A 288,358-nucleotide genomic window follows, 5' to 3' on the forward strand; every position below is an offset into this window, starting at 1 on the left:
TGATAATAATAATAATTAAAGAAGGACTTCTTCACAATTTCGCTCATGGCAAAACCATGGTCTTTTTAAAGGTGATGACCAAGTGTTATTCAGATTTCAACAGCCACTTTGGGTGCTTGTTTAAAGTCAGGTTACAGCAGCGTGTAAGCTACATCTAATGCTCTGCTTAGTGTGTGCAAAGCAGCAGGAAACCTTCAGTCTGAGTGGGAGGGGGAAAAAACAGGGCAGTGATTCACCAAAGCTGAAATCTTCTCTTTGTTGTATGCTATTCTTCTTAGGAGCGGGCATGTTTCATCATACTGAGCTACTGCTGAAGGCTGAAATGAAAACCTCTTCTAAATGGCACTGAAGTTAAAACGCTGCTTCTTCAGTACGTGCACACACGCACCAGAAAATATAGAAAGTCCATTTTTGGAACATCGCCCATATCATTTCAAGACAACTGGGACAACAACGGTTTTGTTGCTGAGTCACATGGGAAAGCCTGTTGAGGAGGGACACAGCAGCCCTGCCACAAGGACCAGACAGGAGGGGTGGCTTCTCGTAGGGCAGGTGTTGCTGTGGTCACAGATGTCGATACGAGCGAGTGTGCGGAGGAGGAATATGCCATCACGTGGGCTGGGACATGCTCTTCGCTGTGGGGAACAGTGGCCACCAGCACTGCGATTTCCAAATCCTGCTACGTACCTATGCAGGTGACTACATTTGGTCAAAGTCTTTGAATACTTGCAAAGGGGGTGGATTTCAGACTGCAGGTAGTTCCTTCAGTGGCAGAGGAACAAGCATTACTAGTCTCCACTGTTCACAAGCACGGTCTCACAATCTTCAGAAGGGATTTAGAAGGTAAATTAACATAAAATAGCACATACTTAACGTTCTGCGATTGAAACTGTAGCAAAGGCACTTACTGTATCTGAATGTCTTCAGCCAACTGCAGCAATTTATCTTACAGATACATCTCCCAAGATATGCTTCTTGTAGCCGTTTTGCATATTTGCCGCTACTTTACCCTGAAGCACATGGAAAAAACCTTTCAGGAGAAAAGTTACTCAATGCTGAAGTGGTAACAAGACTCGGCTAGGGTCAGAGAATAGCAAAAGTGACGTCATGACAATAACATGGAAAGCGTATTTTAGGCTCTTTTCCAATACACCTGCTGTAAAACCACAGAAGAATATAATTCAGATCACGTCATCCAGTCCCGTCTGAAATCTTGAACGGCAGCTCCTCCATCCACCACCACACTTGGAGCACAACCCACTGGCCCCCTCCATCTGGGGATCCCTAACAAACTGGAAGCCCATCTTCAAAAGTCCGAAGTAACAGAGCATCTATCCCTACCTCCCAGAGATTAGCCTTTTCACATATTCCCTCTCCCGCTACCAGAAAGCCTGACCCACAGTAAAGGTGCCTTTTGAAGCCTTTCATTGGTACCAGTCTTATCAATAGCTATATATAGATCCAGGACTTGCCAAAGAAGGAGAAAGGTTAAATTATTATAAATGCAGCGTAGGGTTGAAGACACAACCAGTCATTTATGCAGTATTTACCTGCAATAACATCAGGCTTATCGTAGGCATAAACCCAACTGTAATAACTGACCCCAAACTGTAAACCTTTGAATGGTTACATGGAGGACAAGCGCTGGCAGCTAAAACTTAATAATTTGGGATCAGTCCCAGCCGAGGGCTGGTTGCTCAGATTGCTGGTACCTACTTACATTTATGATGCATTTGAATAAAAACAGCTGAAAAAAAAAAAGCTAGACTTTGCTGCAGGTAAACGTTTAGTAGGAGCCTAATTTTATTCCTTTGTGAAAGAATTCCAATTAACCATCTTTATTAACTCTCTGCTCCAGAACATCATATCTAACACGAAGGCTGGCTTAACACCGCGCGGCACCGTACTCACACATACCCAAAGCTGCTGCCGCTGAAGCTTTCAAATCCTTCTTCCCTCGGGAGCACTCGCAATCTGCAGGTGGCCGTTTCTGCAACCAAGCTCATTGAAAGCGTTTCGGGCAGCCTTTGCCACATCTGGCGGGGCTCCGCCACTTTGGGTCCCCTCGGGGACACAGGCATCTGCTCACGGGGAGGGGGGCGAGGGGGGACTCGAAAACTTCCCGGGTGCTCCCCTCTCTGCCACCCCTACTCTGCTCGAAGCAACGGCAAACCCTCCCTAAACTTGAGAGGACGCCATCTCGTGAAGATAATTTGGACACCAAGGGTTCGCGAAGCAGATAGCTTTACAAAGCAGTTTCTCTGCACCTCTGTAACGATCAGGAATCAATTGCACAGCTTTCTGCTAACGTACGCGAGTATTTTGACACCACTCCTCTCCTTGCGCCTTCCCGCTGAGGAAAATGGAGCTTCCCGTAGTTGAGACAGTGATTCAGCCACGAAAGCTATTGCCAAAATCGCCGCTACCTGGGCTTTTGTCAGAACTCGCTTCTTAAATTCACCATTTGCCCTAAAACTTTCTTTAAAACTGTTAAGAAGGTGTAAGAGTTGCAGCTCACGGTACCTGCGCACTGCTGGCTCTCTTTTGCTTTGCTGCACTAGATATCCAAGAAGCAAAGGTTCTATTTGTCATAAATGTATAGCTTGCAGTAGGGTATAGCTGTGAGATATCTTTCTCAGCAATATTGATGGGCTGATGTCTTTTTACAAACGAGTACTTCAGAAAAAGACTTAGCTGAATAGTCCTAAATGATTATATTGAAAATACAGAAATTATTGAACTATATTTACTTCATATATTTTTATGGAAAACCTGCTTATTTAAATACCCTGCACACACTGAATTTCCTGGTTATGAAAAAAGTGAAGAAAAATACTATTTGCTTTTAGGTAATCGGATTCTGTGGGATCTAATCCTACATCCTATTTATGGCTGTGCTAGCTATTCAAAATTAAAATGAACCTTTCATCCGTGTGTATCATAAATGGGCATTTATCAGGATTATATGATTTTGCAATCCATCTGAATATGTAACCAGAATTTGTTTTCCTTCCGTTTCACTATGTAATTACCATGCAACAATAACAAAAGTGACATGTTTGAAGAACAGATAAAATGCTGTAAATTGGCCAGTAATGGTGATATTTCCTCATCTTCTGAAAAACCCATTTATTCTCTCTCTCAACAAATCAAGGCATTGTCAGCCCATACTCATCTTGTGGCCAGAGGGGCCCTACCAATTTCTAGATGTAAGTGAATACTGGAATGCAGATGAGGGCTACTAACTAAGGCTTTCAACCCAGGCAGCTGGTCTTAGCTTGCCTCAATTTCTAAATCATCCATAATGGGGCCAAGACCTCCGAAGCACTAAAAAGAGCGAGCTGACACGCTGGACAAACTGTTAATTTTTTCCTGAAGAAGCTGCTATATTGCACATCTGTCACTGCTGTGCAGACAATTACTCACCGAGTGGAAAAAAAAAAATCCGCTGCTTGTTTCTAGCGTAGTTGTTAACAGGCGTAATGGAGAAACGCAAGAGCACGAGAGCCGCGACAGGAAGGCTTCTCAGACTTCTCCCTCCTTTTGTGAAGTTGGGTTTAGAAATTACAACATTTGAGAGAATCCACGCTCCGCGGCGTGCAGAGTCTGAACCGCTACAATGAAACCCATACCGTAAGCCACCTGATATTCTATGGCGATGTTAGAGGTGCAAGCTGCAACATTTTTTTTATTTTCACTACTAACAGCCCTGAAAATCTGCCTCTCTAAATTGGTGCGTTGCTCTGTAACCCACACAGGTAAGATTTTCACCCTCGCTGCAAGATGATAAACGCAACATGCAAGACAGATCGGAATAAACCTGCCGTAAGCGTTATTTTTCATGTTACATTTCCAAATATCTATCAAAATTAACAAGAAAAAAACCCCCCACTTAATTGTAAAACACGCACAAATTTTAGCCCGAGAGGTGCTCAAACTATCACGAATAACTGCTCTGAGCCAAGCAGGGAAAATGCCTGCCAGGGGTCCGACGCAGGGGCGGGCAGCCAGGCTGCGCTCGGTCCTGGAGGGCGCGGGGAGCAGAGCGTGGGACCACCCAACGGACGGGAGAACTACCCGCGCAGGGCTGCATAATAACATTCGTCAGACTTGGCAAAGGAATCCGTAACAATCGCAACCTGCAACCACGGCAGCCGCACCGGTTATTAAACACGTAACGTAAATTTGTATGAAATACTGACCAGAGGCAGGCTCACCTACGGAATGGGTTTAATATATTTTAACTATTAAATCGGCAAAAAGAATGATGAAAACATCAGCAAGCGCTGTTCCGAACCTTCCTGATGGCAGCAAAACCTTGGCACGGTAACCTGCTGCTGGTCTACGAGCTTTTTCCCCCTGGTTTAAGAGGTTACGTGACTCATGTGCTGACGGAAGCATGCATCTGGTTGTGGGCCCAATTCTGCCAACCCCAAACTTTTGGAAGTTTTGACTCAGAACTCTTCCATCAATTAATAATTTCAATTTAAAATAATTACATTAATTAAGAAAATAAAATATTACCTTCACGGTTCTTTTTCCTTTCCTATGGCACAGGAACATCGGGCACAAACTGGTGAGGTTTTCCAGGTAAAACTTTGCAAGACAACACACAAACAGAAGCCGTTGCTTTCAGCAAAACATACGGTACTATGGGAGACTCCCAGAAGATTATACAGGACACGATCACGAGGCCTCATCTGAGGTCAAAACCAACGAAAACATTCAAATCCATTTCTAAGGAAGATGGGTTGATACCACTTTGCAGACCACCGCTTCAACAGTGAAAACGCAGCGGCGGAGAGTCCTGGAGGAAAGGTCCGTAGTGGGGGAGAAGAGGCAGCCGAGAGCGGGACGACGACGACGACTGCCCCACGTTCTGCAGGAAAAGTAAAGAACCGTCCAGGAACCCTCTTCCGCGGCAGAGCGGGCAGCGCCTGCCAATGGGAGGATGATTTACGCTGTCTGACAACAACTCTACGGGTAAAAGCAGAAGTGGCAGCAGTAGGTCCTACCCTCGGCAGCCAGCGGCACCGTCTCGCGGGAGAGAACCCGGGTTGCGCGTAAGACGTCAGGTGTATAACGTAATGCCCGTGTGCTTAGCAGGGCACCAACAGGAGCCTCTGTGATTCACTTGCTGGTTGATTATGTGTTATCATAAATCTGCTAAATAAAATAGTATTTATTACCAACTGATTAAACAAAAAAAAAAGATAATACCCAACACTTTCAGAAAAAAAACTTTTGGTAAAGATAAAATTTTTGTGACATTAAACTGACATCTTAAGATAGAATGGATTATGAAGTTGGATTAAAATCAAAACAGAGCAAGATCATATTTAATTTACCTAAGGTAACGGTGATGAGAAAGTGGCAGCTTGTGCCACCGCAGAACAGGTTTTAATATTTGCTTGAGTTGGTTGTGAAAAATGGGTGAAAAATGCCACAGAACGGAACAAAACTTCCACCTGTGCCTGCAGCGACTCCTGCCTGACCAGCAGGCGATGCCCGTGGCACCAGGCGGGCCACTTAGACGGACACCGCCAGTTTAACGCCTCCTCCGAAAACTCCTGCTTCAAGTAACATCCAAAGCGATGAAATTTGGAAAGAAAAACCGACGTCTTGATTTTTGGGGCACTGTGACCTCACATGCCTCACACTGCCACACAAGGTCAGGCTTTCAGTTTTCCTTTTGGTTTCTGGGTGGCTCAGTCGCATTGATTTACCACGTATGTGACCTAAAATACATTTTGCTGCTGAAGTGACAGCGTTCGCTTGCTGTTAGCATCTTTTCCAGCGAAGGATCCAAACGATCGCAGCCCACCGGGGCCGCATTTGTAATACCAGCACTAACCGAAGAGAAGAACGGCTGACTTGGAGCAGCCAGGAAATTTTGGCCGAGATCCCACATAATTTCCCCTCCACCTACCTTCGTGACCCTTACTTTTTCCTTCTCTTCATCAGTATTTGCCGCGAGGAATAGCTGCCGAACGCGGCCCCACACGAACAAAAGGAGAGCTCTCAGTCATTGTGCGCTTCAGAATCTGCCTTTTATCCAGGGAAATTTCTTCAGACTATGTCTCTCTGAAGGTATTTTTCAGAAACAATTAGGATCACAAAGGTAGTATATAAAGTGTCACAGAATTTTTCTATGGCTTGAAAAATAATTAGCAGCTTATTTGCATTGTTAAACGTTAATTAGCTATGAATGGTAATTTTTTTTTTAACACTGCAATACTTCAATTTCTCATTACAAAATAATTTCAGCTCTATTAATTAGTTCTAACAGTAACTCATAGTAATGGATGACACCTTAAGTGAGCTATTAAATGCACTTTACCACTGATTAGGAAGACGACAACTAAAAAAACCTGGCTAGGTTTACATAAAGACAGAATATGAAACAATACATTGCAGATTTATTGACTTTTGTGGAAGCAACTCACCCCTTAAGTAATGCAGGCGTAGCAGAACCAGAGGCTTTGTCACACTTCCCTGAGGTGGGGTGTGTGTGTGACAGTTTAGCAAATGGCCTAACGCATAACTATTGTTTTCATAATTTTATGTATTACGCTGTTCTCTATAGACGTTGGCATCTATATGCATGTACGTGTGTTTGCTTGCGTAGACACATACAGGCAAATAACTTTCTCAACTACATAGTAAAAAGTAATTTGTAATTTTTTTAAATTTTATTTTAGTTTTGCCCTTTTGATTCACCAGGTCCAAAGGCAGCGCAGGGACGTGGCTCTGGCCAAAATTCTTCAAAGAGCCACTCTCTTGGATGGTGACGAAAATCACCACAGGCTATTTCCCTCGCCATGACATCATAACCTTTTCGTCATGGCCCAGTACAATTAGTCTTGTAGTGGTTCATTTGGAACGATCCCCACCTCGAACCACTGCCTAAAAATCTGTATCTGTACCCGTGCCAAACGCATGAACCTCGCAGACGAACCAGATGCTCTTGTTCCACGGCAAAATGTCAGCCCGTGCCAGGAACAAAGCCCCACGCCAGCGGCTATCAAACTCCACCATCAGCACATTTGACCGTTCGGGGAAGCGCGAGCCCGCACTTAACACGCCTCAGCGCTGGCCCTTCCCCGCGCTCACCTTTAAACCTGAAGCGATTAGCCCATACAGGAGTCAACGTGCCACTCGTCTGCGGGGTGAGCGGTCGCAGACCTCGCTGTAAACAGCGGCTACCGGGGCTGCGGTGAGCAGAGGAACCACAACCCAAACTTCTCATGGTAAAGACAACTGAGATTTTTAACTTGCAGTAACAGGTAATGTGGTTGCTACTGGGGAGAGCGGAAGTTACCTTAGATGCTGTCCTTCACAGGACATATCAACAATTCCAAAAGAAGTTTTGGAGCAAGAATGCGTTTTTCAAAACATACGTTGTTGAGCTGGTGCTCCAAGAACTTGCTGCATACCGGGAGTCTCTAGACCTGCCCATGTTGCGGCTGCCTGGCAGGAAGGTTGGGCAGCCCTGCATCCCGACACGGGTCCTCCCGAACTAGCAGCACGGAAACTGCTGCCAGCGCAGCCTCCATGGTTCAGCTACACCAGAACTACAAAAGCCACCAGGTGATTTCAGGTTTTCCAGTTCTTTGCTCTGGGATGGGGAATGTGCAAGTTTGGGGAGATTCTGTGAGACCTCCTCGCTGCAGAGCCCAAAGCCAGGAAGGTTTCAGGGGCTGCAAATTGTCAAGGCTTCCAGGCTCTTCCGTCTTCCAGGAGGGAGCCCAGTAAAGACAGAGGTGAAGCCTGTGGTAACCCGGTCTCTGATTAACCCACAAAATACACTGTGCCTTGGCTGCAGTTTATTAGAAAAGACACAGTTCCACAAAGATTAGATTTTGCTGAATAAACATTCTCTAACACCAGAATTCTTACTTTTTGGATGAATACGGATTCTAGATCACATATGAGAGTAGTTTCATTCTAAGTAGCAGGTTTCAGGGTTTTTTTCCTCTAAAGACATGTATTTGGCACATCATAGTGCAAATTCAGATTTCAATCTTCTGAACGTAAGCCGGAGGGGGAGAGTCACACCCAGAGGCAGCCCACTCGGCGCCACGTGCCTCTGTTCCCTGCTCTCCGGAAGCCCCAGGCAGCGTTCATGGCCCTGGATGTTCAAAAGGGAATCCAGCGATGGGAGGAATGCTTCTCAACGTTAGCAAAAACAAGCGGAACAGGCAAATATCAAATGCTGAGGCTGCAGTTTGCAGGTCTGAACCCCTACACCATTTCTCCACAAACTTTCATCGTGGAAAACCCTGTGCCTACTGGGAAAGCTACGGGTAGGTACAATGTAGAGGTTGAAAGGTGAGAGGATTCTCTAGACGGTAAATTCTTCTCTGTTCCAGCACTTTGGCAAGTGGCAGCATTCCTGCCTGGACTCCTTGTTCTATCAAATTCCTGGCCAAGAGCTACTGTTTAGCAGCTGACCTATCTTTGTGGGTAAATGGCTAGAAATTGCCTAAATTCATTTAAGAACTGTAATTCACTAGCATTCATATGCTCACTGACAAAAAGAAGATGAAAAATAAATCAACTGACACACTACAATGAGTATAAAGGCAGCCAGGTAATTGTGTTACTCATTATTTACATCACATTAAGAAACCCCTTAAAATTATTATTGGTTTACTCTCAAATTATCTTATTTCAGTAATAAGGCATGCCATGGCATATAAAAAAAATCTGTAACAGATTATGAAAGTGTTCTCTCAGATAGTGGAACTACTTGAGTTTAACCCAAATTAACATACTGAGTATCGCTGGTATTCACGTTCAAGGAATTTTTACATCTTGTATTAGCTATACTTACGTATGTACAGTTTATGTTGTAGATCGTATATCGTATCTACAAGAAGTATCGGCCAGCATTACTTATACTGAGTTTGGCATTTAGAAAATTTTATCTAAGTACTCCACTTTCTTCACAAATGGCAGAACTTCTAGATGTTTGAGGTAACCTGGAACATTTTGAAAAAAAATAAGGCAACACATGTGCAATTCAAACTTAAATCTTAAGCTTTGAAACCAAAGGTACAGAATTGAAATTCTGCATACTTGGAAATGCAACCAGAAAAATTCTTGTGCCCTCCACCATAATATTCTGTGAGAAAACAGCCAAGTTTGTGCAAGAGAGAAACCAATGGGAGTATGGTGAACAGCAGTGAGGGTCTTCAAGCAAATCAAGGATCTAAATGCAGAAACATTTTATGGGAAGAAAAACCAAAACCCCTTAGTCCCGATTCTTCAAAGAATGTCCTTACACCACTTAAAACTACCTTATAGGACAGTATGTTGAAACCACGTTACAGGCAATTTCCAAGGAAGTTAAATGAAAAAAAAAAAACCCCACCAAAAACCCACAACAAAAATCACAGTTCATTAAAGCAGAAAACAAAACTCATGGAAATGGACAAGCAGGGAGCAATCTGAGGTCCAGCACCATCAGGAAGAGATGCTTTGAGAAGAAGATGGAAGAAGTTTGAGAGTGGACAACTGTAGAACATAAGCTGACTTACTGAAAAAGTCTGAAGGATTCAAAGTGGTAGATGCATGAGAAGTTTAACTCACCTTAGGTACTAAAACTGCCAGCACCCTTCATAGGTGGGTCCAAAACGTTGAGTCTGTTTTGCCAAACTCTTTGACTCAGTATCTTGTGGCACTGAGTTTCCTGTTTCATGTGTTTCTAAACCTCTCGTTATAGTAGTTTAAAAGAAAATTAAAATTACTTATTTCTTCTTGTTCTTGTCTGGCATAAAACCTTTTTTTTTTTGGTAAATAGGAGAAAATATTTACTTGGGATATTTACATTTCCCTTCAGTGTAATACTTCTGATGCTTGTTCTCCCTTGCTCATCTGCCCCCAAATTTAAGAGCGATTTCAGTTTTCTCATTGTATCATAGCCTCAGAAGTGATTTTGATCCCTTCTGTTCTCTGCAGTTTTTACTTTTCTGCTATATCTTTTTTGAACAGAAAACATTTGATATATATTTCTTCCCCTTTTTCTTGTTACGTTGCTGGAATGAAAGACTACACAACACATACAGAATCAACCACCCAGTTAACCAGGATTGACTGCCCGATGGCGTCCGCTGTGGCCCCGACCACCTGGCGTGAGTGGTTCACTGCGTGTTATTTCCAGCCGTGCAAAACTGAGAGACTCCAGCCTGAAAGGGCACCCTGACTCCCGGCACGGCTGGGATGTACCGCGTCCGGTACCGGAAGGACGGACGGACCGACGTGAGCCACGAGCCAACCTGTACGCCACAGCAGCCAAACAGGTGCTCTAAAGAAACTCGGTGCTGAAGACGGGCCGGCACGATCCTGCGAAGGGGCAGCTGACTCCAGAGGTCTGCGGGAACTCTGATGCCATGGAAAATTTAGGACCCGTATCTTTTACGGGGATGGAAGTTCAGGCCCCAATCTGCAAACACTTGCATGCGTGCTTATTTTTAGAACTCTGTAGTACTTCACATCTTGAAGTCAATGGAGATATTTATACGCAGAAAGCAGTACTCATCTGCCAGTCTGCATCAGCTTGGGGCCACGGGAAAAAGAGGGACCAACACAACAGCCTGCCCAGGCTAAAGAAATTTCAAGTTTTCAGTGTCAAAATCTCTTAAAACAACTGATGAAGGCAACAGTAGGCCATCCACAAAACTGGCCTAGGGAGGCACTGAAAAACAACTTCACTAGCCTAGTAGAAATGATAGGAAATCACGGCATCGCTTCGCACATACATGAGATTACTCTTAAAGAGAGAAAACATTGGGTATAATCACTTAAAACCTATATAGGGGTACAGTTTTTCAGAAAAAATGGACAAATACTAAGGATGAAAGACAACACTAAGGACAAGGCACAATTAAACTGAACATATATATGCTCAAATATTCTGAAAGATAATATCATTTTAATAAGCTTGCACATTTAATCAGTGTAAATATATTACAATAAAACATACATTCCTCAGAGAACAATGACTTACATTCATAGTCTCAGAAGTCAGACTCCCCAGTACTTAAATTCATCATAGCAATGCTATAAGCAGTCAGGCCAAAATTGTAACTTTCTACAGATGGAATACCTCGTATTAATTCAAACCACTTTTCATAGCTGTTAAGAACCACAGTTCTCATAGATGCAGGAGATCAAGTTTACAGAATCTCAGTGATTTTCAGTCTTTTACTTAAAGATTGAATATCCAAATACAAGCACTTTACCATCAGAGTGGAAATACCTCCATTATCTGTTTTGTTGTAGGATAGGAGAATCAACGGAAGCCCAAACATTTGCACTAGAGTTACCTACTACCAGTCAGTCATGAAACTTTTGTCCAGTTTTCCACAATAACTGAAAGCACACTTACATTGAGAAGTTTGTTGACAGTTTTGCTGGACAGGCTCTCTTATAGCTTAGTAGACAGCAGATACAGCTTCTATCAATCTATGCTGGTAAAATTTTTACTTTTTTTTTTTTTTTTTAGCAAAAACCCTCACTTGAGACAAGCACAACATCCATGCTGAAATTGCTGCACCTCCTTCAAGACTTTTTCAGCTACAGAGAGGTCATTAAAAAAAAAAATTTAAAAAATTCCCAATCTTAAATACTGTCCCTGTAAAAAGCCCCCACTTGATAACAATAAAACCTTTTCCAGGGAGAATTCAAAGCAAAAACACGTAACAACCTTTAAAAATGCCATTTTCTCTTTTAACATTTTACGTTAGCTTTACAGCTGGACTACAGGTCAATAAAGAAATAATTCTGACTGTGTTTTTTGAGACTGAACAGACACACACTGCCCTTAGGTGTGGGACTCCTTTTGTGGGTAACTCGGTGATGCAATTATTGTGTGCTAACTATGCCAACTGCGCCTGAAAACTCTGCTGGGAATGAAAGTCTAATTAAAGTCTCTTGACTTTAGAGTAAGAGGGAAGGGATCCCCATTTCTGGTACACCTGTACTGAAACTGCCCTGGGAGCGTGGCGAGAGGGAAGGTAAAACAGAGGTTGTGTGAGTTCTCCTTGGAGGGAAAGTTTTGGGGAACTGTTTGAAGAGAACGCACAAAGTCCTGTCACAGTTAAAGAAGTATACACATACTTAGAGAGTGAAGAGAACTTGTTTTTAAATGTCTTAGAAGAATATGATAACAAAAGTACTGCAAACATCTTAAGGCATTTCCTGATGTCATGGTGTCACCTTTTCAGCTAGATAATAGCCACCTAGAAAAGAAGTACTAGTAAAAAGGTACATATAATACTATATGTAGTATCATAGCTTTAGCATGATATGCATCTGCTTGCTACAAGATATTAGCAACCTTAATTACATTTTCAGAAACAGCAAGTTTTTGTACTCACCTGTGCAAAACCGACACCACTGAAAAGGGCAGTGTAAAGAAAAGAACATACAGAACTCATGAAGAACAGTCTATTTATTTTATTTCATCTTGCACTTGTGCTGTTAAAGCAAAGCGTTCTATACATATTATTTAGCTATTTACTGCCATTCTACACCCATTATTGACCTAATTGCAAAAAGACAAATGCAGGGACAAACTTGTTAAAATGAGCATATTGATAAGGCTCCTCTGACTTCGACAAATATTTATTTAAAAATAAGATACTGCTCATGGGTTTCTTTTATTAACAGTTAATGGCTCAATTCACAGCAACTTTGAGACACCATGGAACATGTAGCAAAATGCAATGCTGATCATACGCAACTGTCTCTTCTCTCCACTAAACATTCTGCATAAGCAGAATATTATGGTAACAGCTGAGCTACCGATTAATCAAACACCTAAGTGGAAAGAATCTGGTGAGTGATGGATGGTAACCTTTAGATACAAGATGATTCCATATTTATTTGCGTAGGCAAAAAATCTTCAGTGTCACAGCCAGTAGGAATTATCGTCTCAAAATACTTGTATGTGTATTTTAAAATAACGTGAGCCAGCTTTATAGCAGATATCATAGTATGACTGCAAGTGAGGTATGGGAAAAACTTGAAGAAAAAAAAAATAAATCCAAGTACTCTGACTTGTTTCAAAGCCGACTAACATCGCAATGACTTTAAAAAAAAGAGTACAATGTATTTTTGTTTTGTTTCTAAACAATACTTTTAGCTGTGCAAAATCACACTCCTGGAATATCTTTAAAACCACTCCTGTGAGATGTGGAAAAACAGAAATGAAGTGATAGTGTGAATCGGAATGGAAATTTTACTGCAACATAAAAATATCTCAAAACACTACATTAAAATATGTAATAAATCACTTTGTTCTACAGCTTCTAACAGAAAAAGTTGACTGTCAGCTGTGGCACCTATGAGAATACCTGCTGAAAAACAGACAAGGTGTATCTATCTCCATATCAAAATCAATTTGACTAGTCTGAATGTCTAATAGCTTCTCACTAACAGATTGACTTAAAACAAAAACTTGTAAGATTTCCAATCAGACTAAGTAGTTCTACCATTTTGGCAGTACACTAGGTCGGCTCCTTCACTGTATCTGGATGAATGGGTGAATAAAGAGCTGAATGGGCTAAAGAGGTTTTCTCTCAACATGTATCCATTATTTCCCTCTTATCTTTTTAAGAGAGGAAACATTTTCAAGTGCTTTTGGAGCTGCAGACTGATTTCTTGAGGAACTACTGCTACAGAAATACTTCAAACAAGTGTTATATGTGCCATACTTAGAGTCTCCAGACCGCGATACGCAGGTGTTGTAACCAAAGCACAACAATGGAATTTTAACAGAGAATGAATATTCCTTTACAGTTTTGCAAACAGAGCTAGAACAACCCGAATTTAAAGATTTACTTTCACAATTCACAGGTTGAAAATTATTTTAAGGAATGTTTGATTGTGCACAATACGAAGAGGTCTTCAGAATTCACTCGCTGTCAGTAGCGCATTGCATTGAAAGACCAGGAGCACGCCACAAATTCATTATTTAAATAACACTTATCCAAGTGGGCACCTCTAGCTAGCTGCAGAATTCCAGGCGCTCAGCCCTTTGCAGTTACGTGGCCCTGAAATTCTTTGGATATGGAATGCATTTAATTCAGTTTAGTTGTGCAAGAGATATTTGAAGTGGCAAAATCACATTATGCTATGCCCCAAAACCTTCCGATAAAAAGTACATGTGTTGATTATAAATCCCAAGTCTGTTTAAAATTTCTTCTTTAAAAAAGCAAACCCACACATTTATATTAAGTATTTAAACAGCAATAAATACTTCTCCTGAAACTCAGAGAACATGTGCATTCAGCTATCATTAAAAACAATATCAGGTACTAACCTTTTACTCTACACTATGTGTATGGTGAAACAATAGTCCCAAACCAACAGTACTCACAGTGGAAAGCAAGAACATTTCTTTTAAGCAAATTCAATGCTATAATGCTGCTGCTACTCCTTTTCCTAGTATTGTTTTTCTGGAAAAATGGGTGAAGTTGAGAGAAATAGAAAAGTAATAAAACACTTCTTAAAATTCATCACTATATTCACAGTCACATGAATGAAGCTGTGCTCTTTTTATTCTAAGGAATACTTTGCAAGCATCTGGAAGTAAGTATTTTTGTCTGCAGTTTGGGAGCAAAGGAAGGGAGAGATCCTCCTCTTGAAGAAAAAAAGACTGGAGAATCAAATCCCTTTCCCTGTGTAGTCAGGGTAAATATTGCCAGCTACCGGGGTGGGGGGGGGGGGGGCAGGATTTTCTCCTTAGTCCCTCTGAACAACAGTTTCCTTCAGCCCTATCATTTAATTTTGAAGTGGAATTTGTTTTATACTGCAGACCAATAAGTACCCTAGGAGCTTGATTGGTTGGTGCTTAATGAAATTGCTTCTGCTGACATTAGATACATTAGGATACTGATTAAAACACTTAATGATCCCTCTTGATTTTAAATTGCTAGCTTAGATTTGCGAGATGCCATCAAAGTATCTTCTTCCTTCCTTTCCTCCACCCTAATCCCGCTTCTCCTTGCCCTTTTTCTGTTCATGATCCTTAAAGGTTGTGGCTCATTGGCACCAGCACGATCAAAACCCAAACGATAACACGATGTTGAACACTGCATTGTTTAAAATATGCCAAACCCCAGAATATAAACACTGAAAGACAGTCATCTTTAAAATACAATTTCCTGGTTCAAAGCTCAAACTATTCTTAAGTGTGGAAACACTGAGGATTATTAAAACCAAGGGAAATCCAAAGTCAGAATAAACTTTAAATTTTTAAAATATTTGCTGAAAAAAGATAATCCTGTAAATGTAAAACAAGTATAAAAGCTTTACTTTTGAGCTTCAACGTGGAAGACAGTGACACGTTGCCAGATAATGGTGTTGGAATGGCATTCCTATGACAACAAAGCCACTTTTCATGCTCTTATACAAAATTGCGTGCCGTATCACCTTCCAGTAGGAAATGTGTATATCTTATGGGCAAAATGACAGCTTGTCCTCAAATATTGTTAAACACTAGAAATACCAGGTTAGGAAACTTTGCCTGAAAGGGGGAAAAACATAATGGCTGTAAAAAGTTCCACTTTCCTCGACAAAACTTATCAAGGCTCTCGACATGAAATTATACTTACCAAAAAAAATTTGCTTATTATATACTAAAACCTGCTGTCAGAAGCTTTTATGAAAAAAAAAAAAGTGAATATACTGAATTTTATGCTTAATACAAACTTTAAGACCACAGAAAATAAAAAAGTAGAAGTTTTTGTACATTTTAGCACCATTAAAGTTAGCCTCGAATGCCGGTTCTGTCGCTGTGGCTGTACCTTGCAGCTGGTGTAACTAATGTGAAGCACACTGACTTCAGCGATCTTTGAGAGAATAACGACTGGATTTGCCGATCACAACAAGTAATGTAAGTTTGCCTTTTTTTTTTTTCCTTTTTTCTTTTTTTTTTTTTTTCTTTTTAAATGAATTTTGAGCTTTATTTTTCTCGGGCAGCCAGAGTGCATTTCTGTCAGCTAAATCCAAGTCCGAGTCCTTTGGGTCTCTGGATGGCTCGTATGGGCTCTGCCATCCCTTTGCCGTCTGGTCCAAGGCCTGTGCCAGGGGTCCAGCCCATACTCTGAAGCATTCTGTTTCCAATGTTGTTTTCTGGGATTGGTTGAGTGTTTTCACCCACAAACCCTGAGATTAAAGAAACACACAGCATTAATCAGCACTGCCTGCCATGTGGAGAAGAGCAGGATAATCTCCCTTAAAGCTTTAAACCTTCTTATTCTCCTAATTCATCTAATAGGTTGCTAGAACAGGCTGTCTGGGCACATGTTGACCTCCTGACTGCATATGATTCTAAATAATACAGTCTTACGCTTTGCTTTATTTTTAATGTTTTTAAAGACTCGCTCAGTTTTTAAGTATGACAAATATTGTCACAGATCTTTCATATTCCAATACAGTGGATTTTACATCAGTCTCAAAGAACACGCATCACCCGCACAAGTCTACCAATACATTGGCAAGATTACCCGAATTTCTCATCCTAGACAGTTACTAAGCCGAGGCACATCATACTATCAAGACCATCTTTCCATTCTTAGCAATATTTATCAATGCTCAAGATCTCTTTCAACACAACAAATCATTTCTGATTAAACAATTACAGCTGCTCCAGAAACAGTACAGACAAGTGGTCTACTATTCTGAAATTCAGCTCAATCTTTACTCAGTTTCTCTTTTTACTGAACGTTGTAAGAAAGATTTGATACATCCAAGTTTACTTTTGGTATTTTCAATGCCGTTAAGTGTTGTTTACACTTTTTCTCTCCATACCATCAAGATCTCTGAGAAAACCTGCACACATACTGCAGAAAAGATTGTCAGGATTGCAAGTGTTAATGTAACAAATTCATTTTTTAATAATAGATTCTTCATTTTTTTTTCCCCACGAACACATCATAAAAAAAAGTGAATGTCAAGTAACAAAGCTGGCTTTTTCGCTCATCAACCAAACTCCTTAAGCTAGAGTTTGGAGATGATGCATGGATAAGCCTTTCCATAGATAACTCTCTTCCATGAGGGATACAAGTGATATTTATTTCAAGAATCTGCAGTAAAACTTACCAAGTTACTTCTGAAAAGCCTCATTTAACACACACACACACACACAAAGCAAAGCCCCACAGTGGAAACCGCATACACAGACAAAAGTTCAAAATGAGAGGTGCACATTAAAAACCTCGTGATGGTTTTGATGATGAATTTACAGTACTCCAGCATTATCCACTATAGATCTGTTCATATTCAGTAACACTGACTACATAAAAGGTAGAGAGCTTCCTTAGTATCTCAGTTCCTGAGTCAAAGAAAAAGGGAAACGCATTGAGAGAAGGCATCCTTTAATACTGGTTTGAAGCTATGCTTAACGCTAGGCTTAGAATAAAGGCTTTTAAGTCAGCGGCCTCCGGTCCCCAAGAGGGTTCCTCTTGAACTGACCAGCACAAAATTCAGTGTCCAAGACGTCCTTTCTTTTCAGACCCCCACAGGCAGAGGCAATTTTCATACAGACGAGTCCCTGACACTGCCTGGCATACACAACACAGGCTTTGCAACCTTCTTAGTTATACTTTCTAACTCGAAGAAAGGGAAAGAAAAAAGGCTATTGTTCAACAAAAGTTCCAGTAAATCTCGCAGGTAAAATCGTGGAAGTGTGTTTTGGTCCGCTTTTCACAACAAGCGATGGTAAGAAACAGAGCGTCGGAACAATTAAGGGGGGAATTTAAAAGGGAAGAAAGATGCAACAGGTCCACCAAGCAGGAAGAGGGACGGTAAGGGTACAGGCGTCTGAGGATCGGAAACGTTAAACCATTCATAACGCTGCTTGGGCAAAAGACAGCAATGCTGCTGGAGCGGTATGCACGGCATAGCCTGGGACAACGCCAACAGCTCGTTTGTTAGTCTGCTTGGGGCAAAACCCCACAGATCTCTTCCTGTAACGGATGTACCCTGCTATATCAATTTCAATGCTCAAGACAGCCAGAGCAACCTCACAAAAGATATACGAAAGAACAATCTGTACCCTGTTGGGTTACTGAATAAACTGATGTTTCTATTTTTGATACTTTTTGAAGTAGCTCAAAGTTTTTGGTTTTTTGGTATATATATATTTTTTTACTGACAGGCTAATTAGAATACTTTTTGCTTTTAAAGACATATAAGTACTTCTAGAATGTATACTGTAACTGTTTTTCTCTCCACTGTACATACTTTTATCTCCTTTTAGAAGGCTGAAACCTCCCCAAAGAGTTCTGTTTTAATCTTATACGTCACCAGACTGAAAAAAAAAAAAAAAAAAAAAAGAGCCGAAATCACCATAACCTTACCTTCACAACCCACTTCTGGGCAAACGGCATACACTGTCCAAAGGATAATATGTTTGGAAGCTTTGTATTGCAGCAAGAATAAGGAAAAAACAAAGCCCACCCAACTTGCCTATATTACTAATTGACTAATTACTCCTTCATGCAAACAAGGTGAATATGGACAGCTTTTACTTAAATTGTGAACAATATTTAATATATGCAGACCATTCTTTTGCAGTATAGTCAGTTTTTATATAAATGCTATACATATCTGTCTTTAATATACCTGCAATTTTCACCCATCATTTGAAAAATTTACGTGCAACACAACATATTTTTCTCAAGTTGGAAGAATATGGATAGTAGCGTTGCCCTCCTCCTCCATTCCATGACCAATCAGCGATCGAAAAAAATAAAATTTGCACTGCTGATTGACTGCATGACAGGAGAGAGCTCTTAAAAGTCATGCTACACTGTGCGCTATTCCCCTGACCCCCATTCCTGCGCTTTGGGCTTTTATTTTCTAATTAAAAGCAGTAATTGTCCTTGCAATATTCATCTTCAAGTTCAGTTTTTAATTCATGCCTACGGCACTTCTTGGACTAGCCAGCAGGGCCTGTTCGAGAGAACGGTCCAGGCACATTGGCCTTGAAAACGGCCGTGCCACCTCTGGGACACGTGTTCAGTCTCGACCCACCCGGGAGCAAGAACAAAATCAACCCATTGCGCCATCCCACAAAAAATAACTATGCAAAATCAGATTAAGGAAAAAAAAAAAGCTGGGATACATTTTTTCTAAGTTTATTGCTGCGCGGGGCTTTGTGTGGTTCCAGGAGTTACAGGGAAGTCTCTGTACAAGTAATTTGTAGGAGTTTCCTGTGCAGAGCCTTTTCTTTCTACAGACTGAAAAGGTTTTTAGCAACCGTGACAACTTGGTTCCTGATCTACCAGATGAGTAGTCTGCGTGCAGAAGTGGCTGCCATTACGCAAGTGAGGAGCAAACGCTGAGGAGCAGAAACCTGCTTGAAAAGACAGCACTGTAAAATACCCTCACTTACGTTCCTTCTCTTCGCAATATTGCCAACAGAAATAAACAAAAAAAGGCCAATCCTCAGATCTTTGTGTATATGAATAGAGACACGTCAAGGTCTACACGTATTATGCATATGACCTTACATACACGGTATGTGGAACCTATGAGTAGAAAGAGGCAAAACTGGGAAGGGGAAAACAAAAAACTCATCACATTTGTTTAATTTTGGTATGATATTTATGATGGCATTAAAGGCAGGTTTCAATGAAAAATAAAGGTATGCAATTTTTTCTTAACAGCTGTTGAGACAGGTATGTCCTGGTTAAACAGTACACTAGCATTCAGTGCCATACCCTTGATTTTACAGTGATTGCCATGAATTAATTTAATTCCATCTGTAAGCTAAAATCAGATCAGAGGTCTAATGCTGCTGCAGGCTCCACATCTGTTTAATCATTTTTGGATACAACAGCTTGCAAAAGTTCAGGTTTTAAATTTGCTTCATATTTAAGAAATACTGTTACACCGGTGTACATCATCTTCAGCAGGAAACAAATGAGCCTATGCACAGTTTTGATTCAACAGATCCATTTTATTTGCAAAATGCTTCTAAAAAATTAAAAGATCACCAATTAAGTTATCATTTATTATAGAATAATAAAGGAACTGTGACCCCATAAACCATTACTGTAACAACATTTATTTGTATGGTCCAATTGCTGGATAATACTAACATCAAGCATGTTTGGTTTATATTGGGGCGAATAAAATCAGAATATAGCTAGGTTCAATCTCTTAAATAAGAGATATTTATTTAAGATTTTTTTTTCTTTTCCTCCCCCCTGAGTTGTAAGAAACAAATGAAGGCATATTGAAGTAATTTCATCTCTGGCCACTGGACTATTTTTGATGTTAAGAAAACGGGTGTTTAAACAGTTCTGAGAAAATGACACTGTACATAAATACAGTCTTGGCCTTTCATCTTTCTTTTATATGATTAAGACTTGTGAGCAGAACAGCAATGCCTTTGCAGAGCATACCACAACTATTATTTCCTCTTCTATCGCTCCCAGCAGCCTTAAATCCTTTAAATCCTTTCCTAGAAGGATCTCTTTTTGCTTGGGTAATTTTTGCAATACACAGCCTGCTAACCCTTACCCCCTACCCAGGATCTCACTTATGTCTATCACAGCAGAGTCAGTCTTTCTACCTCAAATCTTCCAAGGAGCATTGTGGATGGTAATTCACTTGCGTAATTGGCTCAAGAGATGAAAATCTTGTATCTGCCTCTCTTAGCCACTAATCTATCCAGCTGACTGCAAGCCTAATTGGCAGCTTGTTTAGTAATTTGGCTCCTAAAGTGTTGTATTGATGTTGGATAAACAGCCAATGGAAGGAGAAACGATACATGCTGCTTCACTTTCAAAGCTAGTGCACTTTCCCCCTCATTTTCTGAAAGCATTTAATATTCCATCTATTCTTTTTCTTTTCTGATTCCTCACTAGACAGATGAGCTCAGAACAGTAGGGACTGATCCCGCCTGATACACAAGACAATTTTACAAGGAAGGTAATCAAAATAATACATTGCTGCAGTGCATCTTATGTCAGCTCTCTCTAACTAACAAAATGGGAATCAGACTGCCTAGATGTTCATATTCTTAAAACTGTTTTGGATAATTGTGCAGTCAACATCATGAGCACAGCTGACAGCTATACTGTGATTTTTAAAATCAGTACCTACAGTGGTTTTCACAATTCAATATACTATGGCTGTATAGCTAAAAAAAAAAAAGCAGCTATGAAAATGCCATATTATTTAGCTAAATATTTGAGATCGCGTTTTTAGAGCGGACTTTTATGTATTGCTCACACTGAGCTCTCTAAGACTGTGTCTAAAGAATAACCTTAGCATGATTATAGATCAGCTAAGTCTGCTTGCATTGTATTTTATTCCAGCTAGCAGAAAGATAAAAATAGCAGAGGACAGAGCCATAACTTCACTCAGTGTTGGAAACCTCCATTATTTACCCAGCATCCGCAGCAGACTCCTGTTAATGCCCGCACTGTCCTGGTTGCACTCCTGCTGCCCCATTGCAGGGGGTATTCAAGGAACTGTTGCATAGCTGCAACATGGGTAGATGGGCTCTTTCTTGCAGTAGAGACTCTAAATTTAAATCGATTGAAATGGATTGAAATGGAAATATATAAACAGAAATCCACACACTGATGAAAATTCAGACAGTGAACTGTGGGTTTAACTAGTCATCTACTATCACAGATCGCTTGGAACTGGATTTGTAGGTGCTCTTCCGCTTCCGTGCTCTGTCAGACTACACTGTGGGTGAAGCGTATCCTCTCGCCCATCCAGTCTTCACTACTACTAAAATTTGTTGAAAAGAGATGGAATTTTTAGATTCCTATTTATCCTGCTTTAGATCCCTTATTTATTCTTAAGGGAATTGTATACCGAAAACTGTCTTTTTTAACGTGGGTCAAGCCTATGCTCACAGAAAGACTGTCATCACTGGATGGCATTTCAGAAGCAGTATTCTCACTGAAGACCATTCCAAAATTCTGCTCGAACCCCCCAAAAATTGGCAAAATCGCTCCCTTCTGACAAGCATTCCCTGACTTCTACAAAAAGACTTGTAACCTTATACTACACCCGCAGGGAAGGGTTTTAAATCACGGTAATGCTCTCAAAATGGACAGCTCAGTTAGTGTTATTTCAGCAGAAAGATTGAGGATTAAACGGATATTAGGCGTACACACATTACAGTAGATTTAACTAACCCTAACCCAAGTTGGGATGGATTGCCAGGATACTGGAGGTGAAGTTCCACTTCTAGTGCCTGTTCTGTGCCTACGTGGTTGGATTATCTTCTGTCAGATTATCTTAATTTAAAGATGAAGATTAATTCATTAATTCATTAAAACTAGGCAAATACATCTGCATTTTTTTTTTTTACTACAGGCTTAATAACCATTTGCCTATTTATTTGCACAAACGCTCACTGTGATCTCTCTATCAGTAATGAAGACATCAGAACATAAATCTTAGTTATTACTTTAGCATTGGCAGTGTCAAGATATAGGTTGAAAGGTAAACCTCTCTAACAATCAAAAAAATCAAGTTTTCCCCTCATTGTATTTGAAATCAAAAGCAAAAAAATTCTTTATGAAATCCAGAGTATTACAGGTATCTACGACAGCTTTTATCAGAAACTTTTCTACCAATCGCAAAGCTTAGAAATCCAAACTTGCCTGCACTGGAATTTTATATTCTTACATTATGAAAATATTTTCTCATATCTTAAACAGTTATTATATTCCCTTGAAGTGGAAAAAACCCTTCTGCATAAACCTATCAGGTTTATGCATAGGCTTCTTTCTTTATTCAAAAAGTAAATTACTTGCTAACAAACCTTTAAGAAGAGTGACTTGAATGCTTTCCACAACCAGAAACAGCCAGCTACCTTAGGAAAGGCTCCCAGAGCAATTTGGGGAATTATTTTTGAAACTTCCACATTTCAGATGACGACAGCGTTTAGAAAAGACAGGTACAGTCATCTATCAACCTGAAGGTTTCTTCTTGACTTTATATTGGCTGTACGTACAGCCTGAAGAATACTGTCTTCTCTCTAGATCACGAGAAATCCACCAGCAAATTCCCAGTTTAAGGCTGGTTCTTGTTGCACTGTGGATCTTTCCTAAAGTTTGCTACTGAAGTCTCCTCGCTCCTCTGGTGTTTATATGTAAGGGGCCCAGCCTGAACCAAAGACCTCAGCTGAACATGAAAAGTCTTTTGCTCTGCAGGGACAGCAGCTTCCAATACTGAATGGCACTCTGCGATCTTTTAATTTTAAAACTGATTTAGTGAGACAGTATGGTAGGAAAAAAAAAAAACCAAACCCAAACAAAACAAATCAGAAAGGAAGCCCTAAAATTTAATCTGCTGCAGAAACCAACCAAACAAGAAAGAGTATCCAAAGGCTGGACAATCAAGCAGATATGCTGCGTACCCCAGGAAGGACTTTGGTAGACTAAGGGTAAGAAATGGCGCAACGCAATAAGGGAAAGTGTTACAACGCATGCCGGTGTTGTATTGCCCTGTGAAAAGGGATTTCTGTCTATGAGTTGTATATTTAGTACATGGAAAAGCAGTGAATCAAGGTAAAAAGAAAGTAGGCATATAGTAGTCTGTCTAGAGTTTTGGAAATTTACTGCCAGTTCATCCAAGTACAGAAAAGCCTACCCCTTCTCTGCAACTAAGTTGACCTTCACCACAAGCTTAGCCTCAGCCACCTTGGTTATCACAGTGTAATCGCAATCTTTTTCAAATCATCATTTTGGGACTGCAGATATTCAGGTCTGATTTTTAATCACTGACATATTAAGCATCAGCAAAATAGTTTGCTTAGCTGTTCCGCTGGCAATTTTTAAAAAGGAATGAAAACATGTACCCTTTTGATTACCTTGTTAAAGTGAGTCATGACGGCATTATAGCAGTGCTCAGTATTTCTGCTGTAATTAAGAATCTGTCATATTTTTCATTAAAACACATTCTTTAAAATGAGACTTTTAACTTGGTCATTTCAATCAGTACCAGCCTAAAGTGTAGCATGCACCATGCCAACTAGATAAAGCAAATGACATCTGAAATTTGCTTTTGCAAAATCTGAGTACTAAAGTGCCCAAAATGTGCACAATAATTTATATATTTTATATGCCCATTCTCTGTATTTTAAGCACAAAATAGCTTTCTCTTTTTAAAATTAGGCTTTGGAGGTTTTCAACATTGCTCCAAACTGTAAACCATGCTATGTAAAGGTCAGAGCAAAAAGACTGTTTCCAAATAGAAATAAATGGCTGTTTACAAGGCACCCAAGTAAAACTTGTTTGTTCTGAATCAAACTTCCTACATTCTGTAAACTAAGTTATTAACATCCCACATGTGTGAAGCCAAATTTGATGATTTTTTTTCATCATTTAAGATTTAGAGGTTTCTTATTAAGAAAAAATAATCTAAAAGGTCTTGGGGATTTAACAGGAGTCGATTGAGGAAAAAAGCTTGTACACAAGATGACAGAGCGTCAATAGGAAAAGAACTGGGGTAAATGCATGTTCAGTGTATGACCACGGCATCTGAAATTCTGTAGCATCTACTGGTGGGATAGGAGACAAACTAGGTAATCTAAGACTGAAGTTACCGTAAACATTCCCAATGCACGCGTTTCAACTAGTAACAATACTTGGCAGAGAACGTCCTTTTCTCTTGCACACAAATTCTTTTCTTGTTTCTGTTTTCCTACTATTTTCATTAATACTGGACCCAGTTTTGGTAGGGCTATTTCCATGATAATTTATTAGTTCATCTAAGAGGTTTTCATACAAACTTGCGGGCACTGTATTGCTGCAATGAAATATGTCAGAGTGTCATACGAAATAGCTCTACCACTCAGGTAGTCAAAGAGGGTGTAAAGTCATTGAGAATGACCCGGTCCCAAATCTGACTAGAATCACTGAAATAATATTGGTTTCATGAAATAAGCCGTGCAAAAATTAGAGATTTATAATATACAATACCTAATTCTTAAAATAAATCATAGGAAGTAAACAATTTTCTAGTATGTTTTTTTAGCCAATAAACTAATTAACTAAGTTCAGGATCACACAGATGGGGCTGTATCAGGCATCCACAAACCAGAAAATTTATCTTATTAAAAAAGGGAGAATAGGACACTCCCGTCCTAACAATTCATACCTATATTATCTCCCATTTTCTTCACTGCTTTTCAACACAGCTTTTCTTCACCTTTACAAATGACATTTTTGAAACTATAAAATGCTGTGTGCTGCTCAAACTTTCTTGCTTCAATAGTTTCTCATTGCTGTACAAGTAAATCTACATCCTTTGTTACTAATATACACAAACCTATTGGTATGTGACTTTGACTCCAAGCTCAGAACAGGTTATAAATTTAGAAATCAATATCTAGCTCTATCAATATTCATTTTACTTTTTCAATACAAAATACAAAGGTGAAAGAGCAGTAAATAAGCTGGAGTACTGAAATAAATTGGGTGTTCTTGTCACAATTAATAAATGTTTAGCCAATAACACTGCTTGCTACAGAAGTCTGTGGCTTTGTAAGGTGTCTGAAAGTAGCAGGCGCTACCCTTGTGAGACTCAAAAGCACAGAACATATTTCGATACTTTATTAGGATCACCAGTCATTCTCTTCAATACCACTGTAACTAAACATATAAATGACCCTTTTCAACACTGCACGGTGATACAAGAATTAGTTTACTGATATCATTTATTCAAAAAAAATGCAGACAAGAATTTTGAAAATACGTTATTCAATGTATTGGCTCTTATTAGGTAAAACTTTGCTAATTTGCAGCACATATAGCTCAAGAAAACATTTTCAGTTAATGACTCATTTACAGACAGCCTTTCAGGTTTTACTGTGATGTCAAATATGGACAATTACTAGCAGAACACTTCCTTTAATTTCCAACTTTCGCTCATGTAAATAAACAACTTTTGCCCTTTCTTTCTTTCAAGCAAAAAGTTCACAAATTCTTCTACACAGTATCTAGTCTGCTCCTGTATCTTAGCTAACTAAAACTACTGAAGGAAGTATAATCAAATAGTAATCTTTCCTTTTAATCCATATTTCCAAATGTATTTCCATTCTAAAAGGAAACCCTGTTTCTTTCATAAAATGGTATGAAATACTGACAGAGACAAACAAACAAGGCCTGTGATGGATAAACCATAATTGAGCTGTAGGAAGGTTAACCTTTGAGAAAACGGTATTAATTTATAAAATGTTATAATTACCTACACACACGTAAAAATTTACTCAAAGTTTACCAAAGTTTCTATTTACTTAAAAATTTTAAATGATGAAACGCAGAAAAAAACTTTTATAAGAACACAGAAAACATTCTCAGTCCTGCTGCTCAGAACAAAATTGAAAAGATTACCTTGAACTTAGGAAGACAAAACCCCACACATTAGTTAAAAGGTACCTGATAAAAAACCTTTATCCACCATTATTCTCTGTCACTCTCCACACAAAGGCAAATTTTGTGGGCAAAACAATCTCTAAAATTGTGAATATAGAGATATATAACATTGAATGACCACATAATATATTTGCCTTAGTATCAAAATATTGGCTTTGCAAAGTTACGCAGAGGAGCCAGCTTGTAAAATAAAATACTGAACGCTGAAAGCCCAAGGTAAAATGAATAATAAAATTAATTTCATGACACTTCATACCCGCTCAGTACAAAAAGACATCCTCTAGTACTTGAAAGTTGTGAAGTGAAAATCACCTTGTAGAAATAACTATATTATTCTCTCTTCAGCCATTAAGTATTTTTCTTTCTCACTTCACATATGGTCAGAGTCTTAGAGGATGACCCGTACATTCCCTTTTTCCATACTGCTGCCACTAAGGTGTTTTTATAACATCTTTAATATTATTCTTGGTCTGTTTCTGCCACTAAGGTTTGAAACAAAGAAGTTTCAGGAGGGGGAATTCAATTGGAATACAAGTATTAGGCTTCTCTAAAGACATCTATTTAGAATATATTTGAATAACTGTATGTGTTGCATATGTTGCTATAGTAATTAATGTGTGACTAGGACATGCAATCCAGACTTCCATATTAACAATAAATAAAAAGGCTCTCACAGGCACACACACAACCTAATCCTTCCAGTATGCACATATATAATTAATGCAACAAACTGATGAGAGTCCTATAAATCACTGCTAAGTATTGAAAAAGTAATTTCACAACTGTGACATCAGCAAAATGCATCCAATGGTTGTGACCTCCCATCTGTACGAATCTTTCAGAAGTGTGCTTGCGAATGCTTCCTATTTAATCTACAGCAGTAATTTTAAAGTTGTGTTTCACAGCCTCATCTCCACATTTTCAATTGTTTGCCTGAGAATTCACATCCTATCTTCATTGTGCATTTATAGTATTCGTATGCACTCCTCACAGAAAAAAGATACCTCATGTCTTCTACCTTGTAATGCTTGAACAGACATAGGCAGTAATCTTTACTGTCTATGATTCTCAGTATATGCAAAAAGATTTATTCTCTTTAAACAAGTGCCATACTACAAAGGACTAGGAATTGGAAACGTTTGAGGGAGAATTAAGAGAGCCTATTTATTTCTTAATCTCTATTAATAAATAAGGAGAGCACATATCTGAAGTTATATGGAAAGTTACTGAATTTATCAAGCATTTCCCCAGGTCACTGACCTGCTGCTTTGTACTTAGAGATTTAACATCTTGTGTTTTGTGTTCTGTCCCAGGGAAATTGGTTACCTGTGGGTCCTGGCAGGGGAGCAGCTTTCCTTCTCCGTTTGATGTCTCCCATGCACAATGATCCTAAATGTACACTGGTTTGCCTGCAAGTAATTACAGGAGAAAACTATTAACAAAGGAAGAAAACCACCACATAAATACACAGCTTGTATAATCTGAACCTATATCAAAACATTCTCAACCAAGACAAAGCTGTGCAGTCAAGCCACCAATCTCGTTTATATTGAAGCATAATTATGTATGTTGACAACCGCTCAGTATCTAAATGCAGCATCATAAATTGTTACTGGAATGAATAATACAATGAGAATGCTTTTTAATTTTCAAAACTGGCAATCTTTCTAGCTCAACATAAACCAAAACCACTGTTGCCCCTGACAGGGAAATAGCTAAGATTAATTATCTAAAGAGACCACAATACTGTTGGTAGGTTAGCAATTGGCTAGTAACGCCTCACTATCAGAACAACATTTATTACACAAAAAGTATTATCTTTTTTTTTTTTAAGGTAAGATGAAGAATGAATGAGAAAACATGAAACAGTAAATTCTTCAAAGGTACATGAAATAAACTTGTAGCACATCAGTTTGGCCTTTTCTAATTCACTGGCAAGTTGTGAGAACGATAACACAGAAGCACGCTATCTGGTATACTCATTAAACAATTATGAACTTACACTTGGACACTCAAAAATTGGTGGAGCTGCAGAGGATGGCAAACAAGCAAATCTTATTGCATTAAAGCCAGCTATTAGAAGTCAGATACCACAGAAAAGGGTAAACTTGGAATTTCCAAATACTGAATTTTGGAATATAATCTTGAAGGACAATTATAGTTATTATTTTTCTTAAAGTAATGTACAGTGTCTGTAGAATGGAATATATGTAGCTGGTATTTCTTTGGAAAGAAGCGGGGGGGAGGAGGAAGCAGTAATTTCTAAACTCCACAATTTTAATCTGTCTCCATAAATGTTACTGAGAACTGTGATTCTTACCACAGTAGTGTAGTGAATTTTGCTAAAATGACGAGCTGAGAATTGCATCCGACAGTCTACTGTAGCATAGTAACACTCTGTCACTCACGGGAGCTGGTTTCAGTGTGGGTATATAACTTGGCCTTTACTGCATTTATAAACTTTTTAAAGCCGTGCTGCTTCTAAATGAATAACAAATGGTCGTATAATGTTGAGAGACCTCAGATCTGCTCAATAATGTAAAAGAGTGACAACAACACTTTGACAAAAAAGATGACAATGTACAAACCTCTGCATACTTTTTAAAAACATACAGTAAATTAGCGAGTACTACAGTGCTTTTATTTAAATAGTAATATATTTAAAAAAATTTAAGTTTCACACAGAAGTGCACTCTGAACTACTGAACCCCTATTTCAACAGTTATTTAATTCTTTCTGTTTTAAAACAGACATTTTCCTTGCACTACTTCTAAGTTGAAATTATGTCCTATTTTAACATCCAGAAAGCGAACACAGTTGAACTAGTATATTAACACGGTGATAAATTCCAGTTCTAAATTTAGAAAGATTTAGACATCAAGAAGTGTAACCCTTTTAAAATTGATTGTACAACAAAGAAAATTAATATGGGGAAATAATAAAGAAATACAACAGGGGGAAGCAATTACTAGAGAAAAAAATTAAGAGATGTATATAACATTGATATGAAACACGCAGAGTAAGTTGTGTGGTAACTTATATGTTAAACAGTGTGCAACTCTCCATTTTCTCTTCTGAATGAAAAAGGGAGAAAGTCGCCAGGAATACAAGTAGGATGAAAGATAAAAATTAATAAAGTCAGGCAATTGAACCTGAAGACCCGAGCCACAGCAGTAACAGCTAGCAGCGTTTGAGTTATTTTACCCAGAATTGATTATCTGTTACACTACATTGAGATATCTAGATTATTGATCTGTAAGATTATGGTACTGGGGTCTCCCCACTTTTCCTCCAGGCACACCGAACGGAGTTGCAACAAATAACACTAAGTAAGGACTACTTTGTTATTGTTGTCACCCTTCATGTAGAACACAGCAGTTACTTTTTAATTTAAAATCAATGAACACCTGAAAGGCAGCCCTGTTCCTTAGGCATAAATGAATCATTTCGCCTTTGCCGAGCACAACCGCCCCATCACCAGCCAAGGTGAGAGGGGGTATTTCTTAGTTGTCGTCGAAAATCCGGTGTGCCGCAAATAAACGACAATATGCTAGAGCGCCAACTGAGCTTTGTCAGACCCAGCTGTATGGCCGCTAACATCAAACATTAAGCTACGGCGTGATTCTAAAGCAGCATTTACTTTCGCCAGGTCTTAACATTTGATATGCACTGTCAATGCAGATCACAGCAAAACAAAAAGTGGGTTTTTTTGTTTGTTTGTTTGGGTTTTTTTAAGTGGAACAGACAAGAACTATCACTGCTCCGGAACTGGCAGGTTAGACAAAATGAAGTATTATTCTGAAGCCGCACAGCACATTTTGAAATGCTTGTAATGGGGGTATTATAAAGTAGGGAGAACTCTGACCCTCAATCAGGCGAAGTTCAGCATTATGTTTCTTAGCATTAAATCAGAAGAGCGCGGATTACAGAAGGGAAGAAAGCTATTTGCCTGACTCCTCTCTACTTACCCCTAGCTTGCTTCCAGCTATCATTTATAAATAGTGCTCTGGAGGGAAGCTAGGCATTTTATTAGGGAAAAAATAAAACTTGTTAAGACCACCTTGCCTGAAAACTTGGCTTTTGACGTGCTGGTGACAGGGACTGGAGCAAGCAGTGTCAAATGGAATAATTTTTAAGGAAAGACAACAGGAACTTGTCGCCTCATTGTATGCATTTACAAATAGAGGCTTTTCAGAGTATTAGGCCTAGTTAAAGCTGCCCTCTGGATAAAAAGTGTTCCCAAGCAGCCTCAGACAAGCTTGGGAGACAAACAGATGTGACTATGGTCCCTGGCGTTTGGCAAGAACACTCACTGTCAATAAGAAAAATATGAGCATGGACAGGGCATCAGCTGCACCACGGCCGAGCAGGCCTGCAAGTGTCATAGCAGCGGCAAAGTTGCGGCAGAGGGAAATAAGAGGGCTGCAAAAGCCAGGCTGGTGTGAACTTACACTACCGTGCCAAGATTTTGTTGTTGTTGTGTCATGCCTCAACGTATTAAACAAAAAAAAAACCCCACTGGAAAAGCCGCTGTCAATTTTTAGTCATTTCCCATCTTGCTCACTGTGTTCAGATTTGCCATTCTACATGGTAAGAGCCTCAAAAATGAAGACAGACAGGGAAAGGCAGCAACAACAAAAAAGCTCTTGAAATAATAAATAATAAACACAATCAAAAGTAGTTTTGTTTCTATAAAAGCATTTGCTGTATCAATGACACGTAAAGCAATTTGCAAGCATCTACGCATTCCTGTCACAAACATTCAAATGACCCAGAAATTTTGTTATCTCCTCCTTAAATAGCTGCAGTCTCCCCACCATTGCTTCCTTCAAGATAATTGTCCTTACTATGGTAATATGCCTAGAATTGTCTCTTTCAGCTCCCCAAACATTACTATCCATGCCTACACAACAGAACCTCTTTTTCTGTAATTTTCATAGCTCAATAAGCAAATATTTTCGATGTGTGCCTTTTCTGCAGTTACGGATGTTCACCTCTCCAAGACATTTGTAAGAGGTTATGTCAGATTTTTATCTACCCTGACCTTTGCAGTCAATGGACCATTTGGTTACATTCCCCAAATAAGCGTCTGATGGGGGGGGAACCTACAGCTGCATTGCTTTAATTGCAATCCACCCTCTGAGCAACCAAGTGGTTCATAACTCTCTCACTAGTAGTTACCACCTTTCCTGCTGCTGAAGTTAGAAGTTCACCAGACCAAGTCACTGAGAAGGATAATACAACAAAAACTGGGTGTAGGACAGCAGATACTCCCAAACACAAGTTCTATCTCCCTGGTTTATCACCAGTGATTCTGTAATCACTATCATTCCACGTGTAAAGACCAAAACCAAACCCAAACGCTCCCCCCAACCAAAACGCAAAACAAGCCCTCTCCCCAAAATTAAAAAACCCTATTTAAGTTCAGTAATTGCTCCACAGTCTTTTCAGAAAGACACAATGAAGACAGCATTATACAGCAGGAAGCTTCATATATGCATCAGTACAACGGCCTAAACCAGCAAGACTGTCATCTCACTTGGGGGAACTCCGGGTACTAGTTTTTTAAATACAAAATGTTTGCGTGTTTATTTTATATGTCTTATTATAACAACGTGTCTGTTGATCACTTCACTCTCTGTCTGTCTGCTGTTAGCAGCTGCCACTTGCCTTGCAAGCTGCAATACTTTACTTGATACCAGCGCCGTTGCTTTTGTTGGTGCACTGTAATTGTGCTGATGGTTACAACAGCATTGAAGGCAAACTTAATTTGGTCCCTTAGTATACTTACTGTCAAGCCATTTACCAGACAATACTATGACACTGCTAAGATTACTTGCAAGTAACAGAGGTGATGGCTTTACGTTCTGCTTGTGTCAAAATGCATAAGAGTACTGATTACTAACAAAGGCAACGTGGAAGAGCGTGCATTTTTTGTTTAACAATATTTATTAAATATTTGTACTCTAATTTGGAAAAGTCCTATGCTGCGTACTGTTATGATGCAATAACATTTTCAAGAAGCCCGATTTCTAGATTGCAATTAGATGAATCGGTAACAATCCATACTTGCCTACCCATTATGTTCCAATTAACATCTCTCTCACCTGAGAAACAAATCCACAGTAAATAGTGACGCACTGCTCTGCCACAGTATCGACGCATTCCTGCAGATGGCTGTAGAACTCTGCAAGTTTATCACCACTGAACGCTTCAGCTAACGGACAGGCTCGATAAAAGTTTTTAAGTGAACTTTTTTCACAAGAGATTACAGTAAGTCGAGTTGACTAGTTTGCATTTTAGAAGGGACTTGAGAGAATTATTTTGAAGGGGAAATCTCATTGACACTGTCTGTCCTCAGTCTTAAAATATAGATATGAAATAGATATAAATACGGATATAATTGAAGAACGAAAGCAGTGAGGACCACAACTCACTTTAAGCTTGAAATGACTGGACAGTGTCTTATAAACTGAAATTGAATAGGGAGTGTGTGAAGCAATGTTCATAGCAATAGATAACAAATGAAAAAACAGAACTCACAATTGCATAACAGAAGCAAGCCAATAAACTGATTAAAAAATGGACCGTGTGCAACAGTTCAACTTCATGCAATCGAAGAATAATCCGAGCAAACCTCCCATTATTGAAGTACCTTTTACACAAAAGTATCACAGAAATGGTTCTCATATCCTTACACAGCATGGACCTGTAGTACAGATTATCTCATTTCTGAAGAAGGTACCCACATCTTTTTGCTCTACAAAATATGCACAGTGAATGTGCACTTCCAGTAGGTGCACAGGACACTACTTTGCGGTAAACGTTTCTGAGGAGTAGATGAAGACAGGTAAGAGTGAACAAAACAGTTGCTTTAATAATAGAGATCTGGACTTCACATCTTAATATTTATGGTATAGGGCAATCTTGAAAAATAATCCAGCAATGTTTTGTTAAGAACATTTGAGATAAACCTCACTCAGTACAAATTCACCCTACTTTAGGTCAAATCAATGTCTGAAATTTATTTTGTTATTTGTTACAGAAACACATCACGTGCATGTGTGCCTGGTGGCATTCTGGGCAGTCAGTATATTAACTGCCAGAACACTCACCACAGTCTACACCAAAGCTACCGCGACATCTGCATTCTGGGTGAGCAGTTCCTCACATCTGAACCTTTTTTCCAGCAAAAAAAAAAAAACCAACCCAAAACTGTTGATAATGGGACACTGAGGTTGTATGCTCAGACTGTCCATAAGGTTTAACTCTACTTCCATCAAACCCTCTCAGTGAATTAGAAGAATTTCATGGCTTTTATGGAACCCATGAAAGCAGCACTGGTGATACGCAGTATCAGGAGACAGATTCCTGGAAATCAGAAACTTAAAAATCTCTTTCTGTAGTTTGCTTGATTTTGTTCTTAATATGTGAAATAATTCACAAATTCATACAGATTCCCTCATGCTAACTTTCTGAAGGTTGTAGAAAGGACCACCCCCACCCCATCCAACACTAGACTGTTGACAGCATTAAAAGGATTTCTCTCTTGGCTAGGAGTGCTAGACCAGTAATACTGCAAATTAGTCTTGTCTACAAAATAAATTAAAAGTCTTTACAGAAACTTTTCATTCAGCGCTAAAGAACAGGCAATACAATAATGAATACAATGTATATGCTGCATATTATTATTTTTTAATGCTTCTAAAGATGAAGATATATTTCTTCTTGGTATCACTTTTCTCAGACACCATTCAGATGAAATCAGTTCCACACTTGATTGCTCCACATCCTTTACAAATAGTAAAGCTTTTCTTCAGACTTGTCTAAAGAATGACATCATCTATAGCACAGATTGCTTCACCTGCCTCCACAAGTGCAAAATCCATTACATTAACCAGAAGAGCTATGCACTTTATTTTCCTGTTATTAAATCTTAAACAGATGTGATGAAACCATGCAACTCTATCAAACTCCTTTCATACTATGCCAATCTGTTCACAACACAACTTTAACCGGAAGGGTGACATACCTGTATTATCAAAAGTCTTAGTGCAATCCTACTATGAGAAAAATACAATCTTCCTCTGGCCCTCATCAGATTACCTCATCACCTAATACTATATCCTGATAAGTTCCTTTCTGTTACCTTTTTCAGCACTTTTAAGTGTCATTCAGACAGTAATCATCCAAAATTTACCCGAACTCTACAAATCTACACATTCAACTCTAGAGTGGCATAATTTCAGCAAACACAATGGAAAATAAAAACTTACATCACTACATATGTTTTGACATCCAATCTTGTCACTTATGTACTTTATCTGTGAATTGAGTCTCTCAAAAAAAATTCTGTAGTAGAGGCCTACTGCCCTCAAAAAGGATAATGCATTGTTTTTTTCTTGTTTCTAATTAGTAATTTAAGCATATGTTCAGCATTTAACTCTAAATGTTTGCCTTTTCCCCAAGCTCTAAGACAGCTGTCCAAGATGTGAATGCCAGAAAACATTTAAATATCAACATCTGTTGAATTATGTTAATTTAGTGTAATATAATTGGGCATGAGTTGGAATTGATCAAAAGTATATGAATTACACAAAGGCAAATCCAAACCAATATCCTGGTGTACAAACAAGTCACCAAGGAACGCTGAGGGAACACTGAGGGAATAAAACCAAAAAACCCCACTTCTGTTAAAAATTAAATAGCAAAAACTTAGTTTTCTTCAAGAAATGACATGATTTCACATTTTCAAGACAGGAAATCAATTTTTACACTCATTCAGAATATAAATTTTATATTCATTGAAATATTTCTAAAGATTTTTAACAGCAAGTTCCATTATTGTTTTGTGTCAGGCAACACCTGATAAAAATTAATAATGCTCATATTTGTGTAATGGTGAAATGTAGTTAGAAAATAGGTTGCAGTAATAGAATACCATCCTGTTACAGGACAATATAATTTGACAAATTCTAAAGTAAACATTCTTTGGTTTCTTCTTCATCTTGCAACAACATTGTTGGTATCCAAGAGATATGGGCCCTGATTCACCTCTGAAGTGATTTCGAAAATATCTTTATGACTTGAGCAGTAACCATGGACTTGAACAGGTACTTCAACAGTAGGACTTGGTAGCTTCCTCAGCTACACTATTTCTTCCAGATATTTCTGGATACATATTTGTTTATTAAGTATGACATTCACTAAATAAACTCAGTGCAGTACAAATGTATTTTGTTGAAAAGACTTTAAAAAAAACCCCACATCCTAAAGTTCTGGCTTACACTTGTATAGAGTTAGGTTAAATTATTGCAAACATTTGCATCATATTCAAAATTCTTTACTTTTAAAACAGGTATAGAACAAGAAGCAACACTAAAAATCTAAATAATACAGTAGCTTACAAATTGAAGAAGGAAAGTGTCTTACTGGGTTGGAAGTGCTCAACACTCAACCTGTATGCCAATTTCTTGCTTTATCTCTGTGCTGGGAAGGTGAGCAAAAGCACGGCCAACTAGAAAGAATTTGGTCCACTATGAGAGACCATTAATTCAATTAATGCAGGTAAACAGCCAGCACAATGTACTCATTTTTAATTGTCATTCAGACCTAGATCTGGACCAGTGATGCAGAAGCTTTTTGTCATATTACAACCATTGTGGTCAGGCCTTAACCTACTGCCTCTCCAAGAAAATAGCAGCTCTCCAGCTGGACCCCAACATCATTCTCCTCCTTAGTCCCTCTCACTTCCCTGTTTTTCATACTGTGCTTGAGAAACAACTCTTCAAACAATCTTACTGTCTGGCCAAGACAGTACAGTTATAATTCAGTCAATCTGATAAACAAAAATATAATTGTATGCAAGTTGGAATGAGGGGACAAAAAAAAAATCACTAAAGCTGAGACTGAACATTAAGCAAATTACACTTCCTAGCACTCTGCACCCATTCCTCTCTGTGACTGCCATGCAGCTCCATCGAGTACAAGGGGTCTGCATGTGTAGGAGTGAATGCAAAATTTGACTTTCTCATAACAAAGGAGAGCAGGTAAGAGAAAGCTAAAGAAACACTGACCTTCTTTTTGGGTCCTTTTTAGTATCAAAATTCTTTAATAGCAAAACGTTCACTTAAGTCCTTCTGTTCTATATTATTAATTAGCAATATCAACACTTCTAAAAATGTGTATAAAGTAACAGGAGAATGGCAAAACTAATTCTGAAATCCAAAAATCAGCAGGCTGAACAGTGTTGTTTGCTTTCCTTCGGCTACGATAGTTACGGAAGGTTAGTTTCCAGATAGGCTGAAACGTATTGTTACAATAAATTATCACAATTTCAAAACATCAACAAAGAAAATAAACATGAAAATTTTATGTAACCTGAAACAAACTACTCAAATTTTCTTCTAAACTCTTTCTTTCCTTACACAAAACCACAGTCTGAAGAGAAGTCAGTGTGTGCCTATGCCTCAATTTTAGTGAACATGTACCAGTGGATGCTGCTTTATGTATATGAAATTCAGGGATCCCTTCAAGATTAGTAGGAACTTGATGTAAAAATTGCACAAATGATTTAATTTACAATAAGAAGAGGCAAACCCATCGTGCCTTTCATGTACGGCTATTCATCCTTATGTTTGTGGTATGCAGCTTTTGGGTGCCTGTACGGTGAACCAGATAGAGAAGATCCGAATTTCTTGTGGCGGGGGGAGATGCTGGGACAAGCGAGCGGTGGAAAACAGACAGCAAAACAACCTCTTTTGGTTGCGAAGCTGCTTAACGATAGGTTAAACAGTTTGTGGAACCACAGTGCGAGCTACTGCGCATAGCTCCTGCTCAGACCTCAAACAGCAGGAAGGGTCTTCACACCTCTGAAGCCCAAATTAACTTTATCCTTATGCCATTAGCATTTTAACAGGTAAGCGGAGACAAGCAAAGGTTGAGCTTTGCACAAACTCCAGCAACAAACCAGAGAGAGAGTCGAATGCAGTTGAAAGTGTAAGAAACAAGCATACCGTGTGCTAAAATTCAAGTGTTTGAAAGTGAGAAATTTGTTATCGATTCATTCAGGGGAAAATTCAATCCAGGTGGTACATCAGGAGGATCCAGAAGTACATAATTTCTAGAGGTTATCTGATTTTTAAATTATATATATATTTAAAAATCAGGACTAATTGACTTCCTGTTAGTTAACACACTCATGTGTACCTGGAATTCAATTTTAAATGACAAATTTTCAGTATCATTTACCAGCTTGTTTATGTACAATATTATAATGTATATTAGATTTTAGGGCAGTAACAAAGAAATTCAGCTTGTGGTTTTGTACTTCATTAGTTTTGCATTAAAGATGCAATGAAACTGCTCAGATCATACGGAAAAATGTATTTTCCAAACAGAGCGTGGTCTCTTCAAAGTCTCTGCTACTTTTGCAAATGTATTTATTATGGAAGTTGAGTTTAATATATCATGCTTTTAAGATACTTAGTGACTAATGTTCATTTAGTCAATGGATACTTCACATCTATCTATGAACCAATACCGAGGCTTGAAGATTTCCACAAAATTAAGTCTCTCTAGAGCATCACATACTGGCTGCGTTCTGAAATAACAACCAAACTGTCATTGTCCTGTCCCCCTCCTCAAAACAAAAGTCTTTTCAGGATCTTAAAAATAAGGTCATAACATAGAAAACTCAATTAGGAATTGCCCTCTTCCAAAATGGCACCATATTTTATTCTTCCGAAAGAGGAAAAATACCAAACTGATGGAATGATGTTGTCCCTGAGGGCGACAGCAAGGGAGGAAAAGCAATGCGTCCTCAAACATTCACATAATTTAATCTGGAACTGCAAATATTATTAAGCACCAATCATAACGGTACAGTTACTGCTTCGTGGCACTCCAAAGAGGAGATAAAACTGCTTAGTTGTTAATTTCTAATGATGTAAACACATTTGGATTTTAATGTTATATCTGAATCTCCTGCATTATTAGCTCTGGGGTTACAAGATATTAATTTACTACCTTTAACAATTTTACACTGGAATTAAAAGACATGTTTAAATATTACTCTCTTTTAAAGTATTTTTATTGGGAATACGTGTTCATGCGATGGCAGAAGTAAATCACCAAGTAAAACAGCTATGCATTCCTTAGCTTTAGTGCAGTCTAAGTATGTGCACATTTTCACGTATAATTTTCAAAAACTGGCTGAATTTACCTCCTCTGGTATTGTAATTTCATTCCGCAAAAGCCACATTAAACAATTACAGTTCTTGTAATTAACCAGTAGTCTAATGTACAGTTTTCTTATCCCAATCCATTAACAGCTGCTCAAAAAATGTAGTAATTAATGGTTTCATTTATTTTTGGCAAACCTGCAACTCGACAAATAGTTTTGTATCTGCTGCAAATTAGGACTCTTTCCCAAACAACAGATGACACGGTGGGAAAGAGGGAGCAGGCAGAATCCGTGCACATCTTTGTCTCTTTAGAAGATCAAATAAAGAGCAGCTGTAATGCTATGTGTCACATCTGTGTAAAAAAAGTACCACGATCCGTATCATCAATGAAAATGAACAAGTTCTGTGCAAACGTACTAATAGGGGTTTCCCTTCCGAACTGGGAAAGGCAGAAAGTCGTATTTCTAACCAAAGCAATAACACACTTTTGAAAAGCTCTCATCAGGTTTGGTGTAATTTTTCTCTTAGGAGCTTTCTTTAAATACTAATTCACAGGGAATACTGTTAGTCATAAAAAGTGAAAATACTTGAGACACATCCTCTTGTACGAACACACAAGGCACATATTTAAACGGGACTGAGAACAACTAGGGAAAGGAGGGAGAGCGAAAACCATGGGAAAGTTATGGCTAATGTTCTGGGTTTTTTTTATGGACACTTATCACTATTTGGTAGCATCTGACATATTCCTTTTACGTAACACTTCTTGTACTGCTCCCATGGTGTGCTTTCCTCATGGTCTTTCAGGTGTGCAAAGACCTGCACTTCAGTCTATGCTGTTCACCATGGCAGGAGAAGACTTCAAAGACTTCTCGCCAGCTCACAGCAGAGCAGCAACAGGTGATCATTGGACAACTGGTACACAGTCCTCCTTTCACGTTATAGCAATGGCTCAGTAGGCGTCTCGCTGATTTTAAAAGAAATATCAACGTACCACCCCTACCTCAAGCTATGTTCTACTTTGCAACCACAAGAAGTGGTGAAGTACTTCATACTAAGCCACAGCTGTATAGACCAGATTGTTAACACAGCATCAGTTAGCTAGCTGCAACCAAACCCGTGTAATTCCACTCCACCTTGAAATAACTTTTGTGAGTATAACTTGGTCTTCTTTCAAGCCAGGACTGAGCTGCGTGAGAACTACAGATAGCTTTTTTCTTTTTACAGATCTCTGGGGGAACATTTGAGTGTAGGAAGCCAACATGGAATTATCAAGATATGACAAAAAAATATTGTTAAGCGGTGAAAATTTGGGCACTATTTTCTTTTCAGTTTCTCAATTCATGCATGTGTCAAATTCTACTTCCAGTACGGTAAGAAAAAATAAATACGTAGATAAAATAATTAATGATACTTAACAGAAACACACTGTAAACGACTGTTATGTAAAGGAAATAATTTCACAAGTTTAATTTATTCAGTAGCCTGCTGTTTTCCCAATCTGCAATTCTGTTGATTCTAGATTACAGCATAAATTAACTAGTTATGGCATCAACTGTATGACCAACAGCAAAATATTAAGTTGCTTAAGTATTCTGGTTATTCTGTCAAACGAGGACAAAAGTACTTCCTAACTTAATAGGAGTATTGTGAGGATAAATACATTAAATGTTAAGAGACAGGCAGACAGTTGTGGAGGTCCCCCACATATTTAACAATATAATCACACGTTCAAAGTCATGTTACAGCAGCTGGGCAAAATACCGTTCAATGCTGTCTCCATAGCTGACCAAACGAATCTCTTAGCCCTGGGGGGATCTTCTTTAGGTAGAACTCATTTTTACAAAATTTTACAAAGGTGACTTAAGAAAATGTGTTTTACCTCACGGCGGGAGCAGGCAAACAATGAGCGCATGATCAGCTATGGCAGTTCAGCTGCCAAGCAGCAACTTGTTAACTTGCCATAACTCAGTCATGTTCAATTGTTTGCCCCACCGCCTCGGGCTACAGACAGACATTTGGTCTGCTAACAACTGCGCCAGATGAAGACATTACTATCCCAAGCTATTTGTTATCACACATCTGCTGGAGATTATCATCTCCACAGCTCTGCTGGAAGAAGAAATCATGTGAGCGCTCCCTAATATGGTTTGTACAAAACCAGCCAATTTAATTTAAATAGGTGAGTTGAGCTAACCAGGCTGGTTTTGCCTGAAGCATATTTAAAAATGCAGACAAAACTCCCCCTTCTTTACTGGCAAAAGAGTAGAGGATGAAAACAAGCAGCTGGAAGAATTAACACCTTTAAGCAGCATAGCTGGATTTGGGAGCGGACTGTTCCTGTCCTAACACAAAGAGAACTTTTCCAAGGCTACACAGGAGAAATAAATGCAGTTTCTAAACCTGTATTATTTAGTACTGGTCATATAATTTAAGTAATCAGTGGGAAAAGTACATATATGTAGATTAAAGCTTATCTGTAAAGGCAGCATAGAGAGAGATAAATATTTTTTTTTAAATGTGTAAAATACAGAAGATCACCTGTGTTGAACTGTATCAGCATGATAATCTATCCAGGTTCTAAGTTTTGCAGTGCAGGAATGTCCCCCTCCTTAGCATTTGGTTCATCAGTAGCCATACCATGAGTTCTCAACAATCTAATTATCTTGCCATTAGTAAAAATTGGTATTAGTTTATATCGGATTGGCTTCATATTATTAACTTAAGGCAGAAGAAACCTAATACAAGCAACCCAGTACAGTAAAGCTCACCCAGAAAGTATCAGTATTATTGCATCACGAAGACAGAGCTGTGGACCACTGCCGTGCTTAGAGCTCCGTACCCTCCTGATGTATTTACAGAGTGAAATATTCCACAAGTCACTGATCTAATGTAATATGGGTATTTACATATTGTCTACATGCTGAGACATGAACTGTGTTCAGTCATCCAAAAGGGGTAAGAGAAGTCAAGGCAAGCATAGAAAAATGTGTGTGTATATATACATATCTCATACGTATAAAACCCAGAGAAAACGTCTTCTAGAACAGCAAACAAAAAAGAGACAATCCCACAAGGAGAAATACAGTTGTGTGAAAACTATACAAAGAAAGACCCAGAGACATTCAGTCTTGCAATAAAAGCAGATTAAACTGTATTCTGGATAAGTAAATAATTTATAGAATTTCCACTGCTGCTGTTCTATCACTGCATTTAGCAAGAAACAGTAAGACAATATAAGGTCACAGCCATTACTTTTTGTATGCCTCTTTTTAAGGGGGTTATTCATCTGAATTACCTTGATGTGTCAACCATGATAGTTTAAGACATGCAAGAACTAATTTAGAGTCACTTTTAGAAAGCTTCAGACTTTCAGGTGTGAGTAAACACTTGCATTCAACAGAAGATTGAACTGCATATGCATGTAGTACACTGAAATAATGAGAGATTTACTACAAGGTTACTTAAATCTGTAACTTAACCTTCTGACATTTGATTGGTATCATTGTAGTTTAGTGGTTTTTATTTTCAGAGTATTTGGGTACATGCAAAAATCTAAATGACAGATTTCCATTTTAAGATTTCATACACAGTAATGAACATGCACATTTACAACTAAGGTGATGTTCACCATTTTATTAACTTGCTGAACAGTATTTGATACTAAACCAATAATTTCTATAGATACTTTGTTAATTAGAAACATTTTCTTTCTCTATTGTCTGGTAAAACTAAGATTAACCCTTTTAGTAGAAGTGATAATTTAAAATTAAGTCATAACAAAACTAGCCTTCAATACTAACCACAGATAAATCTGAGATATGTCACTAAGCACCATGAATTTCATGTGTAAGGAAGAAAATACCAGTGGAATTGTCTTGAATCGAATAAGGATAGGTACTATGAACACACAAGGAGATGGACTATGTATGTCATGTGTTGTTCCTATACATCTGAAATTCAATCTCTATTTTTGTTTGTAAAAGCTTTTGATAAAAAGCAAAATATTAGGTTATAGAACACAAACTATAGGAATAAAGTAGTCACCAGACAAGCTATTGGCCTGAGGGAAAAAACATTTGCACATGGTGCAAATTAAATTCTTATTTTCAGCAGCTAAACTGTAGCGAGGTTAAAATTTGTTCAATATATGTCTTGTAAATAGGATGCATATGACGATGTTCTAAGACAGCAGATGGCCTGTTAAAAATACCGTTTTCATAAAAGTTTAAGAACTTCTCTTCAAGGCACTTTAAAGAACTAACAGTAAAATTTCTGTGGTAGGCAGAGAAAACAGGGGTTTTCTGAAAAAGCAGGAAAAACTAGTTTGAAATAACCTGACTCCATCTGGAGGAAAAAGCCTTTGAAAACAGAGATGATGGTACCAGAAGATGTCAGCAGGTGACCTTACTGTTTTTAAGGATATCATAGTATGATAATATACTGTGGCTGTATGTACATCATAATAATGGTTTATGTAAGTCTTACTTTAATATTACAGATATTTTACGGAAAATGTCAGTCTTCAGTCTTGGATTTGCCACCTACTGCTTCTACACAACCCTGCCAGATGTTTACTGGGATAACAGTCTAACAACATACTGCTGATTGAACATGAAGAGAGGTTGAAGATCACTTCGGGTATTTAATGCCATTTTAAAAATCTCTATTCAACTGCTTGCGTAGGTAGCAATCACTTCACAAGAGCTTCACTGGTCAGAATAACAAACACGTAAGTTATGATTCTGAATTCCTCAGACGCTGTTTTACATTGCTACAGCATAAAAAAGATCCTAGAATTACTTTGAATATAATCTATTTCTTACTGCTCACTTTATACTCTCAGTTTCATGTAAGCAGCCTGACAGTGAGAGTTCATTGATGGTGAAAATTGGTATCTAGAGTGAACTAATTCTAAAATTCTGGGCAAAAAATATGATTTAACAAGTGCACTTGCCAGAAAGCATATACAGAAATTTAAAAAAAAACACTTGGCTTTATATAAAAGATATAATAAACAAAGATAACCACCATTTCTGAAGATGAATGACCAGCACTTGCATAACCGATGTTTTAGACCATATAACCAGAATTTGTATAGAATGAAACGGATTCATATTTAATATGCATATTTTTGAAAGAAGTATTGGTCTCCCTTTCCAGGTATTCATCAAAGCAAGTATTTAACAACATTAGAAACTTATTTCCGGATGACCACATATATACTAAAAGACAAGTCCCAAAAGACATCTGTCTCACTCAAAGCCATAGTATTACATGATGATATAAATCTAATATAACTTTTTGAAAAAAGTAATTTGACAGCATGTTGTCACCTTTACAGAACATAAAAATTGTGCAATGTGTTGTGCATAGCAAGGAAAACATTTCTGTAGTTTCTCATTTTAAAAAAATACCAGAATTAAATTATTTGGCAGAATAGATTCAGCAGGTAACGTACGTAAAAACGCCTCTAGGAACACACTCCTAGACCAGTGCTCATCAGTTCAGTGTTGAGATTTTTGTCTTTTGAGAGGGAGGAAAGAAGCTGGAGGATAGAACTAGATTTGATTTAATAAGTCTTTGCAATGAAAATTTTGTTGTCAAAATATGATGTAAGAACAATTGAAGTGTTACAGTATTTGAGTTATCATCTTGATTTCAAAAACATGTCTGCATAATGGTAATTTTATACATTTTCAGCACTTAACTTACACGCCAGAAGCACAAACCTTACTTTGGCATCCATTTAATTCTGATGTTTACTAAAGTGATTAAGCTTAGTAAGTGCAGTTAGATATAGTCACCAATAAATCTTAATACCCATATTTTAGGCAAAGATTATGCCATATAAAAGAAATTCTTGAAAGTAAATCACAAAAAAACCCAGAAGACCCCTGAAAATACCCCAAAAGAATGGTGTCATTTCTTATATAAAAAATTGAGAGTGAAGAAATCAACAAATTCATAAACAGTATTAAAGACAGCTGCAGCATTAACTTACCTGCTAGCTGTTTTTACAGAGCTGTTCTTCTTGTGTCCTCTCTCTGATCGGTTGTCTCGCAAGAGTTGAAGCTATTAAAAAAAATAAAAATATTCAGAATGGTTTCACAAGCAATGCCTTTATTTACTTTTTTGAAATGTTATCCTGACAATGCCATTCTTTCCTGTCTTTCAGTAGTTTTCACCCAAGACTCTAAAAGAGATGGACATCTAATAGAATTTTACAGTAATAGCTAAGATTTCAAGATATATCCACTAATTTAAAATTCCTAAATAATTGAAAATGTAAAAATTAAAGCATTCTCAAAGCATGTTATAAAGCCATGCAAATTATAATTAACTTATTTGCAAAATTTTACAATTTTAATAATTTAAATTTAAAAATTTCAAAATTGTATAATGGAAAGTCTGAGAGAACACTTAAATTATGAAAAAGCTATTCAAGTTGGCGCTTGTATCTAAGCAGTTACAAACTCTTCTAAACCCCAGGAGCTTTTGTAATTTATAGGTTGTATAATCAACAAAAACACAGTATTAAAGCTTCCCATAATAGAGGGGAAGTAGGAATAATGAAGGATTCATTTAACCGAAACAGTGACTCAGCTTCTGGAACAAGCTCTGATCTACTCTATTTTTTGAAAAATAAAGGAAGACTTTTCATTCAGACTATCTCCAATACTCAGAAATCTATTTCCAGCATTATGATATTTGTCAAGATGAGTAAAGTGGCAGTGACAGTAAAAAATGACTGCCAAAAAGTTACACTAAAGAAATTAAAACTAGACAGTATGAAAAATACAAATGTTTCTTGAAACTAATCATATATTGAAGAAAGTATAGAATGAAAAAGACTGTTCAGAAACAGACTACAGGTAAATGGATCTAATATTCACAGTAAACACATTTAGAAGTTTGAATTAATTCAAATCTACTATTATCTGAGAAAATATTAATTTGCCATTATATATCAACTAAGCAGACATTTTTCATGGATACTGCCAGTATGTACAATATAGATTAACATATTTCTCAGCATGGACATTTCTATACCATTTTAAGCTTAGAATCTTTTAAAGAAGTAAACAGTACATCTTCAGTTAACTACTCCTTCATGTGACATAATCAATATATTAAAAAATGCAATTAAAAAAAAATAAGTCACTCAAACTCATTCTGATCTAGCAAATTTGACTGCTTATAGCATCAAAATTTCAGGAATAGGATGAAGATTAGCTGAAGAGAGCCTTTTTATCCTGATTAAGACAAAGCACACTCATATTTAAAATGCTCTTTTTTATATGTTTCTTCTACTAGGAAATGTGTTTCAAATAATGAGGGAAATGTGAATCATACAAAGCTGTTCAGATGTTAAGTGTCAGTCAGCTTACTGTAACATCTTCACATTTTACAGTTAAAACTGTGCTGCTATGTTTTATCCACTCTGGCAGTTTTGGGCAAGTAATGTAACTGAGAGCTTGCTCTGGACTTCAACAGAAGGAGGAGAAGACTGGAAAGAGTATACACTGATTATGACTTATTGGAGCTACAAGTGTTCATGATGGATCAGCCTAAGATGAATCCTCCAAAGTTTCTATTTCCTTTTCAAGTTTCAAATCTATTTAAATTTGTAAATGTACAAGTGAACTGGCACAGATCTAATGAAATCAACTGTGTTATATTGATTTTTACCTACTTAAAAAAATATACTATGGAACTTTAGTCTTAAATTTCAAAGCATTGCTGATATGTTCAGCTACTTTTACTGAATAGTTAGCTATACATTTATAAAATGAAGTCAGACTTATTTTCACATGTTAAAGTTCTTAGACTATGTTCTGCTTAGACCTCACTACCATCCATAAAGAAAGATATTCCTCCATGTCTGAAGACAAGCTAAAGAACTAAGTGCTATGTTGCTAATCAAATATAAACAAGTATTCACGTTCCCTCAATCACATCTCTAGGCTTGGACCTCCTAGGGAGTACGCTGTAGGGCCTCAGCAGACAAACTAGTGAGATATTTTCCCCAATATCTGATCTGTACCATGATGGAGATTTAACAGTTCCTTTTTTACTGCTGTGATCATTTTAACCAATGAAACGCAAAAAAATGGAATTGAAGATCTTCCTGTAGAAGCCTGCCTACACTTGTCACTGTTCTGTAGCTCTTGATTTTGTGAGTCAAATGTTTTGCTTTCCAGCATTTTGAGAAATGCAACATTTGGAGATACTGCAATTAAAAAAATCATTTAAAAAAAAATAATCAGACTTTTCACTGAACCTGTTAGAACTCAAACATACTTAACTGAAATTAAGTGACTAATTAAAGATTTTTAATTAAGGGATTTTTTGAAATGTGCTACTGTTAATATGTTTCCTTACAAGAAGACATGAAATCATACCTGCTTTGTTTATAATTTCTTAAAATATTAGTCCACTACCTCTGGAGTAGAGGTAGTTAAATTCCTTTATACATCTCAAGTAAACTGTTCTTGATCAAAGCAGTTCTTACCTGGCTATGCTCCTTCCTAGCCCCGGGGCTAAACCAGTGGCTGTGGGAGAAAAAGAAAAGACAGGTTTAACAATATAACTAACAAAGCACGTGCTGTCATATGACCAGTCTGTGCGTGCTTTTGGGTATTTTATTGTCTGCCAGGAAAATACAGCCTTTGGCTATGCTTTATTTTAATGGGATATTTTTATTGAACTTTTAAAGTCTGTAACAGTTTTGAAAGAACGCACCGCAAATTTCACTTCTGAGTAGCTATTTGCTTTATAGGTAATTATATTTTGTCAAACAAGCTAAAATAATATATAAATGATAGTATTTTAATATACTATAATGCATGTGCTATAAATAAAAGTAATTCCATATTTAGTACTGAAGTGTTACTTATTAATGCTTGTAGCTGAAAAGATTTTTAAGTACTGTGGACTACCTGGTAGTTGGTAATGTATTATTTCACAAACTGAGGTCTGAGTTTGAATCTAAAGTGAAATTCCAAGTCCATAAATTCAGTGGCTTTGTATCTCCACACGATTGCACAATTTTGACTACGGGCAGCCTTATTTCATAGAGATGAAAATTTGAACTAAGACATTGACGTGCAGGGACAAGAACTCACAACGTGACTTTTCCCACAATAGCAGTAAAAGCATATTAATACCAGTTCACATACACACTGTGATCACACAGAACTGAATTAACATCTGAATGTAGCTGTAGTAACCATTACACAAACCTGGGGCAAATCTTGACACTTGCAAAATGAAAAGAAGGAAAAAACCAATTAAAACAAGGAGAATCTGAAATTACATATAGTACCTACATATTACTCACGTAAGCAAGCAATAGGTTTTGGGCAAAGGATAAAATAATTCCATCCATTATAGATTTGCACAAGAAACCCATCACATGACCTGCTATTATGCTTGTAAGTTCCTCTAGAAGAGTAACCAAAGATTATAAGCTTAACCTAGTCACGCTTTTTCTGAAGTAGTTACATTCAACACAGTTTACTCTCTCAGAGGTACATAATTACACTAAAATTTTTACTTTAATTAATACACTGAGAAGAAGAGATTCTATAGAACTGTCTGGTCTAAATTACTCTCTTATTTTTTTTAAAGTCACAAATCTGAAAGTTTAGAGGCTTTCTGTCACTCGCTTTTTTGAGTTTGTTGATGAGCAGTCAACTCTCTCATTCTTGCATACAAGACCAGCTGGCACCAAAACCTGATACTGCTAACTCCTTTTTCTACTTTTAGGGTGATTAAGGAAAAGAAGTTGGAAATGAAAAAAAGAATGACAGCAATAAAGTTAAAAGTATATTTTGAGATAAAAATTAGTAGACATTTTTATATTTTGGACATGAAATGTTCATCAACTGCACTGAAGAGTTCAAAACCTGAGGAGCACAGGGAGATTTCATGCACACACACAGCTTCGATGTTGCAGTGGATGAAAAGAAAAACCATCACATTTGCGAGTGACCCAACAAATAAGATCACAAACATCCAGAAGCTGATGAAGATAAGAAATATAATGGGTTAGATCTAAATCCCACATAGATGAATGTCTTGTCTCCCTACCAGTGTCCAAAGCAAATGCTCAAAGAGGAGCGGCAAACTGGGGTATCCTACTCCACACAAACTCTGTTGGTTTGTGGCAAATCAGCGGATTACAGAGTAAATTGCCAGTAAAACATATTTCTATTGAAAAAATTTATCAAAGTAATTTGAATGCATCTCATATTTAGACATTATAACCTTTCGTAAAGAATAATAACTCTTAAAGAAAAAGTCATATTCACATCACGCTGATTTTTATGATTTTGCCCATTCACTTAATTACAGTATTATTTGTTTGCTTGTTTGTTTTAATAAAACAAAAGTAAACCCCATAAAATATCAGTTGAATTACTTTAGGGTAGAAATAATTTATGAAATCACAACCTCTTTAGTTAACACACACATTAGCAAGTTCTGGGGTGCAGCAGAAGTGGATTAGTCGCATAAAACAGTTGGTACTGAGGATCTGATGTTTGCAGTATATGTGCTTTGGCAAGTTTTGTGGATGCTTTGTCTAGTAGCAGTTAGAACATATGAATGTATCCCCAAATACATTATTTCCTAAATCATGTGTGTCTGCGTTTTAGATTTCTGATTTGGAAAATAAAGGAAAATTTAATTTTCTTATTCTAACTATGCAAAAGAGAGAACCAAGAAATAATGCTGCCAAATGTTGGCAGCCGAATAGAATAAGAATTTACAGTTATGGTACACTGGAATAACTATATGAACTGAATGACATTCCCTATTTACATGTCTAAACAATTAATTCAATATCTTTCTGTGGAATTTATGATAACCTTCTTACTCACATGACACATCACGTTTAAGACACAAAGATGTGATGCTTGTTTACTTTTATATATTCAAGCCTGGCATTTCTGAACTTCCCTTTGGAGAAAAATAAAGCAGGACTTTTTAAACAACCCGTACTCGGTATCTAGACATAAAAAGTGTTGCATTTCAGGAAAGCATATACTTAGTAAGTTAATAAAACCACATTTACAAAGCACCGAACTTCACGTTTCATTAAGAAACAAAATGAATTACAAAGGATTATAAACAGTATTATTTAACAAAGATCATCATGTAACTGAGCTGAGGCTCACTTACCAGACATTTGTACATTTGTAAAATGTGGCTTTGGGACAGAGGTACTATTGTAAAGCAAACAATAATAAAAAGTTATAACTCCCATCACTGATACTCACTCATGGTGAAGAGAATCCTGGGACAAGTGAACTGTTTTCCTGCTACCGCCTGGTCCTGGAGTTATCTAAAGGAAAAAAGTATGGGGGAAAAAAAAAAGCCTTTGAAAAATGGGGCAGCATATGCACACAGTGATTGTTTATTAACAAACATCACAAATACTAAATGCAAAACAGAGACAGTACACTAGATACAGTAAATGCAATTAGCAATATCTGCAATTTTTAAGTAAAGTCGGAGTGCAAAAAGCACTATATAAGATTTATCAAAATCCTTTATGTGTAATTCTGGTTGGATGTCAGACATTTACAGACGTCAGGGGCCTAAGTTACTTATCTCTGAAACATAGAAGTTAGATGTTCTGAAAATCATATTCAACATACTATTCCTATTTATGTATAATACAGCAATAAATTTATTAAAAAATGCTCCCAACCTTTGCATCCTAACACAAAGCTTTTGAAATACAAGCTGATGTGGGATAGAAACCAAAGATAAAATAATTTTTACCACACTGTACTGTAAGTCCTTGTCTAGTGCTTTATATACACTGGAAGCAAGAATACATAATATGCTCAATTTAAGAATGATCTTAAGGATGCATGACAGCACATGCAGACTTTTGCAGATGAAGATATTCTGGTATTGCTTTAGAATGCATTCAAACAGCTTTATTTCTTTTTTTAGAATCTGCTTAATTTGCACATGTAGATAGGTAAAAGCAGAAGAATAAGGGACCACCTGATGAAACCCATGCTTGGAAGAACCAGAGCAGAAGGCAAACTATTCCTGCTGGAAAGAATGCAGAAACAAATTTTCCCTTCCTTGGAAATAGTTTTCTAGTCAGTAGATGACCAGAGGTGGGAATGAAGTCAGATGTTCTGCCAGTTTTGAAAGGAAGGAGACCACAAAAACTCAATGATAATACATTTATATGGCTCAGGCTTGCCAAAAGGACACAAGCAGAAGATTCACAGATAAAAGCAGCCTACTTTTTATTAAAAGAACAATGCACTCAACTTTTAAAGAAAAATATCCCTATTCATCTGGTGTCATGATGGAGAAAAGCCAGGGTAGTCAGAGCTCCAAGTCTCAAAACCCTTCAAAGAACAGTCACTGAATAACTTGAAAGTTCCATGTGGTTAAAGTATTTGTCCAAAATCTGTTCCTTTGACCTGAAGCATGATGTCAGTTGGGGCCGAATCGAGAAACCCTAAAGTGTTGTCACTCTCCTGGCTGGCGGTGATTGAAAAGAATTGGTAATACCTTACTGCACAAAAAATCTATGCAAACACAAATCTCTACTATAGGAAATCATGACAACTATATGGGATAACAGCACCTACTGCCTTACCCACATTTGAATTTACTGTTTTACTCGACTTATTGAGGCCTTACGCAGCCACATGATAATAATAAAACAGCGACCAACCGTTACTTTTGCAATGTCATAGTTCACCTAATAATAAGAGCGAGCAATATCAATTCACAAAGAGAGACCTAGAAATATAAACAAATATTTTAATATGTAATTTCCAAATTTTAAGATTAGTAACTAAACCGTTACTTTAATGCTATAGATAAACATGTAGCTCAGCTCTCGAGAGTTACATCCTGCATTAATCTCAGAATGAGGTTTTCATGCTATTCCAGTGGGTATCCCTGGAATATAGTAATCCATTTTCTACACTGTGGCTATAAGAAAAGCCGACTGTGCCTATGTCATGCTTTGTTAGAGGTTCATGATCACATTATCTCATGGTGGACCTGACACTTTTATTCAGTTTACAGTATGTTCTGTGTACAGGCAACTTATTTCCTTTGCCAGGGCTGCTGACAACCTTTTCCACACTATATTAATCTTGTTTACAGACTTTATCTTGGTACAAATATCAGAAAACTGAACTTTTTATCTTAGGGAGAAAATAAACAACATGTTGACAGAAGCAAAAAGCTATTTTCTGGACTAAAATTGGTTGTTTACCTGCAGCCATACTTATGGAAACAAGTTTAAGTTTCCAGCTTACTCAAAATACATAACCTGAAATTTAATAAGCATGGAAATTTCAAGAAATATCACTTGATAAATTGCCAGTTTTAAAATAATATATAAACCACAGAAGTGTGTTTTTCCACTAATATATATGAGAATATGAACTTGCTTGGAATACAGTTACAACTGATCACAAAGTACACTGCTCAGGTTTCTCTTGCATACCCCAGATAGCTTCAGTTACCAAGCAGCCACAGAATATTTATAAAACTAAAGTCATAATGCATACATATAGGTCTTTACATAAAGCTGAATGCTGATTATTGTACAATTCACAATATGTTAATTCTTATGAGACATTAAAATGCCTAGGAAATGTCCAACAACCTCTTTAAAGCTTTTTAGCAATATATTTAATAGCCCGTGTTTCTAGAAACACAGGCTCTCTCATAACTGAACATAATCATACTCACACTGAAACTTAGGTAGCTACAATATAAAAAGTAGAAATATTTCTAACTATTTCCTCTAACTAAGAATAGCAGCTTTTAAAAAGCTTACTAGATGTAGCGAATGTCCTAGAGGATGAGGAACAATACTGACCTTCGAGAAGTACACAAGAAATATCACAGGTCTTCACACCACTCAGCTGTGTTGCAATCTGTACCACGGCTTAGTTGCATAAAGCAGCAAAATAAGTAAGCTTGTAAAGGGAAACAAGGGAAACCTTTGAGCCTCCTTGCTTGTCATCTTCCTCCTATGCAAAGTCTCTCCAGCAACACGTTGCACAACAGATATTGTAATCTATAGTTGATATAACTGTTGTAATATGCATAAAATTTAGGGTGATCTTTGGAACCCTTCATTTTTTCTGGCTACAAGTCCTTTTACCATTGCTTGAATAACATGACAAGGTGTTGGCTGCATACCGTTTACAGAGTCCCTTAAACACAGGTACTCCAACTCAGAGCCAAAGTACTCCTTCGGTTTTGCAAAGCATGCTTTACCTGAGGAATTATGGCCCATACTGAGGGGCACAGCAAAATGGAAAAAGCATTCAAGACTCTAGGGAGTTTTGCCTCAAAATACAAGACATGGTATCCTGCTGCCCAAGATACTACGTATGACAAACTTCAGAAGAGATACATGGACAGGATGGTGGGAATAAATGGAAAAAGAAGGACAAGAAATACTTTTACTCCAAAGAAATAATGTTGAGCACAGCAACTGTTATTTTTAAATGTTAATAATATGGAAGTAAAGATACAGAATAGACAATGCAATGGCTTTCATCTATTTCAGGAATCATGAAAGAACAGGATTACAGCAAAGTATGGAGAGGTCAGTAAGTCTAATCGTCCTTTCTTAGTTCATTTTTCTTCTTTCTAAACAAGAAAGACTTATTTTGCCATGTACTGCTACATATTTTGAGAGCTACAAAAAAAATCATCCCATTCTAGCTAGAACTGGCAGCTCCAGTTAAATGCCAAAACTACTTTTAGTTTGGAGAAAAATACCTATTTTGAAAATGTAAACGCTAATGTTGTTTACAGTTTTTAAAGACAAAGTTCCATTAAATCAATAAATGAGGGCAGCGGCAAGTTTATTTTGCCAATAATAAAATACACATTTACATATAAGACTATTTACACACAAAGGAATAGGTTGCCTAGAGAGGTTGTATAGTCTCCACTCTGGGAAGTTTTCAGGACCAGGTTGCATAAAGGCTTGAGCAACCTGGTCTGATCTCATACTTGACACTGCTTTCAGCAGGAGGTTAGAGTAGATGACCTCCACAAGTTCCTTCCAACCTGAAGTATCCTATATCCTACTGAGTGGATTTTGTTTATAACTGTGCTGGAGTTGATCAAAAAAAGTACATCATGTTGGGGTATGTCTTCCTCTGAAACACAAAGGTAATTGGATAGCGTATCACCGCATGCCACATATCTCAACTGAGCTTCGGGTCGTGCCATAACGGTTGAAGTTTCGTGCCAAAGGAACCACTGCTACCCCCACATACTCTTTGGCATGTAGCCTTAGAGTCTACAGAAATGGCAGAAATGGTTTTTGGTGGTGGTGGGTGGGGTTTTCTTGGTGGGTTTCTGTTTGTTTTTTTAAGTGAAAAGGGAAGTTAGGGTAAATTGACTACAGTAGCAGCTATACTAACCGTTAACTACAAGAGTGCCAGGGAAGCAAGTGAACAATGAAGGTGTTCTGTCTCTGCTAAAACGAATGTGAAAAACAGGATAGGTAAATTGGCTCAAACTATCACACCACTGAGAGGGAGCAAACCAAACCAAAAACACGTGACATCATTACTTGACAATTCTGTCTACTTATTTAAAGTATATTTTAATGTTCAGTTACTGAATAGCCCATGGGAAATCATTATTTTTAGACACTTACAATGCAGAGCTCCCTAGTACAGATGTGTTCTACACCTTTTCTTAATATTTAAAATAAACTACCTTGAAATGCATACTCAACTATATCTCTTCTCCCTTATTTTTCCCTATCACACAATCAAGCGAACAGGTACACTTCCTCTTTATGTTTAGCTTAGGAAATAAATCTGTGAAAAAACACAGACTATGTCCTATTGATAACTATACCTCATACATGTTTTCCATTACTGAAAAAAATAAATTTACCTTAAAATTTAAGTAATTTTTAAATAATGAAAGATACATTTTTGAATTTTAAATTAGATTTTATGCCAAACACTCCCTAGTACGTGCAGTGAAAAGACATTACCAAGCTCACTTGTTTAAAGGATGTTATTTCCTTGCTATAAAAATGTGTTTAAAGAATCCATATAAATAATTATGGAAGCATTTGACCCCAATCTTAATTTAGCCATCACAGTGCGTGATATTCATAGTATGCAAAACTAGTAAAATTTCAGCAAAATTTTGAACACTAGTTACGTAGATGAGCTAAACACTTATCTAAATGAAAGAACAAGTCCCTTTTCCCCCTCTATAAATTAACTGCTATGATCGACTACAGATTAACACATGTAAAAGTTAATTATATTAACAAAATCTTTTAAATTCCAGAAGAAGAAATGGTATCTTTTTCTGGGTTCACATATTTCTAGTATCTTTCCCTAAAAATGCTATATTGATGAATACAATTTGAAAAGTTCAGTAACAAATTCAATTTTCTCAGACAGGTATTTCTGCAAAACAAGTTGTTGTCCAAAATAAAATACAATTAAAATGAAATCCTAGACAAGAGGATTTTGCAGTGGAAATTACAGCATCACAATGGCACTTCCATAATTCACAGATCTATAATTGTCAATTTCTAGGAAATTAAGTCAAATTATATAAAGGGAAGAAACAGAGAAAATCTATTCTCTATATTTTATTGTGCTTATTAAGAGCAATTTCTTATTATTTTCAATATCAATTTACTATCACTCATATTACACTCCTTCACTAGAAGCATTGGAAAGCACCTACAATAAACAAAGCTCTGGATTTAAAAGACATCTTTAGAAAATATAGATACAAATTTTTGACTTGGAGCAACATAGAAAATAAGAAAATAAAACCAGCTTTCACAGTATACATTACTGAATCATTGCCATAACCCTAGCTTGACATTACCATTACATTTTTATTCCCTCTACAAGCACACTCTTGCTCAAGGGCCCAAACTGACCATTCCAGAGAAGCATCTCTTTAACGTACAGATTACCTTTAAGTGATGCTCAGTCAAACTCTATGAAGTCTTCATGAAGACATGGTTCACTGGCAGAATAGTTCTATGCCAGTTCCTTACTACTCTAGTTATCATTCTTTAAAAATGACCTCTTACTAACATAGTGTTGCACAGATCAATGGATCATTGCCGTTCTGCTTGCAAAATATGTGCAAGTGATAAGGAAGGAGAAAAACCTCAAGAAAAATAGGTCAAAACACATGGACTTTAATCCTAAAGCAAACACATATCTCCCCGTATGTTTTATCGTTTTCTCTTAATAAAAAAAAAAATATTAAAGAGCTATTCACCCTAGGCAAAATGAGAATCAGTAAGTTTCTTGTAGTTAAAGAATACATCCCAGCTCCCCAATCTCTCTAGTGATTTCACACACTGTTAAGAGTTTTCTCTACATTTCTTTTCACACAACTGATCAAAATACCTCTATCTCTTCATATACGGTTTTCAACTGAATGATTAACAGATGGCAAAGAAAAACTACAGTATCTGAGATTAAAAGAAGAAAAGTCCACGACCGAACGTAGCTCCTTCAGAGAAAGATGGAAAATTTAAATCTCATGTATAAAAGCAAACCAGGGAATTCCTCTGTAAATCTTTGCTATTACACACTGTTTCTCTGCTGCTTTTAAGATAAAACCCGAATTATATACTTAACGCAAAAAAGACTTTTGAAAAAAGACTGGTCTGGGTGTAAGGGGTTTTTTTTGTTTTAAATGGTAACAATAGCAGAAAATATCACAGACCATATTTTGTCCTGAATCTTTGTCAAACTGACAACCTGTACACTATATACACTATAGAACAGGCAACAGAATAAGTCTGATGATGCACTGTAATGATATACATTAGTGCTGCCTTTAGGTATGTGATACACAAATGCTGAAGGAGCTATTAAAGCAGAGAAAATAAGTACTAGTGTATAATGTAAAAAATGATTTGGTCTATGGAGAAAGCATCGTGTAAAGTGAGAAGTGCAAGAGTCCCATCTGCAAGGAAATCAGTCGGAGAGTTTTGTTTGAGATTCCTAATATTTAATATGAAATAGTACTATGTGGCACCATTGCTCCAACAGCACTGCAAAAAATGGACTCGTAAGAGTCTTAAGAAGAAAATATAGAGCAGAATTTTATTTTTTTAATAAATTAATCAACTCCTTGTTAAAAGGCAAATGTAAGATCCTCAGTACTACGTAAACACACCACACAGCACCACTATTTCAATTTTTTATATTAGGAAAGGAAAAAATCTTTAGGGCAGCTGTCTGAATTATATTAGATATGGCAGTAAAACAATGGCCAAAATTTTGATACTTCATTACTATGTAAATAGCTAATATTTAACAAATTTTATTTAAATGAAACCAAACTCCCTTTAGCACAAAAAGTTACTATTTAAATGCTGCATATAAAAAAATGTTTATTGTGATATTTTAGCTGTCTGTTTATATATAAAATTTATTGTAGGGTGAAATCTGAGTTTCACTAAGTCAGCAGGATTCTAACTTCAGTAATGCTGGGACTGTACCCTTATTACTTAAGAATGATCTAAAATACTGAAATAATGTTTTTATTTGTAAAATTATCATCAGCAATTGAAGTTACCCACACAGTGATATAGACAGGAGGAAGGAGCTGAGCAGCGATTAGGATACTAGCCTTGACCCGGGAGATGCAGACTCAATTCCTTGCTCTGCTGCAGGCTTGCTGTTTTGACCTTTTGTAAGTTGTTTTCTGCAGCTCAGTTCCTCAGTTGGGAAAAACAAGAAAAATGTACAAGACCCTCCTTCCCACTCCCCCCCCTCCAAGTAATCTGTAATAGTTTTTCCTTACTTCATTAATCTAATATAATGACAGTAAAGATTGTATCAACAACAAAGGATGTCATCAAAGTATATTTTTTTTTTAGACTGCTTGAAGTATACTATTGAAAGTGATTTTTATTCCTACTGCCACGGGACTTACTACAGGAAACAGAAAAATGTCAATATTAAATGCATTTACATATATAAGCAGAATTACTCAGAACTCTTTGCAGGTATAAGCCATACTATGACAGTTCATGGCAGCATAAGCTTACTCAGAGTGGATTAAAAAAACCCTAGCACACAACAAAATCCCCATTTTCAGTAGCAAGCTATGAGTGGCCTCTACTGGCTGACCAAAGGCTACAGAAGTCACTAAGCTTTTGCTATGAGTTACAACTATGGTTATTAAATGTGTGAAGAAACACTAACAGAAAGAATAGGCTCATCAGTGCTAAATAATTCCCTTTCACTATGGCTAAAAAGAAAACACAAGATAAATGATACAATAGACAGTGGGAAAAATACCTTTAATGCCAGAGCTCCTAAGATTTGTCAAAATATACACGTGCGAAAGTCTGCTTTCCAAAAGCTGACAATGGAATTCAGCAGGATATACTGTGCTAGCTCTAACAGTGTAAACAAACCTGAAACTCAAATAGTTTTTATTTCATTTATATAATTTATATAATTTGTATGAAGACTGAATTACTTCAATTATGACATGAATGGTTTCATTTAGATGCACAATTAGAAACCCTGTTGCATCATCTGAGAAGGTATGAAGACAGAGACTACATAACTATTATTTTCATAAGTGTGCAACAAATTTGGCCTTTTCATTATTTATAAAATTAAAACCAGTAAAATACTGAATAATAAAAAATGAAAAAACTGAAATAAGTGCATCTATTGCCACAAAGATGATCTACAATTTCCTTAAAGTACATAAAAATCATATTTTTATTAAGAAAAAAGGAGAATAAACCATAATTTTTTAAAAAACACAATAACTGTGGACAGCACAACTTGGAGAGGAGAGTAGCTGTCCAAAACATTGCAAAAAATTTGTATTAGATTATCGAGCAACGTCTATATTCAAATAAGAAAATGATTAATCAGAAAGATAAAAAGATAACAGCAGTAGCAAGGAAGTAATTTTTTAACTTCACCTTTCTTTTGTATAGGAATATGTACCTGATTTGCCATTCTCCCGCATTTTAAAAGCACCCTATCAAGAAGGATTATTGTCAAACGTAAGCGACTACTGATGCCAAGAGGTGATTGCCTTCATAAGCAGCTGTACGGTGCTCACATACGACACTGGACTCTGATATTTCCAGCTCCCGTTCTGAGTTCTGCCCCACCTCAGAGTTCTACCTCATTTCAGAATTCAGTCCCACTATCTCCACTGCTCAAAACTGTTCACAGGGTTATCTAGCTGACATATAAGATAACCCTCCATCTCACTAGACACCACTGGGATATGACATGCTGACCCACAGTAAGCCCTGATTATTAGCCTGAAACATACACCATATAAATGGAGCTTCGAGCCAAATAATTTGTTTTAAAGTCTTTTCTTTTTACTTGTACATTAAAACTCATTTTAAACATGCTGACAGCTGTTCCATTAATCTAGCCATGAACATATTCAGACACGTTAGTGTTAGATTTTGACTATTATCAGAAAACAGATGAAAAATACTACGACTAGAATACAGACTGCAAGTAATGCCTTTTTATTTTGGGGATTTTAGTTTAATAAATTATAACTAAATGAAAAACAAACGGCCAGCCACCTCAGTTAAACAGAACGCCCCGTTGTCTCCGCTGCACTGAAGCCCACGGTCTCATCTCACTGAAAAAAGGCTCGTAGCAGACAGCAGTAGAGCGAGCCCCAGTCTTTCTGTCCCCTCTTCTCCATGCTACTGCACTTCCAGTGACTGGGAAAGCGGTCGGGAGTAGCAGTCCCACACAGAGGTGGTGGTCTGCTAGGGTAAGTCTCCTCTCCCTCTCAGCTGCAGAATGGTTTCCTATCCTAGCGTCTACTGTTCCGCACAGTCTTAAAGTCTTGAACCAGTCAAGCTCCATTTACGTGAAAACCTTGTTACCTTTTGTTTTTAAGAGGGGCACCCAGTGAGCTATATTACAGCCTGGACAACAAAAACCAGGCAGTACCGAAACTGTTTTCAGGAGAATGAGACGATGGGAAGACCGGGCGCAGGAGAACGCTGACAGCAGCGTAGCTAAGAACTTCCCACATGAAGAAGAGAATTCAGGTATCAGAAAAATTTTGGTTTAAAAGGTTACCCTTCGTTAAGATTTGGAATATAATACCTTTCAAAATTTTTACAGTTTGATCAATAACAGACCTTATCGAAATGTACACATTTGAACTGCTAAAATCAAAGCATGACCTTTTGCCCTTTAGGTTAGATAACATTTCAATAATTGGTGCCAACAAAACAGTTTTTCTTCATTTCACGTGCAATTCCCACCAGAAGGGTTCACGTCAGTGGTGAAACAGCAGAAAAAGGGTTTAGGGGAGTTTCAGGTACAAACTCGGCCAGTTTCACTGCTGACGTTACTGTACGTGAATGACACTTTTCGTTATTTTGAGCTTGCCTGTACATAAATGTTTTACCCTGCAAGCTTACATGACTGGTAGATTTTAGAAATCCTTCTGTATTTGCCACTTTCTCTGCTAACTTCTAATGTATAACTATAGACATCATCTCAGATTCTAAGTGCCAGTAGAGATGAACAGGAGAAGCAAGCAGGAAGCTCAGAAATCATCTTTTCATTGGGCACTTTTAAGATTAAGCTAAATTCAGGCTTAAGATACCTTTTTTATTGTTCTCTCTAAGCAAAATGACATAGAAATAAAATACGTTTTAAAATATATTGCAATAAATATAATTTTTCTTAGCAAAACATTCTCAAGCTTTTCCATCATCTTGTCTTCAAATAGCAAGCAAATGTAAATAATTCATGACTTCTATTACAGAAGAAATGGAAACAAGTACGTTCTAAAAGGAAAAAAAAAAAACCAAATCAAAAGTGGGAACTCCACTCATACATTTTAAAAGAAACTGTCAAGCTTGTTAGGCTTAATAGCAATCCCACATTGGGATACCAACACTTGGATAAGGTAGCATTGTATTGCAAAATTTCTAACATAATGCAGATACCAAAGATGTATCCTACCAAAAGCTCATGAATGGATTATGCAAAGTCACCATTAACTTTGACTGGAAAACTAAACTGTATTATCTTACTCTCAAATCCTTTCTTATCAGTAAGAGTGCTCCAAGGTTCTCTTTGTATGATATCGAGCCCTACATAATGGAAAACATCACAGTACACTCTTAAGAGAGAGCCTATAGTTCCTTACAGTAATTTAAACTTGTAATGCATTAAAATGATAGCTATCTCAAAACCCTAATTCATAAAGAAAGGTGAAGCCTGTATCCTAGGAGCAGAACGCTGCTCGTATCTGCTATCCACTCCTCCAGCAAGATAGAATATCATTGCTAGGTTTTGTCCTATGTTTTTCATGGTACAAAACATATATTTACTTGGTAGTTTTGTTAAACTTGTGATTTTGTTAAAACAGTGAATGTTTCTGGAACCATGCAGTCATGTTAAACTTACTTTTACAAACAGTGTTTCTGTCAGAAAGTTGGGTTTAGCATGTGAAAACCTTTGACTCTTTTTAAATTTAAAACTATGTACAGGAAAGGGAGTTGAACCATTGGCTAGACAAGCGTGTGTCTGTCTGTCTGTCGGCAGGGAAAGGCGTATGACTCCGCAGCCAACACTGCTGCAAGACTGAAATCAGGGCACTCTCAGCAGGCTCTTCTGTTCCTGGGCTCAGCGTGGGAGAAAGACGATTCACTTTCCCCTAATGTCTCTGGTGGCATCAATTTTACTTTTCCAGCCAGACCCTGAGAATAGGTTATGGTCCCCATGCAACACATGAGCTGCCTCGGGCTTCTGAAATACCTGATGAAGTCACATACAGGCAACTTTAGAAGCATATCCTCAAGTTACGAAGCATCACTGTAGAAATAAGGACAAGAGCAGTAACTGCTTTGTTGGGTCCTGACTACACAGAGGGTCAAGTAGAGAACATTTTTCTCTGTTGAAAGTGTTTAATGTGTGGCAGAGCAGACAGTAACATTATTTTTCAGACATGGAGCTGTAAAGCACATTTTGCCAGGTCCTAGAGAAGACTGACTTTCCACCCACCTTAGGGTGGAGACCATACATCGGAAGTATGGCCTGAGGCTATCAGCAACTCATCGCAAAATGCCAAGGGAATTCTAAGTTGCCCTTGGGTAGTGAGCAAGTTTTCCCTGCTAAGGGATGAAAAAAATAATCAGGAGAAACCAACAAAAGGGTCTTTGTCACAGAGATGATCTTGAATCAAATATTGACATTTTGCATTCATACGGGTATGTTACTCTGGAAAAAAACTGGAGCTAACTTAGTCCCTAATAAATTGCCCTAAAAGCTTACAACTCCTGTAAGAGCATGACATGACTCACCAAGACAACGTCCAAGACAAGGAGATGGAAGGAGGGGAGTACTGACGTGGAAATACATTGCGTCCAGCTATTTATGAGTGACTACCTCAGTGCTAAAATTCCTACAAGTCCAGAAGTTTTCAGAGACTATTTGTGGTACAATCTGATGGTTGCTAACATGCAAACTTCACTTTCAGTCAAGGGAAGTATTTTCACTACCAGTACAAAAAGTGAGCATTCTCCTATGGGATGCTGGAATACATATTTGATTTTAGTTTGGGAACGAAGAAAGAGAAAAATGAGCCAGAATGAAAGCAGAAGACACTGTGTGTAAAGATTACCATAAAAAAAAAAAAAGAGTATTTGGAAATGCACACCTTCAGTTATCTACAGTAAGATGAAAACTAAGAAGCTGTTGAAAGATAATAGTGACTATCCCTTTAAAAAATGGTGCTTGGGGAATTCTTTGAATCTCTCTGCTTTGTTCAAGGCTCAAAGACATCAGGTTAATATAACCCGATTCATCTTCTCTCCCATCCCCAAGATAGTTGAGTAAACACCACCAACACAAAGCCTTGCTGAACCCACTACTTGCCATTCAAGTTGGTTATGGTTTGGGCACAGTTTATAAAGTGAGTTATTAAGTTTGCATTTCATTTGCTGCCAATACACATCTGTGACGTTTGCTTACTAAATGCAAGTTTCAGGATCAGTACCTTTTCTTGAGCTGCTGAAGCAATACTATGCTGATGGGCTATTCTATTTCCTACCAAATACTTAAGAGACTTTACACAGCATGGGAACGGGCATCAGTATCGAGGGCACTCGGCACATTATTAGGAGTGGTTTGGCTTGCATGCAGGTTTAACACTAGAAAGCACGGTAGGCTCCCAACTGTTGGTAAGATGCTCAGATTTCTCCTGGAAAAATGAAAATTGCTGCTCAAGAGCAGGCTCACCGATTTAGTTAGTAACTGGATGCCAACAGGGTAAATACTGCATTCCACAAAGTTAACTGGAAACTGTGAGTTTGAGAAGAGTTAGAGCAAATAAACAGCTCAAATCATGGGAAAACAAAATATGAACAGGCACATCCATAACTTTGGCTGAAACTCATTAAGAAATTGCATTTGATGGCAGCATTCAAGAAATTGTATATATTGGTAGAAAGGGCTGTTGTACGTATCATAGCCCCGATAGCATTAAATTGTGCAGGTGACCAAGAATAATATATGGAAACAGCCACTTGAATTTGGCATTACAACCCATAGATATTTAAGTAGCACAAACCAAAATACATTTTGAGGGTTTTTTTAATTATTTCTAAAATCATAAATACATAGTGATCTATTAATTAGGAGGAATATTGCTGGTAAGAGACAGATGTTCACCGAAAAAGTGCCATAAAATGCCATGAAATATTTGGGAACATTTTCAAGTTCTTCCTGCATATGACCAGGTGCTAAGGAAAACAATCAACTGAACAAAGAAAACGTACAAAAAATTCTGGAGTGTTAATCGAAGCAGTTCATATTCAAAAGGAACAATTCAGCTTACTATTAAATCAGACGCCATCTTTCCAATACTGGATCAAAAGATGGTATCTACTGAGGGAATGCCTGCTCCTCAAAGTGTGGGGAAAAAAATGGTACTAGTTACATGATTCAAGATACCTTCTTGGAAAAGCAACAGTTACAACAATCTTTCGAAAAAAAAGCCTTTGCAACTCCGAAATTGAGTGACACAGGCATACCTGCCCTACTCCAGTTTTGTCTAGCTCATCCTTAACCTCAACTAAACCAGGTTCAAACAATACGAAATGTCCTGAACCTTCAAGTTTTCATGTTTTCCTAACTTGATACATTAAGAAAAGCTCTGTGTTTAAAAAAAAAAAAAACAACCCAAAAAACAACCAAACAAAAAACCCCACCATTAAAAATATTTACCTCAACTCCTTCCACAGCTAAATAGTTTAGCTGAACCTCTGGTGCCAGGGTAAAAGTAGTGGGTAAATTCCTATCCCCATGAAACCTTTTCAGAAATAACTTTGACTTCAGTCCGCTACAGGAATTGATTTTTATTTCCTGCTTTTACTTACAAACTTGTGAGATCAGCTTTGGAAGCTTCTGCTCTAACCAAAGTCCTACTTCTATCAGAAGATTTGGGGAAAGAAGTACGGTTTTCATTTATTTGAAGTGAAAGCCAATCAGCTCCAGAAGTTTTCATATCAAACTACTTAAGACAGATTTTGTGGCTATAATTAACAAGACTGTATTTTCCATTTGTACCTTAGCTGAAAGTTCCTGAAGTTATTTCCTATAATTGTGTATGATCCACCATTATAGCACCATTTCACCCTGATGAATGATTCTTCTTTCCTATTGTTGGACTTTTCCATGCCCCTTGAATTCTGTGAATGGACTTTGCTCCTCTTTAGATAAGATTTTACTTTGCCATGTGCAAAAACACTTCTAGTGAAAGGCAACATAAGCAAACACACACAATATAGTGCTTTTGATTGGTTCAAGAATAAAGTGACATTGTATTTTGTTAAACCTAAATATTTGTGCAATTTTTGCCATTTAAAAATATTTAAGGAGAACATGGTCTCCAAGGTTTAGTTTTAGAAGTTAATAAACACGGACAGAGAATAGCAGGGGAAAACAGAAATATGCTACCTGAAAACAGAAATAAGATATGCTTCCAGATCATCCTTGGGCAATTGGAGTATGTTTTATTCATCACACCACCAGACTTTACAATTTACAAAACCCAGGTAGGGGGAAAAAGGGGCAGGAGGAGCAAGGGATGCTGTTTTGACTCTGTAGGTATGTCTGTATGTATTGGACATTATTGCAGTTCAGATACAGGAGCTACTTTTTAAAATCCATCCATTTCAGTGCCTGTTCCTCTACCTGACACCGTCAACCAATGGATGCCTTCATGCCAAAAGAATAGACACTCCATCCTCTCTGTATGAATAATACTTTCTTCCCCATGTACTTTAGGATTCTGATCTACACAGATTTTTTTTTTTTTTTGCATCCTCACAAAAGGCTATTTATGCTTTTGGTTTCTATGAAAAGATATTTATTTTTTAAACCAGGTACAATACTGTGAGAGATCTATGGCAGAGTTTCAAAATTACTACTCATGAAATTCCATAAAATATTACAAATATGGGACCTCGGTAAAGAAAATGGAGATGGCGGTCAGTGTTAGCTCCCCACCGCCCCTCAGTTTAATATAATTCTGGAAAAGCAGTTCCTAAAAGTTCAGTTTTCACAGTTCCTCAGGAGTCCTCATTAAGTAAATGACTAACAACTACTGAGCTGAAAATCTTACCCCTAAAACACTGGAGCTCTTTCCTTCCAAGTTTGGAATACATTTCTAGACATAGCAAAACCATAAACCTGCAGACAACGCTGCACATCAGAAATGTGCGGTAGGCTAAAAAGACCTAGCAAAACCAAACACAACCCCCCCGATTCCCCCAAAGCTGCAGCCATTCGTTTCAATGGGGCACTTAGGTTCTCACTAGATGTCTGAAAAGGGAATAAACACTGGAGAGGAGACAATACCCTTCACAATTGTTTCGAAAGTTTCCTGACTTCAGGACCCATAAAATTTTAGGCTGATTAGGACAAGGTGTACCTCCTACTCTTTGCGTGCTTTAAAACAATCCTCATCTATTATTGAATCAGTCTATGAGCATTCAGCTCCTAGAAGTGAAGAGCGAGAGTTCCAAACAGGAAGTTTTAAAGATGTCACACAGTAGCAGAACAACAGGATGGGTCATCTTTAAGATGTTTGAAAATGGCAAGCTCTAGGAACCCTAAATGGCAATGTCATTTTCACTTAATTTATGACATACACATCTTTAAAAGCTGGATTTTTCTTAATACACAAAGTATGCATTCTGACTAAGATTACTTAATTTCTCAGCCATATGACTCAGACATAAAAAAAAGTCTCCATTGAACAGTAAGCTCCCACGTCAAGCTTTGTTAGGTGTCTTAAATATATCTCTATATACTACTTTAGGGGTGGAGCAAATATTAACTTTATTTTCTGAAACCTGCCCTTCCTGCTGTCTGTCTGGAGTGACTTTAGTCCAAAATGTTGCAATCCATGAGTCAAGACAAGCCACTTTTCGTACCAGAAATGGTATTTCAATTCCACTTTTCTTTTAATTGAATCATTTGGCGACACAGTTGTGACATCAACACATTCCCAATATACCAAAGTTTCAAACAAAGTATTTTCTGATGCAGTAATACAGTATAGTAGATATTTTCCTTAACAGGAAACTGAAAATCAAATAAAGCATTAACAAATGTATTGGGTGCATCATCACCGAAGCTTTTCTGCTTTTACCAAGCTAAGAGTAAGAATGCATGCATGTATACAACAAACGTCTTGTTTCACACACAGCTTTATGTATTGCGGTGCACTATTTGTAGACTTGCTGTCAGTACATGACGAACACATAAGGACTTGCGTTCCATCTGAATTTAATTACCTTAAGTTTACACTAAATCTAACATGTTTATTCCAAACCAGAGTGAAAATATCTAAGTAGTAAATTATGTCTCTCACACTGACACCTCAGCCTAAGCCCACGAAATTGCCAATTCTGACATTTTAAAGTGCAAGTTGCACTAATTTGACAAACCTCCCACCTTTAGCATTTCACAAGAAAGTGAACGCTACTACAAAGACTCTGCACAGATACATTACTTCCAGCTCTATTAGCTCCAATTTCTTTTACCCTTATTTACTTTCCTGAAGGGACTAGCCTTTCAGCTGGTATAAATACGCACATTAAATGAACTACAATTAATTAATTGATAAAGCCACCATCCTTGTACTAGCTGAGGAGCCAGTTCTGAAATGTACACTCATAAATATTTATGTTTCCAGGACAGTAAACTTCAAATAGGTTTGAAAAAGGAAATGTTAAGATCCAGAATACCACATGTCTTCCATATTGCTAGACTGTAACATTTGTATTTAACAGTTAATTATCTCACAGTGAGAAAAGGCTCATTGGCTTCCATTTTCAAAGTAGTTTATATATATATTTAAACTATAAATATCTCTTTGCTCTTCAGTGAGAACAGACTGCTAGATATTCGAAAAGGGCAGCTGCCACATTGTTCCCTGGGTGCAACACAATGGCAGGTCAAACTTTTGTTCCCCTTGTCCTACAAACAATTTTCAAGCCCACGCTCAATAAATAAATTTGGTCTCAGCACTCCCAATCAGGGCTGCACAATCCCCTCAGTAGCAGACCTATGATAAATGGACTTATTTTCCCAAATCAAACACTTGAATTTAAATTCAGATGAGTTAATGCAAAGGTCAACATTGTAATCAGTTCTTTTGATCTTTATAGAATTTCTAGAGTAATACGTAATAAATCTGAAACAAGGCAATTTGCAGCTCTGTATGTGTGGCTGGTAATAAAAATCTTAACGATTAGAGCCTTTATGTACTTAGGGAACGTTTTATAGTAATAGCTATAGTGAGAGCCTCAATGCATGGGGAATGATGGCAATAGATAACACTGAAAGACATGATTGCTTGATTCTTTATATAGTTTATACAGTATGTATAGATTATACATTATAAATTAAAGCACAATGTTTCTGAAGAGTCTCCCAATGTTTTTCTAATATTCTATTTTGGATTTGTATCCTCCACAAAATATTGCCTTGATAAAAACTTGTGAATTTAACAAAGATCACATATATTGAGAATTTTATTGTTTCATATATTAGCATGTTCCTTCAGCTAACTGTAAAGCAACGAAGAAATGACAATGTTTGTGCACAAAGTGTGTACATGTGTCTTGGTGTCTTTTTAAAAAAGGAAGATTCCTTTTTCTGAAAGCATGTATTTCAAAGTACAGTATGCCACATCTAATAATCATTTTTTGTTCTTAAGAGATAAAAGGTATTCCAATTGAAAACTAGAACATACAATTCTAGAAGTAGACTAGAATGTCAGCAGTCATATGAGGAAATTCTTAAGATCAGAAAGGTAAAAGCTGAATTTTTTTTAAAAATAATTCCTTAATTTTAAAGTTTTAATAATCAGATAAATATCCAACCACTAAAAGCTGTAAAAACATCTTCCTTTTCGAATATTCACAAAATAGAGACATCTAAGAACTGATGTCAGAGAACGCCTTCCATAAATATACAATTATGTAGTAGAGCGAATATAGGCTATAGTTTAGAAACTTTTAGGTTTTTTTGAGGAAAACTAAGACTAAGCAACTATCAGCAATGAGTGCACAGGAAGGACCAGGAGTCGATCCATGGAAATAGCGACTGAGCATCCTGCTATCAGGGCGGATCAGTTGTCTGCATCTAGTCAGTGAAGTTGAGAGAGAAATAAAATGGATTATTTGTTTACTTTCCCTACTCAAAAGTCTCTTATTCTCACAGAAGACATACACATTTCTTTGGCAAAAATAAAACTCTTCTTTATCTCACTCCAAATGCACTTAGTTGTTAATTATACAAACTAAGTCAACACACCATCACACAGAAGCATTACTGATATTGAATGGTGTTTGTGAAAAATAAGTAAGGCTTATTGTGTGGTTTTGGTGCAAGACATTGTCTCTTCTGTAATAAACTGAGTACGTGACAGCGGTCCTCTTGGCATGCTTGGAAGAACGTCTTAAGTCTCATCAACCGAGATAACACGACTGTTTTAAGGTGAATACACTTGCTGCATCATATAGGGGCTATGCAGTACATCTAAGCCTAAGGAATTCTCTAAAGAATCTGACTTGAGACTGCATGACAGGTTTATTAAAAGTTCTCATTAGTCAAAAATCAATACACCACCTAGTATATATATAACAGATTAAAATCACAGCTGATCATCTTCAGAAATAATTATATATAGGGAATCTTCTTCCAATAGACATATTCCTAGACTCCACAGGGTCTGATAAAGATACTGAACAGCAAAAAGCTAAGAATGCAAAACTGGAAAAACCCCAAAACAACAAACAGTAAGACACAGCAGCTTGCGTGTATGCAATGTAAAAGTTGCAATTATGGCAAATATAGACAAGTCAGTTTTCACAGCTCTCAAGCTGTCCTTTTGAAAGAGGCTACTGGGTTTTGTTGATTCTGAATTGTTTTGTTCAACTCATTTCCCCTCCTCAGAAAATACTGGTTTATCAAAACTCTGTTCAAGGGGATGGATTGACATTTGTAAAGCTGTCACAGTGAGGGCTTTCTCCAGTCTTTTACTGCCATTTGTAATAAAAAGCAGGGGAAGCTCCTTGCTACAAAACCACTGATAATCTCATGAAGAGGACACCTGGGAACACACCAACTGAACAGCAGTGATAGGACATGTGTTTCTCGTATCTTAACTCACACACCATACTGCTAGCTTAGTGTGAAGAAGATAGAGGGAAAGCATGACATACAGGGCTTCAAAGACAGTAAGTTACTATAAATAAAAGCACATAAATTTTCATCTCTGATTATTAGAGTAATAAACTCAAGATTGCAAGAAGGTAGATTTAGATTAAAGAAGAGAAAAACAACTTTCCTAGGATAAGATCATGGACTGCTGGAGCAAAATGCATAGGGAGATCCCAAGGATAGAGATTCTTCAGTTTTATAGAAAAACATCCAAGAACTGACTTTGCAGATTTGAAATAAAAGGTAAGTGACAATACAAGGTAGTAAGTATGACTGAAGACCACATCATCATACTAGAGGAACTCTTTCGGCATTCAGGTGACAGTTTGACTGCATTCGTATTATTTCTTGAAGAAAGAAAAGGCAGCAAGATGAAATTGTCATCTTAGTACCTTGTACTCAGAGCTACATGGCACAAGAAACAAATTCCCCAAGAAGCAAGGTGTGACTCTTAAACCATATTTTTAACTCAGATATCTTGCTGTAGTGGATTGTTGGCTACGAAAACAAATCTGGAAAGATCTGAAGAGAAAGAAAAGCACTTTAACTTTGAAAAAAGTCAGGAAAGGGAAGGCAGTGGAAGGATGATACTGCAAAGACATTCAGCTAAGAAAACAATCTTTGTAACCATGTTCTAAAAGGATATAAACAGGCAAGAATGATTTTGTCAAGGCTAGACAAGAAACTGTAACTGAAAATACCGAAAGATGGGAGCCTGAGCAAAAGATTAAAAGTCTGTAGAGAGACAGAAAAAGAAAGGCTGTTTCTGAGCAAGACAGGCAAATAACACGATTTAGGAAGAAAGCAAAGTCCGAGCTGACACACACTATTGACTGATACGACAAAGGCTGGGAGCATTCTCCACAGTGATTAAATAAGGGAGTGCCATGTATATTTAATAAAAATAAAATAATGATAGCACAGATGGGATACTGGAATATTATAGGTGAAATGTGAAGGACTGTGTGAGGTGGGGATAAAGACTAGTTATGGATAGTTTCTTGCTATAAAACCTGTTTTTATTTGTGCTTTGCTATAATAATTAAAAACCAATACTGCATACTAAATTCTTTCTACTATTCCATCTGCTGGTATATCCCTATCCTGTCTTCAGCTATATCATCATGAATATTTCTCTCAGACAACCATTTTTTTACTTCTATTCAAACTGAGACCACCACGATAGCATACAATCATTTTTATGTTAAATATATTTATTTTAAACAGAACTATGTTTGTAGAATGCTAGCAACAAACTTGCTTTTGGGCTGGCAGATTAAAGGGCTCCCCCCCCGCCCAATATGCAGCTATAATTTAGTAATTAAACATTTTGGTAGTATAATTAGTGCAAATACATATAACTTGCTAAGTAAGAAATATAATAATTAAGATGTGCAATTATACAATTATCATGTGTAATTACATAGGCTTTCTAGAAACTTTGACATGATGAAAGACCGTTTTAAGAGATTCCGGAGTCTTTCACAATTTATCTTGTGGATTACATCCAAATAACCAGTTCATATCACAGATTTAAATGATGGAATATTTTTCCTCCAGAATAAACTGTCTGCAAATGCAAATGACAGAGCAGCCATGTAATTAAAAATATCAGTAATGATATCTGAGCTACGACTCTGAGCTTTATAATGAAACTAGTCTAGATTTTCAAGACAGCTCCTGGTGTACAGATGCTCATATTATAAAAGGTGCTTTTGCTCTACCACAGTAAAGAAAAACTAAGTTGAGCTGCAACACATCTGTACAAAATGGGCCAATCAAGGTACTACCATAACTGTTTCCTTCTATTCTCTGGTTAGAATTATTTGCTTTTTACATATAAGCACTACTGGAACTAAAACAAACAAAGCAAGAGTACATCTGTTTGAAGATTCTTGGATTGGCATGACAGTTCTCACATTTCAAAACCCTGAGCAATTTTTTTATAGCATGAAGATCAAGCAGGAACAATTGAAAAAAATGGAAATAATTGCTACAAGTAAAAGTTTGAGAGTGTTTAAGGTACCGAATTAAAATGCACCTTGTACTGCTGGGAACGGACTAAAAAGACTCCTGCCAGAAACTGCTTCCATTGCAATTTGTGTTAAACAATAGGTTTCTATGAACAAAATTATGAATTCATGTGGTTCTCTTGTACTAATTCTTTACATACTAAAAGATCTGCTGTCAAAAAAATATAGAGAATTGTAGCTGTGGAAGAGAAAAAAACATCATTACAGTACAACAGGTGATAAACACATAGGCTAACAGCCAGTATTGGGCTGATTGTGAGAATACTGACACTTTACACCCAGGTTTTCAGAATCCATCACTGAAGTACCTCGAATCCACCATATTAAAAAGAAAACTGCATCACAAACTAAGTGCATTCACCCATTCAATGAATAAACAGTATTATAGTTCAGATTTCTGATGTCAAATTAATTATAGAGTATTACCAGAGCTTTTTCTGTTTGTGGGTTTTGTATGTTTGATTTAAAGAGAAAGCCTAGCCAGATAACCAAACTGAAGAAGATGCAGGGTTATCAGAGCACTGGCTATAGGAAAGCTTGAAACTGCTTTAAAGGAGAAAAGACTACTTTTCTTCGTCAAATTAGATACGAAGTGTGCTCAAAGTTTAGTTGGGAAAGAACTTGGGAACTTCTTCCTGTCACAAAGCATCACAGCTCCATGACTGGAAGCCAGCTCTTTTGCTGCTACACAGTCACCTCTTCAATCAGCATGCAAAACTGCAATATTTATGAATTTTCATTTTTTTTTTTTACTGAAGGATAAATTAAAGTATGTAGATTTACACATTATAACAGTCAGTCATTGGAGAAACCTCAGAAGTCATTCCAGAAGGGAAATCTAGGAGTTCAACAAACAGCCTATGTTCCTGCTTGCTTTGCTTCTTCCCACAGTGACACAACATCAGCAGCAAGAGAGAACGGTGCCTGTCCCCGGCACCATCGCCTGGTCGGTACAGAGACCGTCGGCTGAGATGCAAGATGTGGGTTAAAGAGCTTTGCCAGCAGAGACGGGCAACGAACCCCGAGCTTGCACTTCCCCTGCTCTTACTGTGAATGGTAAGGACTCAGGCAAAGACGAGATGATGCTTCTGCTGCCCACCACCACAACTGTTTCGCAGGATGCCTAAGCAGGTGGTCTTCTCATGAGAAGCCTCTGAAATCCAGGTTTTGTGTCAGGAAAGGAACTTGCCTACAACCCTGCCTCAAATGCCTAAGCTCTGCAAGGAAAACTGGGTTTCGGTCATATCTCTACATTTGATAATTCTGTGCATTTCTGGGTGTTACTTCTTTTGGCCTGATGCTGAAATGCCCGTGCACTGAATATGACACTAGGGAACGGAACAATTTTTTTTGAAAAATATTATTAAAGAATTTTTTCAATTATTTAAAAATATTTTCTATTTTTCTCTAGCAACCAGAAACTAACAAAATATTTATTGAAGTGTAGTTTGTAGGTGTTTACATCTTTTGAGTCTTGCTATCCTCTTACTAGTAAACAAGTCAGTCAACAGAAAAATAAAGCCACTTTTGGAAACACGCTGCTAATTAGAAAACCCTACTTCATCTTCTAAGTAGTGCAATTAAGTTTTAGTAGGTATAGAAAATGAAGACACCAAGAAGAAAAAAAAAAGGGAATGAAGAGAACTATCCTTCTTCAAATGCAAGTTATTTTTAGTATCTCATTGCTTTAAGTTGGTCAGACAGACTTTAAGAAGCACAGGTATATGGAGAAAGATTTTTATAACTTTTTTTTAAATTAGACATTAATAAACATTATTTAACTATTAGTATTTATATCACTTCACAGTTACCAGTAACTATCACAAAATTCTTAATACCACCTGCATACCATTTGCTACATCAGTTCTTACAGGGAAGAACAACAAAAGCACTTTAAAAAATGTCTCTTATTTCTTTCAATTTAGTTATATTCAGTGACTTGTTTCCACATTCTTCCCATTCTATTCTACTACCCTTCCTTTGTTTTTTCCACTCTAGTCCCTTGCTGTCTTCCCTCCTCCTCCAATTCATTCTCACATCCAAAAGAACAATTGATCCCACTAAAAAGTAACCGAAAACCCCCCATACCCGTTACAAACACAATACTGGTTCAATCACAAGGTATCACTACTTGTGAGATAATCTTTTTGCTTCCTGCATCTGCTGTTCTACGTATTTAAACCCGTAATGCTCCGTGGGTCGAGGATTACTTTTACTTTCTACTTCTGCATTGCCCAGCCCAATGAGAACCTGAAGCTTTGTGGTTTGTTAGATGGTCTTATGATGCATTCCAACATGATAATTAGTATTCAGTTTATTCACTAAAAAAATCCAAATTTAATGCATGATTTGCCAATAGAATACACACACACACACAAAATCTTGCTACTGTTAAAAAGAAAAAGCACAGAACAACCCTGACACCATGCTAGACACACTGATGAATTCGGCTTGCACAAAACTAAATAGTACTCTAAAATACCTGCCTTGGGAGCCTGCATATGGGGGTAGCATCCATGTCCAACAGAGGATTTCAGCTGGACAATGATGAAAAGTCCATATGCTACCATGCCACCATAAATTATGTTAGAACGTACGGTCAGGCCACAGAGGGGCTCCAAAAATAGGTTAGAAACAGTGCTCTGACTGAAAACAAATTGCCTAAAGTCCAATATGAGAAAAACAGTGTTCTTGACATATATTTTCATGTGGCTACTGCTGTTTCGAGCTAAGTCTATAGAGATAGACTACAATATGCCACTAGTTTAAATTTTGAAGTTGTTATTCCATCAAGACACTAAAATGCAGAGAAATCTGCATGGGTCTGATGACTCCAGGCTTCACAATTTATTATGAAATAAATAAAAAATGAATGATGGTATGTCAGTCAGCCTGGACATCAGCTATTGAACCTGCATTATGGAAGGAAGGAAATCTCAAAAGACTTTAACCATCATAGACATTAAAATGTTTGTAAAACAACTATTATCACACAGCTGAGGCATGTATAAAATGTAATACTTTTGAAATATAAACAAAAGAATGTACAAGCTAAAATAATATTCTCCCATTGCACTTAATACTCTTAAAATTAAAAGAACACCTGACTCTACATATCTATAATGCATCACTTCACAACTTTGAATCTTTTAAAGCCAGGATTAAGCTTTGTAAGAACCTACCCTGAATGCAAAATAAGACAGCTTTACAGAAGAAACTGCTGTTAAGCAGCTTGCCATCTAGATACTATAAAATTCTAACCTCTAATAAAATCACCTTCATTTTAAAATTATGACATCTGATTTTTTTCTTGCAACTAAGTATCTTGAAACACAAGTACAAAACAAATTTACAAAGCGCAATTATATTGACTTCATAAATTAATATTCAATAAACTCAATTGTCTTCTGTTGAAGAAGTGCTACACCTCTAAGGGGGGGGAAAAAAATCAATCTGGGATTCACTGATTAACATGTTATGTTGATTAATCCTATGATCTCATTGAAAAGTCTAAAGATCAAACGAATATTAGATAAGCTGCCATGTTAAACTAAGCAGTATTCAGTTTTCACGTTTTTATTTCTGGTGTACAACATTTTTTGGAATAATCCTTCATGCTTGTCTGATAAATACATTTGAAAGCTACACGTGTGATGTAAGCCCAGCAGAGTTATACTTAGCAGAGAAAAGTATCAAGTTAAGATGCATTAAGACAATTAGGATTTCTAGTAATTACATGAAACTTGCCAGGGGCTACGCAACCCTGCTACTTCTGTAGTAGCTTTTATGACGTTTTCGTATTTTCGCCAGTTTGTGTTCTATTTTGGTATCTTCACGTAGTCTAAAGTATGCTGCTGGGAAAACACAGACAAAACACTCGATTGTGCATATATTTTTAAATCTTTTTGCATTACTACCTTAAATTTTTCAGTAACTTGGCATTGACTGGTCTAACTCTACTTCCTGACTCAACGAAATAAAAAGCTCTGTTAATGTAAAGATCACTTCTTAGGATCACCTAAGGCTAAGGTAAAACAGAAGCTTGAAATAAATGAAAAATTTAGTTATTTTAATTGCCATTGCTGTACCAAACAGCACAAAGCCATATTGTCCCACAGCATGAAGTGATCAGATATCTGCCCAAAATGATGGACAGCTCTGGCCCAGTGAACAGGCAAAAAAATCCCATTTACTCTCTGCCAGATGGGACCTACTGGACGCTTCAGCGCAAACAACTCATCCTTCTTCAGACCTTCTTGTCCGACTCTTGAGCTAGCTCCAGCTGATAATGATGGATATCAAGGCTACAGTAAAGTGGGTGACAACAGCAGCCTTGTTATAACTGCCAGTCTTTCAGTCTTGTCATTATTACACATTGAAGATTTATTTGAGTTTATTGTTGTGCACCGGGTCTAGCCATTTACAATTCATCACCTACTACAGAAGGTTCAAGATAGTGGCCACAGCTATAATTGCCACCTCCACCTGCTTCTGGAAATTATGAGGTCACCAGCTAGGGCAGCCCAACATCCAGAGAGCTCTGCAAGTCCCCGTGCGCACCCGCAGCGAATACCTCCAACGTTACTCCTGGTGTGTTTGGAACCATTACCTTGGACATTTTGAAATGCCAGATTTTGTTTGTAGATACAGTACATACATGCTTCAGAACACCCCTGAAGTTCTAATTCTTAAACAACATAATAAAACTTTACACCTCCTTCAGAATCCAGTAAGTCAGTGTCGTAACTCGTCTGTATTTGTAAGTTAGTATTTATTTTATGTATCTATAAAGAATTAATGTTAAGTACAATGGGAGTGTACTTTTCAGACAGGCTTTCTTAAGACTACAAAACAATATGATGTGCAATGTGCTAATGTTAAACAAATCAAAAATAAGTAGCTTAAGAAAATAATTCCATGCAAAGAATCATGTACTTTTACCATGGGTTTCTTACTGCATAAATACTGTAAAAGTGTAAACTGGTTACTCACTGCTGAAGTTTTCCTCAGTATTGGTAAATATTAGAGCAGATAAATGATATCTTCAAAGAACAACACTGGTTGTTCCATTCCCACTACTTACTGAAATATTTTCTGGTTTTATTCTAATAATGAAAAAAGTGAGTATTGAGAGTATTGTAACACTTACCATTATCCAAAGTGAAATTCTTGCAAAGTGTGGATTTATCTTCTACTAGCAGTCGAGGATATATTTTTAAAAAACCCTGCTAATTTCTCTGACGTCCACAATATTCTAAACCCCCTAAAACTCAATATATGGAAACAGAGTAATGCTTCTGCTGGTCATTACAGGCAGTCATTTAAGGCAGGAGGGAACAAGTCAAGGTTTTAGTCAAGTTGCTTGATGAAGGAAAAAATTAAAATTCTGTTCAGGCTTAAGCTGGGCTGAAGGTCATCAGTGAAGAGGGTTAACTAGGACCTCACAGTAAATAGTAAGTAAACCCAGCAGAAATGCTTCAACCTAGAAGTCATTCAAAAGGTGCAGCTTTCCAAAACCAGAAATAAAATCTAAGTCTGATCTGGTTAATGGGTTACACATGCTGCTTAAAACCAAGAAAAAAAAAAGTTAAGTTTCCTGGTATTGTTAGATCAGCAGTATCTTTTCAGTTCCTATGTCAGCTATATTGCATGAGGGAGAATTGTGTTATATTTATGAAGACTTTAATAAGTATAAACTTACTATACACTCTCAGATTTATAAAACTATCACATGAACATCAAGGTTATTAAAAAAATAGTTCAGGATTCAAGTCAGTCATTAAAAAGGTATTTTCCAACAAAGTCTCATACAGAAGTGCAAACATACACCAAATGATTAAATTATTCAGAACTCAACATGACCCAGCATTATTAAAATATCACTGATGGATTTGCACATTTCACTTTCAAGTAACTCCTTTCATCCAGGAGAAGCTCTCTGATTTTTTTTTTCCCCCCTTCCCTGATGTCAGACAAGCAAGAGACAGAATTGTCTTTTTTTTTTTTAAGCAGCATCATTTAATTTCCAAATGCAAAAATATCTAATAAAGTAAAATAATTTAAGGTCTCAGTCATGAGGTTTCCAATAAAAAGGGGTATCTTTCCTGCACTACAAGATATAAATGGTCTGGAAAAGTGTGTCAGTATAAGGAAATACTGAAGCACCTGTCCATTTTTTCATGTCAAAGCAAAGCTCTATTCTGTTATTACCTAATATAAAGTAAAATAGGAGACTCTTTACTTAGACAGTCTTGCATCATTATTTCACTTATTTAAGAGTCCAAGTCAGGGCTGAACTCTATCATGTCTGATGGAGAAGTAAATCTACTTAAAAATATACATTTAAGTTTAATAAAAGATCTGAGAATGAAAGTGTTTATTTGCTTTGAATCCTGAATAAGTATAGAGGTTTAGCAAACAAGATGATCTCATGTTATTAAACTTCAATCAGTCACAAGTTACGATGTTTTATTTTCAAAATGTATTTAATGCAATACAAAATGGCTGAGTATTTTTTCATCTTATAATTAAAAATATTTTCCTATTTTAAATTTGTTATAAAATACCTTTTAGACTACAATCAAACCCCTGGTAAGAGTGAGTACTCTGAAGCACAAGGCAGTCATTACAAGGGTATCAAACATTGCAGGTTCCATTTCAGTACAAGCTGTATCTCCAGGGGGAAAGTGTAGTCTATACACTAAGATGGTTTCAGAATAGATTTTGTATCAAATATATTGCATATCCTTTATGAATAGTATTCCGAAATGACACAAAAAACTTATGAAGAGTTGTGAAAACTGGTTGGGTTTTGGTTTTTTGTTTGGTTTTTTTTTTTTTTTCCCCAGGATTAGTGCCAGATTTTGGAAGTTCTTTTTCCAAGCATGTTCTTAAGGCTCATCTCACACATTGCTTCTGTAGCTCAGCACTTTTGGGTAGAACATGGAAATCCAGGTTACTCCTTTACGTTAGTGGAATGCAAAATGAACTGGTTTTATTTTAGTTTTTGTGAATGTAGCTAGATTCAAAAAACTTGGAGATCTTGGAAAGAGATTGCACTGCCTAGACAGGCAAAGCAGAGATGAAGCAGACCAAGAAAAAGTCAGGCCAAACGGTGTTAGCCGTTAATTCTGCACTGAAAAAGTGCCCCCTTGGTATTCATGAAGCCAACAGGTAGAGAGGTGTTTGACACAGCACCCTCGGGCTTCTCTGAGCATAAGGAAAAGCTTAAAATCTAGGTATTTGTTAAATATTAACAAAAATCATTTAACAGCATTTCCAATAAACAAGAAACTCAAAGTTAAAAGAAAACATAATATATTTGGGATTAAAGTGCCCTTTCATTCATAATGATCAAGAGGCATGAAGCAAACCAACTAGTACGTGTGTGTGCTTTAAATAAAGGTAAGGCAAGTAAATGGATGTCAAGAATCTTAGAGGAAAAATTAATTCATGTTGAAAAATATAAATAAAATGGTGACAGAAATGCAATGCTACAAATTACTAAAATAGCTTTAAAAAGTTTTTTTAATGCTTTAATTTGACATGTGATAGAAATCATCACTTAAAAAAGATAACATTATTTGCAAATTGAGCAAGAGGACCTGATGATAGCCATATATAATCAGTTGTCACCTTGCAGCTCAATTAGCCCTCATGTAAAAATGAGGCATGTAAGGAGAAATGAGGTTTTGACATTATCTCTGCCAGCAAGATAATTACACAGCCTTCATTTAACAGTAGGGCAACACTACTGTAGCAACAAATTAACTCAGCTCCATTTGCAATTCATGGTGTGTTTTCTCATTTAATACCATTTGTCTTACCCCAAGTGAATGTTTCCATTAGTTTTCTCCAGCACAGCAAAATACTCTTTGACTTCATACATTACATCACCAACTACTTCAGTTCCAGTAACTTTCAGAAAGCTGTATAAATTTGCTTAAATGATTTCCCCCTCCCCCTCGTTTTAACTAAACCTTTTTTTTTTTGGTTTACAGCCAAATAATAATACAGCAGGTGCTTTTGGATTTAATGAGCAAGGAACGGATTCCATTCCACATTCATTTCATTCCTGTAGTTGACACCAAAAGCCAAAATTTCCTTCATTTTATGAAAAAATATACGAATATACATGTATCTGTTAAGTCCAAATGAAACTTCACCAGCACTGGTAACAAGAGATACACATTGCTTAATGGAAACGTTATTAAACTAGAATGAGTTCGTGCATAAAACTGCGACCCAAAGACTTAAACCCAGATTGTCACGTCTGCCTTTTTTTTAATGCTCAGAAAACATGCACACACAGAATTTTATTTTTTTTTTAATCCATGCAACTTCTTAAACAATACTAAGCAAGGGACTGTGGGCCTGAACTAATTTCCCACAAACTTGGTATGCTAACTTAAAACTTCTAATCTTACCTTAATGCTTGCCAGCTCATAGGAATAGTTAATGTTTGAACAGAGCCCTGAAGAGCTCCTTAGTGCACATACTAAACATTCATGTACAAAACCTAAGACCACCCTTCCTGGCAGCAATCAGCTAGTTCTACAAGGAGTTTTGTAAATTTGAAGGATAATCAATAGTCACCTGCTGGTGGCTTCACTGCCAACTAAGCAGAAGGTAGCATAAGTCTGAAAATTACCATACTTTGTGGCCTAGGAAAGTGTTTACATACTATACATACTGTTTTGTAAATATTTTAATTACTAGTCACCTTTATAATGTATACAATTGCTAAACCCTTTTCTGAAAGCAACATCAATAGTTTAAAGTCTTTTCTAAATCTTTAAAAATCCCCATCTTCTAAAGGAAGGTCCAATCTGCATTGGAATTTCAATTACACTGGAACTAGAAAATGCACGAAGACTGTATGTCCTACGTTATTCAACAGGAAATGAAGAAATTAATTACTGATTTCCAAAGCAGATTTCTCAGCATCTTCCTTTTCTTCCTCATAATCACTCCTTCATCGTAATAAAAGCCGCTTTTTCATTAGTTATGCAAAACTCCGAGATGATTTATAACTTCTTGATCTTCCCAAGTATTCTTACTACGAAAGTCTAAAAACTACTACAGCTACTATTGTACTGACAAATACATAGAGGAGGTAGTAAGGGATCGTCCATCACAGTGACAATCCATCACAAAAATAACCCACCCAGAACATGTAGGCCTAAGCATTTAAAATGGTTGCTGCAGCTAGTACAAATTGTGGCAGCTTAGAACGGCCAGGCTTCTCAAAAGTAAATTCCTTCTTTGCCTACTTAGGAAATACAGGGCTATTCCCCTCTGCATCAATAAACAAATTTTGAAAAGAAGATATGTGTTGGTTTTAATCACATACTGTAAAAGATTAGCTGGTTTTTGCACCACTCGTAGGTCTGTTATCATTCCCATCATATTGAAAGCTTATCCAGCAGATGCCCTCCTCTTACCCTCCAGTGGTTCTTTGTGCGCTCAAGATTAGCACGCTAACACAATGTTCTTCTGTATTAACCAGTGCAAGGTATTTGGAGGAGTCTTTGTTGCCATAAAATAAGGAAAGTTCCATTAAAGGCATTCAAATTGTGTTCACTTGCAAGGAACAAGAACAAAATACGATGCCAGCACTTTGTGCAAGGTATTCCATGCAAAAACTAATTAAAGGGTTTGAAAAACGGTATTACAGATACTCTTTTGGAACTTTACTTCATTTAAAATTGGCTACCAATGATTTGCTGAATGTCACCTTTTTCTAGTAAGAATGAACAACCTCTCTGATAATGATCTAAACCACTTCAAAAAGCATAACCAGTTTTTAAAAGTATTTAACAAACATGAACTCTGTGCCTGTCAAAGGAAAGCAACAACTATTTTCCAAGTTAATTAAACAGAATAACAGATAGAACTGATGCACAGATGATTTATCTAACTAAAGTTCACACGATATATTTAGCCTATAGTAAAAGAAAGGGTGTCACTTTTTGTTACATGATTCCAAGGTGACTGCTTATATTTTGAACTGCTAGGCTAATTCTAGCCTGAGCACAAATCTGTCTTTTATTTCATAATTAATTCTCAGTGTCAAAACCAGTAGATGTCTTTTTTTGTATCAACGTACTCTGTCTGTTAATTATACCCCCATAAAAATCAGGCTTGAAAACAGAATAATGTTGTGACAGTATGAAAGCATAGAAAGAAAATTCTGAAGGAAATACAGAATTCAAGCTCAAGCAAGCAAATAAAGTGAGCTCCTAAACTCACCTGATAAGGCTCAACTTCACAGAAACTTAGGTTTGTTTCAAAATAACTGAAAAAAGTACATTCAAAGGGAAACTGCTTTAGTCATGCTGCTATCTTAATAGGTAAAACAAATAGTATTGTTTACATATGCAAAGGCTGTATTTTATATCATCATTACTCAAAATACCGGAATACAGAATGTGGAACCTCTACCAATAGAGATAAGTGTGTTATAGGGGTAGAATGGTGACAGGAGAAGGGAAAGGAAATTGCTGAAACATGCAGCTAACATTAGTGGTCTGGATCACTCTTTAAAAATTCCCCGCTGTCTACACAAGTGCTTAAGTTAAGACTCCAAAATTAAATTCTTAACAGTTAGACCCTATGAAACCAGAACCAGCTCCTTCACTGCTGCTAGTCACCATCTCCAATGCAATTAATAAAGCATGGCTGTGCACATCAGACAAGAATGGGGACTTCACTATGATAGAGAGCTCTAAACACCCGTTCTCCTTGAACTTTCTCCTATGTAGAAATCCTTGGAGACACCTTAAGCCTTCCTGTGTGTTCAGATTGGTCCTGGGCTCTGCCCAATTGAAATAGGAAGTCATTTCAATGACACACTCAGAATTCTCTCTAAACAGTGTTTCAGCTAATTTCTGTTACAGCTGAATCAAATGGAGGGGGTCCTCCTTCAGCAATTACTCAAAGCATCTGCTAGGTTTACACCAAGCTAGGTCAGCTCTCTACAGAAGATGTTTAGCTCTGCAACCTGAAAAACTGAGAGGTAGCTGAGGTTCTGCAGCACAGAACACCTGTGCTGATGGTTCTCAAATATGCTTATCTTCCATTTGTTAGCTTTCATCTAACCCAGATCCCAATTCCTTTCCTGAAACCTCACCCAGACATTGCAGGGTCAGTTTAATACTAATATAGTTCTAAAAGAACGAAGCAAAACCCAAACCATCAGCTCCTTGTTCCTATTTCCAAACCCTTTTAAAAACCCTACAAAACTGTGCCCAGCAGTGATACTGATGTCCCAGTCTTCCTCCTTGCCTGCTAGTCTCATCTTACGCAAAAGTTAAAGTTTCAGACTCCAAGATTACAGGATTATTTGAATTCCACCACCAATATCACAAAATCTAATTCAAGCCTTCCATCATTTTTCACGCTCCACACACGTTTTTCCCTTGTTTTCTTTCATGCTATCTCCTCCTTTGTCACAGAGACCAGATTCTGCAATATTTTTTTATTATTTTTTTAATGCTCCAAGCATTAGCAGTTGACTTCCTGTCTTGTGTGCACAGAACATTTTTCATGAAGAAATTTATATAGCTTTCACTTTTCCTCCAGTTAATTCCCTTTGGAAGACCCTCATCTGCCATGCTGCCCATGGGAAATCCAGCTGATTTATACTGACAAGTTAATTAAAGAAAAATCAGCATATTCTTATTTACCAGCCAACAATCAAATACCCTGCTATACTATTTCCCTCAATCTCCCTTGCCTGCATGTTTTTATCTCCTTGTGGCAGGGACAGTGTTTTTTACGTTTGGAATGTACTTATTACTTTGTGAGAACAACAAAAACCAAGTACAAGCATGTGACAAGTCTGCAAGGAACAAAAGTCGCAAGTTGTAAACATGATAGAAGTGATTGATGAACTCCTCCAACTAAACCAGTAAAAGATAAATCTGCCACTGGTTTTGCTCTCTTTCAATAGTTATCTTTTCTAGACTAAGCTATGTCTAGCCTTGGTCTGGAATTTTAAATTTTTTTTAGTAGAAATGTTTAAATTAACAGCATACTGCAACTGGAGATGGGAAATGGTGTAATTAATCCATCCTTTCCTATGTTCCTCTTATATCACTTGGCACCTTCCACCAGCTATGACTTTTATTGGATTTAGGGAGCTGATTCAACCCACTGAAATGCTGAGGGGTGGGAGGGTGCAAGTGGACAAATTCAAGTTGAATAATTTCAGGGAAATACTGAACTATTCCACTAGGTGGAAAGGAGCAGCATCAACCAAGAATGTGCATCCTCTTACCCTCTCTCTCCTCTAGGGACTGCAAGCTGTTAAGCCAGTTCAGCTGTTCCATTTAACTTCTCCTTAAGACACTGAATAAATTGTTAACCTTCAGGGTGCTGGTATGGGAAAATTATGACAGAAGATTGTTTCAAGTTCTTTACTGAAACAAAGGCCATACTGCTGACTTAACCTATTCTACCTTGAACAAGAAAGATGGAAATAGAATCCAAAAGCCGAGAAGCTCAACCACAAGAAAATCTAATATCTAATAAGAAAAAAGCCAAGAAAACATTTCCCTAAAGAATGACATTAGCAAATAAGTTCAGATGAATCATCACAATGAAAGTTTTCAATTTTTTTTATACACTACTGACATTAAGTCAAAAAGCCTTTTAACTAGTTTTATAATTTGAACAATATTTCATAACACCTTTTTAAAGGACCTCATGCCTATTCAAAGTATTTCATAAAATACATTGACAGAAAGATGTTAATTTTATAACAACAAAGGCTAACCTTTTTATTAATTTCCTGACTAGCTTGTAAAGAGGAAACACACATATGTATTAAAAATGGTTTTGATCACTCTCTTGGACCCCCAGTTACATTCTATTGTCCATCTCACAACTGGCTGGATAAGAGCAATTTAACAAGGGATCTGAATATACATTAAAAAGAAAACATAATTAGAGGGCTATGATGTGGCACATCCCAATATAATAGGATCATAGGATGGGATCATTGGCTGGAATCAATCAGCATCTCAGGTGGGAAGAAACATCACGAGGTCTCCAGTCCAATGCCCTGCTCCTCAGAACTGAGGCTAAACCAGTTACTCAAGGCTTTATTCAGTTGGGTCTTGAAAACCCCTAAACATGGAGACTCTACATCCCTCTGGGCAACCTCTTCCATTGCTCAGCTGTCCTCGTGGTGAAGTGCAATAAGACATTACCTCAAATCTGAATTCTCAGCTAGATAACCACAATGTATTTCAGTCTTCCAGACAAAACAATTAATGAGAAGAAAAATTTGAGACTGAAATAAGCCTGGTATGCTGATGGTGAAAGAAGCTAGTAAAACATTTTTTTTAATTAAAAAAACAGTACCACAGTTGCATCCAGATTTTTGATCTTTGGAAAAGATTGTTTTGAGTTTCAGGTTAATAACAAAAGTAATTTCAAGGTACTTTTGCTTATCATTAGTTGCCATATTTATATCCCAGAACTGACGTCAGCCACTCCCTCCAAACCAGTAGATAATATACTCACTGTACACATAAAATGATGCATATAACAATACTTATTATACAGAATTTGTGCATGTCCACACTAGAAAGGCTGCATGTTTCCTCAGGGCAGCAATGGTATATTAAAGCTAAACTTACACTGGTTACAAGAATTAACTTGCTGGGCCAATGAATATGATTGTGTCTTTTATTGTGTAGACAAAACTAAACCATTGAAGTTCCACTTGTTAATACATTAAGTATTAATTGTTATTACACATACAACATTATCAAATGAAAATATTTCAATATAAAAATTTAGCATAACACGATATTACCATTCTTGTGAGTTTAGATATTTAGGTAGTCCATGTTTCTAAAACTACAGATGAACACCCTAAACTACTGTTTCTTGCTTCAGTTACAGAACAGGGGAAAACTTAAACCTCTATAGATAAGTGTAGATTACTATTTTTGTGCTTTCTGGGCTTCTTTTTCCAGAAGCAGCAATCCAATATAAGAAAGATTTCAATAAACAGTATGTACTTTTACTTACGGCAAAGCAGTTTCTGTTGATTTTTTAGACGAAAAGAATGTTTCTGTAAGCACATTTTAAATATTGGGCCAGATTCTCAGAAAGCGTAACAATTTGGGTACCTACCCGTCCTTTAAAGCGGAAGTCAAAGACCTGCATGGCTTGGTACCAAGAAACCTAATATTGAAGATAACTTCCCTGCTAAACAGCAAATGCTCTGTTTTGGGGGGTTTCTTCTCACCCCTGCCACTTTCTGCTTTCTACCTATCCCTCATGCAGAAACATTAAGAGGACAAGCTAATACATCAGACAGGGAAGTGTTAATGGTTGACTTAACTGTAATTGGTCAACAACTTCACGGAGTGAAGGTTTTGGACAGAGGATAAAAAGAAGCAGCTTTGATAAGGCAGTCAGCCAGGTTGCGGACTCTGGCTGGTTAGCATTCCTTGCTGATTTAACAGTAGTAATTCCCAAGATAGGCATTGCTTCTGATGTAGGACTACCAAAGCACTTGAATTTAAATGTTTCCCTGTAAAATTTAAGCACTTGGTCAAGTGCATAAATCTCTATCAAGAGACTGCATGCACCCTTTCAATATTGAGTACTATTCAGTTAGCCAAAAGACTAAGTGAGATTAAGTCTCTGCCAAAACTGGTTCTTAACCACTCAATTAAATCTGACATGCTTTAAGAGACAAAAGGTGTTTAATCAGTTGTTACATGTTTTTCTGACAGCTTGAGCATATGCAGTCTACTCTGTTCTTACTCAAGTCAATACCAAAACTTCTGCAATGTTGCTTCAAGTCCATGAAAGGCAACAAGGCATAATTCCCGTTTCCAGACTGGATACACACTGGTGCCAGAAAGAAATATGAAGCTTCAGGTAATAGAAAACACAAAGTAAGATGTATGGGGATGAGAAAGACTATCATTAGCTGATCAAACCTAGAGAGGTTTCCAAACAACTTCATACAGTCTTATTTCTCAATTTTAACTTATATAATCAAAAACTAAAGGTAAGATCCCACCAGGAAACAGTCTATCCTAAATGACTCACTACTGCTAAAAGGGGCTGTCCCACATCCCCCTTTCTATCCTGTTGTCAGATTCGCATTCCTGTCAGAGTTGATGTTTCTGACCTTCTCCAGATCACTTCCAGTTCACTAAAAAGATCAGAAAGCTAACCTCAAATAAAAGTCTGAGGGTTCCCCCTCCACCCCCCCATTTTGGTGAATTGAGGCAGCTCAGAAATGGGTCTTACAATTCAGAGCTGTGGGAAGATGTAGGGGAGGAACCATATGACCTGGAGCCGGTGGGAGATGGGGTTTAGAGCTAGGATAGAGTTAAAGAACACAAGAAACAAGGGGGCAAGCCTCTTCGTTCCAGTGGCAGGAAACCATTGGATCAACTCAGCCATCCCAGAGACTCCACATTTCAGATTTTCAGACCTATTTTCCTTGAATATTAGAAACCCAAAATATCCATTTCAATTCTCATTAACTGAAAGAGTGAAATAACTTTGAAGATCGCAGCAAACAAGCAATATTTTGTTTCCTTCAAGCTCCTGACATAATTCAGATAACGCATCACACCTGGAAAGAGGCTTATTGAATTTGTGTGTGACCAGCTACAATTCAGTAAACAATTCACATGCAGAACTGCCTCCCTTTGCATCAAACGAATTGTGTTATAATGGAATGAGCATGATACTTGAAAGAATTGCTTACAATTGCACATACAAGAGAAAAAGATAGCTAAGTCTAAATTAATATGTTGGCTATGAAGTTTCCAATAGGACCTTGACATGACTGTTGACCTACTCATGACATGATCACACCAGTAAGGATTTGGAATTCTATTAGTATTACCAGAGGAAAAAAGTCAAGGAGTCATCAGGAAAACAAATCTATATCTGCTACTCCATCAGCCAATTACTGTTGTTAAAGTGGAATTAGATGAGTATTGACAATGCGAAGGGGATAAGGATTAAGCAGATGACAGAGTATACAGCTAGCATTGCTGTTCTGGGGTTTTTTCCTACAGAAAGCCTGAAAAAAATTCAGATGGGAAAGGAATATACTATACAGAATACAGTATTGTAACTGATTGTGTCCTGAAGTAGCAGTTATATACATTAACCTTCCAGCCAATCACAAAACCAGGCCCAAAACTAAACACAGTATTGGAGTCCACTAAGGCAAGACTATGATGTGACATTAACTTGACAACTCACTTCAACCTCAATTATCTGAATGCCATGAAGTAATACAATTAAATTATGTTAGAATTATTTTTCTTAGTTCTTGAGAACTATTTTAATGTAATAAATGAAACCATAAAAAATTCTCAGTTAAATGTAGCAGTCTTCACAAAGTCAGTGAACTTTTGACATTCAAGAAGTTAATTTCATAGCCTATTTGTAAATCTTTTCAAATATTCCAGGTAATGTGAAAAAAGGCAGACCTGGAATTCTGACTGATGATTTGACTGATACAGCTATCAGGCTGCAACCTGGCTTTATCATCATTAATTTCTTTTTAAACAAAGACTCAACATGTAAAGAGTGTATTTCCATGTGGAACAATAATATAGAAAAACTTGGTAAACAATTTCCTACTGTGGTCTAGATTCATAGGCATACAACTTCCTTAGTATAAGATAAGGGATATAAGTCAATCAGTGTAAGTGAAGCTAATAATGAAGTTGTGATGAAGTAACAAATTCTAATTGTTTGTATTTATTACTGAGGATGCTAATAGTACTGACAAATATGGCAAATCCCCTGGACAGATTGTGTCAAATTTTCTTTTGAATCAAATGCTTCTCCTGAATATTACTGTTTTAAAACAATGAAACACATTTGTTTCCAGCAAAAGTATTAAATTCCTGCAGAATTACGTAGCTATAACATGGGGGTTTCCTCCAAGATCAGCAGTACTGAACCATGAACTCTGTCTCTATGCAAATCAAAGGAAGAAACTTATATTCAAGCAACTTAGTAGCATTGTATTATTCAGGTTGCTTATTTGGTCAAAATAAGCATCAAGGATGGTAGGTGACATAATACAATGTAAAAGGAAATTAGAAGGAATGAAATAGCTGAATTTCTAGAAATTAAAATTCCAAGTGAGGGATAAAAAAAAGATAGTATGAAGATGCAGGCGCAATAATTATTTCATTTTATTTAATACTTATTAATGCTGATAGATGTAAGCATGCTTCATATACAGTCCAAATTCAAAGAAGTAGTATATTATCTTTTCTGTTCTGTGCTTCACTTGACTAAACCTAGCAGAGACCCAATTCTTGTTCTAGGCTACCAGAACACACATGTCTGCTTCCTCCTTGACCCATCATTCTCAGAACTCAAGGGACTTGCCCTTCTTGAAAATTTGCCAAGAATTTTCTTGGCATTATCTTTTATCAGTACTTTAGGGAAATTTAACTTTAACACTACTAAAACAGGAAAACACAACATTTTCAGAATATTCAGACAAAAGTTAGTCTTGGAGGTCACTACAGCCATAGATCTAGCCACATAAAAAAAATCCGTATGGCTTCTATTGGTAAAAAAGCTTCAAGTGTAATGAAATGAAATATAAATAATATTGTCTAAAATAATTAAGGTTAACAGAGGATAGTAATTACTAAACATAACTGGCCAGTAAATCAATAAAATCAGTGCTTCTGAAGTTTCTATTCAAACTATCTCTACCTGTTCATCATGCATTCTGGATAAAGGAAACTGGAAACAAACCAAGCAACTCCACCTGGCTTCTTATGGCTTTACACCTGACATTTAACTGACTTTGAGGTCTAACAAAGGCACAAACACTGATCAAATGTTGAAGCATTTATAAGGTTACTCCCACATGGGTTTCTCTCATGCTAATAACTGAGCTTACGCTGCAAGCCTTTCCTCAAGGGAGTCAATAAATTTAGGTTTGTCACCTCAGCCTGGCTACTTCTTTTCAAGAAACTTAAGGTATTTAATAATCATTTACATCTGAACAACTGTCAAATTTAAGTGGATTGTCAAATTAACTAGGAATTTCTGAAGATATTGGAATGAGGCAGGAAGGAAGAAAGAAAGAAAACTGATGATAGCTCACCTCACTTCCACAGAAAACCCAGTTAAAAAAGGCAAGAAAAACCCTGACTTTCCACTAGAGAATGACAATGGCTAACACACCCCTCTCCCTCCGCCTGACAAAACAGATTTATTATACTGGAAAAAATAAGAGGTACCAACACCACAAAATATACCTTCACAAAAGAGGTTATAGAATTCTAGTTATGCGTTTCAATTCATTATCATAAAAAAGTCTAAGATAACTAGAAGCTCAAATCAATGTGATTTGAGACAAAGCTGTTGAATTTTTTTTCCGAAGTTATATTGTCTCTACAGATATGAAGCAGCTCCGGTATAAATAATTTTTCTTGCCTCCGTACAGAGCAAATACCAGACCTCCAGCATGCTTAGATGTTCCACTGCTACCAGGCTCTGGCAATCACTAACAACTTACCCCTGAACACAGTAACTACATACCCAATTTCCAGAAGTTTCTCTATAACTCTGCTGACAAGCATCACTCAAATGAAGAATCATTTTCATAGGCCATTGAAAATCTACATTTTTTCTTTTCTTCTTTCTTTAATACACTATTTCCATTAAAACAAAGTAGCTGCTATCATAATCTGTTCTTTGAGCTTGCTGCAAGTATTCAGATTATAAATTAGTACAGTATGAAAATAGATATTTGCTTTTAAAACTTAAGTAACATGCATGCTTAATACCAATTAGATACACACTAGTCAGACCACATTAAGAGAGAATTTTTACGTTTTAAAAGTGAAAAGAAAATCACTGCCAGTTTCTTTTTCAGCAGGAAAACATGTTATGCCCGGCTTTTCATTTCATTGCTCTTCAGAGCAGCAAAGTAGAGGATGCCCCTGTAGTCCACCAACTACTACACACTTGTTCATTTGCTTACTTAGGACAAATGAAGTATTTTAACATTCAGGTGCAAGAGAACATAAAAGAGAGAGAAGCAGCAAGATTATTTGCATTGGTAACTCTTGTACACATATTCTAAAAACAAACAACTATTGCACAAGCAGCTGGCTGGTGGCAAGAAGTAGACAAAAGGAACAATTATATTGCTATCTAAAAAAAAGGGATAAACTGTAACATTTTACTCAAGACCACTTACAGTAAAAGCAGTCATTTTAAGAATTCATTACTATTACACTACCATTAAGCTGAAGAGCTCTGAAGCTTATTTTAAGATTTAAGGTATTAAAAAACCCCCTAACCTTAGGCAGAATTTTCATATTTAAGCACTTGTTAGGAGTTGAAAACTCAGAAAACTTAAGGAGGGTCACATTTGAATGGCTGCGACTTTGTATGAATTCACAGTGCAACTGGCCAACTCTTTTCTCAGTTAGGGGCCGTTACAAATACCTGTAACAGTGATCGAGAATAAAGGGCAAAAGAGCAAGAACACACAAACAAATAACATGCAGAAATCTAAACCTAAACCAATCCACTAAATGTAACCTGCCTTGCCAGATCTTTTTTAACTTATTGGAAAAGTTGCTCTACTTAATATTGACAAAGAGATGTGTAAATCAATACATTTGGAACAAGCGATATATTTTAATTTAAAAATGTTCAAACTCCAGCAGTAAATCTATGCACTTAGCACATACAAATCAGAGGGGTTTGCTTGTTGGGTACTTTTGACAAGATAAGACAAGATGGCATGTAAAGCTCAGATGCAAGTAACATAAAAAATAAACTTTTGGAAAAATATACTAGCTAAAAATAGGAACATGTTGAAATGAACTCTATTGCCATTAGCTTGAATTTACCTAATGAAGTCAAGGAAAGGACAGTATGGGAAAACTATCAAAACTCTCAGAGTTCGTCTGCTTTGCAATCTGCTCCACCTACTTGCTACTGTCATAAAGTTCAGACCCGGGCAGTTTTCAGCAAAATGAATGTCAGAAGGCAAAAAGAAAGATGGAAAAAAGCAGCTCTCTGAGTCTCCAGCGTAAGAAAAGACTCCTCATTTCCTTCTGATGGTATAATACTGCCCCCACACATTCTCCCCATGCTACTTAAAAACTACCTTGCTACCTTTCCTAATTTCATAGTCTCTTAGACATACTAAGTTTAATAAACTTCCAGTAAAAATATACAAATCTAAAATCCATTATCTCAATTTCACATTTTAACATGAACTAAAGTATGCCTTACAGAAAAAAAACCCAACAGCTATTTTTTTAATTTAAAAAATACTATGGTAAAATTAGAGTGTCTTAAGTCAGTGGAATATATTCTTACAAATTTGAAAATAAAAGCTTGGTAGGAAATCATTAATAAAAGGGGATGAGGGAGGAATCTATTAACTATGTATTGAAAGAGTAATTATTTGAGCAGAAGGAGCAGGCAAGCTGGAACAGTCATAAAAGGATCTTAAGTTAAATAAGTGTTAATTAATATATTCCATAATAGTTATTTGTGATTCTTCTCATTGTGTGTTCTTTATCACTGAAGGGTAATTGTGATAAAGGGAGATAAGCCCATTCTTAAAAAAGAAAAAAAACCGTAGAAAGTATTTCAGCAATGAAATTATTAGTCTTCAATTTATAAATTCTTATTTTAGAAACAATGATGTCACCTTCATTACATACCACTTGTAGAGACTAAAATTTTTCTTGGCAGCGCTACTGCTCTTCTTTGTGTTTGCCCTATTTGCTATAGCCTAGCATATAATCAAAGTTTCTGCTGTTTCTGCAAATGAATTCAAATTTGTAGTAATTTGAAATTGGACTACAACTTTGATCATAACAAATTAGTGCTAATAAGGCCAAGTGTTCGTTCACCACGATGCCATGCTAAATTTGTGATGAAGGGTAAAAGACTGAGTATTATTTTACTTTTAAGTACAGTAAGAGAACATTAGGACCAAGAGCCAGTATTAAATCATTCAAACTGGATTTCAGCAATTGCTATCTTATAAAGAATGAGAAAACATTCCTCTTCCTTTCCTCTCCATTTCCTGTAAACACTGGCCAGTAACATGTTCATTCCTAATAGCTAACCCCTATCTGAAGCTAAAAATCTATAAACTCATAAACAGCTCCTGGGATATGGCTGTGGATATCAAAATACAAAGGTGTTTTAAGAATTGCCGCTAAACTCCACTGGAATGCACAAACCCAAAAATATACTATTATAGTTACCAAGTCATAGCATCTCAGATTGCTGTAACCGCCCAGGAAGCTGGCCTGGTATCCTTTAACATGACAGTGAGAAGTGTACTTAATATAACACTACTGTTCTTTTAAAAAGGTTTCTTATGTGACATTTTAAGTTGAATAGCAGATTAAATAAGAACATTATTCATATTCTTGCCACTAAAAGGGAAAAATGCAAAATATCGTAAGTACATTGAAAGCAACTGCACTGTCTTCCTCATTATTTGGGTTCTATCTTCAAAACCAGCTTGCTTTCTCAGCCTACACACCCATCCTGTAAGAAAGTTTTTGCTGTACCTTGTGTAGTGGAAAAAAAATAAATCTGACCTTTCCTGGTAAGCTGCCAAGGATTTTTATCAAAGGCTTAAGAATTTTCCACTTCGAATGAAAGAGGGTTGCTGGTTACGACACTCCATCCCTTGCAATCCGTGTAAATTCGCTCTGCTGGGATGACTGTTTTGAATCGGTCTCTGGAAGCCCAGAGCTCATAAGGCTCCTACGCAGCTACAGCATTGTGTTCGGTGGGTGCAGACTGATGCATTGTCAAGCAAGGGCTGTTGTTGCTTTTCAGTCTCTGCTGTTACCGCTCTCTAATGGCAATGTGTAAGTAAGCGTTAGGATTACTGTGATAAATAGATTTATTGAAATTGCCACCAAAACCAGTACAAACAATGCCAGTAAGGAAGGAAATAATGATTGTAAAGAATACTGACAGAAAGACCCCAAACCAAAATGTCATGAAAATGCTGAAGAAAAGACATGAAGAGAAAATGCCACGAAATGTTTGTGGGAAATGAGAGTCCAGGAAACAATATATATGACAATACAGCAGGTGGCCTGCCCTCTGTTTCCTCCTCCAGAGCCGCCTCTGCAGCGATACTAAGTGGTAGTCCAATGCAGGACTGATGCAAGAGAGAAGGCGGGGTTTCTGGCTTATTTTTTGTCTTAAAACAATTAAGACAGACATTTTTAGCTCATTTTTAGGCAATACAGAACTCTTAACATTCATACTAAAGATACGAAGCTTAATAGTCTGGGGTCACGTAACGTGTGCTGTCATGCAATGGGTTACGTGATAGGAAATGGAGCACGATGGAGGCTGCTGCCAGTGAGCTGGCACTTTATGGGGTGCTTCTCCTAACACGCGTAAGTCCATTGAGTCCTAAGGAACAATACACAGATTTTCTGTTGTTTCTGGAATTCGTACATCTAAACCAGGCAGGAAGACGCCTAACTGGTCAAGTTTGACAATTCAGACAGAATGCCAGGGATGGGAAGAAAGCACAGCTCCTTGCTAGAAACACAGGTGATACCGACACCACAGCACCAAGAATCAGATTCCTAGAAATGAAAGCCTCAAGGACTAAGATTTGACAAGGCTTGCTTTACAAGATCAACATTTTAGTATTTTAATTGTTTTTAGTAAATATAAATAATACTTATTAAATAAAATACTTAAGCACAGAGAAACATTCTGCATTTGCTTCTGGCAACATAGACTATCATCTGAATAACACATCAGCAAGAACAACCTTTTCTTTCACCATACCCCCATTTTAAAATTCCTTTATTTAATAAATATGCATCTTTCTGCTACATGCTCTACATCAAAGATCTTCTCTTGCTCTACTTAAAGCCCATGCACTATAAACCCTATTCTGCGTCACCGATTTTAAATTTCATCTATAAAAGTCATTTTACATATACTACAAATAACAATACATGCCCCAGTTTGAATATTAAAGCTGTAATTCAATTTCAAGGTTCTTCTGACAGTATTCCAGTATCATTCTTTTTTTCAAGATGCTACTTGAATCCTTTTCAGTAAATTCACAAACTACCACAAATCAACAGCTTAAAACCAGATATATCACATCAAGAACTTCCCTAGAGCTTATTGCTGTCCATTCACACAGTACTGAGAAGTTGGTTCTATACTATAATAGAAATTAACAAAAATGATTAAAATTAATAAAAAAATTATATGATTCCATGTTCATAATCCATACCCTACACACATTCTTTACAACTTGCTATGCAATTTCTTCTTGCATTCCCATCAAACGGAAACAGACAGGTATGTTTATCCTGGGACTGTAGTACTTAGTAGATATACACGTATACTTAATACTATTCTCTGTATGCTAACCCGGAGCCTTATTCCTGTGAAGACAGTTTACTATTATATTGTTTGTTCCATAAAAGTCATTGGTCTGCTTGTGCTTTCACAACAATGTTTTAGCTTGGTTTTCTGAGAAAAAGGAGACCTGCATAATTATCTGCAACTTTTGACCTCCTAGCACTCCCTCAGCAGCTTTTAAACCCATTAGCAAATTTCAGCTGGCTCTAAAAGGAGAGATGTCTTAAAAATAAGTTTGCATTTGTGACACTGAATGGGCAGACACCCCCAAATCAGTGCCCTCACGCCAGGGAGAAATCAGCACGAACTCAGCTCACACGGGAAGCCTGGAACAATTCACATCACACATTGCCTCTTTTCAAATTGGCAGTTAGGAGTTATGAGGATTGTATGCACGTATGCAGGTGTAAAGAGATATGAAGGGGGAACTGTGGGTATCGTTGAGAAAAGACTGAAGTCAAAAAAAAGGGAAGGAGAGCTAAGGTTACTGCAGCTAAAGGATTTTTGTAAAGTGGCAGTAGAAATAAGTCCTTAAACTAGAATTCTTTGTGATGGTCAAGAAGAATTTTATTTGCTAACTGCATTTTATATACTGTCAACATGCAAACAGGCATTTTGTTAAACCTTCAACCTCTTGAAAATGGCTGTTCAGAGTCTGCTATGTGAAATTTAACACAGTAAACATATACACTTCAGTTTTTGAAAGTCCTAGAAGCATCACCCGTTTTTCCAGCCCACAAAACCAAGTCAGTGCTTCCCAATATAAACAAAAATACATATGGAATTCAGAGACATCCACAGTCAAAAGAGCACACCAATTGATTAATATTTGGCCACAACATCACTTGGCAAGAGAAAGACACACAAGGATCATAAGTAAAGGACAGGTATAATTCATAGTTCTAAGGTCAACCTGCTTCACGTGGAAGAGCTTAAACAAATTATAACAAAGCACACGGCAAAACACTGGGACAACTTCAATAGGGTTCTCCATAACCTCAACCTTCCACAACCTACCTTCCTGCTGCATATGACACAATCTCACAGTAACGTCTGCCAAAAGAAAACTGCCTATCTAACCTCATTCGTTTGACAGCTTTCAAATCAGCCATTCCTGCACAGTATGTGAGACACTGCCAAACTCTGAGGAGATCCTTGACCACTTGTAATTGGTACTGAGAGAATTAATGAGGATTCCAGTTCGGGATTATCACTTTTGTGAGAGAAGGCTTAAAGTGCCTGGGATTTGCCAGCCTTCCCCAAATTGTTCTTCAGAGACAAGTTCTGAAGAATATAGATGCTGCTGCTGCTCAAACAACAATAAGCAATACTTTTTTGTCAAGCCACAGAACATCTGGATGATACTAAACAACACTGGACATGCAGATCAAAAAGACTGATATACACAAAGCAGATCGCCTCATAAACTTTAAGAAGAATGATGTACAAACCTAAACAAGAACCACCAGCTTCCTCAGAACGCTCAGACGACGTGCATTAAGGAAAGCACACAAAGCTTTAAAAAGTCTGTTCTGAGAGAATTTGTGCCAGGCATTTTGCCAAAGGATAGATCATTAATGGTTTCAATGATCTCCCTTTGGAGAGGGGGCTGCCAAGACAAATCCTCTTAGTTATACTAGAAAGGTTAAGTGAGGTCAAAGTCCCACCTCTCCCCAGCTGCAGGCACTTCACCAGTTTGATAATTTTGATAAAGAAATAAACAAATGCTTTAGGTGTTTACATTTAATTAGTCTGATGCCAGCAGAGTTTCTAATAACCAGTATTATACTTAGGTTTGTGTCTGCTTTTATTAGCTCTCTTAACAGCCGACCAGCTCTGTCACCCTAGTGGAATAATCTATTTTGCGCAAGTCAAGGCTGTTTGAGACCTCTGGGCTATGTGTACACTGACAGCACGGCTGGCCACTTTCAGCTCCTCCAGCAAGACAGTAAAATAAAGGGGACACCAGATGTACCTGAATCTCCAGGCAGTTTTCTGTATCCCTTTAGGTTAAGGTAGACAAGAGAGCCTGTTTATTTTCTTCAGAAGGTGTAAGAAATAGTTGCGCTTGGTAACACACTTTGAAAGCCACAGACAGCAGCGTGGACAATACCTCAAGGATATTATTTACCTTCCAAAGCAAAGTGTCAAACATTCACCTGTTACCTAAACTTTTCTACAGGCAGGAAGCAAGAATTAGTCATCTTTCAAGAATAATAGTTCTACAGTTGATCTTTATGCCAGCAGTCATAATGATTCGATTTAATTTTCAGTTATAACATTGAGTATCCTATCAAAATAGTTAGCTACAATGAGTACTGAAAGCCATTGATTCAAACACTTTCTCCACAGTGCAATATTCCCATTTTGAGATTAAGTTGCTTTGCCTTACTAATTTAATGGAAGGACTGTAGAAGAAACACATTCAAAAGAAATCCAGAACTTCTGAACGTAAAACCCCACAACGTTAACAGAAGGGTCACCAGTTTCTCTCAAAGAACCAGTAACAAACAGTACATCAATAGTCTGCAATAATCTTGGATAATTTTGCTAACATTTTAGTGAAAGCTCTCTTTGAAATTTAAGTATTTTCTACTCTCATCATCACTACGTGGTAAACTGGCAGACTACAGATATAATCAATGCAATCTAATAAAATATAGTAGTTTTGTATTTATTAACCTAGCATTAAAAAAACCCCACCACTGATTACAGACCGACTTCTCCAAGGTCCCACAGCCTCTCGATACATGACTACAACTAAAAGCAGGTAGTCATATTGAAGCTTTCCGTGTTCATCAAGGATTTCAGGTCTGCTGCACTCTAAGACTGCTCAACAGCTCTGACCATACCACCCGCAGTAACAACTCCCCTGAAACAAGCAAAGCATGTACAAATATCCCTCTGCAGAAAAAAAAGCTAAATAATCCCCCTGACCAAAACTTTGAAAAAACACCCAAGCAGGTTGCTTTTTATGAAAGCACCTTTCCCTACCCCAAAACATCTAAGAAAGAGAAGACTATAACAGAACATCTGGACGACCACTTTGCTCCATTAGTAGCAAACTCTGCTTATGTTTTGACATTTTGTGTTGCTTTACTGTACACACACCTCAACTTTTTTTTTTTTTGCAGAAGTTGTGCTCACTATAGGACAGTCTTCTGATTTTGAAGAAAACACATTTGCACTGAAAAGATACAAGAATTCTCTTCCATGCAACATACACACTTTCTGAAATAAAGAATCCCGGCAAACAGTAAAGTCTGAGCAAAGAGGGTATAATGAAGTACTAAGAAAATTATGTTTTTAAGTTAGAAAGATTTTACACAAGGTTAAAATAATCAAGTTTCTGATATGACAATTATTATTTCTCTGAGTTCATTTACAGTCTTGCATCAGTTTACTCCATTAAATATTCATTTATCAGCTATGCTTACTGATGCTTTGCTGGCTTCTTTCCTCTCATGCACTTCTTCCAAGCACAGAAGAATGTGGCAAAAATAGAGTTACCCTTTTATGGATCATGCATCCTCAGGCTGTTGGGAACTTCTTTCTGGACCTTGCCAATTATTAGTAGCAGTTAGGTGATCTCCACTGTGCCATGGCAGTGACAAATACATATTTAAAGCAATTAAAACAGATAACATTTATAACAATCTGGTAAAGGACAAAATGAACATACATTATACCTCTGTTAGGTTCTTCCTCTGATTCTATGGTAGCTTACTCTGCCTTTCTCATATGTAGGCTGTAGTTCTACAGAGTACCTACCTCAGAATAAGAGTCCTAAGGGGACTCCAGACAGATTTATATAACTGCTGGAAACTCAGCTTTGTTACAAGTGGGTTTGATTATTTTTTGTAACACATACTATTATAATTGGAAATAGAGTGGTACTGGGTAGCACTGATTTTGACATTTTAAAGAGGCAATCTTTGCTCAACTTACTCTTGAAGAATTTACCAAAATACATGCCTTATGACACATGTACCCCTTAGTAAGTACTCTGAGTATTAGATCTGTATTTGTATGTAATTAGAGTAAGGCTTAACAAATGTGTAACCGAATCGTACTTCCACATAAAAATAAGAAATTAACTTTGAGAGGGACATGAACATATTGACACTATTTTTAGATGAGCAGGTAAGACCTGTAATTAAAGCTTGATCTTTGCCTAAGAAAACATCTGTTTTCTTCACTGTGTAATTAGTAAAATTAATGAATTCCAATCCATCCACACAAATGATTTTTTTAACTCTGAAATCAATCACTCTAAAACCCAAGATGCTTTCCATCTACACAAATTTACCAATAAGTGATACTGTAGATCAGGTTCAAATTATGAATGTAATTTTCTTCATAGCTATGTTTGGAACATTTGCTAACCCTCTCCCTCTATTCTGCCAAAGTCAACATTGATAATATAAACAAAACAGGTTTGTGCATTAAGAAATTTGATATGGCTACATACTAGATTAAGCTTCTCATACATAATTCTTGCCAGAAAAGTGACTAAAAGATCACATTGTTTACCTGGATCAGGACAGGAAATATGTTTATTGGTAGATTTTTAAAAAATTAAGACTATCCTTCTCTGACACATTTTATTATATACAGAGCAGGGAATTGCTGAACAGTGAACGCAATTTCACAACACAGATTAGCAGATCAATCATTAGAGAAAGCGATGAAAAATTTCTTTTAAAATATTTTCTTCTTAACAAAGGTGTTACTTTTAGGAACATGAAGTAGCAGATGACCACACTTGAAGAGGTCAGCCTTGGATAACTGCAGACACAACAAATAATGGGAAACATACAGTATGCTTTAGTGATCTCCAGTACTATCATTGTCCTGCTGCTATAAAGGGACAACAAAAGGAGGCTTCTGTCATACACGGTATGGTCACAGCTGGATTCTAACTCAAAAGGGCAATTCTGATTGTCCATACTACAAACCTTTGGCCAAAACCTATGTATCCGTTCATTTGCGATAGCCTCTTCAATCTTCCTCTTTGCATCAGGGAGATGTGCAGGAGAAAACCAACTAACAATCTCGTAAGTACTTGTTTTATGAATCTGGCCCTCAGTCAAGAAGTTGCAGTGAAAAGTCTTTTAATCACCTTCTGATCAGAATTTACTGGATTGTATCTAAGTTCAAGGGTATTAAAATGTGCAAAGGAGACTATGAAAAAATGGCTAGGTTATAGATTTTAACTTCTTAACTAGAAAATTGACTCAATATAGATTTTCTAATTTACAATGAATCAAAAGAAAAAACATTAGACCATAGCAAAAGTGGCACAAATGTATCAAAAAGCAAATGAATAAACATTTGAAGAGATTTATTATTAGAAATTGTAATAAATTTTGGAAAGATGAATCGATTTTAGTTAAAAGGTATAACTGACAATTTATTGGGCGGGAAGATGTATTATTTTCCAATTGTTATCCACCTACAGTAAAACTGATTTGTGTCCTATTGTATTTTATGGAAAAGGAGAGAGCAACTTTCAGTGATTTAGATTAAATGTATTAATCATAACCAGGCACTGTGAACTATATATCTACTATTAAAGAAGATTTTTGACATTTAATTCTGTAGCAATATTTTGGCTCTGTACCACTCTTCCTAAATCCAATTCCTGCTACAGTTGGCAGATTTCTCCCTTTTAATTTTATGGGGCTTAAAGTAGCATTTAACCACCCATGCGGTAAATAATGCAGGATTAGAAATATTTAGTGTTTTGTTTCCCTTTGAAGAGTACTAATCCATCAACCCCCAAATATTTTTAAAACATTTTCCACATTCTAGTAATATTTAATGTAAGATGCAGTAAAACATCCTATGTAAATGAAGTTGTTTTCCTGAAATAAGAAAAATCACATCAAACCCTAAAGAAAATATACATATACATCACTGATACAGGGGAATTCATTTTATAAAGATATCAGTTTGTGTACAAAGAAAACTTTAATAAATCTTTCAAAGTTTTAAAATATTATATACAATGCGACTATTACATAGTTTCTTCTCAACAATGACAAAATATAGTTAAGTGTTCCATTCTCCTGAACAAAGGATAACAATATATTTTGAAATATTTCTGCCCAACTTAACATTGAAATGCTAGCTTTTATTTATGCAAATCACGCCTCATTTTTATGCAGTCATTTCCCATCTTTTGGTTAAATGCTACATTTTACTGCATGGGAAAGCTGCCTTATGGTAACTTCTAACAGGCAAAGTTATTCTACGTACTGCAACTTGTCTTAATTTACCTTAGACCTACACCAATGATTAGATTCCAGAGTTTAAAAAAAAAACAAACAAAAGAGAAAGTAGTATGGCAACAAAATCTCAATCACCATATGCATGCTTTCTTTTTCAAAGCATAACAGCATGACATAAAACAGGAAAAAGGTTTCTTTTTCTCCAGTTTGACTCTATTGTATAGAGAATAAAAATGCAATCTACGGTAGGCCTACTGTATCTACCTGTTTATGTCTTTGTAAAATAAGTCTTTTAGAACTAAGAAATCAAACAGGAAGGGGTCAGGGAGAAGGGAAAACGGGACACATTTTACCTAATGCTCTTTACAGTGAATTTCACAAGTGTTTAAAAAAATATACATCTATAGCAGGACAGTTCCAACAGAGTTTGCCCATCAGCTAGCAATAAGAAATGACTGCCTAAATAAACAATTTATCCTCTGAACTGAGGATAAGTTTATTGCTTGACCTTTAAAACCATAATCTGCAGGAGTGCTAAGTCAAGGCTGAGAAACAACAGAATAAGTTACTCATACTTGTGAATGCAGGTTTTAAAATCACCTGTCAAATGAGGAACTACCTGAAGTTAATAGTGAGAAAAGAAAAAACAAATCACAACAAAAATCAGATCATCAGAAGCAAGTAAGAGTTTGCGAAATCAAATTGCAAGCGGCTGAGTTTTTGAACAGTTATCAAAACTGTTGGACTGAAAGGGTTCACTTGATCAATTATAATAGGTTACGCTTCACTTGGAAAAGAAACTAAAAAAACAGCTGCTGTGTCCTAACTGAAGGGACAGTAATTAAAAAGCAAGGACCAACACTATCCTGAACCACTCCAGCTGGAAGTGCTGATGTTAACAAACCTTTTCTTGTTGTCCTCTTTATTGGACAAATGGTTTAAGTATACACAAAACAAAGATTACTACGCTTTTTAAAAGATCAGACCAACATTACATGTAGGGTTTTCCACAACATCAAGAGATCACTAAACAGAGGAGCTCTGAATTTTCCTGCGCCTCACCTTGCAACTCAGTGGTATTAATTTACTGATTACCTTCAGGAAATGACCTTTCCAATCTAGGATTGCTTATTACCACTTAAAGTTAGCATTAGAGTCTCTGATATTGGATAAATATGTTTAAGAAGGTATTCACTCCTGCAACTCATTCAAGATCCCTCAGAAACACACTAAAGTCTACAGATCTGTAAAGAAAAGGGTCTCTTCTGCATTCAGTTACATGTTTATTCGCTGTAAATACCAGGTGACAACTACCAGAAGGGACAGTCCCTGAGAAGTTTTGAGTACTTTCTTCACTCCTCAAAACTACATTCTCAATATGCACATTTGATTTTCTTATTTCAAGAAACAAAATGGTAGCGAACATGTCATTTTCCAGCTAAGTCACAGGTAAATTCAGCTACAACCACTGTGGTTCACTCTACTTCTTTAAGGTTATTTTTAACAGGATATAGAACATCGTCTTTACATCTAACTAAAGTCACAGCAATCAAACAGAATGGCAGGGAAGTACCTCTTCATTCCTGTATCATATCTCACATTACAAAAGCAGCAGAGTAATTTTCTTGGGCGATTCAATTTCCATACAATGGATCATGTGTGTTTGCTACTTTATTTTCTGTGCTGTATTTGGAAGTTATTTGATACATGCATCTCCATGACAAATTGCTGGAGAGGACACTAAACATCCACTTTAATTCACTATTTTTACAGCTGCCTCTTACTCTGTGTACCAGCCATATAACTCAGACTGTATATGGCAAAAAAACACCCAACATTTTAAGTTGCAGTTTGTATTTTTGCTTTTGTTATAAATCAAACAAGACTAAAACATTTTAATTCCGCATCTTTGCCTTATAGAAAATATTTGAATGATAAGCTGCTAAATGATATTGATCACTTTTCAGACGAGGTTTTTTTAGTATGTATTACATAAAGCTAGAACAGAGCTAGTGAATAAATGAGTGCATCTGAGCATAAATTGTGTATCTCAGAACAAGTCTGGAAGGTTACTATCAATAGGCTTAATCTAGGTGTCTAGAGAGAGGCAGAGTACTTCTACTAGATATCTAAAGTGCCATTGTTTTCCCTATAGATGTCCACTGTATGAAATGCAACTGAAAAAACATATGGACTGTTTTCAAGGTGTTCTATCAGTAGCCCTCATTCTCCCACACCACCTATTGTAGGCAAAAAGACAAAGTTTCCTATGGAGTGGAAAACCTACCTATGTGAATGAGTTACTATAGTTTGAATTAGGAAGAAAATTTGACCAGTTTAGGAGTTGTACCTCATCTTGTACTTGCTTTCAGTTAAAAAATGCTAAACAATGTGTTAACTGAAATCACTGTCATGATTTACTTGACATTTATGATCTTACTACAGCATAAATGAGATGTTGCTCATCAGCTAAGCCACGGTATCTGTGCATGTGTTCCTTGCCTACTACACATATACCGTTTTGTCTATTCTCGGCATTAAATGATCAACTCCCCAGTAAAACACAATACAAGGAAACACAACTCCTAAGTTGACTCTGGATACAAGATGCTGTTTTACCATTAATGCTTTAAAACACTGCTATTGAGGCATTAAGAAGTTTCTGGAAGAGACATAACTGAGTGAAATTTTTGCAGGAAAAGATGCTAAACCAAACCATATTTAAAGACAAATTCTTTCCATTAGAATTGCACTAAAACATAAAATATCAAAGAACCAATATGGACTTAGGAAGTCAAAGCAAGTAAATTCCAAATGTCTCCAGACGAAACATTTCTTGCAGCCAGACACCAGAAAGGGGGATTTCTTTGTGAGAAGCAGCAGAAAAAAAGAGGAATAATTATGCTGCCTCCTAATTTGGAGTCAGACATTTTTAAAATCATTATTATCTGTAAGGAGTGCTGTAAAACTGTATTAAATCTGTTTTCAAGACAGACACTAACTGAAGAATAAAAGGGATATCATTATGCTATTTGCCCTGGTTTAAAAGTAAACTTAAGTGAAATTGTAGATGACTATCATTTGAGCAGTTGGGTTAAGGTGAATTACAAGGAATACTGCTGAAAACTAACAGTTCGCAGCACTTGTCACCATGAATAAACCACAAGAGGCATTTAAAAAACAAACAGCACATTTGGCATTTCTGAGACTAATGCTGGAGGGTAATTATTTTGCTGAAGTGGAATGCTGTTTTTGACACTATACTTGAAATGAGACTCCAAGAAAAGAAACTAAGTCCCCACATTCACTTTAGAAGACAGAAGTTAATCTTTGATATTTTAATGGTATGCTTTGATTGTCCCAGCAGGTGAAACGTACCAAGAAAAACCATTGCCAGCTCTGTCGCACAGAGTATCTGTTTCGGTATTCATACCTACAAGATAGCTTCCTTTTGTTGATAAAGTACAATTGTTACCTCTAAGCTATTAATTGCTCGATGTATTTAAACTATTTTGTTTTCTTGACAGGCATACATTTCATAAGAACAAAACTAGGCCACAATTCAAGACTATACATTCTAATTTACAAGATAAGTGATATAGAAGAAAAGAATAAAACAAACATGCTCACCTTCACCAGTTAGTGCCTTTACAACTATTACAAACCAGCTGAGGATTTCTCTAGCTATTTTAATTATGACAGAGGAATTTTACACTTAGGTAACAGAACTAACAACAAAACTGAACAACCTTAAATTTGTTGAAATCTAAACGCTTGATGTTTGAGTTACCTGCAACTCCATTCTGGCAAATAAACTGCAGCTTTGAATGCGACAAAAATGCTGTGTATTATTTGTGCCTGTTTAGTGGTTTGATGACACCAAGATGATCACAGATTTTCATGAGATAATTACAAGTGACACAAAAATCACTGTCAGTTAAAAAACACAGGTAGTAAGGTAGACTTTATTAAACCATGCAGATCTCATAAATGATAAGTAGAATTCAAAATACTTTGGAAAAATGACAACTATACTGACAAAACTGATCTACTCATTCTAATGCTCTGCCTTGAACGATCACAAGATTTAACTGTGCCTTAATATAGGTATCACCATTGGTGACACCAGTGATGGGAACCACTTTGAGAAATACTGACCTACTATGAAACATGGTACAGTTATAATTATGATTCTTTTGATGAGTAAGTATGCTAGGCTATTACTAAAGTCACTAAGAAACTTTCACTCTTCCATCGGGTGCTTACCATGGCAGGGGAAAACAACTTACATTAAGCTTGCATCAGTGTAAGTGAAAGCTTCAGCAAAAAAGCACTTGAAAATTAATTTGTGGAAGAAAGAACCTCTTACTATGCAAAATACACAGCAGGTGTAAGAACCGTAAGCAGTTCCCAAAAAAAGATTAGATACATGGAGTTAAGAACATCACGGAGAACTCATCATCCCCAATATTTACATCCCATTTTTGAAACTTACATTGTTTATAATGGGGTTTTGAAATCTGACAGAGGCATTTCCCCCCCCTTTGTTTTCTCATAAAATAAAGCTATTTCAACATGACTAAGTTCTGAAGTCTAGAAGAGTGTCATTTGACTCATTGCTTGGGAAAATTGTAGCATTTTTGCCAATAGTGACAGAACACTGGAAGAATCAAAGGTGGAGCCTAAACTGCCATCACAGCAGCAGCTCCTCTGCTGACAACCTGCATTTTTCTGTCTGAAAAAAACATACCTGCAGGAAGCACACCAGTACAGGAGTCCACCCACTCCTCATGGAAATTGTAAAACTAAGGTTACTGAGTTAAGTTGAGCAAGGATTAAAACAGCATGACTTATTCACTACATTTTGCATAAGCAGATATAAATTTAAGACAATTACAAACAAGGAAAAGTTTTAAAATATAAAAGCACAGCAAGAAATGCTTTAAATAGCTGAAAATATTTTTGATGATGGGAAATCTTCATAAAACCCCCATTACAAAAAACCCCAAAGCCCCTACCCTCCCACCCACTTAAAGGAAAATTAATTCACAGCTTTAGCAGCGTAAGGTTTCAAAATGCCATCCTCAGACAGAGTCCTAATATTCCTGATCTTGAACAAGTGAAAGTCTGGAATGCAACAAGAGTTTAGTTTTGTTATCAGACATCATCTCATACCACTCACATTTCCACAGAGTTTGACCTAAAGACCATTGCTCCAAACAACAAGTCTCATTAACTGAATAATTACAACCCCACAAGTAAGTTATTTCATGCACCTCGCTGAAACAGAATTGTTTCATCTGACTGTAGGCCACACATCCAGCGTAAAAGAATTCTCCACAACACCAAATCAACTTTAACGTGAGAAGCAGTGTTTTTCCAAAAATTGCAGAGCATCCATAAAGAGGCTTCTGACCAATACTATAAAAACAACATCCAACTTACTCTTCAAGGATACATTCCTTAGACCTGTAACAAGGTTTCTTATCTGATACCATTTCACTCAATTTCCAGAATATTTTGACAATAAGAAAAAGATTCATTAAAACACCTGGCTGTTTCTTCAGTTAGAAAGAACTTAAACAGAAATGTTTGATTTGATTTTACATTTTGAAAGCAGTTAACAAAAAGCATGAGTTCTCAACACATCTTTTCTCTTCACATCAATAGAATAGCAGTTATCTGACAACAACTTTTTTGAGAAAAGCTCTTATCTTTCAACTTTTGAAAGAGAGTCACAGGATTTGACAGAGATACCCAGACACCTTCAGATAACAGGTCTTGGAAATGTCACTTTCATTCTTTACGTACTTTTTGAATAATTACAACTATGTAGAGTTAAGCTCAATAGTACAGTTCTGCAAAAAGAAAAAATCCATCATAGGAGTGCAAGACTTAAAATAGGCTGTCTTTAACATCACGAATCAAAACCCATGACCTAAAGGTGATGGATGGAAAAACTGGCAGAGTCAAAAGAAAGCATTCTTTTTATTGGTCATGTTTTTTGCATTTAAGTCCAGTGAAATCACTTCCCAGTGTCTAGCCCAGACAAGGAATCCAGGCAGGAAGAGATGACACGTAAGAGTCCTCAGACAAAACTCTACAATGTCTCTCCCTGTCTCAGAGAAGGAACAGTATCTAGAACTACACAAGGAACAGCTAAGACAGCAGCACTGATTTTTAAAACCTTCGCTTATTTGTATGGAGGAGTCGTAAACAAAAGTGAAATTTTTCAGTCATTGAGTACTAAGTTGGCAAAACATCTTGAAAGAAATGAAAAAGCAGCCACATTCTATTTTCACTAACTATAATTAACTTTTTTTTTTAATTAGGGCTTTTGTGATCTCCCCAGGAATTCACGTGAAAAAAGCATGGTGGCCTTAATCATGGAAGGTAAAGAGTTTATCTAGTATTCTACATCATAGAAATGAACCTTCACACTTCCAGTGAATCTAAAATGTTAGATTTCTGATTTTATTCTGCTAAATACCAAAGTTTCATATGTAACTTGTTGGAAAGGACACAGATATAGTAGTATACAAATGACATGGAAGTCTATAAACACATATAGAAAAAAGACTGGACAAAAAAGCATTCCTTCTAAGAAATCAGCATTTCATTCACAGAACACTACTACTAAATTGTAGAACTTTTGCCTAACATAAATGACTGCAGGGGTTGGGAACAGTTGATCAGGTCATATAAAACTGCAGAATTCAACCAAGCGCAGTAAGATTTCATGCAATATACCTTATTAAAAGAGTACATTAAATACTGGTATGGTATAAAAGTACATGTATCATGTTTCTGATTATAATTATAAAGTTGCTAATAGCATCTTGACACAGGCAGGACCAAAAACATAGTGCATTAGAAAAACCACATGTTTTTCCTATTTCTTTTCAAATAAAAGTTCTGTTACAAATGATGCTGCCACAAAACAAAGCAATGCAGACATGACAAACCAGCAATATAATTGTACGCCAACATATGATTGACAAACTATTTAATTACGCATTCCATAAAAAATGTGCCTATCTTAAGTAAATTGGACAATCCAAAGTATATAGGCCAGTTGTGATGAACATATTTTTTCATTTCCTTGGTCAGCTTTTCCAGTTGTCATTTGCTGTATGAAAACTCATTCAACCTGCACATTGGATTAGGCAAGGATTTTCACAGTATTTGCATGCTAGGTTTTTACTTCTCTCTTGCTTGTCCAGTGTTGTATGATCATTAAAAAAGTGTTTTAACTCAAACGCAGTATACTTGATAACAGAAAGACTCATGAGTTTGTGCAAATTAAGCAACTCATCACTGAAATGCAGGAAAAACACCTGGACAGAATCTAAGTGCCAGCTGTGGCTGCTTCAAATGAAAGTTCACTAACTGGTCCACAAAGAACAGCATTTTTTCCTCTAATTCTCAACTACCACTGCTTCTAGAAACCGTGGTATAAAAGTGACGTAAGCTGGCAGTTTCCTTGGTATATATTAAGTAATATGCACATTCTTAGCCTGATGTTTCTCTTACAAGAAAACACCCAAATAGTTGGGCATTAAACACTTTTTGACAGAGGATGACACATCCTTAGACTGAACACAGGATATAATGCATGCCTTTTACGTAGTCTATCTCAGTAGGCAACTCCATTTTTTAATTTGTCTCCCTTTAAAGCCTGTGTAAAAGCAGCGATACAGACAGACTCCTCACTATTAAAAAAGAATTAAGTCACACCGCAACTCTGTTCAATGAGTTGAGTCTGCAGTGTTCTTTCCTCAGGATATTAATCTTTCTAAAAGCATTCTTGCTCTTCCTCACTGTTACCATTTAATAGCAGTAATTACTTCTTGTTCTGTGTTATCAGATGTCACAGGTATTAAATGACTTTTTTCTTTTGCTCATTGGATTGAAGTATCTAAAAAAGATTTTCTTTAAGAAGCAATCACTGACAAAGGAAGCACATGAGCTCTGGCTTATATAGCCACATTTGCAAAGACAGATGCAGCAGATGCGACCACAAACATAAATAGTCATTAAGAAGGTCAGAAAACTGCATCTGAAGAGCCAGCTACACATCCACATTCTATATCTGCACTCCCACCTAAACACAGTGGCTTAGAAGGTACATGCACATGTCAACCCTGTTTCACAACACTATGTAAATGATATATTTAATAACTGCAGGTAACCGAATTATCAGCCTTTAGTAGATTGCCTTGCATTTTTGTTATACAGGGAACTATGATCCCATCTTTATATATGAGATATCCTGACTGGAAGACAAAATGGGCTCCTAAGGACAATCCAGAAAGCGTAGCAGAAAATAAACATTAGGATTTTTTATTATATACACGCATTCACAGTATATCTTCATCAATTGAAATTTAATCACCTTTTTACAATTTAGAGGAAAAGGCAGTTTTTAGGGTAGTTAAGCCATGTATCATCAATACCATGAAGCCAACCTATCAGTTATAATAGCTCCTATAAAATACCAGAGTGAAATTGCAATAAGCCTAGAAAATGGGCTACAAATCCCAGATATGCTCAGGCAAGCACTGAACCAAAAATAAAAATAGGTAGATAGGAAACCAAGAACTAGATAGCATTCATCTAATTCACGACCACTAGCAGCAGAGATCACAGGCCAAGGTTTTAAAGTATCTTATTCGGCTCCAAATGGCAATTATTGGACAGGGACTTCAATTACAGAAACCTTCCCTCTTCAAAATGAGTTAAATTTCTAACAGTTCCTTTCTGTTCTCTCCGCATATAATAGCTCTTGCGTTTCTCAGAAGCACCTTATTTTGTTTAGGCAAATTAAAATTTGAAAACATTTAACGTTCTCAATAAAGAACATCAATGTTGTAGTATTTATCATGCTGGAATATGTTTATTATACACTGATATGATTCTCTCACATTATCCTCTTCTGAACACTATTCTGATAGGAAAGGAATAGAATGCACTACAATCAATACATCTTAACATTTTAAAGCATCAAGTCTCTCTTCTCATGCCCTCCTCCAAAGAACAAATTCTTAAAAATTCATTAGAATCTTATTTTAGGAAAAAAAGCTATGGGAAAATGCAATTAGATTGTACAAAAATGCAAGGACAGTTGGATTTTTTTCCTTCACTGATAAGCATTGCTCCTAGAGCTGAAGGCACTAAAACCCCCCAAACATCTCTCATTTGTAGTCACAGCCTTAGAACAGACTCAGTTCAAAGGAATGCATCATAATATAATACTTTCAGCATCAGAAAAACTTAAAATAACTTTGATTTTCATTGTAAAAAGGAGAAAAACATGCATTCATACAGACATAAGATATATATCGAAAATGTTAAATAATGCCCTCCCCCAAAAACTCTCCCTTCACTCAGTTCAAAATAAGCACTGAGAAACAGTACCAGACTGTTTCTGCCATTCAGGTACACACAAATATTGCATTACAATAGTACTGCAGTGGGAATAGTTTAACTATTAAAAAAGCAAACACAATATCAGGCAGCAGTGGCACTGTAGCCTTACTGTTCCATTACTGATCTACAACATTAGGAAACAAGAATGAGAGGAATATTTTTTTTTTAAAAAAAACCAACCTCTAAGAACTGTGCACATTAGCTTACACAAATAAAAGCACCTACCAATGCATTCTGATTTCCCGAAGCCTTTTTTATGTTTCTTGCTGGCATTCCATGAAGATGACTAAATCTACTCTGGAAACCTACAAAAAGGAAGTACAAATTGATTTAAGAATATTTGCTATACCATATAACCAATAAAATTCACCATTACATACCAATCTATTCATCTGACTTCAATTAAACAAAAACATCTTAATATTGTCAAGCATTGCACTGGTGGAAACAAAGAGCACAGAATGGGAAAAGTGAGAGGAAAGGTAAGTCGTCATGAAAATGAACGTTTCCATAGATATTCTTACTGCCATCCTGGTTCTATGCACAGTTGGCTGCATAAGCAGAACACACTGAACTACAGTAAGAAAGTGATTTTTGCATCATTTACAACTTCATTAGTACTAGAAAATGTTACACCTGGTGAATATGGAGAGACCAAGTCCTCAGAAACAATTCCAAGCATCTGGAAAATAAGCCTCACAAAAGAATTCAATACATTTAGTGTGCAGAGTAGATTAAAAGTGATTTGACCACTGCTCACATAAAAGATTTGTATTTGAATGAGAAAGGAGATCCTTGAGGCAGCGGGAAGGTACAACAAAATTTTTTGGCAGCAGAGGTCTGACAACTTCAATCTTTAGACAAGAGTGGGTTCCTAGCTGTAAATGCAATCTAATACTGGTACAACTTGCCATAGGACACACTGGATCCACAGTTGTTTAAAATATTTTAAAGAAAAAAAAATTGGTATTTTTTAAGTTACTATCTCAATCCTTGTTCTAAAGGAACCCTTCCCTCTTCTCTACAAACAACATGGCCCGACTAAAGCAGAGTAGATGGTCACACTAGTCTTTCCAGACTTCGAATTAATAAACTTCTGTAGAATTCTAAATATTATCACAGAAGCCAGGAACAAAAGGGAATCTAAAGATTCACTTTAAATAACATTTAATAATTCTCAATGCAAACATCAAAATAACAAATATAAGAGTAGGCTATCAAAATGAGCCATGTTTTACACTTTCTGACTTTTCTAATAATTGACTTTTAGAATTATTTCTCTCTAATGATACCTTAAAACATAAATAGTTCAAGGAAACAAACTGGTAACTCCAAGATCTTGCCAACATTTTACATACTTTGTACAATCCACACATATCTTTCTACTGTACCCAAGTGATTCTAAAATTTGCATCTGCTTGATTGCTACTTACCTCTCCTCCCCGAACGGGACATAAGAGGGAAAGTACCAGTTAAGATACTTTCAAAGACTGGATCAGGCAATTCTCTCTCCAGTTCTGCAGAGTCTTCTTGTTCCCACCATGGAATGACCCCCGTAATTCCACATGCTCCACCAGACTCATTTTCATGAAACCAATCACTCTGCTCATCATCACCTGTGTGAGGGCAGTATCCCCCCAAGCCCCCCAAAAAAGAGGGAGGAGCAGAGAAGATAAAAATCATATGTTACCATAAAAAACACTGACAGGACAATTATTTCTTTTGCTTTATAGCTGTGTAACAATTACTTGTACATAGCAGTTCTATTTGGAAAATGTTTCTCAATAGCATGACAAGTGCTGCCGTCAATGAAACTACATAAAATGTAATGTTTTAAAACCAATTTACAATAGTGAAAAAACAATAAGAAACTAGTTAATCCTTTGGCAATAACTGCGGGGAAATCCATTTAAGTTACTGCACTTTACATATTAACAAAAAACAAGCCTTAATCTCCTGCAGGGAATTAAAAGGTATAAAACTGTGAATCTAGTTCTTTGCAGCTGATAATGGTATATAATTAGCTTATTTCATGATTTGTATGGCTAGTAAAAGGGGAAAACAATCATGAACAGATGTGACTAAATGAAGTTAATCTGATTAAGTTCATTTAGAAATAAGTTTTGAAAAAGTTGATTTTAAATGAAAACTGACAGTATCATGTGATTGAGAATTATACTGCATTATACCACAAAGCTGGTCATTTTTACTGACAATACTTATAGATGTAATATTTAAATACCTAGATTTAAAGTCAAAAGTAAGACAAGACTGAAAATCTGATCTTAAGCTTAGCTCCTAAACACACTGGCAACTAAAAATAAATTGTTATGTTTGCTTTAAAACATGTTCTTTTATACAAATCAGGTATAGAAGATTAGAAAATATTTTCATAAGACATGGCAAATTTCCTTTCTTACACCCAAAAACTACATTTCAAAGTATGTGCTGTATACTTTAATTCTACTTCACAGTAGCCAAACCATGCCTCACTATTTCTGCATATAAATTATTTGGCATTTCAGTTTTTAATTAGGCAAACCTAAGAAAGACACAAATGCAAGATTTTAGACAATTTCCAAGAACAAAAAAAAAAAAATGTAATATTTCATTGACACTCAGCTCCACAATGGGAATATACAAATAATGAAAACGCAAGCCAAAATTTGAGGGAAAATAAAATTCAACACACTTTTTCCAAATAAATTGTTGCAATGAAAAGAATACTTCAAGACTGAGCACAAGTGAAAATGGGTGTAAACATTCATCAGGACAAGCACTTCAAGAAAAAACAGAATAATTAAGGCCTCTCACTGGTCACTTGCATGTGAAATGTGATCTTTACATCTTTAATGATCACTACTAAACGATCCCTACATCTTTAAGAATCACTCCTAGACAACAGGAACTTTTAGATAGAGGAAGGGGAAAACAGAGGTGGACAGAGATATATAGGTCCAAATAAGATTTAAGTTTCTTTGCGTTCCTGGAGCATTTCAGATTAGTCTCCATATTTATTCTAATCCTCATTTACTGTTACGACATTTCAAAGGTGTTCACCATTAATTCTAGCCTCGTTTCATTACTTATGGTTTCTTTGGAGGATGTCTAAGAGTACTGAACAGAGACAATGGTGGTGTTGGTGGAGGGAGAATCACACCTTTTCATTAGATTCATTAGTCTCTGAACTCCTTTGTTTTGATCTTCCAAACTTTTATGTAGACACACTTTGAATAATTTGTCATGAGATTCATCATAAGATGAACTCAAAAGAAGTCTTGTTACACATAATTCAGCTATGAATAATTCTGAAATTGGGTTTCACAATCAGGTCAAGGACAGAAGCCTATAAGAGGTATGCAATGCAGTCTTGGAAGAAAGCACTAGAATTTAAGACTGGGTTGGTGGACTGCAGGATAAGGCAGAGTGGCTATGGAAAGAAACTAGTATCTTCGCTATATGCCCAACAATGGTTCTTTGGGGGAAAATACAAAATTACTTTTCCTTTTTGTGCAATAGGAATATTAGTATGTTAAGCAACTATCCGTTAAGACATCTTACTTGTTACACTACTATACGCTTCCCTAAGCACTTGTGTTGCTTACTGCCAAAGGCAGACTTAAGATCTGAACCTCGTAGGCCTTTCCCACGTGACAGCGGAATCCAGGTATACCTGGTCTTTAGCTTCCTTGTCTGTGCACTTCAAACAACTCTGAATTCTTTTACTATTTTCAATCACATTATCACCTTGAGGCAAGCATAAACCTATTACTACTATTCTCATCCAGGTGAGAGCAGCCACAGGCATTTTGTTTAACAGCTGCTCCACCTTGAAGGGATTCAAAAGGAGTCCAGGAAGACCACTGCATTTAATCACTTCCCGACCTCATACGTATAGGCAACATACCAAACTCTTGAGCGGGGAGGTCCCTCTGTTAACCAAGTACTTGGATTTTATCCTACTTAATTTGCAGCTCTCAACAGGCAACACAGTATCCATACTGAATGGATTTAAGAGAATTAAAAATTCAAAGCAACATTTTTGACTTCAAAATACTTCAAAAGATTCACTACGCTGTCCTTTCCTCTTAGGAATGCTGATTCAGCACAGGGCTACAGCAAATGATCGTATTCTTCCAAGCTACAAGAAAGGCAAAACAACCTCCAGATCTCCAGAAACTGATCTCTGACCCCATGCATTCTCCTAGCCACAAATTTAAAATACAACAAACTTGTTTGTGGGTAATGCTAATGCTTCAAGGAATTACGTCAAAGCAATTTACATTCAATTATAACTGTACTGATCAGTACAAAAAAATAAAATTGATTTAAGGTTCAGAAATGACAACTTCAATACTAAAATTTCAAGATGCTTCAGTTCCTGGCTTTATTTTTCAGCTTTCCCCTCCACAAATTACTGTTTCCTTAATTTTCACTTATATTACTGAGTCTCTATATTTATCTAATTACCACTCCTTCATGTTAAATTACTTGCCTTCCTCTAAGAAGTTTCAAAAGTGATTTATGTGGGCTTCTTGTTTCTTTATGAACACAGATCCCATTTGCATCACCATCAGTTTCAATTTCAGAATACCTTCACCTAAATCTTATTTTGGCTAAAGCAGTGTAGGATTATAACAAACAGACCTTCTACTGCACACAAATAGATTTTTCTCCCTCTTCCTAGTTTTCTTTTATTTCGAAATGGCCAGACTACCCTTCATAGCAGTCACATATGGCGTACGCGTACTTGCTTGTAACAACCACAACCTACTTTGAGAGGCTACCATGAAAAGAGTTCAGCATCGGTGTCCTATAAACACCACTTGATATTGTGCTGCTCCATTATCCATTAACACATACACAGAGAACAACAGCACATGGACTGTAAATACCCTAGGATGCTAGTCTCATTTCCATGATCAGTGTACCTCTTTCTAAGTAAAAAAAAAAACCCCCACTGCTAACAGCTGTAATAATCATTTGGAGACATCTGAAGACTCACTATAACACATACAGGGAGTTTCAGGAAAGCAGAAGCTGAAGTTAGTCATCCACAGAGGCACACTGCATCTTGCTCTGTGTTCTACAGAGCTACCTTGGCAAAAGGGACAGCAGCACATCATTCAGACACCACGCAATTGAAGCGGCTAGTTGTTCTGATTCAAGCTTGGAAACTTCCCATGAAGGCCTCCTCCCACCCAATGTAATATCATATCCTGCTCCAGATTAGGAGGACTGTACATGTGTGTTGTTAATAAATTTGACCAAGGATATCACATGATCTTTGCTTTATGTTCACCTCTACCACTGTGATACACAGGCAATATTGAGGATTTCAACTATTCAGGTCATACACAACAACCTCATGTCATTTTTTTCACCTGCAAAGACTATAAACTAATTAGCCACAACAGTTCAAAACTGGTGTGATTACACTTTCTGAACTTTGTATTTGCAATGTACATTCCATTTCTTTTATCTACGGAGAATGACACCCTGACACCTGCAGCTACTGAGGCACTATACAAGGTCCAAATTAGTTTCTTGCTAGAGAAGACAAAAGAGTGGAATTCTCATATACTGAATCAGTAGTGGGTCATCTTCATAAAGGACACAGTAATGAATATATGCTTAATCATAAAATAATGAACAGCTATCTTTAAAAGCTTAGCTACATGCACAGTGGAACTCTGACATTCCTTGACCTTCTCCAATTTTAACTGTTTAACACTTTATTAATATAACTTTCCTTCCTACTTGCTTAGATCTTAAAGGACATTTCCAGTGCTGCATGTCATGATTTAAGAGGTCTCAAGTCAACTTTGAATTTCCCCAAGTCTACTAGTAGGTGTAGGTGGACTAGGAATGCAGAAAATGTTTTATTTGCCATACCCACACTATAAAATTCCTTAAAGATTATACTTGCAATTTGACTTCCCCCCCCCTCAAAAACAGCAATAATATCAACTAGTGTTTGAATAATGTTACAGTTTTGTTAACATTGCATTGAAAGCCTAACTTATAAAGTGCCTTTTAACTTACAAAGTGCCTTGAAACTGCAGGTGATCCTACTAGCTAGGCCAATAATAGAGTTGTATTACATGTTGTAATGTAAGATTAAATCTTTTGTTTCAAAACTCTTCTTGTAGAAGTTTTCTACACCAGGCATAAAACTGCTTATCATTAAAGTTTTTAATAATTGCAAAACAGCCATTTTCTGAGAATGCTATTAGGGACAAAGGAGAGAGTAGAAAGAAAAAGGAGCCATAAGGATCTCCGATACATAAGCTTCAGCTACTGTTCAGTTCTTTCAATTACTTTGTTGGCAGGCTCTCCCACCTCCATACTCAAGGCTTGATAGTGACACAGGATTTTGGTTTTTTGCTAACTATGTTAAAACTTACTCCAAAGTTGACCAATTTACAAAGAAATACAACCCATAAAAATTCACTTGAGGTTTGTTAATAGTTCAGCAGCTATCTTCTTCACTGACTGTACCTGCACTGAGCATTTTCCATGATTTTTAACTGTGCTGGCTAACTGTACAAGGTATGCAATGTTTCACAGAAGAAAAACATTTGTCACATTGGGATTGCAAAACATCGAGTGCCAGTTACTTCTGCCAGAAGGTAATATGACAGTGGAATAGAGCACAGCAAGAGAGCTGCTCTTGTCCTCTCACAGGACCCAACATAAGCACCTGGATAACTTGGAAAAGAGAGGGCAGGCATGCCTAGGGTCAGATGAGGACGTCATAGGAACAAAACAAAATCAAACAAACAAAAGCCATGAGAGTAGAACAGAGGCAGGCTGGAAAGGAAAAGGGTATAGAAGTTTTTGAAAAAATGTTAGATGGCACACCACATATTAGAAGTTGAACACAGGATTTTCAAGTCCCAGCAATTTTCTTTTATCATAGCAGTTGATGGCAATTAAAATATATCTAGCAATTAACCCCCTACTACCTCCAATCACACCTACACTTGGTTTTCTTGAATCAAATTGCAAAAGATGAAACTCTTCCGAGAGTCTGTGCACAGAAGAGTACAGTTACTGTGGTGGAATTTATTTCCATTTGCTTTCTGAAACAATTTTGAAAAATATTAAAAGTTGCAAGGTCAGGCACTCTAAAGTTCAGAACTAAATACTCTAACCAACTGGCCAACTGCTTGAAGAAATTGCTGCTTACGACCACTTTCCTTTCTAGAAAGTCTGTCCCATAGGATGAATATGCTCTGGGAATAATTAGGGTTTTACAAAGAGTATTTGTCTGCAATAAATATGGTTCTGAATCTCAGACACACAAAATGAACAATATTGCCCTGGAGAACAGGATCCTCTTGTCCTCTGCTAACCAAACTTCTGAATGATGGCAGGCACATCATTTAAACCAAGTATTTCACCAGGGGGCATTAATCAATCTCTGGTTCTCCACTTAAGAGAAACCTGAAGTCAGAAGTGCAGAAAATTTGAACTACAGATGAGGTCAAGATGCTGAAGTTCTGAACATATATCCTGGAGGAGGGACACTGGGAAGACAGGAATCAGAGTCTAGCTTTTAAAAACGGACAACAAAATCAGCCAGTTCTTCCCCCTTAATACATTTTCATCCTGTCCTCTTCCAGCTTTGGTTCTCTCACCTAGGCTTTTCCTTTGCCTTTATCAGATTTATTTTCTCCTCCCTTCCTTCTCATTTTTTTTATATGCCTCAGTTCAACTATAATTTACAGAGATAAAATAACCTCATCTTACTTCAAAAGGGGAGTAAAAAGATAAAAAGTACTAGCATTTTCTTTGGGGGGGGCAATAAGTATTATTAGAAAATAAATAATTTTGGTTTTGCAGTAGGATCTCTGATGGTACTTTCATGGAAAAGTCTTCACAAAACCAAAGTTATAATGCAGATCTAAGAATGTCTGAGATGCAATGTGGAGCTAATTGCCTTCTGATCATACTCACAAAATAATTAGCTCAAAGTCGAGATTTAAAAAAAATGTTTTGTCCTGACAATATCCTTCTCAAGTTTAAATATTGTTGGTCTTTTTATTTATATTTCAGAATACTATTTCAGGCCTAATGCTTTCTGCTTGAAAATTACAATCAAACTGAATCATGGTTCAAAAATCAAACAGATAAAAATAAGAATTACAGGTCTATAGTAAAGAACTAACACTAAAAAAGGTAACACCACACCAGTGAAAGAACACTGTTGTTCACCAATCCCACCCCTTTTCTCCTCCCACAAAATGTATAAGAAAAACAAAAAGTAAATGAGACATTTTCAACCATATTATTCAAAGATTTAAATAATTTAGTTCAGGATTTAAGGACAAAAGTATTGATACAAATATACCAGAAGGGTACTTCAAAAATGTATGTAATTATGAAACATGGTAGGTCATGTTACATACAAATACAGAGGACAAATGTTTTAAAAATTGCAAGTCAAAAGATAAATTCATATAGGGAAGTAAAAGCAAATCTTTTTGACGTTATTTTGAAATAATGAAGTTAAGAGATCAATCTAAACTTTTAAAGAAAGACTTATTTCTTCAAAAAAGCTACGTGTTAGCACAACTAAAAAGAGATACTCAGACTGGGAGGTACGGTTTACACAGTATAAGTTACTGTTGAGAAAGGAAGGTAACACCTCTGTTCTAAGCCTGAAAAATCATCTCCTTACTGTAACATTAAAATCGAAGATAAAACAGAAAAGACTGAATTACACGTTAGAGAAACAAACAAACAAAAGAAGAACATTCCTTTAACCTCGATTTGCAGAATAGGCCAGAATTTGTTTCCTTGCACACACTCGAGTAGTCTGTGGCAAACCGCATAAGAAAATAATCTCCATTATCATTAACTCGGAATCGCTGACAGAAAAGCAGTTCTTAATCATATGACAGACTATTTTTTGTCTCATTTTTGTATACTGTCAAAGACAGCGAGTTCCTAGTCCATGAGCTGGACACTAAGATGCTAGCATAATACAGGTAAATGCATTGCACTTAAATACGGCAATAAACACTAAAGCTGAAGAAAAAAAATCTTATACTTACATCCTCAATAGTTTTACCACATAAAAACATGTGAGAACACTATGCATACTAAAGGAAAATTTTGTATCTCCACTGCATTTTAAATTAAAGAAAATTTTTTCAGAAGGGAGAGACTTTAAAGAGCATGCATCTTCTAATCTCAATCTTAGACTGCTGAAAAAGTAGTTTGTTTGAAACTACTTTTCAATCAAGCTACTGAATAAAAAAGAACTATGAAAACCTACCATATTTGGAAGAAAAGAAAGAAAAAAGCCACCTCAAAAATAGTCTGAGAAGCAGTACTACGACGACAGAGTGCTGTCTGAAAATTGGAGCAACTGAAGAATTAAAGCTTAGTATAGATGATCTTTTAGAGATGCTCAAATTATAAGTAAGCATATTATATTACAGAGACTGCTTCTCAAGACAGCTTTTGACTAAGTCATGGATTCAGGACACCCTCTGGTAACATTTCAAAAATGCCAGAAAGCAAGCTATACTTCAACTCATTAAAATAGTAATAGCAACTGAAATACAGTAATTAACCTATGAAATAACTTGTAACGCTTACAGAATTTCAACTGATGTGGTTTGAGGGGTGGAGAAGGGAAAGATTGTTTCAATACCTTGTCTTCCCTCATCATTGGTAAACAAACCAGCATCACTGCTGCTCAGACTGCTGGATTCACTGTAATAAGAGAAAGAAAGAAACAGATCAAAAGAACAATTGATCTTTCAGTCGTAAAATTTTAAGGAGACATGGCTGTGCTCAGATTGAACTTAAGCCCAACACAGATCGGAAAGAAAATAGGATGATTTTTTTTTAATCAAACTGCAAATATCCTAGTTCCATTAACTACAAAGCATATTATTTTTGGCACGTAAAACCACAGGAATCTAATGGTACCCTGACAGTAAGCCAGATGTGACTGCAACGAGGTGCTGACACAATTGATGCATTTTATTATCTGCTTCCATCAAATGCTCACTGCTCCCTTCTTATGCTGTGCAATTCAGCTTGATCCTGGAACACCACTGCTCAATAAAATAGGAAAAGTCTCAATCAAGAGCAGCCTAAGCCTTCCTTCAGCACATGAAATATAAGAGTCTGAAAATCGAATTACCTTTCTCAACATCATTTGCAAATATTCTGGAAGAGACACTGCTTAAGGTTTCATGACATACTACTTGGGGAGAAAGAAAAAAGTTTGTAACAAAGGTAGCCAATTAAATCAAAATAAAGGTCACCCTGAAGAAAATAAGTATGATCAATGACCATAACATCAACAAAAAAACCCCAAGGTACAGTTTACTTTTCTGTGACTTCCATTGTGGCCTTAAAATCAGAATGCGTGTATACAACATGCACACACTTCTCTCTAAATTCAAAGACATCAATAGGTAAAGTATTTTGGTTTTTGCTGTATACACATTGTTACAAACAACATTCCACCTGTCTCTAAACAGTAAAACAGACCTGTCTTTTAATAACACAGGTCACAATCTGGTGAGTTTCACACGAAAGGATTTTTTGTAAACCATTTATTTCATTTTTTGTCAACAGAGTAGCTCTGCTAAGGAAGTAATATTCTCACCAAAATTTAATCACATTTTACTTACATTGAGATGTATAACAATTTGGAAAAAAATCACTTCACCACACAAACTCAAGTACAAGTTATAAATACTATGGCTACTGGCAATGTTCCATACAAGCTACTTACAAGAACTTGAGGTCTGTTTACCTTTCTATACTTACTCATATTAAAACATCTATGCAGTCCTATACTTGAATTCAACTGGTCTCAATTAGTTTTAGTTACTTTCTAAGAAGTTAGTTTTATTTTTGTTTCTGAATAACTAATACACTTAGGAAAGTTATTTCCTTTTAAGTGTTAATCTCTCACAAAAATAAGCCTCAATTTTTAAAAAAACTTGTAAAATGAATTATATTAATCGGAATTAAACTTGTGTCTCACATCCTATTGGGATGCCTCCCAAAGGAAGATACAAAACTCAAATATATACTTATAATGAAACACAATGTGGTATCAGGAGACACAAAGCAATGATTCTTATTTTTTTTTAAATATACATACACAGCTCTCTGAAGATTAAGTTTTCTTAATCTTTGCTGTTTCTTCTGCTTATCTATAGTCTTACTGTATAAGCAATACTTACACCATCTTTTATACATAATATAATCGGAACAGACTTAAGCACTTGCACGACTGCCCTAAGCAGAAGAAAGATGACAGGCATGCAATGAGAATAGAACTGTCTTTCATGAGGGAGGCCAAAACTCGAACTTCCTAACATTGCAAATCCTAGTAATTTCCTTCTAGCAAGCATCCCATCCTCACTTTAATTACAACATAGATGGCTTTACTGTCCTTTCATTTCATTGTGCACATTTTTACATCACCCATCTCAAAGAAAAAACATCCCCCTTTCATAGATTCTTTCTGTCCATTTATTATTTAATTTACTTTTTAAAATGAAAGTTAGGAAATCCCTTCAGCCCTGGTATTTCAGCCACTTTCTTCACCAAAATTTCCAATTTTGAGAACAGTCTCTTTTTTTTTTTTTTTTTAAGATGTTTTAATTGTGCTACAATTCTTACTAAAGGACTAGCCAGTTCATGAAAACATAACCACTTGAAATTTTAAAAATTACACATAATGATGTTTTGGGTTTTAAAAAAAAAAATCAGACCATAACACTGGCATATCCATGGCAGCCACAGTGTTCATTCTCCCCAGGCCACAGTCAAATAGGGCAGGGATTACAGCCGAGATAATTGCTACATGGCAGTCATTTCACTGAATAAATTCAAAACCTCTGGCACTAATACATTAATATCTAAGTACATGAAAGCTGTTATGATGGAATTTATTTCCAGTTTTAATATAATTTTGCACTGTATATTGCTAATTCCTTTCCTTTGTAATGAGAATTCCGCTCCCAGCAAGACTTCCAGGAAAAAAAAAAAGCCACAGATTCCTTTTAGTCCTACAAAATAGTGCATATAAGCCGGAACTTGGAAGGAACAGCTCTGCTATCCAGAAAGGTTTCACAGCTTTATTTATACATTTGTGGAAACAAAGAAGAAATAATTTTTGTTAGTAGTTATTATTAGCAAACTGTCCCATACCATGGTTTCGTATCATCCAGAACTCCATGTATTGCCCTATTTGGCTGAAACTGGCCAAGGAGCTAAGCATTGAGGGTAAGGGAGAGTGAGCAAAGGACAGGCTCTGATCATGAAAATCTCATTTCCAGTGCTTGAAATCAAGCTCACAGGAATTCACCTTTGGGATCAGTTAGATGCCGACATTTTAAGAGCTTGAAGACTCCTCCTATTACTCCTGAACCCTGCACTTCAGAACTGATTGTTGTGTTTGGTGCTTGAACACACACAGATGAAAGACTGCAAAAGAAGTATTACTTAGTATTTTTAATGTACGCTTCAAATATATATATGTTATTTTAAAGTAATTTCATGTATATACTGGAAACTTGTCACCAGCTTAGACCCAAACAATTTAACTCCCATTAAAAATTATTGGCTTGGTTTCGTTTTCAAAAACTGAACTTCTAAAAAATTTATCCTTTTATGAAAATAATTATTAAACTGTATGCACATAAATGTACAAAATTAGAGCAGCTTTGTATAGTTTTTTTTTTCCCTCTTCCAGCAAGTGTTCCTGAAGCATGAGTCTTATCCAAGATGCTTAGTTACCTCTCCATATCTTGTGCAATCTTACAAAAGTCATACTCTGTTTGAAAATCTCAGCTTTTACTCTTAGAACATACTCTTAGGAACAGAATTTGCTAGTTGTTTTCTACTCTTCTGGCTAAATGATCTCAAACAATAGAGGCACTACTGCATTTAAGTTAGTTTAAAATGAGGTAAAATTATTTACATACAAAATATTCACATACAATATGCACCCAAGAGGCTTAGATACGGTGGATTTCTAATCGCATTATGGAATGCAAATTTTCTAATTCAATGGTTTCCAAACCTTTTGGTACAGATGACCATTGCAAGAAATTCAGCAGAATGACACACCATCACTCAACCATGTGCATGAGCAGAAAACACTATGAAGATGAGAATGGTTTTAAAGGCCATTTATTTGGGCCAGAGACAAACATCTGAAGTACAATCTGAAGAACAACAGCGCTTGGTATAACAAAACATTAAGCATTTTGAAGACAAATAATGTTTCTTTTTTTTTTAAAAAAAAAGTTATTCAGACTGACCTGGAAGTAGTACAGTTTTGGGAGTCTACAAGAGGATTTTCGCATTGATCACTTTCTCAAAAATTAGCTACAGAATCTCTGAACTGGGAGAACTGTTACCCTTGTAGCATAACAAAAAAATCTTTTATAAATAAAAGTGAGAAGGCTATGGACATATACAGTGGCTGCCCTGGACTACTTCTGCTCTAGTAATTAAGACATTAGGAACAATCTTTACAACTCAGGATTCATTCCACTCTTTCAGCTGCTTATTGTTCACAGGTGAGGGACAAAACTAGGAAGTAGTAAAAAGACTTAGAAAGACTTTTCCAACAATAACTGGAGTTAGTCACTAACCAACATTGCTGCTGTTACAGTAACCAATCTGTCTGCTCTGGTAAAAACCCCTGGGTGCTCTCTGCATCTCAATTCTACCTTTCCAGTAAGGAAAAGGCTGAACAGTTTATAGATAAAATGCCTACAAAAAAAACCCAGGGATACTAGTGCTGTCAAGCAACTGACCAAAATTATATGTTTTAATATGAGTCTTTCTTGTTGACAGTTCTGCACGCAGAACCAAGCACACAGAATAAACATAATCAAGCTTACCAAGCCCTGCAGGTAACATCCCTTGTGTATGGTGGAAAAATGACTTACACCTTACTGTGTTGTCAAAATAGTACTTTGGAAACAATTACCATTGTAGTATGACTGCTGTCTGGAATGGATGGATGAGGTGTACTGCCAAAGGGTCATCATTCCCCCATTTTTCTAATGGTAAGCTCAGGTGTTTCTGAACTGTAAATTGGTTTTTGCATTTCATAAATGATGTATATCCTTGGCAACCTGCAGACTTTTTATGCCCATGACACATAAGAACATACTGTCTAAATGGTGACTCTAAACACTGACAACCTTTCTGATGAATAGAGATAACAATCAAAGCACCAATGTCTAGAAATTGGAAAAAAACTTAATTTTTGTCTGAGAACTGTCACCAGTTGAAATACCCAGAAAAAAACACATATTAATCATTTGTATATTCTGTCATTTTTAATCTTGAAACAATTAGAATGCTTTATTTCAAGAAACAGTTTTCTTGGTTATTCCTCTTCTGCATGACTCTCTATTTTATGCCGAATTTCTTAACCTGAGCAACTCTATATATATTAAAAATAGTAGACTTAAAGAAATTAAGAGTAACTTGTTAAAACTGATACTATTGATGCTAACATTTTCGCTCTAGAATTAAAGAAAAATCTGAAGATTCCCAATACGAGCAACAGTAATAAAAGCAAACAAATTTTATCCAAAGTTTCTGTAAAAAGGAAGAGAAAGAATAACCTGTCGCTCATGTTCTCATCTGAGCCTTTTTGCTCCTCATATTCCATTTTGTCCTTATTTGCTTGGTTCACTTCTTCATTTTCTATAACTACTCCTTCATCCAAGATTTCCGGTCCTTGTCGAGCTGCCGCTACTCTCCTTTTTTTCACTTTGCTCTTGGAAAACTCTTGGTGTTGGTATGATTTATTGTTATTGTCCATTTCTTGATCTCTGCTGTTATCCTGTTGTTGAGTTATTGTCAGTGCATTAGAGACTTCTGATGGCAGATCTATTGCCATCCGTTTTACCTTTCTTCTCCTGCGCAAAGTTCTGTTTCCCAAACTGTCAACAGCCAAATCTGGTTCGTGCCACAGAGGTCTTTTGCCTCTAATGTTATTTAGGTTTGAGGAAGGCCTACGTTTAGCAACCAACAGCTGATCATCAGAGTCACTGTGGTCTTTCTTATTAGCATGATTCTCCCTGTAGTCTTTGTTTGATTCTTCTAAACTGGAATCAGAACCTTCACTTAAGCAGTGACCAGTCTCCCAAGGATGATGAGTGGTAAATGAACGTCTTTTTCGTCCCCTCCTTTTCCTTGCCTGTCGCTTTAGAAGACAGGACACGCTTCGAGAGTGATCTCCAGTATCAGCAAAACCTCCTCTGGCTTGCTCTGAGCTTTCTTCCAGTGCTGAGACTAGATCATGAACCAGTTCCTCCATAGTCCTACTGAAATGCCTATATATTTCAAGGAAAAAAAACACACAAGAAAACAACAAATGAATCTGCAGTGTTAAGTATAAACTCTATAACAATTTTACCTGCCAAAATCATCTTAGTCACTTTAGGCAAGGTGGTCTTAATGTTCATCCTATAGAGATTATTGTATTTCTGCTGAGACAAAACCTTGCCAACCAGTCCTACGCAATTTGCAACACATCAGCACACATTCCTTTGAAAACTTATCTTCCCAAGTTTCCTTCTGGGAAAGAAGAGTGCAGCAGGCAGCTCCCCTATTTGTTTTTGACCTCGCTATCATTGTTTGTTTTTAATTCACCTCAGCACATTTTTATGATTTGCAGGGATTCTGCAGAGCAAGAGCATCAACAAAGACCATTCACTCTAACTGCAGGTAGGGAGCACATTTTAAATTTATGAATGGGAAATGGAATACATATTATTCCTCATTGATAGTATATTAGGGAGCTCTGCTTAAGACCTGTCATTATGATAAAATATTTTTAAGGATAATTCTCTCGATGCTGCCTGAATGCCAAAATGAAGTTAAGACAGTAATTCTTTGATAACATATGACTTTTTTTAATAGTGACTAATTCTGTCTTTCCAAGTGGCTGATATCTGTTTGATTTTTTAAAAAATACTGATTCAGTGGAATGACGTTAAGTTCAGAGAATACCCTACTACAGATAAATCTAGAGTACTACATGCAAAGTTTCCCACCATGTGTAGGCACTCGCATCCATAGAGCCACATGCCTGTGTAATAAACAGTATCCCTAAGCACATAGTGTCTGATTAATGCCTTACCCTTTTAAATGTTTTGATCCTTCGTCCTCAAATTTTACTAGCATTTAGCATGTCTCTAACTCAGTATACTTCAGTAAGTTCACCCATGCACTACATGAACACAATTACAAAAAGAGAAAACATTAAATGATTGCTGCTGAACTCTAATCCTTCTCTGAAGGCTGTGAACCTTCTCTGTAAACACAGCAATCAGATTCTCACATCAAAGCATCAGAAGACCCCTTTCATTTGAGGTAAAGCAGAGAATAATGTTCATGCTCTTTACTACATTACACCAACTGATAAATATGGAAGACAGTCAGTAAATTATATAAAAGATGTTTAAAAGCGAGACTTCAGTATGTTTTACAATATAAATTGACGGAGGAATTAACAAATAGTTTTCTACTCATACCAGCAGAGTTGCAGATGTGGAGAAAATCTGGACACATAGCACACATTCCCTCCGATGTTAAAGGTACTTAGTGGTGGTGATGGCTGAATGGACAGTCATGACCGTAAACTACACAAATTTTAAGTATTAATGGGGGAACTGAAGAGCATGTTTAAGAAACACAAGCTGGTCATGAAATATCTTACCTAAAGAAATTATATATTTTCCTTTTAAATCATTTTCAGAAATACTTATTTTAAACATTTCAGTTGCAAGATCACCAAAAGCACAGAGTGGCAGAAACATGAGCTCATTTTGGATTCCTTAAAATACTGTGCCACCTGGATTTACTTCTCGTACCTCTTTTTCCGTCCTGCTGTAATGTCTAGTCCTATTACTCCCTCTTAACCTAACATTTTCTTTGGCTCTCAGTACAGCAGAATCATCATATTATCTTGTAAGAGGTTAGACAGCTCTGGAAGAATGCTACGCTTTCTCTTTAATCCATTTGGTCCACAAGAATCAAAAGCTCCATAATCACACAAAAATACTTCTCAGAAGCAAGAGAAGCAACTTTGTAGGAAAAGCATTCCAAATGATGCAACGATTTTCTGAAAATTCAGAGAGAAAGAGAAAAGTGGAAGCCAATTAACCTAGAAATGACTTTGAGACATGTGGCATCAGAATGATTTAAAACTAATTCTTACTTCAAGTTTTCAAAGTTTCAATCACTGCAAAGGGTTTTAAGGGTGCATGGGGTTTTTGGTTTTTTGCTTGTGCAGTAGGAATTTCAACCACCAGTAGAGGTAAGTCTAGGCATATTTCTACAGGGTTTCCACACATGATGTTTAAATAGACATATTAACCCATGTTTCTCAGTAGCTATAACTGCACAATGGGGAGGGCACTAGCCCCTTTAGCCTTATTGTTAAGCACCCATAAAGATAGCTATCCTCAGAGGTGTGCATGTCAGAAATGAGATGCCCTTGAGATTTAAGGGGCTTTCTAATACTTCTACACTAATATAACAGGAGCCATAAGACTCAGACAAACTCCAGTACATTTATTTGGGTTAATTTGAGACATCAATTCCCCCAGCTGCCTGCCCAGCCCTCCTGCCACAGGCTTTTGCATTTACAGTGAACTGATAGAAGTGGAACTGTACCAAAAACTGAACTAGTAGGCTTAAACCTACATTTAGGTCTCAAAATGAATAGATTTCTGCTAACTCGCCAGAATATGAACTAGCATATATAATCCCTTGCAGCCTACTCCACTAGTGCCCCTGCAGCACAAAGTGAAAGGGAAGATGGGACACTAATGTCTTATACCACAGTTTATGATTAATTTGTTCAATTCAGGATCCCTAATCCATATGGATAACTATATCACTAAAATCAATGTAGCTCCTAGAGTGAACATACCAATTTACTCCAGATAATGGCATAAGCATGGTGGTAAAGTTGCCTTAGTTCTATGAAATACTTCAAGATCAAACACAATATATCCAGCTGGAATTTATAAATCTGATCTAAACTTGCCTTGAATTCCCCTCAAAATACTGTCAATACAGATGGTGCCAGATCAAAAGATGAGACTCAAGAAGAGTGAACACCCTTAAGTGTTTTTGCAGTCAAGGGATAAAATGATTCTCAAAAGGTCCTAGGAGCAATAAAGGCACTTAATCTCCATCAGACTACGACTTTGAATCTCACACACTCCTGCAATTAATCTTCTCTATTGAATATCGGATCTCTTCATTGCAACTCCTGAACTAAGATCTGTACAGGGCAGTGATCTCATTTACCCTAAAAATTACAGCCATGGTCTTATGCATAATATAACTGTATATGTGCTGGTTTTGGCTGGGATAGAGGGGCGGTGGTTTGGGGTTTTTTTCATAGTAGCTAGTATGAGGCTATGTTTTAGATTTGTGCTGAAAGCAGTTTTGATAACTCATGATGCTTTAGTTACTGCTGAGTAGTGCTTACACAGAGCCAAGGCTCTTCTGCTTCTCACACGACCCCACCAGCGAGTAGGCTGGGGGTGCACAAGTCAGGAGGGGACACAGCTGGGACAGCTGACCCCATGGCTGCAGTCCCTCCAGTGGTGTATCTGCTCTAACTGCATTACCTCTTAGACAGATCAGACAAATTAGTATTATAATTACTTCAACACGTCTCCTTAGGATGATTATGAGAATTACTTGATCAATTTGGGACAGTGGAAGCTCCTTTGTAACAGACTGAGATCACAATGCACGTACTTCAACTTTTTATTCACACTGCACTTTCAACATGCCAGTGGCCCACATTAAAACTCCTTCTCCTTAAAACCCAAGAAATCTCTTTTGATTAATTTCATTGGAGGTCTCATTTCTCTTGCTATAATTGAAGAAAAAAAATGGCTACAGCAACCAGATAGGTTTCAGATAACTGTTCTATATCCAAAATCCAGGAGTATGTTTCTATTACAGCATTATTTATCAAACTCAGTTTTGCAACTTTCTCCATTGCTCACAACCAGCTGTCAAACTTGTATTCCAAACCTATGAAGTAACTTTAATCATCACTGCAGATGTTACTGTAACAAAAATATTTGCATTTGAAATAGGTTGAAAAATAACTACAAGAAGTATTAAAGATATTACCAGTGAGTATCAACTGCATTCAGTAAGATGAGAAATTTCAAAGGTTGTAATAAGGAATGTAGAACAACATATTGAGGTACATAAAATATTAAGTTGAGCCACAGTTTAGCATGACTCACATCAGGCTATAAAAAATGCTGTTACAGCAACAGCCCACAGCTAGCAATAAACTGTAATGTCTTCACTAGGAGAAGATTCTACTTTACTATAAGAAAATCTAGTTTGCCTACACTGACCTTTACATTTATCTGAAGCAATTTTAATGTAGTTCACCAAAGGTTGATCCATTTCCTCTCTAACCCTTACCAGAATAGGCCATAAAAGTACTGTTGCAGGAAACAGTGTAACTGCTTTCACCTACTCCAAAACAGTTCACACAGCTTGTGTTCAGCATTTATTTGTATTGAAACTCTTAATGGGAATAATAGGCACTTGCTTCTTCAGTGAAAATCAAGTATCATTTTTGTTCACTTCCCACCTAAGCATGTAAGAACGTAGAGCTCTGCTCACAAAATATTTAACGCTTACACACTGACAGGAAAGCCAATTTAGTTGCACAACTCATACAGAAAGGCAGTATCTTTTACTAAACCAACGGCTACATTTACATTTACTTTCTACTTCTATACCTTTTCCTGTTAAATAGAGAGTTTCTTGCAACTAAAGTTATGCTGCACCTGTGTCTTATCAATTCTAAAAAGAACCATGGTATTTGCTGCCTTCATAACCCACCTTGATCACAAGAGTACAAAAAAAGACAAGTAGTTCTTGAATAGCAGGATTATAAAACCTGTCTTTCTATAATCTTCCCATATGGATTCTCTGATGTCTCGTAACATGGCTGTACTCACAGTGTACCTTTATCCTCAGACAGGTATTAATTTGAAACCCATTTCTCCACCTCAGAAGTCATTTTCACAGAGCATTAGAAACATCAGTTTTGAGACCTGTGCTTTATAGACAAATGTGACTGAAATTTGGATTCAACAGGTGCAAGTATTTGGGATGGAGCAGCAGATGATAAATCTCACTGCCTTGCCTGAAGAATTTACAGATTCAAAAAACAGAACTATCATGGTTCTTGGGATACACAAAGGGGAAAGCAAAACAGAGCAACACAACTTCGAAGTACTAAATAGCTAACAAGAGACTATGGTAGATGAGGAAATAACTAATAAACCTATGTTATGTAGAAGCTTATGGTGTACATCAGAAACAGAAATTGTGCCTAGATTATTTAAACTTGCCTGTCAAATGGCCATCATGAAGAGGAGGACGCAAAACATCCAGTTCCATATCCACACTTATTTATGTCCTTAGGCTTTGTCTGCCAGACAACCAGGTACACAAAGCTACGCAACAACCAAAATGCATCCTACCATGTACCAACCATTGCTGGGGGGTATAACAGCTAGCTATTGAGCTACAGAGAATCCCCATACTCTTCCACCTCCTGCCCAGTGCTTCCTGTAAAGACTAAGAGCCAATGCACTGGCAACATGTTCAAAGTAAATCTGAGATGCAGACCAAAGAAACTTAATACAAATGTAATTTTCATATTAGAAAATTTAAAAGTGGGACAGCATCAGAACAGAAGCTTACAGAAATTAAATGTTAGAAAACCTAATTATTTTGAGTTTCATATAAAATAGTGTGAGCAGTTACAAGAATTGAGAACTCCTGAGACAAGTTAGGATACTATGTTGGACCACACCTATATCTGAAAAGGTAAAACCAAACCCAAAATCCCAGGCTGTTTCTCATCTTCAAGTTATGCCAACTCTCCTTTTTTGCAGTCGCTTATATGTGCATATAAATCAGTTTCACAAAACAATATAAGCATAGAGAGAGTTTAAAAGAATGAAAATTTATGAAAGTCATTGTTCTACAGTTAAAGACATAATTACTACACTTGCTGGAAATTTCTATGTATTCTTTTTAATATCAAATATACAGCTCCCATACATTTAATTGTATACAATTACTAGCAACATTTTATTCCTCCAATCATATACTACACATCAATTCTTGGCACCAATCCTGTATTTGAGAAACTTTAGACAAGTTCTGGAATTTCCTTACGCTTGTCCTATACAATAAAAAGTTATCAGTATTTGAGGAATGATGGAATTTTATTAACTGATTCTGTTGCTGATCCCCCTAAAAACTAGGACCAAACTTGGATTAAGTATATCTGACTTTTCCACAACTGCTGCTTATCTAAGAAGGCACAACAACAAATACTATCAATTCTACTCATATTTAACAGTGAGGAAGTGTTCAGTATAGAGCAATGGTATACAGTCAGAGAGATGCTGACATGAACTGAATTTAATAAGGCTCTAACACAAACGAATTGGTCAGCCAGAAATGAGATTTGGAGCAATTTATCATGAGAGGTAGCAATTCTTGCAATCCCATTGCTGCCATTTACTGATATGCTTGCCCTTTTCAGAAGTATGACTTCATTAATTAATTGCCAAGGTGGAAAATCACATGAACTGTCATATGATGGTAACACACTATAGCACCAAAGTCATTATCAAAAGAATCAGAGTGGCCAGTAAGTACTCAAAATGGAAACTATTCCTAAACTGCTACATGTATTCACAATACAAATGAAAAACACTCAGCTTCAGAGGAGCTTTACCACCCAAAGCGAACACTCCTACTCTGTGGCTGTTCAGAATCTATTCGCTTATTTAGGGTCTTAATTTTTTTAGAAAGCACAAGCTCTTGATTTTCTACAAGTATTAGACATCAAAAAATATTTTCCTGCATTTCACTCAAATGGGTTTCCTTCAACAGACAGCTTCTGAAATAACTTATATATAAGGATAAGAAAAGAGAGTGGCCCTGAGGAGTAGTCAGATTTTTAACAGATCTTCCTTCAGAACTGCTAAACTAATTGTCCCAGAGCAAGATTTCAATAATTCTCTCTGTACTGAATTCCTCTGGGTAATATATTTGCACAAGCAAAACCATTACTGTCTGATGACAACTACAGAAGAATATGCCAGATTCCCACACCTTGTGTTGCTGAACGCGCTTTGTAAAGCCTCTGGAACTAAATGACTTTATGCGGACACAAAATAGTAAAATTTAAAGACAAATGACAGGTGAAGTGTATAATTAAAACTTTCTCAGAGTACAAATACAAGTTTGGAATGTTTTAGGTAATGCTTCTACTGAAACAAAAATACTGCCACTAGAGCAGACCTCATTCTCTGAGGTGTTCCGAATGACATCAACAGAAGTTACATTTACACCACACAAATTCACATGCCTAGCAATACCAGAAAACTTCTTCCAGCAAATATGTATCACCTGGGCAAATAAAAGCCCTCTTTGAAAGCTTTCTCATTTAGAAAAATGTAAAGAAATCATGTAAACACCACAGGAAAAAGTGGTGGTATCAGCAGAAGTGGAGGTGGAATGGAGTTTCCTATGGAAGAAAACTAAGTGCCAAATCTTTCTCTTCTTCCCTATCCACAGAAAAGAAACAAAGAAAAACATAAATCTATTTCAGATCTGGGAACTCAACTGGCAAGTGTCTGTATACATAACATAGCCTCAAGTTACCAATATTCAAGAAAAAAAACCCACAAACAAAACCCCTCCACTCCCATTAATAAAAGTGAAATGAACTAAAAGTTATAGACATCAGTTGATACTTAACACAAGGTACCTAACATTTCATGAAAGAAATGAAAGGCTTCCCAGCTGGTTGTTTGGGACATCTCATTTCCATCAAGTCTCTCCACTACAAGTATTTATACCTCCATGGCCTATCAACAAAACTCACTTTTCCCTTTTCTACTCCATTACTCAATTTCCCCTCTTAACAGTTCTACAACAAAAACAACATGACCTTTGAGGTCACTATGCGACTAAATGGAATTACATAAAACAGTAAATCTGTGAACTATATTGCAGCAGAAGTACCTACACTTTCCTTGCTCGTTGGCTACAGCTGCACTTGTTGATTCTTAATTTGCAACAAAAAAGCTTCAGAGCAGCAACCACACCAACTGGCCATTTCCGCAGCATACACTGCAAAGGGTTCAGGCCTTAGAGGGTCTACCACAATTAGAAAAACCTAAACACACACAAAAAACCCTGAATAAGCTTGTAAAAAAAAAAAAAGTTTTGATTTATTGTTTGCTTGCTGTCCTTTTTTAGCAACGAGGGGAAGTTCCTTCCTCCAGCCCACTGCTCGCTTACAAACGCGTCGAGCCCTTGAGACGCGCAAGCGGCACCTGCCAAACCTCCAACCCCTCTTCCCCTGGAGGCCTTGGGCAGCGAGGAAACCACGATATCTCTCCAACCCACCTAACCGGCAGCAGCGTGGGGGGCGCAGGCCGGGAGAGTGCTGGCAGCCCGCCGGGCAGCGGGGAAAGCAGGCCGGGGCTGGGGCAGCACTTGCTCCCCCGTTTCCGAGCCCCCCACACGGCGCGGAGATGGTGTTTCCGATTCCCTCCCCCAAATACCGACACCGCCCCCGTGAGAGGGCAGGGGGCGGCGGGGGCGGCGGAGACGTCCCCCCTCGGGCAGCCCCAGCACCCCCCGGTCCCCCCACCGCGCCCCCCGGGCCTGGGCTTACCAGCTCTTTCTCGCCGCCTGAGCTCGGGTCGGGGTAGGTTCAGCGACCCGGAACATGAACCCGGCGCCTCCCCCGGCCGCTCCCCGGGGAGGCTGGCGCCACTTCGCAGAGACTGGGCCGAGGGGAGACGGAGCTGGGGCCGGCAGCAACGCCGGGGACTGGCGGGCAAGGGCCTGGAGGGGAGGACGCGGGCGGCCAGCGCTGCTTCTCAGTCCCCCATGATGAGAGCCCGGAAGCAGCTGCGGCACCGGGAGGAAGTGGGGCGCGACCATCTCGCCTCTTTCCCTCCCTCTCCGGACCGCTGCCCAGGGGCGCCGCGTCCCCTCCAACACTCCTCACCTTGGCCTCGCTTCCGTCCCGATCCAGCTCCGCGGGGCTCCCGCTGCCGCCGGTGCCCTGTCGTTCCCTGCCGGCAGGCCTGCCGTGGGGAGCGCCACCCCCGCGCCCGCGCGGAGTGGTACGGTCCTGTTGCCATGGTGGCGGCGTCGGGAGAGCGGGAAGGAGGGAGGGGGGGAGAGAGCATGGCCGCTCTGGCCCGGCTTCAGGCAAGGCTGTCAGGGCTGCGGGAGGAGTATTTCCGTAGGAACAGGTAACCGGGTCGTGCCGGTGGTGGGGCGGGATGCACCTCCTTGTGCTGGGTTGGGGCTGGCGGGGCGGGCAGCCCCCCGGTCTCCCCTGGCAACGAGATGGCGGCACTCCCGCTGAAAACGATTTGGCTTTAAAACCCCTTCCGAGAGCACCCATCCCCTTCCCCCCGCCCCAAATATTGCCAGAGTGATCTGAGGAGACCTGATGGCAGCAGCCATCCCTTCTTTAAGGGGTCCATTTATGCACTGACAATAGTGAGTGTCCCGCTCTTCCCCCACCCCCTGCTAATTTTGAGGGAAAAGGAGCCTCTGGAAACTCCGGAGAGGCGCTGGGCCTCGCCAGCTCAGCCCCCTCCCGCCCCGGGAGCCGGCCCTCCCCTCCTTTCTAAATTAGGTTATGCGGCTTGAGTTTCTAGTACCCGAGACATGTTTTGTCTTTTTCTACTAAGTTAAGGAGACGTTTATTCTACTAAAGATCCAAAATGTCCCACGTAGAGAGCAGCGGGCTGAAGGATCGGATCACCTGTTACCTTCTCTTCACCGAGTGGGACGGTTTGCGCTGCTGAGTTTTCTGAACTGCTAAGATGGTGGTGGCCAACTTTTACCAGATCAGATTTTAGCAAATAAAATGTTTTAAGACCTGTTTTAATATCTCACAGATTAGTGCTGTAAACCCTTTTATTCAACTGTATTGTTGCCATGCTGTATGTGTAATGCTAATACTCAAACAGGAAAAAACCACATATTTAGCGTAGTTGTAGGGTGGTTTTTTCTTTACTAATTAATGAATCATTTGTTTTAGAATCCAATTACAACATCATTAGCATGAACAACAAAGCTCCCGAACATCACTAAAAGTTCAAGTCCTGCCTGCATAGTGTTGTGTTTTCCTGTTCTTTCCCTGAACTTTAGCTCGTACTCTTGTGGCTGTACACACAGCAGTTCACTAAACGGGCATCAGTTACAGGAGACTGTGCTTGTATTTCTCATATTTCAGGTTAGAAAGCAGACTGAGCCAGACATGGAAATCCATTGGAGGGCAGCATGCTTGATGTTTGGGGATTTGTTTTTTTGGCAGAGCTTTCAAAAAATGTTTTGTTTCCATTTTAAGAATAGGTTATAATCCATCAGCTTGTTAAAATTCAGATTTTCAGCTGAGAATTTAAATGAGAGGCTTCAAACAGTCCAGCTCAGAAACTGAAGGGCTGATCAGTAATCTGATCTTTGTTCTTGAGGGCGAAAATCTTGGACTACTTCAACACAAATGTCAATAAAATCCTGGAACAAATCAGAATATCTTGTTTAGAGATTTTGGTAGATCCTTATTTAACTTTTAAACTTAACAAATAAGTTTTGGGCATTAATGTGTGTCAAATTTGCAATGGTCTTTGAAGTATTTTTGAAGGATGTGTATTCTGAAGTCAGACAACAGCTCTAATTTCCCTTTCAGAACTATGCTTTATCTACATAATGCAATAGATCTGTTCAAATTGCCAAATCTGGGATGCTGTGACTACAGGAGTAAGTGTAATCTGTGCATCACTCATCATTCACAAATAGTTTGAGGGCATTCAGAAAAAAATACATGATACTGTAAGAAAAGTGGTTACTTTCTTCACCTATCTATCAAGACCTAAAAGCAGAATTCTGCAGAACTTCTAGAACACACAGACCCTCCAGAACAGCTTGACTTAAAGCAGCCCTGGCGAAAACTAAGTACTCTTGCTAGCAATTAGTGCTGCAGAGGGAACATAGTTATTGAAATGCCTTAAAGTAAATCCTCAAATTAGAAAACTCTCTTTATCTTTCAAAATGCTTTTGCTATTTTACGACTCTACACCTGTTCCATTAAAAATTAGGGCAGGTTGATGACTGTAATATCTTGCCTGTTGGTTGTGGTTAGACAGGTCTTAATAATATTCTTCTGTTCTTAATAACGTTCCCGTCATGCTTTATGCAGATCAGAGGTATGAGGTCTCCTAAACTGACTTTTTAGGAAATGCACCTTTCTAGGGAAGGACTTGCCCAATGATGGCACAATGCAAAAATACCATAAGACTGAACCTTGAGAAATACCCTGTCAGTGTAAGCATTAGAATATACAGGATCTGTGCATTCTCCTATTTTAACTGTTAAACAATTTTATCACTTATTCAGGAACCTACTTTTATTTACTGTAACATCTATATGTCAGATGCTGACCTTGAGGATGCCTTTTTAATATTCAGTAAAGTCTTTGAGAAGTATCTGTGACTCTAAAAGCTTGATTCAAACAGTATGATATCTATGCAATGTGATCAGTAGGGCAGATACCAGCTTGAGGAACTTATACCTCAAACCACTTCTTCTGCTGGCAAGGCCAGTTGAAAGTGTTTGTGGAACTATACTGTGAAAAAAACAACTCTGTTGTTGAACTGTTTCAATAAACTTTACAAGTACTTCTGAACTGACTTGGCTAGGCAAGACAGAATGCCAACTAAAAACCTTAACAGGGAGTAATAGAGGAAAAGGCTTCTGCTCTTCCAGAAGCAGGCTGTTGCCATTGCCAAGTGGATAGGACTGGTTTTGGAGCTGTCACCTCCAAGAGGGCCAGTCCCACATCCCCTCATTTCCAGGCTGTAATCATGGCTGCCTGTCCAGGGCCAAATCCCTCATACCTTTTTAATCAAAATATTTACCTCTAGGTAAAAGTATTCTGGAGGTGTGTGCTTCCTCTGAAGTCTAGGAAGCTACACAAGAAAGGAACAAGGAAGCTCTCTAGCATAAATGCCAGCTTTGATATCAAGTTATTTTGTGGTATTAGGTAAAAAAGTCTATTTTTCACAGTTTCCAGGTACTGGACAGGTCTGATTCATGTCAGAGGATGATGAAAATTTGTGTCCACTTAATGTGATTTGAGAGCACATGCTGCATCAGATGATACAAAATGAATGGAGCTAATGCTTCTTGATCTCTGGTACTAAATCTGTGGTTTGTTTTTCAAGAAATATAATGAGGATAATCCTAATTTATCAGATAAAAATTAATCTTGTTGGTGTTTACAGAGGCAATTAATATTGACACAACACTTTGTTAGGAGACCTAACTAGTATCAACTAGTTAAGAAAACTAACTAATAGTAAGCTAATTATTCTTTTGTGGCAGGCATAACAAAATAAACACTTTGGTAAATATGTTCCTAATAAAAATAGAATAACAAAAACCCAGTGAAAATTAAACTATAATTTAAGTTCAAAGACCTGACAGCTATTGACATTTTGAAACAAACAAACAAACAAACAAAGTAAATAAAAGCTAGAGGTGATCTTATAGCTGGGTTCTCAGCATTGAAACTCATCATAGTAATGATTTCTTCCTGAACTCTCTTAAAAGGCTCTTCCAGATTAATTTCTTTCTCTTTTAATCATTTTCTTTGCATGACTTTTAGCTTTGTCACAAATGTTATTCTCCTAATAGACAGAGTCACAAAAAGAAGGCAAGCAAGGACTATCTCTTGGAATTATTTTCTGACTTTCCAATGAGATCCTTTTACTTATGCTTCTTTCCCACTTGTGCACATGCCTTTTCCATGTACTATGTCATTTGACACAAAACTTTGACAGCTAATAGTTCTTGAAAATCTCCTTCAAGTCATCAATTCTCCACCTACATCTGTCTTGCATCTTCAGCTGCCTCACCGGTATCTCTTTCTAGATAACCTTTCTTCTCATGTAACTTAACAACAAATTTTTCATCTTTCTCTGTATCCTCCCTTTTTCATTAGTTGCTCTAGCATCTATAGTAATCACTGCTGCAACCCTAGCATATTTTCTAATTCTTTTGTTTCCTTTTGTTCCCTCCTTGCCTGTCTGCAGCACGTGCCAATATGCTGCCAGTTTCATTTCTACATTATCTCCAAAATCCGTGTCTTTGAATTCCCATTGTGAAAAGTCCTGCCAAGACTCAATAAGCTGTTGCATTGACTACTATAATTCCATGTAAAAGATTCCCATGGTCATGGCTTTGGAATCTATCCAATTACTAACACCATTTGTTTCCAATTCCCGACTTCCTTTTAAGCCACAGTAAGATTTCGTATCCTGACATTCCAGGCCTTCTAAAGTTTGGAAATTTCCTCATCTAGTTTCTTTCCTATGCTTTCATTGTTCTAACTCACAATAGTTTTAACTTACATTTGTATCTATCTCACTTTCCTTCAATCACCTTTTCTTCTTTTTGATATTCCTCCTCTTTAAATTCCTTTCTAAGAAACTAGCTAAAAGGTCTAAATCCTCTACTTTCACCCTGTAAGATCAGCTTGTATTCATTAAAGAAATCTACAGACAAGGAGTGTATCTGTCACCATTATTGATGCTATCACTGTTCAGGTAATAAACAAATAAAATGTTTTTTTATCAGTCATAAAGGAATGTATTTGAACTATATCTCACCCTTAATATATGCTTCTTATTAATTAAGTTGATATTTGTAATGGTGGTATTGACCACAGTTAATTTATTTAACATTCATGTAGATATACAATTTTATACATAGCTACAGGATTTTTGTTATAATTCAGAACTAATTATCATTAAAGCATTATCCATATATTTCACTTACAACAGAAGAAGCCCATGACATGCTAACATGGATATTCAGTATTGTATAGGAACAAGAAGTACACTCTCCCAAGCCTTACAACATCTACAAGTTGAGATACTCTTTATCTTCATTATCTTCATAATATGCGACTAATGTATATTATATTTTTCCGCATTGTTATTTAACTATGTAGAATTAAAAAGTGAAAAATCTGGTGAAAAAGATCACAAACTGCAACAACAAGACATATTTATAAGAATTTTTCTGCTTTGGGACTAAATTACCATGCTGACAAGTACTGATATACTTTTAATATTTTCAGATCTATAGATGAAGACAGAAAAATAGAGTACAAAGCTGCTGTCAAAATCCAGAGCTGGTTTCGAGGATGCAGAGTCCGAGCCTATCTGAGGTAGTATATTAAGCCTATTTTAATCTGTACTTCAATCTAAATTTTTTTCCCAAAAATTTCTCATGGTATTACTTGATTTTAATAAAATGGGAACATCTGGGGAAAAAAACCCCACAAAACCAAACAGCTATTCTGCTTTTAAATAGAATTAAATATATGCTGTGCCACTGTAAGAAATACTAATTTTTGATTTTCAGAACTGCATACAATTAAAATGACATGATGCTAATAAGTAGCATGGAAATAATGCATCTTCAGAATAGATACACAGTATTGTTTGAGAAATTTTGTCATGACTGGAAAAAAAAAAATAGATGTCCCTCAGACATGCTGTTTGCAGAGACTTTTCTTATCTCTGTGATTGTGGAAGTTTCAGAAAAATTGCCTAGCCGAGTGTATGGTAACTGAGCTCTTATAGTACAAAATAGTAAGTTCTACTGCTGGATTTGACCAGGTAATTTTAAAAAATCTTTCTGTACATAATTTTCTCAATTTATAAAACAGAGATCATGTACAATTGTTTTGTTCTGTAAAATGTCATATTGACTTTGATATAAATTTTTTGGAAACAGTATGGTTGGGCCCCTCTCCGAGGAGACTTGCCTCCATTTTTTATGATCATAAGCCCAATTGGTCAAACTCATATGCTTGAATTTCTGTTTGGATATAATACACTATACATTATTTTTAATATTAGAAAAAAATAAATTTATATCGTAAAGTCTCAAAACAATCATTATTTTGTTAATGTATTTCATTTTAGATATCTGACCAAAATGGTGATTTTTATACAGAAGTGGTGGCGAGGTTATCGAAGCAGAAGATACTTCAGAAAAATGGTGGAGGTAGAAAATGAGTTTTAAAAAATTTGATTATTTATAGAATACATATGAAGTAATTCCTGCACTCATCTTGAAATTAAAAAGCTGAAATTTGATCTTTTATACACACAGACACATACTTTACTATCATGAAAAGCACCATTAATTTCAGTAAGCCTAGTCATAATGGTCAAGTTAAGTCAGTGTTGAAGTGTTTGCAGCTCTGTAGTATTAGTCCTCAAACCACCAATGAGATCTGCTCATGCAGAAGCCTGCCTGCATGATGCTAACTGCAGATTGGAGCTTTTCAAGGTGCTTTTTTTCCTGGTAGAACTTTTAATTCTGAAAATAAAATAAGCCAATGTGTCTACACATTGCTGTTCTACGGTTTAGTGGTTTAAATTTCTTACTTAATGAACCTTGAAGTATTTGAGGTTTTGCCTTAAGACACACAGCAGTTCACAGTCAATCTAATTCCCTTGGTGGACCTGAAGATAGCAAAATTGTATGATAGCACATAAGCTTAGACCTCTGTTAACAAGTTTAGGAGATTAAGAAACAGCAAGTTTTTAATATGTAGTTTACTTCACTAATTTATCAATTTATGTTAATATTTTACAGTAGCTTTAAACTTGTTAGTAATTTATTCTTGATTAATTTTGTTAAATTGTGTTGTTTCAGTTGAAATAGACAAGTCAAGAAAAAGCAAAAATATTGAGCCATAATAACTCATATATTACAGGCTAAAGTCCATACCTTCTACTAAACTATGTTTTCAAGTAGCAGGACTTGTGTGCCTAAAAGCTCCTCTATTTTTTTCCCAAGTCTATCAGTAATCTAATTAAAGATTTTCTCTCTTCCAACTTACCTGGCTTAACTAATAAATTATAAGTCATCCTTTCAGGCTATGGTTTTCAGTGTACCTTCTAAAAGACTTTTGAATACAGGGCAGATAGCTGCATGGTTGGATTGGGTTCTGCTTTAAAAAAAGTTGGACTTCGGTTGAGTACTGTCCCTGAGTTTAGGGAAGGTTTGTTTAATCTAGAAAAGCTTCTGTAGAAGAGGAGACACATGATAATGTATGTTAAAATTTGTCAGTGAAAAGAAAGGATCCATTTAGCCACCGGGAAAAGGGAAGGAAGAAATCAAATTCATGTGAAACATTGACATATACTGCCAAAAGATGTTGTGGAACTCCCCCTCCTGCAGGTTTTTAAGAGGAAATTAGACAAGCACTTATCATTGGTAGCTTACATATGCTTCAGGCAATGTTTTAGGTAAAGTCGTCTTATGACATCCCCTCAAGTTCTACATTTTTTCACAGTTCAAACATTGTAGAGTGGTGGAATTCATTTCAGAAACAAGGCGATGTATGTGTTTCTGTGCTTTTTATGAGAATAAGAACCATGTCAGTTTTTGGCATCTGACCATTAGGTCTTAAAGAGGGCTCAAGGAGGACAAAGATCTGATGGTGGCCATTTTACATATTTTTCAATCCTGCCAAATTATAAGGAGCTATCTTTTGGCCACTCCATGTTCAAATGCTAATTTCTTTGTTGATAGTAATCCGTTTCCTATTTTAAATGAATGATGTCACTTCAGAGACTTATTTTTATATATACACATTGTAAAAACAGCAGTGTCCAGATAAGGTACAAAAAGAATACATCACCACTGTGCCTATCATTCATTGCACTGTTCTGAGTGGTGCCCTGTAGCTGAAATAGCAAGATAATTCTTCCCAGAGAGCACTGCAATGGCATTTGGAATTGGTGCCCAGTGAGAGGCAGTGGGCACAAACTGAAATACAGGAAATTCCACTCCAAGATAGGAAAGAACTTTTTTTTACTGTGAGGGTGATCAAATACTGGGATGGGTTGCCCAGAGAGTACAAGCTGTGCTTGTGGAGTCTCCATCCTTGGAGATACTCAAAACCCAACTGAATGAGGCCCTGTGCAACTTGCTCTAATTGACCCTGCTTTGAGCAATGGTTTGGAGCTCCAGAGGTCCCTGCCAACCTCAGTTGTTCTACACATCAGTGAAACTGGAGGTCTTTTACCTCATCTCTTTTTTACTTCTTTCTTCTTTTGCCCTCTTTGCTTAAAAAAAAAAAACCCACTCTGACAGTTGCATTTTAAGATAAAGAGTCTTTCAAATGAGCACAGATTTCTTTTAATAAGCAAGCTGAGATAGCTAGCATCATAAAACCCCCTCAGCTTTCCATTCTTGGAATATATTTCTGAAAATAAAAATAAAAAAGGCTTTAGCCTGGTTCATACGTAGTTCTTCAAATAGATATAACTGACAAGCCCTTGCCAAATCGGAATTCTGTGGAATAATGTAGGGCGAAAGATTGTGCAAGCCCACATGTAATACACACGTTCTAAATCAGACCATGAACTCATCCAGTTTTTGGATACCAGTACTTATCAAATATTAGTCAGGGCTCTAGAGAAACAGAATCTCATCAGCAAGCTTATGAATTGTACAGCAATCAGCATAGAAACCGCCTTTTTTCCTCAAATGCTTCATTTTGTGCTTGCTGTCTCTCTGATTGGAGAGGACTAAATAGGACAGCTTGATTGGAAGCTAACCTGAAAGCTATACAAGTAGCAGATAAAAAGGCACCTTTTTTTCCCTTTAGACCACTATATTCAGTATTGTATGTTTTGGCATGGACTTAAATATGAAGTTCAAGTTCATTCCCTATATTCATTGTTACACTATCTTCACTTGATCAATGGCTGAATTTGGAATATTTTAAACAGAAACAAAAATCTTCTCAGCAGCTTAATGCAACTTTTAAGTTAAGGGATCAGTTAATGCTTGCATTGAACTCTTGCAAATGTTGTGATGATTCCTGATTATGAAACACAATGATACATTTGACATGATAGTTCCTTAAATACAAAAAAAATTGGTCACTTTAAAATTTGTCCGCTGATAATGATTGGATTGGTATCTGCTGCCAGCAAACAAGGCAAAGCATATGCACAAAATACCCATGATTACTTGATAATAAATCATTTTAATGATTATATTCAAAATTGTGAAATGTGAGTGGTACTGATGCGGAAAATAACAAAGGCTGAGGCTCATCATATTGCCTGTCCATATGTGCATCACTACTAGCATTTCATTTGTTACTCTTCTAGTGCTTCTTCCTTTGATTGTTAAAATACATTAAGTTAAAAAAACCCCCACTATTGATGGTGTTTATATGACTAAAGTTATGTGCCTTTCTATATTCTCAATATAGGTGCTTTGATATAAAGCTTTGTTTCCTAATATTAATCTCAAGCTAAAATTAAGAACTACACTCCTATGGTTTTCTTAATAACTTAGTTACATTGGTTGTACTGGATTCTGAAAGTCTTGCATGAACTGCAGGACAGTATTAATTTTAAAACCAGGCAAACACCAGAACATGAATGAAACTGTACATCACTGTTTCTTTTTACAATATTTCTCAGTCAAGAAATCACTTGTTAAGCAAAGGGAATTGTAACATTTCATTGTTATAAGTCGACATGCATCATGGCCATATTTTGAGGTCACTTTTGAAGGAGATGCAGTTGAAAAAAGTCAATATTTTATGTGATGTAGTTTAGCTTCAACTCAGTAACCAGTTTTAAATAGTCCCAGTCCAATAGGAATTAGGCAAATGCCTATTTGCTCTAAAAAAAGAAAAAAGTGCTTGTTCCCAACTTAGACCATGTGGTGGTTTCTTCTCTCAACCTACTCTCAATCAAATTTCTGGTTGTCCTTTGAATTTGTCACTGTTTTAAGAATTTGTAACTGTTTAAAGAAAAAGAAAACACCAGTCAGGATCAGATCACATTTGTAGGTGATCCCCAAAGATGTTTTTAGGAGAAAGTAATACAACATTTTATACACAAAGGGTTTCAAATATATTTTGGAATTGTAGACTTAAAATAAACTAGTAAGGAGACCTGTATATTAACATTAGAGACAGATACAAAGACTTCACGGTTCAGAAGTGGAGGTGTTGCATGTCTGTGAGATGGCGAGATAATTCTTCTCAGAGAGTCATCATTGCAGCATCACCTTGGAAGTGGCACCCCGTGAAAGAATGAGAGGCAATGCAATGGGCACGGACTGAAATGCAGGAAATTCCACTTAAGCATAAGAAAGGAGTCTTCTGGACAAGAAGGCCCCAGTTCAGGAAAGAATATTTTGTTTACTAGAAAAGCACATAAATCTAGACTTGGTTTGAAGCACTAAATTATGGCTATGCTTTTGTGAACAGGGATGAACACATTCTCCATCACTTGCAATAGCAGACCTAGTACATATTATTCTTATCAGGATTAGAAAACAGAGAGCAAATCCGTTTGCTAAAGGACCTAGATGGTGACACAGGCTTTGGCTTTTGGTGCAAGGAGGTTGTAACACAGTTATAGGAGCAATTCTGCATTTGGCCGACTTGTGATTTAGAACAACATTGAGTAAAAGCAGGAATGTGTCATTTCCTTTTTATTGTGAGTGATCTTGTTAAGTAGTGGTAGGGTAAGGCCTGGATTTCTCACACCTAAGTGAGCTATGCAAGTTAGGACCCTAGTTGCCATTGACTGTCTCTGTAAATAATAGTCAGAGATGCAACTGCAGAGTTCTTCAATACTTTGCCAAGCTCAGAGGGAAAGTGGTCCCACTATCATTCAGTATTGATGATATAAAGAACAAAACGATGTTAGGTCTCCAACTTAGGTTCTTCAGTGAAATGGCATGCCTTCAGACCTAAGTGCTCACAGCCTTCAAATATGAGAAGAATAAACAAAAAGGTGTGAGATTGTTTAGTTTAATCATTGATGGACAGAAATCTGATGATCATTTTTAAGCTTAGAAATTTCCATTAAAAATGTATTTTATCTATTTGGTGGTGCAGCAACTCTTACATGCCCTTCCAAAGAAATAAAAGATGAACTGCAAAGCAAAATTGTATCAATTTAATCAAACAGTTTAGGAATATACTTAGACCTGACAACCATTATTTCACTCCAATATTAGCTATCTACAGTTAATATCACTCAGAAAACATTTATGGAGACAAAAGGGGAGATAGAGTCCACTATTCATTCTAATTCATACCTTTGGGGTGAAGATTCCCTCAAAAAAAAAATATATATATATGTATGTATAGGTCTGTGTTTGTATACATCTACACATAAACATGAAACTTTTTTGAAATTTAGCAGTCCTGCATTTTTCTTTCATATAAGAAATATCTTTTCTACTGTTTCTATTATTAGTAGATCGGTATGATATTAAAGTGAGCATTTAAAATGCACCTTAATTAAACTGCAGGAATTATGCCTTGCTTAATGTAATGAAGAAAGAGAATTTAAAATGAAGTAGCATCATTGTGTTCATTTGTAAATAACATATTGCAGCCAACTGTTTCTTAATTGCCCAGACTGTTGATAAATAATCCAGTCCTGCTGCTCTCCACAGACAATTTGCTTTGGATCAGACTAGGCAATTCAAATAACACTAATTACAGTGAAACCCTTTTATAGTGAATTCCTGTTTGCCATGGGGGAGAAAATCACTATATCAGGGGAAAGCACTTTTGCCTTTGATTTGTGTCTAAAACATGAGAAACACATAAAAGCTGCATGTTGTGCTAAATAAAGGACATACTCTTGCATTCAAAGTACTTATATTTTACTTTTTATGATACAATTGTGAATTATGTTCATTTTGCATTTGTAATTAGAGGGCGGAACAGATGTGAAAGCTTAGTTTAAAGTGATGTATCCATTAAAATAACCTATGCTGCCAAGTGATTGCTTAGTATAATAGGGGATTCGTTCACTATGAGACGAATTCTACTTTATTGGAAGGAAACCAGGACTTCAGGAAATGTTTTCTATATCAGGGGATTCACTATAACATGGTATCATTGTATTTATGATTTTATGATGTTAAAATGAATATTAAATGGAACAAAATTCCCAAGGATTACTCGGGAGGCAGCTAAGTACATAACATTTAGTACAGATGGTTGGAAGGCACAATTTTGCTCCATCACTGCATCCGTATCCTTGAACGATTTCGACTGAAGACAGCATTTCTTTGAATTTTTCATTAAACCAGGCGTCTTGAAATATGAATTCCTTTTATGTTTCTGTGAGTTTTGGCTAAAAGAACCCCAGTGAATAAATCATACAATACTACGTGTCACCAGCACTTGTGAATATTTCTGCTTTGTTATTCTACTCTCAGTAGAGCACCATTGATTATCAAACTCAGCGGAGAGCATTTTATGATCATATATCTCCATTAGCTCCTAGTTTGACTACCATAGATTTTTCTGGTTAAGCCTGCATTATGTATTAGGAAGCCTATCTCTTCAATACAAAGTTTGATTTTATTCTCTCTAAGCCTAGAACTCTTATTATGTATTATGTATAAAGATTCTTATCTTTTATATGTAAAAATAGGAGCACTGTCTTTGTGTAACTGAAATATATGCCATCTTTTTTTTCCTTGATTCACAGACAGCATATTTTATTATGAAGATGAATTTCTACAATGAAATGGCTGTCAGGGTAAATATTTCTTCACTTGTTAAACAAATGAAAAGTCAATTGTGCTCCGAATTTGCTTTTAATAAAATGAGCAAACCAGAATAATATACACTTGATTGATATGCTGATGGCAACAGCGGGAAATAGTACATAGTTAAAAATTAAAGTTACACTCAGTAGTCTGGATTGTATTTGAAAACTGTAGCTGAATTTCAGACATCTACATGTGTCTTGCCCCATTTAAATGTTCATTGTAGCTTACCATATACGGTACTGATAAAAACCCCAGACATTCGATCTGCAAGTATTCTTACAAATGTAGACATATATTTACAATTCTGACAAACTATAGGGCTTTTATGTTCGTTGATGTGGCTGTGCTTTTTCTTTTGTTAGTACATGACATTTGATGTATTGAATCTCAAAAGAGTTACTCAGAGAGAACATGACAATTTCATTGCCTAAACATAGACGTGGAACTGCACTGATCTCATTGGTGATATTATGAGTGAATTTTGCTAGATGAAGAGGAGTATAACAGTCCTTGAACTTTAATAATTATACAGCAAATGAAGTTTGTTATGGGGAAAACTGCAAAATATATTTAACTAGAAATTAGCATTTTTTTCCTCAACTTTGGAACTACACTGAAACAAAAATGTAAAACAAAACCAGGAAAGACGTGAGATAATTCTTGGGATGAAGTCTTCTTATCTTACTTAATTCTTTTATTTTGTGGAATAAACCTGCTTTACTTTAGAGGCCTATATCTTTTTAGGCAAGGAATCTCACTTTTTGAAATCTACCAAATGTAGGAATGTGGTAGGGATGAAGGGTAACCCAAGGAAACTCCTGTAAAGTAGGAAGATTCTCAGAATGGGTTTTAATTTTGTGGCCTTTCTGATTCCAGAATAACTCAGATGCAAGAGATATGTTCCCATCAGATTTTTGACTTAGCACTGGTTCTCTCAAAGGCACAAAATAGAATCTTGCATTTGATGCATGTTAGAGACCCAAAGGTGTTTAAAAGCAATCTAATTCCTCAGAAATGCACTTTTTTTTTTGTTTTAGTTTATTCCTTAGTTAGCTAGTTTGAAAGTATTCCACAGGGGATAAATGCTTTATACTCATGCAACTGAAATCAGTGAGAAAACACAAGATGCAAGCCATCTCTTAAAAGTTGTCTGTGTACTTTTAGAAGGCATTTGAAGACCAAATTTCAGAGCTAATTATGTATTCTAGTCAAATGGAGTTTTGCATTTGGTCTTTCATTTTTAAAAGAAATTGAATGTGTTCCCATTCATTTGTAATGGAAATATAATGTTGAATCATTAGGTGATATAAATCTTCAAAGTACCATTTTTTCAGTCATGTCCTTTTCTTTAATGGAAATTTAAATCAGTAGAAAACAGTACAACAGATCTTTATTTAGTTGCAAATGTCTGAATCTGATTCTCCTCTATCTAAATCTTGTGCAGCCATATCTGCAGAGCAGGTTTAAAATGCTGCCATTCTGAAACACTGAATGGGGTTTTTTTTGCTGTCATCTGTTTTTTGAAGAACTAACCAAAGTCCAGGACAGTAGAGAATATGGCCTGTTGAGTTTCTCCATGGAACATATGTGGCCAGACTTTAGGTTTCCTAAGGCAACTGTGCCTCATATTCACACATTGTGAGCTTGATTCTTGATTAATATACTTCAGTGTTCTGAAAATATAACCATAACTGTGTATAGTTTTCTATTTAACCACTTTGTTTTGCCTCATAGTATTATTAAAATATTTATTTCAGTTTATAGTCACTGATCAGAAAGGCACTTTCAATTCTGGCAATTGAAATATCAATGAGGGCGTACACATGCTCATAGTTTTGAAGTCAGTCTATGTCTCTGTCTCCCTGAATTGCATTTACTTGTAACCAGAACTATCAGTTTCACCTTTTTAAATTAAATCAGAGAACTTGTTTTGATCAATTTCAGTTTTGAGTACTAGTTCAGAATATGATTCTCTCTCTAAAAAGATTTAAGGTTGCTATAAATTTTCAGCAACAAAAGTAATCCTATGGAAAAAAATATTTCCATGAGCAGATGGCTTTTGATATATCAAGGTTTTGCCATTTGTTTTAGTGCTTAAAATAAACATTATTTATAAGACCACTTACATTTTGATGTTACTTAATGAGGAATATGCATCATTGATTTGACTAGCTTAAGAGGTCATTTAGAACTTGCCCGTTAACAAGCTGTAATCTGCTGAGCACACAATGACTTTGTTTAAAATTATCTGTTCAGTGCTGATCAATGACAATAATTGTTTTGTACCAATCACTGTTGAAACTTGCTAATTACTTTGAAGGGCATGCACACTTATCTCCTTTTTTTCAAGAATTTTTTAAACATTCACCTTGGAATTAAAAAGAAATATAGTAGTAACACATTATGCTTCTTTATAAAAGCAAACATTTAGAACTTTTACATTGAAAATATGAACATCATCAGAAGCTTTGCATAAAATGTTCTTCTCCAGAATGATTAGTCTTCAGTTTTGTGATCTGTGACATACAGTATTAGGGAAACAGAAATCTAGAATAAAATAATTTGAGACATAATGCAGTTTTTCTTATTTATGTTTCATTCAGCTGAAATCAGTGAGGTCATTCTGAACAGAAAGTGGTGTAAATAAAGGTAGAATGCAGCATTTAATTGATACACTGAGCCCATTGGAGATAATTATAGCTTTATACAATTTGAGTCTTTTGTCTTTCAGTTTGAGTTTTGATGCTTTAACCCACAAATACCCAGTTGTGCATTTATAACTGTGAGGTGAAGGCTGTCAGAAAGAGTTTCAAGGGACCATAATCCTGCATTAATGAGCACACAGCTATATGGGAGCCAAGTTGCTCTTGTTGAGAAATTTTGAAGCCAAACAGAAAAACAAAGCTAAGATCCTTATTCACATGCAACAGATTTTGCTTAATCCCAGATCTCTGAAGGCATACTCATTCTTTGCTCTGTCTCCATCCCTTTTTAACGCAATAAGCTTGTGTATGAGAAAGTGGAATTGCAGAGTATGAAATTTATTATCACCTAGTGCAAAAAAGCACGTCCAGCGCTTCGCCTTTCTTGTTCCATGTTCAGCTGCTCGCATAACTATTATTTATTCATATTATAACAATGTCTAGAGGTCCAAACCTTTTTTATTCAAAGAAAACCCCAAACCAAACAACAACCCATAGGTAAAAGAAAATACCAACTTTTTTATTTAGTTCTGAGTCTTATTTGAGTAGAGAGGAGAATACATGGTGATGCACAAAGGGGAAATAGAAGTGTGTGCTGACACTAAAAGTGAATTCTTTAGTCCTAATAGCTTTAGTGCATCATTTTATTTTCTTGGTGACACATTACTCAAAGACTTACTGAAAGCTTTCCTGTAATACTTACTCTCTTGTTAAATATCACATAGAGAAATAATCACTACTGTACCACAAGGTGCCATCAGTTGAGACTGAATGCTAGTTTTTACTTTAAAGAATAGTTTTGGCTTTTGGGATTGCAAAATGGTACCAAAGGCAAAGTATGAAAATATGCAACCCTGCCTTAGTTAGTCTGCTTATACATGGCTCCAGTGCATTATAGTTTTCAGCTCAGGAAACAGCAGGAGATGAAAAAATTGCAATAACTTTTGTCAGTCATCACAGTGGTACAGAATTGGACTGCAATGGAACTGGAAGGAGTAGAGAGAATTTTGCCTGTTAGTGAAGAGTACTCCCAAGAGTTGATGATACAGACTCAAAGTCACTGAGTGCAAAGGTTGATTGATAGTGTGGGCAATGGGCAGCTTTTCTTTCCTTGCCTTCTTCCTGAATCGAACACAACAAAACATGACACTTTTTTCCTTTTTTAACGTGCTTCTTTGGAATAAGAGATAGGGTAAGAAAAAAACCAATACCACAAACACATGGATTGCACTCCAGTTATCACCGTCGTACCTTGGTTCTGGAAAGAGAAGGGTTGATGTAAAGGAAAAAGAAGAAAAAAACTCCCTGTAGCTACACTGAAGAGTTCTCTCTCATTTTCTTCATTGAAACATATCGGTGCTTCTACTTGATATCACTTTTAAGGAAATCATATTATTTGGGAAATACAACACATATTTGATATGCATAAAAACTTTTGATTTGAAATATACTAAGCAAATATTTATTTCCTCTAGATTCAGAAAAGGTGGAGAGGCTATTATGTTCGGAAATATATCCATAATTATTATGCACTGAAGAAATACCTGGAAGCCATTTCTGTGAATAATGAGATTGTCAGGTAAAGATAAAAACTCCATGTGGTAAATCATTCATTTCCTCTTCTTTTATTTGTAAAAAGTTTATGGCACTAATTAAACTATTTCTCTGAGTGTAGGATCCCCTCCATTATCAAATATCTATATATATATATATATGTGTATGTATGTGTCAGTCATCATTTTCTTTATCCTAAGCCTGTGCATGTTGTGCCACATCCTGTTCTCATTTACACTGTTAGGAATTCAGAATAATTTCTTTGAATTAATTAGATGTACTCTGGGTTTATATCAATTTAATAAAACCAAATTTGGCTCTTCACCTGTGCTCAGAACTCATAGATTATCATGCCCTAAATATCATTTGTTGAACTAGATTATTTTTACTCAGTATACACAAGCTAAATAAATTTTCTTTTCAGAATTTGTTTGAAAAATTGGTTATTGACAATGAATGAAAGTGCAGATATAGGGATCTAAGTTATATGCATGAGTCATAGAGTGAATATTAATTGTGAAACAATGGTGTGGTGTGGACATGGTGAAGCAGACTCTTCATAGTTACAGAAGAGATTAATTCACCTATTATGTTTCTGGCTCGAACTACTGCTATATGTTCCTACTCTATTTCTCCATCTATTTCTGCTATCTGTCCTTTGTCTTTCCCTGTACTTAAGTTGAAAGCTCTCTAAAATAGAGGCTATTATTTCCTTCTAGCACATCTGATGTCTTGATCCATGACTTTTTCTTCAGATAACAGTGGAAACAGAGAAAATACTGGGTGACCATGATCATTACTTTCTCATTGTAAGTGAAAGGATGTTGGACAAAATCCATCCAGTTTTTGCTGTTCAGAAAGCCTGAGACAAATCTTTGCTTTCTGAAGTGTAGAAACATAAGGGAGTCTAGTGAAAAAGTATTTCTGGAAATCTTATCTAGACTACATGGCAAAGATAATTCAGCTAGAAGACTGATACAGAAAACAGCATATGCAAGTTTTATAGGAAGAAAAGAATTATTGAACTTTTTTGGACGTTGCTTATTAATTTATATTATTTTTCTGCAATTACAGCAGATGCTACATTTTTGTCATAGCATTATAACTCATACATTACATCGTTACATAAAATGAAGCGTACTAATGATTGCCTACCTCTAGTTTTTCATTACTGTTTATTTAAATGTATTCTATGCAGAAAGTTAGATCATAGCAAAACCAGACTTAAAAAATCTACCGTCTCTTCAACTGTACCTTCTTTTTCTGAAAACCTTGAAATACGTTCTCTTCTTGAAAAGGCAGAATCCGAGGAAGACTAGACCAAATCTTGGAAAGTAAATGAAGCCATAACTTTTCTGGTCCAAAAGGAATATAACTGGATGAACTGCAGAGACACAACCTGCTTCTCTGTTCGTAATAGTTCTATCACTCTCCATTCCCTGCCTAAACCTGGAACAAGGTTCATAACGTGTCAGTTAGATTGACCTTTGATGTGTGTGAACAAAACCAGATAGTAAGTGATATTCCTGCTGTACTGAACACAGGTTGATGGGAGCTTTGTATTTTGTTTCCCCACGCCCAAAATAGATCTCTGCTGGGTACATCTAACTTTGGAGGACTACAAGAATATTTGTCTTGCAGTACTTTGACATGTTCATCAAATTCCCTAGTATTTGATCCAGGTCATAAAAAAACCCATAAAGCCTATGCATTGGGTAGGTATTTTAATCAAGAAATACTTTTTTGCTGTTTTTCTTTAACAAGTAAGGTGAGCAATATGACTTCAGGTACATCAAAATGTGTCAAAGTTGGTATGTGTGAGCTCTTACCTGGCATCTGATACAGTGATATTCTGCTAATTTGAGTTCTGCCTTCCGGAGTTCACAGAAATATATGTCTATCAGGTTAAAAAATCCATCTTTCAGATTAAAAAAATGTTAAAAATGAATTTTTGAGCTAATTGGTTCAAATGGATTGTATCAGTTTTAAAAATACATCAGTTCTCAAGTACAATCAAGAATCACTGCAGTAATCTTTTTACTGGGGTACATTTGAAAACTAATATGTATGTTGTCTTCAACATTCTTCTTATGAAATCTAACAGATGTTTAGTGAAGATCAGGTGTAGGCCCTCAGCCAAACAGATTTTTCCTGTCATTGGGCAAAGTTGCTGCCAACTACATTGGCCCCAAGGTGGTCCACTGTGTTTCTTGTGAGGAATACTGAACAAGGTGGAGGTGCATATTTTCATCAACCATCAAATGTGGAAGTGTAACCTCATTGTTCATAAACTTTTCTGTATATATAAAATTATTGCAATTGTTCATCGTAGAAAACACCAGGAACTGTCTGAAGTTGGAGGAGTGCATTTATGAAATGGCTGGGGTTTATTCCAGCACCAGCATTATGGAAAATTACCTGTTGGCAGACAGAGCCACTAATACGCTTGTGCACTCAGATTAGGCTGGCTTTGAGTGTTCACATCTCAAGACCACCACAAAACAACACAAACATGGTACATGAAGTAATGCATTTTTTTTTCTTATTTGTCTTATTGCTGTATCCATCAGAATATATACATTAGGGCAGTGTCAGTGCTAGTAAAGAACCAAGTTTCTCCACAAATAGCAATAGAACCACAGTAGAACGGACATAACCCTGCACCACCGCCCCCCCAAAAAAAACCCCAAACCATAAAAAACCCCCACCAAAACCAAAACAACCTACCCAACCCAAAACAATCACAAAACACACACTAGAAGTTTATAATTTCAAAAGTTTATTTAAACTATTTTTTTCTGGAATTATGACATAATTCTAAACTGAACTACAATATATGGTTCTCAGTCTTATCTTCTAGAATAATGCTGTCAGAATTTTTATTTATCCAGAACTACTTGAAATCACATTACAAGTCCTTTTGAGATATATTTTCACCTCTTGGTCTCCAGAGCCAGGAGTTGTGCTTAATTTTCTTGTCTTGAATTAAGGAGGAGACTGTATCAAATTGCCACTCACTTGTTTCTAAGAGAAACTTCAGAGGAACTTGCCGTGATACTTTGGACATCCATTCTGTTAATTTCTTGTAACAGTATTATATAAGTTATTGAACCAAGTTTGTTTCCTTCCCTCTCCTCCTTTGCCCTCTTTTTTTTTTTTTTAAATACAAGACACTTCCCTTACTAGGGGGTTTTCTCAACCAGTAGCCACATCTTTACCATTCAGGTTTAATACAAGCCGTCCTTATTTAATAGCTGCCTTCATTTAGTAGCCAGACCTTTATCATTTGTCTTTACTGTGAAAATCCCAGGAGAAAGTAAACTTAATAGAAGCTGCCCCAGTTTAAAGCCATAGAGGGATGTAATTAAGTTTAACAGAAATTGATTTAACAGAAATTGACCTAAAATATAATTACATAATAATAGTCATATTATGTGTGAGTTTGCACTCACTTAACAGACTGCTTATCCTAACTTACAGCACTCTTTTTGTATGAACTGAAGATAACTGTCAGCTTTAGCTCCCAGACTGGCTCAAGAGCGGGTGGGTTTTCCTCCAGCATTCCCATGACTTCCCATTGCTACAGATCCAATAGGTGTGATGGCTGCTGGTATCCCCAGTAGAGTCCATAGAAGTTGAAAAGTGATTCGAAGGATCCCTTGACAGATGGCAAAAGAGCAAATTTGAAGCCTGAACTCTGTATATATTAGACATACTCAGATTTTTCTTGACATTTGTATAGGTTAGCTTCAGTGTAATGGTCAAATGGGTTCATTAGTGCTGAATTCTGTTTTTCCTGTACGATATAGGAAGTTCTAAACCAACCAAATAGGAAACATATTCTTAAGTATTTATTTTACAAAATTTTCCTACTTTAGATTTTAGTAATAAGTCTTCATCTATAGCATCCATTTGTATTTCAATAAACACCAATGCTTACTGTATTCTACCTGAATATGGATTAGTTGGGTAGTTGCATATATAAATGCATACATTAAAATAAATTCCATTACTTCTCAGTGAAGTTAGTGTATTTAATTTTAAGGGAAAATACCTTGTTTTGAAGCATTCTTAAAGCTGCATTTAACATTTCTAAGAGCTGGCAAAATGGTTACAAGGGGAAATATGCCCAAAGCAATTAGCATAGGCTATAACTCCATATGATGCATTAGAATTTTTTTTCATGTGAAACAGTTTCCAATCCATGATAAGCAAATGGACATCGCTTCATACATAAATTAGTATGCTGGTGCCATTATATCAGAAGAATTTATGGATGATGTCAGTTGCCCAACTGTGTGATTAACTTGCAGTTCTTTGACTAAGGTTATCTACACACTGGCCTTTAAACTACAGTAAAGCAACTTTGCTATATGTCAGGTGTGCAACTAGAGATTAGATTTTGGGATGTAGCGCTCCATTTACTGATGAATGGCATCATTTAAATTTTTCCCCAGGCACAGAACTCTGTAAGATAGCAGTATCAGAAAAATAACAAAGCAGTGGCAAAGTACTGGCATCTGAGTTCTTCTGTAATCAAGGCAGGTAGTTTAGCTTTCTTGGCTATTGAATAAACATTGACTTAAAGGTAGCAAACCAAGAACTGAGTCTAGCTTTAGCAAGCGTTGGAGTGTATGTAAACACTGTTAGGATTATAAATTGTGAATTTCACACACTGAGAGGATTGACACCAAGTTCTCCTTTCCATTGCTGTTGGCTTTAGTAGTGAAAAAGCCTTGAGAGTGGCCCTGAAGAGTGTGTGACTTTCATCCAAGTTTGACTAACTGTTCTATCAGCGGATTTAGTGTCACAGTCATCATTTAAGCTTTTCGGTCTTCAAGAAATGTCAGGGAAATAGATAATGCAAAGTGATAAAAAACTTTTCCTTGGCAATATGTATATTCACAAATCCTTTGTGAAGTCTAATTTTTATAATCTTAATGAACAGTGAAATACAGTACTGTTACTTGTTGCTGGTGATCTAATCAATGTTTAGCTTTTCTGCAAATATGCCTGAGCCTGTAGTACTGAAAAAAGTAAGAGTATTTAGCTTATTCTTGATTACTAGAGCATTACTGAGGTCTATTTACTTTTAACATGAGAAGCACTTTGCTTTTTAAACTTTTGAGGTATTGCTATTTTCCATGAAGTGGGCTTGAAATAAATCATCTGTTATCATAGTCATATGAGGAGAATTTGCTCAGTCTCCATCTGTCTATTCCTTTCTGATAAAGACAAGTCCAGGTGCTGGCCATTTTCACAAGTGTCAAAGTGTTTTGAAGAATGTATATATTGTCTTATAATTCAATTAAAATGTTCCTCCTCATTGACTACAGAAGCAATTGATTCTGTAGTCTATTTTCAATTAGTGCCAAAGCCTTTCAGACAGCTCCTTGGAATTCTTGCAACAATAAAAAACTCATTTTTGTAATGTTGTCTTTCACTTGATGTTTAATTAACTAATTTATCTTCAACCCATCTTCTTTTCTTTGTCTTCGAAGATATCTAGAGGAAATACAGTATGCTTTTATTTACCTGTAATTAGAATTTTCTGAATGTAAACTTAACCTCTCAACTTTCTTTGGGAGCCGTAGAAATAGAGACAAGTGCCAAATATGCTTTCTTTTATTTAAATATTAATTTTGAGTGGTAGGGCACATAATTTGAGACATCTATGCTTTTTCCAGAGGATTTTAGGTCTAACTGCTAGATCCTGTAGAAAACTTAGAGCTCTAATGCACTGAAGATCTCAGAGTACTTCCACAGCTACAAACCAGATGTTGTTAGGATGAGTAAGATACAAGAAATTAGTTATTTGATTCTTCTCTGTGACTTGCCTTAATTTCCATTGAACAATACTAAGATGCTCATATTAACTTATGTGGGAGTTAGACCACAGAAAAGCTTTAAAAGAACACTTTTTAAAGGGAGTCATATCTGGTTAAAATATTCTCTATAGTCATGTATTTTGTGATGGTTGTTCCTTCCTAAAAGCATTGTCCATAAATCCAGATTTCTTCACAGATTCCAGGCATGAAAAACCTCTCTGACACGTCAGTCCATTTTTAGGTCTTCTCTTTGCCTACTTTTATACATATTAAAACAGTTTCATTTACATATATGTTTTTATACCGCATATATGCTTATATAACTGTAGCCTTTTAATAATACATTTTGCAAACCCAGACATTTTAGATGGACTTTTTGTCTTTTTGAAATTGAGATGAACTAGCTGAAGCTATAGAGCAGGCAATACCCTGTTTTAATTCCATAGGAAAGCACTTTCTGAATGCAGTGAGGTTAAGCTAGGAACCATTATGATTACACAGTAAGCTGAATTTCCAATGCAGATTCAGCTAGACATACCTCATGTGCCTTATTCTATTCCTGTTTCTCTTGAGCAAGTGGTGAAAGCAGTCTTACCATGCTTTTTGCTGGTTTTGTTTAATACAGATCAAGTTTTTCAGATAAACATGAATAACATAAATAACATAAGTACCTGGTTAGATTGCAGTCTTTAAAAATATGAAGGCTATATTTTCTCATATATTTTTGTACAGCACTAAGCACACCATTAGGAGTAATGTTAAGCTTTATTTCACTTGTATCCAAAGGAAAATTTTTAATCTGAGTGTGTAGAAAGAAATTTGAGATCCTTGCAGTCATTCACTGGACCAAATAGTCTGTGGTGTAGCTGATTACTTTTGGTGAAGGTAGAATAAAACAGGTGTGACAACATAGTATTGTACAATACAGTAGTTTTATACCTGTGAGCTTTGCAGGCACTCTAGTGTCTGGATAGATTTTTTTTTTTTTTAATTTTGAAATAGGTCTGTAGAATTACTGACAGCTCACAAAACATTTTCTGTGGACAAAGACTGACTAATCTTAGCATTTTGTATTTTCTTATATAGACAGACATCACAGTCTTGTATTTTGTCTGAAGTAGGATCTTCACTGTAAAACAAGTAGAAAAGGGGATGAGGTACAGTTTCATTAAGCTCTAACATATCATTGACTGTCAGGTAGGTCTTGTTATGCTGTCCATCCTCATTTAACTATCCCACAAGATCTCTTAATGAAGTTAAGCCCCAAGTTCACTCCAGTAATTCTGTGGCAAGAGTTTGTGCAATGTAACAATTCATCACTTGTCAGGAAGGCACTTTTAGTTTATACATTTAATAAGGGCATCCTCTAGCTTGGTTAATTAGAAGTGAACAGTTTGCATATTTACTAAATGCGGAGTGTCATTGCCACCACGGCCTATTGCCTACATGAATTATTTCTCTATCTGCAATAAACAGCTGGGTAATTATTACTGCCATAATCAGATAAATTCCCTCTGTAAGGCTTTTCTTACATGGCAATTCTTTGAACTCATCCAAAGCTGAACAAAATTTATGAACTCCAGCAGCTAGGCCACTTTTTCATAGTGTAGTGTCCCTGTTCCCTATTTCAAGGACATGTAGAGTATCATAAATATTGTGTAAATTAGGAGGATAAATATGATTACCTAAAGATTACATATTAATAAACTTGATTTTCAAAATATAATTTTCAGGTTGTAACTGATTAAATTATAGCAGTTCTGGTTTTATCTAATTGTAGAGACATGACAGGCCATCTATATACAGGCTATACTAGGTTATCAGGGAAAAGCTCTACCACTTGAAGACTAAAAACTCATGAAAAAGCATATAAATATTTTTCATGTGCCTTTTGGAGAGCTAGTCATTTCAGCTGTTTAGGTCATTAGAAGTATGACAAATTTTATGTGCCATTTACTCAACTCACTTAAGGCAGTGCTGTTGTCATTAAAACAAGGTGATGGTTCTTTTTGGTGTGCAATTTTCAGTTTAATAATGAAGTATAAAATTTAAATGCATGAATTTATGTGTTACATTAGAAAATTAGATATTTCTTTTATTTGTAAAAACAATTTGTATACAAACAATTATGTAACTAAGCTTGCTCTGTGCTATCTGAATATGCCAGCTCATATGTGAGTATATCTACAGATACATCAGTGAGTACTTAGTTTACACATACAGCTTTTCCAAAACGTGCTGAATGTAGCTTATTTTTGAGTTCTCCAAAGAAACAAAAGAAAATCAAGACGTGTCAATTATTTTAATTAACGCACAACGGTCCATTTGATTTACCACAAACTATCTTGTCATAATATAAGATACTGTATGTGAGTGCAACTAGAAAATTGCTGATATGTGCTCATGTACTTCATAACTCCTTATTAAATAAGTAGAATACCTCACAATTTAACAAAATGCTCAGAGATAGCAGGAGTATTAAGGAAGACCAAACTAAGTAAGGTGTTCTTTGGCACTGCCTTACCGCATGGAAGGCCTTTGAGGCTAGACTGCCTTTCTCATTTCCCATTTATGTGGGAGAAATAGAGACTACAGTGGTGAAGACCTTTAGAAAGAGCCACACCGCAGTTTGTTTTTAGAAGTACAGTATCTATGCGTCGCATTTTTGCAAGTTCACGATTTGATTTTTGTCTGAGGATGTGAAGGCTTATTGATCTTTCTTTGACATTTCGGATGTTTTTATGGTGGAAAATTATGGTCCTTCCCTTTATATTGGTGTATCCTGTAATATCCCATGAAGTTATCGTAGAATTGCATGAGGTGCAAAGCAGTATACACTCTCTCATAATCTTTTTGTTTGTTTGTTTGTTTTAATGGAAAAATGTCTGAAATGAAAAAAGGTATTAAAAAAAAGGAATTAATAGTCTCAGTTAATTATGTTTTGATTTTCTAGATCATTATAAACAGACTCTTCTGTTACTTAAGAAGAGTTAGTTCTCTTAAGTAGTCACTCAGAGAAGAAAATGGAAAACCTAATTGTCTTCTATTTTTACGGTCTAGAGCGGTAATGAGGAATAACAAAAAAAAGTGTTTTTTTTTTCTAGTGATGCTCAAAATAATGTTATTCTGAATCAGATGGTCTACTCTGACTTCAGATCTATCACCAGTATCATATCTATCAATAACAAATGTATAACAATTTCTATTAAAAAGTCATTAAGCTTTGGCTGAACAATCTAGTATGGATTTAAGAATATCAAGATATAGAAAACACCCGTTTTATTCTACTCCAGGAGTTAATGACCTTTGGTGTTCAAAGTATGTCCCATATTTCCCCATTGAAATAGTTTGATTTTATCTTTGAACCATTGGTTCTTGTTATATTCTGCTCTACTAGACTGAAAGCTCCTTTAATATCCAGAATCCATACTTTAATCTACCCACCTCCTAGTATTCTTTATGCTAAACATAAACAATGGGGGTCATTGCAAGATGTTTTCTCTATGCTTAAAATAATTTTTGTGACCATTTTGGACAGACTTTCAAACATCCTTTAGAATGCTATCAGCATCAGAACTCAGCACAGTTATGGTGCCTAAGAAATATAAAAAATAAATTTTTTTTCTGATGTATTGTCGGCTTATGCATAGATTTATGTAGTATTCATCATGGTGTCATAAAAGATCTTCTTCACCTCTATGAATCCTACTCAGAATACTCCCTTTAAAAGCCATAGTTCCTCATACTGTGATCATGATTTTGTTTTAAGCTGTGTGAAACTTTTACTTATTATTATCCCTGTTTCAAATTTTTCAGACTCTTCACCTTGTAAGGATAATTCCATGAAACCATTAAATTGTTTATCCTTGACAGTGAAGCTAAATCCCAGTGTTTTACCTTGAACTGCATAGTTCCTACTGCCTTCAAACCAAATCAACACAACAAAGCGTTTCAAGAAAGCTACATTTTCCACCTCTTTTCTCCAAGTGGGCTATTCTTTTCTTGTCCAATTAACTAGCTGATTGCAAAATGTTTACAGCCTCATCTAACAAACTAGTCTGATCTTTCAGCTGCATGATACCCAAAATGACACAGCACTCATTAGCCTACTTGTACTTGGTGGTGGGAGGCCTCACCGCCATCTAGCATTGTGCTTAGCTACTCAAGATGGGATCTGGTACTCAGATCAGAGAATTATATGCTTAGGTATAGACAATAGAATCTGATTGTTGGATGTACTCTTTAGGCATGAATAATTGGATGCCTAAATCTATAATTAAATGTGGTCTGGTTTATATGGTAGAGTCCAAATTTCAGAGAACAGACTTTAGTTCCGAGTGTAATTTCTTGCATGCCATGCAAAAAAGTGCCTGACTTTTTTGGGGTGTTGATTACTTCAAAGTTTTCAGGACAATATGAGATAAGGTTTCCTAGCACTTCTGAAAATTGGGATCTAGTTGATAATTTCAGTTTGGTAATTAGCCACTGTTGTGAAATCACATACTTACAAGTAGCACTGCAGTATTTAAAAATGCAACAGATCTCTCCAAAAATGATTACATTTGCTATATAAAAAATAGACTAATTTGCTGTGCCTTTCATAATGTTTTATGGTTCATTAAAAATTACATCATAGATGCTCAAGTGTTCTATGAGTGTGGAATTTGAGAAAACCATCAGGTACTGTGAAAATCACTATGAAGTTGTAAGATTTGGCATTACAGCTCTGCTATATGTAATGGGTCAATACATAAAAGCTCTCCCTGCCTTGCCATTGTAAAACCCGTTTAATATGAACAAAGTGTACCATTTTATTTGCAAACATGCAGACTTTTACATGAAAGTAAGTGAAAAATGTGAGTCAGGCAGTAGACCTCGGTCAAATTGTTTCATAATACCCTGAGAAGGAAAATCAACTTAGCTGATGACCTTTAGAAGTTATAACTTCATGTTTGCTTTCTAAATCACATAATGTTGAATATTGTAAATGTTGCCAAGTACCATATATTAAAGTAAAAGGAATACAGATATGTCTACATTGTCCTGCACTGCAGCAGAGAGATAACAGTTAGCTTAAATGAATTCATTCTAGTACTGGGAACAGCTTAACTGTAGCAAAACATAGCAGTGTGCTTTCCTCTAGTTATTACTGTGCAGATGGTAGCATATATAGTCTTCTGGGAATTGCAGTGCCAAAAGATAACATACTTTCACATGACATTCACTAGAAAACTTTCAATGGTATTTGGCTACGGTTAGACATCCTCTTTTAAATGTTGCTGGAAAAATTAAGAACATGACTGCTGTCTTAGTAGCCTAGCACTGACACTGTGCTAGAAATGACCACTGCTGCTAAACTGCAGCAGAATAATTTGTGTAAGGGCTCTGTTGTCCATTCAGGGCCAGATCAGCTTTGTTAACCCCAGATTCTAATTTCACTGTTTAAGATAATTAGTCAGGCTGGTTTTCCATGAAGGGGTCAATTGCAAACAGATATGGAGAGAAAACATTTTTCTATTACGGTTAGCTATATTAGTATAGACCTGAGCATAAATAAAGTTGAACCAGTATACTTGGATCCAGTTCCTCAGCCAACTGAAACTTCAGTGTTGTAGTTACTCTTATGCCATGTCCATAATGGGTGGGTTTTACAGTTTAATTAAATCAAAATCGTTAAGCTAACAAAACATTATCATTTAAATCGGATCTTTTACAGAAATTATTTTTAACTTCACAGCATTTTGTGCTGCCAATGAGTATGAAGTAAATTCAGCTTAAGGATTTATACACAGAAGGGAAAAACATTTGGACCAATAAATTTGCATGTTTCCAGAAAATGGAATAATTTGAAAAGAATATATATAACCAAAAAAGTAGATTTTAAATAGGTGTGGGAGAAAATTCTGTATGAGTTGTTCTTGAAACCTTAATTAGAAGATTCTGTATAATGGACTAGGGAAAATACTCCCTTTTTAGTTGTAAACTGGCTCTGCAATCAGTATTTTGAAAAGCTGTTGCACTCTCTTGAGTAACTGCAGCAGTGGAAATTGGAAGGATAAGAAGGATACATCAGTCTGCTCTTTCCTATCGTCTGGCACATGCTGTGTCCTGATCTCCTGATCTGCACAAGGTATTCATTCACTGTATGCCCTTCACCACTATGTTCATCACATTTCCTACGTAGTATATTGATCACATTGTGGACCTTGACAGTTGAACTGGTATGTCACTTAATTCCATTGGCAGTGTACACTATGTGATTAAGGAAAGATGGGCAGAGTATGTTCTACTATGCACAAATTATAATGGGATTTTAAGGTGTTATGAATTTATTTCTGTAAAATTGATAATCATAGAAACCATATGGGGTTTTTTGCATGCTTACACATTAGCTTTATTTATTTTAATTTTTTCCTTCTAAGTAGTCATATTAATTTCACGTTCACTGCACTGCAACAACTGAGCAGTACCATTCCTCCAGATTCTTAAGAGAGTGTCATGATTAAGTTGTCACATAGATTGATGTAAACATTCATATTTAAAATTAGTAAGAATTTTGGACACCCATATGTGATCGGTCTCCTAGGCAGTAAGATACCTCATACCACTAATAAATGACTGCCTCTTTGACCATCTCTTTCACTGCAACTTGAAATCAAACACTTCGGTCAAGGGATTCTGTCAGGATACACATAGGAGTATACTTCGTGGTGGAGAGGAGTAGGGGGGTTACAGAGCAGCTCTATTCTGCTCAGTAAATCTGAACATGTTCACTCAAAAAATCAGAAAAAGGTTGAGGATGATGAAGCTGTCTGATGGTACATAGTGAACATAAGTATGTGGTATGTGTGTTCTGTTAAAACTTTGCCTTTAAAGTACAGAACTCTCTAAACTATTTTTACATCCTAGGCTAGTCTATACGTATATTTCATTTTTTTCCCAAATATAATAGATTAAAAGTTAAATGATATTAGCATGGCAGGTCATATTCCATTCTCACCTATACCAATATAATGTGAAATCAAGTCGCATGCAGTGGTGTGCCAAAAGTATTGTCCCACTAATTTCATTTTCACTTCCATATTCTCTATTTGAGCAGGGAGGATGATATATAGTCAGGAAGGTAAAATCGATTTAGGTTACCTCCTTTTATGCTAAGGCTGCCTGCTGCCTAAGTTGCGGGAATTTTATGATTTGGGGTCTGAACTATTTAAAGTCACAATAACTTCATACTCTTTCTGGCTACTCTAGGCAACTATACTAATTATTGATTTTCTCAGATGCCCTTTACTTTGCTTAATATTATAATTTTATAGTTATCTGGTCAAAGGACCACAGAATGCGAGTGAAAATGCAAACAGAATGCAATAGTTTGATAATGTTCAATAAATGTAGGTCAGTGTGAATTTGTAAAATGATGCAGTTCTATGCAGAATTATGAAAATCTGTATATTGCTGAAATCATCACTTGAAGACCTTTCCAAAAATGCCAGGAACAATATTATATGTGTATTTTTAACCTTTATACAGACAGCAGGAGCACTGTCAACCAAATTTGCATCTCATAGCTGGAACCAACACCGCTGCCTACTGCATAATGAAGTATCAGAATAACAATAAGTTACCTTGTCATATGAAAATGCTTTATTTTCAAACTATATAAAGCAAATAATTCTATCATTAACAAATCAATAGCAACTTCACAGATTTGTTACACAAGATCATTTTTAATTGTAGGCTTTGAGCCATACATTGATAATCCTATGCCTATTTTCAATTACACAAAACACTCCCTATCACAAGGAAAACACACTTTGTGTTACCCAGTATATTCACTTTTTTAACAAAAGAATGCATCCTAAACTTGTGCTAATAAGTATTGATATTCTTCTCTTCAATTTGTTGAACAATTTTCAGATCATAATAAGACACTACATTTGTGAAAACTTACACATATTTCTCTACAAAGATACTTCTCTACAAATCTGTGTGGGAGAAACTCTGATTGGACTAAGCTTATATGGGAAGCCACGTTTATAGGAAGATGCCGTAGCTACACCGCTGTTAATATACTGAAATAAGCTTTAAGATAATGAAAAGATCATATGCTAAAAAAAATTACCCGCTTTTTTAGTTATAACAGTTTAATAAGCTATTCCAACTATGAAGCATGCAACAGACAGATCATTTATAAAAATAGAACAAGATTATTAATTAACCTAAAACATGGTTTGCGTTCACAGAACTCTTTTTCTCCCAAAAAGTTTGGTGAAGCTTTAGAAACGCAGGCCAAACAATTTGCCCATATTCAGTTGTCCCTCTTCACACTGAACCATGAAAGGTTCATCCTGAAGCAAATTTGGTCCAGATTCCACAGAGTATCATGCATCATAACTGGCATTCGTAATATACAACCCCAAGAAAAGATTGTTTACTATTGCTCAATGAACCCAAGATATATACGAACAAAGAGAAGACTGACAGTAAGTGTAAGGGTTTAATCCAAAGATCATTTAATTTCAATGAATTTTCAATTGACTTTAATGAAATTTGGATTTACTTTCACTGGGCAGGCATACATGTAGAAAGTCGCAAGCATGAAACTTCTCAATAAACACATTTACGTGTAAGCTATCTGGAAGTCTAACTGTATTTGGAAGTCTAAGTTTATGTCTTTAGTGTCACTTATGCTTATACACATCTTTCTGTATGGTAACAGTTAAACCTCCTGCACAGTGCATAACGTGTGTTAATCTCCTAATGTGTGAAACAGTATATTCATATCCAACTACTTTTAGATTCTCTGCTTTTGTTGCTCCTATTCAAATTCTTGAAAGTATGGTAAAAGAGATGAAAGTTTCAGGTTCAAATAGGTTTAGAATAAATCTATATTTATACTAAAATATCTATGCTTTCCAGTCAAGCAATGTTTGGACTACTGTGTATCCTTTGTTTTGTACTGTGTCTCAGGAGAGAATCATCTTGGGAGCTATTATCCCTGAGACAGAATTGTCTGCATGTTCTATACAACAGTGCAGAGCAGTATAATGCACGATAGAAATATTTTAGCACAACTGACAAAATGTGTAGGCTGAAAAAGTATGTTGAAAATTATTTGTAACCGATTAAAAAACCTCAAATTTTAAATAGATTATGGTAGAACATTAATGAGAACGTGTGATAATCAGGAAGGATCATGATGATTTGGATGATAGTACTGTCTAAAAAGACCATGAATTGCATTGAACTTCAACAAGTATTTTAGAGTTCAGTTAATTTTAGCAAATAATGATTATTAATCATTCATTGAAAGTAACTGCTAAATGCAGATTAATGACAATGGGAAACATTTTGCATCCCATTATCATTACATCTGTAATACAATTTTATATTTTTTATCATTATTTGGGGATTTTCATCACTAGTTGTGTTCTAAATAACAAAGCTTCCACATCCACTGTTGGGAAGAAGTACATGAGTATATAAGGTAATGAATAAACTGTAGTAATAAGTTGAGAGACATTTCATCAGTTATAGATAGCAGTACTAAAGCTGAATAGAGGACTCTCATCAAAAAGGAACAAGAAATAGTATGAAATATGTAAAACATGGATCATACACTCTGATATTGAAGGTAAAGTGACATAAAATAAAAGAACAAAGTTGATACTATATGTATTTTCTATTTATTCATTTGTTTATGATTGATTGATATAGAACAAAGAGTTTCCAAGTAAAAATGCTTATGTACCTACATGCAGTGGCTCTGAAATCTGTACCTTAAGGACAAAGAAAGGTCGCCAATCTCTTCAACTCCTAGTTCTTTGTCAAAAATGGACACAGTTAATGAGGTTTGTTTGGTACAGCACAAATTCTCAGACACAGATAGAGATCCTTTCAATGGAAACAAATTTGTTTGGCTTTACCAGGTTACTTAGCGATTAATAATAGCCTTGAGATGCAGGTCAGAAAGGTCATCATCCCCGCTTGCCAACACAATCTAAAATGTGCAGCTAGTCCGGCTCTGCAGGCTTTGACGCCCCGAAATGCTATGCATACAGTAAAACAGGCTATTTTCCAACTTCTTTTTTCATATTAATAAGCAATTTTCAAGAGAAGGGTGGCAAAATGGGGGCCATGCCACTCTAAGTAATTCATTTATTTTGCAATTTAATCTTATGTTGGAAAAAAATTACACTGCTGCAAAAGCATAGCATGGTGATTTTTAAACGTCAGTGTGCTTCATAAGTAACCTTGTATGAAATATTGTATTAGCGGCCTTTAACAGTAAACTGCAACAAAAAATATTTCCAGAGATTGAAATAGACCTATGCATCTTTTCTGATCTTTAATTTATTTCCTTTTCATTCTATTTTTTTTTACATTTGAAATAAAACATGCTTAATTACTTGATATTTTACTTAATTTATTTGATAAAAACTTGAAATATAGCATGAAACAAAAGTTCTACATGGGAACTTGTATTTAAGAATGTGATTTCATAGTGCTCATATTTATAACGCATTTATTGCTCTTTCACATATTTTGATGAACTAACAACATTATGATAATTAAAATATTAAGAATAAGTCTGACTCACAATCATAAAAACACTTTCAGGAGCAACATGACTTTCCCATGGGATTACTCATATCAGCAAACTTATTCATGTGCATATTTTGACAGGGTTTGACCCTTGTCCTAGAGTGTCTTATTTGGTACTCATTGAAACAACTGAGATTATTAATATGGACCTCTCTAAATAATCTGTTTTGCTGGAATATTTGAATTATCTAGATACGTGAATAGTATATTTTTCTTTGCTTTTTATTTTATCATGCACACACATGCTTAAAAAAATAAAGACTAGAATTTACGCACTTAATTAACTTTTAAACAATCTAAATGCTTGACTGAATGTGCTTGGTGTCTATGGCACACAGGTTAATTTGAACTAGCCATTTCTTAATAACAAAAATAACAAATGTTAATCAAACTAACCTTTTTTAACTGGGTCAAAAATATTCCATGCACATTCACTGTGCACAATAACACGGAATTTTGTTTCTTATAGAACATTAGTTCACTCCAATGTTTGCATAATTTATGGCAAGCCTGGCTCTATGAAAAAAGCCATTGAGGAGAAAATCTTTGCCCATTTTCTGTTAAAGTTTTCCTCTAAACATTCAATGAAAATCATGAGTTTTCTCCATTCTTCGAGAGCTCGTATTAGGTACAGTTCCCTATTTCTTTTATCACGTAAGAATTCTCTACAACCTATTGAATACACAGACCCACCCATGTAGAAGACACTCTGTGTTTGCAAACCTCCGTAACCCACGAGGCAGTTACGTTCCTGTTTCTTGTGCTGGCCCGTACTGTTGCTATCAGACCAGAGTAGAAAGTGACCTGTGCAAGAAGCCTCATGCTATGGAAACTCCTCTAAAGGACGTTGCACATATAAAAGGTTTACATCCAGTTCTTCTCTATGCTTACGTTCTCAACCTTACAAAAGCCTCAGGGATCTAGGAGTGAATGTCAATTCTTCTCCTGTGTCTACTATTGTTTCTCATTCTATAAGGTCTCCCCTCTTTGCAGACCAGAAGGAGGTGTTGCAAGGCACTGGCTGAAACATGAGGGAACAACTTTTATTTTGAAACCATTTGAAGGAAAATCACCAAATTGTAATAACTTCTGCTTAGAGAAATTCAAACTGAAATGACTCTTAATGAGAAAAAAAGAGACACCTATGAATGCTATTTTATCAAGCTATAAAAATCCATAGGGTGACATTCTTCAAAAGAGTAAGCAATATGAACTCATATACTGTTCATATTTTTTATCATTTTAATCCTATTTCTTCACAGTTATATCCATATAGAATCCCAGTGCTGTGAAACTGAATGAACTGTAATTTTGCATTCCAGTGGTGTCAGTATACTGCTAATAGATAATAGCAGAACACTGTGGAGCTATAAAGGGGTTAAAGTAAAATAAAACATTAACATGCCTTTTATTGTCATAATATAATTGGCAGGCTTATTTTATTACAGGAATGAACTCCAAGAGTACGCAGAAATGAAAGAAAATGAAGAGAAAAGGAAAGACCTAGAAAAAAAAGAAAAGGAAAAGAAATACCAAGCCCGAAAGATGCATTACCTCCTTAGCACTGAGCAGGTTGGTATACCTGTCCCTGACAGCTCATGCAAACCACTTGGGCCCCCAGCCTGACAGAGATAAACTAGCAGGCTGAATGGGACATGACTTGTTGAAAAGATATCACAAAGACACTACTTCGAGTTCAATTTAGTGCTTTTCTATAGGCAAGAGCAGGTACCATGACTATTCCGTGACAGCAGCTTCATAGAGGCAGCATCAGCACTGCTGGCAAAAAGAGTCCAAGTCAGCAGTTTGATCTGCCACTGTGATAACACAACACGAAGGGCATAACCTCGCTTTAAAAACTCATTTTGACTGGCTTATTGTTGTGTTGTTGCACTTGTCAAGAACTAACAAGTTATTAAGCTGAGAAGGGATTTCATTTTTTTTCCCCTTTTTTTAATTGAGCTAATGCTTGGATTGGTGCTGTGTTCTGCTTGTTTTCAAGATAGATTGTAAATGCAGGTTTTCAGCTAAAGCTTTTCCTAGAACTGCCTGAATCAGCTTATTTAGTGTGATTGTTTTCACATAGAAATGCCTTATAAATTTTAAATGTTTACTGATTAATTTGTTTTGTATTGATAAAAATGGTATATTTTTTCAAGCTTTCTTATGTAAGCTGCTTTACAGACAGGTGAACATGGCAGTAGATATACAAAATTGATACAATTGGTAAAGCTTGTGGGTTTGACTTTTTTTAGTCCCCTTTTGTGAACTTCTGTAAAAAAAAAATATTTTGTGTCCATAAATGCTTGGTGACTGGTTATTCTTCTTATGAATAAGGACTTAATGTGCAATCAGAGTATGCTAGTATGAACTAAGTGCTTGCTTTTCATAGGTTGTTACTTTTAATCTGTGTTTAAGAACTGGTAATCCTAAAGAATGCAGGAAAAATACCATGACACTTAGTGACAGAGTATTTAATCTTTCCCTCTGTTTGGGAATCATTTGTGATCTATCCAATAAATAGAAATATAGTTTAATTAAACTGGATATGAGTTAATGCAAACTCAATTTGTAAATTAAAGTAATTTTATTTGCAAAAAAATAGCATAGTAAAATAATAGTAAAAAAATAGCATAAAAAGTTTTCTGAGTGGCTTTTAGACAGGGGAGCTAGTTAATACCTGAAATTAACTCACAATAATTGATTTCTCCAGATGTAGATCTAGAATATTAAGAATAATCTGCACAGTGTTTTTATATTAAACTGTAGAAAATTGGGAATTCTTGTTTTGAACAGAACAATTTATATAAATAAATGCATAAACATTACTATGTTTACCTGGAGTACAAAAATTGTCACTTCTTATGATACTGGCTTAGCAAACTGTAACACATTTTTAAGGAATGCCAAATAGTGCCTTATTTCAGCCATCCACCTGGAGGACTGCTAGTAGAGGGCAGCACTAACTATTACGTTCTAATGAATTTGGGTTTCTAATTTTACAGAATTAGAATTTAGCTAGCAGTGTTTTGTAGAACAAAAATATGCTTGTTTTTTCTTGCTGAGATGGCTTGTGAATACTGAGGCTCAGACCCCACAGAATTTTTCCTTTATCACGGAACTGTGCTCCAAGAACCATCTTCTCTTGCGGCTAGTATTTTGAAGCATGAATGAGTGTAAATCAATACACCACCTACAGACAACCTGAAAACCAGCAGAGATATGTATGAAGCAAACTACTTATTGCAATCAAAGTCTGTATTCCACAATTGCACATAGTTATAGAATTTGATATCTTGCTAAGATACAGGGCAACTTATTTCAGTACAGAATTTGCTAGTTTGATACTCTGTCTGACATTTTACTCTCTCTATGCCTGGTCTTCTGATCTGACTACAGCTGCATCTTGCTGTCTTCCAAGGATAGTTAATTGGATTACTGAGCATGGTCCATTCATGTCTCAGTAGAACCAAGCAGCAAAAGTCAACACTTTTGAGTGAGCTAAGGAAAAAATATAATTTGTAAGCAGGGGGCCTAGCAAACGAAAAGAGGAGGTTGATGGGCTGGACTTATTGTAGACGTATTAACGTATTAACTAAAGCCCACTAAGTTGTAGAGATGATCTGCTAAAGTTTGCTACAATCTCCTCCCTTTCCTGCCATGCATAATGAGGTGCAGCGATGGAGCTGAGCTACCTCATGCATCAAGGCTGCAGATGTTCAGGCAGGTTATATGGACAGCGTTGCAAAATCTGTATTTGCAATAACTGTTTCCAATACATCTTATAGTTTTGAATCTTTCTGGTTTAGTACAGGCAAAAAGGGTGAGAAAAGGGTGTTTACTTACTGACAGAAAGGAATTAAGGACTTCTTGCTCCTCAATTTTATCAAAGAAATGCATGTCAAGTTCCATTCTCCGCTCCCTACAAGCTGAAGCCCAGAAACCCATCGTCAGAAGTGCGTTACAGGTTAAATAAGGGGATGATCAAACATCGTAGCATTGCACAATGTAGCAGATGTTATAGTGGCCCCTTCCAGCCTTAAAGTCGATGATTCTCTTATTGATTGCAGAAGTTGCTCTTCTTATTCCACAGGTTTTTTATATATATAAGGTTGTGCACATTCCTAATTGCTAGCATTATTTTACATTTCAAAAAGTAAAACTTAGGAACGCTAGTGTCATGAAGGTACAGAGGTGTCTAGTGTGTCTATAATAGCATGGCCTATGATGCAGTCAACATATTTTGTCTTTTTCATTAATTAACTTGCTATTCAAGCATTTATTTCTTCCATAAACTGTTACCTTTATAATAAAATAAAAAAAGAGGGAGAAATGGATATCAAACTCTGAATTAGTATGCATTATTTGTTGTTATTGGTACCAGGTATGTACACATAGTCTTATATAGACAGATGTGAGCTTGCTTTGATTACTTTCCAAGCCAATCTGGAGCTATAACATGGGGCTGAACCCAAACTAATTAGCCCTGTTGAGAGCCACGCTATATTAGCTCAAGAATTAATGCAGTTACACAGCTTCTGGGCAGCTCAAAATATGGGCAGACTAAATGTGTGCATACTTTAAACTCAGGAGCAAGGAGTTTGATCTGCCTACAAAGTAGTACATAGGCATACCTACATTTAAGTTGTTTTGCCTGCAGTTCCCCACCTTTCTGGGGGGAGGGTGTGTGTATTGAGTACCATTGCTATGAAACTGGCTTTCAGGGAAGTCATTGGATGATAAAAAAATGCATGGTATTATACTATACTTTACAGTTTTCCTGTATTTTTTGCAAACGGATGACTGAGTGTATTTTGCCATAGAAAATTACCCAAATACAACTATTTGCCATTGCTGCTTGTAGAAATACATTGCATTTACACAAACATTTTTATCCACATAAGAACTAAGCAGTTCATTGCATAAAAGAATGTTAGTATTTTAGCAAAGAAGTTTAAAGAAAAAAATGTTAAACAAGTTAGGATATTTGCACAATCAATAATTACCATTTTAATTTGCTTTTATTAATAATATATGTTAATAATTTATATAATAATATAATTATTGACTGTCTTTCTGTGAAAGTACAATGTTATGTGTCCTGCCAACTTCAGAACACAGGTTTTTGCTTTACTAAAAACCAGCTACATATTTTTTTCTGTAGTACCAGTAATAACCATGAAAAACAAATATAACCCTATTTGTAGGCATAACAGTGGGCTTGAAAAAAGAAAGTAAATTTTTATTTGATTTAAACTAAGTTAGTTGCCAAATAATGTCTGGAGAAATAAAGCATGAGCCCTAAACTTCATGGTTATGAAATGCTGAGCTTTTAATCAGCTTGCTATATATGCCAGTAGTATCAATAACTAGTCAAGTAACATCTTACACACGTGAACTTCTTTTGTTTGAAGGAAATTTCTCCCGCGTGATTCCCATAATTATGAAAAAAAACCCAACAGTGAAGTCCATGCCCTTCTTATCACATGATAAGTTATGTTATCTGCTCCACCTACTGGTTCCTTGTCGCAAGAGATTCCCGTGTAAAATACAGCAAGAAATAAATCTGTGTGGTGGCAACTGTGGGGCTTCCAAACTAAATTCCATTTTACAAAGAAGATTCTCTATATTTCAGATTTTATATATATGTAACAATGTACTCCTTGTCTGATTTTACCCTAACAATCTGATGAATTCTGACTTCATGGTGAACGTGATAAAAATTGCAGTACATATTTAACAAACCTTTGCCTTTGTTAAGACTATTTCTTGTCATTTCTTACTGGAGTAGAAATAACAGTGCAGATTTTTTTTTCATTGTTTTTATCTGTTTTATCACGATCCACATTGTAATTTCTTATTGAGACATGAAACTTATAATAAAGGTTTTGTTATTAGTCCATAATCACAGTGTGCTATTTCCACTACAGTGGCAATGATCTTTTATTTTAGTTGCCATTAATAAATGAGCTACTTATTAAATGTGGTTTTCTATTATAAACATGCCTACCTATGTAGATTATCCTTCTCTATCCCTGTAGTTCCCCTTTCTGTATTAACAAAATTCACTATAATTGAATAGGTTCTTACTTCTGCTCTTTGTCGTATTTGCACGGCTGATATTTGTAGTAAGGGCCATCCTTTGCCAGGTGCTGACAAACAGCCTTTAAAGTCAATGAAAGATAGAATCGCTGAATGCATTGGTGGCACTTTGTAGTACGAAGAGCCCACATTTGTTGGAACATGCGGGTGCATGATTCTGTCGTCGGTATTTCCAACCTCCCAAGAAATTTTGCCATTGGTCTTTGTCTTACAACGATGATTAGAATTAGGCATATAATAGACTAAATTCAAAGATCCCGAATCAAACTAGACTGCAAACCTGTACTTAAGCGCCTGCCGACAGAGCGAGCAGCAATGCTGAGGTGAGTGTGTGAGGGGGAGCAGGTGTGTCAGTGCTGCTGGCACTGCTGCTGCCACCCAGGTAGAGGACTCGCAAGTCCTCGGTGTGGTGGGGAGCGGAAGGCAGCGGTAACTGAAAGGAGCCAGAGCGGGAGAAGCGGTGGAAGGAGCGGAGTTGGTGTGTGTCTTGTAAAGTCATTGAGATCAGGAAAAGATTCCTATGGAAACAGTCTTCACAGTGCCACCGCTGAAAACGCCTTTTGCTATTACAGTCTCTCCGGCTGCTGAGAAAAGGATTGGAGAATCAGCAGAGCAGCAGATCTTTTCTTTTTACTCTGTAGTTTTTTTTCCATATAGCAAACAGTACTGGGTGAAGTAAAAGAGAATTTTAATTCTCTTTTCTCCAACTTTCGTCTGTTTCTAAACAGATAAACCACATTTACCTTTTGTCAGAGAAAATGAATGTACTAATCCAGAAAGCCAAAGTTCTTTGTGATATAATGTCTACAAACGCTTGAGAGCTTTGTCACACAGTCAATCCTTTCTTTCTCTCTCTGTGTAACATCCATACTCCATAAGCGATTCCACTTTAGGGTAATGGGAGTCATTTAAGAAACTTCTGTGGACTCTGGATTAGGATTTTTGTGTATAAAAGTAGCAAAAATATGCCCCAAAGTTACTTTTCAGCTTTTGTTTTTCAGAGCAGTTTTGTTTTGATTTTCTGTAGTTATTGTAAAACTCAAAGTTATATCACTTTTTTTCAATTGTGTCAGTCCTTCTTTCATGTTTGTCAGTTTGTAGAGTAAAATATTTTAAATTCAAATTCTATTCACTGCTAAGGTATTTTTTATTACATTTTCCTGTCAACAGAGATGGCAATCTACAAACATTACACTGACTGTGTGTGACCCCTTTTTACACTGCTGCAAATCAAGAGTTAATTCCGTTGAAGTTACTGCGGTTACACCAGGTGTAAATGTTCCAAGCGAGGAAGAAAAAAAAGCCACAAAATCCTTCCTGGAGCAGGCTAATGAATATTCAGAAGACACAACTGATTAATATGCTTCTAACCTAATGTGCTGTCCTGTAAGAGCTTGAAAAACAATTGGTCTAAAATGACACTGTTTGACACCCACTCTGTCTCCGGACACCTGGCGGTTTTATTCTTATAAAGGTGAGGACTCAGTGGATAAAGCTCTGGCCTTTGATCTTCAGATCCACAGTTTAAGAGACAGGGCTGCAAGTTTGGTCATTTGAGCTCAGTCCCGAGTGAACAGTCCACATCACAAAATGATTATACATAATTTGTTACTATTGGCAGTGTCTGTTCAGGAAAGGCCAAGGACTGAGCTAGCATGAAGAATGAATTAGCTCTTACCTTTTACATTTTATTTCCTCCCTCTTTACTGTTGTAATTTTATTATCCTGTCTCTAAAACATTCAGGAGATGAAATTATCATTCATTATAAGTACTATTACTTCCTGAAGATGAACTAAAATGGTTAATTTTTTTTTTAATGTTGGTGCCCCAATCACTGAACATCCCCACCTATCCATGGGTGTTTAATATCCACTCATCATTTCTCTGCCAAGAAGTCAGATATTTCTGAGTACTTCCCAAAGCTTGTACCATAAAAAAAAATCTCATTTAAATTAAAGAGGAGAGAGTGAGCTTTCCTAGCTCTCAGGCAGGCTTGCGGCTACCTTTAAATAGCGTTAGGATATAAAGCCTTTCATGCGATAGTGTTCTGTTTTTATAAAATATTATTTCCAAAGGATTCTCAATGTACATTAAATCCTTCTTACGGCACTTGCGACAGATATGTTTGATCAGCACGCCTTCTTCGTGCATTCACTTCCACATTGGAAGCCAGGTGTATCAGTCTATTCGCAGGTATTCACTACAGGAAAATCGTTCAACTCTTGTGCCTCATGGGGCACTATACACACAATCTCAGTTCACTTGAAAGGAATCTCAGTTAATGTTGCTTAATGTTCCCGTCAAAAAGAAGGACAAAGTAAGGTAAACTGAGAGCAGCCAGTAACTGAGCTGTTTGCGATTCTGGAAGACATTGTAGCTGAACAAAGAAAAATGTTTATGTCTAGAAGGTTAGTTCCACTAGGTCTGAATTCCAGCAATGACCTTTAAGTGATTTGCACTCACACTCTCAAAAATCTTTAATTCTCTTAGAATTTGAGTCCAGCTCTTGCCCTTTGGGATTACTCGTCCTGGGAACACTAAGGAGTGTAATTCTACTCAATACAGTATCATGGTGATGTAAAAAGACCAAGTGCTGGAAGCCAACATATACCTCTAGAATCTATCTGGTTCACACTCTGCCAAAACCATTTAGTGACAAAGTTCACAACTTCCATCAATTTTCCAGTTTTGCTCATATTCTTTTCAATCAGCCTTTCTTTTTCTCTAGGAAGGGATGGTTGTGTCCCTAGAGAGGGCAAGTACAATCAATCACAGCCAAAACTAAGATGGCAAGTGTGGTGATCTCCATGCCCAGAAAGGGGCAACTCCATAGCTTAGGGAGCAATGGGAAGAGGATGGGGAAGTGCTATCTGCTGACATCATAACCTACCTCCTATAAGAAATAGATGGCTATGCACCATTTCAGACGTATTTCTCCCCAGTGTCAGTGAAAAATACTTCCTTCCCATTCGCTCTTCTCATAAGTCTCGTTCTAGAACAAGTGATAAGTGAAAGCACTTCCAACGGAAATCAATAATTTCTCCCTTCGCCACACTTTCCAGAAAACAAGATCTTTGCATCCTATTTTTTAAAGATAGTGAGTGAATGACCTTAAAAATAGAACAAATTTAATAATTTTAAGCATGTTCTGCGACAGTATTGCAAACTCTGTTTTTCCTAAAGGCTGCTTATTATAACATCATAATAACTGGATAACTGTGCAAAGAAATGAGAGTTTACACTGAAAAATCATCTGTCATTAGAAAGAGTTTAACAAACAATAGGATGTAAGGTTTGAGTGCTGTTTTGTGATTGATTCTGTGCAAGCTCAGTTGCTTAAAGGCTTATCCATTTAAACATGGCAGTATTTCTCAGGGCTTCTTCTATCCAGCTTGTTACTAGCCACGTCACTCATGCCAAGCATATGTTATTACAGCATAGTGGCATCTCCATATCTACCATGTATTACAGCATTTAGCGTCTCTGCATCTAGCATTAGTCATTTGAAAATCCACTAGCTAGAAGGTAACTGTCTTTTTCAGCATCTGAATTGCATAATCTCTATTTGTGTGGATTTTTTCTAGACAACAGACTTCTTGCTTAACTCCTGTGGGTAGGATTAATGGCAGAGTTTAAAGGACAAGCTGTGTGATCTATCAGAAGTGTACATGCTGAGATCTTAGAAAAACATGACCACATTTTGTGTATTACTGTCAATTGGGGTGGCGAAAGGGTTGGATTGCTGCAGGGTCAGAAAACTGCTAAGAGCGAGTTATATATTGAATGTTGGCTTTGTGTATGATGTGGTACACACATTTAAGAAAGAAACTATATTGCAAGGAAATAACGATGTAGCGCAAATATCACCTAAATAGCTCACACACAGAGCCACATTCACACACACTTGCACAGAGCGGAACTCCACTGACATTCCTGAAATTGCTACTGGGATGAATTTGGTTGATGTGTAGGAGACTGTCGGTGTTTATACAAGTTTGATGTGATGTATGGTCTTGCTCCGGTAATTTTTGAAACTATTGTATCAGAAGAAGTACACGCTAAGTAAGAGATAAGTGCATAAGAAGAGGGAGGTTAGGAATGGCATGGGAGAAGTCATGAAGATAAAATGCCGTACATTTCTCAACAGCAAACCTTCCTGTTGATTAAGAAATGGCACTGATGGTATCCGTGCTTTAATGAGACTTCAAGATGACTGATGTACACACCAATTCTTTTGTTTTTCAGCTCTTAGGCAAGTGAATAGTATAATGGTAAAGTTCTTTCATTAACTCGCACAGTTTATTCAATATTCAATGCTTTTGTTTAGTATCTAATATATACTGTTACTTTGGGAATTGTGTCTGTCCTGCAACAGACATGATGAAAACTGTGTATCTACTCCCTTCTATTGTTCTCTTTAGCTTTATTTTGCATCTTATCTTTGCTTTCAGTTTTTCGATTTCAACTTAATCTTTTAATAAAATCTTCATATTTTAATTTTTTTTCCTATTACCTCACTCTACTCATTTCCGACTCCCTTTGCTAATATGACTAAGATGGCTCTCTTCCCCCTTCTTTATTCTTTCCTGTAAACAATACTGGGACCATTCATTAAAGCTTCACCTCATTGTTTATTGCTCTCATTGAAGACTGCTTTGTTAAACATACTGCCACTTCGCGAGTTTTAAGTCATTGTCTAATGCTGTAGGTTTACTACAGCAAATTGTTTAATAAATCTGTCCAAATATACGTCCGTGAGGAAAGATTCACATGTAAGCACAACGCAACAGATATAAAAAACAATGAAAAGAAATTAAATGTTTAGTTGCATATGTGTATTTTCGGAGAAGTGAACGAATTCTCTATTTAGCAATTATTGTGTTAACAAAGGAAATTTCCATATGGTTTCCATCTCTGTTAAGAAGAGCTCTCCTGTCTTCTGATATATTGTTGTAGGTAACTTCTGGTGTTACAAATTCAAAGATACTAAATGGCATAATTACAAGGGTTTTTTTCAATCCAGTGAGAAAAGGAGTGAATTTCGAGTTGATTTTTTCTTACAAAGCTAATCTTTTCCATTATGACAATGATTGTAGATGGAATTTTAGGTTTAAAGATGTAAATAATATCACACATTTAAATAAGTGTTTTAAGACTCTGAAAACTTCTCAAAGCATAAATAATTTTAGCCTCAAAATAACCCTGTGAAGTAAGAAAATACTGTCTGTGTGTTCACATGCAGTTATTGAGACATGGAAGAATAAAACCACCTTCGGAGATCATTCTTCGGACTAAGCTCTTTAATTCCCGTTTACACAGGGTGGATGTGAGAACAGGTTGGCTTTTGGAGATTCCTAGAATTTGTACATGAGTCCATACTCACCTCAGCACTTCTTAAAGAAAAAATAACAGCAATGGACTTTCCCATTCCTATTTTTAAAATAAAGTTATTAAGCAAGATAAAATTTATTTTTCTGCTTGTTTTGAAATCAGTTTTTGAAATCAGTCAAATGAGAAGTCAGTAAGAGAACTTGGAATGCTCTGTCTCTGTTTTGTGTCTCCATCCTAAGAGTATTGTTTCCCATGGCATCGCTCACTCATTCAAGTCGTTATCCCTGATCTAGTCAAGTCATCAAGAGCCTGGGTAAGAATTAGAGTTGACAGAGTAAGCCTCGGGCGGAGAGAGAATCAATGAAAGGTGGATGCATTTTTTGGGATGCCTTTGCATTCGCTGGGCTGCTGGTTTTGGATATTGTGCATATCCAAAATGGATATGGATATTGTGGATACCCGTGCATTAAACTAAGGGTTTGCTTCTCTTCTGTCTCGTTGCTTAAATACCCACCCGGTTGGTACCTGTTTGGAGTCTCAATTACAGTTTTGTTTCCTGAAATATGGCCTGCGCAGGTTTAGGGGTTGATTGTATGGTCTGTAGCCAGCATACTGGACTTGAATGTTTCCTTAACGTCTTATTGTATAGTCCATAAAATTGCAGCCTGGTTTACTTATAAATGTGCATTTAAAACATGATTACACTATTATTTTGACATCAAGCAAACATTTCACAGATGAAAAGGACTGAACCAAGCTTTACAATCTGAAGGCAGAATAACAATAATTAATGCTTCTATTACTCTGTTTAAACAGAATATATATTAAGCAGAAGACAGGTAATTAATCCCACTTGAAAGAATATACGCTACTCATCGCTCATTTATGAATTCTTCAGTCTGTGCGTAAAAGCAGTACCTCAGACAAAGCCAAAATACCTTAGGTACGGTAACAGGCTAGGTCCTCCGATTCTTATTTAGAAGAAATTCTTGACAGTATATTTTTATAAGGATTACAGGATCAGGCCTAAGGAGTAGCATTTAGCTCAGTGAGAACTGAACCTACATTTATAAAGCTGGGCAACATTTTTCCTGTTGTCAGCCATGGTAAGGAAATTTTATCTCAAATTGGAGTGTTGAACCTCACTGTGGTATTTTTCCAATATCTGAATAAAGTTTACACTATATTTCTTAATCTGTAATATCAAAATGTGTTCATATTAGTTAAATAATCACAGATTATTCCTAGTAGAATACATTCTAATGTGGCTTAAATATTTTGATGTTTCAAATTTCAGTTCATGGACATAGTTTTATTATACTTGTTGCTAGAATAGCATTTACAGAATTTTTATAGGTGGCTCTTTCCCCAGTAAATTTCATATTAAAGATACTATCCTTTTATTTTCACAACCTATGGAATATTCTGAAAGCCTGTAATAAACTAGTTATTTAGAAGTTTTGAACTGCTTTTCTTTTACAGACATGGTTGCAGCATCATTTAAACACGTTTTTTCCCTGTGAATCATTAATGTTTTAAGGTATTTCTTTTACCTCCTAGAGAAACTCTATCTGGGGATTAACAAGATTGTTCACTGGAATTCATGTGGAAGCATAACTGCAGTAGCTGAGAAATGATCATGTTTCCTTTTAGTTCTCAGCAAGAGTAATTGAATGTTGAATATCTTACTAAACGCTGGACTGTGACAGTGTGTTAACACTCCGACTATCTCCTAACAGCAGGGCAATTATTTGCTGAGTGGGATTTTTATAAATCCCCTGGCAGTAGTATGTCCTGATAATTATGATGAAGTGCACTGGTCAGTGTTGATTCAGCAATCCCATCTCTAGCAAATATTTCATTCACAGCTCTCCTTCATGCTTTTACTTTTATGGCTTTTAAAGACCTCTTACCTCTCCTCTCAGCTTGCTTAGTTTTTCTACAAATTACAATGGAGCAAAAAAGGATTTTCAAGTTGAGGCCCTGTTTTGTGGAAGTATTGTCCTTCTTGTTTAACTCCTCATTAAAAGATCAGAGTGAGAAAGTCGGACTTTGTTTAGGTTCTTACTGTGACAATCACTTGCAAAGGCTTCCTCCCGCAAAGCTATTTTCTTCGAGATTAAATGGCTGTTAAATGAAACATTTCTGTTCATGATATATGTTGATTATTTCAGACTTTCAGAGTTGATATGGGAAGTAATTAAAATAGAACATACCTTTATTATTGTTTAGTGAAAGTAAATAATATTTTAAAGATATGAGGATACACTTTCTATTGACTTCATGCTTACATTTTATCTTCAGCTCAACTTCATGGATTTTTCATTTCACATCTGTGTAATTATTTGCAGTGCAGTAGCTACAATGTATCTATTAGGGCATATTTTGTTTGTAATTCTATATGTAGACTTCAAAAGCTCGGTCAAGAAATAAGAAAGAAGAATAAGAAATAATTCATTCATAAATAAAAATTGCAGCATCTAAAACTGTTCACATATTATTATACCACTTGGGATCACCGATCTTTTCCGAGGAACAATCCAACATAATCAACCCAGCCCTTGTCTTTCCCTTTCTACCTGCACTTTTTTCTTTCCTTTCTCCCTTCCTTCTTTCTATTTTTTTTCTTTGCTGCTCCCTTCCTTCATAGGTTAGCTTTCAAGGCAAGTGCCTTAATAATTTCTTTGTTGTATTCTGGGAAAACACAGTTAAGTCTTTCTCTCCGTACAGAAATGGCAAACAGGAAAAGAGAAAAATGGATATTCTACAGCATGGACTAAATATGGGATTAGACATGGAAGTGATGCAGAATATAAAAAAATCCTCGACAAATCTTTTCTTTGTTAATGTTCATTAAATTAATATTTTTTTCTTAGTTTTTGTCTTTCTTTATATGCCACCATTAATTATAAAGATAAGAAAATGATTGGGAGGAAACTAAATGATAGAGTGTTAGAAATGCAAAATGATTCAAAATATTAATGTAATGCTAAGGATGACTGGGTAACAAATGGTACATTTGCCAGTATGCTTGACCTGACACAATTAATATTCCAGGTCATGCTTGGGTTTCCATGATGGAAGGTCTGAGGCAGAGAATTCTAGGGGAAAAATATATCTATTGTATAACTCATTTCTCTCTCTCTTTTTTTTTTTTTTTTTTTATTTTCCCTGACGAGTCAGAACCACAGTCTTAAAAAAAAAAAATAAATCTGTGCTTTCACACCTCATTTGCCATATTCACCACTGGGCCACCATTCACCAGAAGGGCCTGATGCAAGGAGGTCAGTAAGAAGCTATTAGCAGAGTCCCCTCCTGAGATTTCTTTGGTCTTATTGAGGTGGAAGTTAGCATGACAGTACTGCAAATAACTCAGTTGTCGGTTTTTTAACAGTTAGCACAGATTTCCCCATAGTGTTTGTCACTTTAGAAAATTGTTCCTGGAAATGCAGTCCCAGAAAGCTGGCTTGACAGAGGCCCTTCCTAGTTGTGAAGAACATGGGTACAGAAAAATGTCTTATTCTCCCTGCAGACAAGAGGTATTTTTTGTAACCTATCATAATATTTTGGAGGGTAATATATTTTCCTATGGACTAATGGTGGGGACAATAATGGAATCAAAGTATGAGGTAATATCTCAAGGCAGATACTCTTCTATCATTGAAAAAGCAGTATTAACTACAATGGTTTTGTGGTCGAGAGAATATTGTATTAAAGTAGGGAAAAGATGAAGTAACGCTTTTAGCACGTTGTACTGGTCTCAAGAAGATATGCAAATTTATTAAGTACCAAAGGCTTTGATCCTCCAGATTCTTAGACTTCTGCAGACTGCCAGCTCCCTGCAGAGGATAGAGTGAATAGGGCATCCATCAGCATGCAACACATGTGCAAGAAATTACAAAAATAAGACTCTGATTTGCAGAGATATTTAAAAATGAATGGAAGCAATTTTGCCAGAGATTGGTCTGAACTGGAAAGTAGACTCAGACTCATCCCCTTGTCTCTCCTACCAAACTTTGCCAATTTTAAATCTAGGCCTGAAACCTTACCACAAACCTTGGGGAATTTAGAGTAAATTAGTGTTATTTTGATCTATCCAGATACTAACTCTGCTGATTGCTCTGCTATCTGTCTGTTTGAATACTTGAACATATATAATTAAAATGTCAAGCAATTAACAAGGCCTGCTTGAAAAATTATTATTTAAAAATGCACTTCAAAATCAATTTTGACCCAGATCTTACAAAGAGTTTCCACTGTAGAAGCAGCAATAACTTTCACAGTGTCCAAAGGGCCTCACTAAAACTCCAAATCCATTTTCATAGTTGATACATTATCTGTATACTTAACCTGATAGTAAGTAAAAAAAGAACAACAAAAGATGAGTCTTTGTTAAGACACCTTTTCACCAATAGTAGTTCCAATGACACCGAATCAATAGATTCCCGCACCTATAATGGCTAATTTTGGTGTCATTAAAAGTGCTAAAAGCCAGTCCTATTTGTGCACCTTGAGATACTCAGCAGTGTTTCACAGTGTTTGAACCCTTTATGAACTATAGTTTTTTTCTACTGCCAAACATTTAAACAAAGAAATGTCAAGTAGAATATGCACAGTATGTCGATATAGATTGCAAAATGCAGTTTCAGAGAGCCATTATACTCAGGGAGCCATTTATACTTGCTCTAAGTATGACTAACAGAAACACCACCATTTCTTAGGGCCCAGACAGCATGTCACTTTAAAGTTATTCTTGCCTGTAATTCTTCAGAGGAAAAATGTTTAAATTATTTAAGATGATGTATTTTCCCACTTTTGGGAAACAAACCCCCAAAAAAACCCCAAACCTGTGCTATGTAGACAGATTTTTTTTTTTGTTGTTAAAATTTACTACCCAATTTGATCTTCAGCTTTTTAAAATTTATTTTCTTTTTAAAAGAAAAGGCTTAAAAAGGGATGTAAATTTTGGGCAGATGCAGCTCTGATCAGGATTTGCTACGATCAACAAATCCATGCCTACCACCTTCAGAGAGTCGTCATTATGCCATAGTGGTTTATTCTACATAATCCTGATTCTCAGTGGTGCACATGGAGATGTTTTTCTTCTGGAAAAAGTTTACATTTTCAGTGACATTGTAGTTTTCTATGAAATATGTGTTTCACAGACATACCGTGAGAGAGCAGGATCTCTCCCACTCGCTGGGGACCTCTGCAGACACATGGCATGGCTGGTACGCAGAGTCTTCACATTAGGCAGGATACAACAGCTGAACATAAACGGCGTGGGAATGGGTGGAAAGATAAAGTGACATTGCAACGAGCAGTTCAGTGAAATGGGAAAAAAAGGTAGTCACAGGCAATCACTTTTCTATTTCACTGTCATCAACAGAATGAAGGCAAGAGTTCATTGATCAGAACGTAGGCAGATCTGATGGCTATGGTAGGACTAATGGGCGAAGAGCCATAATGACCATGGCATAGAGTTGGTTGGTGTATCTCCAGCATGGAATCTAATTTGTATGGAAGGCCTTGACTGTGGCATTGTATATTTGAGAGAACTCGTGTAACAAGTATATAGTGAAAATGTGTTCAATAACTGTGGAACCGTGCAATAAAGCCCGAGATAACATATGGAACTTGTGTTTACGTAGCGCTTACAGGTCACCAAGTGTTCATAAGCAAAAATGTACCGGGCTGATAAGAAAATTGAAATAGGACAATGTATGAAATACGACAAAAATAATAACAGCATTAGGAGAATCTGTAACTTTGAGAGATGTTCATGGGAGTAAGATCCAGACTTGTAGAACCAAACTTTTAAGATGTGGCTGCATTTTACAGATCATACAGATGGAGCTGCAATTTTGCATTTATTCCAGTGATTCTGCTTGCCTGCTATTTGAAGCATGGGTGCCTGTCATTTTAGTTTGGCATCCTGAAGGAACAACCAGTGGTTGGTTGGCATACATGTGTTTCTACCACTTATCTCTATTCGTGCCCTCTTTCCCATTGCACTTTTAGACTGATAGTGTAGTGGAATAGTTTATAGGGTTTGCACTAAGAGGGGAACACAGAGGGACAAAATCAATTGTCATTAGACCCAGATCACTTACAGAGCTGAAGAATGTAGCCCATAAATTTTTGAACAGCCCAACAATATTTTGAATAAGCTGCCATCTCAGAATATTTTTGTCCATTAAATAGTAAGTTTTATATGGGCCTTATTTAACTGTTTTGAAACAAGAAATCGGAACTTCCCAGTAGAACACATTGATGAAAAATGCATTAGAGCTAATTGGGGAGCGTTCAATCCTTTCAGCCCCAAGAGATTAATACTTTATGAGGAGGCTGATGCTCTACTTAGTTTTCTCATGGGTCCTCAGTAGTGTTCCAAAGAAGAAATGCAAGATTTTAAACATTTACTCTTTTCTGTACCTTGCCCTGCATCATGAAACGGATTTCTTTTCCTACTATTTGTTTTCAATACTTCTCAGCAATTAAAATTATGATAAAAGCAAAGGACAGTATATTTTAACTGAACAAATCTACTTTAAAGATCTTAAGAATACTCTGAGTATACTGATGTAGAAAATTATCCTTAAAGCAACTCAGTATCTTTAAATTAATTTTCACCAGGTGTATTTTAAGCATATATCATCTGTTTTATAGGAGAGGTAGTGGCTTTGTGCAATATGGTGTAGAAATTCTCATGGTTAACAGTTCATAATTAATTCAGTAAACTCACATATGTCTTTCTGAGAATTGTTTATATACAACTGATAAAATCCCTGTATTTATAGGAATGATTTGGGAACAGTCTGTCACATAATTTTGACTTGCCAGGTATTCACACGTTGTTAATGACGTAGCTCACTAGTTCACAATTGTATGCTTTATAGTAATAATTGTTATATTAGATCATACTAGTGATGCAATTAATGATGCATCCTGAAAAAATGAAATGTCACATTCAATGAAGAATGAACCTTTACAGTTTAATTCACAATTCAGAAATTTTTATTCTAAATTTTTGTTTTCACAGTTTTTATACTATTAAAACTAAATGCATTTGAATAATTAAAGGAATTTAATGTGAACATTTTGTTGCAATTACTGTTTTCTGGTATTCCATAAATTTTCTTGTATTTCACCTTACCTAATCACTGAATTTTACTTTTAAAAATGCTGCAGTTGCCACTCTCTTAGTCCACATTGTGAGTCAACTAGTGCAAAGTTTAGAGGGACAAGAGTTATGTTCCCTTGCATAAACATTTATTTTCCTCTTTGAGTATGTGTTTGGAAATAATAGGTAATATATTTTTGTTCCGATTGTGTATAGGAATTTAAATTAAACTTTAAATTTCAAAACAACTATAACAGTTTGCCTTTAAAACTAGATGCAAATTTGTACACTTTTACTTATTTTTTAAGGGAAAACTGGCATATTGCATTGACTGCTGCTGTGGAAGGTGGAAGGTGAATGTGACTGAAAGAAAACAGGGGTTTGAGATACAGGAACCTCTTCCTTCCATAAAATCAAGCTTACTCCCATGTGAAGGGCTGAAACTCAGATTATACATTACGTTATCCTATTTAAACCCTTTCTTAAATGCAATGCAGTGCCCAGAGATGCTTTTAAGCTACAGATCTATCCCATGTCAGTTGTCATCAGAAACTGTTTGTTATATAGGTTTTTAACTGGTTTGATTTATAGAATAAATGCAAGAATGAATTTCAAGTTAGTTGAAGTCCAAGATAACCCCATCTTCTGCTCAGATCGCAGGCATATACAATTCGCCGTTCAGGAAATCCCCGGATCCAATGGAACTGCTGCTACGGAAGTCAAAGCCATTGAGCCACAGACGGCAGCAAATGAAGAGTCCCTTCGCCTATGAGCTCTACGACTGGCCAACTTGCAGAAGGCCTCCAACTTTCCCCACAGCACAGCCTCTGCCACCTATTGGCAGGCAGAAACCTCAGGTAACATTTTTCAGTGTCTCTGAGACAGCTTTTGTTCATATCTTTTGTCATAGATTGTCATAGAACCCATAAGGATCATCGGCTCCAAAAATCCCTTTTGTGGATTTTTTTTTTTTTATATATAGATCTAGTACTTGCATTCAGGATACAAAAGCTTTGAAACAGATTTGTCTTAAAGAATACGAAACCTAAGTGGCATGTAAAAACAGGGAAATATGATTCTTTAGACTTTTTTTTTTTCTTTGGGGGAAAAATGTCATTTCACATATTTCAAAGGGAAGAACTGATATAGTTGAATATCAGTATTATGATTCGTTAGAGGTAGAATTCTTAATTTCCAATTTTAATTCAATAAAAAATAGGAGAATCGAAAGGTTATAGGAGAAATTAACCAATTTTGATAAATTTTTCCTCTTTTTGCAATTGTTTTCCATATGAAGGCCAAGAGACATCCTCTCAATATAGAATATTTCCTGCTCTTTTGTGTCCACTAGTTGTGTGTCAGCTTTAATTACAAAAATTTCTACATTTTGTTCTGCATCACAGTTCAGTTGTCCAGCTCCCGTTCTTAACTGTCATAATCTCAATTTAATTTCCGTTAATGTCAACATATGTTGCAGATATAGCTTTTTTTCTCTTCTATAAGTTAACGGACATCTCTGAGATAATGCATCAGAGTGAATGTCCCACAAGATGGAAAAACGGCTTTTGCCACCTTATTATCAAAACCTGCTGGGAATATGCCCAATATAAGCAGCAGATGATAGACTTTTGAGACCTCACTTGATGATGGTACAATGATATGTAGCTTTTGCCAGTAAATGCCTGATCCAGGTACTTTTGGGATAGAAGTATTCTGTCTTTCTCTCTATTCTGAAGAATTTTTCAGTTTGCCCACTCCACCGAACCTTCTGCTTACCTCACACATACACTTTCAGTGCTGGTTTGACTTTGAATGACCACAATGTCTTCAGAACCTGTTACACTTTTTTTTTAAAAAAAACCCTCTGTCCTATATTTAAAATTTTTCTGTATTTTGCTTAGAAAGACAATGCTTCTAAATGTGTCCTTCTCAGTATCTTTCACTGAAGCTATCATTTAGCTACAGAAATTAAACAACAATAATGAGCAATAACCAATGTATAATATATCTTCATTGGTATTTTACTCCTTTAATTCAATATTGTTATTTTCACTATATTATTACAACCCTTGGTAGAGGTGGTCTGAGCATGGTCTTAAGTTTGAACTAGTGCTGGGTTCGAACTATGTGGACGTATGCCGTCTGCCACAATTTACCTGTGGTTTATTGATTGCATCCACATTGTTCTTCAGTGGGGAGAGCCGTGGGCGTACTGGCTAACCCACACAGAAGAGGCTTTTCTCACCTTTATGTCTTGACTGACTTGTCCATAGCAGGACGAGTCTCTATCAGTGGTGGGACATGAAGGCAAAACCAATTGGGTTAGAGCACGAGGAGAAGATGCGGGCCTGCCAGAATACCTCTGGAGAAGTAGAGTTGAGCTACACAGAGATCCACACTGCTTATAACAGTAAGGATCGACTTCAGGGCGGTTCTCCACCTTTGTCCTTCCCTCCTTATGTTCTCCCTACCTTGGCTGCTTGAGCTTCCTCATTGAACTCACTGACTCACAGTAGAATCAAGACAAAGTGTGAGCCAATAAACAGTTTGGGTGATCAGGACATTTGGAGTTGAGATAAATATGACATTATATCTTTACCTTCTGGGACCGAAGGGGCTATGATGGTCCTTCAGTGGGATGTGACTGAAGGCATTGTCTCTCAGGATAGAGGGGAAGATTTTGCCTAGTGGAGGTGGTGTAGGAGTCATGCTTTTAAATAAAGAGGGAACTGAGAGATTTTCCATGTTTAAGTTGCTCTTGCAAAACCGCTTTACCGTATACAAAGTATCTTACAAGCTTCTGTTTGGATTTTGAATATTTTATAGACCTTTCTGAGTTCAGACGCGCACACAACAGTTGTGCACAGATAGCCTTTTAGAACAAACCAGAAGAGTTCTGTTTATTTTCTGCACCTCAAAGAGGGAATTTGCTATATAATACTTTAATCCTTTCAGCACCCTGGGATGTACACTGTGGGGTAAATTTTCAAAGCACAGCGCGTGGATTTAGCTGCGCGACTCTTATTGATGTTAATGGGAGTCACACGGCTAAATCCCTGCACAACACTTTGACAATTTAGGGTTGTATGTCTAAGAAAAGGACACTGGTATGAGCTGATGAAACAGCTGGAAATGAAAACCCATCGGAACGCATCATCCTGAAAGTTGTCTGGTGTGACAATAAGGAATTTAATTACTAGATATACTTGTGTCCTAGTTCTCTGTGGTAACGGTTTTTGGCACCAAGGTTCTTTTTCTAATATCTGTCAGGCCCACTTGAGCCACTTGTTACTTCATTGTTCTTTCAGGTATCTAAAATTTCTGTTGCCCATAGGGTTGGATATTTTATATGAGAACGTCAATTATAGATGTTTGAAAGAACAAAACTTAGCTATCTGCTTTCTCTCAGGGAAATGGGTATTTAGCATTTTATAGGTAAGCTCTGTGTGTGTAAGATAGTGTATTTAAAAGAAAAGTTTTAATGATGCTTATACATCAGTTAGATCTATCATTTTTATTAGTGAGTTAACTAGAATTACGGTTTGATGGAAACACAGATAATGCTAAAATTAGTCATCTGTTCATTAAAAGGCATTAATAACAGAAAGCACATTGCCATTTTTAGGGGATTTTTTGCATGCTGTTAGCTTTCCTGCAATGGGGGCAGGGAAGAATGTGTGATTTCATGTAGATCATAATTTTTATCATGAGTTGCTGATTTTATGGTAAAGTAGTAAGAATGCCCCTCTGCTAACCTTTATTTGGCAGAACAATCGGTAGCAAGAAGATTTATGCTACTCAGTCCAAATTCCAAACATAGACCATAAAAGTTGTGTGAGTTGCTTTCAGGGTGAGAACTGTTGTTTTTTAGAGGTCTTGTCATCTTAGATCTATTCCTTAGGTGCCTATTGCTGGGGAAGTTTCTTCAAATACATGATTCAGAGGAATGGAAAAATCTGCAGGAAATGTTTAGAATTATCTTAATATTCTAACGTATAAACCCCACTTCCATTAGTGATGACACAGCCTTGTTTGAGAGACCTTTGCTTAGTTACACGCTTTTCCCTCTCCTCGCGTTAGTAGTTGGACTCTGTTAATTTCATTTGAACTATGGATTGAGAAAGAGTTAGAAGGTCTTAAAAATTAAAGATGGAAACAAATCCTTGCTGGGATATCTGATTTGGCCCTTACCCTGATGGGATATGAGTCAATATTTTACAATGAAGAAGAAATACAATATTCTGAAAGAGTATTTTCTAAAAGCAAACATATTTATCTTGATATTATTTGACAATAGTACATTTCTTTCTTCTTTGCTCCACATATCCACTTCTTGCAAACATCTTACAATACAGAGTATTCACTTTTTCATTATAAATTTAAACCTTTTTTTATAACTTGATCATCAGATTATATAATGCTAGAACATTGCTTACTGCTTTTAATGTCCTGTTCTAGTATTGATTATTCTCTCACAGGCAATAACACTTTTCATTCTATTTTTAAAGACTTATTGTGGTCATATTAAATGAACGTATTTTTTTATGCAGACTTAAAGAGTAGAAGCAAGAAAATATGTGCAAGCAGTGTAAATACTATGCTCACTTGCTTACTAGGACCTTTAAAAAGATCTCCAAATCATGGTGCTGTGCCTTTAAAAAGTAAAGTTCCAATAAAAATCCATTAACTACTTTCAAATATAGCAATCCTCCTGTCCAGCTGTGAAAAGTACTAGATGATACTTATTTGCCATTTGTGTTATTTACGGTCCATGACTTTTATGGTAACTGGTTCCTATTATTGGTTTCTATTAATGTAAAACATAAGTGAACATAAATGAGGCGTGAATCATTTCTTTTTATTAGCCCCACAGTCTTCACTCAGTGCTTGCAGTAACTCCAGCTGTGACTTGTTAGTGATAACCTATTTAAAGAAGGATATCTTTAAGAATAAAGGCTGTGATTAGGATTCTTTGTCTGCACGTAGTTTCAGAAGGTTTCACTAGTTCATTGCAAGATCAACAATTATGAAAATAAAATAAAAATTAATTAGCAACACTTCTAAATCCAGAGTTGCCACTAAACTGTCCTGAGTGTAATATGGCACTAATTATACTCCAGGTAAGTTCTTACCGGTTAGTACTAAAAGCAAGGCATAGGATATGTCACTTTGACAGCGCAGGGAAGGGCTTCCTGCAGCTATTTATCTGTGCTGTTAAATGGTAGGTGTTGATATGATCAGTTATTAAACAACACACCCTGTATGTGTATAGAGAGAGTTGTGAAGTATGAGCTTTCTTTTTTTTTTAAAGAATAATGAAATTAATATGGAATTAGACTTTTCGAAAATGTTCAAATATTTTCAAAATATATTATCAAAGTCATTAGTTTGAATTGTATTAGAAAAATTGTATCCTAAGTCTTGTATTCAGTTCCCTTCCAGGTAGCTTTATAGTTAAATTGAAAAGACCGTGTTCTTTAAGGTAAAACATTATTTATACTATGAAAAGGAAAAGACTTAGGCTTTCTACTTAAGCAGAATCCAGAAGCAGTTAATACTTGTATATCAGATTTTGTTTCACCAATATTTTCTTTCTAAGTAAAACCCAAGTTTTCCTAATCTGTTCTAACAATGTATTGTTTTAAAATAATAAATATTTATTAGTAGTTAAATAAATCTGGAGCGCACATTTCTCATTCTCTTTGGAGCTTTAGAGCGCGTTATCAACCTTGGTGTTATCCGTAACCCTCTATCAAAATGAACCGCTTTAATTATTTTGGAAGAAAAGTCTTGCTACACTTCCCAGACATTCGGTGTCCTCTTTCATCAGCGGTGTGTCATGAATAAAAGAAGGAAAGAAAAGAACTGTAACCCCACAATAAAACACTGGCATTATCCTATACCTTTCAGGGGCCTTTCCGCGATACTGCTGAAGTATTGCGGCAGCGCTACAAGCCTCTGGAACCAACCTTGCGAGTGGCAGCATCAATCAATTCCCCACTAGAGAAGGCCAGAGAAGAAATGAAAAGGGAGAGATGGGGAAACCGTATACATGACAATAAGTAAGTTCTTTGTTTTTTTCCTTATATTGTTATGAGAATGTTTTCTTTATTCCGTTGCTTTCAGAAACCTTTCATGCCTGACAAAATGAAATGTCAAACCTGACAGCTTACTAGCAAACATTCTGTGTACATACTTCTAAATTCTGTGTCCTTAGATTATGAAGTGTTCAGGGCAGAGACCCTATCTTGTAATTGTGTGACATGTGCCATCCATATCTATGAATCTAAAGAAGAACTTGTAATAATAATAATACCAATATGTGATGCAACAGATGGGTTTAACGGGAAATATGAAAACAAATGCAAATTCTGTTTTGCCACATGCACCTTGTCAAGGAAAAAACACTGTTTCAGTCTTCGTAGTCAGGGAGCTTACAGACTACGGGAGGAAAAAAATGGTGTTGCACGCCAGCGGGACTTGCTTTCTCTCCTGGTAGAGTACCAAAGCTCGCTTGGAAGGGAAGGGAGCATACGTTGCACGTGTTGGAACATGATGCAAAACCTGCAGTCATCTTTGAAGCAGTTTGGTTTCCTAAGCCGTAGCATCTGTAATAGTGTCAGACAGGCCAGTTCTTTTCCATACAATCCCAAATACAGACATAATCCATTCCAAAAGATTGAAGGCTGCTGCCAAAATATTTCCAATTCTTATCGTGATGGAACGCTTGTCCAATCATAATAAAAGCCTGTGAAGTCAGCCTGCTCTGACTTTGTGGTTAACTAGAAAAAGTTGATTTGTCAACTTTTCCCTTGAATTCAGTGCTCTTGGCAATCCTTTGACACTTTAATACCAGAATTCAGGACAGAAAGGAATCACTTTTCCTGATGAGCAGCCTGTGATTCCCTGATTCACTGGGACACGATGCTTTGCTAGCTTGGAGCCGTTTCAAGCTTTTTGATCAGCTCCATGTTGCCACGTGTCAGCTTCAGGACTGGGACTTAAGAATGCCAGAATCAATTGAGTTTGCATGGTTTGGCTTTTATTTTTTCATTGTTGGATCATTTTCCTTGCATTTTCCCTGATTTAATATTAACAGTGGCTTTAAATGGAAATTCTACTCACGCACAGTTTTGAAAGAAAAAAAATCTCTTAGTTCAGCTACTTTTCCACTTTTAGGCAATGTTATTTTTTATATTTGGTGCCAAAAATGAAAAATAGTACTTTTTATTACTTTAATCCCAAAACCATAACTGAGTTAAGTTACAAGTAAAAATGTACTTCAGTTTTCTATTCCTCTCTGTAGTCTTTCTTTCATTGGGGTGGGGGGCAAGCAGCTTAACTTCCCCATCTCAGCTTCAATCTGGGCCATTTTCTTTTTTTTCTTTTAATTTTTATTTCTAGCTTCTGCCAGTGAAATTTAAAAAAAACCCCAAACATACAAAAAATCCAAACCCAAAACCAAACAAAACCCAAACAAACACTAGGTAATAATTAATATTCTACCTCTCATTTAAAGTATTCTTCTCACTTAATAAGTTTTGACTAATGCATTCCAAGTGAGGATGGATGATATCCTTCATTCACAGGCATGATTATATTGCCCAGTCTTCATTTGATGTTTATCCCAGCCATCACTGTGTCAACAGTTTCAGAAGGTCAGATCTTGTAATAAATATTTCACTGACTCTCTTCAGTGAGTGAATTGTGAAGCTTTGGTCTTGCGCAGTTTAAATTTGGAGTCTCCAACGTTGACAGATATTAATTGATCAGGGATCTTTATTTACCTTCAGGGTAAGGAAGCATTTAGTGCCATCCTTAATGCACAGGAGCAGTGTCCTAACCCAAATGATTCTCAGCTTTGTGCACGCTAAATGCATAGCGTATTATACGTTCTCGGGCTCTGATCATTCCGTTTGTGCTTCATATTCAACCAACCATGCAAGGGTCACATCTGTAACCTTGAAAAGGTGATGACAGAGTTGCAGGTCACCATCAGGACTGACGCTCCCTGGTAACGCTGCAGCTGCTGTGTGGGATGCCAGTCTCCAGGGAGGAGTCAGCAAAGGGTTACTCAGATTCTACAGCAGTTTTTTTTCTCAGCAGTGTCTATTATGAATTGACAAATTTCTGTCTCTTTCTATGTAATTGTGTACTTTGGGACTGTATTTCTTCCTGGTAGTGCTTCCTATGCTGATTTTTCTCCTATTTTAGAAAATAAGGAGAGAGTGATCAGCAGAAGTGTGTAGCAATTGCTGAGAAAGCTTGTGTTTGCATAAAGTGGCAAACTGAATCCTCGAGCTGTGTATTTCCAGAGCGAGTATTGTGTGATATCTAAGACAGAAAAATCGCCAGTGTCTACCTGCAAGTTCCGACAACATTCAGAATTCCCACTCACCTCTGACTGTCAGGGTTCTTTAAAGTGGCGATATGTTTCCGCTAAGTGTTTTAAGCTCTGAGAAAGTTTTTGCTTCTGATAAAATGCAGAAATAATTGAAAAAGCTGTGGGAGAGGTTGAGGCAGGCAGAAGCAGTTACAAATGAAACCGAGAGAGATTGCTTACTTAAAGCAACTGCTGGAATTTTTGTAATGAGGGAGCAACTGGGTAATCTAGCCTAATAAGAGTGATTCCTTCTTCTCATGTAATTGAAGCTGTTACTGCCTTATTGTGTTATTTTTCATACAAATGAAGTGATTTCCCCCTCCGCTTGGGTAGGAATGACAATTGGACTCCTTCGGGATGGCCACTTAATAAACCAGTGCCTAGTTTGAGACACCAACTGCTGGATCCAGCAGATTTAGATCACTAAGCGTGAAAAGTTCTTTACTCAGTTGCATGCAGCTGCATGCTGGCCTCATTTCCCACGGAACAAAAATGTAAATTATTTTCATTAACTTTACTGAAATCTGTCTCGCGTAATATGCCTCCTGCTTCAAAATATACTATTAAACGTCTTTATAAAGCCCACGTACATCAGAATGAGTTGCAATGTGGTGACAGAATGGGGATAAAGCAGCAGTAGCGTAAGACTGAGGTTTCCTGATTTATTGTAGTTTTCTGGGGCGACATCAGGCAAGGCGTCTCCGCTTCTGGCTATGTCCGCGCTCAGTGCTGTACTGGAGACAGCCAAGCTGGTCCCGAACGCACCGGTTCTGCTGCGTGCAGCAGAGCACAATGTTTGCACGCCCTGCCGCTCACGCGCTGTGCGAACCTTGCAGCACCAAGCTCCTCGTGGGCTTATTCGCAGCGAGAGAACGCTTTCCCTTCGAACCAGCGTGGGTGCTTCTGTGCTACACGGTGCTGCGCGCGGAAGGTGCGCTTATAGTGGAGTTAATGATCTACATAAGCTCTGTACTTGGAGAGCATCAGTGGTATGAGCTGCCTGGCGTTAATGGCAATAAAATTTGTAAAGCAAGTCACTTGAAGATTTAAGATTTTAAAAACATCTTTTCATTTCTACATTTATAAGACCTTTTACTGTATTTCTGACTTAGCTGCAGTGAAGAAAAAATGGCTACTACATTTTATCTCACACAAATATAACACATCTGAAAACTTTTTTCAAATTATACTTAGTTTTTCATATGCTTTGCAACTTCAGCAATTTGCATATTTTCCGGACTGTTATTGTATTATGATAAACAGGGATTATCATATATTTTCAGATAATGTTTTCTTAACAATTCAACTTCTATTTGTAACTCTTCCATTTATTTTAATTACTAGCACAGTGTGCAACATTTATTAATCAGCAGAGTCTTTTTAAGTTAAAATACTAAATTAGCTAACCCCATTAACACAGAATACTCCAAACAAGCAGTAATAGGAGAGGTAGTTACTGTGCAAATCGTATTATACATGCGGGTGCTCTAGGGCACAGTTAAGCATGATTACCCTCTTTTGATCCAGTATTCCTCTGCTTCTTCCAGCTAATTTCCACTGGAAATTTACAAAGTAGCGCCTTCATTTTTCCATCTTAATTTTTCTAATGAAGTTCTGGTACTTTATAACACTGGGGATGCAGATAATAAGTCTGTGTATAATTAAGAAGTTCCGGAATTTGCTGCAGAAGAGATCTCTTTTACTTCCTACAAGAGCTAGACGATGCTTTTCTTTGACTCTTTACACTATCGCAGACAGGGGTTAAACGAAAATGGATGGAGGATTCTTAGATTTACTGACATGAGGATAAAAGTGATTGCTAGTTTATTGAACAAGTATGTATTTAGTATATTACTGTAGACAATATTTGTAATAATGCACACAAAATAAGTTTCTTATGGCAAAAATACTGCGATAAAAGTAATCTGACTAGATATGTTAAGGAAAATATTCTGTTTTTTAAATAATTATTTTTTTTTTGTAAATAACACTTTGATTTTAATATGCACTCATTATGAACTAAATAATGGCTGCCCTGCTGCAGTTGTTTTGCTATGGAAAACCATTGCGCTTCTTCCTTTGTTCCCCAGGTGAAAAAATAGACACTGTTTGATTTGATGAAGAAATTATTTCAGGTATAACCCAAATTTGAAAGCTTAAAATTCATTTCATATTTTATTTAAAGAAAAAAAAAAGATAAAAGATTTACAGCTTCCCAGTAGAGAAGCATAGTTTGTTTGGAGCTAATTGTTCACTGTTTTCTTCAAAGTGAGATAAAATTGTTTTATTTGAATTAAATCAAGACAAAAAGGAATTGAATTGCTATTGCATAGAAACATTTTAGATAAAAATTTAACGCTGTAACACATCTAGAGTTAAGGTTTTGGTAGTATTTTTACTACTAAATTACAAAAATGCACAGTACATACAAATACGACGAAAGTTTGGAAAACCATGTAAGCAGAATATTGTTCTAGTTCTCTGGTTTTAATGTTTCTGATTGTGCCCTGGTAGTGCAGCACGTGTGGCAGTCTGGCAGTAGATCTTCTGCCAGTTCTTCCTCAGAAGCCCGGGTAAAGTTTGAAGCACTTGTGGTGTCAGGATTACACGTTGCGCTGCTAGGCTGCTGGGATTTTGCCTCCGAGGCAGGTGCAGAGAATGTGCTGAAGGACCACTCTGGTTTTTAAATCCAAGAAAAAGTGAATGCCTCCGAACTGTGTCCTGTTGGTAGGTACCGTGTAGCATTGGGACACTGCTGCCCGGTAGTAAATGATGGACCTGAGAAATCCTCCTTCCTGTTGGTGCTACTGCTCTCTCCTCTCCCGTTGCCCTGGACACTGGAGCCCGGTACCTGCTGCTGCTTCTCTCCTCTCAGTCAATCCCATTGGAAAGCCTTCAGCATCTAAAAGGCCTCTTCCATCTCCTGTCGCAATAGCGAGAGATATTACGGTAAAAGAGACGGAAGGAAGAAATGGTAGATGAGGGATGCAGGGAGAAAGATCACTAGGGAGTAAAAAATGTGGGGAAAAGAAGGATTAGAAAGATGAAGTTAATAGTAGCAGGGAGGTGCAGGATAGGACGAGTGAAGGGAGACAGAAAGCAATTTTTATTTTTGTTGACAACAAATATCTAGGGTATCTTTAGAAATTTAAATACACGCCACTAGCAGCTGTCAGGTTCAGGATTGGCTACTAAGTCGAGGCTCCTAGGTCATTTTACGCTAATTAGGTTCAACGTAGTGTGGTCCTGGCAACGGTGCAGCTGGCCTTCATTACCAGCGACACTGCCAGCTTTGGTCCTGGTCCTCCCTCAGGTTGTGTACGTGTAATACTGCTATTTGTAGAACCTGAGATAGTTTCCCATTTTTGGTTCCAATTCTTTCCCCCTGTCTTGGATGTATTCTATGGCATATCTCTCATTCAAGCTTTTGTGGTGGGTGAAATGAAATAATTTTTCATTTTTTAAATTTATTTCTTTAGGGAAAGTTCACCGTCCATTAAATCATCAACTTTTGGAAAGGCTCAGCTTATACTGACTATGTTTTATGGCATGATATAACATCAATACGGAATTTAATTCTTCTTTGACCCTGTTACGTCTGTGTCTGTCATATTTACTGAAAACCCTTAAGAATTTCTGAATTTACACTTAAATCACGAGGAAACGCTGAAACCCTGATGTGAGAATCCTGTGAGTGAGCTTTTTGTGGAGAAAAAACTATTGAGGTCTAAACTTGTGCAGTTGATAATGGCATCATACCATTGTCTGGATTTAATTTTCTCCTCCTTCCATCACTCTCTTCTGTCACATTCAGAGCACACACTGTCATTAATTTGGGGAAAAGCTGTGTCAGGTGTATCTATAGAGCTACAGAACACAATACCATTACTGAAGTGTTTTGCAGTGCTATTGCGTTTTACTATTATTATTGGTTGTGGGGGTATAATGACTTTTGTATGACTCCCATTAATTTGGTTACCCTGCTTAACACAAAAAATTGTTTTAATGTTCTTTTTAATTACTTATTCACATAGAGTAATGAAAATTCTTACTTACTTTAAACAGACATTTAATTTGCAAGCATACGATCCTTTCCTATAGTTAGGTCGTTATTGCTATAAGGATCTGCCCACCTGGCTCTGACAGCACAACTGTGGGCAGAAGAAAAAACCCCAAGTTTCTACTTTAGACTTCTTTATACCATTATACCCTATTACATTTTTAATATTCTTTCATTTCAATTTTAATATTTTCCATTGTTCAATGTTCTTCCTCAAAAATTCATAGTAGATTTATTATTTCTTTTTACTCAGCTATAGACATACATTCCAGACTATGGCATGTATTCAAGCTAATGATCTTAGAGGACATATGCAGCAGGATGCAGAAGATCACAATTGTGCTAAACTATATGTAGAACATACTGTTAGTTGTGTCTTAGTGTTACAATATATGTATTTTTTTGTTTGGAATCATGGTAGAACATAGATTACTCTGAGTATTCGTTTGCCAAAAAGACAAAGATTAACTGATCCACAGAAAAATCAAAACTTCTATGTAGGAAATTTTCTAGGGAAAACTATTATAATTTATTTTCTACTTTGCTCAAGATTTTTTTTTGCCATTTTCTGTACAAATTTTACAGAGATAGTATTCATATTGAATTATGAATGCTATGGCTCAACTAAATTCTATGCATATATGGGCAAGTCCCTAAACTGCTAGCCTTGTCTTCTCAGCTATCCAGTCCCCTGAGAAAGCCAATTTTCTTTCATGTCTGAACAAAAGAAAAATGTACTATTAAAATGCAATTCAGAAGTGATAAAAATTGCAAGTGGAGCAGCCGGCTCACAGCACCTTCGATGTATTCTCTGGGACACTGGGGCCACATTAATTTTTGTGTGTGTGTGATGTCCATCCCATGTGCAAATTAGCATTACAAGTACCATAATCTGTCTTATGTGAGAGTGTCCTTTCCCATGAGTATACACATGCTACTGTACCTTTGTATAATTTAAAAGTCTGCTAACTCAGTGTTTTTCTTTCGCTAACTTTACATGACATTTGTTTGTGGTACTTGATGGAATAAATTGTTATAGCTGGCAAGATTCTAAAATAGTTTCTTTTTATGAAGTGGAAAGACAGACATGTAATTTTAAAAAAACAAACACTCAAACAGTTGCCGATGGATCGGTTAGAATATTATTTATTTGGACTGTATCAGCTGAGATACAAGATGTTTTAATCCCCATCTTTATCAAAAACTTGACTGTCTAAGTCTTATAGGGACCCTGGATTCTGAAAAGCTTTCAACTAGGAAAAGGTTTTAATTAACTACACCTGTTGTCATGGCAGTTAAGTGATGTTTTAAACTTCTGAAGCATATATTTCTAACTTTACTGTATACTAATTTTTCCTGCACTTGTAGAATAAAGAATGCACATTGCTTTTTCAGAATACCAGCCATGATAAACTTAATTCACAAGATTTTACATTATATTAAAATGTACCTGTTTGCTCTCATAACTCTCTTGCAAACTGAAACAGATGGAACTAAGACATCTTTGTAGGGTCCCTTGCAGATCCTATATATATAAGATGTTTTTCACCTTCCTCCATACAGTTTGCTGTGGAAATTACCCAGAAAACCTGCAGTTGTCCATGACAGTTAGGGACATCCATCTGAAAATCTTTTCCATGCCCAAAGTGGGTAGCTGGAGCTTCACTGCTCAGTGGCACTATGCAAGCAGGGAGTCTACCATCAGTATGACTAAAAGGGAAAGAATCAGGCTCCAACAGATCGCTAATTAGGACGTAATTATAACCTGAAAGTTCACAATTTGTGAATTCCGAAGAACTAATTTCTTTGCTTTGTAATCTGCCAATACGTGAAAGTCACCGGTACTGTTTGTGTAAGTTTCTATTTTGCTAGATCAAGGTATGGTTTATTTAGCTGGTTAACAGATACCAAAGGATGTATACCTGGTTTAAGGTACAGGGAGCAAATTTGCCTTGGTTTATGCTTATACTGCTGGCATGCTTGAAATGTTTCCATCCTGATGGAACGATCAGGTTAGGGTTATGTGTTAGGGGCCTGCATGACCTGTAAAGTGGATGCAAGTTCTCCAGAAATGAGCTCTACTTGTGCGTGGCGCAAACTGCACTGCCTGCTAAGACTTGAGATGTCGACAGGCAGATCCCAGCAAACTGAGCCCTTCTCGTTCCCTCTTCACATCACTCCAGCTGGCAGCGCAGGTACAGCCAAAGTAATGATCTAATAATGAGAGTGAGCCAAGTTATATCTTCGTACAAAAAGTCTTCATTTTATCCTGTTGAAACTCTATATCTCTTTGCTCTAAATTTAATTTAAAAGCAGCTATAGAAGAAATTGCAGTAATCCTCTCAAAATACTGAGGGGGAACGCTAAGAAGGTAGTGGAAAATAGCAGGAACATGTGACCTCCTGTAGCATTGGTATCTATGATTTATATCGATCCTGTGGCATCTAGAGTAAAGCATAACTGATTTTTAAATATACTTGAATTTCAGATTTCTACCATTTTCTTCGTATCATAAAAATGAGAAGTATGACCCATCAATTCATAGGTCAGGCAAATATGGACAAGAAACTTACGGAATTAAACACTTCCGAGAAGTACAGCCTAAGAAGTGGGTAGCAGACAAGGTAAGCCACTGCAAAAATTAAGGAATGGTTTACTTTTTTAGATTGGTATTGTATTAGAACTAAGTGAATTTGGGCCTGATCCAGAGATCATGGAAACCAATGGGGATCTTTCTAGCATGTTATAAAATCACATAGTTAGAGCTGATGTGGTGCGATGTCAGGCGTCCTCAGCTGTTTCTGGTAAGTTCATTTTGAGGAAATTCAACACCTCTCCCACTTACAAGATAAGGATTTAAAAGCCTGAGTAAGTACAGTTTTGGTTATATAAGTTTTGTAAAGTTTTGCTCTAACTGTATTGCCTTTTCCGATTTAAGAGAGATTGCATAGTTACTCTTGCACATCAAGAAAAACCTTCAGAAAATTATGGCAAAACCTGCTTAAAACCAACAAAATACTTTACTACTTACATTCTAGTGAAGAGCCATTTTTATTTTAAGATAGTCTCATTAAACTGCCTGCTTTGTCAGGAGCATCTCAAATATTTCTGGTTTTGTAGTGCTGCAAGAGGTAATTTTCCTCAGAACACGTTCTAACATGAATTTGTGTAATGTTTGCATTACTTCTATTTGTATTAGGTACCATAATCACATTAAAATTTTTCAGTACAAAAAAGATAATGGACTTGGTAGAGAGTGCAGCAGAGAGCCACAAGGTAGTGAAGGGACTGGAGCATCTTTTGTATGAGGAGAGGCTGAGAGTGGAACTCTTCAGCCTGGAGAAGAGAAGGCTCGGGGGAGATCTTACCAATGTGAATAAACACCTGATAGGAGGGAATGAAGAAGAGGGAACCAGACTCCTCTGAGACGTAGTAGTGTCTGCTGACAGGACAAGAGGGAATGGGCAGAAACTGAAATGCATGAAATTCCATCTGAACATGAGAAAACACTTATTTTATTTTTATTTTTATTTTATTTTTATTTTTTTTTTATGTTAGGGTGACAGAGCACTGGCAGAGGTTGCCCAAAGAGGTTGTGGAGTCTCCATCCTTGGACGTATTTAAGACCCACCTGGACGTGGTCCTGGGCAACCTCCTCTAGCTGAGAAGGGGGGTTGGACTAGATTATCTCAAGAGGTCTCTTCCAACCTAAACAATTCTGGGATTTTATAAGATATGATTACTTATTTCCTTGAAAGTAAGTTAACCTTTGTAAATATATAACAAGTTCCAAGGAATCTTAGTCTGAGAAGTAATATTTTTTAAAAGAATTGTTTCTCAAAACTTTAAGCTTTAAAAATGAGCTCAGGGTAAAATTTTGGTATTTTAACATACATTAATTAAATCTCATTACAAATAAAAGCACAAAGATAACATTCAAACAAAAAGATCTGAATTTGTCTTTCAAAAGCAGTGAGTGAAGGATATGACTGGCTGAAGTCCCACAGCATAAGTATGATATATAAAAAAGATCTAAAAGTCTTATTGGTGGTACTCATTTTGTCTTGTAAAGACTCTTCCTGTTTTCAGACCTTAGCAGTTCTTGATCAGGCTCAGATGACGATATCAAACAATGTAAAGATATTTATATTGTATATCATATAACACATCTTCTACAAATTATAGGCTTAGCTGAACCAACTAAACTCACTTTACTTGTGATCTTGGATAGATTTCAACCTAAATCTCTGGAGGTGAATAGCTGTATACATTAACCCAACATGACATACAGCCTTCCAACCCCAATTCTAAATCAATATGAAGCTTCAATTAGGAGCCGCTTACCCAAACAGAGAGATAAGAGGAGAAAAGAGCTATTTATGACCTACCTGCTGTTTTAATGGGTCATTATTATCAGAAAAAAAAAACCCCCAAAACCTCCACCTCCTCACTATATTTTAATGGAAAATGTTCTATAGGCAGGTGTGAGGTCATACTTTCATAACTGTTAGATTTGAAAGAACTCTCTGTCCCTTTCTTATTTCTAAACTGTATTAAAACTTTGTGTATATCAGTGCTATGAACAAAATTATCCTGTTCTAACGTATCACAAGGCTAAAGGGCATGTATCAAAATACTACTAAAAAAAAAAAAAAATCAGATTTTTGCTTAACGCTCACTGCTAAACACAACCCTCTCTTGAGTTTTGTGTGAGGTGATATTTTTGTGGATGAAACTTATATTACAACCTGAATGGCTGATAACCCTGCCATGATGTCCATTCGGCTTCTGACAGTGTTATACTAGAGAAGTTTCTCTTATCGTTGCTGGTATGACAAACTACTGCACGAGTTCTTCCAAGGAGTTGTTTCAGTGGTCAGTGGATCAGTGACCCCTCTGAGCTGCTGAGGGATTATTTGATATTAGTTGGTATTAGCTGGCTTTTTTTTAAACTACATATAAAAAAAGTTTCCCTGTGTATGTTCATGAGCATGTCCTAGTTGTATTTTCCTGAGGTTTTTGTGTGTTTATGAGTATGCATTTTAATTCAAGTCACAAAAAGATTAGTATGTAAATTATATAATTACTTTAGAAGCAAAATAAACAACAATGAAAAATATTGCCTTGTTATATTTCTTCTGGAAAATGAAAGGGTATTAGCATAACTTCCTCTAAACATAATAATTACCATATCTATGTGAGGAGAAGTTCATAGTTCTTCCTTTCATCTAGTTAAAATCTGAAAAATTTTATCTCATTGTTTACATTTCAAAGAAGTTTCTGAGTTAAGGGAAAAACTGTTGTATTCTAATTCTTCATTAAAAAACCCCCAAAAATGGAAATACTATACCTCTAGTAAAACTGAATCTAGTTAGTTTACCCAGTTGTAAACCACTATAAAAATAAAAATGCTTGCATATTTTAATATCATATGTCTAAATACCTTGGAATGCCTTTGAATTTATATGATTTTATGTGAGAAGTATCACTATAAAAATTTACCAGTCATGATGAATTTAATCTACAAGGATGGGTTCCAATGTAGCTGGACAGTCAAGGGATCAAATACACTAACTACAATCTTTCAGTTGTCAAAACACTCACATATGTTCGGGTTTACTGAGGCAGAAATGATAGCTTACAGCCTTTAATCGGTATTGGAATTAGTTTGCATATGCATTTTAGAAAACTGACTTTAATGACAGCATTTAATGTTTTCTTATTTGCAAAATTCAGGAAGTGACATTTTAAGACGTTCCTTCCTGATAGATTCTTTCCTCCGATGCCTTATTATAGGTGAATTACAGTACAACTGCATCACTGTTTCATTATTTGCACAGGCATTTTGGCCCTAAACAGAATTTTATTATCTACAAAGCATAAAAATACCCAGTACTGCAAAGAATTAATTTAGAGAACCTAAGCATATTGCACAGAACATAAAGTTGACCTTTACCGTCTACAGCTTTTGGAATGGAGTGGGATGTGGAACACATCATAGATTTAATGTGGCACAACGCTGTCTGCAGAAACTTGGGTGGGACTGTGACTGCCTGCCCATTGCACCCAATGATTGAATCTGCTGTCACCAGCATCCTGATAATAATGAACATTCAGCTTAACGACCGTGATTATGATTATCATAATTGATGTGCAAGTGCAGTGTGTGGGGATCATTACAGCTGAACTGTACAGCAGAGAAACATGCCTTAGTTATGGATAATTTTACTTTTATGCATTGATTGGGATAAAATATGCCTTTCAAGTTCAACAGGCCAGCTTAATATAATTTTAGGAAGATTTCTACATGTATGAATTGATGATTATGAGCTTCCTGCAAAACAGTCATTCTAGCTGTTTGTTTTGAATTGTTTCAATCCATTAATAATGGGAAATAATTAAATAATTAGATATCGTTAAGTGAAAATCACTTATAGAATACTGCCAGCATTAATCAAATATCAAGTTCAAATATTTCTGATTGTCATGGCCTTGCCTAGGCTAGGAAAAATAGCCCTTTTAATTCACCACCAACACAATTTGATTTTTGGTGGAGCAGTAGAAACTGGGCTGTAGTCAACACTAATGGCATTTTCACACTGTGTAGTGTAGCCATTAGAGCAGGCAATAGTTGTTCCTTATATAAATTATATCACTTCCATCTTTGTCACCAGGGGCAGAGAGTTACAGGCTCAAATTCAGCCAGTGTAGGTAAAGGGACAGTCAACAGCTTCAGTTGATTTTGCTGGTCAGTAATTGCCTTCAACTGAGATGATATGAAATTGCAGAAATATTTAATTAAATCATGACATATATAACAGATAACCACCAGTCTGTGCATGTATTTTAAGCCAGAGTTTGTATAGAGAATGTTACGACATAAGTAAAATGCAAAGTACAGAGTTTCATTGATTTACACTAGGTGTAAATTTGTCTCCTTGTCCAAGAACTGGCAGGAATTTCCTATCTGGGATAACGGAGATAACAGACGATGGAAAAATTCTTGATCTTTGACTTGCTTTCTACCATTTCTACTGTAAGGATCAAACCTCTATGAATGTCTTAACTGCATATTTCCTCTCAAATGACTTCGCTACGTTTGCTCTTTCTATGATGAAAAAGAGACCTCCCTGTGTGTTCAAGGAATTCATCCTATTTCACATAGTCTGCCGCCTCTGAAGGTTCAATAGCCTCTGTGGTTTTCATGGTTGCTCACATTATGGCCCAAGTGGAATCACATTATCAAGTAGGGCCCTAATTTCCAGATATGTGTTAAGAGGTCCACAAGGAGAACCTTATATGGTCTGAAAATGTCAGTGCCTTAGAAAGTGAGTGTGACTCTTCTACATGGCCATGGCCAACCCATTTTCTTCCACATTCTTCTCAGACCACTGTGTCCTGTGGTTCCACAGGAAATTTATCTTTGTATAGTATTACTGTGAGGGAAAAATAGGGTGGGGAGAGGGGAAGTGATTACTTCTGTTTGAAAATTAGTTTCATCTCTTGTAGGACCAACAACATACAACAATCATGTGTCTAGTGAATGACGTCATTATGTGGCAGAATTGTTTGATACACTATTCATGCTTTTCCATCCCTGACTATACTGAAATTTATTTACATTTCACCTTAATTCCATTTTTCCTAACCTTGCAGTCATTGGACTTGAGGTAGGTATAATGCACGTGTGAAGCTTTACACTTTTCCTCTCTCAGACTGTGACTCCATGACAATTTTAATTAGGAAAGAAAGATTACACAGGAGTATTTTCTAATACAGTGTGATACTGGCTAATGAATGTGCATCCATACTATCAGCCTTCTGAATAGTTTAAAACTTTTAAGACCATGTTTACTAGTATGCTTTGTGGCAGAAGTTACTGATATACAATGAGAAGAGCCAGCACGTATTTTGAACATCAGATTCTCAGTTCCCCAGTCCAACTGCAATGTGTTTTCCTAGGCAATGCAGAGTTGACATAATGTGGCAGCCAGAAGTGACTCTATTGTAGGGGAATTATTAGATGATCTGTAAGAGTTTGCTTGTTACACTACCGGTTTCCTCATGAGCCATGTCAGGGATAATAAGGATTGCTGCCGAAGTGTGTTGCAGCCCAGCAATCCCCGGCCAATGACATGGCTCCTGTGTGATTATTGCTGCTGGCATGACTTGATGTATCTATTCAGATGCTCCAAATGGACCCTTAGTTTGAGTTATCAACTATCTGTTTGCAAGATAAGGCTGCTTTCTGTCACTTTTCTTCCTATCCTGAGTCCTGCACCAAACCAAATAATTTAAACCCAAGGATCTGGTCCTACAATGATACATCCTATACTATTCATGTAAAGTCTGTCTTTTGTACCCCATAGCACATATTTCCTGCTCTCAGAACAGTCATTGTGAGTCACAATGCTGCTGTATCTTCATGTGAAAATCAACTTGAGTACTTCCCTGCCTCCACATAGGGCGATTCCCACGGCAGCATTACTCTTCAGAGCTGCGAGCTCCTTGGAGCTCAGGCGTTCGGCTACTTGGTTAGGTAGTACAAAAAAAGAGTAGTGTTGGCCAATTTAATATCACAGACCAGCTTTAATAAGCAAGTGGTCTCTGAAAATGGGTAACAAAAAATAGCTTAACGTCACTTTTGTAACTTCTACTTCTGAATTTTTTGCTATTTTTTTAAGTAAATATCACAACATACTGTTGAGAAGGAAATGTATTAAAAAAGACAGGACTAGGTCATATCCGACAGTGGGAATACCAGACATCATTACCTCTTATTCATGGGACTAGAATGAAATATTTCTCATTATGAGATGCACCCATTCAGTCTTTCAGGAAAGCAAATGATAATTTCAGCTTTTGACTGTTGACATAATGATCTTTCCAGATGCCTTACTGAACGACTGTGTCATATTTACAGAAATACATTTTGTTATGCAGATCACTTTCAGAGCTCCCACTGGAAAAGTTCTTGAGCTGTAGATTTTTTCCTTTGAGAAAATCCGTAAGGTCACCAATGCTGGGCTGCCTTTGAAAAAGGCTACTCTTGATATATGTAATGCGAATGATTATTAACTATCAGTAATCTTTCAAATTACTTTCTTAGGTGTAGAAGGAAGGTAAACACTGTGAAGCAAACTAAAACATACAAAATGTATCCCTGGCTACTGTTTAACTAAGTGCAGAAAAGAATCTGTGGATAACTGGAAGGCTGAAAAGAAAGGCTGGAAAAACTTTCTGGTGAAGGTTACTGATGAGTTACAGGGTCTGATTTTAAAGGAATACTATGAAGTAGTGACTGAGAAGAGTCAAACCATTCAGTTATTTGCATGAGAAAAGATACTGTCACCACTCTTCTAATCAAATCCATTCTAGCGGTTATTTGTAGGGGTTTGTGGGCAACTAGTTGAATATCTTATAAAACCTGATTTTCAGTTCTGTAATTTCTCAACGGGAAAATGCAGTCCCTTGATGATGATCCAAAGCTTTGAAGAATAAATTGATTCGAAAGAGAAAATTAGATGGTACTTATTATACTGTCTAACTAGCAATCCTGTGTCATTTGTCCGTTGGATGATAAATGTCTTGCTTTGCCTACCTTCCTCATTTAATAATGTAACTTCTATGTTAGTGGCATAGCAGAAAATCTTGGTTTTAGTAAGAGCTAACTTTAACCAATATTTCTTTGAGGGAGATATATGTATGTTTTAACTTTCTAAATAATTCCCATTGTACACATTGCTTAAACATTTTAAAACCTCTTGTTTAATCAGAACCCCTTTAGAAATAGTGTCTTGACCAATTCCTTCAGTACATGCTTAGAGTACATTACAGTAACTTGTGGCAGAGCTTTTAACGCAAAAAAAAAATAAAAAAAAAATCAGTTGAGCTGGAAATGGTAGAGTTTGAAGCTACACCTAATTTGTTTATATTGGTTTTAGGTGTTCACTATTTGGATATTATTTCATTTGTTGGAATTGGAAATCCTCACACTAAACTGGGAAGTGCTTGGCCTTGCCTTTTGATGACAGTTTTAGATGGGCAGTTCAGCATTCTTGGAACTAAGTAGATTTGTTTATATATCTGCCAAACATAATGTATTTCAACTAAATTCAATTTGCCACAATATTGAATCCAAAAGGCTATATTTTGAAGTCACTTAAAATCCTTTATGGAACATATTTGCAAAAGCAAGCTACTTATTATTTGATAATATTCACCTAGACCTTGCTTGTGCTCATTAAATAGAGTTGAAATGAAAGTAACAGACAGCTTTTCACAATCCTCTAAGAATTACATGGTCCGTATAACTGTTGAAAAATGCAGGTATGAGAACTCAGTGCCTAGCATAATTGAGATATATCCATGGAGCTAGGCTAATTTGCATCAGATAAGGATCTGGCCCATAATGAATATAAGCAATGCATAGCGAAATGCTATATAGAAAGAATGTTCTAGGAAAAATGGTGTTACCCGTTTTCACAGAAAAAATAGATGTTGGTTTTTTATCGCATCTTTAAATGTACATTGCTGATGAGTTTACAAATTGAAGTCTAAGATCAGATACACATATTCTGATGACTTCTTGCAACAGATACACTTAGGACTAAAGAATGTTGCATCATAAAATGATGCCTGAACGGCAGATTTTGTTACACTGACCCATTGCACTTGAATAGTTGTGTAATTTGTAGTGTTATTAATAACTACAGCTGTTCTGGATGGATTCTAAGAGGTTATGCCAGGTATACACCCAAGCTGAGAGAAAGGCTGCAAGTTTTTGTTGTTTTGATGATCTCTCCAGAGAGCAAGAGTAGATTATTCTCAGAGCAGTAGGACTTCGGTGCAGTAAATGGATTTTAGAGTAATCTACATTCCCCGAATAGGAAAAAAAATCACAGAAAAAGATAGCTTTGTGCGCTTACGTTGCAGTGAATGAGAGACTGTAAATAATACAGACTGCTTGTTGTCTTAACGGTTTGATGTAAGTAGCTACTGCTTCTTTCTTTAAAATTTATATCCTGAATGAACTCCGAAACTCATTTGCTCCATTTTAAATAGTAATATGATATTCACTTTGGAATATAATTCAGTGTTTGTTCATTTAATGCAATGAACTGCTGGTTTCAACATGCCCATTATAAACTCAGGTTAAAAGGATGTTCCACCATGATAGAGCTAAGAAACTATATTCCTTTTTTTTTTAATAGTTTTTTGTTGATCTCAGCATAAAATACGTAGGGAAACTGAAAGGCATATCCACATAAGGAGTTATTTACGAGGAGGTGTATTACCATGTGTTAATATTCTAGAATGAGAGTTATAGAATTATTGCGGAATAACCTTTGCACTTCAAATTCTGACTTCACTTCCATTTAAATAATCTTACAAGCTTTGATGAGTTAATGTGCAGCGGTAGTAACACCTAAAGTAGATAAGGCTGTGATGCACACAGTATCTGTTTCACAACTGTATTGTTTTTGTTTTCCGTAATGAGACTGTTTGAGTAGGAATTAACATTTTGACTGTGATGATAGGAACTAATAACATTGCCAGCCAGCAGCTTTGAGACGCGTTAGGATCTCTCACCTGTAGTTGCATGAAGGAATGACAGCAAAAGTGGAAAGTGCTTATCATTAACAACTGAATACCCCGCTCTTTTAAAAAGTATAACTTGTTGGGTATAACAGTCTCAAACTTAGGGGGAAAAAAGAAAAAGAGAAACAATAAAACCATTGCATATTAACAGACTTTGTACACTAACGCGAAGATGCTTGATTGAGCAGTGTAGTGTCAACCATGTCTTTCTTCTAATGCTAAAAGTAATGCACATAGACAGAGTGACAATCAGAGTACAGCCTCCCATCAGCTGTAATTAATCTTTTAGTTAACAGAGACTAGAAAAGCTTCTCATCAGCCTCTTCTGAAGTCTGAGGCACCCTGTTTTTTGATGTTTGCATTCTGAGTAAAATTGTCCCCACCAGTTCTAACAAATTGAAACACCAGGCTAATTATGGCAGCTAATGAAGTGTGTGGAATGGTCACAGCTTGTCGTGAAACTGTTCCTTCAGCTCAGATTAGAGTTTCATCAATCACTTTTTTAAACTGATCCAGAATTGCTTCTGCCCAGTGCTTGGCATTTTTAATGCTGTTTCTGTAATTGGTTTTTTCCCCAAAGCTTAGGCTATTTTTTGAAATATTACATTCTCAGGACAGGACTTACAAACTCCAGTTTATAAAAAAACATTTCATTATCGCCTCTATCAGCTGATCAAGTGCTAGAAAGCTAATAAAAGAAGCAGAAATATAAAATTTGATATATTGCTTTTAATCCAGCTAAAGGTAGCAATAAAGCATATACACATATATGTATATGAATCATTATTACTGTGGGCTGGGTGTATACTGCAATCTCATGAGACATGGTTTGTGGGCTGGATGGTTCAAATCCCACTGAAGGACCTAAATGAATGAGTTGGTCTTAGCTTATTTCCTAGTGGATTGTGGTCCTCCATATATCACTCAAAGACTTTGGCATGATTTGTAGTTTTTGCAGATGCCCAAGCCTTTGGCAGGAGGAAGACCAAAATGCATTGCTATTTAAAGAATTTCCACACTTCAGGTCAAATCCAAAGTCCTCAGAGAAGTATGGAAAACTTTACAGTATAACTTACTTCGCTACTACACTGTCAATGAATAAATTAGCATATAAAACATTGTAAAAATTCCTAGTTCCTGTTCACTTATAAGATGTAATAGTACTCAGCTATACATTGAAAGTTCCGCATAGACATTAAGGCAGAGATGTTACAGTCTAAGGCTAAATTCTTTCCTCAACATGGACAACAGAGTGTAGAATTTAGTTTGGAAGTTATCCAGCTGAAAAAATGAAATAAACTTTTGCTTATGTGCTATCATAGAATATGTTTGCACAAGTTGTTACACTTAGTGTATATAACATGTATTCATATCAGAACCAAGACAGCATGATTTTAGTTTTTGAAGCGTTCAACAAGCTATTTTTAAAATTTGTGCTAGTATGTGTAATCCATTTCATTTTTCTGAATACTGTTGAATCTGAAATAATGTTTGGCTATAAACATCAACTGTTCCTCTCCCTGAAGTTTCTTAATCAGCAGCAGTTTGACAGAACTAGCTTCATGTCAATGCCAAAACAAATCTGTGGCACCTGAGTGAATCAGTGTTGCTGATGCTATTCCTGAACGGTGTCAAAGAGCTGCTGGATTTACACAGGAGAAAAAGTGCCACTGAAAAATGAAGAGAAACATGACACACAAAGAAGATATGTTACCACATACGAATAAACACAGACAGAAAAAATAGTAATAGGTATTAGTCTAAGAGCTATTGTTCCAGTTTAATTGATTAATGAGGACATTTGGGAACACTGGAGAGGAGATGAGTAGTTTTTCCAGTCTCCAAAGCAAGCTGCCTGCAGAATGAGAAAGGCCTTTTTTCCTCTCTGATCATTTCAATCTCTTCTGAAGGTAGCTTATAATTACAAACCAGGAAAGCTGTTTCTCGCTTTCATGACTGCTAGGGCACATTGCTGACTCGTGTTTAGCCAGTTGCCCACCAGGACCCCCAGGTCCTCTTCTGCAGAGCTGCTACCCAGCCTGTGAGCCTCCAGCCTGCTTTGTTCCCGTGCCAGGGGCATTTGTCCGTACCGTGTGTGGTGAGGTTCTGTCAGGCCATTTCTCTAGCCTGTCTGCATCGCCCTCGAGAGTATGGATGGCACCCATTAGTTTGGTGTTGTCCACGAACTTGATGAGAGTGCATTCCATCTCCACCTCCAGGTCATCAATGAAGATATTAAACAAGATAGGTCCCAAGATAGCACCTGAGGAAATACATTTGTACCCAGGTTCCAGTGAGAGTACGAACCATTCATTGCTGCCCTTTGAACCTGATACTCCAGACAGTTATTTACATCTGTTAGTCTGCACATCTAGGCTATAATTTACCGACTTGGTTAAAAGGATTCTCCGGGAGATTGTCTTGAAAGCCTTGCTAAAGCTCAGCTAGACAGCATCCACTGTTCTTCTTTGAACTGCAGATCGAGTCATTTCATCAAAGGGAGCAATCAGGTTTGAAAGCACCATCCAGAACAATGTCAAACCAGATGAAATCTAACTGGAGTACTGCTTTGCCGCATGTGCCAGATACAACTTAACCTGATAAGATAAAAAAATATTTTCACTTCAGGGTTTCAACTCGGAACTTTTCTTCCTTAACTCCTCGTGGCATGATTTTGGCAAGTTAGAGATAGTTGCAACTTGATCTTGGCAGGTTACACATTTTATGGCTTTAGTCCAGCAGGTTAAAACTGGTTCTGAGTTTGTCTTGGCAGTCGACGCTTGGCACTGGCTTATTTTCAGCTGGAAAGAGAATGTAGTGGTTGAACAGATTAGACAATGAAAGGGGCAGCTTATAAATGCCATAAGTCAAGGTACTTATCCCTAAGTGCATTATTTTCTAATACAAGTCCTGTTGCTAACAGAGTGTCTGTGATGGACAGGACAAGGAGTTGGTTTAAAAATACAAGCACTATGATAAAAATATATCCTTACTTTTTCATCAGATGCTTTTAAGACTCTCTCTATTTTTCTGTGCACAGGAATGTAGTGTTAGACATAGTTCCACCTCATATTTCATAAGTTCATAAAAGGGTTATGTATTACTCATCAGTGTGTTTTCATACTTGACAATGTTATTTATACATCTTAAATAAATAAAGATGAACATCTACTCCCCTCTTCAAAAATATTTTGTTGAAATACCCTGCAAGAAGTAGACATTTGCATGACAATAGCAAATAAACACCTCTTGGGATTCTGAATACCTACTGAACTATTTCAACTGCACATTTGTTTTTTAGCCCAGATTCAGTAAAGTTCAAGGGTATCCAAGTATGAAATAGCTTGCGGAGAAATTCACGTTGGTTTCTTAATTTAATTTACTTCTAAAAAAAAAAGAAGGCTACATTAGTTGAAAAAATCAAATATTATCTTTGGCAATTTTGGTTCAAATACAGACATTCAAACAGAATTTGGGTGATGTTGTTTTATAACACTGACTAAAGTACAATGCAGCATGCACTGTAACTTTCTGTGTGGCAAACTATACTTTTTATATTGATACTGGCTCTGAATCTATCTAAAAGTACCTAAAAAGTGTCTACATAAAGGTGATTTATTCTTCTTCAGTAGATTAGCTTTATAGACATAAATAAATTCATTATCTGAACAGTTATTTATAAAGAAGAATATATTTCTTTTCAAAGCATTGCAAAGCTAGTACATGTCTGGGAGGAAGGACCAGACAGTGTCTGGCTTGCAGATCATCAATAAATGGATTAAATGAACTTAGAGGGTACAGCTGGGAATTCCACCCTTCCTTCCCCTTGGGCAGCCACAATGACTGCAGGGTACTAAGTAAATGTAACGAATGCAAATTTGGACCACAAATCTTCACTGCTGGTTATATTGCACATGACAAAAAGGACAGGCTAGTTTCAGATCTCAGGTTAATTTTAGAGAGGCAATACTTAAGAGAAAAAGTAATTCACTGGACCAAATCCTTCCCCTTTTTTCCTTTGTCCTTCCTTGCACAAAACTTCCATCAAAGCCAAGAGATAATTTGCCTTTGCCTGTGAGAAAGCACTGTAAGGGTTGACACATTTGTAATCCTTAATGAACACAGCTGTTGCAAAATATCTTACTTGTTTAGAAGTATTTGTGCTTTCATTGTACAATGGCTCAAACCGTTGCATTCTCAAAAGCATCGTTATTTTCTGACATGTCATAGCTTAATTTGTACGGCTGTGGAAGGGTAGAGCGGGATATGCTTTTGTTCCTTTGTCCAAACCGCTTCTAGCTATGTAGGAGCAGAAACTGGCTCTTTTGAAAGCTAGAACGTGTCCTCTGCTACCTTGCGCAGATGAGGACAAGACGTTTTAGAGCTCGACTTGTGTTAGCCAGTTTTCTCCAGGTATCTCCAAAGCACAAATTAGCACAGCTTAGCTGCTGAGCTAAGAAAGCAAACTTCAGTGAGCACAGATTGGCAGCAGAATGCTTCCTTCTCAGAATATTAGAGAAAGGGAGGAACAGAGTTATAATTTCCGTGTTAGGCTGTCGCAGAGGAGCATGCACTGCTGTGCTGTTCGTGCTAGACACATCATGCAAGAAGTATCTAAACCTATGTGATTATCAGATCAGTGGTTTTTCAAATTCATGAACCATAATTAGAAATCTTTCATAATTTCTGGCAAGGGCTGCTTGAGTTTGGTTTCCTCATTTATAATTCCAAAAGATGAAATGTGTAAGAGTCAGTGATAGTTATAAATCTCCATGAAAATTTAAGTTTAATAATAATGAAATGTTTGTTGCATAAATTAAACAGCAATTAATGTTTTCTCTTTCTGTTTGGAAGATAGGACATTAAAATAGTGTTGTTAGATTTCCTACTGTGAACATAATTTCCTAATTTTTTTTACAACACATTATCATAATGTCAATAAAAGACTAAAACTAACAAGTAGAAAAAATTTGCCTGATGTAAGCGTAACACAGAAGGTTATAAAGTTGCCTTTTATGATGGCTATACAATATCATTTTATTTTAAGATCTAATAGCAAGTTGATTCAAAGGGTAAGACTTGCACTTACGAAGTCATTAAAGCAAGTAGAAAATTGCCTTCTACCATAGTCACCCAGTCTTTTTAAATCAAAGAGTTTTATTGTTGTTGATGATGTTTGCATTTGCAGGAGGTAATTAGGGAATGAGTTAGATATCACACTCAGAGCCCTCAAGCTTGTCAAGAAAAAACATAAACTTCACTTACCAAAAAAAAAAAAAAAAAGCCAGTGGTTTAGAAGGAAAATTGCAAATAGAGGGAAACAGGATCATAACATTTTAGGTCAGTTTGACCACCGCTGCGTTGATCCACAATATGGAGAAGCCCATAAAGTCCTCATGGAAGCACAGTTTTTTCATTGCACTTACCCAAAAGAACAAAATTGGGAGTGTTTAGAATTGGTAGCAGCGGTAGACAGTCCAAGGAGGAGATAGATGACGGCTCCTTGCTCTCCTCCTCAGCATTGTGCTGGCAAGCTGAGTAGAGAAAGGTGTGATTCTACCCCCTTCGTCACGGCAGCGGTCACTTGTCCGCTGTAGTGCAGGGAACTCCGATTAGGCACGCTTTTCCCTGGAAGTCAATACGCTGCGCTGACACAATGAGATCCAGTCCCTAAGGCACGATCCAGGCTTTTGTTATTATCTCTTATTTGGAGGGGCTAGTTGACCCAATTGGTCAACACATTAGCTTTTCAATTTTATAGCCTTAAGTCACAGAAGACCCATTCCTCGTTTTTGGATATTTCTCCACAGCGGAAAGCAAAATTGGCAGTCTGTGCCCATCAGCCACAAAACCAGAGTTACGCCAAACAACTGTGTCCTGAACTTTATGGCTAATTAGCTGTTGAAGCTATGCCCAAGAAATAGGTTCTGTTGCCCATGGGAAGAAGTGTGTAGCCATTATTAATGTCCCAGCTCATATCTCTCAATAGGTCTTATGAGCAGCATGGCTTAAAGAGACTAAATGTACAACAGGGAATTTAAAATTATAGTACCCCTTTCACTGACTGAAATATTGTAAACTTGTTTCACCGGGGCCAGGATTGGTGTCAATGTTCTTTGTGTGAAAAGTGCAATAGAAGCATTAGTATTTGACAGCCCTGGTTGAAATAAGTGAAATTAATGGAGCTCTTTTCATATACGACAAGGCCATGGCACCCCTTTCATGCTGCTTACAGACAGAGAAAAGTCAATACTTTTTTATTACTTGATGCTGACCTACATTCTGCACTACAAGTGCCAGGCCCACTAATTGGTTTCAGTTGTGAGAAAAGTTTGCCCCAAAGAAACACTGGAGCAGATAAATCAATCTTTTTTAGGGTAGCTTAGTGGGTTTTGAGCACTTGAAATGACATTTGCGTTGTATTGACAGAATGGGTTGTTACACTCATTTTGTCATGTCAGGAGGCCCTGTACTAGTTGGAAGTATTGTTAACCAGTATTGATAAATTTGCTAAGAATAAAAGTTAGCTGGATCAACATTTTACTTGTGTAACAGCTTGCCATGTCTGGTTTGCTGCCTTGTTAGAGACCTCCGTGGCTATTAATGGGTCAGGAGGCTTGCTATGACAGCTCAATTTAAAACTCTAATTTTACTATTACAAGCATTAGGATCATAGGGGATACTTAAATATGAGCGCTCAGTATTAAACAACAGAGGGGGTTGTGGACGATGGCTGTACAGTGGCGCTCGGCGGTGCTGCCTGGTTTGCAAGTGAGGCGTGCACATGAGCTCTGCCCCAGCCTCGTGGGGAAAACAAGGCTGCTCGGTGGGCTTACCCTACACTAGGGACGTAACTACTGCATGGACATTCATGCAGAATTTCCCACTGCATCCTCTAAAGTCTTGATGTATGCCTCGGAATGTTGATTTCAAGCTCAAGAAAAGCGAGTTTTGTTCCCCATTTTTACTATTCAATAGCATGAAGATAGAATTTGATTCTAGCAGCTGTGCCCACTTTTCATTTATTCCTTCTGCCTTGATTCTTCTCGACAGATATAATTCCAGCAATACAAAAAAATTTTTCTGAGATCCAAACCTTTCACGGATAGGTTTACCTTTTGCACATGGGGTCATGGTTGACATCGTGCAATTATACAGTGTCTTCAGTACTGTTAGACTGGCTCAGAAGAGGACTCGGTGCTCTGAATCACCGCTATAGGTAGAACACTTTTCATTAGAGAGGTTGTACAATTTGTCTTTGAAACTTCTTCACATGCTCCTTCTCCTAACCTATGAAGGAAATCTGCATTCATACAACCTAATGCAACTTTAATCTCCATTTATGCAACCACATCTCTATTTAAGCAACAAAATGAAATTTTGTCATTACAAGGAAAGACTATGCAAAGCTGTAAATCAGGTATCAGAAGTTTACTGTAAGCTTATTGTTCCAAGTTTATCACATGCTTAACAGCTTCTTAATTATTATCGACTTGATGGATTTGCTGTAGGAAATTACCCAAAATGTGTATGCAGGAGCTGAGAATAAATGGTCATAATGGTACTTTCTGGCCTTAAAAATCTGTGAGTAGATACGCTACTGCTATTTGCCTGTTCTTGCTTTGGTCTGAAGCAACTTTCTACTTCATTAAATTTCCAAGAAGATATTTAATGGCAATTCCTATCTCATTCCAAAGTGCATTTTTATATTACAGGAAATTGTGCAGTACTCTCAAAACTGTTTGGAGAGAACCACTGTTAGGGCAAATTTAGCACTAGAATATGAGGGAATGCGTTTCCAAAGGCCTTCAAGCTGATATGTAGGTCTACAAGATCTCATTGGTTTGCCAGGGTTATTTGTACCTGGTCTGTATTTATGTATGTCTGCATACTCAGATGTAAAATCTCTTTAGAATTTGCTTTCATAACAACATTCCAAAGATAAACTATGTGAGCATTTGGCAAGCCTAATCTATGACATCAGAGTGCGCTGATTGAGACAAATCTTTGGTGGCTTTATGTCACCTTTTTTGACTCCATTGTTTAGAACTGATGAGCACACATGAGAGTCAAGTAGTCAAATATATTGAAAGGGTTCATAGGTCTTGTTAAACTCTGCCAGTTGAACTTGAGTCACTCACAATTTACTAGAGTGAAAGGAGTCAAAGCCTGACAAGTTTAAATGTTCTATTAACTTTGTTTGGGAATTTAAAAATAGGTCTCGGTCCTGAGAATTACAGATCTCTGGTGCTGAGAATTACGTGGCATGATTTAAGAATGCATTGTGGAAAAATTCCATAAAATGCTCCTATGGTCCTGAGACTGCAAAACTGTAGGGTCAATCTCACCAATCTGTGGGAATTCCTACTTGTAAGCTAATTCATTCCAGCTACCGACAATGACGGACTGACGGTGAAAATAATTTTGAAGCTGCCTGTTTTTCTCCACTCACGACTTTTGTTCTTGCTACTTCGGAAGGATTATCTACATATCTTTGTGAATTCTCTTCTGTGTAGCAACCAGCTTAAACTCAAGATGATCCTGGCAGGGCCAGTTATATCAGTCTAGCAACATGAACCAGCCGTGCATTTCAGTGCTTCACTGCGGGATTTGAACCTCCATTTTGTCATCAAATTAGATAGATACGAGATCCCGGCTTCCGACTCTTTCCCTTTATGCTGCCGTGGTGATACGGTGGGTTACAGTCTCTTCAGCGCTCTGAGGTAGATCTTGCAAGGCCAAGTGGTATTTTCAGGCCTTACTTTCTCACCCTGTTGAAACCTGATTAAAATCTGTATCTTCAAGTACGGAAATGGCTGGGGTTCTTTTCCTAAAAATATATTTATACTTTATATGCATACTGTGCGACATTTATCTAGTATACATTCTAAACTTCTTTAATTAGCCTAACTGTAAAGCCAGCAACACTTTTATTTCTCCATCAGAGGGTGTGATGTTTCCTAAATGTGGTCAAACATAACTGCTGTCGTCATAATCAGAGCCAGTTGTTTAAATGCTCAGTTGTGAGTATCTAGTGAAATAGCTTTAAATAACAAGATAAACAGTACAGCTGCCAACCCAAAGTAATCTTACACTGAGGGGGCGTGTGGCACAGAAAATTTCCTCTTTGTCATTTTGATTTGAGTTTGAAGCTGGACCTGGGCTTAGTTCCAGCTCAAAAAACTGTTCACTTCAAAGGCTCCTAAATCGTCCCAAGGAGCTAATTTTGGCAGCCAATTGTTTTTGTTTGGCCAGGCATCCTAATAGCAAAACCCGTCTGCTCCAGCAAATGAAGACTTCGTCAATGCTCAGACTTACCATTCCTGATTTTGTCCTGATGCGGGGGGTGTACACCTTCTACTGCTTTCCCCGTCTCACCCCAAGCTCACTGTAAATTAAAAGTGTACTTCTTATTTTCAAAATAAGGGAGACTGTATTCTGCTTGGAATTACTGCTTAATCCTGAATTGTAGCTGTATTATCTGTTTGCTTTCTTGGCAACTAGAGCTGGGGTTTTTTTTCCATTCCCATGAACAATATTAGCCTGGCGAATTTGCTGAATTAAACATAACTAGCTTCGCTTTAGAAGGAAACTATTTGCAGTTATCCTGGAGTTATAATAATATTTATTATAATAATTATATGGACAACTTTTCCTGCAGTAAGAAGGTGCTTGCGATGCCAAACACATGATGAAAATTAAAATACTTTGCCATTCTTAAATTATAATATGAAAATATGCAAATAAGCTGTTTCCGTTGGGTAAGAAATTGGGCAGTAAAAGGCATTAGAACAAGAAATTTTTACAATACCTACAGTTACTTAGAGTTTGAAATACATATTTGTTTGCAATTAAATCATTCAATTCTTGTGTTCTTCTTCAAAGTAATATACATATAAAATAATAATATGTTTCATATATATTATTTTGCATAACTTACAATCTAACTCATATAATGAAATTTAACTAGAAGACAGTATTTAGAGCTCTAAAATACCTTGAAAGAAAAAGGTAAAACCATGAAAGCCAAACTAACACTTTTTTGTCTCTCTTATTTCTTTAGGACTTTCAAACAGTGTTACCATCGATTGTTCTCTTTGAAAAGTTTGGAAAAACTTATTCCAGAACTGGGCAAATAGTGTAATCGTCCTGTAAACTACACAATATCAGCATCTGATAAGTAATCAATAAAAGTATTTGAGCAAATGGACAGCAGTAAGTTGATTGAATGTCCCATAAAGTAGTCTTTCTGTAAAGTGGTGTTATACTATGTCTGAAGTAGTGTTAATTGATTTTGCTTGATCTTTAAGCAATACAGTTTTCAACAATAAAAATAAATTTTTTTTTGCGGTTTTGGGAAAAAAAAAGCATTAGGAAAATTATTTCTTAAAATGCTGTATTTTATTTAACATAAATCCTTTAGGATACAAACCCCGAGTACTCAAATAAAAGACTTGGAATCACACTGTATTTATTATAGATTTGTAAGTGAGGTTAACACTAAAAAAAAGAATAAAGTTTAAAAATGACGTCTGTTGTTTTTTTCTCACAACTGAAATATATCTGGTTCGTTGTTGTTCATCATTTTCAGTGTTAGTATACATTCTTTTTGGATACTGATCCATCTCTCAGAAGGACAGGATAGGCTATTGACATGGCAGATACTATTTTAAATCCTTCTTGCTCTTCCGTGGGTGATATAACATCAGTGTTGAAAAAATAAAGTTCTAGCAACATATATTCCTTATTATTAGATCAGTTTTCCTATATCCACTTTATTTTCTTTATCGATAGCTGGTAGTGTATTTACTCCTAGTCTCGCGTTAAGCAGACTGATATGTGGGAACATAATCAGGTGATGTTTGGCAAAGAAGAACACATTTGCTCACGCAAAACTGACACTGGTTTGCTGTGTTCACTTACATGCCATCCTGCAAAATAGTGAGTATCTTCAGAGCCCATTAACTTCAAAAGACTCGAAGAATTCGCCATCGTGGGAAGTGTTCAGCATTTCTTAAGAGCAAATCATAAGCTAATTCTTAAAATTACGTGAGTGAATTTTTACAGGAGTTTTGTGCTGAATTCTCTAGGATAGCATGTTTGCTTTTCATATTATTTGACTATATTTGAATAAACTATATCTGATTATAATATTCATATCAGTTACTGAATTTTGTTATGTGATTGTTTTGTCCTCTACAAACGTGCAGAAAACCTCCATCAGACGTCTGTTTGTATGAATACTTTCTGAACTAGGAGTCACAAATTTCACTTCCGCAGGTTTTCAGCTGTCAGCCTATGTGAGAAAGTTTTACTGCCATCATACACAAGAACAAAAGCACTTTCAATCCCATTACGGTAGGTTATGAGCGCAGGCGCCGGGCCATAGTGTTGCTACTTTGGGGAGTTTGTCCTTTTCCATCTTTGAGAAGTTTATTCTTCTGCATGGCAATGAGAAATGAACTCTGGGAAGCGAGAAGGAGCCACCTCAGTGGCTGAGTCTCCCCGATAAGAGTTAATCTGCCCAAATGTATCGGCGTGCTTCAGTTGTTGGTGGAAGGGACTGAACATGAGACACTTGTGCAAAACTGTTGATGAATAAAGATGCCACAGTGATTTTTATATGTGAGAGCTATCTATTTGATTGCTTGAGCGTTAAGGTAGTTCATCACAGTAATTCACCCTGCGCTGCCTCTTTAACTTCGTACCACAGTTTCCCATCAGTCCGATTAGAAATGGCAATACCTTTATCAGATTAATCTTTCTTTCTCTTTCTTCCTTTCAGTATCTCTGATCCCAGGACAAAACAAAGCCTACCGTGCAGGCCAGCACCGCGCTGGTGGCAGTGCTCGTAGCTAAGGGTCTGGGGCATGGGTGGAGGTTAAAACCGACACTACTAATTTTAATCGTTTGATACATACACACTTTTCCTCCTCTTAAGAAAAAAAAAAAACAAACCCCACACTTTTTTGTCTACTAGCAGCTAGCTACTTCCCAGAACCTTCTTACACAAACCCAGATCTGTTCATCTTATTAGATAAATAAACATCCACAAAATTAGTAAAATAGCACCATATTGCCTGCCAGGTTTGGGTTTGGGGGCTCTTTTGCCAATTATATTTTGCAAAGAATCCAATACTTTTCTTTAACTGGAGTTCACATAGAATTTATGTCATTTGTGGGCATATAACATCCAAAGTGTTTTGTATGGCCACACTATAACCCCAGAATCCTTTCCTTTCACATTAAGTACCTTCAGCACTTATTCAGTACATTTGATAATTATTCTAGTGGGACCTTTACCAATTCTTCCATTATGTAGAGACTTTAGATTATTTTTATTGCTCTGTCAGACTGCATATAAACACATGCAGGGAATTAACAGAGGTTTAGCTTGAAGATATTTTTAAATATAAACTCTTACCAATCTATGAAACTTTACATGGATCTTGACTTTTATTTTTTAGTTTTAACTCCCATCCAGATGCTGTACAGTCCCAGGTATGGGAGCGTGGGCTAGAGAACCTGCCCATACACTTTTTTTCTACATATGGATGAGGCTGATAGAGAAAACTCCCAATATTAGAAGGAAGAGCTAGTAATAATCTAAGAACCCAGCCTTGGGATACCTTCAGCATGTTGGACTCCCTTGCCTACAAAAGAAGCTCAGAATACAAAATATAGCTCAGGGGACACCGGTAGGTTTTTATTACGTAGAGGAATTGGTCGTCGTGAATGATTCAAAAAAAATAATTTGGAAGTGAATGCTAGCAACTCTGCAGTATACAGGAAAGGAGAGAAAAGAGAAATTTTAGCCCTGGGGTGAATCTAATTTCCGTAACTCTGGGACAGACTGCCACTTCCATTTGGTAACCCTCCGTGGCAAGCAAGGCAATCTGTCTGGCAGGCAAAGAAAATTTTGGTTTATTCTCTTGTTTAGATCGAAATGTTTGCACGTAGCAAACTTACAGGTTTTATGTAAAGACAGTTAAAGCTAAAATTTTGGTATTTCAATTCACTGCAATAATATAGTGAACAAGAGAATAAGAATTTTGACGATGTCATTATGTAACCAGCCTGTCTATCAATATAAACTCTCAGTCGTTGTGTGATTTTACTTCTGTTTATCTTTCTTATTGATATAGTTTACTGTGTCACTTTTAATTATCAAATTACTTTTTGTAATACATTTCAGTAATGTATTTTTAATATTTTATTTATTGTAGGTTTTCCTTATTAATAAAATTGTTGATTTATAACACTCCAATACTGTACTTTAGAGAAGACTGTTCTGGTTTATAGGAGATGTTACAACCTGTTCTCATAGTACGACACAGAATGGGTATGGATGGAGGCACTGAGAAAGGAACACTCTGAAAATTTGAAATGGAGTCGTGGATCTTGATGAATCTGGCAGATATGCAGCCTCTTAGAAATGTTGGCTATGACATTTCGCAAACTACTCACACCAGTATCTAAAAATTAAAAAGAATCACTGTAACGCTGAGAAACAGACAAATAGAAGCAGCCGTATATCAGTCTTCACAAAAAGAAGCGTAATTACTCTAATTGCCCCATTAAATGTATTTCAGTCAATTGCAGTTGAACAAATGTGAACAGTAAAACATGTATAGCCAAACTATATCAAAGCGACCTGGTTGCTGTTTTCTGCAATAACAAAATATGGCCATCAGCATGCAGCGAGACGTGCACGATCCTTGCTTTTCAGCCACAGAAACACAAATATTTCTTGTGATTTAGACTGATTCAGTCTACGTGTGCAGAGGAAAAAAATTACGGTTGGGCTTTTTCATACTGCGTGGCTGAAGAGGCTTATCAAATACCTTTAGGAAGCAGCACTTACTGGGAAGAACCTGTCATACCAGCTCACTAACAGAATATCTCTGGTACGTCATTTAGATACCTTTGCCTAATGCATAAAAAGCCTGGAACTTAATATATTGATCATAGATGTCGAGAGAGTCAAATAATAACGTTATTTATTGCTGTATCAGATACACTAGCCTGTATGCCAGGTGCTAAGGATTCAAAGCCTCTATGATAATGACCAATGGTCTTCAGGTCTAACCACCACTGGGGATCACAGCGCTCGTGAAAAGGGTGCAGGCAAAGTCATTAAAATGGAACAGCAATGTGCTAAAGGTTGCTCACAACACGGGACATCAGGAGAAGCTCCAGGGATATTAGAAAATGCCTGGTGACATCTTTTCTTACCAAAACTATCTGCTGTTACGCAGTGGATTAAGGATCTCTCAGTGTTGCTGCCCAATAATTTTGTTTGACTCCTACATAGCTGATGTTGTAAACACAGAAAATCTCTTAATTTAGGTAATTTAAGAACTATCTTCTGGGCTGATCCAAGACGTTCTCAACACTTGTCAGAGAAAACATTTAGCTTGCAATGCCCTCTAGAGGCAGAATTGCTATAACAGTGTTGCCCACAGATTTACGCTTTTCTGGTCCAAATGTGATACTGTAGCTTTCAAGCAACAGCTTTTTTTCCTCTCTTTTTTTTTTTTTTTTTTTAATAAGTCACACTTCACATTTCTGTAGGAGCAGAGGTCTAGAACCATTAGGGGCTCTGCAACAGATCCAGATTCCTCATTCTGGACTTGTACCGAAGTTATCTCCAGCTGAGATGTGGCCATGCTTAAACTGCAAAGCAAAATGGTGATGCTTGTAAACCCTAATGGTGTTTGACATACCAATGCTTGGCATTGAATATGACTCCGAAAGCATCAAAATTAAAAAATTTCTAACAGTTTACTGTTATTCCAAAGGATGTGTTTGCAACATGCCTTTCATAAATCCGTGGTCCTCAATTTCATGGATTTACAAGTTCTGCACAGTAGACTTTGTTAGAAGGATGAGGAGCTCTGTCCTTTACTGGCAGCCATGGGGTCCTGTACTCAGAACAGCAGAAACTGAAAAGCAGACGATATGCCTAATTCCTTAATTGTAAAATCTGGAATACCCCATATTAAAAGAGAAACACTACAACCACAAAGGAGTCACATCCATGTGATCAGAAACAGAATTTGAGCCTTGAAGCTTTTATTTGTCTTAAGACCATTTGTAAAACTTTGGTTTTTTTTTTTTTCTTTTCCTCTGTGTGTGTGTGAATTTTCTTTCACAAGTTGACAAAGGTTTCTGGTAGAGCTGGAAAAATGTCAACAAAGAGGCTCAGACAATGCAAAGCTGGCTTGGCTTCGTATTCTTCCATCTTTTAATAGTTCAGCTCATTAATGAGAAAATCATCTGGCTGCTGGCACAATCAGATACAGTCACTTGTCAGTACATTGAGTTCAGTTTATAGTACTCCGATTCATATTCATGATCAGAGGATGCAGTGGAGCAATTCATTAGTGCACTGCTGCATTAAGCAATCACTGCCAAAATGTGACATATTGAGAGTTTGCGTTAAACTGCTTCCTTTGAGAATCTTTTGGTTAAGAAATTCCTAAGTGCCGAAATCTGTTGAAATAAATCACTTGGGCACTTCAAGAAAAAACATTGAGACTCCACGTATATAACATTTAGTTAAAAAAAAAAATATTCATTCACTGGAAGTATTGTCTGTGTGACATGATCATATCCTCAGATGCAAGTTTAGACTATTATAACGGCTAATAACACATATAAACTAGATTAGAAGTATCCCAAACTGAACCTTCTTTCTTACTCTTCATTACTTCATGCCGCCTAATGAATGTTAAGGTTGTTTTTGTTTTAGGTCAAGATATTCAACAATGTCAAAAACCCAACCTTCTATTTGCGTATCTCTGCTCATGGTACAACTAAGGGGCGCTTGCAATTGCAGTCTGTGCATGCTCACCTCACAAAGGTTTTAAGGAGGAACAGTGCTTATAAATTAGAAAGACATGCTTCTTGTGCACTGTGGTGAGAAGAAGGTGAGGTCAGCTTTAGTGTCCTTTTCACTTTTTCTCTTTATGTTTGTAGCATGGTATTGTGGTCATTCCTTGTCCACATCTTCATTTGATTCCACCGTATAGTTGTTCTACTAACAACTGTTGTTCTTCCAATTTATCCACTCTTCTTTAGCTTTATAAAAAAGTCTGAGCTACTCAGTGATAGAGAGGTGTAGAAAGAAAGACAGGAGTAGAACTGTAAATTTGTGATCACTCATACATAAGCAAAACGGATGCTAAACTTTCTTTTAATGTGCTCTTAATGTAATTCCTCTCTCTTGAGTAGGAATATTATTCTTGTTTTTTCTCACTGGTATTTTGACCAAAATCTGGGCCAGTGAATCACTGCTAAGAGGAGAAAACATGCATAGTATATAAAAAGTATGAAGCAGACTGCCCACACTTTATGTTTTTGCAGCAACAACCATCTCGCATATGCCTTGTAGCTTTGAATAAGGATGCGTAGCCAGCTGTGTTTCAGACACTGACCAAACGGCCTCTGACATGGGTCTCTTGTTACTTCAGAAGACGTTTGCTGGCTTCATTTCTCCTATTTTCCAAAGCTGTGTGCCAGATATGTGAGATTCCCCTGTACCTGCTAGGAATCATTCACCCTCTTGGTTTTGTTTCTGTACTTGATCTTTGCTTTTTTCCTCCCACTTGTTCCATTTCCCCTGCAACAAAGGTTACCTCTAGTTTATGCTAATAATGGCATAAAAAAACCCTTGACAGAAATTAGTTAAAGATCAATTGGGAGTAAAAAGCACAAATCTTTAAGAAATTTTTGTCCGTAAGATTTCTTTCCCTCTTAAGCTCCTGTATTTCCATCTGCAGATGAGGCGAGAATCGGTTTGCCATCAATCTTTTGCTCTAGACAACAGAGCAAATGGAGTATTCTGAAGCAGTCAGCATGGCTTTTAAACAACATCTAAACATTTATTTGAATCAGAAAGGTCTTCCTGATTTCTTTCCATTCCCCTGAACACACAAAGTACAGCGCACTGAACGTTTTGCAACCGTTGGTCTGACTAAACAGCTTATATCTTAATCTTATTCAGAATATATCAATGTATTTAATGATAGCTATATTTTCTAAAACTTAAATTTTGTCCCTAAGTCCTCCTTAGTCCAGATGATTACTTAAGCCATCCATATTGCGAGGCTCTGTTTCCAAAGTCATTTACAATCAATACGATCAGCTACAGCTCCACTGCAGTACACCATCGTTCCAGTCTTAAAGTAGATACAGACGGGCACTGGACTCCATCTATCTAAAAACTTGTCCAGCTCTCTGCCCATCACGTTTTTGGGAGGGCTCTGTTGTAAGGATAGACGTTGTTACGCTTTCACAAGAGAGTTCAGGTGCCCTGTTCAGAACACAGCCCCTTCTGTGCTACGACTGCACAAATCTAAAGGAAAAAGAAATTAATTAAAAAGAGAAAAGACAGTACAACAAGTTTAAGAACCAGGACAAACAAGCAAAGAAATTAGTGACTGGAAGAACCATAGGAACCATCTTCCCTATGAAATCAAGCCAGTTACATATATAGAAAGTAGAGGGAACATTTTATCCAGGCCTCAAATGGGAAAAAGAAAGAACTGTTCTGGGCAACAGGGCAAGCCACTCCCTGCTTTACGCAAACCAGTAGTAACCAGTCGCTCTTCATCTACAGCGCGGTGCCCCAAAGCCGCATCTCTGTGGTCAGGAATGAACTGGAAATTTGCTCCTTAGAAGGCAGGAATTCTGACTGAGACCACTTCTCACATAACTGCTTGGTACCACAGCTCCTGCAACTTGTTAGTTCGTCACTTGCGGTCTAAAGACAGTTGAAGAGGATGACCGTGACAGACAGCTGTGTCTGTAAGCATCCAGAGAGCTTATGTTTGACCTAGTTCTGGAAATGATTAACACATGATTTAGCTCTCATTCATTTCTATTCGTGGCCATACATCTCACAGCTGTTGCCGAACACCAAGAATCAGGAAAGGGTTTTGATGACTTCATACTTTACAAACGCATCATCAAATGGTGAGATCTGACAATTTACAATAACAAGATATGTTTCTTGTTAAAAAATAAGAATATTTGCTCCTCTTGCTCCAAAGATTTTACTTCCATTTAACCACCAGCATATTCTAGTAATGTGAAAACAGTGATGGTGCATTTAATTTCTCATAAAATATATCCATCTGCTTATTTAATTCTTCACAGCTACTGTGCACTGAGACGAAATCACCTATGTTATAACAAGTGTAATAACAATCTTTAAGATGCTTGAAAGATTTCCAACTGCAGATTTCCTTCTTTAACATTATATTTTTACAGTGAAGACTCCATGATTCATCCTCCAGTATAATCATAGCTAAAGGTGCTTTTGCTGCATCAATATTTAACCCACTTACATCTCTCATGAAAACAAAGACAAAAAATTATTAAGCTATGGCCAACTGGAAACTTCACAGTGCCACAACAGTTCCATATGCATGCACTTAGAAATTCATGGCTTTGTTAGGGATAGCATGCAATAGGTGGTTTGTTGCCCGGTAGCTACCTGGTAGATGACCACATCTGGACTGGGAGAGGATCTCCACTGGCTGGAAAGGCTTCTGGCAGGTTTACTCGTTTGTCCTGAAGAAGGCAACGAGGCACACATTGTGCAAACTTAGCCTTTTTGTGGGAGGGTTTTAGAAGCGATGAGTAAGGGCAGGCACATATGAAGGTTTGTACGCTAACAATTTATTTGAGTTCACAGAGTATTACAATTTTTGCAAATGTCTCTCACAATATTATCTTCTGGGATCCCCAGCAGTGAGGTGTGTAAAATCTGGCTCTTTCAGGTATCTCTATTTCTGTCTCCTGTCATACTCTTCCACTTGCCTGGCTCTTCTTCAATAATGGTTGCCCCAAATATCAGCAGATTTCAATAGGACACGCTCACCTCTCACTGGTCTTTGCTTCCACTCTTCACACATCTGACTGACATAGACAAACTTGTAAAGGTGTTCAGATGCAGAAGATTATCAAAGCCACTCTAGCCGAAGGCATTCAAGTTGGAAAAATGTGTTCTTTCATCATAGCTTTTTTTAAGAACAAATAAAGAATTGGCAAAGAAAATAAAAGTTGGTTTTTTACAAAGCTGATTGTCTTAACATGGGTAAAAAAAATTATTCTGACAATTTAAGAAATTAGAAAAATTGAAACGTGTTTCAGTCTTGTGAACATTTACTAAGTGTTATTATTTTGTTACTCATATATTTTTCTCAAAGTCCAGCAGCTAGCCAGAATTAATAATTTAAAAAAAAAAAAAAACAACAAAACAAAACATGGGTTTTTGTCCATTTGAGAAGAAAATAACAATGTCTGTGCAATGATTACTGAGCATTCTTCTTTCTGAGGAATGTCAGATTCTATTATAAATATGAAAAACTCATATAAAAAGCTGAAATTTGAAGACTCAAATTTGCTCCTCTTTATGTGTACATAAAGATAGATTGAGCTGAATAATTTTAATTCAAATCTAAATTAGTCATAAATTCCAGATTACTCACAGTTTACAATACAGGTAACATTTTCTCAATAACATAATCGAGGTCACAAAGGCTAAGGTGATAGGTGAGAGAAGATTGACCTTCAACAAGTCACTGCTAACCTTCTGCTGAGCTTGAAAACTAGTAGGCTGCTCCAGTTTTTAAACTGATAAAAAGAACCTGGCCATGCTATTTTCTCAGAATATGCTGATAAACTGGCTCTTCACAGCAAGAACACATTTAGCTGATACATCTGTTACACAGATTGTCGCATAGAATTAGCAAATCAATTCAAATATTAAGTATTTTATTGCTATCTAAAAGTTAGAAGCAAAGACTAGGGGGATAGGTCTTGGCACTTTGTTAGCAGAATTTATAAGTGAATAATCTAAGAAACAACTGAGTCATCTTCTCTGACAAATGCCATGTATGAATCGCTACCAAAACATCAAGTCCAAAAAGCCCTGGTATTACTGCAATAGATTGTCGTATATGACCAAAATTCTTCCAATACAAGAAAATGTTAGAGATGATCATAAAATGAGCTCAACAAAAAGATTTTAGAAATTAAAGAGGGCAAAAGTACTTTAAAAGTACTCAGAACTTTCTAAATGGAAAAATGGCTTTACAAGAGAGATTTAAAAGTCTCAGAAGTGCTCTCCTGGTCATGTCCAAAAGGCTCCTAAATAGACAATGATGGTGGTTTTAGAATATTTGTCCTACTTCAAATCTGAACATGCCTGGGGTGTAAGAGCACTTACAAGTAACTGAAAAGCAAAATGAAAAGGTATCATCTGAAATGACATTCAGAGGACACCAGTGCACTGACAAATAGGACTATGGGGACCATTCACTACTTACTTGCTTCCTATGCATATCTCTTCAATTCTTCTCATCTTCTGTTCAGAGGATTTTGTACTCTAAAACACAGATGGAAGCGGTTTCTGTACTCTAAAATACAGAGAAGAGCAGTGTAGGCAGCATAGCCCCGTATCACAGTAAGCATTAGAAGCTTAGCTGCCAGACCACAGCCGTACACAACGGGCAGTGCAAGACTTTAAACCAGAAGAGACCGATGTAAGAGCTTGGCATTACGTGCGGCTCCCAAGCAACTTAATGCAGAAGGTACGTTTTCCTCTTCGGCAGCGGAACCGCGATGGGGCACCAAGCTGAAGGGGGGGAAAAAAAAAAGCCAGCTGAGGAGGGAAGTGAGTGAGAAGAGTGATGGAGGTCACCACCGGTCAGGGTCCCAGCCGTGGGTCTAACCCACTAAGCCTTGGTTTGCTGGGGCTATTCGGAAGCTGTTTGCTATGACTTGCTTTGAATCCCTTCTGGAACATCAGAGGTAGGAGGTGTATGTTTCATAGCTCTCCGCCATAAAGCCTTTGATGGGCTGCTCAAAGTGTTTGTAAAATTGGATATTCTTACACTTTTTTTATTTTTGACAGAGCTGACTTTTAAAAGTACACCTAAACAACAATGTTATAGAAAGTGAAAAGTTATTTCTATGTCATCAGTTGGAATTGGAAGCTGAAAATAATCTACTCATCCTTGTGATCCTAGTGATGCCCCTTCTGATAATGAAGCCTGCTTGTATTTATTACTCAGCGATGGATTCTAAGACAGATGCAATATGTATTTTTATGTGTCAAAGAAAATGATTGTGTTGATTTTTTCCAAAATACAAAAATGGCACTATTGGTGCCCAAATAATCCAAATCTTTATTTAGGGACCTGAAATAGAACCTATCAGAAAAGAGGAAGTTGTGGAGCAGAACAATTTCTTGTGTGGATCTCTCTCTGTTCCATCAAAAACTACAGCAGTGAGCCTCAAGAAAAAGGTTAGTCTTCCCTTGGTCACAATTTTTCTCCAAAAAAGAACAGGCAGGAAGAGTAGTGATGCATGTCTGATATTGATGGAAAGCAAGTATGTACCTCATCCATTGAAAACATTGATCAAGGCCACTTCGCTCTTTTTTAATGATGGCCCCATAAATCTGCCAGTATCAATGAAAGTCACTGTTATCTACTTGAGGTTCTAAATGGCTACGCTAAGGAAGCTAAGTCGCAGCTAATGGTTCTGTACATCCAGGAGCCAAATTGTCATACTTATCTCTTTCAAAACTCTCCTTCTGTTTGTTTGTTTTTAAAAAACACACAAGAAAAATCAGAACACATTAAAAAATGGGAAGAAATTCCATGTGGTAATTTTTAATGAGGTGATTTTAATCTTCAGAAGTTTTTTGCACATCTTTTGTCTCCATGGATGTCAGTCGAGAAGCATGAGGACCCAACAGGATGTGGCATTTTTCCGTGCATACAGTCTATTGATTATGGAAAACAAATTTGAATGAAAAAGGTCTGGAAAAGTGATATTTCTGTTAAAAGTCAACGTGCAGTTTGTGGTTCAAGGTCAAATCAGAAATAGGATTTAAATTCAATAGCAATGAAACCTGAGAAGTTGTTCTAATCAAAATGCTATGGGAAACATTCTATTCACCCTGGATCTTCACCCACTAATGGACAGAAATCTATGACTGACCCAAAATTTCCTATGGACACTAATTTCCAGGATCTTTTTAATCCCATCCAGCCCAAATGAGGACAGAAAGATGGGAATGAGTCTAAAATGATAAAATAAGCATCTGTTGCCAGTTAGGTGATTGGGTGTGACTGCCACCTCCCCATAACTGCTTATGTCTTTTTTAAGTAATAGGATGAGGGCAAAGGCTGAGGAAGCGCGTGCTATGGGTGGAAGAGGACCCAAATCACAGGGGCTTCAACCACAAGGTCGCTTCAAATGGCCCACTGTGTACAGAGGAAAGGGAGAAGACTGGGAAATCTAGTCCTCCATATGTATGGTCACTTTACAAAGTCACCTTATATCCACAGCTGGGGAAGCATTACAACTGCCAGAATTCCCACTTGGAAAACATCCTGTACTTTGTTTAGCAAATCAAGACATTTGATTTGCCTGTTTAGTAAAGTCAAGGAGGTGCCAGAGACCATATGTGGGGTGCTAAAGGGATATGAATGAATTAACAAGCAGGTGGGACCAAGCTCATCCTAGCTCACAAACTGCTTTTAAGTCCATGGGCTTGTGTGTTGGGTTTGCGTGGCAGGGTTTTGGTAGCGGGGGGGCTACAGGGGTGGCTTCTGTGAGAAGCTGCTAGAAGCTCCCCCTGTGTCTGACAGAGCCAATGCCAGCCGGCTCTAAGACGGGCCCGCCGCTGGCCAAGGCCAAGCCAATCAGCGCCTCTGTGATAACATATTTAAGAAGAAGAAAAACAGAGAGAGCTTTTGCAGCCAGAGAGAGGAGTGAGAAGATATAAGAAACTCTGCAGACACCAAGGTCAGTGCAGATGGAGGGGGAGGAGGAGCTCCAGGCGCCGGAGCAGAGATCCCCCTGCAGCTGGTGGTGAAGGCCATGGTGAAGCAGGCTGTCCCCCTGCAGCCCATGGAGGAAGGATGAGGGGGTGTAGAGATTCCACCTGCAGCCCGTGGAGGACCCCACGCCGGAGCAGGTGGAGGCACCTGAAGGAGGCTGCGGCCCGTGGGAAGCCCACGCTGGAGCAAGTTCCAGGCCGGACCGGTGGACCCGTGCAGAGGGGAGCCCACGCCAGGGCAGGTTTCCTGGCAGGACTTGTGACCCCGTGGGGGACCCCACGCTGGAGCAGTTTGCTCCTGAAGGTCTGCACCCCGTGAGAGGGACTCCATGCTGGAGCAGGGGAACGATGAGAGGAGTCCTCCCCCTGAGGATGAAGAAGCGGCAGAAACACCGTGAGATAAACTGACCGTAACCCCCACTCCCCGTCCCCCTGTGCAACTGAGGGGGGGAAGGTTGAAGCCGGGAGTGAAGTTGAGCCCGGGAAGATGGGAGGGGTGGGGGGAAGTGTTTTAAGAGTTGATTTTATTTTCTCATTCCTCTACTCTGTTTTGCCTAGTAATAAATTAGATGAATTCCCTCTCTAAGTTCGGTCTGTTTTGCTCGTGACGATAATTAGTGAGTGATCTCTCCCTGTCCTTATCTCGACCTACAAGCATTTCATTATGCCTTTTCTCCCCTGTTTAGTGAAGGAGGGGAGTGAGAGAGCGGCTCTGGTGGGCACCTGGCCTTCAGCCAGGGTCAACCCACCACAGCTTGTTCTGCACTGCTGTACTCTCTGCCAGCAGCAGAGTTCCACAGCTCCCAGTATTGTCCCACCTTTGTCGGGGACTCCTCAGCAATACTATGGTAGGTTGAAGAATCTCTCTCAGGAACCCAAGTGTAGAACGGGGATTACCATTTCAATATTTGATACTAAATATGTTCAGGATTGAGGTATATTCTCAGTGGAAGACTTCATCTCATACAATAGGAAACAATAAAAAACCCTTCTCTGAAGAGACGTTGAGAACATTTTGAAAAGGAAATGTGTTTATTTTTTGCCTCGAGAATATCAAAGAGATTCTCTAGATGGATCTGATTGTATTTCTGCTATCTTGGCAATGAAATCCCTCCATAGCCTTGCCCCAACACACATTCCTGTGTAATATGTACATGAATCTCAGAAACAGATGGAGTACTCTTTACCCAAAATCTAATCCTAGTGAGGTAGAGAGGCCAGATGGTCTCACTTTCCAAATGAAAACTTTCAGAGAGTCTTTAAACTAAGCAAAGATTTTATTAACATTGATGGCTGGATATAGTGTAATACACAGAGAAGATTAATTAGAAACTCTAATTAAATGTAACAGTGTAAAAGAACCAGAGCATTTTTTTGGCATCAAACAGCTTTTTAGGATTCTTGTTGAAACCTGGAGTCTTCAGCATGGCTGAGCTGCAAAGCGAACAACAGAAAAGCAGAAACAATGAGATTTACTAAAAGGTGCCAAACTCAATTCTACATGCAATCATTTCATGTATTTTTTATAGAATCGTAGGAAAGAGGGCTGAAAGGAACCTTTAGAGGTCGTCTAGTTCATCCCCCTACCCCAAGGCAAGATCAAGTGTACCTAAATCATTCCTGACAGATGTTTGTCTAACCTGTTCTTATAAAGCTCCAATCACGGAGATTCCAAAACATCCCTAGGCAATCTATTCCGGTGTTTAACTATCCTTGTTGTTTGAAAGTTTTTCCTAATGTTTAAGGCTGAATCACCATTGTTCCAATTTCAACTTGCTATTTTTTGTTCTATTGACCAAGGGCGTGGAGAAAAGTTTATTCCTTTTGTTTGGTGGTTGGTTTTGTTTTTTGGTTTTGTTTTTGGTTTTTTTTACCAGGTGGCTTTTACAAACAGGAAGATCAGTCCTCTCTTTGTCTGGTTTTGGTTTGGTTTGGTTTTTTTTTCTTAGAGCAAGCAATCCCAGTTCTTTCATTTTCTTCCATTTAGACTTCTGACCATATGGTTTCCCTTTATTGGGACTACATCTCCCTCAAAGGTGGCATCAGAAACTGAACATTGTGGCTGCATTCTTAGCTGTGCTCAGTGGAACAAAAGGACTGTATCACAATTGTTATGGACAACATTCCTGTTATGTATCCTGGTAGGAGGCTTGCTTCTTTTCTAAGGTATGACTTTGTTAATTCTTGTTAAATTCATGCTCCCTTCCTACAGAACTCTTGGCTAGCCACTCATTTCCAGCTTGGTTTTAATCAAAGTTGACTGGGTATATTGAAGAAGGGATTTCTTTGCTGTTTTTCACTGCAGACAATTGCAGAAAAAGAATATTTATTTGCATGAAGACATTATCATATCCCTCAAGCAAATGAGGTGAAAGAGTCAGTTTTCTTCGGCCTGTTAAAGGAACGTACATCTGGAAGTAATGTTTTAATTCTCAGACATATGGAGTGGGGAGCTTGAGGATACAAGCGTCACATGTCACTTCTCCCTTTAAATTCTGTGCTCGTATCTCTGACTCGCAGCAGGAATTCTTGCGAACCATGGACAGTAACCAAGAAAGTTGCCACGTTTTCACAACATCCTGACCTCTGAGTTGATTAGTTGGCAATGCAACCCTACAAGGTTGTACCATCTTACTAAAACTAGTTTGGATCTTCAAGAGGTGAACTGCACGCTCAGGTAAGGGAACCTCAGCTGGCCAATGGCACAGAGAATGGCTTCCAGGAGCCTCCTCCTCATCCCACCCACCAAGCGTGCTCCTAGGAAAACGCTGCAGTGAAGCGATGTAGACAAGCACAGGAAGAGTCATCTGGACCCCAACTGCTGTGAAGGTTTGCTGAGACAAACACATGTTTATAGCTCACGGAAAAGGGAACAGATGTGCAGATTCAAGGAATTTTATGCCCCCAAATGCTGCAGTCACAGCTAAAGAAGAAGTAAAAATAGATGCGTTTGTGGGAGCAGCAGTGATGGCAAGGACTAATGCTGAAAGGGTGCAGAGAGGGAGGAGAGGACGACTTATCACAGCAGCAAGGATAAGCGAGGAGGGCATTAATTACAGACTGCCCTGAAATAGTGACAGCACCCAAACTGCCTCCCTTAACAAGTTTTCTCTTTTGTAGTTTCCCAGCATCAGCTGCATCCCACCCTTTCCCACTACCAGTGTGCAGCACATATGGCTGCCTTGCAAGAATCACACAAATCATCCAGTAAGTTCATTTTTATTAGTAGCTTCTGCTTAATTAAGGGATGCATCATGCTTCATCAATCAGCTTCTGTGCATGTGAGTTGGTCTCAGCCACTCTGCTGATTCAAACTCCAAGCAGATACAGTTCTTGTGCTGTAGGCAAGAGGCTGGTTAGCTCGGCTTTGGGGAGCCAGGGGCAGAACTGTATCCCTGGTCATTAAAGGGAAGTTTCATACCACAGCTATGGCAATGGTACATCCACAATAACTTTCTGCTATCGTGCACTGAAAGATTGTTCCAAAACCTAACGTGAAGAAAAAGGTTAGTGTTAAGATGGTGAAAAGCATAGTTACAGATTGAAAGCTGTGGTTTGTTTATAAATGCAAACCGATTTTATCTTTCTGGTTTTTAAAGAAACCAGTTAAATTAGCTTCTGGAGTTACCGCTGGTTTACACTGCTGCATTTCCGCCCTGCAGAAGAGATTCCTGCAGAGGCGCGAGTTGGGCAGGTGTGTCTAGGGCAGCACAGTGCAGTGCCAAACAAAGATGGTGGGCACAGAGTACAGCTGTGCTTCCCAGAACGGACACAGGAATCTACACGAGAGAGCTCATATCTAAAAGCAGGGTTGGCTTGGGATCTCTTCACGGTGCCGCGCAGTGTGATGTGTATGCAATTACAGATAATCGCATTCCCTGGTCTTTCAGTTAATGATAAAAAGGACCGTCTGTTATCGCCAGTCCATTACTGGCTCCGGAATAATGCTCATAGCAGCAACTCAGTGAATTACTTTTTATTTGCTTAATAACATTAAAGGTGTAATTGGTCTGATAGAAGATTTGCAGTTTAGCTTTTTCATTGCAACCTCTTTCGTGGCCTCAGATACACTTTTCCTGTGCAGGAAAGGTTAATTCTGATGAATTACACCAAACTCTATCATGGTTTTGCTGCTTGAAAGATTCATTACGAAGTGGAACATACCAAAACCCAACTCACAGCCAAAATAAAATTTGGCTTCAGTCTTCTGATGTGAAAAGCTGGTGCATTAACCCATCAGGGTATCTAACCCTTCAATGCATCTTTTCAATAAATCGTTAAGTGAATGTAACACTATAACATACATGTAGCCTACTTCATCTAAAATACATAGGTCATCATTTTCTTCTGCAATTTTGATGGTAGCTTATCCTTTACATATTTTATTATTAATTTTTATGATGGCTATTAAAGGCCTTCAGATGCTCTATGGATTGCTTGTGAAATAGTGTATGTACAGTATATATGGTTTTCTATAGTGTAGTTAAGGTAGATCCAACAGCTCTACTATATGATTAGATACAACCCTGTAATTAATATATTGTAAATGCTATGAAAGGTATATATGAATTTTACTTCTGCAATGCATATGTCAGAGTATATATTTTATTTTAGTATTTTTAAAGCATTCAGCAGAAAGTAAGGGAAAATAAATTTCTCAAGACGCCTCTCACCCACATTGCAGGTATCTGCAAATTCCTAAGTTCATCCCAGCCTAGTTAAAGATAGGTGTTTGGTTATTGGCATCACCAGTCCTGACCCGAAATGGGAGCTATCCTGTCCTCTTCTAATTCTGCAATATAATAATAATAAATGTCAGTGACTCTGGAAAGTAATGCTAGTATGTGTTAGTGCCAGAGACTATTGCTCAGCTGTGGTGAGAAGTCACATGTAGAATTTATACATCCTGCACAGGATGCAAGAGAGACAGAGAACCACACGTGGTTTTGTAGACATCCTCCGTGTCAGGATCTACTGGAAACTGACTATTTCAGTTAACTTTATTTTCAAGGAAATAAATCTGTGAACCAGATGATATCGAGCTGCAGACTGCTGCCCTCTGATAGGTAGAATCAAGACCATTCAAATTGTTCATAAAGCTTAGCAAAGGAACAGTGATGATCCTGTTTATTGCCTGACTGTCACGAATTAGTGACAAGCAGCGTACCCTCTTCCCACAATTTGTTTTGATTTGTTGTATCGCACCCAGAGCTACAAAATCCTACTTGGAAAAAGAGATCAAGCTGTTTCTGAGCTTCACTACACATCTCTGTAAGTAGATTTCCTAATGGCCATGAATTTTAGGCTGTTCCTAGCTGGCTGATATGAAAAGCAAACTTCTGTGGAACTCACTATTTTATCTGGGACTATTCCATGCCCTGAAGCTCAAGGGGAAGAGAGTTGTGGTTTTAAAACTGTATTAAAGAAAAGAAAAGACCAATAAGCACACAGCCTTTATTATCTATCGGTTACAAGACCAGGACCGTTCAACAGTCCTTAGGAGCAACTTGGCACTGCACAGGCTTGAACTGAGCTTATTTCCCAAACATCTGTGATTAGAAGGGACCCTTCACACAAGCTCCTCACTCAGTCAAGAAAGTAAAGATTCACTTCCCACCTTAGCTCACTTCCTTAAATCTCCTAACCCACGAGGTGGAGAAAAAGCAGAGAAATCAGGCTACAGACTGGGGAAGACAGCCCAAAATACTTCATATAATTTCCTTCCATCTGCTTGGTTCACTTATCACAGTGGGCCTGTGAAAACAGCCATGGGGATTTGTCAGTAATCCTGCCCAAGCGTGGTCAGGTTGTTGGGAAGTAGTGGCATAAAGGGCATAAAAAGACTTTCACAAAGAGTATTCTGACCTTGCAGAAATTTCTTGTGAACCACAGGTTTGGGGAGTGGATCACAAAAAGGGAAGTGCTGTGGCGAAAGCACGGAACAGAAATTTCGGGAAGATTTTTTTCCCCCTTAGACTTCTACTATACATTCCTCCTTGAGTTCCCCATCCATCCCTTCACTGACTTACTTATTATACCTACAAACACATGCTCAGCATGAAACTAGAGCTTGCAGAGGGTTTCCTCCCAAATTGTGAGGCAATTCTGATTTTGATCAAATTCTGGACCTGAAACATATCTCTTCTTTATCAGCAAATAGATCAGTAGGTAAATCCAGCAAAGGAATCATTCTCAACTGCTTAATATTAATGCATGTTAAGGCCTTTGTTTTCAGGCTGTTTTTCATTATAGGGTGTGATTAGACCTTTCTGCTGAAATCTAATCCAGGGAAAAAAGCAAACCTCTGGCATCAAAGACATGTTCCCAAATGACCAACTGATGTATTTTGCCAAGGAATCATACTCGACATGTAGGGATGGAGAACAAGTCCCCATAATCTATGACTTACTAGCTGTTTCTAAGTGATTCTGGCTGTGTCGATAAATTTGTTCACAGCTCTAATTGTGTTAATGAATTGAACATAATTAAACTTACAGCGTGTCACAAGCTTCCTCTGGCAACTCTAGTAGGTTTCTTAAGTAACAGTTCATCAGCAGCCATCAGTGCTGCTTAAACCTTACTGCACTTGAATAAGTGAAAACTCATCTGAATTCTGAAACGTGTCTTAAAATCCAGCTGTCCCACGTTTGCAATGCGAAAGGGGGGAGTATGAGAAATGTACTTACCTTAAAATAGAACAAAGCAGAGTGTTTCATTCATTTTTTACCAGTTATTTAGCTGGGATCATAAATAACTTATTGTTCATGTACACACAGCTAGGAGTGACAAATCCTTTCATCTAGCTCCATTAAGTTTTTGGGAGTAATCTTCTGGCTACTCTACTTCTTAAGCATTTAAGGAATTGTAATAATTCATGCATTTTCCAAGCTATTTCATTTTGATCTTGGGTATCCCTTTGGCCAAACCTTAGACAATGAAAATGTTATATATTCTTCATCCTACAACTTGGATGTCCTCATTGCTGCACATACAAATATTTTACAATCAATAATTAGGCAGTATTAACAAATGTCAATATATTATGAATCATTTTCCAAGTTATATCATCACTAAAAATATGTCCTTAAACTTGTATCTTATTCTCCTGTCAACATTGTTGCCTTAACAACACGTACAGAATTTACTATTTTTAATTTCAAATGTAATCAAGAAATGGTGACTATTCACTCTATACTGGTAAGATTCTCATTTGTCGAAGTACCTATATAAGATCTATAGTCCCAGCTGAAAAAAGAGATAGTATGTATGTGTTATTTTTTAATCAATAGGCTCTTTCTATAAAAACATTGATTCTGTTTCAGTGTTTTCATAACAGCACAAAGCGTTGCAGGAATTACCGATGGTGCAGAACATTATCAGGTGCACACAGCATGATGCCTGCACTGTTTTCATGATGTAATTTTTAAAGAAGCTCCAGCAAACTAAACCCTTCTGATGCAGCACTAGATAAAAATATGGAACAAATAAAATGATCTAGGAGAAATGTTGCCTCTAGCACAAATGACCGAATCTCATTAATATCCATGCAGTTATCTGCAGACCACAAAAAATACATCTCTATGTATTAGCTAGCACAGATACCTCTATGCAGTACTGCGTTTAGGTTTTATAGACATGCACAGAGTATTTTCTGATTAAATTAAGCTGTGTCAGGTTCTGAAGGTTATGTTTTTCTTTCTCCTGCATTCATATCTAACCTGAGGGTGAGCCTTATTTTCAGCATCTGTCTTAATAAAAATTTTGTGGTGATCCTCAGCACAAAGAATTTCTGCTTTGAATATTTTCATTATTACACCGTGCTTCGTAGACCAAATAGTAGCAAACTCCCTGTGCCACTTAGCCTTTTTTCAGTACTAGGAGAAGGCTGGGTAACATCTTAAGTGAGTAGATAAGCACAACACAATCAAACTTGTAGGATACACACGTACCACGTATGTGTCAGAGGCGTTTGTGTGATAAATTACACAGACCATGTGGTAAATTGCAGTTTGCGCTTTTGACTGCCTCATCTACCCTCTGCTTACTAATCCGTCTCCACTGGGACCACTTCTATCATTTAAAAGATCTGATCAACATCAAATAGCTCCCTTAAAAAAAAAAAAAAACCCACAAAACAACCTGCCACTATACATAAAGCAGGTTTATCTAACCATAGTAAATGCTGGATATGTCAGCAACCTTCAGCTAACCCATTTCATGTCATTTTAAAGGGCCATAAATGGCAAAAAAGAGGGGAACAATATATGGAAAGGCCTTACCACAGCTCTTAACAGAGATCTTACTGCCCCTGAAAAAAATCTGTATGATGAAACTGAGAGGTGAGGCCAGGCTCCCATCATAGTCCAGGAATAGTATATTTTTTGTACTAAAAAACCCCCAACCCAAACAAACAAACAAACACCCCCAACAAAAACAAAAACAAAAAAAAAGGAAATTTACCACCTCCCCACTCCCCAAATCCATTCAGAACAGTTTTATTAACTCTCAAAGTCCTAAGCCAGAAAAATAATCTGACATTTGATTCTATATTGAGACAAATACACTAATTCCATATGGTTAGATTAATCCATTAATCATTGCTAAAAATAATGGTGTGTGTACCTAAATTAGCTGGATCTTTCTTATGGGAAGCAAAGAAGAATAAAAGGCTTTATAACACTAAAAGTAATTCCTGTGGCTGATAATTAGCATTGTATTTAAGCACTCCTTCTTACACTGCTGCATTCCCTTGAAAAAAGCGAAGCAATGTCCTCGTCTTCACTGAACATGGTATTAGCACCTCGGAATTACGCCGCTCTGGAGCTCAGACTTAATTAAATAACAAGGTTAGGATCAGACAATATATCAAGGTTATAAACTGGAGCGCTAACCTTCTGGAGGGGAGAGATTCTCAGCTTTCCAACAGAAACAGGATTTTGTGTCTATATTTGGAAGGTCCTGAGAGAACAAACTTTAGCATCAGCATAAATTAAGTACAGAGAAGGCAATTTAGGTACAGTTAGTCTCTTTTTTCCATCTGTGCCTGGGTTCACAACTGGAGTTCCTGAGTGTGCAGTGGTAGTGCTGCCACAGCCGGTAACAGCACCAAAAACGAAAGCAGGCTGATTTCCAGTAGCTTTGGGTCAGGCCCTGAACTGTTGTAGCTGCTGGCTGGTCTTTAAGAAGGAACTTCACCTGAGCTTCAGCTCCGGCCCAGGGTCTTTCTTGCTGCCTTCTCTCAGTTCCATCAAGTGCAGAGGTGCTGACAACCTCCGGTTCACCCTGACACCAAGGACATCTCTAGACGTACTGTAGCTGCTCCAAAAACGTGCATCTCTGTAAGAAAAAAGGTGAACATAGGCCAGTGCCCAATAGGAGGGGGAACTGTCTTTTCCGAAATGTGCCTATACCAGCAGCACGTTGCCCTTTAGAGCACTGAGGTCTGTTCGGAGGGGAAGCTGCTGTATAAAGCAGGCAGAGAGTTTCTGTGCGTGGAGAGAGACTCTAAGGATTAGACCATAAGTGTTTAACCGAGAGGAGGTTGTCTAGTGTACTAACCCTGTTTGTCTGGCAAGACCCAGGGAAATAGGACAAATTAGACAAGTAATCAATAGCATTCAGATTTCCAAGAGAACAATGTAGAATAGGAACCTCAAACTCATTTAATTGCATCACTGGAAAAGTTCCCTCTGTTCCAAATTAGAAAAATACTTGTTATAGTTTAATATATTCTTAATTTGATTGTGACTGTTTTTCTAAAAAGAAGATAATTCATCATTATTGAATTTTCATGCAAACTATTATGCATGGAGCAACTCATTATGAAAAAACTATCATATTTCCAGAGTCAATACTTCAAAGGTTAATAGCACTTCATCGAAACAAAGGTTGAAAGGTCTGAAGATACATAGTGAAGGCTTGGCTAAACAACAAATAGGGGAGGATGAGCTAATGGTTTGCAATGATCTGTAGGGTGGATGAGCCAGAAGGAATGAAGAATTATAGAAAGGTACAGTAAAGTGCAGCAGAGGCTAATGGAATGAAAATAAGACATGGAAAATTTAGGCTGAGCACATGGGGAAAAAGTTCTTATTGGAAAAATTTATTAGATGGCAAATCAGCCTCCCAAAAGATATGTTGGAATTGCTTAAATTCTCTGAAATAGTTAAAATGAATCTACATACAATAGAAGACACCATGGTGGCAGGAGCAATGTCAGGATGGGTGATGCGAAAAAGGTATCAACCTACAGTCGCCTGGTTTCATCTCTTCATTCCAGCAGCCTGTGACTGCAGTGGAAGCACCATAGTGTAAGTGGGAAGAACAGACTTAGCTGGTGAAAGGAAAAATGTCCGCATTAACATAGGTTTTGTGTCTCTATTAAAAAAAAAAAAAAAAATTTAAAAAGGCCTTCATAGCCCTCAGAACAATATGTGAATTATACAAATGTGGGGGTAGGAATTCCACAAATAACTGCTTTCAGTTCCACATCAGTGAGTTTCCAGGCTGAAACTGAGTCTCTGTCTGGCGAACCAAATTTCATGACATCAGATCAATTTTTCCTTTGCTGAAAGGCCTCACATTCTTTATGTGCATCCAGGCTGAGATAACTGCCTAGTGTCATATTTTATTGGAGAAAAGGTCTTTTCAATGTAGAAGGATTACTTTATAAACAAATTTTTGTAAAAGATCTTTTCAATGTGTACATATATAAGGATTACTTTATAATCAAAGTTTTTCCTTCCTGATAGCAACATTTACTCATTCCAGTCCCACCACTGAAAACCATATGCTAATAAACAGGATACTTGTGGACACTTCAGCTAACAGTGTTGCTAACCATACACAGCAGAGTAACTTCTTAAGAATAGAGGACTTGGGCTCAGGTGCACAGCGTATCTGCTAAGAAATAATCCAGCTGTATGTTGAGGTTGCAGATATTGGAGAACTGATTGAAAGAATTGAAACTATTTTGAGACTGGCCCAGGGGTAAGAGCTGAAGAAATAAAGGAGGAGGGACAATACTGTAGTGGATGACTCTTTAGCTCACTTGTGATCATGCGCAGGAGCAATTTATTCCTTTGGCAAATGGGAAAAAGTTTTCTTTGGGTTAAGTGTTGTTGGCTCCATCAGCAGAGGCTAATACTAAAGATGTGTTCCCAAGGCACATGCACGTACATCTACACACACAGCTATAGAAGCTGTTGAGAAAAACTTGTCACTGCTCATTTCAAGGAGTCTTAACAGGCAAAATGCAGAAGAGGCAGAAGAGTCACCAGCACCATTCTTCAGTCAGAAGACTAACCCAATTCTAACACTAGAGTGGAATTAAAAAAAACAAACAAACCAAAAAAAGGTCAAAAGGGAATAACAGTGCTGCTATCAAAGTTGGTTATTCACAGTGGTTCAAGTCAGCAAACAAGAAGTGGGAGTTGTATGACCACCTGCCAGTATGCAGTGTCCCAAAATCTACTTCCACATCCAGACTTGAGAATCCAACTATTTTCAGTGCATATGGGTATGATTCTAACATGCTTTATTGGCTAACCTGAAAAGCTATTAAATGGACTGTCCAATTCCATCAAGATTTTATTGTTTGAAAACAACATAGCTGGACAACAGTGATCCTGCTTGGGGGAGTTCATGTTTCATGTGGCTGGTTTGATTTCTCCTTCTACTGTGAAGATAGACTGATGTGAGTTTGAACTGATATGAAGTTAGAAAACATATGGATGTCTGATGAATGGCCATTTTCATATCTGCCAACAGGAATTTGTTGTTTGACATCCCTTTCTTAATTATTGAATCCCTAACACCACTACTGTTTTGATATCAGGGTACTTAACCATCTAATATAGTGATAGAATCAGTATAAAGTTAACTATAATTCTTGATTCTAGCTTCTAATGTGCCCTATTGCAATCTATGGACAGTCGTATAGTTAAATTTGTCTTCAAAGGATTGGAAAAGTATTGTATGGTCTTTTTCTTATTGGAAAAGAATCAAGCTCCAATATGTCAGTCAAGTGACTTACCTTAAAAGAAGCAAACTAGGAATTATTATTAAAAATATATATTTTATTAGGCTACAAATATACACATTTCTGGCAAAATCACCCTTCTTATTTTCAAATAGTAATGCTTGATCTAATATTTACTACGTTATTATTAGACTGGAACTAATAGTATCTCATCACATTTAGTCTGACTGGTGTTATGCATTCTGCTGCATTTTGAGAATAGAAACATCCTCAACTTGTTTGCACCTAAGTATAGTTTTTCTTTATAATTCTTTTCAGGAAGGATCTTTTCATAGAGACTGGTGACTATCCTTCAACTTAAAAATTATTATCTCTTACCTTTATGGAACCCAACGCACATCAGAAATGAACCTGACACCACTCTGCTCTTGAATGATCTTCCTCAATTATTTTAAGAGTGAAGTCTACCACTAGAAAAATTATAAATTATAGAATTCTCCCACTCCTAGGTTTACTTTGATTCTGTGCAAATTTGCCAGAATGAAAAGATTACATCCTTAAAGTAATCAGGTGAAAAAAAACTACATTGAGGTTTTTTAAATTAAAATATTTCTTTTGACGAAGGGATTAATCTAAGTTTGCACACTCAGTGTAATTAGTGCATATGGTCCAGCTGTGAAGAAATAGCTGAGGACTTCTAACTTATTATTAATTAGGCTCATTAAAATGCAAGTAAGAGAACGATGCCTAGATAAACAATACCTTATGTCATAAAGTCATTACTTGACAAGAGCTAGTCTTGCTAACAGAAGTCATTACTGATATTTTAAAGGAGCTTTTTTTTTCAGACTCCATGGGTGCCAGTTAACTACTTTTGACTGACATCAAGGACAGACATGCAAAGCTGTAAGGAGCCAGCCGTACAGCACAGCAATTCTTTTCACATCATTTCAAAATATGTCTGGTTGAGGTCAAAGGTTGACAACCAAATGACAGGCCTTCTTCAATTGCTGTGGTGTCACAGCAGGAGTGTGTCAGGGAAATTTTCCTGGGCCCCTCTGTGAATTTTTACATGTTCACATTTCTTTCCTTGTCTTGTAAGTGGGACAGGATTGGCAGATTTGTGATTAACACCTCAGAAGGAGAAGTGTAGACACCATACCAGGTTGGGAGCTCATGGTAACTGCAGCTAATAATCAAAAGGTTCTCCTTCCACATTAGCACAGTACAAGAGACCAGCATTTTATTTGTGTTCATTTGTATTAGAAAAGGGATGTGAGATTAGCAAGGGCTTTAGCTGTGTACATTGGTAGGACTCACTGCATTTCTCTCTATCAGCACAACTCCCAGTGATATTAGTGTAATGAAAATTATCCTCTGGACAAAGAAGAAAAAAGATCTTTTTATTAAATACCAATAAACCAGACACTAAACTGCTTTCAGAGTTTTAGAAATGTTTCCCTTTCTTTAAAGTCCATGCATGTTCATGTACAAATAACTCTACTGATACAGCCTCCACTCTAAATGCATCAAAAGCTGCTATTGACAGGTGCTGAAATGAGGGTCTACCTTTAACACAGGGTCAATTGATGAGTGCCTGACCTAGACTTTTGACTGACATGAAGAGCTGTCAGGCAAGGTGCATCATTATAAGTGGTGAGTAAGCGCTGAAGAGGTCTGAGTCATTGCTATATTTGGTAAAATAACTTGTCATAGAAAGAAGAGTTGAGAACCAGATTGCAAGAAAGAAAGAATGCAAGGAATGTAATTTTACTCAGAATTGGACAATTAAAGATTGATGTAATAAAGACTTCCCATCATCTGTTTACCATCCCTTTAAATCATTCTGTCTGGTAAACAAATTAAAAAAAGATATCTTGAGTCTATCTGAGAATCACTGTAGATGCCAAAGTACTTCTTGTCTTGCTCCGTCTCAGAGAACCTGCATGCTTTGTACAAATCTTGCTTCCCCTACTCATCAAGCTTGAAGTTTCCCCCAAAATAGATAAGGTTGGGCCCTTGGAACTATTTTTCAACACATATTTCACCATGTACTGTACCTCTTATCAAACATATCCATGGCTGGATATAGGAAAAGGTATTTCACCATTGGAAATGATATATGATATGGAAGTGTAAGCAAGTACAGAAACACCCAGGAGATACAATGAATTAAGCAGCTGAGACAAATGTGTATATCTACATCTCCAGATATACATCAACCATTCAAGTGGGATATTACAAACCCAAGACTTTGAAACTCTTAAGAAAGAGATGTGTCCTATGAGTGGACAGTCACCATTCACATGTGAATCTTGTTCTCCTCGTGGCTGCAAGAAAAGATACCCATGTCCTCATTAAGCAGATGCAGGCATATGACAGAAGCTATCTTCTGTCTTTGCTCATGTCGTGAACTTGCAAGAATTCTGCTGTACTTCAAACAGCAAAACCAGCTTTGGTCTAAACACTGGAAACTGTCATGGACTTGAAAATATCCTGTCCCAGTCTTATGACATCTGTTTTCATTTCGGAATAAGGGGAAGGCTTCAAAAACTAGGCAAGACTATCTTGGCTTATTCTACATTTGTTTACTCTTTAAGAACAGGTGGAGAAAAGTGGTAGGACATAACAGATAATGAAGTACAATATGTTTGAAAATGAAAGTGAAGAATTAGAGCTGAAGATATCACCAAAACCTTGCAATTAGTGCAAATCAAGACAAATTATACTGAAACCATGTGATAAATTTTTATGATTAAATTCTAAGCACATGAGGGAAAGCCTTAATCTTATCCACTGTAATTGTGTATCTTCTCTCCACTCTGACTTTAATACATATCCCCATTGTCTACAGGGTACAGTTAAGAAATTAAATACAAAGTAAAAAAATAAAAAAAAGCACTTTCATCCTCAAGTATCCAGAAAAATCTCACAAATCTACCAGTTACTGAAATATACTGTCTTTTTCAAGATAGTCCAGTATATGATCAGATGAACCTTCCCACTGTCTTTTGGACAATGTGAACAGGCAATATGATTGCACATAACACGTGGCTGCTGACAAAATCTGTAGTCCAAACTGTAAAGGTCTTTATAGGTCACAACCTGTATGTTAACAGAGCATAGCCGGTTGCTCATGAAATGATTATCTAACAACGGGTGCGTCTCAGCACCCAGTAGACCACACGTAGAATACTCCATCTTGTCTTGGGGGCCCTCAGCACAAGACTGTATGACCTATGAACCAACCTCTTGGATGGAAAACCTAGACTGTTGCTATGTATATGAAACAAAAGACAAAAAAAGGGAGAGGGGGGGAACCAATCTTTCCACATGGGCACGAGGAAATGCAGCCTCACAGCCTGCTCTTGAATCCATCACCACCCACCTGGCCTGGAGGTGTCATGAGTGGTCAAATCTGTTCTGGCAGCTGGGACTTTGTTTCCATATGGGCAAACACACACAGACACATATTTATATGTACATAGCTTGCTTGCCCCAGCAGAGCAAATTTGCATTGAAAAAGTAGATAATTTGAGTTGTCTGTAACCTACAATATTCTTGAATGTATTAATTGCTGAAACTAGTCACTCTGAGACTAGTTCATGATGCATAGCTAACCCTTTGTTTTCATGAAGAGTTTAATGTGAATATTTGATATTAAAATCAGAGTGCATTGAACAGTTTTGATATGTCTATAATGCAGTCCAGTTGTGAGAACACTAATTTTTAAGACAAAAATTCTGCTTTCTGAGAATATTTCATAATATTCACACAAAATAAGTTGCTTGCATACCTATACTGATTCATAAGCTTATTCGAGCAAATATGCACACAAAAAAGTTAAATCTCTTTTTTCTAAATATTTTAAGTGTTCATCTAGGTGCAGTGTTATTCCACTGTTGCAATTCTACATGTATTTTAAAGCTGTCCAAAGACCCTTTATGTTTATCACTGGAGAATGATTAAGACAAAGAAACTGCAGAATGTGAGAAGCCAACTTGTATGCTTTATAAACTTGTACACTATATAAAATTTATACACAACATATAAATCATATATGTGCAAAGAATAACAGTAAAAACAGAAGAACAAGAGATTGTCCCCAGTGCCATGAGAGCTTGCAAGGCTTGAATCTCAGCTTGGTCTCCTTGTAGAGCTGTGCTAGCCATAGTTTTAGGAATACTTCAGCAAATATCTTCCTCTCTACTTTAGGCGATGAGAAATACAAAGCGGTGATGAGGATTGCCGTGCAACAGCTGTGGCGAGTCCCGATTGCACAAACGCTGAGACAGTTATAAACGGTAGCGCTGTGGAAAATGTGTGATGGGAGGCCAGACCAGCCTCATCAGAAATTGCCGTAACACAGCTACCTACACATTAAAATACCACCCAGCCGCACTTTCGAGCTAACTGCTGACATCTGGGTAGGGCTGGCGAGAAGCTAAAACGCACTCGTGCTTTATCCCCGAGTTCTTAGCGCAGCAGAGTGGACGTATCTGTCAGGTGCAAGGAGGTGGGTCAGCGCGGGCCGAGGCGGTGGGGAGGTGTGCCGCACATCGAGCTTCTCCCTGGGTCGCGCGGCCCTTGCGGCAGGCAGGAGATGTCTTGCCCTCCATTTCAATGCTGCGAGCATCCTCCGTGACCTTCCCTCTCCCTTCCCAGCGCACGCTGACACATCCAGCCTAAATTTGCGTCTCGCATCACCTCAGGATACTCATGGCTAATTTCATTATTTTGGAGAGAAAATGCAAATGAAGCCAGACAGCTGGTGCTTTCCTCGTGGCGAGGAGTGATGGAGGGGCCCGAGGCCTACCTCATCAGAGGCTCTCATACCCGTCTGCTCAGACAGGCCCTGGCGGGAGGAGAGCGGGGAGGCTGCGGGAGCAGCGGGAACAGATGGCAGGGAAGGTAGGAAGATGGAGGAGCAAGAGGGGCCAGAGTCGTTCAGAGGAAGAGGTAGTGTCAGTTACCTGTGGGCTGATGCAGCCTTACAGGACAGTTCTGCATCTCTCAGCCTCCCCCGCTTTGCAGGGCTTTCTTAATTCACCAGGGATGTGAAAGACGGTTGCCGGTTAGGAGTTGCACAGCATCCTTAAATTCAGGATGGTTTAGAGTCTGCTAATACTGCTTCAAACCGGCAAGGATCTCGGTTCGCTGTTAACGCTGGTCAATTGACTGCTAACTCCTCCTAATAACAGTGTAACTCTAACTCCAGCAGGTTTGCAGGTGGTTTGTTTTTTTTTCAAATTCCCTTTCAAGAGTAGGTAAAGACTTAAAAAAAAAAAAATCCCTCCTCAACACACAAGAGAGGGAGAGATTTTAAATCAATTTCTCCAATTATTCATGGGAGAAGGAAGGGAAAACAAAATCATGCCTGCAAAAATCTGTCAAAACATCGTCTGATAAAGCGCCTTTACAAGAGGTCTGCAAGCGTAATGCCACTCAGCACAAACCGCCCAGCGTTTCACAGCGGTGCAGGCCAGCTTGTAAGAACACATTGCATGGAAATGTTTCCTGACATCTAAAAAGACAGCAAGACCAGGGACATCTTAGTTGGTAGGAGTTTTTATATTACTTTTTTTATTATTATTATCATTATTATTATTAGTGAAGTTGTTTCTGGAGAAGGCTGAAATCTTTCATTCAACATACCTGCAGGCAAATAGAAAATGTAGAAATTTTTAATACATTGATTGGAGAGGTAGGTACTTTCAAGGGAGCAGATCGATCTTGATCTCTCTCTGGGTGGTACAGGTAGATCTGTTTAACAAAAGAATGAAAGAAAAATAGATTTGAAGATGTTAAGGTGAATGACTGTTTTCAAGCATTAAGCAGGAGCTAGAAAAGGCAAGAAAACTAATATCTTACAGATATATAGCCCTGTCCTCTGAAACATTTTAACAAGTTAATTACCATGACTTCACACCTATCCTACGTTAACAAAAACCCCACAAACCCCTCTATATCTACAACAGAGCTCTCTCAGGTCCCTCTGTTTAATAATTATTCAGATCTGGCTAGAAATTCTAATAATATATTGATTGATTATAAAAGCTAATCTCCGATCCATTAGGTGAGTAAGTAGAAGGTCAGTATTATCACCGAAGCAGATTCATAGACTTTAAAGGAGATGACTGATGCTCTGCTAACAGACCTAATAACTGGTGTCTGGCAACAGAACTAATAACACAGGATTCAAGAGGCTTGGTTCCCAATTCTTTTTAGTTACAGATCTGAAGTTAAACTGCAACCATAAATCTTGTCGTCATCAGTTTAGAAATATGCAGGCAAATACAAGTTTTAGATCCCGTTTGGTACAGGGTGCAAAGGGCTGTTGAGGGCTGTTGCTGGGGAACTCTCCCACTTCTTCCCTCCCTCTTCCCCCCCCCTCACTGACATCCGCACAAAGCTGGCCAGCTTCCCATCCACCCAATTTGTATTACTTGTCCATCTCTCCCGTGTAACTATTCTCAAACTTGTGGGCTATGTGCTTCCTTTACTCCTCCAAGTTTCATCTTCTATTTCTTTCCACACAAAGTTATCCAAGACCTTTCCATCCCTCCTTTCTTGTGGCTACTGACACTGACAGGCCCAGGGCGCCTCATCATTATGCTGCCTGTGCTGTTTCTCCCTCAGATGCTGCGTGCTCCTTGCGTGCAAAAGGCTTCTCCCATTCCCACCCAACCTTTCCACCTTGTCTTTTTTTTTTGAACAATGCTATGGTTAACCTCCCTCTTCTTCTCAGTACCATCAAACTCTGGTGCCACCAGTTGCTTCGTTCGATTCCTTCCCTTAGTAGTCCTCCCTGATTTTGACTGATGACACCTTTCCTCTTCTCCTCACCATCTTTCTTCCTCTCACACTTCAGCATCCATGATGAAGGGTCAGCTGAATATCAGCTGTGTTTCCCTGTCCTAACACCTCCCATTTGCATGTGTCCTGCAACCGCATTTCAACCCTCCTACCCTCTCTCCAGCAAAAAAACATTTTTCCTCTCCTATGCTAACTATTGCTCCTCTCTGGTCTCTTCTGCTAAATCCCTTCTCTCTGACTTGATCCCCTTCAGCACTGTCCATCAGCCTACCATCATGTCATGACTTTCAGCCCATCAGCTTTGATGTATTCTCCTCTCACGTCCCTAAGCATGCTGCTTGGGAGTTCTCTTTACACTTGCCCAACATTTGCAGAGCTTTGTCTTTGATTCTTAGTCACCACAGCACTTTTCTCTACACTTTTCCTCTAAATACTCTGCCAACTTCTATGTTGAAACATAAATCTGTCACATATTGTCCAAAATAAAATCTTGGACTCTGTGATTTACCTTCACATGTGTTTAATAATAGGTTAAATTTAGTATGAAGAAAAAAGCAAACTTTGTTATGTCTTCTGACATATGACTTACTACCCAGACTTCCTTGCTTCCTCCCATTTGCTATTATCCGTTGCTCTGGTGCATATCTTGGGCATTATCTTCAACACAGCCTAGATAGAAGCCTGTGCCTAAGCCTTGGAGATATTTATTGTGTAACATCTCCATGATATAGATTTTCATGTCAATCTATATAAAGATAACTCTTGGATGGTATCTGCTCACTTCACATCCTGATTATTGCAACATCATTTTCTCTGTTGCATCAGATTCATCACTTATGCTCACTTCCAGAATCTCTCTGCAAATTATCCATCATCTCCTGATAAGCAGAAAGCTGATTCCCACATCTGATCAGTTTAGACTGCTGTCTTTTGTTACACACTCATATTTCACTGTCTTTATATTTCTCATTTGCTGTGTGTCCAACACCAGCAACAACAGAAACACAATGAATAGATTTTGAATGTATATACACCGTAAGCTGTCATGTGGGCTAAGGATGCCTCATTTCTTAGGCTGTATTTCCTTTAGCTGTGTTTGTATCCACATTTTGTCACTACTTCTTATGTTGAGAATGTGCAAAAGTTGGGAACAGACTATCTTTTTATCCATTTGTTCTTATGCAGTAGAATAACTCTTAAGCAAAAGCAGCTCCTATGAGCTATGCTGATGTGAAAAAAAAGAAAAAAAGAAACGAACACCAAAAAGGTGAGCTCAGAGAAATATACAATTTTGCTCATGCATCTGCTTGTTCATAGAAGAAAGGTGTGGGAAATGTCAGAAGCAACCTACTTTTCTTGATGGGTTACTCTCCACCTATCCTTCTGACTCCTCCTTTACAAGAAACAATTACAAGTCTCCCTGGGGAAAGGAGTGTGATTTTCCAACTGAGGGATTAGGATATTCATCAGAATAAGGGTCATCCTTGAGTCAGCTTTCAAGGATCAATTATGAATTTCTATTATACAGTCTGTAACAAGAGAGGAAGGCTGACCAAAGAACAGTCAGAGGAGGACACAGTCATTATATGGTTGCTGATATGTTTAAATCTTGCCAAACTGGAAGCAGTTTTGGGATGGAGCATCATCAGAGTGGTAAATACTGCGGGAACTCTACTGGTAGACACAGGGGCACGTCAGCTCCGAGCAGAAATGAGCTGTATTAGCAAACCCTCTGCCAGCTCCCAGTGAGGCTGAGGCATAGCACAGCAAAGCCCTGTGTGAGAGACACTAGCTGAGGACTAAAAGTTTTTTAATCTGATCTGCTCTAAACTTCCAGCTGTGCAAATAACACTTGCACAGGACCATGCTGACAGATTTCCACTGCTTCTTGCTCCGGAGATAGATTAACAGACTCGCTGTATCTCCACGTAGCCCTGCGTTGTAAGAAGCAGGATAATATTGGGCACTGAAGATTACAGCTCCCTAAGGAGTTGTGGAATTTTTTTTCTTTTTTTTTTTTTTTTCCAAAAAGACTCCAGAGTTAGAAAATATGTTCTCTTTAAATGCCCTCCTTCAAGAATAGGACCAAAGTCACACTTGATAATCAGTTTTTCATTGATTAAGAAAACAAATGATCTGTTTACCATAACATCCCTAAGATACATAACAGCTTTTTTTTTTTTTTAATCAGACACTGTTTAGCCATCAGCATTTACAAAAGCAGCAGCACAGACATGTCAAGTTCAACATGTTTTCATTCTGTGTTACCAAGCTCAGCAGTTAGACCGTTCATTAATTTCCCCTTCTCCTCCTCTCTTCTCTGCGCACCTTATTTATATTCACCTGCTGCCAGTTTAACACCCTGAAGAGGCACACCTGCAGTGGCAGCAGCTTCACGTCACTGCTGCTGGACTCCATGGTTTAGTCCCTTTTAAGGTTATCTCTGCTGTAGAGCTCTTTCTGTCTAACCCCCGGCTTTCTTGAAACCCACGCTGACTACACAGCCAGCTCGTTTGGCTGGCTGCAATTTGCACTGAAGCATGAGCTGGCTCCTCAGGTTTCGCTAGCACTGCACAGCATTTTACCTTCTCATTTCACATACCTGTGTTTACGTCAGGAAACAAACTATCCCGCAGTGTCTGAAATAAAGGGTGCTGGCTATGAAATAGAAAACAGACCTTCTCTTGAATCACAGAGCTGTGGATATTTGATTTCAAATCATGTTTCTTGCAGCCTCTCCCCTCGCTGTGGGGTCCATGTAACCCAAAACATATGACAAAGGCAGTGCTAAGCATGCTGTGTTTACGCTGCAAAGAGCCTTCTGTTTTGAGGATGGAGAGGAAAAGAGGAACTAACACACTCATCAGCTCTTGTCCTGTCTCTTTGGAGCTCCAGGAGAAATGACAGGCTCTGGAAAGGAGGTCCCCTTCCTTCAGCTGAATCCAAGGTTCAATCTTTTTGACACTATATATAGCCGATGCCCCAAAGGTTCAGCAACCCTGTGGTCTTTGAGCAGGAGCACAGGCCATAAAACTAGAAAAGGAAAGGGGTTGATCATGTATCTCCAAGTGCTACGTAGCAGTAGGGGCAGCAGCAGCGCCTGCTCTGAGCCTGGGGCTCCATTCCAGCCAGTGAGATTTCTTGTTAGCAAATTCACAGGCCTCAGTATCACCCGAACCTTCAAATATCAGGTTCACATAATTTCTAAATAGAATTTATTTTATCACTAAGCCCTACTTACAGAGTAGAGTCCTCTAACCCTATGTGCAGTAGCAATGCATAAACGACACTCTTTATTCATGACGGCACTTTGGGATGCACAAGAAAGACGTATACACACAATACATCCATGGTTGCAACACTTGGGCAGAAACCGGAAGATACAGATTTAATGCATTATGTGTGACTCTCTGTTAGACTGTTGGGTACTCAGAGGTGGGTAAGGGTGTTCTCAGACTTTCCGGTGGTATGTGAAAGGTGACGAAAACACACCAGGAGAGTAAACAGTGTGTCATTGTAGCTACATGTGCAGTGTGAGGTCTAGTTCGAAGTTCTGGCCTTTGTACAAGCAAACTTTATTTTCTTCAAACCTTGCAGATGAAATCCCATAGTCCAGCGAAGTAGCAACAAAATCTAGAAAGTAACAAATGCTCTGTTGCTTCTGAGTTTCTATAACATTCAGATTTTCATTTATGACAGAGATTGCATGTTAGTTTCTATTTCAATTATTTATTTTGAGCTATTTTATAAGGAGGGTGTGATACAGAGTAATGGCTTTCTCAGTGCGGTATTGACTTACCTACATAACACCCCTGTGTACTCCACATCTACCAATACAAGTAACCAGTAAACACATCAGAGAATTCAGAATATTTGAACTTTCTTTCTTCTAACTGTACACCACACAATGCAGATACAATTTAGCAATGAGTGAACTAACTTTAGCTATATGAGAAATCTCACAGAAGTTGATGGAACTGCTTGTATGCCTATCATTAAGCCATGCTTTAATACCTGCTTGTAACGAGGTATTGGTTGTCACTCTTCCACATACACAGGGCTCAAGGAAAGAAAAATACAATGAAAGACAAGTCTTTTCATTTGCGAGTTAGGTTAATTGATTTTCACCTAAAACAATCAAGAATTCCCAGTGTAAGATGCAAACTTTGTTTATCAAGACATACAGACTTCCTTCATCCAGCTCTCCAGTTTCACAGTACATCAGGAGTCTAGACTGAGATGCTTTTATAGAGAGGAAACTGGTTACTAACTCTGGTCATAACTTTGTCTGCCCCAGGAGACATCATCTTCATGGAGAAGCCAGTGTTCTGCAAAGAAAGGAGAACGTCAAGAAGGTGGTGCTGTTTGGACTGATAAAGATATTTGAAATGATGAAGAAAGCCCATGAAGAAACAGAATAGTGGATGGGTGACATCAGTCACAGGAGGTGATATGAAGTGGTGGGGTCACATGAGTTAGATGGATCATGGAGACTAGCTGTGCACTTCATCCTTTGTATACCCCAAGGTATTATTCAAATATAATTTCTCTCTGCATTGTGTGACATTTACTAAGATTTTAAGACTGGTCGCTTTGAGCATTTGCCTAGGAGAAATGATCCTGAACAACACAGATAGTCATTTCTATAAGGCATATTGTTGCTTTAATCTCATGTAAATATTAGCAGTTGTGAATTATCCACTAGAGCGAGTTTTTATTGTATCTTACACTCTATGCTCAATGTACAAATGATTTAGGTGAAAGCTTTACTAATTTGACTAGAAATGTAACTTAAGAAAATATTAAATTATTAGAACTGCTGCTTTAAGCAAGACTGTGTTTTCCCATTTTTGAAAAACAAAACAAAACAACCCAAAAAACCCCACAGCCAGAAACAGACTCCTTCAGGTCTGTAAAGCTTAGTCCACACCCAGATCTGTTATAGTGGTTTCAACTTAATTCCCACTAAATTAGTTTATTTAATGTTAAAAGTGTGCTAGAACAGACTACAAGAGTAGTTAGACACCATCAGGATTAGGCACTACTTCCACAGAAGTAAATAGCAAGACCACTCTGCTCCTGAAAGCAGCAGATCACTAATTTCTTGAATAGACATTATATAAATGCTGAAAAATAAAATGGCAGAGAACAATAAAAAATAGGGGATAAGGTATATCTTACCATATATGTCAGAGCTTTATTTAGAGCTGAAGGATGTTTCAGTTGAAGGATTCAATAAAAGACTGAAATTAATAACAGTTTTTAAACCTATTTAAACCCATTTAAAATATAATCTAGAAAAGGGGACTTTCACCCAGAAAACCATTAAGCATTGCTCTGTGCTCAACAAATACAGCAATACAAGAATATTAACATCTATCTAAAATTAACTTTCTCTGAATTCCTTCCACCGCGACTCTCTTGTCTCTAAAATCTGCATTCTGTTTTGACCGCTGTACGGAAACTGCGATTTGATATCTCATTCATAGCCCAGCTGTGCATGAACTCTGTTTAGTGCAAAGCTTTGCAAAAAAGAAAAAAAAAAAATCTTATTTGACCATGAACTTTAGATGATCTAGTTAGCGTTACTGTCAAGCATCCCGCGGTCTTTTTGAAAAGCAGGACTTGTCCATGTTGCCCTCTGGCCAACTTCAGTGGGATTGAAGCACTAGCGAGAGCCATCAAACTGCCTGACAGCTTGTCACCAGTGAGACTCCATTAATTTACACACATTTTCCACTGTTTGGCATTTACCATGATAACTCTTTTCTTTCCAAGCAGCTCCTGTTTGCATTTAACACTCGGGTTAATTTTCATCAGAGTTTAAATTTAGCCATCAGTTATTTCAGGGGAGCTGTCAGCCAACATATGGAGGAAAAAAATCCTTCTGAATTTATAATAAAGTGGAATCTGTTGAATGTGAAACAAAAACCAACTGCAATATACCGCAAGGCCCCGATGGGGGGACCAGGGTCAGCAAAGAATAGCAGAGTGGATTAGTTGTTCTATTCACCAGAGTGGCATCTGAGCACCTCAGGAGCTTCTTGATATATCAAAAAATGATGGAAAGACACAGTTCAATTTGTCCCCCCTTTATAAAGGATAATTAACCTGTCAGTCTTGCTACGTTAACAACTTCATTAAATTGGAGCAGAAATGGGTGCAGGGAGCCCCTGTCTTTTTCCAAAATGAGCACAGGGCACTTGTTTAAATGGTTGAATAGCCACCTTCTTCCACCCTCCTCCCCCACTGAACAACATGATGCTATTTTTTTTTTTTTAGCTGGAATTGAACACCCTTTCTTAAAATACAGAATCAAGCTGTCTTTCACATGGCCAACACTAGGAATCTTCTTAATTCCAAAGGATAATAATCAGGCATGCAAACGGGGAAGGAAACTGCATCAGTTAAAGATGGAGCTTACAAGGTTGCTGTAAAACTTCAAGTATACTGTGATGCTTCTCAAAGGTGAGATGACTTTCCCAGATAAGCCAGAAGGAAAGAAACAAAACTCCCAGTTTCTTCTGAAGAAAATATAAACTTTATGATTTATGTTCTGAATTGGGTTAAAAATGCTGTCTGTAAACTGAAAAGTCTCCACGCAATTTTAAATTCTACATTGAAAGGAAACGTCAAATTAATGCATACATGCCTGGAAGACACATCTAAGATTTCATAAATAATACTTCTTATAAATAATTAACTTGATATGGACTAAATTACTGGTCGGTCCAAAAAGCTTCATCTGGTACTTAAGTGTATTACACTGTTCTGTAAGATACTTTTGCACATTATAATATTTTCCTCTCCAGATTAATTGTATGTGCACAAAAGTATTAAAGGTATCAGAGGGAAACTATTTCCCAGAATATCAGCTTTCATAACAACAGGAAGTGAATATCCACATATACTACACTGTAGTCTTGCATTTTAGAAATTGGACATTTTCTTGGTGATTATTCAGAGGAGCCTTCTGGTATTACTACAAAAAATAAACCCTTGTGCCTAGTTACATGTAAAGAATCTCATCAGTTTTATCCAGAAACTGAACTGTATGTAACATGGCCAAATCTTCAGATAAAAACAATGATATAGATTCACTAATTGGAGGAGAGACTGCAACAAATTAATTATAATTTTAAATAATAAAATAATCACGTTAAAATAATTATCTAGGGTTTTTTAGTTATTGCTTGTTTGCTTACTTGGTTTTAAATGTTGATTTATGTTCCACCTCATGAATAAAACTCCATGGTCAACAAGAACAGGATTTCAGCATCTTAACAAACCAAAGGGAACATAATTGGAAATTATTAGCACCACAAATTCCCTGCAAGAATAATAAAATTTACTTTTATTCTTATTAATTATTTTTATGGACTGTTTTGGTACCTTGTAATCACAAACAACTGACTAATGAAATAATGGGATTACTCTCTACTTCTGTATCTACAGACCCATAATTGCATCAGAGCATATTTTCAGCTTTATTTTAATATTCCATTTTTTGGAACTGTATAGAGATTTACAACTACATTTAAAAGTCATCTCAATTTTAGTGTTTTAATTTACATTAAAAAAATTCAGGAACAGAGATTGAAGATATTAATGTACTAGAGCAGATTAATGCGCCACATTGGACTTGCATTTTAACTAGATAAATATGCACAGTCAGTTTGCCACACACATGAACAAAAATGTAAAGATAAATTAGTTAAAAATAAGGTATAAATATTCTCAATCTTATGATAGTGTGAAACAAATTAAATTCCAATCAATCCGAAGTTGCAGGAAGTGTTCATCCACGTAAAAATATAAGAAAGTTCTTTGCATTTCAAGTAATGGAGAAGCTTATTTTTCTATAATTTAGTGAACTCTAATCCTTAGCAAAAAGGCAACTGCACACTGATAAACCAAAATCTGAATTTAAACACTGCAATGTCAGGAAACTATTTTGTAAAACACATGCTTGATTGTCTCTATACTTGTAATTCATAACTTTACAAATTAATAAAAGGTTAAATTTTTCCTTTACTCATCTGTTATCCTTCCCATTTTTATTTATTACATTTTTTTAAAGAAGATATCCGGTGGACTTCCAGCCTTCATTACATAGATAAAAAATGTGCAGCCCCCAACTTAACACAATAATTGATTTGGCATACTTTGCATCATTCCAACATAGACCACTGTCTACCTGCCTTTGTAAATAGAAATTAAAAGCTTGATAGTCTCTTCCACAGTGTTATTGTGAGAGTCAGAATCAAATTCAAAATGGCAACTGCTCTTGCCACTGGTGGTTTTCCAACTTGTACACTGCCTGAAAAATTGGGGTTGCAGACAGGGAATGTCAGTATTTCACCAGAGCACTGACATCCCACTTTTTTATACAACTTGGCATGTTTATTAGCTTTTTCTTTTAAAGAAAAGCCCAGGGGCCAGAAAGAGAGGAGGAATCCTGCACTCTGTTAGACGCATGAGCAGGGCTAGCAGGAGAAGCATAGCAGTCAGGAAAGAAAATTACTCAAATTCCTTGTGAAATAATGTTGGAAGATGGGAAATGTTACGAAGGCAACAGAAGGGAAAAGCTATCGGTCAAGGCTTCACTAAGAGTAAATGAAGTAGAGAATGTGTAAAGTTTGAGAACTCATTAGGTAGATCTTGCTCTGTATTTAAAGCGTAGGGGAGACCCTCATGGTAAGGTTTCTATAATTAAAGTGTGTGAATTCAGTGCCTGATTAATCAAAAAAGTATGGATATTTATGAATATATGGAGAGATGTGTGTGCATGTGTATATAAATCACTGTTTACATAAATAACTGCATTTCCCTTCCATTCTCCAGCAGAGTTTCTCTGTTGACGTGCTCAGATTTGATGATTCAAGGTACTTTATACTATTTTTTCAGATAATAATCTTACCCCATTATACTTCTAGTTTAAATTTTAACCTCCTTTAAAAGATCTCCTATAAGAAAATGCTCTTATCAATGTAGTTTAGTAATATGTGAGATATTTTAACACTTACTAAAAAAAGGTTTTATGAATGCGTAAAATAGGGGAATAATGACTACTATGGCTGATCATAGGAAAGCAAGAAAGCTCAGCTAGCTGTGGATCAAAACCATACACAGTTACCAGTATGGCCCTTCATGTTTAATGAAATGCTTACATTGACTTAGATTTAATCATTGTAATGTATACGCTTTAAAATCATGGGTCAGCTACTCAGTAGCTGCAGTATCTTTACGAGCACCAGAAATATTTTTCTTTAATGATTGTTTTTCTAATTTGCAATTGTTTTATTCCTACATTGAAATGAGAAATTCAATTAAAAGCAGATAAGAAAAATAGCACTAACAGTCCCATGTTTTGAATGGCTATCAAGGTTCACTAACTATGGCCATATAACCATATAAAAATGACAACATATTATCATGAGGGTGATTTGGAGTTACATTAACATATCGGAACTATAGATCATGTCAGCTCTTGGTCAAAATTAAAAAATCTTAGCTGATGTTACTTTTTAACTGTGGTTTCTCTGTCCCTCTTACTCCAATGTTCTGCACAGAAAGATAAAATAAAAACTTGGGAGTATTTAGTACAGAAAGGATTGGAGAACAGGATCTGGAATCACACCAATGCTTTCGCCATCATTCCTTCTCTGGGGAGAAAAAACAAAACCAATTTATTTTCTCCTGCTCTGGAACCAGCCAGATTGTTCCAGTGGTGATTGATTTCAGTTCATAGGAAAATTAGTGGTAAATCTCAGAGAATACGATAGCATGAGTATGTTCATTACCGTTTTCATCCTGTGTCACACAGAAGTTTTTCATAAAGCAAATACTAACCAATTTATCCTGACTTGATCTTCCATTTAAATGACTCTTAATTTTAGTGAAATGCCCCATTCAAATATTGATTCTCTCTCTCTTTTAGGGTCCTTCCGTACTCATGCTGCAAGTTTCCAAGCTCCTTCCCAAAGCAAGTCGCATCTGATGAACTACCCAGCAGAGACTCAAGCAAGTGTGATTCTAGTTATAAATCAGTAAGTTGAATATACAGAAGTTAAGAGATATTCAAGACCTACAAAATTGTCTAATCCATCCTTCTGCCATCACAATACCTAACTGAAAAATGTTTTCTCCAGGATGTTTTTCAAAGACCTATTACATGATTTCTACCACTTCACTTGTACATACTTAGACTAAACTTTCTCTTCTCTCTCATTCCCTGTAATATTTATACCACCTTTATCACACTCTCATTCTTTTATCCCTTTTCCTTTCTTCCACTTTGGTTGTTGTTCATGGCTTCTGCTTGAAATGAATCAAGAGAATGACAGTAGTGCTGTTTGACTTTGACTAGTCAAGGTCTGAGTGAGGTTTAATCCTAGGAGGGACTGCAGGTGAGGGGAAGAGAAGGGTTATTTTGGGCTTGCAACGTCAAAAATTAGCATCAGTTATACTGTATTTTTGTTAGGATCCCATCTCGTCATAGTCAGCCACAATTTTAGTTCAGATTGGTCTGGGCTGTCCTGTAGCTAGAATGTGATATATTTTCTCTTCCTGTGAAAAATTACTCACGGTTTGAACTGGGGAAGATAATGAAGAGGATTTTGTCGTGGGATGATATGAATGCAAAAGACATACTGGCTCACCAAGTGCCAGGAGAAAGGAAAGACTACCAGGTTGTTTTCAAAATAGAGCCTGGATTGGTTTCTGATTCAGATATTATCCTCTTCATTATCTGATATGCTTTTATCAAATGGGCTCAGTTTTCTTTGCAGGAAAAAATACACTTCACATTTTTTACACTGCATTTCCTCCTTCCATTCTTGTATACAAAACTATGATTACTTGAAAATCTTCAGAAAAGTTGTGTGTATGGGGAAATACTCTTCGTTCTTTTGAAACACAATCCAAGCCACATGTATGTAAGCCATCCTGAGGACACCAGAACAAAGAATGACATTTGCATTTAGAGTAGTTGGTGAGTAAGATGCAGTCACGGATAAGAGAAGAAGGTGTAACAGCCTATCTGCAGGCTTTGCTTTTCTCAGGGAGCTTTGAGTTTACTTGGACAGTGCACCAAACCAAACACCTGAGAACCTGAGGGAGCTGTCAACTCTCCATTGTTTAAAGAAAGCAGTATGAGTACTTTTGTAACAGATTTTTGACATGATATTTTAGGGTGTAAAGGGCAAATATTTGATCAGATCATGGTCTTCTGACCCTCTTACTTTTAATGTGCATAGAGTAGTTAGAACTAATTATTTGGTAATTGTCAGATTTTTGTCCCCTGTAGCGTCAAATCCTCTTGTGATGAACATGTGATAACTGACCAAAAATAATCATCTGCTATCAAGACTGAAGCTCTGCAGCTGCAAAAAAGAGCAGTCTCATAAAATGAGCAGTCCCATAAAATGTCAGTGATGCTTTTCACTGGAGAAAGATTGCAGCATCACAACCTTACACAGCCATCGAAAGCAATAATGTGATGCTGTAACAAAACAAAGTAGACAGTATAGATGGGAATAACAGCCCCAGTATAGATGTAGTCCCTTACTTCCAAGCGTAAAACTGACTTTCTCATTGATCCTGTTTTTGAACACACATGAAAGCTTGCTTTTACTATTTTTTGATGTATACACATGTAGTGTACACAGTATTTTCACTGGTAAGCACTACAGAAAGATCTTTTATATTTTTAAAGTATTAATTTTTCCATTTGAGTGCTTTTTCAGTGTTGAGGACTCTTATTTTAGCCATTATCTCTCCATAGATTCCAGTTGTTGGTTGATTACACCTACTCTGCCAGGTGCAGTCTATTTGCTACAGTTAAGAAAAAGCCATTTTTTTAGTGACATGTTAAGTCCCAAGTACAGTGTAAATAAAACCTCTCCTTTCATAAAATGATTTTACATGACAGATTTTTATGAAAAGTGGTGTTTACAGCTGTGATTTATTGTGCATGTTAAAAATAATGATAAAAAGCAACTGTATACTCATGAAAAAAAAAATTCATTTATATCCCAAATTGCAGTTGAGATACAACTCATATTACAGTGATTGATGTATCTGCATGCATGCAATATGGGTCCTTTTGTCAGGAAGCTGGTAATATGGATCCAAAAACTTCATTTCCCAGCTAAACAAAATAAGCAATCCCCCTCAAATCTTGTTTTTCCCTACTCTGCATCCTAATTCAGGATATGCAAAATAAAGATTTTTGATGTTGGAACTATTTTGGCTGCAGGGATGCAAAGAGTTGAGATAAATAAAGGAATCTCATGGGCCACTGACAAAACTGGCAAGGCAGTGAAGTCCTTTTGCATTACCCACTGGTTAAGGTACTCACCTAATTGGAAGGAGACCACAATTCATGTCTCTTCCCCAGATTTCTTTAGAAGACTGTCCCCTTCACCGAATAACCGGACCTCCAGGCTGAGCCCTTCTGTCTCCTGTCCAGTAAACACTCACGCATACTATGTTAAATAATCAAGTTTTGGTGGGAAAGAAGAACCCATCCTAGATTTGTGCAGGAGCCACTGACTATAAACTTTAAAAATACCTGTTAATCCTGCTTCACCGACTCAGAAGTGGAGGAGGACTTGAGTGTGGCCCAACCTGCACATAGACAGCAAAATTATCCTACTACTTGCAAAATTCTGGGTTAATCTTTTGTGAGAATAACTTTGGAGCTGTACTCTACAAAAGGGAGGAGAAAGCTGACTTGACTTTAGTTGGATCTTTTTAGGAGTCTGCTGCTAATCCTCAGAAGATAGTGGGTGGCTTAACTGATGGGAGCATCTGTAGAACTCTCCTTCACAGAATGAAGTTAGTCAGACTAAATAACAAGAAATTGAAGTTTTCAGCCCAAGTGGTTTTCTGGTAGCCACTTCCACCAAGCTACATAGTCAAGACTAGGAGGCTAAGTCATGTGCCAAAATAAAATCATGAAACCACCCTTCAGTGGTCTGAGATACATTGCAGCGTACATTTTCAGAAGCTTTTGAACTGCAGTGCTCAGACACACTAACAGTAATTTAATCCTTACTATCTGCTTTTCTGAAGGTTACATCAGACCTATCATATTGCTTTAAGATGACAGTTTCTCTAGGTTTAGACAGGTAAAGGAACTCCTGCTATCAAAACAGCTCCCTGATGAAGTGGAGCACACTGCTGTGCTAGGTCCTTTATATACATAAAGGACTATGTGCTTTTGAGGCAAGGAATATACAAGTAGATACCGTATATTTATACTCCAATTTATAAGCAAGAAAAATTAGCAGCCTGATATAAGGGTAGAAGTTGAAGCATCCCCTATTTCAGTGTACACCACATAGCTGTGAAGTGTTATGTCTTACTTACAAATACTTAATAATCTCTACTACTTGCATAAAACCCATCCCTTAGCTCCTCTTAGGCAGGAGGACTTCTTCAACGGTCAAAGCTATTTTCAGTTAATTCTGGATTCATTTCTATTTCCAAACACCTTATGAAATTGAAAATCTGTGTAGGAATATATGCATTTGGAGACGATAAAACCAAGCAACTCTAGGTAGTTCTCCTGGGAATTACAGAGGCAGTAACTCAGATACAAAGGCTCTTCTAATTCATATGTCCCAATGGTGTTCAACAGACCAGCTTCTGTGAAGAGGTGTTCTTCTCAGAGAGCCCTCTTGTCTAGTTTGAGAAAACTGCAATAAAAATGGATGATAGAGTAATGCTTCTCCAATTAGTCAATAGATCAAATACGTTTATTTCTTCTGCCAAATGAAGTCTGCAACCCCTGTAATTTTTTGGTCTGTAATTAACTCACCTCAAGAAAAAAAGCACATAAAGAGTTAACAGTTCATTCTTGAGTTTCTTCACTGCATTTCTCATATAGGAGTTAATACAGGACAGACAATTTACAAAAAGATTACTATAACTTATTCCCTTGCTATTACGCTTGTTAACACTACAAGGCAATACATATTTGACATATTTGTACTCCACTACATCAGATATCTCTCTTCAGCAGCTGGTACCTGGATATTTATGCTGTGCACTGATCTTTTAACTGTGCGTGCATCTAAATATAAAGACTTGAATAAATTTTAATAGTATTAATAATTTTAACTGTGTACACACAGTTAACTGCAACTGTAACTGTGTATGCACAGTTAAAATTATTAATACTATTAAAATTTATTCAAATCTTTGTATTTAGATGCAAGCCTATTAAACATCTACCCCTGACAACCGAAAGCTGTGTTCCAGGTAACCTGATGCTTCCTATTTCCTAATATTGCTGCTGTCTTCATGTGCTGACAGAAGTAATCTACGCACAATAGATTAAGTCACATATTTCAGAAACCACCTCTGTCTTTCTGAGTGTGCGACCCACTATGCCTGAGTATGGGGAGGCTCCAGGAAAGGCACCTGTGGTGAGGAATGAATATTCTAATGTTTCTGAACCTTTTGGTGAAGGTGAAGGGGGCTTGTTGAAAACATTGCTGTGAGCAGATGGACCCCTGAAACCATCTGCTATCGAAGCAACTAAATGTTCAATGATGCATTACGAAATTATTTAGCTCTCAAAGAGCCTGAAAGTAGTTAGTAATGATGGCATCTGTACTGAGAGCAAACAACCTATTTATATATGATCTATCACTTCATAAACCGTTTGGAGACCATCTTTCCTTAAAGCAGCAGTAGTCTTGTTGACTCCCAGAGTAAAATACTGAGTTGAATGTGATAACTTGTAAAATCCTGGCTAGTTCATTTTTTCTTCTTGTGAGAACACACTCTTTGCTGGACTGCACTGGAGTGCAAGCCCTGTTTTGGACAGAAGGGATTGTACTGTGTGCTAGCGCTACTTTCTATATCAGTCCACAAACATAACAAATGCAAAAAAAAAAAAAAAAGAAAAAAAAAAATGTAACGTGTTTACTCAGTCTTAATCGAATTAGGATTGTACCTTTTTGTTTCCTGTGAAACATTTCATCCCATTTAGTAGTACTGGTAAAGTAATAGGCATTTAGGAATCAAGGCTTCCAAATATGAATTCATTTTTTTATCTACTTAGATGATTTTTGTACATTATTTAGTTACCATGGGAACTATTAAATCTTGTTTGTGTGGATTTAGTTATGTTCCATGTATGTAGTCAATTGCTTACTAAATATACAAAGATATTATACATTGTATTATAGATGTTTTTGCACCTGAAAACCACTGTATTTTAATTATTATTTTGAGTTTCACGTAGTTTTACAAATAATGAGCTTTATATGAATGTTTATTCCAACCTAAGTGATATTACGTTGAGTATTTTTCTACTGCAGATAGTCAAAACAGAGGAAGTTCTTTCTTTTGTTCGTTTTCTCTCAAAATTACTAAACATATCTAGAAACTTGCTTAAAAAAATGATGTCTAGTCTGAAAACTCTTTCAACTATGCAAGAAACCTGGATTTCAGTAAAAGCTCTTTACGTAATTATGAGGAAACGCAGCACCAAGTTTTAAGCAGAAATCCCCATTCATATCAACAGTGACTCCTTATCAGCTCTTCCGGTCTAATATCTTTGTTGAGATTGTACGGGTTATTTTAATTCTGTATTTGAAAGCAACAGTCCTAGTGCTGAAATCGAAGAAGATTTTGCTCAAGGAGAGACATCAGCTTAATGTGCAAGCCAGACCCGGTAGGGCCTAAGTTGGACATAGAAAAGTCACTTGACAAGCATGGACTGCCTTATTCCAAAAGTCTTCACTAAGGCAAAATTTAGCCCCCTGCAGTGGAAAAGACACATTTCTAATCTCTGTGGTTTGAGGCACAGTCACTACTGACCATCTTTAGCTGCATCAAGAGGATTTCCTACCCTACTCGTGCACTTACTGACCTCAGAGCCTTCCTCAGACACTGCCTCATCCTCCCAGCTCAGAACAGCCCCTACCTGCAACAAGCCTTTGGATGCACCCTTTGGATGCCTGCCAGCCTTGGGACGGCACCACTTAAACTGCAAGTTCGGTGTCCAGCAGCCATCTCGTAAACATGGCCAACTTCAAGCTTTGTTGTCAAGAAAAGTGCGATGGAGAGGTGAATCAGCTCCTACCCACTCCCATTGCATGCAGCACACTGAGTATTTGTGATTCAGCTCTGCATAAAGCCTTTGCCATGCATTTGCACTTCCAGAAACCAGTTTTGCATATTTATAGAAAGCAAACTTTGCTCAGCACAATTTAAGCCTAAGTAGCCTCAAATTTTCAGGGTGAAACAAACACTTGAGTCCCAAATATTTTGTTGAAGTACAGTGATTTGGACCTTTGCAAGCCTGAGTTTATTTTTATATGTCCTACCTGTTAAGCTTTTGCTTTTTTAATTAAAAACATCTGGAAAAGATGTTCTTAAACTGCTGTAATGTTTAAACTTGTTATAAACTGAATGTGGCAGAACAAAAATTCATTCCTTACAGCCTTTGGAAATGTGGGCACATGAGAAAGGGAGGACAGGACAAAATATCTTCTTTAAATTCCATCTTTTCTTTGTCATAGAATTAAACTGTGAAGGTTTGCAAGAGTCTCAGCGTTCGGTCAAATACTCTCCACACTCTCCTGTTCTTCTCCGCAGACTTGAGGTCTACTTGACATGGAGGCTGCGGTGCAAGTGGGACCGAAAGAAAAATTGCCCCCCTGATAGCTACACACACCACAAAAATTACAGGAGTGAAACAAAAGGCTGGCGTGTCTGGCTGACACGCTATATCCCTTTCCTCTCTACCACCTGTCAATCAATCACCAGTCAATCACAGAAAGCCACAATCAGCCACTTAATGACAGCCAGATGGCATCTACTTCTCATGAACTGTACTCCCGAAGTCATACTCGCTCCCTGTAACTAGCAGCATTTCCTATCCAGGGTAATAATGAGGTGTTTTTTGTATTCAGACGAAGCCATAATGCCTCGCACCTCTGACAGGACGCCCCTGTGAACAGAATACATGCTCTGCCAGAAGTGTTGTTTTGCTTTAGTGAAAGAATCAATGCTGCTTTAGAAACGCCGATACTCCCCCCTCCGCAGCCGCACGTGTCCCTCAGACTTTGATCAGGGAGAGGTTCGCTGGTTTGTGAATAAGAATTGCGAATAATGTGGAAATTTTAGCAGGCATTCATTCTGCCTCCCTTATTTCTCTGCAGTCCTGACACAGAGGAGGAATCCATACAGAGACCAATGCGATCTTCTTCACATCGGTTTACCAATGATTTCAACCTTGACCCAAAGGGAACACTTCTTCGGGAAGTGACAGGTAATTTAGCTTTCTTGCTTAGTTCTGGGGCTCTCTTGTGGTGAATTATGTATAGTGCTTCTGTGATATGGACCTTTGTCCATGAAGGACCCAGCTGAGGCTGTTAAACTTCTTTTAAAGGCATTTTATCCATAAACACCAATCAGTCATGAGGGTTCTTTGCAACAAAAAAATTTCTGCCTCGGCACCAAAAGGCAAACTCAGTTTTGAAGTGACCAAGTTTGAGTTCGTTAAGCACGAAACTGTATTCAGGCCTTGCTTGCAAGGCTTTCCACTGAACTGAGTAGAGGCCAGAGATTTTTCTCTGTTATGTGATGGCTACCCTGTCACTGCATTACAATGGGTACATTTCAGTGACTTAGCTGAAATTGCAACTTTCTCTCCAAGGAAAAACAAAAAATTTCTGTGATCACCACACACTCTCTGGGCAATACGGTTTGTTTTCTAAGATGCATCTAATCCGGTTTAGCAGGAGAGGACTTATTTATGACCACACTGGTGAAATATGGTTCTGGTGTGTGAATTTTAGCCTGGGATGGCCACTGCTGGCCAGCTCTTCAGCATCCAATAGCCCTCACCTTCTCTATTAAAAACTCCTTGGCATTGGCTCTGTACAGCTCGTGAAGATAAAAGCTGTTTTTTTAGGGAGGATTAAGTATAGACTGGATGACTTGCAAGTGATGCATCACTGCATGCCATTTCATGGGACCTTTATAAGCATACAGGCTGTTTACTCACAGGGTAAGTGACTATGTTTGCTGCTTAACAGCATAAAACTAGTTTATTCAGAGTTCTTCCTGGCAATTCTAGCTCAGGCAATCCATCCAACACACTCTCCACCCACTTCAGGATATCTTCCAGCTTTATCAGGCAGGAAGAAACAAGACCTTCACAAGAAGATTCTCCCTTTACTGCTCCTGTGCTTACATTTGTTGCCGTACCAAAGACATATCAGTGTTAAATGCATTTTTTTTTTCTTGGCAATTTCATAAGCTTCTCCCTCAAGAAATCTTGGAGGTAGATACCTTGCAACTCAAGGACGGGCAGATTTTATCCATTAAAGATGGGATGTAAATGGAGGCAACCTTCCACAACATCTCCCCCTCCCCACATATACATACATTTTCAGCCCTGTTTCTGGAGTGCAGACAGAGAATCTCATTAGGAATCTAATATAATAAGGGCATGTAGATACTGGGGTTGGGGGGTGGAAATCAGATTAGCTTCATTACTTTATTCTGCACCTCACAGCGCTTCTGCCAGTGGACAATTGCATTAGATCAGAGAGGAGATCAAAAGGCAAAAACTCCCCAGAAATACTGCTGCTCATTGTCTGAGACAGGAATGGGAAAAGTGCGCTGTTGGAGGACACAGACCCACAGTAGATACCAGACACTTTTGGGAAGGGCAGTAATTTTTTTCTTTAAACTTGTATGATACTTTTGGCTGTTGAGCTTGCATTGTTTGAAAGGCCAGTCTAGACTTCGATACATAGAGACATGGAAACTAAGCGACTCGTCCAAGCATATGAAAGTGGCCACCCAAAAAGCCACTAGGGACATGATACTCTGAGTGCCAGACATGTCCTGCCTGCAGAGCTCTACTGCCTCGCTCAACATTACCTCTTCCACAGGCACTTTTTTCTGGAAATCTTTCTGGTTCGGACATGGGAGCAAGAGTTCAGCTGAGTGCCCTGCTTCAGCAATGGCAACCTCAGAAAGGAAATAAGGGAGCATATGCCCTGAACCCTACCTCATCTCATATCACACCATGCCTGCCAGTCATGGAAAGTAGGCTGGATAGGACCTGGTGGCACAAGAACTGCCTTGTCTTCAGTGAAACACTTCAATATGCTCCTGAGTTGCACTGAGGGACCAGTCACTGCAGATTGTTGCTGTTGTCAGTAGAGAAGAGGGGAAATGATCTTCACTGACTTCTACTCCACACCTCTAACTTCCCTTTAAAGAAGTAAATTCCAGACATCTGAATCTTTATCAGGGAGCAAATGAGAAAGGCTGACTCAGACTGAAACAGAATAAGAAGTTCCTGGAGCTCAGCCAGGTTAGGTAAGCCATGCTGGTTGTGTCCAAGAGTGCTGGATGCATTGTCAAATCCCAAGGCATTGCTACTGTGGTATTTTTTCACTTGCCAGCATTATGCATATATCTTATGCACAGTTGGTGCTGTTTTTTTCTTCCACTGCCATTTTCTTCTTCATTGTCCTCATGGAAGCCCTGTAATTTAAGCAAGAAAAAAAAATGCTACTGCTATGACAAACAGGTTACTCTTTATATATCACAGAAAGGAAAATAAAAGGGAAAAAAGAAGTTGAGACATAGGATTAGAAATATGAGGTAGAATACATAGGAATATATGGCCTATATTAGAAATCAGGTATTGCTTATGAAAACAACTTGTAAGGAAGTAAAAGCACTATTAACCATGTAATGCTCACAAGATCAGCTTACTGATACTGTCATACAGTTCATGAAAGTGTTATCGAAGTCCTGAAGACTATAATTTTTGCTCCAACATTTAATAAAATGTCAAATTCAGGGGGATTTGTCCTACAAATATAGAACTTTTTCATACTCCAAATTGTGGTTCATAGTCTAATGTTCTTCAGTTTACAACCAAAAGGATGACTATCTAAATCTATAAAAACCTAAAAGCACTGTTTACATGAATAAACAGGTCATGATAAAGATATCATTTATGCTTACCGAGATGGTAAATTTGTCCAAAATACAAAAGCGATATAAGATTTCATAGGTCACGTCAGGTTCACATGTGCTGCAAAATTACTTGATAATTTAGTAACCTAACTGAACATATACTATGCTATTCAAGTGTCCTTTTGCTTCATATTCTATGTTTTTCAATACAATTTAACCTAATCCAGAAAATCTACCTGCATTTCAAAATAAGTATGCTCACTTAGGAGGTATGCCCATCCAGCAAGCACCTAGAAAGATCATCTATGTGGCCCAGACCTTATATTTATTCCTGTCAAATTTCTCTTCTATTGAGAAATTAGAGTTCAGCTACCATTGTGGAATTACTGCTATTAAAGGTACACCAGTGAAGATTTTATCACCGTGGGTGAAACATACATCTGCTTCTTCAACAAACACATTTGTGGATGACAGAGAAACAGAAGGTATCAGAAAAACACGACAAGAAAAAAACCTGAGCACTCAGGGGTAAGAAGAGACTAAACAAAGACAAGATGCTTGAGGCAGTCAATAACACGAGTACTCCAATAATAATGACAGCAATAGGAAGTTTTTTCCAAGCTACTTCTTCACAAGTGTGTACAGAAAAATCTATATCACGAATTTTACTGACAGGGATATCTTTTTATACATTCTTCCATATTTTTAAAAGTCTAATGAAAAACATGCTCTAGGGCTTCCACAGGCATCAGTACTTACGTACTTTATCCCTTCCCTAACAATACCAATCAAATAGAAAATATTTTCCCTGAATTCTCCTTATGCCCCCTTCTCTTCTTATTTCCAGGAGCACATTGCAAATACCTCCATTTGCCTGTGTGTTAACTTCTGAACTGCCAGAAGGGGCTTGAAGGCAAGATGTACTGACAAGGAGAATTCCCTTCTTAAAAGCTCGAGTCATTGGGCACCTTTAATTAAAATTTGTATTGATTTTTTCCATTGCTTTTAATGACAGGCACTAGTCTGTGACTTCCATTGCTAGACATTGACAGTTTAAGTAGTGAAACAAAGGGCACTTATACAGCACTTAGTGCAAAATTATGACTGATTAAAAAGTCATTTGTCATGGTAACAGCATCTGCTTAGACTTCGCAAATTTTTAAATGCACTCTTGCACGCAGTGTGTAGGAAGGTGTGGTACATGCAAGTCTTCATAGCGATGTCCCTCAGCAATTTAAATACATTATTAAAGTGCCGTGTGAATCACATTTTTTAAGCAGCTACTAGCTTCTCACCACATTTACTTGAAGTTTCAGCTCTGCTAAAGCTTCAGTGTTTTACCACAAAGGGAATTGTAGTAGAAATCTAGGCACCTGTGTGCAAACCTTTTAAACATGTTACAAATCTCAGAAAGAATCCAGAGCTCTTATTTAACTGGGATTTAAACAAGTAACTCACAATTTCAGTACCTCCATTACCCTATCTTTTCAAAGGCAGGCTCCTGCCTTCAGATGTGTCAAGGGTGCTTAGCATACCAAGGTGCGGATAGCTCAGTTAAATCACTGTTGCCCAATTGCTGTCAATAGAACCACAGTTACTAGCATCCAAAGATTAGTCCAATGCAGATATGAGTAGAATTGAAGAAATAATCTAACTATATTAATCAGTAACACTTACCACAACTAATAGCAGTCATATTGTAGTTCACATACAAATATCTACAGAAAGTGCACCAATATTTATTGTGTAGGGCACAGCTGAAAGTGATCTGAGAAATTTGAAGGACATTGAGTGTAGAAATTATAGTGTGTGGAATTCGAATATTGCTCTCAGGTCAGCATCAAATTCTGAGGCAAACAAGCAGCCTGGAGTCTTGTTCTTCTGCATAAGAGGGTTTTATATTTGTTAATTCCTTCAAAAGAAGCTCCCATTACCTGTTCTACGCCATTTCTTTTGCATTGCATGTTGGATGCTCCAATCATTTCCTGGAGGCATCCACCCACCATAAGCTGAGCCTAAAAATTATTTCCAGACAAGGTTCGTGTATTTTGGATTAATTCCTCTCCCTTTGTGTGGAAGTAACTGGGAAACATTTTTCCAGGAAGATCCACTGCCATGAACACATCTGAGATATTTTCCTGCCTACAATGTCCCTGGTCTTCTCTGACTGCTGTTTCTAAGCTGCCATTTTTAATGGAATTTGAATCAATCGCCAGAAAAGTATTTTGCCCACAAATATATGTACATGTGTATATTTCATAAATCTGTGATAAATTTACTCTTGACATGGTAGAAATGCCCTCGTATTTCTATTTTCTTACTCCTTTTCCCTACATTTCACCTTTTCCTCAGAGGACTGCTGCACTATGTGGCACCTTCTCAACCTACATTTGACCTCAGCTTCTCCAGTAGCCTAAGTTTTGAGGAAGGAAAGATAGTCTTGTAGATCAAGAATTTGAACAAGACAGTAAGAGAGAACACTATTAGCCATAAAGCACAGTTATTCTTGTGCTGATAGTAAGATAGCAGAGTATATACAGTCAGTATAACTTCCACTAAGACAGTATTAGCCCTTCAAAGTACCGTTAAAACAAATTTGAGCCACTAAGAATACTTGTACTAAATCAGCACTTTATGCCATGGTAACAATGAGGTTTTGATTTCTAGTCAATCACTTGAGAGTCAGTCTATTCTGCAGACTGGTGGTTCGAAATTCATGTTCATTAACGTAGAGATACATAAGCCAAGGAGATGTTTTCTCACTACAATAAAGGACCATTATTAGTATAATTTCTAAAAATATTGCATTTCCCCTTCCTTACAAAGGTTACAGATAGAAATTAATTCAGCTCCTTCCTTTGTTGATTTATTTTTTTTTTTTTTAACAGAGTGCCTGATACCAGTAGTAAGCTGTTAACAACTCCAAATCCATAAAAAAGGGAGGGAGATGAAAAATCCAATTAGCCGGTGGGCATCACATTCATTTGTTAATGCAAAGGCATGGCCATGCCCAGAAATATTTGGTTCCATTCTAACATCTGGAAACGTTTTCTTACTGTTTTTCCCAAATTTGATTCCTGTGGAAATTTTTATTGAACTCCATTCCTCAGACAATTTACCTGCCAAAGTCTCTGCAGATTACATAGGAACTGAAATTTTGCAGAAGTTCATAGCTCTCTCAAAGGTGGGTTCATTCCCATTCCTGACAAAAAGACTAGCCTTGAAAATTCCAGTTTAGGTATGGCTTCTCAGTGGCATACTTTTTAACAATTTCCCAGATAAAGAAGACATTTTCCCTGTTAATGTTATTTGAAATAGCTGAATTATTTTGACTGAGGTTTTCTGAACCTTTTTCTGAGCTTTTGACATACATGATAAATGGCAAATTCTAGTTGTTTGCAACTAAGTCAAATGTTACCATTTGATGAGTAACAAGTGTAATATTTGATGTAGTTATAAATAACTGAAAACTGAGTTTTAGAAGGAATAGCAACTGTAATGTCAAGCAGTCAGAGCTGATTCCCCTACAATCTGCAAGAGAGTGTTACTTGGAAGTTTTCTAGAAATTTTGGCCTAAATTTTAACTTAATGGCAACTGACTTACGTGCCATAAAAATTCATAAGATATGGAACACAGCAAATGAATCCTTTGTAAGTGAACTGTAATTATGTATATTTTGTATGTGGTGAAGAAACTAACCATGTAAATGATGACAGCTAATTATATACAGCTCTCCTGGGCATTAGTATCACTCTCTCTGACAGCATACTCCTCTTGAAGGTTTTTCCTTCTTTGTATATAGGCTACTATTTCTGCACAGTCCTTAAGGGAATTATGCTGTTACCTTTGCACTGGTTAAATGAAAACTAAATGTTTTTATCACAGAAATCCTTAGTGTAATCTAACTAATTTCTCCGTTAGTGTGCTAATAAGTCAAATCCGGCTCTTCTTCTTACTGGTGTCAAGCCAGACTAATTCTGCTGATTTCAATGAAGTTGCTACGGATTTACACATGCAAAGCCGTCAGCAGATATTTGGCTGCTGGTTTTACTCCCCTGGGAGAGATGGAGATTACAGCCTGCAGAAGGAACAGTGAATAATACCGGGTCAGACCAGGGCGTGCTGTGGAGGAGGTGGGGGGAGTGAGACATGGGAGGAATTTGGGGAAAGTAAAACCCTTAAAATCTTCCCTGGAAGAGTTCCCTCCAACTTCTTCCAGCTTGAAGAAGAGGAGAGGGGTGTGTGGGGGGAAGTGGGAAGGAGGGCAATGGAGGGATGAAGATGGTGTCTTCACAAAAGTCTAACACGCAAGAGGTTCTGACAAAATCTATCAGTATGTCAGGCTACCTTTGAAAGGGTGTCTGGAGACATTGCCTATGGGTGGCTATAGCCATTTTGGTATCCCGTCTTCTTTGGAGCACTGTTATTTTCTAAAGCTGATCTGACTTTCACAGTCAACTTGCTCTAGAGTCTCAGTTGAAGGTATGCAGAAGAGTCTACGCCATCAGGGATTACAGGAGGAATAAAGGCAGTACCTGGTGCATTACTTGTGTGTAGATCTGCTCTGAGCTTCAAGGACAAAGTCTGAGATTTTGCTCACTCTCTCCCCTCTGCCCTCATCGTCTTGAATTTCTGGAACTTAACTCAGAGATGATGTGACCTATCTATATCACTTAATCATCAAAAATTGCCCATGGTTAGAGTACCCCTTCTATGCTGATGCTGGTAGGCAGCTTCCTTTATCTCATTTTTGTGATCCACAATGCAAAAGATCTGCAATGAAGCATTTGCTAAACAATCCTGTGTTGAAATACACTGGGAGTATCACGTGTGGTTCAGTCTTTTACGTGATTCTGAATGTTGCAAGAACTATCACATAGTTGATATAACTCTGATTAGCACCATGTGAGAAAGCAGCTGAATGGATGTACATAAATACATCCGAATGCTGTGTCCTGGAGGGCATGCAACTTCTGACATCACTTGTCAGAGACCCTGCACAGCTAATGGATTTTCTGTTTCTCAATGTTTCTCCAATTCCTCTCCTTGAGCCCCAGAGCCATCTGGGGAACCCAGACACACTGTCTTATTCTTGCCAGAAATGCAACAAACTACATTTCCCTTCTAACAAATCCCCATGGTAAAACCAAAGCAACATTTTGCGTATCATCAACCAGAAAATTAGTTCAGTATTTCCAGTACTGTAAAGGATCAGTGATTTAAGTTCATTTTGTCCCCCGCTGCCAAAGCCACCGCTAGCTGCCCAAGCAGCTTGTTCTCTTCTTACGTGCAAGACCAAATCCTGCCTCAAACGTGATGGTGATGCAGTTCTTTCATTTGCTCTTGTTTCTACAGTCTGGACAAATTCAGACTTTGTATGTAAAATGTAGCAAAATCTGTTAAAATACTGACCCAGTTAAGTAATTATTGGCCTCAGAAACTCCTTCTTCTTTTCATGCACGCACATATGTTCTTACCTCATACCCCCACCCCCATTTTTCATAGCAGATTATCTCATTAAGCAGCCATCAGTCCTGTGAGTCCTAAGATGTTTACCAAGGTCACACAGGTAGTTTTCAGCCGAGTCAGGAGTAGTTCCCATCTCCCAATTCCCAGCCCTATGCTCTGCCTACAATTTCATTGGAGTGATTTGTACACATATGAACAAACTGTGTATCTTGAAAATTGAATAGAACCAATTTTGTTCAGTGGGAAGACTTTTTTTTTATAAATATATATATATATATACACTTACAGACTATAACTTCTTCATGGTTTATTTCAGCCTACACATGGAGCAGCCTTTACCATAAAAAAAATAACTTCTTAAAGTAACTTCTTAATTTGAGAAGCAATATTTAAGCTAGGATTTCTCCTCCCTATTATTATCTGAAACAGTGGTAAGGATATATATTTTGTTGTTGTTGTTTTTAATAGAGAGGTCCAGCAATCTTACTGGATGTAAATCAGCATTTCTTCTCAGGTACCAATGGAGTTACACCAGATTACATTGATTCATACCTATGCAGAATTTTAATGTGGCAATGTCCCTTGAAAAAAAATAATTAGAAGGTTACTTAAAGATAAACATTAATCCTAAACTTCAGGATATAATACACATTTAGGGAAGGTAAGAAAAGGTATTTAAAAGGAAATCTGAGAACGGCAGGAGTTTGAATTCTTGTATGTAATAAAATATTGGGGAGAGCGACTCATGATTCTTACAGTAAATGCTTTGCTTTGTGTATAATGATATCTCAGATTAATTTTCTTTGATGTCTGCATCTTCTTTTTTTGTTTCCCGTGAAAGAAGATTTGTTGGCTCTGTGGCATTCATCGTAAACACAGGTGTCTTGGAAGAGCTGCAGGTGTTCACCCTCCTCAGCTTACTCTAGTCCCTATGGGTATGGGGGGAGGGGAACTTGCCTCACCAGAAAAATATTTTCTGCATGACCTTGAAAATAATGTCTAAAGCTCTGAAGCATGTGATTATGCCTTGGCACGTGAGCAGCACTTGGCCAATATATGACCTAAATGTGGTTTTCAAGTACAGATGCTGGGCTTTTCCTTTTATGTTTGTGTTTGTTTGTTATGCTTTTTGCTTTGCTTATGGTAAAAAAGGGATTTGCATATGTACCACTATACATTGATATCTAGCTTCTCTAATCAGGGAATATTTCTTATACTAGCTTATTCCTTGGATATTACAAAATAATTTAATTGAGACATAGAAGAGGAAGCCTGGAAACTTGGCCTCTCTTTTATTTCCTTTGCCACATCCTTATTTTGTTTTGATGTCCCTGCACAGACAGAAAAGGAAGCTCTGCTCAGAAAGAGAAAAAAAAGTTCCTCTTCTCCACTCATCAAAGCCCTTTGGCCAAGCAGAAACAGAATAGACAGTTTAGCTGCTAAATCATTAAATTAGGATGAATTCTTAACCAAGAAGGTGGCTAACCCATGAAGGTGTGACAAGATTCTGGTTGATGCAGAAGACAACGAAATCCATCTTGTTTTGCTTATAGTGTCTCTCTTGCATATCTTTCTGCAGGCACCAGGTCTTCTCTGAGCACTGCACGATTCAGAAGGAGAGGTAGGTGCTGGAAGCAGGCAAGAAGCAGGGGCGCAGAGAGCTGGGCGACTCCTGGGATGTGGACACCCCGGACAGCATTGCCCGTTTGGGGTAGAAAGAGGAAGATTCCTTTCCGAGTGTTGCTAATGACCTGCGGAGGAGCTGCACAGCAGTCATTTCACAGATACGATGGCAGGTCACTGCGACAGATGTTCCCAACATATGTGGAGAATTAATTACCCACTAGTAAACAAAATCTGTGATGCGGAGAGTCATTTTGTCCAAATTTCTTTCGATTTTGCTGTTATTAGGAGCTTAATTTTTCTTGATCAGCCAGACTCTCTTGAATTAAAGTGTTCCTTAATGGGCTGTACTGAACATTTTCTGAAGTGAAGTGAGGAGGGAAAGTGGCAAGGAGGGGGTCAGGGGAGATGAGTTTAGCTGGAGGAGTTGATTGTGAAGCTGTACCACAGTGAGTGATTAGTCAATTATTTGATTAAAAGGTTGGATGCCAGTCATATGTTTTTTTAGGAAAAAAAAAATCTAATTGTTAACTTGCATTCAACAGCATTTATCCTTTATTTAAGAACATCCAGTAGAATGCCTAGACCTTCTAGGGAAAGGATAATATTTTGAGAGAAAGAGCTTTTAAAAAAGGGGTTTATTTTCCTTTTCCATCAATATTCTGAATGTGTTAATGTCTCAGGGCCATATTGTGCCATTGATTTTTAAGCAGAACTCCCCATTTAAATCAATGGCAAAATCTGCTTAAAAAAAATCAATGGCATGATATGGCTCCAGGACATTAGAATGAAATTCTTATATTCATGACCCAGATAACAAATCAGAAGGCCATAAATCCCCTGCTGTTTCTTAAAACTCATTCAGTGCATCAATACTTGTAAACTAAATAGTGCATGGAAATGAACATCCTCTAATAGAAGGATATTGAAGATCAAAATATTTAACTATTTTTGGTTGATTGTACTTTCACAAATTCTCCCCAATGTTTCAATTCTTGACACATTGCTTAGGATTTGAACTCACCTCTCTCTTTTGATCCACAAAAGGTAAAAGGAAATCACTGTCCTGCTCCTTATTCTAAGACACTTAATATTTTGCCATTCTCCCGAATCTAAAATTAATTTCTTTAAGTCCATCAAATTTTATAGCACTGGTTTTCAAATGGAAATGATGAAAGAGATCTCTCTGACACACTGGCATTGGCATACGTTGTAAAACCTTGGGCCCAGAAACAAAATCTGTAGTTTAGCTACATTTCTTATTATAATCTGCAACATGAAGGTTCATCACATTATCATGGTCAGGCAGGAAGAAAAAAAAAAAAAGAAAAATTGTATTAGGACAGTAAAATCCCTTCCTTTTGACATTAAGCATTAGTACAAGGTCTTTCAGCACCACTTATTCCTCAATTTGAAAAAAAGAAAGGTTTCTGAGGCATGAACTGCTGCTGAATACCACAAGATGCCCGCGTTTCTTAGCCACACTGCCAACCTTCAGGTGCAGAAAGAAGCCGAGGTTCCAGGTGCCCTTGCACAGCGATGGAGAAAAGTCAGATTGCCAGAATAGAATAAATGTTCAAGTGAAATTGAGGGGCACTAACATCATTATCCAGAAAGAGTAAAGGATGATTGAAGTGCAGTGATATAGCATCAAGTCTTGATTCTGCTGTGAATTTCAGTTTTATTTCATTAAGTCATTTAGCTTATATTTGACTATCTTCCTTTATCACTATCATTTTTCTTTACAAATAACACTTTTCTACCTCATTGCTATTTGCAAAGGACTTTGAGAACTTGTGATAGGATTCCCCATAGAAATCTAAAGTATGTTTATCACTTAATTCAAAATAATTAAATCAGGTAATAAGTTGTATCCACATTCTGTTTATAAAGTAGCATTTGCATACATGCACATTTTTCAGGTGTGAATATGCTTACATTTGAACTTAAACAGATACCGACGCTGTTGAAGAAGTTATTTTCCCAAAGGTTATCTTTGCCACAGTGTTACATGGAAGTTTAAGTCCTGCGTTGTCAGTAAACTACTCCGCACAAGTACCTCCCCACACACACATCTCTTAGGTACTAGGTGCCCCACAGCAAGGCACGGACTGAAGGTGATGTGCTGCAGATACGCCTGTAATGAATCACAGAATCATAGAATCACAGAATGGTTTGGGTTGGAAGGGACCTCAAAGATCATCTAGTTCCAACCCCCCTGCCATGGGCAGGGACACCCTCCACTAGACCACGTTGCCCAAAGCCCCATCCAACCTGGTCTTAAACACTTCCAGGGATGGGGCATCCACAACCTCTTTGAGCAACCTGTTCCAGTACCTGTTCCACGCTACCTATGAAGCATGGGTTGAAGCTCTGCCGTTGTAGGGGAGAGCTGAAAGTGCAGTTCAGCAGAGCTTGCCAGGATGCTGGACCAGTTAGTTACCTTGTGGGAACAATCACTCCCAGTAACTCAAGTGCCGCTTCACACCCTGGCTGCTATCACTTGAATTAAGACATCTGAGATAAAGTAGATTAAAGAGACAACTAACAGAGTGAAGGGATTCATTTTGCAGTTTTAGAGATTAGTGTAATGATGAATTTCCTCTCTCTGCAGAGGGGGACTTCAAGTGAGCGTTGCTTATGCACAGAACACAGCTAAAAAGAGTTCAAATGGGTAAATCAGATAGTGTTTGTGTCAGAAATTAATAGTAGAAGATTCATGTGTTCCCCTACCCCTCATGTCTACATTATACAGAAATGCAACATTTTTACTTCAGATCATTCTCATAATCTGATAGATCTTACATGTAAAAGTATCTGAAACATCTATGAAAGATTATCAGTTCAGAATGACCTGGCAGTGGAATCTGCACTCCGCTTGCTCCTCCTGGCTCAAAAGTCTTTACACCACATACAGAAAACATATTCAGCAGCAGGCAGAGCTATAAGTCATAAAATGCTCATTTTATGTCAGTGATGAAGAGAGAAAACACCCTGCCTAAAACAGGTCTACTTTTTATTGCATTTCTTACCCATTGATTTTCTGACTATTTTTTCTACAGAGCTGACCCATCACAGGAAATGCAGAACTCTCTGAATAAAGGTACGTGACATATAGCTACAGCTGGTATTAGTTTTCTGAGACCAGTTCTCACACATTGACAGCTGACTTTTATCTAGGTAAAGCTGTCTATGTTACGTGTTTTCCTTTCTTCAGTGTACTCCCTTTTCTACAGAGCTGAAGTCCATATGCAGAGAACTGTGCTGAGACTAACCAAGAAATTTAGTTTCTTGTTAGGCATGCAGTAAATAAAAGTTCTGTAATTTATGGTCAACTTGAAAGCATATGAGTCATATTTAATCTAGAATTATATTTCGAAAAAGTGACCACAGCAGTGAAATCCTGTTTCTGTTGATATTCATATTTGAAATGGCACAGCCTAACCCAGCCATGATGACATCCTATATACAATTATCAAATAATTCTTAAAGCATGGATTTCAGAGTTATTATCTCAGTATAAAAGTCATAATATATTGGAATAAAGTTTGTAGACGATTAATTATCTTTGTCCAAAGTCCCTCTCCACTGTAGCGTTTTATCATGACTCCATTATTCAAAATGCCAGCTAATAATATTAATATGCCTCGCCACATTAGTTCCTAATATTTGCTTACCGTCTGTGAATACAAAAAGAAATTAAATGTTAGATACAACAGCAAACTATCTCAAATACTTCAAACAGAGCAGTGAGGGCTTACAGACCAAACATATAGATGAACATTCTTATTCACATAGGTTGTTCCTCTAAATTCTCAGAACTGTCTGTGATATCAGACTCATAGTTCAACAGACAGCACTATGGACTTCATTTGCATTAATTTATTACTCCCAGCAACAAATTATTAAACCAATTTTCTGATTAATCAAAACCGTGCTTTGTAACTGTCCGTGTGAGATCAGAATTTTTAATCACTCTGCACAGGCTGTAGCAATATGAAGAACAAAATTGAAAAATTTATTTTGTAAGAAATATTTAGCAAATAAAATCTAAACCTCATTCAGAGCTAGCATCACTTCACTGTGAAGTATCAGTTATTCCATAATTGCACACTTGAAGTTTTTTGCTACTCTCTTTGAAGCATTTTACTAGCAACAGAGAAACTGGACTTAAAATAACTACTAGTCCTTATCAGCATGGCTGTTTCTATGAGGCTAAGAAGAGATAGACAGTAATCATCCTCACATGACTGGAGGTATGGAAGGAGAAATCAGAGACAACAGAAAGGTTGAGAGGATCAGACTAGATTTCAGAGATTACAGGCACGCTGTGTACTGTCGAACCAGTCACTCCCTGATTCAACTCCGGACTCCAGCCTCATGGTCATTCACGTTGCAAATTCATTTGCAGTTACTTGAGCCCCCTCCTCTATCGCTGTCCCAGAAAGTTTCTCTTTCTTCCACCTCCCTTTACGCCTGGAACCATACGGCACTGCAAAGAGCCAAGCTGCTATTAAAATGTATTTCTGTCTATCGCATCCTATTCACGGCATGAACATAGTGGGATACCACCTAAAGATGATGAGGCCCAAGGTGATATCTGTCACTCCCTGTGCTCTCATGTGTGGGTTTTCTGCCAGGAAAATTTCCCAGCAGCAGTGTGATTGAGCAGCAGCAAAGCTGGCACAAGCTGGTTTCATAAGAAATGGCAAATGAGTCAGTTCAGATTCAAACCACAGAAGGCTACTTATTTCCAGGTCCTGCAAGACTGGCTTCCTGGTGTCAGGGTGTGTACTGTGGGTAGTCTTTGACAGCTACTAGCATGCCATCAAGCTGAGAAGGAAGAAACACCTTGCCCCTTTGTTCTCTGTACTCCCACCTGTGCCGTGTCTATCTGCAAAGCAGCGATGGCTGGTTTGGAGGCACCACGGCATTTGCGACAATAGTATCAAGAATTGCATCACATACTTGGTAGGACAGCAATCAGTAAGACTACGGACTGACATAACACCAAGTGTTCACAGGAGTGCCTAACCTAAGGTCATGGGAGCCAAAAGCCTGGCCTGCGCTTTGACCTCTGGTTCTTTTAAAGAAGCAGAAAGTACAGAAAAGGGATGGTCTTCATGGGCTTAACCATAACCCTGACATCAGAAGCCATGCAGGGAGTAACAGGCCAATAAACCACTTTGACATGGCACTATCTCCACTAAGATATGGTCTTATCATTTATTTATCCATGTTTTGGAGGTCTGAGAGCCTGAAAGGAGAAGCACATGAGCTGGGTAAGGGATATATGAGGCTAACTTGTACATTGGATGCTCTCTGGTGTGTCTCTAACCTTATATGGCACCCAAAGCAACAGATTGTCCGTTAATATCTCACCTGTCCGTTAATTAGCCGACCCATGATTATATAATGTGCAACATAGACTTATCATATCTCCACTCAATGAAAAGTCATCAAGACTGTGTATATCTTAGACAGTCTTGTTTGAATATTCTCACAGCTGTTAGTTATGTAGACAGTGAGTCCATCAGCAGTAGTGAGGAGAGCTGTAATGATGCATTGCGGAACTAGGATAGTAGTCACAATGAGTATCGGTTGATCGACACTTAGTCGTGCTAGTTAGAATTCAGAATTTTGCTAATTTGGGGGAATTTTGACAGAGTCAGTCAGTTGTAAATGCAGCCTAGAATATTTGCCCGGAATATCTAAATCCCTGCACACATCTTTTTAGTGTACAATGAAAGTGATTCAATGACCAGCTGCCTCCTGGCTAAGACTTGGGTGCTACAATGGTGCTTTGAGACCAGGGAGAGTTGGTGCAAGACAAACCTGCTGTCTCTGAATAAAGTACTGGAAGGAGGACTCTTTGCATTCTGGAGTGTTAGGAGAAGCCCAGTGTTTGGGTGGACTTGGGGAGGATTGGTTGAGGAATCAACTAAACTGAGAGTAATAGATCTCATGTACCCCTTATTAAAGGGAAAATGTATTTCCTTCCATCAGCTGAAAAATGTACAAGCACTGCTACTGCAGCTCTTACTTCTCTGGTTAGGTAATTAATCTATATGAAAAACATGCAACTATATGGTAAGCGCACTGGAATTAAGCTACTGTTCCTGCAGAAAGGGGTAGTATTTAGTAGCATTACTGTATTAATATTCATTTATAAGTTTGAGCTGTTAAATCATAATCAAAATTCCGGCTCAAATTACAGCATAACTATAAGAAATAATTCTTAAAGAATCTCTTAAAAAATTCCATAAAGAAATTACAGGCAGAAGACAGTCTATCTTTTCTCTCCAGTACAAGATGATCCTTTACAGTACTTGACCAATGACATTGTCTAGTCCCATTTAAAATGGTACAAGAAAAGGTTATTCAATAAAACACTCCACTTAGTTTCCTGGAAGCTTTTCTCCTGAATTTTAGCTGCAGGTGTCTGTGTCTTTGGGTTTTTCTGCTATGGAAGCAGACAAAATAATTTTGTAAGTAACATATTTGGTTCTTACTTTCTACTTTCGGTTATTTTAGATTGTTCTGGCTGAGTCTATTTTAATTTCTTATCGCTGATAAAAAAATTGTTACAAAACAAAACCATAAAAAAACTTGATGTGGCAAACTTCAAATGCATTAATGAGGAATGTTTTTCTTTTCTGTTCATAATTAAAAAAAAAAAAAAGAAGTCTTGGGTTACCTGAAAGGATGAAATCATTTACAGAACAAGTTACCTAATGGTACTACAATTTTCTAATTAGTTGCAGGTTCAAATGATATCAGTATTGGTTTATGCTTCAGGGCATGAAAAGCACTGAATTAACTGAATAAACTTATTATAAACTGGTAATTAATGATAATTATAAAATGGAAAGAAGAAGAGTGATATGATTGGCTAATAAGAGTGGTGAGTGCTGAAATTAATGCAACATAATTTCCTGCTCAGTACATGTTAGCCTTGTAACTAAATTAACATAAGTAATTTTAAAGCATTTTATAAGAAAAGTTTATAATTGCAATGAGGCATTATGGCATATCAGTTCATGCCTAGTTGCATTGATGGTAATCAGCTGGTATTAGTTTATGCTTGATGTGTTGGTTGATTATTGCCAATAAATCTAGATGTGAATGAACACCAAAAAAAAAAAAATGTTTGGGGTATAAATATTATTTTTTTCCCATATTTTACAAATCTGAAAATTTCAATTTTGGACATAGGTCTTCTGACCTAGAAATCAGAGAGAAGAGGACAGCACCAAACTATCAAGGTCATTGGCTAAGTACCATGGCTCCACTAACCAAACCTGGAAAGGCACAGTGACGTGCCTGCCACAGCCTTTCAGAAAAGTGATAAAGTGGCAGAAGTCCTTTTTGTCAGAAAAGGAGAGTGGAACCAAGTTTTGTACAGGTCGGGTTTCAGATTATATGTCTCAAACCATTCTTATAAAGCTCTGCATTTCAAGTACCAAGAGCAGGTATTTAATGAACTGTAAATGACTTATTTGAATATGCTTTTCAGAAGTAGAAAGAGATCATTAACTTACTGCTGACCAGCCACCTGAGGTGAGTAGGAGAGCGAGCTTAACTTACTGGGTCACCGCGCAGTACTCATAATAGTGGGTTTTTTTCCTTAGCGCTTCATTGCAATATTGCATTTACTATGGGTTCAAGTTCCACTATAGTGCTTGAGTCATACATATCCTCCTATAGAACAAGAAGAACTGTTCAGGTGGCTTCTGTGAATATATTCTCTTTCTCTCTCCTGCAGCATTTCCATGCTCCAGGGAATCTCAGGTAGAGCAGAGCAACAGTCAGAACATTTTTCTGTACCGAAAGACATAACTTCTTGGTGCCAAAACCATTTTGCCAATTTGTACCAATTTCAGCCAGTTGCCACTGCCAAAACCTAAAGAAAAATAAAAAGCCCTCTTTAAAACAGACAGTGAAAATAGTCCATTTCAATATTCTCTGGATTGGCAACAGATGTTTCAAAGCATATAATTTCATTTCAGTGCTCTCTATATGAAACTGTTCCTCTTTCAGTTTGAATCAGTTTCACCCAGAAACAAATCTGAACTTTATTTATTAGAGAGAAGAGAAGAGAAGAGAAGAGAAGAGAAGAGAAGAGAAGAGAAGAGAAGAGAAGAGAAGAGAAGAGAAGAGAAGAGAAGAGAAGAGAAGAGAAAAGTAAAGTAAGAAAGAAAAGAAAAGAAAAGAAAAGAAAAGAAAAGAAAAGAAAAGAGAAAAAAGAAAAGAAAAGTCAGAAATGAAAGCATTCTATTCAGTACAAACTGTCAGTTTCCCACTTTTCAATTCACAATCAGTATTTTTAAGGGAAATTTTCTGCAAACTACACAATTGATTATTTACATACTTCTATGTCTTTTATTTAGAGATGTAGAAAACACCACCACTTTTGCTATACTTCGTGTTGCTCCTAAGGTGGCTTTATCATCTCCACTGCAGTCAGGCAGAGAAGAGGCACAGATATTCAAAATATTGTGGTTCTTCACTCTTTAGCACTCTGACTTCCAACCCTGAAGGAAACTGCTGAGAAATCAGTACATGAATGTAGGCAACTTAGCAAATGCTGCATAAGAGACATCAGGAAGCCTTCTGCCTTAGTCCCTACACCTTCTGTGGTCTAGCTCCTCTGAAAAACAAAGCTGATTTTCTTCCAGAAAAGGTCTCTTTCTGTACAACACCCTGAATCATCCCCAGAGCAAGTTTCCCCACGCGCTGATCAAAAAAAGGAATCTGATGGAAAATTTATTGTGCTAAACAATTAAATATTAGAAGACGTAAATAAAAGGCACTGAAGGTAGATTGTAAGTAATCTCATGTCTGCTGTTCTAAATTTGAGTTCTTTGATTTACCATCTTCACGACACATTTTTGAATGGCTTGATATTGCGTTTCCTTTCTAAGGTGTATACTAAAGATCTGCTCTTTCTCTCTCTAATCAACTTTCAAGCAAGTCTTACACAGAGGATCTACAGATGTGTACGTAAACAGAGGGAACTCTGCAACTGCTCCCTGTGTTTTACGGTGCT

At 37.2% G+C, this 288,358-nt stretch overlaps 2 protein-coding genes across 4 annotated transcripts; one reads left to right on the plus strand and one right to left on the minus strand.

Annotated features, from left to right (window-relative positions):
* Window positions 1–10,996: 10,996 nt before the first annotated feature.
* GPATCH2 (G-patch domain containing 2) lies at window positions 10,997–134,555 on the minus strand. Of its 2 annotated transcripts, XM_054821993.1 has the most exons (11): window positions 134,313–134,552; window positions 125,164–125,877; window positions 120,198–120,259; window positions 111,964–112,146; window positions 110,756–110,835; window positions 49,897–49,961; window positions 47,857–47,874; window positions 47,127–47,166; window positions 44,616–44,686; window positions 27,753–27,835; window positions 10,997–16,176 (listed from the first exon to the last, which is right to left on the minus strand). In XM_054821993.1, exons 1-11 carry the CDS (start codon window positions 134,366–134,368, stop codon window positions 16,007–16,009), a joined length of 1,542 nt encoding a protein of 513 aa, XP_054677968.1. In that variant the 5' UTR covers window positions 134,369–134,552; the 3' UTR covers window positions 10,997–16,006. The 2 variants fall into 2 exon arrangements, with proteins under 2 accessions (XP_054677968.1, XP_054677969.1); XM_054821994.1 differs by lacking the exon at window positions 47,857–47,874 and having other exon boundaries at window positions 134,313–134,555.
* Window positions 134,556–134,681: 126 nt separating this feature from the next.
* SPATA17 (spermatogenesis associated 17) lies at window positions 134,682–220,928 on the plus strand. 2 transcript variants are annotated; one of them, XM_054821997.1, is made up of 10 exons: window positions 134,682–134,769; window positions 139,803–139,892; window positions 140,656–140,737; window positions 147,235–147,285; window positions 151,476–151,579; window positions 169,436–169,559; window positions 187,198–187,401; window positions 192,455–192,606; window positions 201,476–201,611; window positions 220,652–220,928. In XM_054821997.1, the coding sequence occupies exons 3-10, from the start codon at window positions 140,669–140,671 to the stop codon at window positions 220,730–220,732; spliced, it is 921 nt and encodes a 306-aa protein (XP_054677972.1). In that variant the 5' UTR covers window positions 134,682–134,769; window positions 139,803–139,892; window positions 140,656–140,668; the 3' UTR covers window positions 220,733–220,928. The 2 variants fall into 2 exon arrangements, with proteins under 2 accessions (XP_054677972.1, XP_054677971.1); XM_054821996.1 differs by lacking the exon at window positions 134,682–134,769 and adding an exon at window positions 134,831–134,901.
* The last annotated feature ends 67,430 nt before the right edge of the window (window positions 220,929–288,358 follow it).

This window comes from Grus americana, chromosome 3 (assembly GCF_028858705.1).
Source record: "Grus americana isolate bGruAme1 chromosome 3, bGruAme1.mat, whole genome shotgun sequence".
NCBI classification, from domain to species: Eukaryota; Metazoa; Chordata; class Aves; order Gruiformes; family Gruidae; genus Grus; species Grus americana.

Excerpts from the sequence above, each read along its gene's own strand:
- GPATCH2 (XM_054821993.1), bottom strand. The coding sequence starts at position 134,368 with ATGTTCCGGGTCGCTGAACCTACCCCGACCCGAGCTCAGGCGGCGAGA. Across the intron at positions 120,260-125,163 it reads GATGAGAACATGAGCGACAG|TGAATCCAGCAGTCTGAGCA; the intron begins GTTATTCTTTCT and ends CTCTTATTACAG. Across the intron at positions 16,177-27,752 it reads TCCCCTGCCAGGACCCACAG|GGTTTGTGGGTGAAAACACT; the intron begins GTAACCAATTTC and ends CTTTAATCTCAG.
- SPATA17 (XM_054821996.1), top strand. The coding sequence starts at position 134,834 with ATGGCCGCTCTGGCCCGGCTTCAGGCAAGGCTGTCAGGGCTGCGGGAG. Across the intron at positions 169,560-187,197 it reads ACCTCCTTAGCACTGAGCAG|ATCGCAGGCATATACAATTC; the intron begins GTTGGTATACCT and ends TCTTCTGCTCAG. Across the intron at positions 192,607-201,475 it reads AACCGTATACATGACAATAA|ATTTCTACCATTTTCTTCGT; the intron begins GTAAGTTCTTTG and ends CTTGAATTTCAG.